Raw genomic sequence first — 235994 nt, forward strand, 5'->3', positions numbered from 1 at the left:
AGTGGCAATCGTTTAATAATGATTTTAGATACGTTTGCGCTACGCATTGACAATTGAGTCTTGCCTATTGTATTTTTTTCACTTCACAAGAAGAAATTTGTCGTTCAATTGCTGCTTTTCCTTTATATGTGTCAAAATTACGAAAAGCTTCATACAGTCCTCATGCCCCCCTATGTAACTTCCAGAATATTTAAGCAATCACAATGAAGCTTATAGGATGTATTGTATGTCCGAACATCTTTCTTTTGGTATACGTCACGTGGGATGGTGACGTCATATTACGTGACAATTACATCATTATGTCAAAACAGCCGCCATCTTGAATCCGCCATCTTGGATTTCAAAATTTTTCCAAAATGCCAAAAAAACACCCAAAATTTCTGAAAAAAGACTCGAAATCAATAAAAATGTGCTTTAAAACCGTAAAAATTAAAAATAATGCCATTAAAGTTAATTTTTATTAACAGACACATGCAAAATTACGAATCTGGGAAAACATGCCTGTCAAAATGCCGTTGCCATGGCGATGTCAAGTTCCTGACACATCATCCAACCCTACCAAATTATTGCCAGATGAATTTTAGAAAAACGCAGAAGGTTTGGCAGCGTTTGGTTGAATGTTAACAAGGTTATATAAGTTCAAAGTCAGCGCGGGCCTCAAAAGACCCCCCCCCCCCCCCCCCGGGTCTGAATAGGGTTACACTCTCTTCAAAAAGTTTGGTCAGTTAAAACCCGTGATACGTGGACAATACCCTCTAAATAGCGCTCCATAATCTCTGTGAACAGACGCGGATTCCTTAAACAACGTATTTTGAAAGTGGCGACTTCTTCAAATAAGAGACCCGTTTTACCACGTATAGACTGACTTACCTCCGGGCTTAACTATCACAGAAAATTTCGTCTTTTCGCAGGTTCTCAGGAGCTTCTACTTTAACTGGCATCCAACTTTATCAAAATCACAACACTCTCAGACATTGCTAGCTTTTTTTTTATTTTGTTTGAATTGATCATAAAACTCACGTTGATTAAAATTCTATCAGATTGTGTTGATATATACAATGTAAGTAACAGAAACAGTTTTTGTTTCATCTCCTCAGTATAAAGTTACAACAGTCCTTTTGACTATGTCCCACTTGTCCCCGCGAGTTATCAACTCGAAATGCCTCTCCTCTTTCGCCGATTTTTTTATTCACGAGAGAAAAAGATTCGCCTGTCTTTACTGTATATGGGCAATCGTGGTAGCCCTTTACATTAGCCTCTATTAGTAATAGGTTCATAGACTGTCCACAGCCCTCTATTTTTTCGTGTTTTTTCGATCGAAGAGCGCGCGGTGAGAACGGCGAAAGAACTGGACGCCTTCGCTCGCTTCCCGTCCCCTTCCTTTCACGCGCTCGTGCTTCGCGCTCGCTTCGTTTGCTTTTTTGCGTTGAAAAATCGAGAGGCTGTGGACAGTCTAATAGGTTCATTTCGCGCATGACTTTGGCAAGACTGACTAAGCGAACAGATGCGTAACGTATCCGCTTAAACCCGGGGCTTACAAAATGTTGTAAGAATTCATAAATGGTTTATTTATTAAAAATAATAATAATCGATAAAATCAATAAAAATCGATACTGTTAAGAGGACCTGAATTGTGAGTATCGATTTTCATCGATTAATGGAACCAATCGATATTAATGGATTGATTTTTATCGATTATATTGATCATATCGATTGGTTTCCGATGACCGATTTTCTTCGATTAGACACATCTGGAGTATATTGTCTGTTTAATGGAACTATGTCACGGATTTTACCAGATTTTTAAACAGCCAAAATTTGATTTAAAATTGCTACATCCTAGGCTGCGGATTGCTCGGATGGAAACGGATTGCGTTAGTGGGGTTGAACTTTATAAAGTAAGGCTTACTTTTTCAAGTTGTTTCCGCGCGTCTTCAAAAAAAAGAAAGATATTTATAGTCGTAGCTTGATTTATATCCGCAAATAATTATTAAAGTAATATCTTCCTTTAGATGTTCAAAGATAATGCTTTTATGGGTTAAGTTGCCTACCACTAATTTCAGAAAAGGTTAGACCAAAAATCGGCGAAATCTCAGTGGCATAGCTCCATCAACTTGAAATCGTCGAGTAACAAACAAGAATAAGGTTGCAAACTCGCCATATTTACGTGACAGGCCCAGTCATCACCTGATGAAGATAAGCGGTATTGCAGTCGAAACGTCGCGATCAACAACTTAAAGCGTTTCCATCGTGAGACAAACGAATGAACGTTCATTTTTCCTATCTTACACCATGCCACGATGAACAATAAACACATCTTTAATGATGTTAATAAGACGTTTGACAGTCATTCAGACGATTCACGGACACATGATTTGATTGGCTAGATTAAAATTCGAATTTGGAAAATAAAATCAACCGTTTCAAAATTTATTTGTTGTACACGGTTGATTTGAATTCTTCTTGTTGAAAATGGCTAGCCAATCAAATCATGTGTCCCCCAAAGGCACTTTTACCGCGAGCCCCAGGCTCTGCCGGCTAAGAAGAACAGGAAGAGAATGGTTCAATTAGCAAAATAAATAATCAACAAGACGCGGCCGAGTGACCTTAGCTCATAAAAAAACAAGGCCGTTTAGTCTTATTGTTTTAGTAGACACCTTCAAAAAGAAAAGCTTCTCCTCTAAAAAACAACGCGCGCGGTCGTGTTCTACTAGCGAATACAAACAATAACAGAGCTAAGAAGATTCGCGCATTTTCAATTAGAGCAAAGTCGAGTTCTAGTAAAGCAGTAATTCATAGAAAGTTGTCATGTTGCCATCCATACCAAGCAATGCCATACACACGAATGACATAACTTATACTGGCAATTTAAAATAAAAATCTCGCCAAGGGTAGCGTGCGCTATGTTTCTCTAAAACACTGTAAAAGGAACACTTTTAACACATACGAAAATTCGTTTGCATTTTAATTTTTATTGACTTTCTCTTTAATCACTTAGATTTTTCGTTTTTCATGAATTATGCAGCAATTCCTAGAACTGCTTGGGTTTGTGTTCAAGAGATAGAACTCGTTTCAACCATGGCACTTTGGACTTGCTTGGTTTATCCCTATTGGTACATCTGCTGTCCTCTGGTCCCGTGGGGTATCCATCAGACCAGTAAAAATAGGAAATCCACACATTCATCTTGGTAAACATGCTTCTCTGAAGAATGAGAGAAAAAGGAAATAAATTAATTGAAAACATTTTAGGTCTTGGGTTCACATCCCAACTATGAAAGGGACACTGTCACCAGCTTCACTTTATAAAACTCAAAAGCCTAACGACACATGGATATCTACGAATAGTGGCCCAGTTTTGTTAAAAATTATTATGCCAGTGTACTGAAGCTATAAACAAGTGATATCTCGACTTGAAAATTTTTGCCCTTGTAGAATAAAAAAAAACTCGTGAAAAATTATAATGTCTCTCTTCTTCCTTCAACAAAAATTTACTTTATATCTTCATCTTAATGTACAAGGTGTATTTCATGAACGAGAAGACCACTTCGGCAATTTTAGTACTTTTACGTAAAAGCAGTGTCCCTTTAACCAATAACGTTTTTTCTGAGTTCCTCTGACTTCTCTCTGCACACGTCGTTCAATTAACAATAACATTGCACGGGTTTTTAACCGAAGAAAACACATTCATGTGATCCCATGAAAGTCAAAAAAATAACTCTTAAATCATTTAAACTTTACATAAATTACACAGAGAAAGTCTTTCTTCTAGTGAGATAAGTGTTAGTCCTTTATCATATCCCAGATCATATGTGGATCATCACTTGTTTATAATTAAGGATTCAATATATAAACAAAAGCCTTCATTTGGCGCGAAAATATTCACTAATTTTGTTTCGCGGACATTATCTGTTTCAAGAAGCGAACAGTTTTCCGAGAGCGTATCAGGATCTTCGAGGATCGACTAGGGGTTAATAGGGGTTTGACTGTAATAACAACGCAAAATACTCAAGAATGATAACGACTGCGAAAGATTAACACTGATTAAAAACGATAATGGCCATTCGTGTCGATGCAATCCTTTGATGTCCTCTTTTGTGTACATTATACGTAAAAAATGCTATGTCATAATTTACACACCTAATTGCAATAAGGTTTTCATAGAAAAAAGGAAAAAGTCAATTATGAATAGATTAAGCGCGTGCATGAAACCTATTCGTACCAACGGCCTTTTAAAAAATGCTTCAAAATACGAATAAATCAATTTATCTTGTTGCAGCATGAAAAGTGGTATCAAAGTGTGCAGATAAAAACTCGTGAGTTTTCTTAAAATGCTATCAGTTATGAAACTACGCTGACGAATTTCTATTAACCTTTTTACATTTTTCTTTTTTATTTGACAACCTTATTGCAATTAGGTGTATGTTATCAGCAATGCCTATATCATTTGCTACCTAAACTGTTAAAGATGATTTCCAGTCTGTACTGCGCAGACTCAGGGTTTGTTTTCATTTTTGTTTTGAATTCGTTGAAACGTTACACTTCGGTGATAGCGTACATGAAGTTTTTTAGTTCGCCATTACGGATCGTTTCGTTCAAGAATTCACGATGAGCTAAAACGTCCGTTTGAAATACCGTCGAGCTTCTTTTACTCCTTATTATTGTTTTGCAAGGATATCTGGCGTTAATAATGAAGAAAAAGGTAAGTTTTGTCCCGGAATTTTTATTTTTGCTAGTAAACATTCTTCTGTTTGTGAGGCTCACAAACATTGCAGGCGAAGATTGCGCAGTACGGACTGGAAATCATCTTTAAACATAAAGGGTCTTACTTGAAATTCTTTGCAATTTTTATCCGTCACTACATCAGCACTGCTTGTGCAATCCAATGTGTCATCAATTGGTATGGAGAGCTCGTACGTTCCAAACAGACTCTTACATGCTTCTGCTCCAAGCTGTAAATCTCCTTTGCACTTTAAATCGCTGAGGTCATGACAGCACATCGCTTTAAAGCGACTGTCGCTTTCCTCCATGCAGTAAATAGGATTTTCTGGAAATACAATGATTCCGTGGGTTAGTATTACTGTAAAAGAGGGTCAGAGTGCTCTTACTTTGAAAGCAAACAAATTATGCAGTAGCGAAGATGCTCTCGTGAGCTTCTAATTCTATTGGTCCCGTGGTATAACAGTTGCTGTTGTTTTTTGGGGGGCTAGCAGCATCAATTTAGTTTTTTTTTTTTCGATTGGCGTCGAGTCATTTGGCATGTCTTGTAGAAGAGATTACTAATCGGTTCAACGAGGTGGAGAATACTACTATAATACTACTTCATATATCCCGCACTCCTCCTAAAACAGTTTCTGCTGGTATGGGTCACAGAGATGCTACTGCAATAAAAATGTTTTCGAAGGGTAATTACAGAAATGTGAAGTTATAATAAGCCCTATTTCCTTTTTTTGGTAAGAATTTGGTATTAATTCAATCCGAAATGTCCAAAAAAAATTGCACCCTTAAATTTTGCCGGATTTTTTGACAAACTTCAAAATCCAAGATAGCGGAAAAAGGATGGCGAACATTTGACATGTACGACGCTTTTTTGGCTTGATTGAACGTATCAATTGGCACGTCACTCTCATAAAAAAAAACTTGCTTGAAGTTTGCGTTTATTCGTGTGTGGTTTTCGAAGTCGTTCGATCTGTCCATCATGGATGTCAAAATGCAGGAAATGGCATCTTAGAGGCCTATTTTTTTTAAACATTTTCAGGGGAAGCATGCCCCCAGGCCCCCCTAGAAGCTCACACCTTCAGTGCTCGTAGTCTCGGCTACCCCGCTTCAAAACCTTTCTTTTTTTTCTTTTTTATAGGCTTAAAATCTCTGCAGTGTCGCGTTAATACGAGCAAAACAAAATACTTTTATGGTGTTAAACAACCCGTATTTTGTCAGTTAGTTACAGTCGAGCCTCTCGTAAGCGAACAACCTTAGGACCAGAAAGAGTATCCGCCTACGAGGGTCGGTTGTCCGCTTATAGGAAATGTGAAACAGTCGCATGCTACCATGCCCTGTCGTGCTGTTGTGCGGTGCTCTGAAGTACCGTGCGTTCTAATGCTTTAGTTAGCTAATCTATGCACAATAACTAATACCCGATTCACAGCATGCAGTAAAACCTCTTTAGTTAAACTATGTTTGACAGGGTGAATACCAGCGCCAGAAAACTGAAAGACTAAATTTTCCAAATGATTCTAGTAAGCTCTAACTTGTGTTTACATTGTGCCAAATGTACATTCGACAGACATCAGCTAGCAACTTTTATATAGAAAACAAATTTTAATCCATTTAACAAAGGAGGTTTCAAACTTGTTTTTATTAGCTTTGGTGTAAAAGGTGTATAAGAAACTTTGAGTTACACAAAATTGACATCAATGGAAAACCTACTACAGCTGAACTGAATTAACTTATTTATGAATATGGTTACAAAATTGCTTGCCCCCCGCTACTAGAAAAGACAATTAATCGAGGCTGGGGGAAAGGGTAAAAAACGAAGAGGTTTACATACTACACTACAGAAAATGAGAAAAAGCGGATAAAAAAAATTATTAATTAACCAATTAATTACTTCTATCAGTTTGGAGACTTCAATATAAGTACTACCACACAACAGAACAAAACTCCTTCAGAACTTACTTTCTCCTTTTTTCTTTCCCTCTTGACATTTAGCGGTGTCTGTTATTGCGAAACGGTCGAATTGAAACGTTCGCTCTGATCCCTTTTCCACTTGCTGTCGGAATTCCTTGGTTTTCCCAGTTCCATCTTTAAAGTACGAAGGACTTAGATGTTGCAATCTCAAATATACCTTGCTTGGAATGTTTTTAAACTGGGATGGATCGTCATCACTGTAGAGTTCCACGTACATCTGTAATAGATAATGATCAATCAGGTTTTTGATCGGCGCATTCCACCGCAACGGCTTTAAAGGAGAAATTCATTCCAAAATGGCCCTCTTTTTCTTCACGCTATCGAAAGGGTAATACAAAGCTTATCAACCTAATATAAACCAAATACAAGGGAGAATTTTCAAACCCTATGAAATACTTGTCTGAAGTACTCCAAAAATTTAGAATCGGCCGCCTCCACCTTGGAGTAACTTAGCAGCCTGGCGATGTATGCGTGACGTTAATTAGCTCAACTTGGAGTTTAGTTTGTGCAAAATGATGCTGCACAAACAGGAATTTTAATTTGAAAAGCAAGCCAATACAAAAATTAGCAAGGAGTGCTAAGTATTTAAATAATATTTAAACTTCCTGCTAAACTTTAGGTTGAGCTCTTTGACGCCACACATACATCACCAGGCTGCTAAGTTACTCCAAGATGGTGGCGGCTGGTTTTTCATTTTCGGACTACTTCAGACAAAGATTTCGTAGGGTTTGAATACTCTTTGGAAAGTGAAATTTTGGTGACTAACATATCTTGAAAGTACCTTTTCGTTAGCGTGAAGAAATAAAAGTGCCATTATGAAATGAACTTCTTCTTATAAAGGTCGCACAGGACACTTGCAGACATTATGCATGTGTTTATTTTAAGAGTCTGCACGAACTGCGACGACTGAAGCCGACAACAAGCGAAATAATCATGAGATTTTTTTGTTAAAGTTCTTTCAAATTACACGTTAATGTTCGCAGCTTTGTGTCCCATGCGCTGGAACAACGAAAATTATCATAATTAGATTCACAGCTTTTAATATATCACACGTTGTTGTAAACATTGACTAGGAAGGTCTTCAGAAGCCTCAAAACCTGCAATTTTTGAGCAAGTTGTCATCGCCGATATAAAATTTTAGGAGTTGATTCGCGAAGAACACTAACTTGGTGTACTCTATTTGTTTTTGACTCGAACTTGAAACGCCCTTCTCAAAATGAAGATAGCACGTTTTAAAGTTCAGGTTTCACATTTTTACTCTTTTAGAAGCATTTTACTTCTAGCATTTTTTTGAAATCGAAAATTTCGTTCTCGTCAGAACATAAAAGAGGTTATGTTTTATCACTACGTTATATAATCATTTAATTGGGTACGCTATTCTAGCTGAAAACTTGGACACGAAATCGCATTATCTGCAGTTGAACTTTTAAGAGCTTGTAACATCACGGTAAACAGTCATCTCTCAGTAAAAGGACAATCATGAAGTAATTCCATCATCCTCTTATATCCGTGATAAGTTTTAGACAAATCGATGTTTAAAATGTAGCAATAAAGCTTTACATAATAGCACTCCGTCAAGAAATTTGGCTAATGAATTATAAAAAAAATTGGTCAATTTTTATGTGACAAAAGTATTTGTTGACAAGCTGAGAAGTTAGCTTTAATGTAACAAATAAAAGTTGTCACATACGAAAATTGGTCTTGTAGACGACTCGTCACCGTGACATATAATGTGGGAAATATTGCGTCAGCATATGTGGTCCCTAACCTCCCAAACTCCCACTGGGCACTGCGCGCGCGTATCTCTGCTCTCCAAGGCAATTGCTGGCGCACTAAACGTTGGACTGCTAACAAATAATTGTTGTGTCGTTTACACGATCAAATATATTTGTCGCATAAAAATTGTTACATAAAAATTGGCCGTATAAACCCAGCTTTACTTGATGCTGCTTATCAATGGTGTTCTTACATCGACAACAATCTCGTCACCTCTGACCTCTCTGGGTTTTTGTTTCGATTGAGCTAAAGCTTTCGATACATTTGAACATGACATTTAAAAAATATATATATATTTAGCTGGTTATAGATGGCATAGCCTTCTGGTGGTCAATGCGATAAAAATGTCCTCATCCTATAATTTTTAACAATCTGAATAGCCGAGGTTTGGCGAGAAGTGTTTATGAGAATGTTTCCTTATATGGCATAGCCTTTTGGTGATCAATGCGATAAAAATGTCCTCATCCTATAATTTTTAACAATCTGAATAGCCGAGGTTTGGCGAGAAGTGTTTATGAGAATGTTTCCTTATATGGCATAGCCTTTTGGTGATCAATGCGATAAAAATGTCCTCATCCTATAATTTTTAACAATCTGAATAGCCGAGGTTTGGCGAGAAGTGTTTATGAGAATGTTTCCTTATATGGCATAGCCTTCTGGTGGTCAATGCGATAAAAATGTCCTCATCCTATAATTTTTAACAATCTGAATAGCCGAGGTTTGGCGAGAAGTGTTTATGAGAATGTTTCCTTATATATGATGGCGAACTGACAAAGAAGTAAATTCCAGATGTTTTGATGGATTTCCGGCCCCCATGATAGTGCCCATCGGCGCAGGCACCAACATGGCGTCTCCATACTATGTTCTCTAAATTTGAGTGGAACATTTTAACGGATAACTGTACAGCCCCCGAAATGATCCCGACCCGAAGACCCCGAAATGATCCCCATCACCGAAATGATCCCCAAATTGACCCTGAAATGATCCCGACCCCGAAATGATCCCCAAGTACGTAATTGCTGGAATAGCGTTTAAACAAGGGAATGGGGATTACTCAATAATAAGGGGAGCTGAAGCCGTAAAGAGCATTTTAAGTTAATCTAAACAATAAGAAAGGTAAGAGTCATTATAAAAGATAAATTGCAATACCGTAACCATAACCAGAACGACTTTAATATCGCATCTTTTGATTTTTTTTTCTCAGTTAATACTTCGTAATCACATCATTCTTTTTTTTTGTCTTCTCAACAAGTGGAAAAAGTAGTCGGGTCACTGATAACACTGATAGTTCTATTATCCCGGGTATTATCGAGCTGCCGTGAACGGCCAGCTTTTTTTCTCGTTGATTTTTTCACTGTAAAACATTCAGTTTGTCTAGTCAAACCGTCGCGTTTTCAACTGAATCAATTAACAATTGGAACGTGAACATGTCAATTTTTGATAGCTCCGCCTGTGTGTTCTTCAACATTGCGTCGGAATGAGTGTCAACTCAAACGTACTTTAGCATGTAAAATAGAAATCGATGGATGAAAGTTGACAACATAACATCATTGTCATAATTGGCCCCAGTTTCCCACGTGGATCAACAGTACACATTCCCCATGTTTAAACACCAATCCCAAAATTACTTTGGGATCATTTCGGGGTCAGCGTGAAGAAATGAGGGGATCATTACGTGTTCGGGATCATTTCAGTGTCAATTTGAGGATCAATTCGGGGTTGGGGATCATTTCGGGGTCGGGATCATTTCGGGGACTGTACATAACTCGAGTACGGGATAACTTACAGACTTGAGACTTGGACAAGTAGACTATCAAGTAATTGTTTTTGAATTATTTTTTCGCGGCGTGACAGCTGCGTGACAGTGAAAACCATCTATTAATTTAATTAATCTCTTAATTAACACACCACACCACAATGTAGAGAAAATAATTTTAAGGTCTTGCTGGTCAGACCGTTCGTATTTAAAGAGGGGGGGGGGGGGGGGCGGAAACTAGCAGTTTATAATAATTGACTGTCACCCGATTTGACAACCGTGATGTTGTTTGATGCGGTCAAACGCAATCGAAGGTCTGCATAAACGTGCAGTTCGGATCATCATCCAAAAGTACTACATATTATTTGCGGTAGCAGCAGAACTGCATCAACCTTTTTACCTTCAATAGACGCATGTTGTACATGGTCGTGCTATCCGACATTTTAATACGGAATCTTGTTTTACCATTGTAAAGCTCATCAAACATCTGAAAAGAAAAAGATATTAGCGGAAGTTTTATTTTTAGGTGGCTCGTTACGGATTAAACATTTTCTTTTTATACATTCTTAAGATGAATAATAAATTTTATTGCGGTTTTCAGTGAAATGCGAACTCTGAAATTTAAAATCCAACTTACGATGGCGTTTTTGCTGCCGTCAATCATAATTATGGCGACAGTCAACGAACCATGAAAAACAGAAACAAACAAAATGGATCGATATCTACCAATCACAACTGACAGACTTGACCTTTTGACCCGCATGAAGTGAACTTCTGTTTCCCGAGAGGTCCACCAAGATGATTGACGGCAGCAAAAAGCGTAAACCGTTGGTTGAGAATAGAATTTCAGAGTTCACATTTCACTGAAAACCGCAATAATACGAATTGATGTACGTATTACATTGAACCTTAGGACCTTTTACGTCAAAGTTCTTTTCCATGGCAACGTCCAAAGACGTCAAAAATACCCATATCCTTTTTAGATAATATTTTGTTAAATCGACAAAAGAAACACTTTTCTTTTCATTCTTTAGCAATTTAAGATAGCTCTGAAGAATGTGACTTCAAAACGTATATTATTGCCATGTTAGCTGCAGAAGACGTCAACGAGACCCCTTTTTGTTTAGATGTGATTTTGTTTATTAGAATCTAGAAACATTATTAAAACAATTCTGTTAATGGGTATCAGGGCTACCTTATTTTTTCATAAATTACGGTAGCATTAAACCCTATAAACGGATATTTTTACAAATTTTGCAAATAAAGGTCTCTTCTGTCATTAAACAAAAATTGTATAAGCTAGTAGTTTCAATATAAAAGAAACTGCTGGACTTAGGGCTGGAAGAAAATATTAACAACACAATATGAAAAGTAAAAACGACAAGCAGAAGCCCTCCAGAAAGGAAAGTGATTGCTGAGAAATAAGGGTGGATAACCCTTCAAAAAAGGAACAAAATTGGCATGGTATGATGCAATCCCTGCCTTTTGACAAATATGGTAGACCTACACGTCAGCGAGAACAGCCAGAGAATTCAAATAAAAACTGAAAACCTGCTCCGGATTTAAAGTTATACATTTCAATGTTTGGTAATCTTTTACAAATCGAGAAGGTAAGAAAACTGTCATGTAAAATGTCCTAATCTCGTTACCATTGCAGTTTACGCTAAAACATTTTATACTTCACCCTTAGCCACATGATCGTAAGTCTTAGAACCCTTTATAGGCAGTAAATTAATTGATAGTTGATTTGAAGCTTCATACCGCCTTGTTCTTCTTACAATCAAAAGTCCATTTATGATAATCAGTGTTGACTCGGTAACTGGTGTAGCAGTTCTGTGCGGCTGATTCCAACTTATCGATTTCGGCGATGGCTTTCTGCAGCTCAGCAACTCCTTGAAGCTTTCCAGTGGTGTCTATGGCGCTGCTTGCAGCTCTCTGGTATTCAGCTATCTTTTCTTCAACATCCCACAGAGATTGAAATTCAAAACTTTTGTAGTAATAGTATAGTTTCTTTGCAAAACGGTTCTCCATCTGCCGATAGGTCTGCAGGAAGTTGTCGAGAAAATTCTGCTGTATGTTTTCAGCAATAGGCGCTTCTATGAGAAGTAAAGAGAAAAGTATGTTGTGGATTAGCATTCAGGTTTGCACTGCTTCACACCTGACCGAATTCAAAGTCGTGTGCACGCCGGCGGGCGGGGGCGGGTAGGGAGTGGTGCTCCAAAACGCCCCGAGGTCCAAATCCTTTATGGGTGTGCACGTGTCTTGTGTCTGCTGCTTGCTGCAATTTTGACGGTGTGAACAAAGATTAGTCGGCTTCCCTAACTTTTACTAACGATTATCCATAATTTGGAAATTGCCTGGTCTAGCACAGAAAACATTTTTCGTATTTTTCCATTATCCGCTAAAATCGACGGCAAAATCAATGAACGCTAGCGGCCAGCTAAAGATTGCTAAAACTTATCTGTTATTTTCACATATGAAGATATCAATTGCGAAACATTTTCTGACAAGTTTGCCCTGTTTCAATGCTGAATGAGCCAAAGTAAATCGATATTAAGTCGAAACATCTTCGGATCTTCATCGGCAATCTTCGGCTATCTTCGGAAATTTTCGGAAAAGTTTTTTCTTTTTCTCTTTTTTTTTTAATTTATTTATTGCAACACAAAGAACACTACTTACAACACAAATACATACACTACTTACAATGCTACTTACAATACTTATTACATTGTTTCTTCACTACTTTTTTCGGAAAAGTTGGGAAAATGTTCGGAAACATTCGTACGACCTTCGGACAACATTTTGCAAATCTTCGGAAATCTTCGGAAAATTGTCGGAAATCTTCGGAAAATCGTCAAAAACGTCGTAATTAGTAGGTTTATATAATAAACAGAATATTACATGGTTGCTTGGAGATATGAAATTTATCTTCTCGTGTTCAAATCGATATCTCACGAGTGAGCGCAGCGAACGAGTGGGATATCGATATCTCCCCCGCAACCATGTGGGATATCATATCTCCCCCGCAACCATGTAATATCCTCTATTTATTCTTTTCTTTGTTCGTGAGCGGGCGGTATTCTACAAATCCTGCGATCTCATTGGTTCCGGGAGCGGGCGGTATTCTCCAATCCGGCCCGCTCACAGCGGGCGGTATCCGTTGCGAGAAGAATCGTCGAGTGAATTTTCCGCGCGAAACCATTTTGCAGTGTTGTACGAACGAACACACGAAAGATTTGCTCTGCAAAATCGAAATAGCTGCTCACCAACCGTTGTAAAAGTTAAAAGACAAAATAGAAGTGGAATTAAAGGCCTTGAAGTTCTTCTAAAGGCGAGTATTCATTTATTTATCGACAAAATCAAGTTCTGGTTTCGTAGTTTGTGGTTGTTTGTTATTTCGCAACCATTTTCACGCCATTACGGTAAGCTGTAACGGTTTTAAAACTTCAATTTTGAGTAAAAACTGCCTTTTTATCGGCCACTTTTTGCCAAAACAAAACTTTAGTTGCTATCATTCAAGAAAATGAGATTCTTAATTACAAAACAGTCAAAATAATTCTTGCAATATTGTGCCGTACGTCCAAACTACGCATTTCATTCAGTTTCACTTTCGCACTGTTCATCACAAAGAAATTCTGCTGGGAATCTACGTAGAGTTTATTAATTCGTTAAAAACAAGTACGTATAACTGTACCGAAACTGTCTTTCAGTCACATAATATTTTATAGTCCGAGAATTACTATCCTACGAACACAATTTCTTTCAAAACATTCATCGGGAAGCCAAAATCGATTTAAAAGTGTTCAGTTTTGTCAATGATATAAATGCTTTGCCTCGATTTTACATGAATGCCATATTTACTACTTCAATTTCTTTTATTGAATCTCTTCAGTATCAATTTATTATGCTAAACCTTTCTGTTAGTGCGGTTCATTTACGCGAGGCTATTTTATTCCGAATTAAATAACAAACAGGCAGCATTTTACACTCTTGCTAATCCGTCGATCGACACAACATTGAAATGACGCACGTATACAAACAAAGATTTTGTGAAAAAATCTTCCTATAAAGTAGGAAAAAAAATAAAAACGTTATTCACCAGCCTTGGTCGGTCCGTATTGGGAAAAACTGTGCCCTTGGTCTTGGAACCGCCCGAGGCCGCAGGCCGAGGGCGGTATCCAAGACCTCGGGCACAGTTTTTCCCAATACGGACCTCCCGGCTGGTGAATAACCTATATTTATCATCTTTAAAGGTCACAACTTCAAACATGGTTATCTGATAGTGACAAATGATAACGTACAGTTCGCAGATAGCTAGTGATCGCAAAGCGAGGTTAAATTTGTATGAGGGCGTGACAAACGGATCATAGAGAAGTGCTGATGTTCGTGAAAATATATGAGGTTTTCTTCGAGAAATAAGCGGGTGTCCGTATTAAACAGAATACGTCTAACGCTCAAAAGCCGGGTAATCGAAGCTGTCTACCAATCTTACGAGAGGCGACGAGACGAGCCCATTGCGGTCCTGGTCGCTCAGTAAGCTACACAATTTTAGTGAATTTCCAACTGTATAGGTGTCTTATTGGCCATGCGAAATACAAGTTCACTTTTTAAGATTCACCAAGTTAGCTAAATAACCCTTACCAGGGGAGTTAGAAACGCTTTCCATTGCATTCGCTGTTTCTTCCAAATTATTGATATCGAAGTTAAATGTACCAATATCATTATCTATATCAATGATCTTGGCAATAAGATCAATCCTTGCAGAGCCAGCAATGAAAAAGTTTGCAATCAGTTCCTCCAAGGGTGCCTTGTGTCTAGGAAGTGCTCTCTCCTGCAGCAAGCAGACGAGGCCCGCTGCAAGCCCTTCCTTTTTCATTTCCAGGTCAGCCTTAATAATGTAGATAAAAAACGAGTTTAGATTAGTATTTTTATAAGGACACAGTAACTACTTCCAATCGTTAACTTAATGTATATAAGGCTTATTAACTTAAATTAAAATCGATGAAATCCAAACAAGTAACCAAGACAATTTCACAATGACTTGTTATGCGTTTGCTTACATTTTTTTCTGGAGAAAACGTTTGCCTTTTTTCTAACAAAATCTTGTTAGGAGAAAAAATCATGCAGTGGCCATAAAGTATTGCCTTTTTATATGGTGACCAGAATTAGCAAAAAAATAATTCATTCTAATCTAAAGTAAGTTCCTTGAAGTTTGAGTCAATCCTGACCATATTTATTGACGTAATGGAGAACTATGTACACCTAAATCCCCAATTTTATTGTTGTTTTTTATTTCCTTTTTGCTTGCATAAGTCGGTTTGTCATTCGTAGGATTTTTTAAAAAAAATGGACAAAAAGGTCTATCTTTGATTTTCTTTGCCCTATGCATTCATTCGTTGGTTTGATTTATGTTAACGAAAACATTTTGGAGGCTAAGCGTACTTGAATTTTTATGTTATACACAACATCCAAGATTTGCTATACTGACACGAGCGTTACCCAATTGGAACAAAGCACCCTGAGCTTAGCCCTTAAACCCACAACTCTTTGCTACCATGTCTTGCACTTATTCACACGACAGTTAAACCTCTCCTTATGAACACCTCTAAAATACGACACATACCTATTACGGATAGTACATTTGGCACGAAAAAGATCAAAATTTATATAAACTTTACCTTAGTAATATAGTTGAACCTTACGGTCACCAAAGAGACAGAAAGGAGTGTCCGTATTATGAAGGTGTCCGTATAACGGTCGAGTTTATATAAATATTGGTCTCTTTCGGAGAAAGGTAACGTCCGTTATAGGAAGGTGTCCGTAATTAAAGACAGGTTTGATTGCGGTACGAAGGCCTCTTCCCTGACCCTTTGATATCGTATTAATCCTTCCACTACCGAATTTTCCCTCAAAAACGTGTTTTTTAACCGTTAAACTGAATGTTTGGTGCTATGATCTTGAATTTACCTTAACGTTGCTAGAAAAGCACTTTTTCACACTGCAGCCACATTTTGATAAAGATTCCATGTAAAAATGTACTTTTTTGTCCCCTTTTACTTTAGTTTTTTTTTTCGGTTTTCTTATTCTCGTTATTTTTAACTCTTCATATCCTTTCTTCTGGCCGAACAATTTTTGACGTTATACCAAGGACGTATATATACGTCCTCTCTATTGTCACGCAACGACCGAGGACGTATATATACGTCCTCAACCAAAGGACATCGCTGAAAGCCTGGTTGTTCACGATGCCTTGAATATTTCATCCCCGGTTGTTGAGAAAGGTCTGGCACTACTTGTGAAACACCGCTGACCCAATAAAATTGCTTTTCCCTCGGACAATTTACAAAATGGCGGCTCGCGTGCGTGAAGGCAGAATGGACACGGATGAAGCTATTGCTGAAAGTTTTGTCGATTGCGACTCTGATATAAGCGATTTAAGTCACAGCGAATTTAAGCCAAGTGATTCTGAAGAGTCTGAACAAAAAGAATAAGAAGGTGGCGAAGAAGAAGTCTCGATCAATCGAAGGAATTGAACCTCCAAATGCACGTGGTCAAGGAATTCGCCAGGGAGCTGTAAGAGTCAACCGTACAATAAGAGAATGAGGAAAAGCCAGAGGAATTCATTTTAAATGTTTTATCTAGGTGTTCTTTAATATTTTAACTGAAAAGATGCCATTACTTAGCCAAATGTAGAATCTCATTAAAAATTCAATATGGCCGCCGGTTGCTTAGTGTGTTTGGCTCTGGTAAGCAAGGGGTTAAAAAAAAACTGAAAAGGGGACCTTGATCAATAACAGGTGTAACGGATCGTGTTTTTCTTTGATTAGCTCTTTTTGAATACAACCGACATTCAAAATGAGCATTTCTGTAGAAAGCTCAATCCAAGCTCTATTAGATACTTATCACAAAAAATCCACTGACGTGCTAATTGATGTCGTCACAAGTGGTTCAATGACCGCGCCTCCAAATAGCGCCAAATGCGCGTTTAGGAGTGAAAGGATTAAAGAGGTTGGTCTGTACCTTCATAAGTTCCGGAATAGATGCTTTGTCCATCGTGTCAAAATTTAGATTATTGGAGTCTTTAAGAGCCTTGTATGCGTCTCCAAATGTCAGCCATCTTGTTAATTTCTCTTTGACGTCTTTCAAACTGCCGATACTGCACTGTGTTGCAAAATGTGCAGCTGTGTTTAAAGCAGTTTCCAGGCCTCCAAATACATCTTTTTGAGCACCAGCTTTAACGAAACCAGTAATAGCTTGGAGTACTGCGATTAGGTCGCCCTTGTTGAACTCTCCTTCCTCGTGAACATCACTCACTTTTGCCGATATTTGCGTGAAAAAGTTTTCCATTCGTCCTTCTAAATTAGTAATACCCTAAAAAGTATAAAGTAAAAAGAACAAAACGTTTATTAAGGGAGTGCCCAACGTAGCCAATCAAAAGAAGCCAACCTTGCTTTTATGAATTAGAGTAAAACGAACAAGTGAGCTTAAAATATAAAAATGTTTAAAACAGATCTAAAAATATAAAAGGATTCTCTGAATTTTCGATCGCCATCTGCGGTCTTCTTCAGAGAATGATGGATTTTTGCAAGGTTCGCAGAATTCTTATAAGTTGCATTGACGTTATTGTTCGTTGCCCCCCTGGGGAGCAACTAGCGATGCGTAAACCCTTGGGAAGGGCGCTCTTTCGTTTATAGTGTTTTTGTCGAGGAAAGAATGTAAAGATTCCAGAAACAGTCTTTTTTTCTTGCTGCTTACACCTGTTTCAAGAATTTTGGCGTAACTTGGATGTATGTCGTGGCCGATTTCTGCATGATGTTTAATCGCGGAGTTGATATTTCCGTTTGTTCCGGGCTTGTGTTCGGCCCCTCGCGACTGGTTTTGCTTTCCCCAACGTATGCAAATGAGCATGTCCTGCAAGTCACTTTGTATACGATTCCTTTCAACTGCTCTTTATTCGGTCGGTCCTTGGGCTTTTTAAAGATATTTCCTAACGTTGTCTTGATGTTTTCGCGGCTCAAAATCCGTCGAACGCGCTCCGACACTCCTTTCACATACGGAATGGACGTGTATGCCTTCGGATTCTCCTGGGTTCTTGGTTGCGTGTTTGTTTTGTTTGATTCGCCAGCTGACTTGACGAAGCTCTCGGGATAACCGAGATCTGTTTTAAACATTTTTTATATTTTAAGCTATGACCACAGATCGCTCCAGCAGTTGTATGAACAAGTGAGCCTTGCAAAACAAACACCCTGTTAACGCGGCCTGACTTTGAATCAGGTCCTCCATTTGAGAAAATCGCTTTCAACTACAGGGACACATCTAGCACATTCTGGAGTCTGGCAGGTTGTGTTTTAGAAAGATTCATAGAATACAATTGTTTCACCTTTTAGCAGTTTGTTGTATTGAATAATTATGTTTTGGCAGCAACCGAAATTTACTGCTAAATTACAAAGTCTACAAATGTAAATTGGGTAGTTTGAGGTTACACTGGAAACCGTCTCGCAAAGAGTAAAAATAAAAGATTTGATCTAAAACTCCCTCCCTCCCTCCACCCTCCCTTCCCTGGGTTTGGAAATTTTTCGCTGGAAATGTTGAAAAGGACATGTGCGCAGCTACTTTACCTTTGTAATTCAAGTCTGATGTCTAAAAAAGGTCAGCACGTCTAAAGGCCTCGGCGGCACCGTTCTACATTCCCCGTCCAGGCCCTGTGTTTATGGCATGAGTTATCATAACCAGAAATGGTTTCTATTGAAGCCATAAATGATTCTTGCCGATCGCAATTTATTGTCAAGGCTTAACCAGGGACGGCGGAGCAGTTTTCCAGGTGGGGGGGCTGACTAGTGACTTTAAGTGGGGGGCTTAAGAGACTCTTCTCTTAATAAGTCTTTATTTTTTTCGGAAAAAGTAAGGGGGGGGGGGGGGGGGCTAAAGCCCCCCCAGCGGCCCCGGCTCCGCCGTCCCTGTTTACCCACTTTCTGCAGCATGAGGCAACTAGGAGTTTTTCTACTCTTCCCTCGATAGGTTGCTAGGCCATCCAAGGGTTACCTTCCAGCATTAGTTCGCCGGCACACATTTATACACCTGGGTGGAGAGAGGCACTATGAAAGTAAAGTGTCTTGCCAAAGAACACAACACGATGACCCCGGTCGGGGATCGAATCCGGACCACTCGATCCGCAGCCCTGCGCGCTAATTATTAAACGAACGCGCCCCCGGTAATAAAAGAAAAAAGGGAACTTACTGTGACATAAAGCCCCTTCTCCTGGATAGAAACGTCTCTAGCTGCTACGAGGTTTTTTTTTGCATACGCATTTCGTCAATGGTTGCTCGTGGCAATTCTTTTAGCACCTTTCTTAAATCATTCTGTTCGATCATATCATCTTTTATACCATTGTAGGCATTTTGGAAGAAAAGGGCGATATCTCTAACGGATTCTACTTTCTCCTTCAAAGCTGAACATTTTTTTTGAGGTGCGAACAGTTTGTTTCTTCCAAATCTGTCAAATCCCTCTTTGTTCAAAAAGCCCACTCTTCGTTGGGCAGCTGAAATAATAATTAAAATAAAAAAAAGTAAGTAAGTTGTTTTACAACGCGAGTAACAATACGTGTTTTGACTGTGTTTAGTCGTTTTTGTTTTCATCTAAGTTTTCAGTAATTTCATGCCAAACAATACGTAGAATAATCCTTTCAAACTACCTTTAGGTGAACCTTAGGCTGAATACATGTGGTTGCGTTTTCTCCAAAAAATCCAAAATGAACATTTAAAGTTTCAAACTGGCAGTTTCATTCCGGAACGAAACTCGTTCCAGAATGAAGTTCGTTCTGCATTCACATGACAGAGTCGACCGGCTCATCCTAAACCCTTTTAACGTGCGTGGCTTTCGCGCGAGATCAAAAACATAGATGGCCCAGGTTTCGCGCAAACATGTTATTGAGCCCTTTAATGGCCACATTTGCAATTTTAAAGAGCAATTTGACCATAGGGTTGCTGCTATTACGTTGTTTCGCTCTGAGTTCAAACCGTGGCCTTTCATATCCGGTTTCATAAGATGCCGTTTCATCTCGGAACTAAATTCGTTTTGTGTTTACATGATACCAGAATGAAATGTCATTCCAGAACAAAAATTTTATTCCGGAATGAAAACCGGAATGAGCTCATTCCGGAATGACTTGACTTTCGTCTCGGTATCATGTAAACAGATACATAGGAATATGTGGGGATGAAATGAACTCTTTCCGTGGCCTCCGTAACCGGTTTCATGAGATGCGGTTTCATCTCCGAACGAAATTCGTTTTGTGTGATACCAGAATGAAATGTCATTCCAGAACAAAAATATCATTCCGGAATGCAAACCGGAATGAACTCATTCCGGAATGACTTGACTTTCGTCTCGGTATCATGTAAACAGATACAGAGAAATAAGTGGGGATGAAATGAACTCTTTCCGAAATGAGAAGTCATTCCGGAATCATGTAACTTAATAATAAGCCTCGGCTAAACGATAAAACACTTTCGTCCAACATCATGTTGGAAGAATATGTTTGACCGTTTAGCCGCCTTTCTTAACATTGCATTTAAATGGTTTCCCATGTTTGATCTAGATCAAACATTTTCATCCAACATTTTGCTTCACGAGAAAACGTTTGATCGTTTAGCGACCTCCGGCAAACAAAGCAAGCCAAAGCGGGAAAAAGCAGCCAATCAGAAACCGAACCTATGTGACGTCGCGCCACAATTTGAGCGGTAACACGTACGAAGCGTTATGTGGGCTCACTTTGGTAGATGTTTGATCAAACATTGTTTGCTCGTTTAGCCACCCCATGTTGTGGTTGACAAACACGATGCTAGATGGAAATGTTTGATCGTTTATCCAAGGCTTTAGTCTAGACCGCCAACACAGTATGACGGCGCTTTTTTATTTCTTTTTATGCAAGCCTTAACGAGACCTTACGGCTAAAAATATTGGCGCTCTGTCCTACATACCCTAGGTAAGATCATAATCCATAATTAACACCACATTAACAACACACGTACATAAAAAAATTTAATATCAAATATCATATAATTAAAACTTAATATTGATTGAATAGAGATAGATACGCCTTATTAAAGAAATGGTTACCCAGTAAAAAGCATAAACTATGAACGTTAAAACCGAACGACATCCTGGGTAGACAGCCTTATCATAGTGTCCTCTACTAACTATGGCCTTATAATATTCCTTTTTTTGATAATCAAAATATTTCTTCTTTTGGGGCCTACGAGCATGATTTCTGCACCCTATTATATCATAATGTTTATTCTGTCACAGATGGGGATTACTTTTTTCGACTTCCCAGTAAACATTTGGGTCGCAATCTTTAATCAGATATACATAAAAACTAACCTTTTCGTATATCAGCTGCATCATCTCTGTCCTTCGTTACGCGGCAAAGAAACTTGAGTATCTTTTCCCCTTGCGTGATCTCATTGGACCATATAAGATCTTCGGCATGTCTCTTCATTAACTTTAATAAGACCAATGGGTATTTTTTTTTTGCGTCACTGGTTAGCTTAAATTTCTGAATGTAGTCATATGTCACTTCACCATCGGTTCCAGGGGTGTCTGGTGCTATAATACCAAAGTAGTACAAAGAAGATTATTTACAGTGTTAAAATTAAAATGTGCAATTAAATATCAAAGATGCTAAAAATCCTTATAATCATCGAAAAGAAGTAAAAGGCTAAAAGATAAATTTAAAATATAAAAACCACAATTACATTATCAATTAAAAAAAGGACGCTTACAAAGAACTGTTTTCAGCTGTCTTTTTTAAAAGTCTAGCGATTCTGCATCCCTAACATGTTGTGGAAAACTGTTCCAAGACAACGGCGTAGCAACAGAGAAAGCACGGCGGCCATCACTATTTAGTTTGAAACCAGGTGAGTAATTTTTTTTCTTTGCAGATCTAAGATTACGCGTCGGAATGAGAGAAAGATGGGATTATGGACGTAAAAATATGCCACTCGAAATAACTTTGTGTGAGGGTTAAAACTTAGCCTGGTTTTGAGCTAAAGCTTGGCTTTCCCATTAATAAGTTCTATTCTTATGTTAATAATATACAGGGAAAAAGTTCTCAAATCTGATTGGCTTACAGAAATGCAGTTTTTAGTAAATTCGATGAAGAAATGAGTTAATATAGTGCAGAAAAAAAGGAAATTCGGCGCAAAAAAGAGAAACAAACAGAGCATTCTGATTGGTTAATAAACAACGGCAACCACAAAGGGCCAATCAAACGCTTCCACGCGATCTAAATGGCGCGAAGTTTGGAACTGCTTCGTTATGCGAGTAAAAAAAATGGCTAGCATTTTGAGTACAGTAGAGGACCAGGAGACAGCTCTAAATACCACAACACTGAAAAGCACTGGATTTTGGTCCTTGTTTTAGAATAACTGGTTTCTTAAAAAGGAAATTGCCGACGGAATCGAAACTACAAGCCAACTAAAGCCTCACGCTTTGTTTGAGCGAATTTATTTACGCCGAATTCGCCGAATTAAAAAACAAACACCAGATAGCCTCAAAGTAATGACTACATCGCTTAAGAGACACTGTACTTAGAGAACAGAACTTACAGGCTTTCTATTGTACGGGACAGATAATTGTTTCGTCCAAGGAAGTGTTAAATAGAAAAGCAAACCAGCTTCACTTGGCTGGCCGTCAAGTCGAAAGCGCCCAAGCAAAGCTTGACAAGTATTAGACGCATGAGAAAATCTCTAGAAGAGGTAAAACCCAAAATCTTTTATTCAGACAATTCGTTGGACTGTTTAGCCAGAATTTTCGGCTAAAAGACTTTTAAAACATTGAGAAACCTGTACGTTGTTTGGGCTTTGACCTTGTTTTAAATGAACGCGTGATTATTTTGCCGAGTTTGAATAAATTGTTTTTGTTCAAGATTTGTGCATGTTATTTTCTCGCTATTCTCATTCATAATTATGACGCGGAATTCACAAGTGCGTGGATTACATAACCCTGGTTGTTTATAGATAGTTGTATTATGTAATGCCTAATCAGCATGTGCACAATCGCGGTATTTAAAGATCTCTTTGCTTAGTTTCGGGACATTTCGAAAGAGATACGCAAGCCGGGAAGTCCGGACGAATTTTCTTATACTCTCGCCGTACGTCGCCGAAGCCCAAGCAAGTAAATGGCTGTACCTACCCTGCCGCTGCTATAAAAACTACAGGACTTACACTGTATTTCAGCTTATATCCAGTCTCTGCCGCTTTTCCAGTTCCACAGCATTCCGGAGAAGCGGGACAACGTATACAACAATTACTCGGTATTTTAAAACATTTATATGCTTTCTTTTTCGCTTGCTATCTCGTTTGTTTATCGCGTAGTGTGCTTTATATCTAGTTCTGTTTATGGCAATTTATTAGCGGACCCCGTTTATTACGGCTTTAGTAGCTTACGTTCGCTCGTGTGTCGAGCAGAGATTGGCAGACGCCGTGTGTTGGCTGTAGTAGCTTACGTTCGCTCGTGTGTCGAGCAGAAATTGGCAGATGCCGTTTGTCGGCTGTAATAGCTAAAACGTCCCGTCGCTCGTGTGTCGAGCAGAGATGGAGACGCCGTGTGTCGGCTGTAATAGCTAAAACGTTCCGTCGCTCGTGTGTCGAGCAGAGATTGGCAGACGCCGTGTGTCGGCTGTTATAGCTAAAACGTTCGCTCGTATGTCGAGCAGAAATTGGAGATGCTGTCTTTGGTTGTAGCTAAAACGTTCGCTCGTGTGTCGAGTAGAAATTGAACATGCCGTGTGTCGGCTATAGCTATGTTTGCTCCTTTGTTGAGCACAATTTGTTTCACGACGTGTTACGGTTTTGTCTCAAGTGTGCTGTGTGTCGAGCTAAGTTGGCAAGAGCCATGCGTCGTCTTTGTTTAAAGTTTGAATTGGGTATCGAGGGTATTTGGCAACAGTCATGTGTCGGTCCTTTTAAGTGTGTGTGTTAGGTGCTTTGTTATGGTTTATCGGTCTGGAATTGATAAGCTTTCATGTCAAGAAAAATACAGTAGTTGTGTGGACTTTTGTTTAAGAGCTTACTGCTGTTTGAGTGTTAATGAGCTTAGGTTAAAGTGTTAACACGTTGGGCTAACGTAAGGTTTGTTACCTAACACATCCCAGTGCGGAACTTTAAATAGACAATTGTATATTTCTGTAGGTTTAGTTTGTAATTATTAAAAGCTCGCCGGTCGGCCGTTTTTATCCACGGAGTTAAGCATTTTATCCACGTTTAGACGCTACAACCTGGGTTATACGGGAGTTATGTTTATCCTTTACTTCTCCCCTAGCTAGAATTTTAACAATTCAAAATATTATGTCATTTTAAAATAATAAAAAAAATAGTCAGTCCACCCCCTCCACTGGCCTTGTCGCGATCAGAAGGGTATTCTAATTTACACCCTATAATCCGTTTACGACGGATTCCTGGTCCGGCTTGGATAGTGGGGTTTTTCCCTTTTTTCTTTTTTCGTTTTTTCTTACGTTTTCCTTTCTCGGCAGATATCACTGTGTTATTCTGTCCGCCTTAGGTCTTGGTGTTTTCTTTACTCTTAACTTCACTCTCATTATAAGCCACGATCTAAATACATGCTATGATATGGTATAGGGAAGTAACCCCACTAGCTGGGTTGGGCCTCTCTCGTGGTTGGATATACCGGTTGGGGTTTGAGGAGTTTTTGAGTTTTGGGGAGAAGTTATTTTGTGGATTATTTCCTGTAAATGCGGAGATTTTTGGCGTTTATACTGAAGCAGCAAGGTGCGTGAGCAGCCGTAGGCCACAATCTTTTCCCATATCTTATCCACGCCGGACAATGAGCGGCATAATTAATGAGTGAGAATGGTAAACTATTCTCATTCATAATTATGACGCGGAATTCACAAGTGCGTGGATTACATAACCCTGGTTGTTTATAGATAGTTGTATTATGTAATGCCTAATCAGCATGTGCACAATCGCGGTATTTAAAGATCTCTTTGCTTAGTTTCGGGACATTTCGAAAGAGATACGCAAGCCGGGAAGTCCGAACAATTTTCGACCCTCCCACCTCCCCTTCGGCGACGTAATACACAGCTATAGTGCTTTCTCACCCAGTCGCTCATTGCCTCGGCCACAATCTTTTCCCATATCTTATCCACGCCGGACAATGAGCGGCATAATTAATGAGTGAGAATGGTAAACAATTTTTTTCACGAATATTATTAATAAGTTATCACATGATTTTCTCGTACAATTTGGAATAAATAAGCACTCGTAAATTTTTCGAAGACTACAAATAGCACTCCCCCTACGGGCTGGTGCAATTTTGTCAGCCTTTGAAAAATTTACTCGTGCTTATTTATCCCAAATTGCACTCGCAATCATGTGATTACCTGTACAAATTCTGACGTGACCACGGAAAACATTTGTTATGTGGCTCAGGTGGGTTTGGAACCCACGACGATTGAGTTACATGTTCACTGCTCTATCTCATTAGCTAAAGAGCCTCAGCGAGTGGGCAAATCCCATCTGATCTTGACTGTGAATGGGAAATTCCAGCAGTAAACATACAAAACAAGTCTTTAAAGGTAACTTGATCTTGCACGTGTAAGATCAAATATACTTCACCCACGCCAGGTTGCTCAAAGGCGATTAATACTAACCCAGGATTTCAAGTTGATCAAAGGTTCAATTTCTATTGTATAAAAGTGTTTGTATTGCTATGTTTTGTGGAGTTTGAGATTAGCTGACGTCAAAACTGGAGGACAGAAAAAATAAACAGAAAATCTCACTGGTTCTCACTGAAATATTAGAAAAACTGAAATAAAAAAATGCTTTCAACAAACCATCTAAGGTGGTCGAGCAGTGCACATGTAAGCCGAATGTCGTGGGCTCGAATCCCACCTGAGCCACTGAATTTTTTCATTGGTTACGATTTACAGTGTAGTATTTTAATATTTGTGAAGCCCACAAACAATACTCAACTTTTCCCGTCAGCCCCACGCGTTCCACAAGTTCCATTGGCTGCTGCGTCTCCCAATTCATCTAGTAAACAGTAATAATAATGCTCCATATTTACAAGGCACATCCTTTCACCGGGGCTGGGACAATTGAAACCTTTTCCACAATTGGCACCCTGTCCGCCGAGGCTTCCAAAGCCTCCTGAAAAGCAAACAAAAGCAAACCTTCCTTCAAAAAATAAAATAGCCTTTTTCAGGTCAATTAGGACCTGTTTTTTTCACCGCTAAAGAGCCTCAGCGAGTGGGCAAATCCCATCTGATCTTGGACAGGACTGTGAATGGGAAATTCCCAGCAGTAGAACATAAAATAACAAGTCTTTTTAAAGGTAACTTGTCATCTTGCACGTGTAAGATCAAATATACTTCACCCACGCCAGGTTGCTCAAAGGCGATTAATACTAACCCAGGATTTCAAGTTGATCAAAGGTGTCAATTGGTTCTATTGTATAAAAGTGTTTGTATTGCTATGTTTTGTGGAGTTTGAGATTAGCTGACGTCAAAACTGGAGGACAGAAAAAATAAACAGAAAATCTCACTGGTTCTCACTGAAATATTAGAAAAACTGAAATAAAAAAATGCTTTCAACAAACCATCTAAGGTGGTCGAGCAGTGCACATGTAAGCCGAATGTCGTGGGCTCGAATCCCACCTGAGCCACTGAATTTTTTAATATTAGTTAATATTGTTTTTCTTAGCTGTACATTTTTTCGTTTACACGTGGCGTTTTTATTCCGGTGGTATATGCAAATTTAAGTCAGTTTTGTTGTAAGATTTTTGTATGTCATGTTTTGCTTTTGAGTCCAGTTTCGTTGAGGTTTTTATGTCAGTGGCAGAGGAGAAACCGTTTGTGAATCGAAGTAGATGTAGAGAACTTGTGGAGCCAGGCTTTTGGATTTGTATGAGCTCGGGTTTTATTTCATGTAGCAGTTCGCTATAAGACGCACTCAACCATCCTCGGTAAGTACAACCATATCGAGTTGAAAATAACCTCAAAATAAGCAAAAGTTAAAGCCGGGTGCTGACACAAGAAGAGGCATGTTGTCGGGTTGTGTCGCACAGAAAAAATCATAACTTGTACGCACACAAGAAGATGCAGAGACACGTCCCTGCTATGTTTTGTTTGTGTATGCACACTGTTCCTCATGTATCAACACCTTAAAAATCCCAAACTTCGGATCAATTTAGGTTTCTGGGAAACTGCTCACCTACCCCTCCCCAAACCTAACATTTTGCCCAAAGCGATAAGTAAGGGTTAATGTTAGGTTTGGGGAGGGGTAGGTGAGCAGTTTCCCTGAAACCTAAATTGATCCCAAACTTCTAAGTGTGTGTGTGAACTGGGATAGAATTATGAGTGTGCACTCAGTGATCACCAAAAATAACTTTTAAGAACAAAAGAAAGTTATATATCAGTTTTATAAGGTGTGGATAGACATAATCAATGATATTAAAGTAATTTTCTTCCAAGTAATACTGTCAAACTTGAGAACGTCGGCCCGACTTTTTTCAAGTTTTAGGCTACTACTTTCCTATCTGATCATAGCCAAACCACCTTTTTACACCTTTTTTTGACTAAATTTTTTGTCCTTTTTTGACTAGTACAGTGCAGTTAAGCCACGAGTTAAGCAAAGCCAGGTCATTGTTAGTGGATTTCCAATTAATACCAACACCTTCATTGCATTTTCAAGTACAGTAGAACTGAATCATGGTAACACTGTCCTTTTAATGCAGCAGTTAACACCTGTGATATGTAGGTGTCTTAGGCCCAGGCCAAACGTCGAACTTCACATGAGTCGAGCCTAATGCAAATGACCAAAAAAATAGCTTTTGGTCATTTGCATTAGGTTTGACTCATGCGTAGTTCGACGTTTGGCCTGGGCCTTACCAACTCCTCCCGCGCCATTTGTAGCTGCCGGGGCACCTATTCCGACACATGTTTTCAGCACCATTTTTGCGCGATTCCGTTTGACGTAAAGAGCTATGTGTCCAGCGTTACCTCCATCCCCTGTTAAAAATAATTGTAAAAACAATATATAATTATAATAAAAACCTTCCCAAAATCCTTTGCAACTGAAAAATCGTCAATGTCAAATAACTTGATCAGTTTGAAGTCAACAGGACTACTACGTCGTATAGAGTTAACTCTTAAAAATAACCACCCCTTGTATAAGACGTAGAGCGATGACGTGATAAGTCACGTGACATTGCCCTGAAGTTCGTTTTTGCTCACTGTGACGAATATATTTTGTTACTGAAAAAGCAGTCATTGCAGTTTGAATCACATTGGTGTGAGGCATTTCAGACTGCCCGGATTTAATTTCTTTCAGACGAAAGGAGTGGGCCTGGTGAGAAGTTAAATAGCTGCCCCTCCCCCTCCCCCTGCTGGGGGTTACCCCAGCGGATTCCCCGTGGTCCGTATTGTGGGCTCATGACAAAGCATTTTCAAAATGGCGACTATGGTGAAAAGAAAAGGGAATCTAATGGAGTGATTTTGAGTTATAGTTTTGTCGATTTTTTTCCTTCTTGACGCGATCAAAACGAGTCCCCAAACGTTGGGTACACCTCCTTTATTTATATTCCCGATAAAAAAAAAGAATATGGAATGAGTAGAAACGTGCGAAAACGTAGGTAACAGAAACTTTACAGGGACCTGAGGTGAGTGTTTCTCATTGAAAAATGATTTTTTTCTAGACTGGTTAAGGCTTATGTCTTCGACGTTTATCATGATTATCAACTTAGCTTACTGGATTTAAAGCCGGGCTAGGCGTAAAAAATAGATATGTGAGAACGAGGCGATAGTATTAAATGGCAGTCATTTCGTCGAGGCATGTAACTGTTATTTATGTTCGTCGTCTGAATTTTAAGCTACTGTTTTTCAAATTAATAAGAATCGCATCCTTTCATTATTTATACGCGAGGAAATGTTCCTCAAAATATTGACCAAGTGGCCATTTTAGGCCACAAAGAAGAATTACGTCAGGAAAAATTGAAGTGATACCTTTGGAATTAGAAGAAACATTTCAGCTCAGTGTGATCTCTTTTTTTTTAAGTTAGACCAGAGACTACTTGCAGTCAACCTGGTAGCTAATCTAGACTTGCCTTCTTTGGGCATGTTTGATAAATGACACTATTTCTTAACTTAAAATTTGTTCTCCCCGTGATGTTTCATTGTATTGGTAAACATAGATTTACGTTTCCTTTGCATTTTGTGGTCTACAGGTAATTTTTGGGACTAATAGAATGCCTAATGTTATGGATTACTGTTCAGTGAGTTAAACTATGGATTGTAACAAGTTCAGGTAGTTGTTGATCTCTTAGTTTTTCACATAGTTATGTGACATTCAATTCTAGCATTTCCCTTCCTTCTCTCTACACACATTCATTACCTGAGGCGTTTAACATCTGCTTTTTGACCAGACAATTGTCTACTTTATAAAAAATCTGTTTGAGAAAAACTTAAGCAAGTCAAAAAACCCTAATCCCAATATAAAGCTAACTGCAAGCAACATGATGTACCCTTTGGCAACCAAAGTGCTCTTAAGGCTAGCCAGATTACTATGTAGGCTAAACGGAATCTTATATAGGCTAACTGGAATGGCTTGCATGGCTCGCATGTTTCACGACACATAAGTGCCATACAAGCTAGAAATACCTAACTTCAATAAATAGCATAACCTGAAGCCACCTCAGCTAACTATACTCAGGCTAACTGGAGTACTGCTAAGCAGTACTCCAGCTTAGGCTAACCAGGGAGCCTTTTAGGCTAACCAATGTGCTATTTATATATAGTGGAATGGCTCTCATGACTTGTTGGCTCGCACTTTGTCAAGACCCAAGTTTTTTTAACTCATATTGAAATTAGCCAAGTAGTAGCTGCAAATTTGATTTAAATAAACTCCAGCTTAGTTTTTGTTGGCAACTTGCTCTACAAGAATACGAAACATAGATTTATGTGACGTAATGCTTTGAAATGAACAGATTGCAAAAATTCAGCTTTAGGGTCCAAAATATATTTAAAGATTATTAAAGTAATATGACATTTTTCTGCAATAAGTAATGAAAGGAAGTGTGCAAAGAAAATTGATTTCTTCCTTGCCTGACCCACGTAGACTGGGCAAGGTGAAATCATCATAAGCTTACCCAAAGTCCCATGTTTTTTTTCGAAACAACTACAACAAAAAATGAAAATCCATAAATGTCATCTGGCTATCTAGCAAGTGGAAAAAAAATATTGGATCCACTAGCCCAACATAAAAGCAGCCAGTTTTTTTTACACACTGAAAAAGGCCATTTAATTTTAATATACAGTCTGCATGCTGGAAAATAGCAATTTCATCAAATACTGTTTGTTTTGTTTCTATTTACAGGTGACTTGAAGACTCTGCAAGCCTGAAGGGCATTCCTGTTAGTCAGAATGAACTCAAAAATACACACTGTGTCAATGTAATAAAATTGTCGCATGATTGATTTCCACATGTTGCCAGTTTAAACCTGAATATACTTAAGTGACATTTATGGCTTTTTATATAATATGAACATCCCAGAACCCAATAAGGCTACATGTAAATACTGACACTTAATTACATGTAAGCTTGAATTGTTATACGAAGAGAAAACTAATGGAATTATCGTACGCGCAAGAGCCCGCTGGCATGAGCATGGTGAAAGAAGCTCAAAGTATTTTTTGAATCAAGAAAAGCAAAACCACGTCAAAAAACACATCAGAAAGTTGTTAATTAGCGGTTCTATAACAACGGACCCATACCGCATTCTCTCCAAACAAAAACAATTTTATCACAACTTATATAAAACAAAAGATGTTGATCCTGAATGTGTAAAGTCTTTTTTGAATAATTTAAATATACCGCACTTATCTGACGAGCAAAGGCAATCATGCGAAGGCAGAATTACTACTGAGGAATGTGAAAAGATTATAGAAACCTTTCAGAATAATAAATCCCAGGAAATGATGGAATCCCAATTGAATTTTATAAAACTTGCTGGAATCTTATTTTCGAACCATTTATCAATTGCGTAAATGAGTCCTTTGTAAGTTAGGTAATGTCCAACTCTCAAAGGCAAGCTGTCATTACACTAATTGAAAAAAAGGAAAAGATCGTACGCTTATAGAAAACTGGAGACCTATCTCCCTTGTTAATGTAGATGCAAAAATTATTTCGAAAGTAATGGCTACTAGAATCATTCACTGCAATCAAACCGGCTACATTAAGTACGCTACATTGGCGAGACAGTCAGATCAATTTTTGATATCATGGAATACACAGAAAATGAAAATATACCTGCCTGCTAATATTTATTGACCTTAAAAAAGCATTCGGCACTTTAGAGTGGAACTTTTTGTTTAGTTGTTTAAACGCCTTCAATTTTGGGCCTGAATTTAAGCGCTGGATAAAGACCTTTTACAAAAACATTCAAAGTTGTGTGATAAATAACGGTTTGACTTCGGATTACTTTAACCTTATACGTGGAGTCAGGCAAAGGGACCCGTTATCTCCGTATCTTTTTCTTCTAACTGTAGAGATATTAGCAATTGCTATACGGGAAAATACAGCAATTAAAGGAATCTCTATTGGACGACAAGAAACTAAACTTCTACAATATGCCGACGATACAACTGCTGTTCTCTCTGATCTAGAATCGGCACATAAACTTTTTCAATTGCTCGACAAATTTAAAAAAGTATCGGGTTTAAAGGTAAATAGTTCGAAAACAGAGGGAATGTGGATAGGGTCGTTAAAAGGCAGTGAGGTGAAGCCCCTTGGAATCAAATGGCCTCAAGAACCAATAAAAGCCCTTGGAGTCTCTTTCTCTTATGATAAAAAATTGCTCTATTCGAAGAACTTCTTAGAAAAAATTGACAAGATAAAAACATTAATCAATATTTGGTCTTCAAGAGGACTATCACTTTACGGAAAGGTTACCATTATTAAAACTCTGCTTCTACCAAACGTTGTACACATATCCTCTCTGATGCCTACCCCTAAGCATATAATAGATGAACTGACCCACTTGGTATATAATTTTTTTATGGAAAGGCAAAGATAAAGTAACTAGAGCTTCTGCAATAAACAATTTTGAAGGCGGCGGTATTAAAATGGTCGATATCGAAAGTATGATTAAATCTCTTCGCCTCTCCTGGATGAAGAGAATTTTTAGTGACAATTCAGGCGCATGGAAAAAATATTTAGAATATATCCTAAAAGACTCAGGTGGTCTGATGCTCTTTAATTGTAACTATAATGTTAAAGATCTTAAAATTAGTTCCCTGTTTTACACAGAATTATTGAAATGGTGGTGTGAATTTCGTGAAGGCAATGCAGCTGATAATAACTGGCATTATTTTATTTGGAATAATCAGGAAATTAGAATCAATACTGAACAAACCAGTATTATGTAAAAGGTATTATAACTATGGTATTCAGACTGTAAGCGACCTTCGTTTTGATCTTAATAACATCGATTCCTATGAGTTAATTGCAAAAAACATAGAAAGGACGAATTTTCTAGAATGGACTGGTTTGCGCCATTCCTTTCCTTTCAATTTGCCAAATCTTGGCCCAGTTCGCATAGCCTGACGTCAGTCCATCCTTCAAAATTGACAATGGGCTTTTCGATGTTACCAAAAAGAAATCAAAAGACTATTATTCGCTTTTAGTCCTTAAAAAAGCACGCCTTCCAAATTACGCGCAAAAACTGAAGTGCCAATTTAACTTATCCGATGAAGAAGTGAAAAAAGCTTTTCTTCTTCCCCATTCTGTTGCTTTTGAACCATACGTTAAGGCTTTTCAATTCAAGGTATAAAATTCGATACTTTACACAAATTCAAAATTGTGTAAAATTGGTTTCATTGCAGACAATCTGTGTTCTTTCTGCAAACACGATTCAGAAACAATGCATCATCTTTTTTATGGCTGTCCACACTCAAGGTCTTTCTGGAAAGAATTCGAATCGCATTACTTGTCCTTGACAAAACAACAAGTTCATCTCAATTTAAAAGATATTCTAATTGGTGTTCTAACACCAAAATGCCCCTTATTTAATTATTTGTTACTTATAGGGAAAATATATTTATGGGGGTGTAGAAGAAACAAAGAACTGCCAAATATTCAAGGTTTCAAATTTACAGTAAATTTAAAGTAAGAAACTGAAAAGTACATATGCACTAAAAATAAGAACTTAGATAAATTGATGAAAAAATGGAGAATGTAATCTAAACTTAACAAGAATTTCCAAACAGGTATATATATATATATATTTGTCGGTTAAATCAGATAATTAGTAGGTGAAGATTTACTTATAACAATTAGGCCCACACGGGTGCGATGTAGAAATGTATTTTTTTTGTATTTTTTTTTTGTAGTTATGTATTTTTCTGTAGTTGTGCAATTTCCTGTAATGTATGTATGTAAAGTTTTTGAATGAATAAAAAAAAAAATTAAAAATTAAAAATAATAAAGTTTTAAAATCATTTTCAGATTCATGACAAAAAAAATTGTTTCAATAAAAACATGTAAAAATAATGAAATAACAGAGAATTTACATAATTATTATCACAGATCATAAATTTTACTCCAGGTTAAGTTAATATGTCAAGTTTTTTGCAGCACAGGCTTGGTTCCACAGGGTTTGGTTCCAAAAAATACCAATACCTCCCCCAAGGATGGTTCTTTGGTTTGGACCCTCCCACCCCCTGGGATTTCCAGGGTGGGTGTGGATATTTTCTGGAACCGCACAATGTAGCCATTTGCTTATGAAAGTAAGCTGCAGATTGATCTGATTGATACACACTAATCTATTTTCACATTTACCTGTTTTCTATGGGATATATAATTATATATTGTTTTTACCGGTTTCACTTGTAATAATTATAAAAGTAATATATAACTATAATAAAAATCTTCCCAAAATCCTTTGCAACTGAAAAATCGTCAATGCCAAATAACTTGGTCAGTTTGAAGACAGTAGGAGTAGTACGTCGTTTAGAAATATCCCTTACCATAAAGTACTTCTTGTATAAGTCGTATGTCAATGACGTCATTAGTCACGTGACTTTGCTCAGAAGTTCGTTTTTGCTCACTGTGACGAAAATAGTTTATTAGTAAAAAAGCAGTCATTGCAGCTTGAAGCACATTGGTGTGAGGCATTTCGAACTGCCCAGGTACCGAACAAATTATCAAAATTAAGGTAGCTATGCACAATTTTCAAAAAATGGGAGTCTGGGTACAAGTGCGTATCTGGCGTTGCATTAAATGCGAGGTAACAAGAAATTACATGTTGGTAGATACTTATATGTGAAGTAGTTTTTAATTAATCCCATTGTTATGACGTCACCGGTCACGTGCCCAGAACGGATCACATTTTTAAATTCGCTTGAAAACTTTACTAGAACCTCTCTCTTAGGATCTTTTTGAGCAAAGTTGTAGTTTTTTAAAAAGTGTTTTGAAAAATGGGCATTATTACTTTTTCGTGAAAAATTACGGCAGTAAAAAAATACAATTGAAAAGTTTGTTGGCTTCCTACTCAACGACCATTTGCATTTGAAATAAAAGAAAATTTTGCCAAAGGCTTGAGTGTATGCTCTTTATTATAGCGTTATCAGTTTCTTTTCATTGTCATTGCTTTGGGCGAGGTTGGATGTAATTTCTTTCAGACAAAGAAGTGGCGCTTGGGGAGAGTTTAAGCTGTGCCCCCCTGCTTTCGGATTCCCCGCGGTCCGTATTGCGGGCGCATTTTCAAAATGGCGTCGATCGATCTAGTGTTTTGATTTTGCAATTTCGAGTTCTATAGGATAGTTTTGTCAATGTTCTTTCTTCTTGACGCGATCACGAGTCCCGAAACAAAGGGTATTCGATATCCTTTATTTTTATTCCCGATACTGGAGAAGAATATGGAATGAGGAGAAACGGTGGAAGCTTTTCGCACAAACATTTCTAACAGAGACTTAATACAGTGTGACCTGAGGTCACTTCAGGTAAGCGTTTCTCATTGTACTATAATTTCATTTTGAAGACTGGCTTAAGCTTATGTCTTCGGCGTTTATGTGAAGATTTATAAAAGTGCTTAAGATAGAATCGTACTAAAACTTAGCTGGTCTTAGCTCACTGGAATTAAAGCCGAGCTCGGCGATAAAAAAAAATAGATCTTGTAGATTTTGAGGCGATAGTGTCATAGTAATGTCACTCAGTTTGTCGAGGCATGTAATTGTTATTTATATTTGTCATCTGAATGTTAAGCTACTTCAATTTAATAAGAATCGCATCCTTTAATTATTTATACGTGAGGAAATGTTTGTCAAAATATTGACCATGTGGTCATTTCCGGCCGCAAAGAAATAAATGAGACCATTTCTGAAGTTTAAATTTCTATCTTTCCATGATGTGTATTGTATTGCCAGACATAGATTGACGTTTCTTTTGCATTTTGTTGTATACAGGTAATTTGTGGGATTATTAGAATGTCTAATTTGTAAACAGGATTTACAGAATTCAGAACTGAGGACTTTCCGAATTACTGGTGAGTTAAACTATGGATTATAACAAGTTCAGGCAGTTATTGATCTCTTCCGCCAATCTCAGCAATTCCCATCCTCCTCTCTTCACACATTCACCACCTGAGACATTTTTAAAAGATCTACTTTTTGACCAGACATTTGCCTACGTTATAAAAAAGCTATTTGATATTTTTTTAAGGCATGTATTTTCAGTTGTTGATTGGCCTTCAGTAGCATTTTAAACTACAGCTAGCAATGTAAAAAATTCAAATGAAGACTGACATTTTTTTCTGCAAAATTATGATTAATGAAAGGAAGGGTGCCAAGAAAATTGATTTCTTCCTGGCCTGACCCAGGTAGACTGTGCAAGGTGAAACCATTAAATGCTTGCCCAAAGTCCCATGTTGCTCTGGAAAGATCAACAACAAAAAATAAAAATCCATAAATGTCATTTGGCTATATAGCAAGTGGAAAAAATTATTGAATCCACTAGCCCAACATGAAAGCAGTCAGGTTTTTTTCACACACGGCGAAAAACTTGTCCGCTGATCTAGCAGGGTTCGCATGTTATTGAAAGGCTCAGTAACCCCCTGGAGGATACTCCCTATAATATCCTATACGGGGAGGCTGCGCCCGAAAGGGCTACCTTTTTCGGGCTTCAGGTATATAAAAGGTTAGGAATTTTACAAGTTTAGGTAAATGAAAGAGTAGGGAAATCTGCCATAATAATATTTAGAAAGGCCTTCACATTAAATATTTCGAGCAGACTCAACTTATGACTTCATCTTCTCAATTTATTTAGCGCTACATAAAAATGACAAGAAAACTTCCCAAGTCAGGTATATGTAATGTCGTGTAGATGTATGGAAGGGGTAATTTTTTTAAATAAAATGTATACGAAGGGGGTACTTTTTCTATCAAAATGGTATATAAAAGGGTAAGGGGTTGGACCTCCGGTCGGAGCCTCCCTGTATAAAAATATTTCTAGTACCCCCTCCCCGCGGGGGGGGGGGGGGGGCAGTATCCATACCTGGTTTCCCAGCATATCCGCCGTTTTGACCAGTCCTCCCTTTTACACCGCCTTTCCCTGGAACATTTGGGCATACTAATTTACCACTTGCACGAGTTCCAGCATTTACACAGTCTTGGTTAGTCTTCGCACGTTCCTGTTTAAAGATAAAATGCAATATCACCGATTTAGAAAGTTAATACCCGTGAATTAAGATTGCAAAATGTACCAAAGCTAACTCAGTCACCCGCACAAATGATAAAAAATTATTTTTGAAAAAGTAAATCGGAGGGGTTTTAAAAGGTGGCTCTAAAACTGTTTTGAGGATTTTTTTATTATGTATATTAACATGCTAATCATTTTTCGATGATAAAAAAGTGAGGGTCACCGAACTTGTTTTGAGTCAAAAGCAGGTTATTTTTTACCAGGGTTTTTTATAATACTGTTTCTTTGAGCATTTGTTTGATACCACTTTTGTAGTAGTAACTGGGAAATATATTTGTAGCACTGATCCATCAAATTATTAGTCCAGTCCCTGAACTGTCTATTCCGCGCGCCTTTTATAAGGGCTGAACCCAGGCGCGCGAAGAGAGAGTCCAGGATAACTTGCATGCGGATGCGCCAGTTTTTCTCCCAAAATTGGGGGAAAACCATATTTGGTAGCTCTCTTGAAAACCCGCGCGCACAGATGACCAATTTTAACTACGCGACCGTGTACTAAAGCTGGATCACCGGAATAGCTTTAAAAAGCCTAGCTTTGCAGTCACTATCTGCTAAAAGCTAACGGCCAAAACAAAAATCGCTATCCGTCAACTATTCCTAGTATTTTGTAGCTGTTTATTGAATTGGGCTTGGATGCAATTGTGCACAGTTTTTTTCTTGCATTTATTCGCGCGCTCGGTCGCGTAGTTGAATTCGTCATTTGAGCGAGCCAGTTTTAACCTAGCGCGCGCGTCCCAAGCAAGTGACGCCACACTCCTCGCTTATGATTGGTTCATTCTGAGCATGCGCATGCAAGTTATCCTGGACTCTCTCTCGCGCCAGGGTTCAACCCCTATAAAGGGCGCGTGGAAGAGAGAGTTTAGGGACTGGACTATCAAACTATAAGAGCGAGATAGCGATGGGAACTAATTGTCGGCATACTTGTCTGGTCCGTGCACCAAAGAAAACCACGCAATACGGAAAAATTGCAATTGGCCGAAACAAAATGTAAAGAAAGGCTAAAATCCAAATGTACAAGCCCAAAATCGCGATACTATCAACCCGAAATAAGAAGCTCGGGTGATTAGAAAATAATTTGAAACCTGCAAGCTCAAATCGAGCCAGCATATTTACGGTACCTCTGATCTCTCGGTCCAAACGAAAATTTTCCCTTCGATCTTGAAATATCTTTCTCTCTGACATCGGAAAAGATTCCCTGATTTCTTTCGGCTATCAGATGGAAATTTCCCTCGCATGCAGAGCTTTGGTGAACGAACGAGAAAAGTATGGCCGACACACTAGGCGCCGTGCAAGAACACACGAAAGTGATTCCAAGTTACTGCTCGCCGATTGGGCAGAATAATACAAATGATTTTTTCTGCCAACCAGGAGCCAGCATTGACAAAGCCGTGGTCTGGAGAGACTCATTGCCCAGGGTCTCTTTCCGCCGTTCTTGAAAACTATCGTTTTTACGATTTCATCCCGATTTATTCCTTTGTTTTGCCTCACTAACTGCCCCTGGGTCTCCGAGGATAACGCTGCCATTGTTTTCATAGACTGTCCACAGCCTGTCGATTTTTCAACGCAAAAAAACAAACGAAGCGAGCGCGAAGCACGACCGCGCGGGGGGAGGGGGCGGGAAGGAGAGCGAAGGAAATCTTGCTTCTTCTGTTTTGCGCTGGCGTCCAGTTTTCTCGCCGTTCTCACCGCGCGCTCATCGATCGAAAAACACGTAAAAATAGAGGGCTGTGGACAGGCTATTGTTTTCAGTAAGTACTTTGCTTGTCTTTCAAAATTAGCAGATTAGTTAATATGTTTACGACTCAAAATTAACAACACTGAGTTGTACGCGCTGTCGTCTAAAATATTACTTTCTGTTTGCTTCACTATTTTTATCAGCCATCATGTCGCCGTCGTAACCGAAAACGTGTCAGTGTTGCTTAGGGTGCCTAAAGTTTTATTTTTGCTCTTGAAAATTAGTTACGAAATAATGACAGTAATAATACTTAAAACGAAATACTCAAAAGTTTGGCTTATTTGTAAAGCTTGGAATAATAAAGCTCCCAAAAAGATTTTTCATACCAAAAACGGAAACTACATAAATGTAAGTTCTAAGTTAAATCACAAAATTTCAGGATTTTACGTTAGTAACCTTCTATTAATAATAACAGAAAATCATCGTTCGATGTCCTCTAAGGCATTTCACTTCCTATCATGTAAATGGTAGGTAAAGTTAAAGTCTGCGTTCGAGCCTAGTGGGCCATCAATTCGGAGCTGATCAGGAGGATGAGGTCTCAGTAGCACGAAGTAACTAGAAGTATTTCTACTCCTCTCTGGATGGGATGCTAGTCCATCACAGAGTTACTCTCACCATTAAAATTTGCCGGTACCCATTAATACACCTGGGTGGAGAGAGGCATTGTGAGAGTAAAGTGGTTTGCCCAAGAACACAACACAAGGCTCCAGCCCAGCCGTGGCTGACCCCAGCCAAGACTCACCCCGACCCCTCGATCCAGAGTCCAGCACCCTGACCAATAGGCCACCGCGCCTCCCACCATGCAAATGGCAGGTAACAGTGAAATTCACCCATTGCCATCATGAACATTGCTTCTCATCAACATGTCCTACCTGGTATCCGCAGTCTTCCCCTTTTCTTCCTTCCCGACCGTTTTGTCCTTTGTTTCCATTTCCACCATTAGTTAGAATATTCAGGTTACCTCGTACGGTATCAGCATAGATCTCCACTTAAATATATAAAAAAGGTACATATATGTATTAGCAAACAAAAATGAGTCTGGGACAGAATAACGAACTACCCTTGACTGTATTAGGTGATAAGGGACGGACCATTATTTTCTTGGAGGGGGGGGGGGGGGGTGGGGGGTGAAAAATTTTCCTCTCCAAACTTTTTTTTTTTAGAATATGCACCTTTGCATGCAAACATTTTTTTTCAAAATTCTAACTATTTTGTGTGATACATATCGTGTTTGCAAACAATTTATTTTGCCTTTCTAGGCCGTGCAAACAATTTTTTCAATATTTTTCATCCCCCCCCCCCTCCAAAACAATAATGGTCCGTCCCTAAACATTTAATAAATTCATAAAAACAAAAAAAGCTTAACCATATTCAGACCGGGCTTTTTTGGAAAAAAAGTGAGTTTTTTGCCTTTATTTGTAGTTGACGGACAGAGCTAGGAATGTTTTTTTTTTAGCTCCAAGATGGCGGCGTTCAGTTGCCGAGTTTTGGGCTACTTTAGAAAATAATTTAGTAGGTTTTATCGCTCGTGGGAAGCTGAAACTCCCGTGAATGACATATCTTTGTATAAACTTTCGATTAGCGTAAAGAAAAAAAAATGGCCACTTTAGAGTGAACTTCTCCTTTAATGTTGTCTTATGTGATACAAATTTTCTAAATTAAGTGTAAAAATACAAAAGTCATAATTAAAAAACAGAGAAAAATGTTGATCAAAACATCCAAAATGGAAACAGCTGTCAAAAATGGTTTCAATGGCAACGTCCGAGATGTTGGTCACGTGGCACTAGTATCAAAGTGTTGCCAGAACAATTTTCGGAAAAGTCGCTAAGTTTGGTGTTTCTAGCTTTAAACGTTTTGAAATTACAAATCTTCAAAGTTGGGGCGGGCCTCAAAAGCCCCTGCCGGTTTGAATAGGGTTAACGTTATATTTAGCAATAACCATCCCAACAAAGAATGAATATAGATCGTGATCTGATGCAGAATAAATAGGGAAATAAGATAAAAAAATAGGAAAATCAGGAAAAAATAGTAAAAAAGGCTCTGGCGTTTTTTTTTTATCAAAGAACCTCGTCAATATGAAGTCACCTGAATAAGAACAATTTTTAACCAGTTTTGGCGATTATTCAGAGACAAGAGCAGAGTTAAAAAAATAATTTGGGCTCGATAAAACCACGTGCATGATAAAGTCACTTAGTTAGCGACTGTGTACTAATACAATAGCAATTTGATTAAACCTAGGCCATTCATTAATGTTAGGTTCCCATTGACAAAATACGTTTTACAGTAAATTGTTTGAACCCAGGAAGATCAGTAGTTCGTATAGTGTGATCGTCCGGGTGAGAGTAGTTCGGAGAAGAACTGTTGTTGGTGACGGACGTTTCGACAACCTGAGCAGAAGTCATCTTCAGAGTCAAGTGAAGATGACTTCAGAGTCAAGTGAAGATGACTCTGAAGATGATTTCCGCTCAGGTTGTCGAAACGTCAGTCACCAACAACAGGTCTTCTCAGAACTACTCTCACCCGGACGATTACACTATACAAACTAAAATACGTTTTATTTTTGAATTTTTTTTAAGTAAAGCTAATGTTAGCTCCCCGTTAATAATTGCTCATTTCTCTTCCGTTTATTGCGCAGGGTTTTTTTGAGACTAAATAATACGACACGCCATGAGTCCTACCTATTGGTCCCGGGACGCCGTGCCTCCCCCCTAGTCCATCATCGCCATAATGCAGCGTCTTGGTAGGTTGTGTCAAGGTTGGAGCTGACAGATCCAGTTCACTCCCTCTCTTGGAGAGAACTCTTCGGCTGAACAATGTCAGTTTTTTAATGCCACGCATTTTGATTTCGTCCTAGTGAATGTCAAAGAATCAATAATGAAAAGATGTACAAAGTACTACCAGGATAGAACAGATACCTTCATTATTGTAGTTCTATTTTCACTATAACCATACCGAACAATAAAAGTGCTTTTAGGAGGAGAAGCTTCCTGTCAGAGGAGTATCCATGTGATTGGAGTTTTTTTTTTCTTTTTTAAGAGGATCTTGAATCTCTGGGCGTCTTACCTAGATGAGTTCTATTCTGCTCAAACCGTCCACGTCTTCCTGCGCGATCGTATATATAAACGAAACTGTTCTTCCACTCTGATTGTGGTAATGTTAGAGAAGGTAAACACAAATATGTTTTTACCTTTAAATATACGGTGTCCGCGAGAATTTCAACCTCGATATTGTTGGGCCACTCCTGTTTATCTTGAAATTTAACACCCTTCTTTGTTTCAAGATGCTCTCGAACAAACTTCATGTGGACAACCCTGCCTACTATTTGGTACCGATCTGTTGACAAAGGATGTAGTAAGGCAAGTTAATAATTACTCGTGCAGCATCTCTTAAGGTGGTTTACAACAAAAGCATCTCATCATCTTCATCATTAAATCATTATCATCAACAAAAATCACAACAGCGACCACACACAACAATTAAAAGAGTTAGCACAGGCTAACCATCCTCTTTTGGAACAAAAACAGCTTACAAGATGACTAGCACGCTTCAAATTACCGTAAAAAGCACACAGAAAAGCAAACATGATGCGTGAATATTTTTTATTCATTTTATTATGCTTTATGTAAAAACAGCCATAATTATCGAATTTCAAAGCTCAAATATTTATTTATTTACAATTAAAATAACTTTAAAAAGTAAAAAAAAAATGGAATATCTTGGTAACCTGTGGCCACACGAAAAGGTGTCAGTAGTGAACTTGTGCAGTGACGAGTCAAGAGGAAGATGCAAGAAAGAATGTATGCGTAACAGGCTTGCATTCTGATGACTCTTGATCAAATCGTTTAGCCCTTCATGATAATTTCTTTCTTTCGATACCACTACTTGAAGCCAACATTCAAAGCATATTTTCTTATCACCTTAGTGTAAGTTATAAACGTCAGAAAGTTCCGAAAAAGTTGTGAATTCTTAACTTGGAATTTTGAAGGTATGAATTAGTTTAAAATATAAAATTTCCACAGTTAAGGTGATTCAAATTCATGATTGCATTTTTCAAATGTTTGAAAAATCGATTTAAAAATGTGATTGTGTGCTTGTTTATCTGCAACCAATAGAAAACATACCTACCATCCATTAAGTGTTTGATTATCTTTTTTTATATAAGAAATGAGAACATATTTTCTAATAAAATTAGCCAGTGAGACAAATTACTTTCTCAACAGGAGTCGAGCCCATACTGGTCGGACGCTCTACAACTAAAAATATTGTCGTTCATTGATTTCCACATATTTCCTTTTTGACTCGGAAAATTTTCGAGTTCTGGCGATGAGGCCAATTTCTCTCCTTCCCTCCTTCCCTCCTTCCCTCCTTCACTCCTTCCCTCGTTTCATGTTAGACATTTTAATTGAATAATCAATTGAATTAATTTATTAACTAATCCTGTGAAGCGGGTAGATCATGTAAATGACTGTGTCCGGCACTGGGCAAAACTACACAAAGAAGATATATTTGTTTCTGAAAACCTACTGCACTCCTTATGGTGCTATATTTCCAAGCTGATGGATGTACAGTTTTGACCTGACAAGAACCCAGTCTGGTCGGGCAAAAATGTTCTTTGCCATTACAAAACAAAAAGGAGAAGTTTTAAAGCCAGTCGCGACTAGCTTCAAAATGCTGTATGATTTTTGGTTAAAAATTCTGTCCCAAGGCCGTGAAATAGCCTTTGTACAGCCGTCCCGCTCCGCTCGTAGCGGGACGGCTGTACACAGGCTACCGTGAAATTATATTTTTGTTTCTCATTCGGCACAGCGGCGTATCAGGGGTATCGATCCTAAATAAAACAGGGTATCGATCATAAATAAAACTGCAGAATTCCTTCCAGTAAATACAACGCGTTCAACTTTAATGTTAATGAAAATACACCTCTGTGTTTTTCTGAAGCGGTGTAATAATTTTCTAAATCCAATTCTCCCGCAAAAACACAACTCAAAACAGCTATTCAATAAACATAAAATATATGTTCCCAGACAAATGCAAGATGGGTCTCAGATAACAAAAAAGTTTCAAATCTGTTCGCTTAAAAAGCTAAAATTCCCGAGCTACAGATTAAAATATGAAAGAAACTTTAATTAAACCTTGTTTAGAATTTCATTTCATTCAAGATGAAGGCAGGAAATGCAAATTTAAATCGCATACAAATTTGCATGCGTAATTTATTAGAAAACAACACGGAAACGGATTTGGTGTCGGGGGAATTCATTGATCGGCTGAGAGCTATTTGAATTTTTTCCCTTTTCTCGATTTTATAAAATTAATGCCATCTGCTTCAATTTTTTCCTAGATTGTCTGGCGGTTTTTTCTCGTACAACCGGGCCTATAATTTTTCCTGCGACGTCTCAGACGACCTAACAAAGTAAACAACAATTCAACGTGACATTTGAGACGTCACACATTAGCTCGCATTGCGCGTGATAAATTAATTCTCGGAACGGAATAAAAACGAAAGTGATAACAAAGCATTTCTGCGTTGTATTGGGGTAGTATAATTAAATAAACTTGTTCCACATCTGGCCACAAACTTGTCCAACCAGGCTTTTACCTTTTTTAAAACTTCAAATGTTTTGGATGTTATGTGTTGAGTGGATTTAACTGCAGTCAAAATGTTTGTTTTGGCAAATCTTTGTAAAAGTTTGCTTTTTGTTTCATAATTTATTTTCCGAGTTCAGTGGCTCATAGCCACTTTGATTTTCTTAATAAATTGAAACAGATTCGTGTCAATTTCTAACCTGAAGGAACGCAACCGTAAAACTCCGCTCTCATGGAGATGTGTTTATTCCAAGTCTCTGGTATTATTCGGACAAACCGAGCTGTGATTGGCTGTAGCAGGGTGTGAGTGACAACGCTGTTTTGGTCCGTGTTTCCATCAAACACCTGTAATTAAATTAATAGCGCCTTTGTTGTAATATATCTTAAAGTTGGGAAGTAATCAGTCCACGTCCAGGGTTAAGTTGGACCTTGTTAACTACCAGATTTGTTGCTCAAGAAGGTTTCTAACTGTCAGATTTTGGAAATCACACCTCCTATGGATAAGCTTTTTGCACAGGGTTATTTCGTTGAAGAGTCCTTTAAAGGTTTTAAATTACGGCCGTATTTGACAAGTCACGTGACCAGAATAGAAAAAAACTCTAAAACGCATAAGATATATAGATCTGAAAATTCTAATCGGTGCCAATAGTTGAAGAATGTCGACATGCTTAATGCTACGTATGATGTTTGTAAAAATCGCATTATCTTCAAAGTTATGACGTAAGAAACTTCCATATTTTCAGGCTTTCTTAAGTAGCGTTTCCATTTTTCGTATAAACGGCAATTGTATTCGAAGGATTATAAAGAATTTTGGTTTCTGATTTGTCAAAAATATCCAAGCCTTTCCCTCTTTCCTCCCAGTTTTAGAGATTTCAAATTCTAACACGCGGTTTGGTATTGGCACTAGTTATGCGCGCACAATGGAACATTTTTCAAAGCAGGTGTTCCCCCAAATGTAATTAACCATTTAAACGCTGCAGTACACTCCAAAATCGCTTGCATCAAAATGCCAACTTGAGCTAACCGTTAGCAACCGCTCTGGATATGTAGTTGAGAATGACGCCCCTTAAGTCTGCGTTCGAGCCAAGTAGCCCATCAGGCAGGAGCTTATCGGGGTTTCCGTCGCATGAAGCGAATTGGAGTATTTTTACTCCCCCCAGGAATTCACCTCAGGTATACCTTATGTTAGTTGGGATGAAAGATGTTTTAGGTGCTTCCTCCGTAGAACACCTAAAAGCTATGCAGAAACAGTCGGTATTTCTGAATTTCGTCATATAAATGCTGCACTTATTTTAAGCTCCCCTAGTAAAAGCAATTATTGCATGATATGGGGTCTAACACTGGGCATATTTGTGCGAAGAGAGGCGGCTGCCTTAGTACAATCGCATTGTAATGTACATGTTTTTTACCTTGTCTGCATCATTCTCTTTATATGTCGTGTAAGTCGTTTCTTTTTCTTTACTAAAGGAAAGTTTGTAGGTTTTCACCCACTGATCTAGGTCCTGTCTTCCCTGAGTTGCAAACTTTGTGATTTTCACATTTCGGCCAAAGTCCACTTTCAGCCATTGTTCCTTTTCATTTTTCACCGCTGACCAGGCACCCATTTTTCTTCCATCAGCAACATGGTTTAGCCTGGCATTTTCCGGACCATGGTTTACATCGTATTGTGAAAACGCCGTCATCTGTTGGTTTGTAATGGCACCACTTTCCAACCCAAAGGCCTCTTCGCTAGTACATTCTGGCAAATAATAACAATGCAGTATTAACTTTAATAACTGCGAAGACAATTAAGCCAGGTAGAACTGTGTAGTTGTTTGTAACCATCACTGCACGCTAAAAACTGTCTATCGATAAGATTTGCGGTGCGTAATCTAGAACGATCGAAGAAACAAATTACAAAAGAAATACAATGATTTGTTCATTTCCAGTGGAACGAAGAAGGCCTAGTCGTCATGGTGCTCCCTCATTTTTTTTGTCTATCTCCTTTTTTTCGAAGGTAGGGGTGGTCTTTATTAACTTTTTTTGAGGTATGAGGTGGGAGAGGGTGTTGTATCATTTTCCTACTTATTAGGTGAGTAAAGCTTTCATCGTCAAGCACACTTTCCGACCAATTTCCGCCTCCCCTCCCCGCTAATTGTTGCACACTACCCTAGACCAAACTGATGGAAAATTACCTGCTCCATACTGAACAACCGAAGGTGTTTCAAACCATTTCATTTCAGGGACAGAGAATTTCTCGTCGGATTTATAACCATCTTTATAGGTCAAACAGTGACGGGTCTAAAAGAAGAGCAAAGACTTGTTACGGTCACATTGGAATGATTTTTATTCCTTCTCTTAGTTTAGCAATATCATTCCTGTCTTACAATTGAAATGGGTTGTTTATTGTCATTCGCTTTTCCACACTATAGATCGACAATTAAAACGTGCCTGTCAGTTGGTCACTTAAGCCACACATGAAACGAATGTGCAAGACTTGAGAAACTTAGACCCACAGCTTCAGAGGAATGGTTGGTTGGGCTCCGGATCGGCGAGTTCCGGGCTCGACCATTGGACATTGTCCCCATTTTGTGTGCGGTGTTTTTTTAAATTGGAAAGGTGTGGAAGGTAGGATTAAGGGTGGGGTGGCCGGTAGTTGCAGAAGAATTACTCCTTACGGCCTTCCCTTCTAGTAGGCTGCATAAAGGGGACAATCCGGCCTGAGGAGTATTCCGCAAAGTGCAAGGCTTTATCTCACACAGGAGATGGAGTTTGTCTCGACACACCAATATCGATACTCGGTGGCTCAGTTGTGAGATGAGCATGCCCAAATCCAAGACCGGGTTGGGCCCGGACGGGGAGGCGCCCACACACAAGGAGTACCGGATTCACGCCGCCAGAACCACGGGAGACCGGGAGCCTGGTCGGGGAACATGTGGCAATGTAAGATGGCGCGACACAGAAGCACGACTAGAGTGGAGAGACCAAAGAAGAGTGTGGGAGGAGGAGACGGAGAAGAAGTGGGAGTAAAGGAGGAGAAGGTGGCGCATGGGGAGGAGAGAGGGTGGAGTGGAGAAGAAGGAGAGAGGAAAGGGCGAGAATGAATAGTGACGCAAGAAGAGAAGGGAGCCAGCGAAAGGACGAACCCCGCCACAGAAAGAGGAGAAAAAGACACGACCGCCAAAACGAGAACACGAAGAGGGGGGAGGGAAAGGGGGGCGGGGGTTAAGAGTGTACCAAAAATACTCGACGGCAGGTTTTCATATTTGGAGCAACTTTTTTTCCGTTCTAGCAACTTTTTGTTTTGTGAGCACTTTCTAGACCGAAGATTTCCGAAGATTCTCCGATTGTTTTTCGAAGGCCATACGAACGTTTCCGATCGTCTTTTGAACTTTTCTGAAGTAAAACGAAGTTTCCCGAAGACTTCCAAGTGAAGTTTCGAAGACGTTTGAACTCACTCACGTGGTGGAATATCCAATTTTACGCTGCGGTCGCGCGATATTTTCAGCACCAAAACATGAGGGGGGTCAGCACCCAAATTTTCGATTGGGGGGCTACAACTGTTGTGTTGTTTAATATAACCTTGTCTTAAACAAGGCTATATTCATAGTATATTTATAGCATGTATTTATGGGTTTAAGTATATGTATTTATTTAACTCTGAATAGCCTCATTAGGGATGAGTTAATAAAATTTGTATGTATGTATGTATAAGGCTTCGCAAGATTTGGTTCAGAAACCTTAAAATTGCTAGTAAAAGATACATATAAATGTGTGGATATGGCCAATGGTCAGTTAATAACATTCGCTTTACAAAAATGGTCCAACAGGTTGGCGTACAGCAGAAATTCCACTTATCCTATTTCTGCTTCTTTTGTAAGCTTACATGGTTAAGACAGAATCCGGCATTTTCTAGAGAGAGTTATCATGAAATAGTTACTACACAATAATGAGATACTTTTCAGCCACCTTTTCCACTGTTTTTTTTTCTATCTAGCTTCGACTGAATAGCACTTGTTATTAGATTTTTTTTTGCAAATCACACTAACACATTTTAACATAAAATATTGTTTATATACCAAGTATATAAAAAAGAAAATTTCTAATTACCAGTATTCAGTCAACGGAGAAACATTTGACAAAAATTTCCAATGAACAAAACCAAACTTACCTTGTCCGGATCCCAAATCGACGATTAGCACGACAAGTAACGTTAAAACAATAAGGCAAGGATTCATCGCCTGCCACTGAACACTACGGCTGCAAATATTTCTTGTAACGAAAAAAATGTATCGGATGGTTCAAAGCAATTATCACAACGCCAGCTCCTCTTTAAATGAAGTTTAAATGAAGGAACGGTGCTTTATTGTGGCTTGTGTTATGGTGGCAGATTTAGGCTATTGCAGAGGAATGTTAATTTGGAGAAAGGATACGCTTGTCATCTAGCACAATTAATTGTTAAATCGTCCTACAGGAACCAGTAACTCCTTGGTTTGGCGGTCTATTGGCTGATTTAATTTGTTTTAGACTAGTTTTGATCACTTTTAAGAAAAGTAGTTTTAAAAAAACTTCAAAACTTTGCTGGAGAAAATGAAACTGAATCCAACTCAATAAAAATCAAAAGAGAAATCTTTTACAGCATTATTCTCAGGGAATCATGAACGTATTCGACAAAGTCAGCAGGGGTTTCCCCACCTGCTGAAATAGATATTGTGGCAGAATTATCCAACTAGAACTACATTTTTAACCGATCGTTTTTTTTTTGTTTTTCGTTTATTGCTGATAGTTTTCTTTCTTTTGTTTTAGATCGTAGGGTTCCGCATTCCTATCGTTTTACTGATAGGAGTTATATTTTATAGTTCCCTTAAGTAAAACTGAGTTTCTCTTAAATTAAAATGTAATGTTTCTTTTTCTCATCATTTCATTTTCTTTTTGTTTTTATGTTCAGTTTTTTTAGGAAGCTTAAAATTAGCTTGTGCACAAACTTTGGTTACAGATAGAGGTTTATTAGCCGTTTTAAAGTTTCCACAATGAAACTTCGAGTGGTAACATACATATCTCTGTAATTAATTTTTCTTTATATGAAGAATAATTCAAATGGAAAGTCCCCCCTCCACCCCCCCCCCCCCCCCCCCAAAAAAAAAACTACCAAAATGTGAACAGATTAACCCATTCTGACCGGGGTTTTTTGGACCTTCTCAGACCAGGGGGTAGGCCTGAAACCCCCCCCCCTATCTAACTTCCAGAATCTTTAAGCAATCACCATGAAACTTATGGGATGTATTGTATGTCCAAAACTCTTTCTTTTGGTATACGTCACGTGGGATGGTGACGTCACATCACGTGACAATTACATCATGATGTCAAAACAGCCACCATCTTGGATCCGCCATCTTGGATTTCAATTTTTTTTCAAAATGCCAGTAAACCACCCAAAATCACTGCAAAGTACTCAAAATAAATAAAAATGTGCTTTTAACCTGTAAAAAAGTAAAAATAGTTCAATTTAAGTTGATTTTTATTAACAGAAACACGCAAAATTACAAATTTGGGAAAACATGCCTGTCAAAATGCCGTTGCCATGGTAATGTCAAGTTCCTGACACATCATCCAACCCTACCAAATTGTTGCCAGATAAATTTTAGGAAAAATCAGAAAGTTTGGCAGGGTTTGGTTAAATCTTGAAAATGTTATAAAACTTCAAAGTCAGCGGGGCGGGCCTCAAAAGCCCCCCTCCCCCTCCCGGTCTGAATAGGGTTAATAATTATTTAACTTCGACACATGTACTGTATCTGACGTTTCCTATTTTTCCTTTTTGCTGAATTGCATTTTTATTTGGTTGCCATTTACGTCCTAAAATTGAGTAATAAATCAACAACTTAAAAAAGGATACAGCCAGATCCGTGAAGGTGGTTTGCATCTCCTAAACACAATAAGCACAGACTTTTTTGATCTTATAATTATTTTCGTTTCCTCTGAGTGTTATTTGTGATTAATAAAATAGAAAAGGTATTCTTTCCTGGTAGGAAAACCCCTACTGTTATCACGGAACCCTCTTTCTTAAACGGTGCGTCAAGCGGGCTCTGAATTTAATGAGATGATAAAATTGAGGGTGTGGTCGAAAACAAAAGCGTGTAACTGGTACCAAACACGAATAAAATGCATGAGCTACGTTAAGATACATTTTTCGTCTTGAATAAACTGCTTAAAACAAGAATAATTCTTTTGGGGATTCGGGTAAGGGTTATCACTGAACTAACACAATTTTATGGCAAACAAAAATATCTTAAAGATCGCTCTATTTATTAGAAAGATTGCCTCTAGAGATAATTCATTGACACCTTAGATATGATGGTTATTATCTATTGGGGGACTTGATCTAGATAAGGCATATTTTGTCACTTTTTGTCCTTGTTGTCTTGTTTTTTTTTTATGTGTCTGTGTGTTGTGTTGTGTTGTGTTTGTTTTGTTTGTTTTTTCTGGCAGAAATGTGGCAATACTTAATCATAAACTTTGACGAGTGGCGATGATACGGCACGCATTGTTTTAAGTTAATAAATTTTAAATTAGGGGTGAACCACGCTTCGCAACACAAAGATTCGCTCGTGGATTTTAAGCAAATGAATAAGTACGTAGAAAAAGTACGCAGAATCGTTCAGCTGATTGTAAATAAAATACGCTTCCAAATTACGCTTTCTTATTGTTAATCCGCTTCTCATGTTACCCACGTCTGATAACTAATGGCGGCTAAATTTGTTCGTAACCGCCGCAGCAATTTTAATTGTAATTTACAGATGGTGTTAATAGCACTGAAATAGAACTTAATTGATATTTTTGACCGCGTGAGTTGTGCAGGGTTTTATCTTATACAATGTATATGCCTTGCAAGCCAAATATAATCATCATGTCATCGTAAGAAGACGAAGCCCTGTGTGCATCCGCCAGCTCTAAATGTGATAACCAGAAAAGTGCTTTGTAGTTTTCGATCAAAAGTTGTATCAAATCATTTTGTTGCTTGATTTAATTCGGTTTTAAGGGATTTCGCAGTTGAATAATGTAAAAAAGCAAGGCTTTCTTTATAAACCCTACATTTTATTTTAAATACAACAGTGCACGCCTTAGAGCTGACCAAGGAGCTGGCAGTATTAGATAAAAAATATTTGAAAATGTATGGAATTGCCTACAACATGTTTACTGTTTGATTACAACATACGTTTTATACTTTCACTCTAAACTTATTTTATTTTATTTTATAAGCCAACTTTCAGGTTGACTTACAAAGTTAACCTAAAATAAAAGAATTGTAATTGTTCTATTTGAGTTTCTTTTGAAAGCATACACGTAATTATGTTTAGACTGGACCTTTTTTCATAGGAATTAGTATTAGTGTTATCTTCCTCAATAACTCCTTTGCAAGTCTACAAAACGAATATCCACTAGACAAAGGACAAACTGGTAAACAACCAATGACTGAAAAAGAACTGAGCCTACCTTGCCCGGATGCCAAAACGAACATTCCTACGAAAAGGAACGTTGTTAAAAGTAGGCAGAGATCCATCGCGCATCACCTAGCACTTCAGTTGTAATAAAGTCTTCTATCGTAACGGAGAAAAGTGTTATGGCATATGAACTGAGGCAATTGTCACAGCGTCACCTCTTCTAATCAAATATGACTTGAAGCAGTTACCGCGGCGCCACCTCTTTTAATAAGAAATTGGCGTTTTGTGGCAGAATTCATGGAGACATGATTTGCTCGTCGGCATCTTTAAGAACCAATTGTTTAAGAGTCGTACACCCATCAGTGACCTGTTGCATTTATTTGGGTTTGCTGGTCTTTCAGTTATTTTAAATGTCGCTTTTAAATATCGTTTTCTTTTAAAAACTTGAAAACTCCAAAAGTTCGATGAAAAAATTAGAACTGTTTGCACAATAAAAAATCATAGACTAAATTCTGGAAATGGTTAATTTTTGACAGGTTCACGTGTTTACGTGTTCACGGTTGGATGATCTACAATATTTAAATTAAATTTGAATGTTTGAAACGAATAATGCGATCCGTTCGCCGTTTGTTTCTACTTTTTAGATTTTTTTGGATTTTTTTTAGATTTTTTTGGATCACTTTGGAAAAAAATAATTTAAAAATAAAAACTTCTAAACTTTGCTGGAGAAAATGAAACTTAATCCAACTCAAAAACAATCAAAAAAAGGAATGTTCTATATTCTCAGGGGTTTCTCCACCTGTTGAAATAGATATTGTGGCAGAATTATCCAACAAGAACCACAATTTTAACCTATTGTTTTTTATTGCTAAAAATAGTTTCTTGGTTTTGTTTTAGATCGTAGGGTTCCGTATTTTTATTATTTCACTGATAGGAATTATGTTTCATGATTCCCCTAAGTGAAACTGAGTTTCACTTAAATTAAAAGTTAATGTTTCTTTTTCTCATCATTTCATTTTCTTTAAAACGTTTTTTTTTTTTTTTTTTTTTTTTTTATGTTCAGTTTTTTTAAGAAGCTTGAAATTAGTTTGTGCACAAACTTTGGTTACCGAGATTTTTTAGCCGTTTTAAAGTGTCAACAATACAACCACAAATGGTAACTTACATATTTTTGTGATTTATTTCCCTTTGTATTATTTTTGAAACATTGAAAAATTGTTCAAGTGGAAAGTGCTCCCTCCCGCTCACAAAAATAAAACCACCAAACTGTAAGCAAATTGTTTTAATATCAACAATGTACTGTATTGACTTTTTTTTATATTTCTTAGTCGTTTGGTTTTTTTTTTTTTTTTTTTTTCGTTTTTTTCATATGGTTGATCTTATAATTATTTTCGTTTCCTCTGAGTGTTATTTTTGATTAATAAAATAGAAAAGGTATTCTATCCTAGTAGGAAAACCCCTACTGTTATCACGGAATCCTCTTTCTTAAACGGTGCGTCAAGCGGGCTCTGAATTTAATGAGATGATAAAATTGAGGGTGTGGTCGAAAACAAAAGCGTGTAACTGGTACCAAACACGAATAAAATGCATGAGCTACGTTAAGATACATTTTTCGTCTTGAATAAACTGCTTAAAACAAGAATAATTCTTTTGGGGATTCGGGTTAGGGTTATCACTGAACTAACACAATTTTGATGGCAAACAAAAATATCTTAAAGATCGCTCTATTTATTAGAAAGATTGCCTCTAGAGATAATTCATTGACACCTTAGATATGATGGTTATTATCTATTGGGGGAATTGATCTAGATAAGGCATATTTTGTCACTTTTTGTCCTTGTTGTCTTGTTTTTTTTGTGTTTGTGTGTGTGTGTGTTGTGTTGTGTTGTGTTTTGTTTGTTTTTTTTTTCTGGCAGAAATGTGACAATACTTAATCATAAACTTTGCCGAGTGGCGATGATATAGCACGCATTGTTTTAAGTTAATAAATTTTGAATAAGGGGGGGAACCACGCTTCGCAACACAAAGATTCGCTCGTGGATTTTAAGCAAATGAAAAAGTACATAGAAAGAGTACGCAAAATCGTTCAGCTGATTGTAAATAAAATACGCTTCTAAATTACGCTTTCTTATTGTTAATCCGCTTCTCATGTTACCCACGTCTGATAACTAATGGCGGCTAAATTTGTTCGTAACCGCCGCAGCAATTTTAATTGTAATTTACAGATGGTGTTAATAGCACTGAAATAAAACTTAATTGACATTTTGACCGCTTGAGTTGTGCAGGGTTTTAACTTATACAATATATGCCTTGCAAGGCAAATATAATCATCATATCATCGTGAGAAGACGAAGCCCTGTGTGCATCCGCCAGCTCTAAATGTGATAACCAGAAAAGTGCTTTGTAGTTTTTGATCAAAAGTTGTATCAAATCATTTTGTTGCTTGATTAATTTCGGTTTTAAGGGATTTCGCAGTTGCATAATTTAAAAAAGCAAGGCTTTCTTTATAAACCCTACATTTTATTTTAAATACAACAGTGCACGCCTTAGAGCTGACCAAGGAGCTGGCAGTATTAGATAAAAAATATTTGAAAATGTATGGAATTGCCTAAAACATGTTTACTGTTTGATTACAACATACGTTTTATACTTTCACTCTAAACTTATTTTGTTTTATTTTATAAGCCAACTTACAGGTTGACTTACAAAGTTAACCTAAAATAAACGAATTGTAATTGTTCTATTTGAGTTTCTTTTGAAAGCATACACGTAATTATGTTTAGACTGGACCTTTTTTCATAGGAATTAGTATTAGTGTTAACTTCATCAATAACTCCTTTGCAAGTCTACAAAACGAATATCCACTAGACAAAGGACAAACTGGTAAACAACCAATGACTGAAAAAGAACTGAGCCTACCTTGCCCGGATGCCAAAACGAACATTCCTACGAAAAGGAACGTTGTTAAAAGTAGGCAGAGATCCATCGCGTATCACCTAGCACTTCAGTTGTAATAAAGTCTTCTATCGTAACGGAGAAAAGTGTAATGGCATATGAACTGAGGCAATTGTCACAGCGTCACCTCTCCTAATCGAGTATGACTTGAAGCAGTTACCGAGGCGCCACCTCTTTTAATAAGAAATTGGCGTTTTGTGGCAGAATTCATGGAGACATGATTTGCTCGTCGGCATCTTTAAGAACCAATTGTTTAAGAGTCGTACACCCATCAGTGACCTGTTGCATTTATTTGGGTTTGCTGGTCTTTCAGTTATTTTAAATGTCGCTTTTAAATATCGTTTTCTTTTAAAAACTTGAAAACTCCAAAAGTTCGATGAAAAAATTAGAACTGTTTGCACAATAAAGAATCATAGACTAAATTCTGGAAATGGTTAATTTTTGACATGTTCACGTGTTTACGTGTTCACGGTTGGATGATCTACAATATTTAAATTAAATTTGAATGTTTGAAACGAATAATGCGATCCGTTCTCCGTTTGTTTTTACGTCTTAGATTTTTTTGGATTTTTTTTAAATTTTTTTGGATCACTTTGGAGGAAATTAATTTAAAAATAAAAACTTCAAAACTTTGCTGGAGAAAATGAAACTTAATCCAACTCAATAACAATAAAAAAAAGGAATGTTCTATATTCTCAGGGGTTTCTCCACCTGTTGAAATAGATATTGTGGCAGAATTATCCAACAAGAACCACAATTTTAACCTATTGTTTTTTATTGCTAAAAATAGTTTCTTGGTTTTGTTTTAGATCGTAGGGTTCCGTGTTTTTATTATTTCACTGATAGGAATTATGTTTCGTGATTCTCCTAAGTGAAACTGAGTTTCACTTAAATTAAAATGTAATGTTTCTTTTCTCATCGTTTCATTTTCTTTAAAACGTTTTTTTTTTTTTTTTTTTTTGTTTTTAATGTTCAGTTTTTTTAAGAAGCGTAAAATTAGGTTGTGCACAAACTTTGGTTACCGAGGTTTTTTAGCCGTTTTAAAGTGTCAACAATGCAACCACAAATGGTAACATACATATCTATGTGATTTATTTCCCTTTGTATTATTTTTGAAACATTGAAGAATTGTTCAAGTGTAAAAGGGGCCCCCTCTCGCTCACAAAAAATAAAACTAAAACTACCAAACTGTAAGCAAATTATTTTAATATTAACACATGTACTGTATCTGACTTTTTTCTATATTTCCTAGATGCCGAATTGGATTTTTGTTCGGTTGCCATTTACTTACTAAAACAGACAGCCAGAACCGTGACGATGGCTTGTATCTCCTAATCATAATTAGCGCAGAATGTTTCGATCTTATAATTATTTTCGTTTCCTCTTAGGTTATGTTCCGGGGTCCTTACCCATATCACGGAACCCCTTTTTCTTAAACGGTGCGCCAAGCGGGTTCTGAATTTTATGAGATGATAAAATCGATGGTATGGTCGAAAACAAAAGCATTTAACTGGTACCAGTCACGAATAAAGATGCATAAGCTACAAAACGATGCATTTTTCGTCGTGAATTAACTGCTTAAAACAAGAATAATTCTTTTGGGGGTTAGGGTTAGGATTATCGTTTAACTAAACACAATCTTCAAGTGATTGCAGACAACAATCACTTGAAGATCGCTGTATGTATTAGAAAGATTGCTACTAGTGATAATTCATGGACACCTTAGATATGATGGAGATAATCCTATAGGGTACCTGGTCTCAGTAAAGCGTATTTTGTCACTTTTTTCCTTTGTTGTCAAGTTTTTGTGTGTATGTGTGTGTGTGTGTTTTTTTGTTTGTTTGTTCGTTTTTTTTTTGTTTGCCGAAAGTTGAAAAAACTCAATCATAAATTTTGCCGAGTGGCGGTAATACGACATGCATTGTTTTAAGTTAATGAATTATAAATTAGTGGAAAACTACTCTTCGCAACAAAAAAAAAGGTTCGCTCGTGGCTTTTAAGGTGGCTTGATCGGATTTTTTAGTGACGATACCTTTTAACTTTAAGCAACTTGTATGCCACCGTAAACAATCCGATTGAAAATTGATCAATACAGCTGTACTAAAGAAAGATGAAAGTTTCAAATGAGATAAGTTTCATCGAAATCGGAGTAACCGTAGCAACATCATGACGCCATCACCTATTTTACACGAGACCGATTTTCTTGTAATAGAGGGATTATTTAAAAAAAAAAAAGGCTTCTAGATCTTGGACTTTACATAGTTTCTCAAGGCCTGCGAAATTTGAAGAATTTCTACGAGAGCGTTTTCGATAAAATTTCGGATGAAATTTTCAGGTGCTAAAATACAACGAAAACAAAGCAGTCTTCAAAAATTATTGAGAAGACGTCCACAAGGCCCGAACAAATAACATTTTGGCTTTAAGTAAATCTTGTACTATCTAATTACCTTGGGCAAAAATCTCACAGCAATCGTTTTATTTGATTTCTTGAAACATCGGCTTGAAAAGAACTGGTACGAAGTTTTATCTCGCTCTTTTATCGAAGAAGGGCCTTCGGATTCGAAAATGATCGCTGCCTCATTATCTGTCTCCATTGTCGCAAGCCGCGTGCATTTGTAAATTCCAGTCGATCATGAATCACGAATTATTTATTACGGGAGATTTTTGTGATAATTCTGCCTTGGCCTTGAAACTGTTAGGAGACTAAAGATAATACAAGTGCTTAACCACTCTATTCCTCCTTGTTATTGCTCCATCCATGTCCAATATACACGACCTGATACGGATCGTAAAACCATTAGACGAATCGTACGGTTGGTACGGTTCGTACGAGTCGTGAAACAATAGCTTACGAGTCGTACAGTTGGTGAAGTGCATATGATTAGTAAGACTTAGTGGGTCCTCACAGTGCTACGAATCGTACGGTTGGTACGGTTCGTACGAGTCGTGAAACAATAGTTTACGAGTCGTACAGTTGGTGAAGTGCATATGATTAGTGGGACATAGTGTGTCCTAACAGTGCTACGAATCGTACGGTTGGTACGGTTCGTACGAGTCGTGAAACAATAGTTTACGAGTCGTACAGTTGGTGAAGTGCATATGATTAGTGGGACATAGTGTGTCCTAACAGTGCTACGAATCGTACGGTTGGTACGGTTCGTACGAGTCGTGAAACAATAGTTTACGAGTCGTACAGTTGTTGAAGTGCATATGAATAGTGAGACATAATGTTCCGAACAGTGCTACGAATCGTACGGTTGGTACGGTTCGTACGAGTCGTGAAACAATAGTTTACGAGTCGTACAGTTGGTGAAGTGCATATGATTAGTGGGACATAGTGTGTCCTGTGGGGGGAACAGTGCTACGAATCGTACGAGTCGTGAAACAATAGTTTACGAGTCGTACAGTTGGTGAAGTGCATATGATTAGCGAGACTTGGTGAGTCCGAACAGTGCTACGAATCGTACGAATCGTACGGTTCGTACGAGTCGATGTTGAGTCAAAAAATTATATTAAAAACAACAACAAACCGTTTCTTCGCGCTTTTATTTTGCTCGAAAAATCATTCCCTTTTGGCGACAAAAGAAAACATGGCGTCCGAGGCTGTGACGTCATCGGGTGGACTCGCGCGAAAAAGCGGGTTTCTTTGAAAGAAAATAGTACGTGTGTTCCTTGTCGATCGATCAAGGAACAATGTCTGATCTGGAAGAATCTCCGTCTCCAAGATCAAAAATTACCTTATTGTTTATTTATGCATCTGCCAAGGATAAAATAAAGGAAATCAGAAAATTACTTTATCATAAGCTTACATTCGGTAGGTTTCATTAGTTTCTATCGTCGAAGCAAGACGAAGCAAAATGGGGTAAATACTTATTACTTTTCTGGAGTACAGGAAAATATTTTTCAACTACAGATCTGCTAGTTTTAGTCACTTATTAGAAGTTTATTATGGGCGGACTTTTGGTGCAAATTAGTTCTTATTGACTTATTCCTTCAAGATATTACGTGACTGGTCAACAAAAACAATCTTTGTCTGTGCCCAAAACGTACAAGTTGTAAAACTGCAGGAGCAGTTAATTTATTAAATCTTTGTTCATTCTCAAACGGGTCATCACAAGAGCACCGAAAAGCCGATTTCTGACGACTATTTTGGTTATTTTTTTTTTCAAACCAGAGAAGTCAATAAATTTCAAAACCAAAATAAAATATACCGCAATTAGATTGCTCTGTTTTCGTTTCAATTATTCAATAATTAGGCAAACTTTATCCTATAATGCTATAATTCGTTTTTATTTATAGCCTCAAGGGTTTGTTTGTCAATTTTCTACTTGGATATCAAATAGACTAAACGAATTAGGCTAGCTAGAAGCCCCGCTTTATACATTTAACGCATTGCATGTAATCTTCTCCCTTAATGAATCCCTTCCAACTTCAAAACAAATCAAAGATGTTCTCAGTTATTGTATTTTGTTTGGTTTTATTGGTAGGAAGTATTGAAAATAACCGATAAATATGAAAATATAATAAGGAAAAAACATCGTGCAGACCCCTGAGTCAACACCCACTTGGAGAATCCTGCTAGTGGATTCACTTATAACAGAAAAACATTCACACTGTACAATATTTTAATTTGCACTTTTATCACACAGGTTCTACAGAGCAGTTGCTTATCGATGGTTAATTCGTTAATTCGTTGGATTTTTGGGTACCTTGGCTGGGATAATTCAAGACCTTTTCCCGCCTGTATCTACGAGAACATTAGACGGAGGTGGCCAACTAGCAGAACAACAGGATACGTCCCTTCTGAGAGTCGGTGAATGGTTCCTTTAGGAGCCCCTCCCTCAAGTGTTCGAGTTTGCTCCCTAGAGTACAAAACGGCTCCTTTAGGAGCCACCAGAATCATGAAAGTTTTGATCAATTCAGATTAAATTCCTAATCTCCTTTTAAACCACTTTATAGTTGGGTATTACAACTGAATCAATACTTTATGGAGGCCCAAATCACAATAGAAATGTCTTCGTGGTTGCTTGATATTTACCTCTTTCTGAATGGAGATAATTTTACAGTGGCCAAACTTGAATTTAAAACAGAACTATTTTTAGGAATGAAATGAACCTGATACAAAGTTTAGGGGAGATACAATTTATGAACAAAGTAGTTTTAAATATTAGACACCAATTGGATAAATACAGTAACAAGCATAGCATCATGACTAATACACTCCAGGTTATTTAAGATCATTTGTGAACGGAATTTTGCTTCGTGTTTGGATCGATTTGTACAGAATTTTAGCTACAACCAAAATATATCCCCCACAATAAACCATTTTTTGTCAAAAGTGCATTTTTGTCAAAAGTGCATTTAATCAAACCTGCCCTTGCACTCATTTAATTTGCAGATGAATGTCAATGTTGTATTTGTTTCACATTAGACTACATGAGTTATGATGGTACAAACCGAAGAAGAAAATGCACACCTTTTCTCTTCGGTTCTTAGCTAGCACATAAGCCCAGGGGAGGGGGGTACTCCCTATAATGGCCTATACAGGGAGGCTCCGCCCGAAAGTGGTACCTTTGTCAGACTTCAGGTATATTAAAAATATAGGAAATAATTGATAACCAATCAATTACTGGCACTACATCCCAACACTACATCAATCCAGGCCTGAAATTTCAACATTTTTGTTGTTTTGCAAAATGAATTAGGAAAAAGGTGTATAGTGCATTACATCTATCCACTGGGGAGGGAGTCATCTTATGTCCCTTGACAAAATCAAAGAAAGCAATAAATAAAAATATAATACGTGTATATAAATGAATGAATTTCAGAGTTAGACTGATTGGTCTTTTTAATGCTACTCAGAGTTTCATGTTTTTGCATGCATTTGCTATAACCAGTGCCAAATGTAAGCACAAGCTAAGGTCATTTTTTAACTCGGAAAAGATTTGGTTTTTTTTTTTTTATCTAAAAAGAGGGCTTACTTACTTAACATCCTGAGTAGTATCTTGATCATTGCTTTCATCATCGCAGCAATCTTCAAAGCCTGCCCAATCGGGATCTTCTAAATTCTCTTCATCATCACTTGCCTCTTCTTGATCTTGATCTTCTGTCGGAAAACAAAGAAAAAATTCTTGTTTCATTCTTTCCTTCATACAAAGTCCCCAAAAATGTTTGCACATGAAATGCTGGAATATGCATTGTTAAGAAAGATGATTCACTGAACTAAGCTTATGTTTTATTGAGAATTTACGAAGAGTATACACTAAGCAACGTAAAATAGTACATAGTTTTTTTAAACACATGCATGGAATAATAACACTATAAATTATAAAATATAACATCGGTTTAAACAATGCATTCAGTCACAACTATTCTTATTTTCAATGCTAAATTACCTGTCATTTCATAGTCCTCTTCTTCCATTTCCATGTCCTCCTCTTCGAGCTCTTCCGCTTCACTAGAACTACAACTGTCATCTGGCACACTTTGAACTTGTTTCTACAAAAGAAAACATATAAACCTCTGATATATGGCACCGGCTCATAAAATGAACTTTGTTTTACCATCTTGTTTTATTTTCATTTCTATACGTTTAATTTGAAACACGGTTTATTTGCCACATAGGCGCATAGTTGTGTAACGATATATGTCAACACAACCTCTTTTTGACTATGCGCCAGTAAAATAATTAGTTTCAATTCCTCGTAGAAACGAAAATGTTGGTTGTATTTCCGATCAATTCCACGGAACAGCATTGTAAGAAATAATAGTAAATTCTTAGCTTAGACTGTAAAAGAGACCGAGGAAAATATGTCCGTGTTTTCTCCGCGAACCTGTCGAGATATGAGCAATCCGCGGGGCACCTTTTACAACAAAAAGGCAATTAAAATATCTATATACCCATACGACTTCGCAACAGTTATCTAAAAAATTAACTCTGAGGAATGCAAAGTTTCTGATTCAGCATTTTTCTCCTGTCGCATTTTCGAAGGAAAATTTTAAACTATGCAAGCTTACATGCAGTCGGCTTTCGCTCAAGTTATAATAAGCAATTATACTGACAACAACACGACATTAGCGGATAAATCTGCCGGGAACAACGAAAATAACAAACCACATCGTTAACTTTATTACTTACTCGTTTGAACTCCTTGATTTTGCGCTTTAATTCTTCCCTTTTCTTTCTTTTCTTACTAAGCCTTTTCTGAAGCCGCCTGACCTTCAGCTTTAATAAATCGCGCTCACGGCGACAGTCGTGGCGGTCACAATTTCCACAAGGCTGTTGCGGCTGGTGTTGTTCGATCGAATCTGCAGTTACAAGTGAAAAAAAGAAAATTATCACCTTCCCCATTTACAAAAAGATCTCATAAAGTGATATAGAAAATTAGAAGCTACCTGAATTTCCACCGAGGCCTGCTTCCAGACTTAGGACCATAGGTTCAGCTTCACCCGATCGTTTCTCTTCGCCTTCGGCTTGGATGGACTTGTTCAGTTGTTCATTCCCGAGAACTTCAGTATGACTAGATAATGCTTCTCGTATAATCTAACAGAAAAAAGCGGGCGGTTAAATGTCAGTAAAACAACGGAGTGACAAACAATTCTATTTCGTCATCAGCCTAGGTCGTTAGGGACTGGTAATGCATCAATCAGTTGTGTCGTGCTTTCGCATCAAGAAGGCGAGAAGTGTGTTCTTTTACCGATTTTCATCGATTTTTTAGCGTTTTTGTGATTTCTTATACCTTCTGTTTCGTTCTTGATTATCGCTGAGTTTACCAGGAATCTCCAAAGGTAAAGTTTTTCCACTTTTGTACAAAATTGAAGCACCTTTGTGCCTTTTGTGTTTTCCCGCGTTTTCTGTTTTCAGAGGGAAATGGCCGCCACTGATGACAGAGACGGTGCCACGACCGGTGCCACGGACAAGCCGAATGAGCAAGAGTCTAGTAATCTCATTTCTGTGCTATATAGTATGAAATTTAGTATTTATTCAGGAAACAGTTTGCTCTTAGAGCTAGTAAATCGAAAACGGTCATCTCCTGACGGTGAAACAGAAATTATCAGCTAAACGAAGGAAAACTGACACGGCTTCACAGAAAGCCAGTACACTGCCCTCAGACGAGGACGAACATGAAGCTTCACAGAAAGCAAATACGCCGCATCAACATGATGCAGATAAATATATGTTATTTACCGGCTGGGAGGTCCGTATAGTGAAAAACTGTGACCGAGGTCTTGAAAATGCTGCCCTCGGCCGCGGCCTCGGGCAGCATTTTCAAGGCCGAGGTCACAGTTTTTCACTATACGGACCGACCCTAAGCCGGTAAATAACTTATTTATTTTTTTTCCTACTTTAATGTGTTTGATTAAAAAACACCTAAAAAACCTACAAAGACTTTCTTGCCAAATGTGTTTGTATTTATATACGCGCGCATCCAATGTTGAGTCGATCGCCATAAGCTACGGCAAGAGTAAATAATGATCTGTTTGCTATAAGAGCTTACTGCCAAACAAAATAAATTCACTAAAATGAACAGTACTCAAGGAAAATTCCATCTGAAAAAAAAAAGAAAAAAAGCATCTGAAATAATAGAAAAGCACAATGTAGAACAGAGCAATCAGCGAGTTGCGAAACACTTTTAACTCCATTTCGGCTTGTGAGTTCTTTAGTTAATTAAACTTACTTTTCGGACTGGAAAGCACTTAGCTATTTACATTTGTATTTAACGAGTCAAAAACCTCTGTGTTGATTCCCACGGTATTCTGTTTTGACAAAAAGTTTGCGAAAGTGAAACTGAATGAAGCTGAAATGTGTAGTTTGGTCGCCTGCACAGTGACGGCACAATATTGCGAGAATTAATTTGACTGTTTTTTAATAAAGCATCTCATTTTCTTGAATGGCGATAAGCAGTATTCGGTTTTGGAGAAAAGTAGCAGAGAAGCAAGGTGTTTGATAGGATAAATCGAGTCTGTAAACCGGCGACTTGCAGTTAACCGCAATGGCTTGAAAATCAGTGCTAGTGCACAAACAACGATCGGCAAACCACGGCCATAAAACTATAACTTCATTTTGTCACTAAAGAGAATAAATACTCGCCTTTTGGAGAACTTCAAGGCCTTTAATTCCACTGCTAATTTTCCCTTTCAAATTTACAACGGTTGGTAAGCAACTACATCGATTTAAATCATTTTGGAGAGCAAAACTGTCATAGGTTCGTTCGTCTCGCCGCGAAATGAAACTCACGAAAGCGTTACCGTGGCCCGTGGGCAGAGATAGGAGAATCTTGCCCGCGCTAATAACCAATCAGATTGCAGGATTCGTTACCGTGCCCTCTTGGAAAAAATAAATTAAGTTTATTTGAAGCTGATAGCGACAATGACGAGGATGTTGACTTGGAGGACTCGGAGAATGAAGAGTCTGACAACGCTAGTTTGTTATCTGAAATCAGCTCATCTCTGAGTTGCTCTGAGGACACAGGTCCGCCAATTGCAGATAGTCTTGCAGAGGTAATAAATGGAAAGTTTAATGCTGATTTTTCCGTGGAGAAGAAAAAGGGAATCCTCCAGAAATATAAGAAGCCAAGTAATTGTGAAAAGATGCTCATTCCAAAAATAAATGAGGAAATATAGAGCAAACTACCCACAAATGCCAAACGCTCAGACATCAAAATTTTGGCATTACAAGACACACTTGTGAAAGTGTCAAGTGCTATTAGCTGCTCTACCGATAAACTTCTGGAGCACAGAGAAAAGAAGACCATCCCCAACTATAAATCATTGATAAATCCTCTGTTGGACTCTGTGGCCCTGCTGGGCCATGTTTGTACATAGCTATCTTACAAAAGAAGGGATGCCTTGAAATCCTTTTTGCATCAGGATTTCCGTCTAGCCTGCGCTAGAATTAGAAAACCAGGGAAGCTCCTTTTTGGAGATGATCTAGCTAAAACACTCCAGGAGTTGAAAACCACTAACAAGATCATGACCAGTAACCGTTCTGATAATAAACACTACAAACGCAGTAACAAGAATTTCAAACAAACAAGGCAACAACAGATATCAGCAGAAGCCTTTTTTAGTGCATCGAGGGAGGAGTTCCAACCCTCCCAAATCATCAGCATCTCAAGGTGCAGCCCCATTTGTGTGGAAGTTCACAGAGCCTTAGAGGTTTTTAAAACCTCAGGTAAATAATTTTCCCACTATGTTAACTTTTATCTGATACCTTACCTAAAGCTAAAAGCTCAATCCTTTACAGCTGGCCAAGTATCTTTATTTTTAGAGAAATGGATGGAATTGACCTTGGACCCCCATATTCTTTGTACAATTGCTGGAGAAACAATTGAATTTTCCTCCCATCCATTTAGGCAATCATTTGCTCCTAACTCCATCTGTAAAGACCATGTTGCCCTTGTTGAGGAAGAGATCTGCTCTCTGAATAAAAGGGGAGTTATTGTCCCATGTGATCATGATCTTGGGGAATTTATATCTCCTATCTTTACAGTTCCAAAGAAAGATGGTAATGTGAGACTCATTCATAATTTGAAGAAGTTAAATACTTTTATTTTAAAATGGACTCTATTCATACAGTTTTGAAACTTGTCACACCAAACTGTTGGATGGCTAGCTTGGACTTAAAAGATGCATATTATAGTGGGAGGATCCATCCTGAATTCCAAAAATATCTAAATTCTTTTACCAAGGCACTCTTTACAAGTACACTGTTTACCCTAATGGTTTGTGAATCTGCCCCAAAAATTTTCCTAAGATGATGAAACCTCCACTAGCACATTTATGGCTTCTTGGTCATATCATATCTGGGTATATTGATGATCTATACCTGCAAGGCCAAACCAAATAGAAATGCATAGTCAATGTAATTGATGCTATTCAATTGTTTGAAAACCTTTTGGACTTGTTGTACAGCGTACATCCTGAAAAATCTGTCAGTTCCACAGCAGCGAATCGTTTTTCTGGATTTTCTCATAGATTCTGTTTTTAATGACAGTTAGCCTTACTCAAGAAAAGATCATTAGGATAAAATCACTTTTGTCTAGCTTGCTTCAGAATCCCTATTCTGTCAAAATTCGTGATGTTGCCAAATTTATTGGTCACCTAAGCTCCATCAACTTTACCAGGTGTCAAGTATGGAGCCTTATACTATAGAAATTTAGATATGGCTATGATTGCAGCTCTGTAAAGAGCCAAAGGAAATTTTGAGGACACAATGTACATTCCCCAAATAGGAATTTCTGAACTGCACTGGTATGCAACCTTGACAGCAGTTTTAATACCATACGTTGTCCTCCAGTAGATGTAACCTTGCATTCTGATGCCTCTCTTAAGGGGTGGGGTGCAGTTATGGATGACGAGTCAACAGGTGAGAGGTGGCTCCCCACAGAAAGTGAACATCACATAAATTACCTGGAGCTGCTTGCAACATTTTTTGCTCTTCAGTGTTTTCATTCCTCCCTTCTGGCAAACATGTTAATATAATGATTGACAATACCTCTGCTGTTGCTCAAATTAACAACATAGACACATGTCATAGTGAAGAATGTAATTCTCTTGTAGTGCAGATCTGGAAATTTTGTATTTCACAGGGCATTTCTTGGTTCACAGCAGCCCATATTCCTGCCTCCTGGCGAGAGGGAACGACCGCTCAATATCAGTCCCATCTCAAGAAGTGGATTGAATTTTGCAAAGAAAAGAAGTGCAGTGTTAGTTCTTGATTTTCTTACCATGCTTCATGAGAATGGACTGTCTTACAGCTCTGTGAACACAGCAAGGAGTATGTTATCCTCTATTCTTCAGCTTGATATCAACTCATCAATCCCAGTTGGGCAGCTACCCATAGTGAAGCGTTTTATGAAAGGGATTTATGAACTCCGTCTTTCCTTGCCCAAATACACAGCTACTTGGGATTTGAGTATTGTGTTGAATTATTTCTGAAAAGGTGCATCTGTATCACAACTTTCCTTGAGGAGTTGACTTTAAAGTTGACCTTTTTGTTAGCCCAGTTGAGTGGACAAAGGTGTCAAACAATCAAATTCCTTTTAATCGAAAATATGGAGCTTTCTGACCTCAAGTGTACCTTTCTAATTACTGAGAAAGTTAAACAAAGTTGTGTGGGTATCCACCTAAAACCTGTACGTTGAGTGTCTGCCCTATCTAGAAGATGAAAAGTAATGTGTTATTAAACATTTACAAGAGTACATTAAGCGAACCAAAGTTATCCGAAAGGATTGTCAGAAACTACTTCTTAGCCATGTAAAACCTCATGGCCCAGCTAGTAAGGACACCATATCCAGGTGGTGCAAGAATGTCTTAAAGTCTGCTGGTATTGATGTGTCAAAGTTTACAACACACAGTACCTCTTTTTTGGCAGAAAGGAATGTCAATATTATAGATATTATGATGTCTGCTGGCTGGTGTAATGAGATTACATTTCAACGTTTTTATCATATGCCAGCTGAGAAAGTTTTCAATTTTGGTGACACGATTCTGCATTTGGCAACCGAGGATAGCTAATCCTTTAATCTCATTGACATGCAGTTTTTGATACTACATAGTAACATGTTTATGGTGCAAGTTATGCGTTGGGTTAAGCAATTATTAAATTCCGGATATTTACTAGTATATCGTGTCATGCTGTCCTTTTCTATTTTACCTGCTTTTTTGTTTAACTACTTAGAAAAATAGTGCCTCAATGATTGCTCTAAAATCTCGTACCAGTCCCTAACGACCTAGGCTGATGACGAAATAGAATTTCAAATTAAACGAGACTTACCTGTTAGTTGAAGTTTGATTATGATTCTATGAGTTATCAGCCGGGAGTGTAGGGAGTGGTACGCCCACCCTATCTCAGTTCATCACCCCACCCAGTGTGGTCTCAGAATCATTGAGGCAACTATTGGGCACTCTAAAGCCTGATTGATGCATTGCGCTACGCTCTCTCGTACCACTCCCTACACTCCCGGCTGATGACTCATAGAATCATAATCAAAATTCAACTTACAGGTAAGTCTCGTTTAATTTGAAATTATTGTTCACCGTGCATGTACAAAACAAAGTAGCAACGAGGCAACTATTGGGCACTCTAAAGCCTGATTGATGCATTGCGCTACGCTCTCTCGTACCACTCCCTACACTCCCTGCTGATGACTCATAGAATCATAATCAAACTTCAACTTACAGGTAAGTCTCGTTTAATTTGAAATTATTGTTCACCGTGCATGTACAAAACAAAGTAGCAACGATGTCGTACAGGCAAACAAACCAGAAATGTCGTACACTTACCCGTTTTCGTTCTCTCTGGTCGGTTTCTTTAAACACAGTGTTATCAATGGTGGGCACTGCCCCAGCTTTCAGTCGTCTTAAATCTTTTGCACCTGGTATAACACCAGACAAACGGGTGAAGAACTCCGGTTTAAAATGTTCTGAGCACAGTACTGATGAAGACGAAGGAGAAAATCCCGGCCGATGCCTTCTAACAAAACGTGTCCAGGCATTTCTTGTAGGTACATCCTTCGGGAATTTGTGGAAAGATACCTTAGAATTTTTATAAGCTCTATTCTTACAACTGAGCCCATTTGCCAACCCCGCCACACAATACTTTCCACCTTTTCTTTTCTGCGACAGGAGTTTTTCTTGGCTGTCCGCCATTTTTGACAGATACGAGTCCACCCGATGACGTCACAAGCCAAACAAATGCGAAATAAAAATGTCGCCCATTTTGGAGCTGAATTAGCCAATTTTGGGACATTTTGAGGGTCAATAACTTAAAAACGACTTATTTTCTGGCCAAAATATTTTTTCTCTATGATGAGAACGTCAAGAACTAACTTTTAAGTAGCTCTATTCAGTTTTTTATTTTTGATGTCATTAGCACTTTAAGCGAATAAAGTTCGTAGACTAGTTTTGCTGATTGTAGATAGATGTATTTGGCAAATCACGCTTCCCAAGTGTAAATCTTCTCATGTTACCCATGTTTCATAAGTAATGGCGGCTAAATTTGTTAGTAATCGCCGTAGCAACTTTGATTTTAATTCGCCGGTAAACGTACTCCAAAAAAAAACGAAAAACTAATTTGATTATAAACCTCAAACATACAAGGACATTTTTGACCGAGTACGATGTGCAGATTTTTTTCTTTTACAATATTTGACGAATTTTGGCCATGGTGTCCTTGCACGAAAAATAAAATCCTCGTGGAAAGACGTAGCCCGTGTACAGCCACCTGCTCACCTAAAAGTGCTTTGTAGTTTTCGATCAAGAGTTTATCGGATTATTTTGTTACTTGGTTAACTTCGATTTTAAACAAGGAGGTTTTTATTCAGGGATTTACAAGTTGAATAATATAAAAAAGCAAGGCCTTGTTTAGAAACCTGACATTTTAAATACTCAATGCACACCTTAAAGCTGACAGTATTAGATGTTTGAAAATGTATGGACAATGCCTAAAACATGTTTAATGTTTGAATATAACTTACTTTTAATACATTCACTCTAAACTTATTTTGTTTTATTTTATTTTATAGGCCAACTGACAGGTTGACTTACAAAGTTAACCTAGAATAAACGAATTGTTATCGGTCTATTTGAGTTTCTTTTTAAAGCCTACATGTAATTATGTTTAGACTGTTTTTTTTTTTCATACATTGTATAGGTGTTAATTTCTCCAATAACTCCTTTGCAAATCTGCAAAACGAATATCCACTAGACCAAGGACAAACTGGTCGACAACCAATGACTGAAAAAGATAGAACTAAGCCTAACTTGCCCGGATCCCAAAACGAACATTCCTACGAAAAGGAACGTTGTTAAAAGTAGGCAGACATCCGTCGCGTATCACCTAGCTCTTCAGTTGTAATAAAGTCTTCTATCATAACGGAGACAAGTGTAATGGCATATGAACTGAGGCAATTGTCACAGCGTCACCTCATCTAATCGAATATGACTTGAAGCAGTTTCCGCGGCGCCACCTCTTTTAATAAGGAATTGGCGTTTTATTGAGATATTTTAAATGGTGGCAGAATTGCTCGTCGGCATCTTTAAGAACCAATTGTTTGAGAGTCTTACATCCAACAGTGACCAGTTGCATTTATTTGGGTTTGCTGGTCTTTCCGTTATTTGAAATGTCGGTTTTTTTTTTAGATTGTTGCGATTCGCCACGTTTGCATCACTTGCAAGAAATATATCATTTAAAAAAAAAATAAAAACTCAAGTTCGATGAAAAAAATTTAACGAAAAAAAGCCACAAGATAAATTCTGGAACGCCCTCCTTGCAGGGGTCGTAGAGGACTTATTTGACAAACTCAGTGTGAGTAATTCTACCTGTTAAACTTTTATTATTTCACTAAAAGACGATTTTTTAATTTTCATACGAAGTCCTTACGTTGGTCCACTCACATAGCGAAGCTGCTTAGTTAAGCTTGGCTTTAAATTGTTTTCCGAGGAAATGCTGCTTGCAAGGTAGTAAACTTCCCATAATGTAACCACATGATCAGCATTTTTTGGTGAAATGTAAACTTGGTGATAAGTCAGTATTGTTTCCACTTATTTTATTAACTGTATTTATTTTTTTCTTTGTTCGTGAGCGGGCGGTATTCTACAAATCCTGCGATCTGATTGGTTCCGGGAGCGGGCGGTATTCTCCAATCCGGCCCTCGACAGCGGGCGGTATCCGTTGCGAGATGAATCGTCGAGTGTACTTTCCGCGCGAAATCATTTTGCAGCGTTGTACGAACGAACACATGAAAGATTTGCTCAGCAAAATCGAAATAGCCGCTCACCAACTGTTGTAAATGCGAAAAGACAGAATAGAAGTGGAATTGAAGGCCTCGAAGTTCTTCTAAAGGCGAGTGTTGATTTTGTTTATCGACAAATTAAGTTCTAGTTGATAGTTTGTTGAGTTTGTGGTTGTTTGTGCATTTTGCAATCATTTGCACGCCATTTTAATACGATAAGCTGCGCCGGTTTTAAACTTCAATTTTGAGTAAAAACTGTCTTTTTATCGGCCACTTCTTTGCCAAAACAAAACACTAGTTGCCATCATTCAAGAAAATGAGATTCGTTAATTAAAAACAGCCAAAATAATTCTGACAATATTGTGCCGTACGTCCAAGCTTCGCATTTCATTTAGTTTCACTTTCGCACTGTTTATCACAAAATAATTATGCTGGGAATTAACGCAGAGCTGATAAATTCGTTAAATACAAGTGTGTATAGCTATACCGAAACTGTCTTACCGTCAGATAGTTTTTTTTTTTCCGGGAAATTCTCAAACTTAGCATCCTGCGAACAGAGTTCTTTATCAAAACATTCATCGGGAAGCCGGAATCGGCGTTTAGTTTTGTCAATGATAATGCTTTGGCTCGATTTTACATTTATGATATATTTACTACTTCAATTTCTTTGATTTAATCTCTTCAGTGTTAATTTAATATGCTGAACCTTTCTGTAAATACGGTTCATTTAATTTATTTCGAACTAAATAACAAACAGCATTTAACACTCTTGCTAAACATTGAAATTAAATGGCGCGCGTATACAAACAAAGATTTTGTGACACAATCTTTCTAGGTTTCTTTTAAAAACAAATAAAGTGGGAAAAAAATAAAAACGTTATTCACCAGCCTAGGTCGGTCCGTATTGGGAAAAACTGTGCCCTCGGTCTTGGAACCGCCCTCGGCCTGCGGCCTCGGGCGGTATCCAAGACCTCGGGCACAGTTTTTCCCAATACGGACCTCCCGGCTGGTGAATAACCTATATATTTGAGATTCTGTAATTTCTTAAAACACGTGTCATTATTTTAAATACCAACAACCTTTATATAAATATATGGCAACAAACTCATAACCATATCGCAGAAACATAATTTTGGCTTAAGCTGTTTGTATATGGCTTTTTCTATATGGCTTGGCTAGCAATAGAGATAAATCGTCGTTTTCTCGTAAACGAGTACCGGGACTTATCTTTTTTTTTTCTCTTTTTCTGAGTCTAGCCAACATATTCTTTCTATAAAATGAATAAAAACAACGGAAACAGAAACTTTGACAGTACTTGTGATAATATAACTGTGACCCCGAGATCACTGCATGCTAGAGACAAGTTGAATCATTGTTGATTTAAACTGCGTGCCTTAATCACGAAAAATTTATTAAATTGTTCCTTGAAGTCGATGTGGTACATCTGTAGTTATATTTTGCGTTTTGCTTCCCGTTATTTTTTCTGCTTTCACGAAACGTGAAATGAACTGTTCAAATAGTTTCCGAAAGCTGATATTGTGAGGAATTATGGGGTATATTCAAGGTCTTCCTGCTCCTAAACGAATACCAGGACCCCTCTTTTTTATTTCAAAAATATAGTTTCGTTAAGATGAATAAGCAACGGGCAAAGTTCGAACGAAAATCCATTGTCAGTTCTATTTCGATGGAATGACCTTAGTTACCGACGTTTTCCACGCGACGGCAACGCCAGTGGCAGAAAGGGTCTGGGGAGAGAGTGCCATTGTTCCCGCCAAAATGTTTAAATTAAGAAAGCAAACTCAAGTGACGCGGGCCGGACGCAGACGGGGAACACAAAGGATTTGAAGCAAATTAACAAATAGCATCATGTCTTCCTTTAAAGAGCTGAGAAACCTTCACCTCAATCTTGGTTTTCACGTAACGTCATCAAAATTCTAAAATCCAGAATCGCAAGACCCCTGAGTTTTTATCCTTCACTGTCTATTAGATGTCCTTAATATTTATGGTTTATAGCTCGATAGCATTCGCCGTATTTTTATAGAGTATTTTGAGTTTCACATCACACGAGATCAAAGTTGGCCGCGGAAAGGCAGTCACGTATGCTTAAAAAGTGCCTCATCCTGTGATTTTTAACAATATTAATTTGAAACAGTTGAGGTTTTGTGGGAAGTCTTTATGTAAATGCAAAATGTTAGGTTTGGGGAGCTTCCCAGAAACCTACATTAATCCCCTTGTTTATGAGGGTGATCTGACCGCTTTTAATAGCAGAAGTGAATGCCAGATGTTTTCATTGATTTGCGACCGCCATGTTGGAGCCCAATCAGTTGGGCTCAAACATGACGTTTCCATACTGTGCTCTCTAAACTTGCGTGGAACATTATGACGGATATCTCGAGTACAGAATACCGATAGACCTGAGACTTGGACAGGTAGTTAATATAGTATTTTTCTACAACCTGTAATATTCTTGATTCTTTCGACTCAATAGTTTGTATTTATTCTTTCGCGGCGTGACAGTGACGTGACAGTGAAAACCACCTATAGCGTATGATAGCTGAATAATAAACGACGAAGAATTATTGGTTCTATTTGAAACCTATCAATCTAAAAATCCAGAGTTTTCTTATAGCGACGAGATCTTGGCGGAGTTTCGAGTTAAAAAAAAACTCCCAGTTCTGGCAGAAGCATTACAGATTCCCTAAACTGTGGCACGCGAGCAGCACTCCATCTGAATTGAAGGTCTATGCATGCTCTTGCGACGCTTGTTGTATCCTTGTAGATACTTAAATCGAATTTCAGCTTTTAGCAAACCAGTCTCAGGGATCTGCATGATCACCAATGCCGTCATGCATTTTTTATTTAATCACCATGCCCACAGACTAACTGAGTGAAATCCTCATATTCTGAATTCACAAGCTCTTCAGATGTATGTCGATGCAGTGCCTGCACGAGGCGTACCGCTTCAAAACTGCTATTGCTGTATAAGGAACTGTCCGATCGATTGCAAGACCCTGGGAGCACCAATTATTGGTCTAAAATGGTCTTTAGAGAGCTCATTCTCTAACATTTTTGTCCCTTGCATTACGTAATGGTCTTATTGGCCGTTTCCACACTAGAAGACGTACAAATTTAGTCCATCAGCTGAGATCCGAAAATTTGGGTTCATCGCTCACTTTCGGGGAACAAACGAAACATGTCTTATCTTAATCCTTGCCTATTGAGCATCACAAAAATGTATGATAGCAAGGTTGGAACGGTAGCTTTCACTTATAAATCGAATTTTAAATTGGCTCCCCTATACGCTTCTTAATTTGGCCGCCATCTTGGATTTTTGGGGTGAAAAAGCTACAAAGCTGCCTGCATTCTTTTAAGGTAAACGAATCGCTTTCAAACGCAGATTTAAAACTTATTGGAACTAACGACATGATTTCGTTCATTCTAGTGTTTCAAAAACAGCAACGTGATGTCATATGTGACGTCGCCACGGCTGATTATTGTTCACAATATGACTGTTTGTACCACAAAATAAAGCAAAAAGTGCAGATTTAAAAATTATTTCACGAAGAAAAGAATACCATTGCCATTCAAGTGTCTTGAATAAATCCCCCTAAAAAACAATCGTCATTTTCCAACCCAGCCCTTTATTTCAAACATATCGTCCCACGGACATGCAAAGTACTTTAAAAAAGAGGGAAGAGGTGCGAAGACCAGAAAAGTGGAGCTTTGCCAACGTACGAAACGTACGTCCGAGCTATGGCGATTAGCGGGGAGGAGTTGCAGTATCCGAGGTGATCATTAAAGATACGAAAGCATAAGTGTATCAGCTGTACGAGAAGACGTGTCAGAGTGTGGATGTGCTGTGCTATGAGATTCACGGCGCCAGGGAAAGTGAAGCCAGAGAAAAGTGAAAGGCGCCCGGGAAAGTAAAGCCAGAGGTTCTCCCACCACGCGAGGCATCTCCACTAACCGAACTCAATGTTACAAGAGGAAATTTTCAAGCCACAATCTAGAGAAGAGCTACTGATTCCCTTCCGGTAATTCCTTCACCGCTCCAGAAGAGTAGGAAGCATAGCAGCAGTGAAGGAGGACTTTATACGAGTGTGGCGATTCTGTCTGTTCTGTACTCAACAATCTCTTAACTGAGCCCTATTCTAACCTTATGCGTGGACGTAGCTACGTAATCTGATTTGGTGTATACTGATTAATGGTGTAGTATACTTGAAAAAACGTAGCATTGCGATGGAACGCCTTTATGGTAATTTTGTTATTTTAGATGATTGAGGAGCAAAAGGAAAACGAGCTGAAAAACAAAATGGCGGACATTGCGACCTCATTTATTGCGTACTTTGCTTTTATTACCGTAAACAATGCTAAAATAATGTCCCGAATATGTAGTACCTCTCAAATATATATCTAAGCAAAAAATCAGTAAGTATTTAATAAACGAATAAAAAAAATTAAGGATTTTTGTTTTAAAATCCAAGATGGCGGCCAAAAGAAGGATATGAGAGCAAATTTCAAATTCGATTTACACAGTGAAAGCTACCGTTTTATCCTTGCTATCACACATTTTTACGATGCTTAATAGTCAAAGAGTAGTATTAGACAAGTTTCGTTTGTTCCCCTTAAGTGAGCCATTCAACCCCACTAGCTGATGGACTAATTGTCTAAACGGACAAGGTCGTCTGACGATAAGTTCGTCTAGTGCGAAAACAGGACGGATAAGTCATCCTGCTTTGGCCGTCTTAAATTCATATCAAGACAGACAAACACTCGAGTTTAGCTCAAAGATGCCTGGCACCAGCACTAGCTTTTTTCCGGATTGGTTACATTGCATGTGAAAAATGGCTGCCATCAGGGAAAAGCTTAAAACGAGCATGCTCTAAACTATTTGCACTACCGTCTAAACTAATTTTCAGAGAAAGCAGAATTATCTAAACCTTCAGCGCTCACACTGGCGTGAATGGTCACGAAAATTCATGAACTCTAATTTGCACTTTTTTTCGGAAATGGTCCTGTAGCTCAATCTCTACGTCATTTGAATACACTAACTTTTTCCGCTCTTGCGAACAGTTTGTTTGTTTCGCCATTTTGATTGCCCACAAACCAATACTCTTTTGCTAGTGCCAGTTGCCTTTGAGGTCAAAATACGACAATCTGTTCGTCTAGTGTGATACCATCATATGTTCCCCTTCTTTATATGTCGAAGATATGAAGTTGTACGTCCATAACCATAGTTACAGAAGCTATTTTATATTATGAAAGTAGGATTCACTTGTCTTCTCGTCAAAGAAACGTCACGAAAAAAGGTTTTCAATGGGAACTGTTAAAAAATAAATTTCGTCTAACAAAACACCTAGAAAGAATTAACAAAAATAAACAGAGGGTAGCATGTGATTAGGAACACTTCAACAAAGAAGAAAGTGAAAATTATGTTGCATTTTATTTTTATTGACTTTTCTTTTAATCACTTAGATTTTATTTTTGCATTTATTATGCAGCGGTTTCTAGAACCGCTTGGGTTTGTGTTCAAGAGATGGAACGCGTTTGGACCATGGTACTTTGGACTTGCTTGGCTTATCTCTGTTGGTGCATCTGCCATCATCTGGTCCCGTGGGATATCCATCAGACCAGTAAAAATAGGAAATCCACACATTCATCTTGGTAAACATGTTTCTCTGAAGAATGAGGAACAAAGGAAATAAATTAATTAAAAACAAGGTCGTGGGTTCTCATCCCATCTATTAAATGGACACTGTCACCAGCTTCACTTAAAAAACGCAGAAGCCTATCCTACGAAGAGTAGTTCAGTCTTGTTAAAAATTACTATGCCAGTGTACTAATAAAAGCTATAAATAAGTAATATTATTGTGATGCAATCAGGAACTTTAGATCAAGCAGATTTTTTTAAGTTCTTCCCTTGTAGACTAGAAAAACACTTAAAAATAATCATGGCTCCCTTCTTCCTTCAACAACAATTAACTTTATATCTCCATCTTTAATGTACAAGGTGCATTTCATAAACGAGATGACCACTTCGGCAATTTTAGAACGTTTACTTAAAATGTCTCTTTAACAAATATTGTTTTCTGAGTTCCTCAGTCCTTTAACGGTCTTTTTTGTGTACATCTTACGTTAAAAGTGTTATGTTATATATGTTATCAGCAATGTCTATATCACTTGCTAACTAGACTGTTGAACATTACGACTCTTACTTGAAAGTCTTTGCAGTTTTTATCCGTCACTACATCACCACTGGTTGTGCAATCCAGCGTGTCGTCAATTGGTATGGACAGCTCGTACGTTCCAAACAGACTCTTACATGCTTCTGCCCCAAGCTGTAAATCTCCTTCGCACTTTAAATCGCTGAGGTCATGGCAGCACATCGGTGTAAAGCGACTGTCGCTTTTCTCCATACAGTAAATAGGATTCTCTGGAAAGACAACAACTCCTTGGATTAGTATTACTGTATTAGTGGGCAAGAGTGCTCTTATTTATAGGAGCTTTAAATATTACTTTAAAGGGAAACATATTTTGCACTGTTAGATACAGTGTAGCTGGAATTTTCCTCCCAGCAGCGCACGCACTTATTGGCTACCTTGAGGTCACATGAAATCTACCAATACAACTGTTTCACGCCAAAAGTTTCTGAGCGGACAAAATTCCAAACCCTATGACTTCTAAGGATAGTATTACTGTTAAAAATTGCCGGAGTGCTCTTTTTAAAAGGAGCTCTAACTTCTCATGTGAATAAAGGAATGGTTCTTGTTCTCATGCGACGTTTTGGTCATTTCTTTGTGATTTGTTTCTTTTCTCAAAAACTTTGCTTCTTTTTGTTTGTTTATATTGAAAATGAAACTTTCCAATGATTGGCTCAGCCCAAAGTGGTCACGCGACTGACCACGCCCTTAAATGTAAAAATTATGAGCATTTAAGTTACGGGAGTTAAATGTACAAGAGATCTCTCGTTTTTTTCTCTCAAAACCTTAACCTCACCTAGCCAAACGTCCTGCTAAACGGGGATTTTAAAAAGATGTTTATTATTTCTTCATTATTTCCTATTTTTGCCGAGTCCCAGTCCCTCTCCAAGGAAAAGACGTTGTAATTGAAACAAAAGAAATAAATTTGTAAATCCCCGATTAGTTCTTCATACTTGGTAGTTATAGCCATTCGACGCAGAAATCAAAATTAGTCAACCATTACACCTGCAAGTTCTCGTAAACTTGGTTTGAAATTTATATCAATAATTTGGGTGTGGTTCGTCACGTGACCAAGCAGGAATGACCTTTAAACCAAAAACTGAAAAATTTCGTACAAACACTTTACCTTATGCAAGTTTCTATGCGAAAGCTTGAATAACTTTTAGTTACCACCCCCCTCCAAAATTTTCACCGACCCATTCCTTAATTCACTCGAGTTTGAAGGCAAACACGTTTTGCAGTAGCGAAGCAGCTCTCGTGAGCTTCTGATTCTATTGACCTCCTAGTTTTAGCCGTTGTTGTTGTTGTTTTGGGGAGCTAACAGCATCAATGAAGTTGTTCTTTTGAAGGTCCCCGGGTCATTCGCTTGAGAAATTTCAAGAGCTGCTACTCGAGCAACATTTTAATGCTATTTAGGATGGTAGAAGAGATTAATTAAAGGCTCAACGATGAGGGCAACCAAAGAACAACTTTACTTCTTAATACCTCACCGCACTCCTGCTAAAACAGTTTTGCTGGTAATTTTACCACTGCAGTCATGTTGTTGAGTCCTGTTTTTTTTGGCGATAATTTCGTTTTTAGTCCGAAATTCTAAAAAAACAACTGCACCCTTAAATTTTTCCTGACTTTCTTTTTTTTAACAATTTTGTTGATTTGCTGCAGGTATTTTTTAAAACCGTCGACATCCAAGATGGTGGACTTTTTACATGAAGGACGCTTCTTTGGTTAGATATAACGTTCAACTTTCATGTAACTTTCGTAGAAGATAAAAAAATATCTTGTTCCTTGACACACCATTTAAATTCGATTACAGTCGCGAACATGTAAATACAAAGAAAAAGAAAGCAGGCTTTATTTAAGCAATAGACCACACTTTCTAGGGCTTTACTGGCGTAATAAAACCACGCGGGATGTTGGGAGAACACGAGAAAAGCTTGTAAATCTCGAGCCGGAGGCGAGGGATTTACAAGTTTTTCGAGTGTTCTTCCAACATCCCAAGTGGTTTTATTACGCCCGTAAAGCCCTAGAAAGTGTGGTCTATTGCTTTTATGAAATAACTATAGAAAACGTTCTTCAAAGAAATAGGAATCTGTTTTATTCTTCGTGATCAAATGTCTTATTCTCAACAAGTTTATCGGATGACGCGGCAAACCAATCACAGCGGCCGAAAGAATAAAACACAGGTTCAGCTCCGCACACAAAATTCACGGATCGACGCGACAAAAACGTTTAAAAGTTCTCTTAAAGCTATGAAAGTCATAAGAAAGGAAAGGAAAAAGACAAAGTGTCACGGTATAAAATGTATTCAACGATTTAAAAGTTCTTTGACGTGGAAATCTAGCAAATTATGGCCGGAGTCATTCATCGAGAAAGTAAAAGCAGGTAAAAGAAACACGAAAACTTTGGAAGTTTACAAACTTCACAGACTGACGAAGGTATTGAGAATAAAGGTTAGTTCCACAAACAGTGCTTAAGAAATTTGTTATGAATTTATTTGTTCCATATTCTTTCGTTTACGCCGAATAACAGACTTGGGAGAAAGCACTGAAAGCACGTAAAACTGAAAATATAATTCAAGCGCGTACAAGAACTCAGCGTGAGGTTCTGCCATCAAAATAATTCATGTTCATCGCGACCAATTTGATCAGTTTTAATTCCTTTCATATAAAGTTTCCGAGTTTATGTTGAGTGGAACCACATCCATGTTTTTAATATTTTTCCAGTCCAGTGAAAGCGTACCTGTTTATTGTGTTCCTTCTCATATGTTTGTCTCTGCGTTTTCCTTTTTTTCTCTAGTTCCTTCGTGGTGGGCGGGAAAATTCAATTTTGTGATCCGCCCTCAGTTAATTTTCATGATCATTTACGAGAATCATATATCCTCCGTTTTAACCATCAGATAGTCCAAAAGAATACATTAAACTAAGTTTAATTCTTCGTCCTTATGCGTAATCGAGCGTAGTGCGGCCATGTCGGGACAGAAGCGGGACTTTACCGGTACAATAGTACATAGGTTTTTGACCGATAAGAGCGCGCGTAGTATCTGAGTTATTTTATCTGGGTTAATAAGACAACTCGTGTTTTGTTAGCTAGTTATTAAGCGATTTACTTGGTGATTTCACCATAGTTAACTCGAGTCGCTCGAAAAGCGAACAACCTTAGGACCAGAAAGATTTCAAACCCTATGACCTCTAAGGTTAATATTACTGTTAAAAATTGTCAGAGTGCTCTTTTTAAAGACGTTCGCGCTTATTGTTTATGCACATCCCTACTGCACACGCAATTCATGTCGCAACGTCATGCCACGCCATACTTTGAGCGCGCGCGCTGAGTAAAATAACCCTATTCCACCCTCCCCTTCGGTGCTGCTATTGATGTTCGTACAATTTCGTTTTTGGGTGACCTTACCTGGGCCAGAAGAGTAACTTGTGTTCTATGTGAAATCGAATTCTAATAATTTTATTAAAGCGACTATAGGCCTTTGGCCGTAGGCATTCATTTCCAACCTAAGTGTGTTCAGCTCCTGTTTACGGGCCCCTCAAACGAGCGTCATTGAATGCAGCACCGTTTAAATGGAAAGGTGGGACGAAGGGGGAAAACATAAAAACACATCAACGGATAACTTACTACTATACCACACAACAGAGCGTAACGCCTTCAAAACTTACTTTCGCCTTTCTTCGTTCCCTCGTCACATTTAGCGGTGTCTGTTATAGCGAAACGGTTGAATTGAAACGTTCGCTTTGATCCCACTTTCTGTCGGAATGCCTTGTTGTTTCCAGTTCCATCTTTAAAGTACGAAGAACTTAGATGTCGCAGTCTCAAATATACTTTGCCTGAAATATTTTCATCCTGGGATGGATCGTCATCACTGTAGAGTTCTACGTACATCTGTAATAGACAAAATTCATGATCACTCTGGTTTTAAGGTCGGGACACACTAGGTGACAACCATGAATTTAAACCAGTTCAAATTCGTGCGACTGATCGCCAAAATGAGCGAAAGCAAGGTTGTCGCAGCGTATGTACACTTCTGCAACAAGTCGCTGCGACAATATATAAATTAACCAATGAGAGAGCATCGTGTATTTTCGCCATATTGAATTGAAAAAATTCTTTATATTCCCACTATTCCAAATTCGATGCTTGTCCACCGAGCAAACGCTTTGTCGCAGTGACTTGTTTTGGAAGCAGTACACTTGTCGCCAAGCGTGTCCCGACCTTTAGATAGGGGCTTTCCATCGCACTAAATTTTTCGGGCAAAAAGTTTGTAATTCGGTTAACAAGTCTAGAGAAAAAAAGAAATAAGCCGAAAGATCCCACCATATTTACGTTCAAAACGAATTACATCAGCAGAAAAAGTATTGAATTTAACTTTGTGGTTAAAAAGTTCAACTGATTTCCCATTCATGTATCTATTCATATATATTTTTTTCCTTTCTCAAATTACTATAATCACGTTCGATTTTTCTCCCAAAGTCTTTGTGACCCCTCTGTTTGATTCAGTTGCGATCATTTTGAGCTAAGAAGTAAATTGGCAGGGGCGGCCGGAAGTAAGGATTCTCCATAGCTCGAGCGTTTGCGTGCGGGGAATCCAGTGAAAGACCTTGAAACAAAGCTGTTACAAATGTGATGCAGTTACTGCTTTGACTCAAGTCTCAAGTCTTAAGGAGGCTCGATGTAGTTTGTTTAGCCGAAGGGTGGTTGTTTTAAAAATTAAAACTAACTAGGAAGCCAATGTTCGATTTTTGCCAAAATACACCATAATGATCAAATATGACCAAATTGTAAATTTTTACCCGTCACTTTGTCACAAAGGTTACCATAGCAACCATTGACGTTTTCTTTTGTTCTCAAACAAGCTTGATTTTCTCGAAATCTAGATTGACTCTTGGTATTCATTTTTTGATATGTTCAAGTATAGTAGATTGACTTCCTGTACACAAAATTTTAGGAAAATCTGTAAGATCATTTTAGAGTAAATCAAGAATAAAGTTTTTGCTATTTTCTTATAATTTCCTACAATCGGCAGTCGATATATTTTAAAAAATTAGAGCAAAAAGTCTTTCGCTTTTAGTAAATGGTCTTTGATGGTGTAAGTATTTATATTTCAGTAAAAGTAACTGTGCTCAAATAATACGAAACGATTTTAAAGCGCCTATTTTATGTTAAAACGGCGTTTTTCTGAAAATTTCATTCTTGATTTACTTGAAAACGCTCTTACAGATTTTTCTAAAATTTTGTCAACAGTTAGTAAATCTACTAAACTTTAACATATCAAAAAATAAACACCAAGTGTCAGCCTAGATTTCGAGAAAATCAAGCTTGTTTGAGAACAAAAGAAAACGTCAATCGTTGCTATGGTAACCTTTGTGACTAAGTGACGGGTAAAATATTAAAATTTGGTCATATTTGATCATTATGGCGTATTTTGGCAAAAATCGAACATTGGCTTCCTAGATAATTTTAATTTTCAAAACAACCACCCTTCGGCTAAAAAAACTACATAGAGCCTCCTTAAAGGCTAGCTCAAAACTTTCAACGACATGTTTTAACCCATTTACCCCTGACACGCTTTTACATAACTTTCAAGTACGGGAAAAACAAATTGAACGTAAATTCGCTCCCCAAAAATACATTAATTTTTGCCTAACATAGGAGTAGAAAAATAAAATATTTCGGAAGAAAAAGGATAAAAGTGCATTGACATATTCGGGCAGCACCACGAAATCAATTAAAGTACTATCGTTTTCTTGAAGCATGCGGGCAAGTTAAGGTTTGTACACAACTACTATTTCAATGCACGTTTCGTTGTCCATTTTAAATGCCTTTTTGTTCCAGGGCCGTAACTAGCAACAGGCAAGACGAGTCACTTGCCTTGTCTTAATTCTACCCAAAATTAAAACCAAAATATATTTTGTTGGGAAAAGAATCCCCAGTTGAACAAGTTTGATTTTTCTCAAGAAATACGTCATGAAAAATGTCTCTGAAAGAGTTTCAGAGAATCTAGATTTCAAAATTTTCTAAAGACATACCCCAGAACCCCCTAGAAAGATCTTGCCTTGTCTGTGTTAGAGGTCTGGTTACGGCTCTGTATTCGGCTATAAATGCAAGTCATTTTTTTTTTCGAGCAATTAGGTCTCCGCCCCCTTCCCCGCCCTTCAGGTCCGAAGGTGCCCGTACGCATATGGACATAAATCAGGGAGCTTAAACCAATCACATTGCTCAATTTCCGATCTAATATGGACCTTATTCATGAAAGTCGCCACGACTGTTAATGAGAATAAGGCCTGCTGTTTGCCAGGGGACAAACAGTGAAATGATGCCATTTCACGCAAGGTGCATTTTTCTAAATAGTGATGTATCTGCACCAAAAACACATTTTAGGGTCCAGTTATGGGATAATGATTACATTATTAAGGTTAATTTGAAATAGTGGATCAATAAGGATGGTTAAGTCTTTTCTTGGGGAGGGGAGGGGGCTTGGGCGTCAGAGGGAAGGGTCGTCAGTGAAAGTGAGCATTAAAAGGGTGTCAGCTAGTCAAGTGGAATTGAAGGTGATGGTCATTCTCGTACACAGAGCCGCTTGTCTCTCTTAGCCAGCTAAGCCTGGGGCACGGAGAACAAGTAAATCTTGGGACACATGACGTGATTAGCTATAACTTTAACAAAGGAAATTTAAAACTGGGAAATTAAATCAACCGTTTTAAAATCCCTTTGTTTATAAGAAATTTACTACAGTTGATTTGATTGGCTAGATAAGCATCCAACCAATCAAAACATGTATCCCCAGAACTACCGGCTCCTAGTGCCCCAGACTCAGCCGGCTAAGCGGCGCTGGGACGAGAATGGGGAAGGCTTCTATGGTGTTGCTTTCCATTTTCGTACAGATTAACTTGTTCTTTTCACCTTCTATAATTTGATTTATTATAGGTACTAGGTCCGGTTCCTTGCTACATGTGTATTATTCCATGACTTTCTCGGAGGATTTGTGCCTTTTTCCGTCCGTATCGAGACGTACTAGACTTAGGTATCGTTTCTTCAGGTTCTTGGTGTTGACTCTCCGCTGCCTGATCTCCTGAGTCGTTTAGTTCTGAAGAGCTACTATTAGTCCTTTAATGTGCTTTACAATATAAGACGTAAATATCCCACACTGATTGTTTGTATTTTTTTGATTCAGCTCGGACACATTCAATATCGAAGTATATTCTTATTCAAACATTTCGCGTTCACAAGCGAAATGTTCTGAGGTTTCACCGAAATATAACATGCAATTTACTAGTGAGGGAATGGTTGCATTTTTCTCAGGCACCTTAAGGTGTGTGTGTTGGTGTGTGAGTGCACGGGGGGGGGGGGGGGGGGGGGGGGGGGGATCAGGAGGGCCAACACGTTTTTGGAAAAAAATACCAGCCCTCCCTCAAGGGAAAACATTCCTTTCCTAACTTGACTTGCTGACATCGAAAGCCGTATTATTATTCTCGGTCGTGTAAAAAATATCTTATTTAACTTATTGTATTGCTAAACCACACAACAAAGCAAAGAAAACAATTTCATGCATCCTGGTCAGACCGTGCAAAACCGTGCTAAAAAGTACAAAAAAGCACTACTGATATTATTTGCGCTAGCAGGAAGACTGCATCAATCTTTTTACCTTCAAAAGACGCATGTTATACATAGTCGTGCTATCCGACATTTTTATTTGGAATCTTGTCCTATCATTGTAAAGCTCATCAAACATCTGAAAAGAAAAACAAATATCTCAGCGGAAATTGTACTTTTAGGTGGCTTGCTATGGATTTGACATTTCCATTTTATGTAGCTACAGTAATAAAGATGCTTTGTTTTAATAAAGGGAACTTATGAAGTTTTACCAATAGACCTGAGGTCCTGTGACGTCAAAGCTCGTTTACCTGCCAACGTCAAAAGGTCCGAAAGCTACTTTATCCTTAAGCAATTTAAGGTTAAGTGACGTCAGAACTTGTTGCCATTACATTTGACCTTTTGACTTAGATAATATAATGTTTATTGGATTTTAGAAACATTAAACTTTAAAACTTAAAGTCTGTCAATGGGTTCAGAGCTACGTTATTTTTTGTTATAAATCAGCGGCTTTTAACGCCCAAAACGGATTTTGTTTTACAATTTTTCCAAGTAAAGGTACTCTTTGTAATAAAAATAAATGTATAAATTATCTGACTTGATTCAATAAAAGGTGTCTAACGAATTTTGACACAACACTATAGTTCTGAAGCCCTATTTTTGTAACCATGGGCAACGTTTTCGTAAAGTAAAAAACCTGATAACCTGCTCCAGGTAAAAATTAAAGTTAAAAAAAAATTCAATGCCTAGTATTTCTTTTTAAAAATTAAAAAAGTTATACGCCAGCTACGCCAAAACGAGAAATGCGTCACCCTTAGCCACATGATCTTAAGTCCTAGGGCCCTTTTATAGATAGTAAATGAATAAGTCATTGAATTGAAGCTTCATACCGCCTTGTTCTTGGTACTATCAAAAGTCCATTTATGAATATCGGTGTTAACTCGATAACTGGTGTAGCAGTTCTGTGCGGCTGATTCCAACTTATCGATCTCGGCGATGGCTTTCTGCAGCTCAGCAACTCCTTGAAGCTTTCCAGTGCTGTCTGTAGCGCCGCTTGCAGTTCTTTGGTATTGAGCTATTTTTTCTTCAACATCCCACAGAGACTGGAATTCGAAACTTTTGTAGTAATAGTATAGTTTATTTGCAAAACGGTTCTCCATCTGCCGATAGGTCTGCAGGAGGTTGTCGAGAAAATTTTGCTGTATGTTTTCAGCAATAGGCGCGTCTATTAGAAAGAAGAAGGGAAAAAAGGAAACAAATTTATGGATGAGCGGTCAATTTTTCACTGCTTTGCACCTGACCGAACTCGGAGTTGCGTGCACGCCGACGTGCGGGGGCACTTGGGTGTGGTGTTCGAATTTGTTGTACACGGAGGCTTCGCCTCGAGATCCAACCTTTTTTGGTTGAGCATGTGTCTTGTATATGCTACTGCAATATTAAACGGTCTGAATGAAGGTCGATCGATTTCCCTATTTTTTACTTAAGATTATCCATAATTGTCAGTAACTGTATAGTTTACACGCTTACCGGGCGAGTTACCAAGGCTTTCCATTGCATTCGCTGTGTCTTCCAAATTATTGATATCGAAGTTAAATGTACCAATATCATTATCTATATCAATGATCTTGGCAATAAGATCAATCCTTGCAGAACCAGCAATGAAAAAGTTTGCAATCAGTTCCTCCAATGGTGCCTTGTCTCGAGGAAGTGCTCTCTCTTCCAGCATGCAAACGAGGCCGGCTGCAAGCTCCTTCCTGTTTCATTTCCAAGTCCGCCTTGAAAATGAAGTTTAAAAAGAGCTACAATTAGTATTTTAATAGAGACACAATGTTTAGCGAAATAAGACAATTTCAAAACGTTATGCGATGCTTAATTTTGGGAGAAGCATTTGTCCTTATTGTGACAAGATCTTGTTAGGCAAAGATTAAATGAATGACTATGACATATTGATTTTTATATAGAAATCAGAGTTGGTAGCAAAGTAGGAACATTCTAAAAGTTAGTTCCTTAAATTATGCATAACTCCTGACCCTTTTTTGACGTAATAGAGAATTTAAAAGCACAGCTAAATCCCCAGTTTTATTGTTTGCTTGTTCCTTTTTTGCTTGCATAAATCGGCTTGTCATTCGTGGAATTTTTGAAAACAAAATAGTTTTTCTTACCTTAAACATTGTGCCCTGGAAACACAAACACACGAACAACGGACAGAGGCGGACACCCCCGACCAGACACCACATACCGCACGTGCGAGTGACGGAACCCCAGAGGAGCCGGAAGAGCCGGCGGCCACCACGCCCAGCAGAATCATCAAATCGGCGGAACAACTGGCAAACAACCTGCGTATTTTCCACAACTGTTACTGATAAAATGTGTTTGATTTTCGCTAGGAAGATTTTGTTAAACCCTAGGAAGCTATTTTTCATATTTTTGTCAATGATATACCTTAGTTTCATGACATTTCAAGGCATGTTCAGGTTGAACGATGCTCGGCACCACAACGTGCCACGAATGCAAAAGTACAAATTTGCATTTCGCGTCCGAGAAGTGTGAAATGTGGGAGATGCCATTCCTTTTATAGCGGAACTTCTTGTTTAAAAGCATCTCTATAATACGGACACCTCCCTCCTACAGACAGTTAACCAAGTCCGAAAAAGACCAAAATTCATATAAACTCTACCTGAGTAATACAATCGAGCCTTTTTAAGTCTTTAACAGGTCTTCAAAGGGACATAAAAGAGTGTCCGTATTATGAAGGTGTCCGTAAAACGGTTGGGTTTTATATGAATATTGGTCTCTTCGGAGAAAGGTACCATCCGTTATAGGGAAGTGTCTGCAAGGAGAGGTTCGATTGTACGAAAGACTATCTAACAAGGATAATCTTCCCTGTTCCTTTGGTGTCCGTATAAAACATATTTATTTGTACCTTCATCAATTCTGGAATAGATGCTATATCCATCGTGTCAAAATCCAGATCATTGGAGTCCTCAAGAGCCTTGTATGCGTCTCCAAATGTCAGCCATTTTGTTAATTTATCTTTAACTTCTTGCAAACTGCCGATACTGCACTGTGTTGCAAAATGTGCAGCTGTGTTTAAAGCAGTTTCCAGGGCTCCAAATATATCTTTTCCAGCACCAGCTTTAACGAAACCAGTAATAGATTGGAGTACTGCGATTAGGTCGCCCTTGTTAAACTTTGCTTTCACGTATACATCTCTCACTTTTGCCATTATTTGCGTCAAAAAATTTTCCATTCGTCCTTCTAAATCAGTAATACCCTATAAAGAAGAGAATAAAAAGAACAAAGCATTTAGTAACGGAGTATCCGACGTGGCTACCGAAAGAAGCAAACCGTGTTCGCCTGTTTTTATTAATTAGAGTAAAACGAAGAAGTAAGCCTTGAGAAAATCGTTTTAAACTATCTCGCAAATTCCGGAGTCTAGCAGTGTGTGTTGTAGACTTCATGCCAAAACTTTGTCATTTATTTCTGTTGTTTGGTCGAGTTTCTTAAAATGCTGGTGGTTGCACTTACGTATACCTGAAATATTCTGCTATGATGAAAAGTTTCAGTGTTTAAGGTTAAATGGCTGCAAAACTATGACTCATTCAAATTTAAGATATTTGTATGGAAAAAGTCACCCTGGCCTGGCTAGCCTCGTTTTCGTGTTTTGGCAATGTAAATGTCTTTGTAACTTCCCATTAGATAAAAGTATAGCCTTGAAACTTTATAAACTGATTAACTTTGAATTCATCTTTAAGTTAGAGTAATTTACTTTTGTTGACAAATGATTCTTCTGGGAGCCGAAAATTAACAGTTGCCATATTTGCATTGGGTCTATAGAAAATGTACAACTGTCAGAGTGAACATTGAAAAATGTAAATGGTTTCACGCAATCGTACGAGTGCTCGTTTCAAATACATGCAGAGCAGAATACTATAATTAAAAAAAAAATAAACAATGCATGGAGAGTTAAGTTTAACGCACAAGTCGAGCATCAGAACTGCCGTTCATGGCAATCGAAAGAAAAATTAAACTACATTTATGTAGGGAGGTTTGAGCGATCCTGCTTCTGATTGGCTGCATAAAACTTGTTTTTGTGCCTGCACTTGGTGATAAATTTAGATCTCTTATTGAGGAGAGTAGACCTGTCAGCGGATAGAATGCAGAGCTTCTCTGCAAGAGTAAGGGATCCTGCTCTCTTTGAGCAGGACCGCTCAAACCGCCCTTCATGAATGTAGTTTATTGTTCGACTTCCATTAATGCCACAGTCTGATGATCGCCTTCTGCGTGAAACTTAAGTAACTTTCCGTGCAGTCTCTATCTTTTAATTATAGTCCCTGTCAAAATGTATAAAGTATTATTGGTCAACCTTTTAGCAGTTTGTTTGATTGAGGAATTATGTTTTGGCAGAGACCGAAATTTACTGCTAAAATACAGAGTCTACAAAATAATGTAAATTGGGTAGTTTTGAGGTTGCACTGGAAACCGTGTCGCAAAAAGGAATAATCAAAATATTTGGTCCAAACATCAGTCTCTCCACCCTTCCCTGGGTCTCGGGGTTTTGCGCTGGAAATGTTTGAAATGACATGTGCACAGCTACTTTACTTTGGTAATGCAAGTTCCGCAATGTTTTAAAAAGTTTCAGCGCCTAAAGGCCTTGATGGCACCATTCTACATTCCCCAGGCCTGTGTTTATGGTATACAGGCAGGAGCTTATTCCGGCTTCTGTAGCATTAAGCAAGTAGGAGCATTTCTATTCCAACCTGGATGGGATGCTGTTCCATCGTAGGGTTGACCCCCAGCATTAGCTCAACACCTATACACCTGGCTGGATAATGAAGTATCCTGCCCATAAATACAATACAATAACCTCAATCAGGGCTCGAACCCGGGCCTCTCGATCCGGAATCCTGAGCGGTAACCATTAAGCCACCGCGCCTCCCTGTAATGAATGAAAAAGGGAACTTACTGTGACATAAAGCCCCTTCTCCTTGATAGAAACGTCTCTAGCTGCTTCAAGGTTTTGTTTTTGCGCACGAACTTGAGCAATGCCTGTTTGTGGTAATGCTTTAAGCACCTTTCTTAGATCATCCTGTCTATTCATTTCATCTTGTATATTATTGTAGGCAGTTTGGAAGTAAAGGGCAATATCTCGAACGGATTCTACTTTCTTCTTCAAAGCTGAACATTTCTTTTGAGGTGCGAACAGTTTGTTTCTTCCAAATCTGTCAAATCCCTCTTTGTTCAAAAAGCCCAGTCTTCGTTGTGCAGCTGGAATAATAAATCAAATAAAAGAATAAGCATGCACCATTTTACAAGTAAATAGCAAACTTTTTCTTCTAACAAAACAATATGTATAATTCTCCTTTCGCACGATCCAACTTCAAGCTTCAACTTTATTTGGCCATAATAAAAGTCAGACGCCGCGGCCGCCCCGCCCGACCTCCCTGGAGACCCCACATAGTAACGCCGACGCGCCCCGCCCACGCCCGGGTCCCGATGCTGAGCGACGGATGGACCCGGGGGCCGCGAGAGCGACCGATCGAAGTCCAGCGGGAGAGGAAGAGGAGAGGACGAGTGACGAACGCGGCGACCCGCGCCGCCGAGTTCGTTTCCGTCTGAGTTCGAGTTCGGGGCTACGTACATTCATTTAATTCAGTAGTTTACAATAGCAGGGGACCTAAGGGAGCTCTATTGAGCTTTTCAACGAGGATCCCAATTACTATTATTACGAGTTTTAGCACTTGAAGCTTCTTATGGACCTTAGTGAAATTTAGGCAAAAACCACGTGGTGGCTTTTTCTCCAAAAAAGATACAAAATGAACATTAAAAGTTTCAAACTGGCAGGATTTGGTGGATCTGGAGCGAAGATCAGGCTCAATCTTCCTGGTAGTATTTTAACTGAAGGGCCAAACAATCTTGATTTTGGGACTAGTACGTCAAAGTGAAGTAAAAAAGTAAAGTCTTCATTTAAGGAGGGTAGCGATACCATAGCAATAAAAACACTAACAAACCAGGGCCCTAAATATTTTTTTTTGTTATTATTATTGTTTTTTTTTCCAGTCCACAAGGAAAAAACTTGAAAAACTCAGCCTGACATTTTCAAGTTGAGATCTAAAGTTCTGATGTTATGATAATAATATCACTTGTTTATCGCTTTGGTACACTTGCATGGTGATTTTTATAAAATTACATATTTATATTGATTGAATAGAGACAGATATATAGGAAACTAATCTTTTCTTATATTAGTTGCATCATCTCTGCCATCCGTTACGCGGCAAAGAAACTTGAGTATCTTTTCCCCTTGCGTGATCTCATTGGACCATATAAGATCCTCGGCATGTCTCTTCATTAACTTCAATAACACCAATGGATATTTGGTTTTAGCGTCGCTGGTTAGCTTAAATTTCTGAATGTAGTCGCTTGTTACTTCACCATCGGTACCAGGAGTGTCCGGTGCTATAATACCAGAAAAGTACAAAAAAGATATTACGAACGTAACATTATGCCACTAGAAATATAATCTTAACTTTTTGCCTAGTGAAAAGTTTAAAATATAGCCTGGTTATAGGCTTGAGTTAAGTTTTCCTATTGGCAAGTTCTTTTTCTATGTAAAATACTTACGTGACTACGGAAATCATTTCTTCATTAATGGCCCATGGTTTTCATGTTATTTTCTGTTATTCACATACTATGTAAAGTCTTGCATGTAAATTGATCTTGTACATGTAAGATGAAATAAAATTATGCTCCAATCGTGGCTCTGCAGCTCATGGCCGGGTTGCTCGAAAGCCGATTAATGCTAACCCAAGATTATAAGTTTTCCAAGGGTTCGATTTCTGTTTTATAGAAGTGTCTTTTGCTATGTTTTGTGCAGTTTGAGATTAGCTGACGTCAAAACTGCAGGACAGAAAATACAAACAGAAAGCCTCACTGATTCTCACTAAAGGGTAAAAAAGCTCATGCAGTGAAGTTGAAATTCACGCTAATCTTGGATTAGCCTAATCGTGCTTTAAACAAACCCAGCTTAGCTAGTCGGGCAGTGCACATGTAACCCAAATGTCGTGGCCTCGAATCCCACCTGAGCCACTGATTTTTTTTAGTGATTATGATTTACGGTGTAGAATTTAAAATTTTTTAAGCCCCCAAACAATACTCAACTTTTTCCGGCCGTTCCAGGCGTTCCCGAATTTCCATTCGCTGCCGCTCCTCCCAATGAACGTAGTCTACAGTAATACCTCGACTCCATATTTATCTGGCACCCCCTTTGACCGAGCTTACATCGGAAGCCTCTTTCACAATTGGCGCCCAGTCCGCCGATAGTTCCAGCTCCTCCTAAAAAGCAAACAAAGCAAACCTTTCTTCAAAAAATAAAATAGCCTTTTTCAGGTCAATTATGACCTGGTTTATTACACGATCAAGGAAAAGGCGGCTTTGACTAAAATTGCCGATCCAATATTCCCTACGTATTCGACCAGTTACTGTCCTGAATGATCTCGCGCCTCTCCAATAAGAAAATAAAACTTATTTGTGCTTTTTATTTGCTTGTACTCTTTTCCGACCGAGGCATCCGGTGGGTCGACTCGTATAATAGGCCTTATCGCGGTTTTGGACGCCATCTTGACGAGCAGGCAAAAAGGGTGGAAATTACAGTGTTTGTATGCCTGGCAAATCGAACGTTCGAAAATCAAACACAATAGAACTCAATCCGTGGATTGAGTTCGATTGAGTTCGGCTATCGAACGAAATCGAACACCAGACTTTAAGTGAGTTCGATTTCCGAACAAATTGAATTCAATCGAACAAATCGAACTGAATCGAACTCAATCCATCTGATTGTGTTTGATTGAATTAAGTAACTCGAGCTTCCAAACTTTGGTTATGGATTTTAAACGGCTGTTTTACACAAATCACGAGCTCGAAAATCAAACGTTCGATTGGGTTCGATTGATGTTTTTTCTTTTCGGTGAGTTCGATTTCGTTCGATTGCCGAACTCGATCGAACTCAATCCATGAATTGAGTTCGATTGAGCTCGATTGAAATTTAGTTCGATTGGGTTCGATTTATCATGCCGGGTTGTATGGGAATCCGACGGCAAATATATTTTACAAAAATCGAATTCTGGACAACTTATGAATTGTAATGTTAAGAAACTAGGCACAAGTTTTTACGCGCCGAGTTTGAAGGTTGCGTTTGGCTAGAACACGTTCAGTTTTTTTTGCATACATTTGTCTACAATTTTTCCCGCGACCCGCGTCAATTATGCGGAAAAAAATATAGACAAATGTATGGAAAATTTTTTCAGAGAAGGAATAACAACTTTTATTTTTTTCCAAGAGGGCACGGTAACGAATCCTGCAATCTGATTGGTTATTAGCGGGGGCAAGATTCTCCTATCTCTGCCCACGGGCCACGGTAACGCTTTCGTGAGTTTCATTTCGCGGCGAGACGAACGAGCCCATGACAGTTTTGCTCTCCAAAATGATTTAAATCGATGTAGTTGCTCAATAACCGTTGTAAATTTGAAAGGGAAAATTAGCAGTGGAATTAAAGGCCTTGAAGTTCTCCAAAAGGCGAGTATTTATTCTCTTTAGTGACAAAATGAAGTTATAGTTTTATGGCCGTGGCAACCGTGGTTTGCCGATCGTTGTTTGTGCATTCGCACTGATTTTCACGCCATTGCGGTTAACTGCAAGTCGCCGGTTTACAAACTCGATTTATCCTTTCAAACACCTTGCTTCTCTGCTACTTTTCTCCAAAACCGAATACTGCTTATCGCCATTCAAGAAAATGAGATGCTTTATTAAAAAAACAGTCAAATTAATTCTCGCAATATTGTGCCGTCACTGTGCAGGCGACCAAACTCGCCAAACTACACATTTCAGCTTCATTCAGTTTCACTTTCGCAAACTTTTTGTCAAAACAGAATACTGTGGGAATCAACACAGAGGTTTTTGACTCGTTAAATACAAATGTAAATAGCTAAGTGCTTTCCAGTCCGAAAAGTAAGTTTAATTAACTAAAGAACTCACAAGCCGAAATGGAGTTAAAAGTGTTTCGCAACTCGCTGATTGCTCTGTTCTACATTGTTCTTTTCTATTATTTCAGATGCTTTTTTTCTTTTTTTTTTTCAGATGAAATTTTCCTTGAGTACTGTTCATTTTAGTGAATTTATTTTGTTTGGCAGTAAGCTCTTATAGCAAACAGATCATTATTTACTCTTGCCGTAGCTAATGGCGATCGACTCAACATTGGATGCGCGCGTATATAAATACAAACACATTTGGCAAGAAAGTATTTGTAGGTTTTTTAGGTGTTTTTTAATCAAACACATTAAAGTAGGAAAAAAAATAAATAAGTTATTTACCGGCTTAGGGTCGGTCCGTATAGTGAAAAACTGTGACCTCGGCCTTAAAAATGCTGCCCTCGGCCTGCGGCCTCGGGCAGCATTTTCAAGACCTCGGTCACAGTTTTTCACTATACGGACCTCCCAGCCGGCAAATAAAATATATGTACACACACAAGAACATGCAGAGTCACGTCCCTGCTATAAAAAAAATTATTTTGTTTGTGTCAGTGCACACTGTTCCGCGTGTAGCAACACCTTAAAGGGGCACTATAACGAGAAGTCTTCTAAGTTTTTGTGTGATCTGGGATATAATTATGATGGTGCACTCAGTGATCACAGAGAAAAAAACCTTATATATATTTTTTTCATAACGTGTGAATAAACGTAATCAATGACATTAAAGTGATTTCATATAAGTTACACTGTCAAACTTGAACATGTCGGCCCGTCTTTTTCAAGTTTTAGGCCACTGCTTTCCCTTCCGTCCATAGCCATTTAAACCCATTTTGACTTTTTTTGACTAGTACAGTCCAGTTAAGCCAAGAGTTAAGCAAAACTAGTTCACTTTTTAATTTAGTGAATTTCCAATTAATACTAACACCTCCATTGCATTTTCAAGTAGCACTAAATCATGGTGGCACTGTCCCTTTAATGCAGCAATTAACACGAGTGATAGTTAAAATCAATTTTTGTAAGTGTCTTACCCACTCCTCCCGCGCCATTTGTAGCTGCTGGGGCACCTTTTCCGGGACATGTTTTCATCACCATGTTTCCGCGAACCCGTTTGACGTAAAGAGTTAGATGTCCAGCGTCACCCCCATCCCCTGTTAAGAAAACAAAAAAATATTTTAAGCTGATTGCTATGGAAGAAAAAAACTTAGTCGAGCCTCGCTGAATAGGGCCTAACAAAATAAGCTGTCAATAAGGAGAGGGATTCTTGAGGTGAGATTGAAAATGCCCAAGTACGTTTTAAAAAGAAGGGGAGTGAAAAGGAAATTGAGACACAGCAGTATAATCAGGGGGGGGGGGGAGCAACTTCCCATACATTCTCTTTTATGAAATCTGAGCGATGCTCTCACAACTTACAAAGCAATTATCGGGGCGGTAGTCAGCGGATGTCTCTAAGGCGCATAAGCAGCTCCTTTCTCTGCGAACTTGCCAAAACAATAACAACATGGGACCAGTGGGAGAGTTCGATTTTTTTATTATGTAGTAATAAAAAAGACTTTCTAAGTTTTGTATTTAAAGCAGCGAAAATTTCTCCGGAAAGGTTCTTGGTGTCAATATGTGGTGTTTGTTATGAAATTAAACCATCACGGGAATGGTACTAAAAACGTAGCGATCGAATATTCCCGCGCTGGTCGGAGCTATTGTTCTTGCTCTATTGTTTCGAGGTTGTTTGTTGACTTGGTCTTTCTTTGTTTTACTTCATTTACAATCCCCATGTGTGCCAGTTGAAAATCGTGGTTCAAACATTTGCATTTCAGCACTGAAAAGTAGCACGGCATCACAAAATTCTGCGTTCTTAAAACTATACGACGATGACGAAATTTTCGGATAAACACGCTGCTTTTATATTTTTAGTTAAGAGAATTGAACCCCTTTATAATAAGTGATTCCATGGCATAGCAGCTTCATTTCGCGGGAAAAAGATTGCCTGTTGCATCATCGTCCAAAAACCGCTGACTACATCGTGAATTGCATGATCGCTTTGCAAGTTGTGAGAGCATCGCTACTCGGTCCCAGACCTCGTTTCTCCCCCCCCCCCCCCCCCCCCTCTGAGTATAATGTTGGATAACGAATTGAATAAAGTGATATGCATTCATAAAAATTGTATGCACGAAGTGCGACGTCTGATACCGAAAATGCGCGAAATATTATGATTTATAAAAACAGGCGGTGCAATGTTGCTGCGTTGATAATTAAACGTGCAAAGCACTATATGGTAAAATTCACTATTTTGCAATGCAAAGCCCGTGGAATGAAGTTAGCAAAATTACAATACTTATATTATTTTGCATTGATGTTTGCTCGGGAAGCCTTCGGAAGTGTAGAAAGAGGCAATTTTGTGACCAAGAATTCAGTGCGGATATACAAGTATGTATGTGTTGCTTTGGCAAAGCTCTGTTTGCTGGGATAATAAAAGACAAGACTACCATTTGGCAGATTTCGGCCACGGGTGTGGCCGTTTATTTTTATATCCAAGGATAGAAAGCTTAAAATATGAAAACCTCAAAGTATTATCCCAGCAAAGGTGAGGGAGAACCCGCCAACCCAAACCAACAACAACAGAACGCAGGGAGCGGAGGGAGGGGAAATTTTTCTTCACTCGTGGACGCCAAAAATTATTACATTTTGCGTTATTACATTAAGCGTTGGTATTACATTTTGCGGCGATTATTACATTGTGCGGTGTAACAAACAGGCATGTTATTGAAAGACTCGATAACCACACCTGATTTTCCAGCATATCCGCCGTTTTGACCAGACCTTCCTGTTTTACCGGGTGTCCCTGGAACATTTGGGCATACTAATGTACCACTTGCACGAGTTCCAACATTTATACAGTCTTGGTTAACCTTTGGACGTTCCTGTTTTAAGATAAAATGCGATATTGCAGATTTAGAAAGTAAATACCCGTGAATTAATTAAGATTGCAAAATGTAACATAGCAACCAAAAATGTTAGTTTGGAATAAAAGTATAACACAGGCTCGAACCCGGTCCTATCGATCCGAAGTCCAGCACACTCACCATTAGGCCACTATGCCTTCCACAATGCTAATGGTAGTTTATAGTGAAAACCACCTATTGCCATCATGAAAATTGCTTCTCATCAACATGTCCTACCTGGTATCCCCAGTCTGCCCCTTTTCTTCCTTCCCGACCGTTTTGTCCTGGGTTTCCATTTCCACCATTAGTTAGAATATTCAGGTTACCTCGTAAGGTATCAGCATAGATCTCCACTTAAAAACAAAAAGAGGTGCAAGTACATACATGCAATTCAAAGATCTATTTGAGTTCTACAAAGGATCTGCATTATTTTATCAAAGGTTACCGTCAAGATGGAGATATAACGTGAACTATCGGCGAGGAAGAGCAAATTGTAACTAATTGTAGCAATTACTCAGAGGCAAGCGCAGAGATTAAAAAAAAATTCTGCTGACTTTTTCAATTTAAAATCGATGAAACCGCTTGCATGAAGATCTCTTTGTTTGCTACAGCATGCTAATAGTTATTTACATGTAATCAAACTTAGGTTATCAATAAGTGCTAGGATTATATTTACGAAATACGTATTTTGACTTTTCGAAGTCAAGCTAATGCTTGCGCCCCGTTAATAATTGCTCATTTATCTCCCATTCCTTGTACAGGATTCCCTTTTAAAAGGGACATTGTCACGGGGATTTATCTGCTTTTTGTTAAGAAGTGCTAAAATTGGCGAAGTGGTCTTCACGTTCATGAAATGCACCTAGTACATCAAGATGAAGATATCAAGCCAACTACTGTTGAATAAAGAAGAAACCCATACTATTTATTAGCTATTTTTACAGTCCACAAGGACAGTCCTTGAAAACATCAGCCATTTTTTTTCAAGTTGTGATCCAAAGTTCCTGATAGCACCACAATAATATCACTTGTTTACAGCTTCCGTTAACTGGCATATTCATTTATAACAAAACTGGGCCACTATTCGTAGGTTTCCACGACACGCCATTAATCTTACCTGTTGGTCCCGGGACACCTTGCTTTCCCCCCAGTCCATCATCGCCAAACTGCTGCGTCTTGGAAGGTTGTGTCAACGTTGGAGCCGACAGGTCCAATTCACTCGCTTCCTTGGAGAGAACTCTTCGGCTTAACACTGTCAGCTTTTTAATGCCACGCATTTTAATTTCGCCCTAGTGAATATCAAGCCAAAGAATCAATAATGAAAAGATGAACAAAATACTACAAGGATAGAATAGATGTCTTCATTATCGCAGTTCTATTTTTTTCTCTATAACTGCACCCAACAAAAAGAGTGTTTTTTAAGAGGAGAGGCTTCCTGTTTTTCTTAAGGGGATCTAGAATCTCGGAGCGTCTTGCCTAGACGAGTTCTATTCTATTTTAGCGGTCCACGTCTTGCTGTGCGATCTTAATAATAATAATAATAATAATAATAATAATAATAATAATAATAATAATAATAATAATAATAATAATAATAATAATAATAAACATTTTTATAGCGCCTATCCAGGTCCGCTCTAGGCGCTTTACAAATCTATAAAAATTCGTTAAAATTAGCTGAATAAATCTTAAAAATTAAAAATGTACATTAAAAGTAATAAAAAGTAAAAATCGCTAAGAGTAATAAGTATTTTTAAAAAGATAAGTTTTGAGTTTTGATTTAAAAGAACTTAAATTGTCACATGAGCGGATAAAAAGAGGTAGACTGTTCCAGAGTTCAGGTGACGAAACAGCAAAAGCTCGAGACCCATACGACTTAAGGTGGAATTTGACAGGGTTAAGGCGTGAAGAGTGTGATGATTGGAGGGTTCTTGAAGGTTGGTAGTGCGTTATAATTATTTCAGCGAAACGGCCCTTGCACTCTAATTGGCTATCGATGAAAGGTATCTACGGCGCACACGACACATTAGCGACCTTTAGATTTGACTACCGTGAGTACGGGATCGATTACGAGAACGACTTTAATTTGGAATTTCGACACAATTATATCCCCCAAACTACCTGGCCTTATTATAGGAATTTAGTATAATTTCAGAGGTGATTATAAGAATTGAAGCATTCTGATTGGTCGAAAAGCTCAGCTTATGAGGCTATATTCACCCCGCGCGAGGTGATTATAGCTTTGAAGGCTTGGTTACTTAGCCACGCCACCTTTGACATCCAGGAAAGTAAACATGGCCGCTTTTGCTGAATGAAAATTTCTTTGATTTGAAAGAAACCAGTCTAAGTCCTTTTTTTATCAAATTAACTACCAAGGCTTTTGGACCAAAAATATTTTTAAGAGATGGTTCTCAAGGCATTAGAAATGATCTTAAACACGGCGGTTTTGGCGATCGATGAGAAACCGTCAGTCAGATCGATTGAGCAAACATTATTTAGTTCTCTTCTCACCGGAGCTACTCAGTTTCGAGAGGATTCCCACATTCAGCTTAGAAGTCTTCAACAATCATACAAAGGTACTGGACATCAATCTTTCTCATAATGTTTGTTTTGTTCCGTTTTTTGCTTTAACTAAATAAATTCTGATTGTAATCGATGAATTGCATACTGGTTTACATCGTATGCAAGCGAACACTTGTGTTTGCTGTTTTCTTGTTTGCTAACGTTATTTTTTAGTTCTTGATGATCACCTCTAAAAATTATACTAAAACAATTATTTGCCTCAGGCTCAGTGATTATTGTTGAATAATCTCCTCGACTTCGTCTCGGGGATTATTCGACAATAATCACTTCGCCTTCGGCGAATAATTGTTAATAACGAGGCATTTTAACAACGCGAACAAAATTGACGCGTAATAAAATTAATGCGAATTTAAGAAAAGTTCTGGTTAAATGCTTATAGAAAACGTGTTTATTTTAATTAACATCAATAAAATCAACGCGAATTTTTGAAATTCGCGTTAATAACATGTATTGTTAATTTCCTATAATAAGGTATAACTATTCCCTGTTGCTGATTAATACAAAAAATGAACGTTAGGGATAAGATTGGTGTAATAAGTGATTATAAGAGGCACACGAATTTAGTTTGAAAACTTGTGCTCGTACTCAATCTTGTACTCGTAGTCCCTTAAAACATATTTTTTTTTTATCTTTTAAAGCCAGCGGTAATGTTAGAGAAGGTTAATCTCGTTCCCACATCTCGCAAGTAGACAAGCCGGAAGATCTGGGAACGAGGATAAGAGAAGGTGAACGAAAACATGCTTTTACCTCTAAATATACTGTGTCCGCGAGAAGTTCAACCTCGATATTGTTGGGCCGCTCCTGTTGATCTTGAAATATAACTTCCTTCTTTGTTCTAAGATGCTCTTCTACGAAGTCCATGTGAACAACCCTGCCTACTATTTGGTACCGATCTAAAATGGATGTAGTAAGGCAAGTTAGTAATCACTTATACAGCATCTCGCATCTTTATCATTAAATCATTATCATCAACAATATTCCCAACAGCGACCAATCACAACAATGGAAAAGAGTTAGCACAGGCTGGCCATCCTCTTTTTGAACAAAAATCAACAAGACGACTTGCACACTTCAAGTCACCGGAAAGGCAAACATAATGCGTAAATATGTTATTTTGTTTTCATTTAATTATGCTTTATGTACACAAATACATAAATATAGAATTTCCAAGCTCAAATATTTACAAACAAAATAGCTTCAAAAAATAAAAATAAAAAGAATATCTTGGTAACCTGTGGCCACACAAAGGGGGTAGTGAACTTGTGCAGTAACGAGTCAACAGGAAGATGAAAAAAAAAAAAACGTATGCGTTACAGGCTTGGATTCTGATGACCGAATCGTTTAGCCCTTCATTTTTTTTGTATTTAATTAGTTTAGCCCTTCATGATAATTCCTTTCTTTCGATATCACAGTTTAAAACGCATGTTTTACCTGTTACCCGAAGACAACATTCGAAGCACAGTTTCTTACCACCTTAGTGTAAGTTATAAACGTCAGAAAGTGCCAAAAAGGCATGAATTCTTAACTTGGAATTCTGAAGGTATGAATTAGTGTAAAATTAAACATTTCCACAATTAAGGAGATTCAACACTCACGAGTGCATTTTTGAAATGTTTGAAAAATAGATTGAGAAATTTGCTTCTGTGCTTGTTTATTTGCAACCCATAGAAAACATACCTCCCATCCATTAAGTGTTTGATTATCCTTTTTTATGATAAATGAGATCATAATTATTTTCTAATAAAATTAGCCAGTGACACAAACTACTCTGGAACAATCTCCAAGGTCTCCCGGACGCTCTACAACTAAAAATATTGTCTGCCATTTCATTCTACATAATTTCTTTTGTTTTCATAATAAATTGGACAAAATTGGAGTCTATTTCTTACCTGAGGGAACGCAACCGTAAAACTCTGCTCTCATGGAAATATGAACATTCCAAGTTTGTGGCATTATTCGGACAAATCGAGCTGTGATTGGCTGTAACAGAGTGTGAGTGACAACGCTGTTTTGGTCCGTGTTTCCATTAAACACCTGTAAATAAATTAAGAGCGCCTCTGTTGTAATATTTCTTTAAGTTGAGAAGAAATCAGTCCAGTTCCAGGGTTACTTGCTAAGCGTGTAAACGGCAATTGCATTCGAAGGATTATATTAAAAGAATGTTGTCTCTCATTTTCAAACATATCGAAGCCTTACCATCTTTTTTTCCAGTTTTAGAAATTTCTACTTCTAAATCAGTACGCGGTTTAGGATTGGCACTAGTTATGCGCGCGTAATGGAACATTTTTAGGCGGTGACGCCTTTATGCTGTGGCCCGTGGACGGGCAATGTTACGATTACTCCAACCGAGTAGCACTGGGAACTAGGCACTTTGTTGTTTACTCAGTTTCGGTACGCCATCTTTGATTGTCATGAGTACTGAATCAACTTTAAGAGCATCCATCGGCAAAACGCGTTTGATTTCTAACGTACAGTTAAACAGAGTGTTGGGTTCAGGGGAGAATGATGTACTGGATAATTGTGAGCTCGCTTAAAGAACTTTTCTACCGTTGTACGTGTATTCGAAGTCGGCATACGTGATGGCAGACTAACTTGACTGATGTTGAATTTGACGAGTGAAGGCCGGTTAGTGTCATAACTTTTGAAACCTTTCCAAAAGGGAGATCAATGGCAGCAGTATCTTGATTAGATTGCAAAGGTTAGCTATCTGAAATCTTTGTTTGCTTTGACGTGCATTGTTGTCGATAATATTTAAGTTTAAATTAATTTTCTTTCCTTTTCCTTCGCGACTCGCCATCTTCATTTGACTGCTTTTGATAATATTTATTCGGGTATTTATCTCAAGCCATTAAAAACAAAACAGTGATGGTATCCGTATTCCTATTTGTACGAGAAGCCAGAATTAAGAAAGAACTTCTACCCTATTGCTGATTTAGCTGATCTAAAATGTTTCGTTTGATAAGTTGCATAAATGCATGGCAGTGATTCTAGTAAGCGGTGTTGACTTCATTACATTTCAGACCATTTCAATACGGAAATGTCACACAATCTTCAGTATCGAATAGGTGTGGAAATCAATCCTGGGCCTTTCTGTTGCTAAATGACGAAGTTCATAATGATTTAATGTATTTATCTTATCATACTGTAGGTTTGTAATGTATTGGAGGTTCGTTTTGTAGTCAAGGCAAATAAAAATTAAAATGAATAAGAAAAATGCAATTTCTGGGATCATTGTAAAGCGTCATCGCCTGTGCGTGCATGTATGCGTGCCGGTTATTTAAAGCAGGTGTTCATCCAAATGTAGTTCACCATATAAACGTTCAGAATATTTTTAATCGCTTGTAACAAAATGCCATCTTGAGCAATCCCTTAGAAACTGTTCTGGACCTGTAGTTAGAAGGACCCCCCCCCCCCCCACTTAATTCTGCATTCGAGTAAAATGGCCCATCGGGCCGGAGCTTATGTTTTTCCGCAAATTCGATATATCGAGGTTTTTGATATAACGAACCTTCGATATAACAAACACATTTCTCCAGTCCCTTGGCACTTTGTTATAAAATTGAGGTTGCCCTGTAATGTACACGTTTTTTACCTTGTCTGCATCATTCTCTTGATATGTCTGATACGTCTGCCCATTTTCTTCACTAAAGGAAAGTTTGTAGGTTTTCACCCACTGATTTGCATCCTGTCGTCCCTGAGTTGCAAACTTTGTGATTTTCACATTTCGTCCGAAGTCCACTTTCAGCCATTGATCCTGATTGTTGTTAGCCGCTGACCAGGCACCCATTTTTCTTCCATCAGCAACATGGTTTAGCCTGGCATTTTCCGGACCATGGTTTACACTGTGTTGTGAAAACGCCGTCATCTGTTGGTTTGTAATAGCACCACTTTCCAACCCAAATGCCTCTTCGCTAGTGCATTCTGGCAAATAATAACAATGAAGTATTAAATTGAAAAACTGCGAGGACAGTTAAGCCGGTTAGAACTATGTAGGTATTAAACATCACTGCACACGGAAAAGTAGTCCATAAATAAAACTTGTGTTACGTAATCTAAAATAACCGCAGAACTAAAGCACAAAGAAATAAAATGATTTGATCATTTCCATTGAACTAAAGAAGGCTTAGTTTTCCCTTTGTTTAATGATTACGGAAAAGATGGCCAAATAAATGATGCTCCTTCAGTCTTTCTCACTTGTTCTTAAAAGACAGGTGGTTTTTATTACCGTTTTTAGGTATAAGGTGGGGAGTGAGAGTTGTATTATTTTCTTTTTTCATTTCTTACGTTGGTTAAGCTTTATCGTCAAACATCTTTTCCCGGCCAATTTTACGCCCTTTCTGCTAATTGTTGCGCACTCCCCTAGAACGAACTGCCGGAAAATTACCTGCTCCATACTGTATAACCGAAGGCGTTTCAAACCATTTCATTTGAGGGACAGAGAATTCCTGATTGGATTGATCACCATCAGTCAGAGTCACACAGTCGTCTGAAAGAAAAACAAAGACTTTTGGCATATACATTGAAATGATTTTGATTCCTTCTCTTAGTTTAGCAGTACCTTACCAGATTCATAATTAACGTGAGTTGGTTATAGCCATCTCGCTGTTACACACTAGATCGACAAATTTAAACGTGCCTGTCAGTACTAGTAGGATCACCTAGGCCACAATGTGAAAGACCCGAGAGACTTAGACTCTATAAAGGAGTGGCCTAGTAGTTGGTCGGACTCCGAATCAGCAAATTCGATCAATAAACGTTGCCCCATTTTGTGCGTGGTGTTTTTTGTAGGGAGTAAGGGTGGAGGCAGAATAATTAAACCTTACGGGCTTCCTCTGTAGCGGGATGCACAGTTATGGGGAAAATTCGGCCTAAGAAGTATCCAGCAATGTACATGGCTTTATCTAATCAAGATAAGCCAATGGCTTCTTTACCGATATCGATACGTCGTTGTCTTCTGATCATGTTTTGGCAACTTTTCTTTATCTGTCCTAATGTAAATTGTAAGCTTTGCCTTAATTGGACCAGCCATAACGCATGCAGGGTGAAGTAATGCACCAATTATTGCTGTTGGTTTATTTAAGAGAAAAAAGACGCACATGTAGCATTTGCCCTATTAATCCTCTTCAGACCAGGCTTTTTGGGGCTTTCTAGGACCGGGGTTGAGGGAGATTTCTGTAACGTTTAACCCACCAAAACTTAAACAGGATGAAGTCAACTCAAAAACCGCATGACTGCTTCTTACGCTATCGTAAACACAATTGCGAAGGAAACTTACCAAGACTTGTGCGTAATTGTTGTTGTGGTGGTTGTTAACATACAATATTTAATTATCGCGTTGGCAACTTTACCTTAAATATTATTTCAATGTTTCAAAGCTTCAGTTCAGAAAAGTGATAAAACTTAATCACAAACTCTGTGAAAAAGGTATTCATCACTTTAATAACTTCATGAAATATAAATTAGTTGGAGAACACATTTCACAACACCAACAGGTTGGTTCACGGAATTTTGGCGAATAAAGTACACTCGTTTTGTTGAATTGATTCTAGACAGATATGTTTGTCGACCGCAAATTACAAATAGTTGCCTTGTTTTCAGCCGAAACCAAAATGGTGCTTGTAACTCAGTCAGCTATCAACATGATTTACCGCCGGTTGGACTTCAAGACTCGAACGAACTTCGGTAGACTTGTACCCCGGCGTTGTGCGAAAATGGTTTCTTCTTTCGAAGTCAAGAAAAGAGTGTTTTATAGGGTTCGTAAAAAAGATTCTCTTTCATAATAACTGCTGAGGTGTTTGGTAAAATCTCTTCTTAAACACGGTTGTTTCGCTCAAGGAGTTTCACAAAGCTCATCAAGATTTAGTTTAGAAACCTAACCTAACTCCTCGAACAATTATCGTTACGAAATATATTTAAATGTGTGTATATGACCATTGGTTAGGTTTAATATACTGCTCATGACATTCGCTTTAAAAATCGACTAACAGGTTGTCGTACAACAGAAAAAAAAAAAGAAAGGAATTTTACTGTCCCTATTTCAACGTCTTTTGTAAGCTTACATCGTTAAGACAGAATGATTTTCTAGAGTAATTTTACTTAACCCGTGAGATAGGTACTACACAATAAGGTTCTATAGCCACTAATTATATTTTCTTTTCTCTAGCTTTGACTATGAAGCATTTGTAATTAGATATTGCTTTCTTTGTAAATCACTCTGACACATTTAAACATAAAATATTATTTTTATACCAAGTTTTAAAGAATCTCATGTTACCAAATATGTAATTTAAATATCCAGTCAGCAGAGAAAAATTTAATAAAACAACCAACGAACAAAACCAAACTTACCTTGCCCAGATCTCAAATCGAAGATTAGCACGACAAGTAACGTTAAAACAATTAGGCAGAGATTCATCGCCTATCACCGAACACTACTGCTGTAAAAAAGGTCTTCTTTTCACAAGCAATGAACAAAACCAAACTTACCTTGTCCGGATCCCAAATCTAAGATTAGCACGACAAGTAACGGTAAACAAATTAGGCAACGATTCATCGCTTATCACCGAACACTACAGCTGTAAAAAAGGTCTCCTATTTCAAAGGTCTTCTATTTCAATTGTCACAACGCCACCGGAACAGCGCTTTATTGTGGCTTGTGTTATGGTGGCAGAATTATGCTATTGAAGAGGAAAGTTAATTTGGAAAAAAAGGATACGCTTGTCATCTAGCACAATTAATTGTTAAATCGTCCTACAGGAACCAGTAACTCGTTGGTTTGGCGGTCCATTAGTTAATTTAATTTGTTTAAGATTTTTTTGGATCACTTTTAAGAAAAATAATTTGAAAAGAAAAACTTCAAAACTTTGCTGAAGAAAATGGAACTCAATCCCACTCACTTAACATCAAAAGAGAAATGCTCGACAACATTATTCTACAAAGTCAACAGGGTTTTCCACCTGTTGAAATTGTGGCAGAAATATCCAAGTAGAACTACGATTTTAAACTATCGTTTTTTATTGCGGATAGTTTTCTTTCTTTTGTTTTAGATCGTAGGGTTCTTTTTTCCCTATCATTTCACTGATAGGAATTATATTTCATATTTACTCAATTGAAACTGAGTTTTACTTAAGTTAGAATTCAAAGTTTTTTATCATCATTTCATTTACTTGAAAACTTTTTTTTTTCTTATGTTCAGCTTTTTTAAGAAGCTTAAAATTAGTTTGTGCACAAGCGTTGGTTAAGATTTTTTACCCTTTTTAAAGTTCAACAATGCGACCACAAGTGATTACACACATGACTCTGTGATCTTTTTTCCTTTGTATTATTTTGAAACATTGAAGAATTGTTCTATTGGAACAAAAAAAAACTCCAAAGTGTCAACAAATTAATTTAACTTCAACACACTCTTGTATCTGACGTTTCCTATATATATTTCCTTGTAACTGAATTGCATTTGTATTCGGTTGCCATCTACTCCCTAAAACTGAATAATAATTAATGTTAAAAAACCTCACTCCTCAGCATTGTAGGCAAAGTCTTTGCACGTGTCGCACTGGGTCGCCTGCAGAGTCTTGCTTCGTGGGTTTATCCAGAATCCCAGTGTGGCTTCAGAGCCGGCAGATCCACAGTAGATATGATCGTGAGCAGCAGCAGCCATTGTTACTCGCTTTTGTGGACCTGTCAAAAGCCTTTGACCTGGTCAGTCGTAGTGGGCTCTTCCAAATCCTTCAGAAGATCAGCTGTCCACCTAAACTCCTCGCCATCATCGCCGCCTTCCACAAGGACATGCAGAGCACCGTCTGCTTCAATGGAGCCACCTCGGATGCCTTCCCAGTCAGCAGTGGGGTAAGGCAGGGCTGCGTTTTGGCGCCAACCCTGTTCGGTATTTTCTTCTCGATGTTACTTCACTACGCCTTTGCCGACTGCTCGGAGGGTGTATACATTCGGACGAGGTCAGATGGCAAGCTTTTAAACATTACCAGGCTCCGCGCAAAACCAAGACCTTTATAGTGCTCATACGCGAGCTGTTGTTCGCGGATGATGCTGCCCTGTCATCTCACAGCGAGGCAGGCCTTTTACGTTTGGTTGATAAGCTGTCTCACGCCTGCAAGGAGTTCGGCCTTACCATCAGTCTAAAGAAGACAAACATCCTAGTCCAAGATGCAGAGATACCTCCCGTCATTACCATCAACAGCACTGAACTGGAGGTCGTGGACTCTTTCACCTTCCTAGGGTCAACAGTGCCTAGCAAGGCGTCGCTAGATGTCGAGATCAGTTCAAGGATCGCTAAGGCAGCCGGCGTCATGGCCAAACTCAACAAGAGAGTGTGGAATAACGACCTGTTGAGCGTGAGGACCGAGTTGCAAGTCTACCGATTTTGTGTCCCTTCCACCCTCCTTTACGGAAGTGAGTCGTGGCCCACATACACCAGACAAGAGAAGCGGCTCAACGGGTTCCACCTTTGCTGCCTTCGGCGTCTCCTTCAGATCAAATGGAGTTTCCAACACCATTGTTCTTCAACGAGCCGACTTGCCGAGCATCCCTACACTACTCATCCAAAGACGCCTACGTTGGCTCGGTCATGTTCACCGTATGGAACCCGATCGCTTGTCAAGGCAAGTCCTCTACGGGGAACTGTGGGAGGGCGCCCGACGCGTGAGCCAACCACTCCTTCGCTTTAAGGATGTTTGCAAGCGTGACCTGCGTCTCGCTGATCTCAATCCCAATTCCTGGGAGGTCCTCGCGCAAGACCGGGACGTCTGGCGTCACGGTGTGAAGGAGGGGGCACTTAGGGCCGAGACGAAGGCCAGGGCCGAGGCGACAATCAAGCGGCGGGAAAGGAACGACAAGTATCAGTTCGAGAGGCCACCAACTACATCTGTACCAGCTGCAACAAAGACTGCCTCTCAAGAATCGGGCTTTTGAGTCACTCAAGAGCCTGTCGACACTGATGCGCTGACTATCGCCTCTCCGAGACGAGGATGCCGATGATTAATAAACTTAAAAAAGGGAACAGTCAGAAACGTGACGGTGGTCTGCCTCACCTAATCATAATCAGCGCAGAATTTTCGTTTTCTCGTGTTAATTTTGATATATAAAATAGAAAATAAATGAATTTCACAGTTAGATTATTTGATCTTTTTAATGCTACTCAGAGTTTCATGCTTCTTGCGAAGCAATCATCAGGCAACTGCCAAAATTAACGGATACATAAAGAGATATACAAAATTTGAAAATACAGAACAATGACTACTAGCGTGACATGGAGAGATACAATTGGTTGAGATAAAGAAAACTTGATGCGATGTTTACAAAGGTCGTGTGACATTTCCGGTGGAGACTAAATTTAAACTAGAACGGTTTTCAGAAGGAACTTTCTTGAGTGTCTACAACATGATACCAGTTCATTTCTATTGTTTAGAGTGCACATTTCCGGTTTACAAATTATAAAATATTTTTCCCACAAACACAGGTTACATTTTTTGGTTACATTTGAATAGGATCTCGCTTGCTTTATTTTCCGCCATTTGATGTTGTATGCAACCTTCTTGCCTTTCAGGCTCCAGATGTGCTTACTAAGTTCCGTTGCGTGTTTGTACCGTTCGTTTTTAAATGAACACATGTGATTTCGGTATCTTTGTTTGAAAGTCGTGTCGCAAAGTCCGATGTATGTCTCTTTGTCGGTCGATGTGGAAATATATATATATAAAATAGAAAATATATATTCCCTCCTGCTAGGAAAACCCCTTCTCCTACCCCTGCGTCAAGGGGGCTCTGAATTTTATGAGATGATAAAATCGATGGTATGGTCGAAAACAAAGCATGTAACTGGTACCAAACACGAATAGAGATGCGTGAAACGAAACGACACATTTTTGTGGGTCCTGGATTTACAACAAGAATAATTCTTTTGGGGGTTAGGGTTATCGTTGAGCTAAACACAAACTTATGGCAGACAGCCATTTCAGAAAGGCGACAAAACTCATTCATAAACTTTGACGAGTGTCGATAATACGGCACGTATCGTTTTAAGTTAATGGATAATAAGTAAGTGGCGAACCACGCTTCGCAACACAACGGACTCGCTCGTGGATTTTAAGCGTGTACGTAACAAAACGTTAGCACCAAATAACGCTTTTTAATTGTAGACCTTCTCATGTTTCCGACATCTGATAAGTAATTGTGCTTAATTTGTTAGTAACCGCCGCAGCAGTTTTGATTCTAATTTACCAATCAAAACACTATACCCGAACAACTTGTGTGATTATACTCCGCAAACATGCATGCTGTTGATAGTACTGAAGTAAAACTTTATTGACAATTTTTGGCCGCGTGAGTCGTGCAGGGCTTTATCTTATACAATATATGCCTTGCAAGGAAAATATAATCATCATCGTGTGAGGACGAAGCTCTGTGTACAGCCGCCAGCTCTAAATGTGATAACCAGAAAAGTGTTTTCTATATTTATCGATCAAAAGATGTATCGGATCATTTTGTTGATCTGTTAACTTAGGTTTTAAACAGGGACGTTTTCATTAAGGGATTTCGCAGTTGAATAATGTAAAAAAGCAAGGCTTTCTTTATAAACCTTACATTTTGTTAGAAAAGAACAGTGTACACTGTACAGCTGACCAAGGAGCTGACAGTATTAGATGTTTGAAAAATTATTGAAATTGCCAAAAACATGTTTATTGTTTGATTACAACTTACCTTTAATACATTTAATTTAAACTTATTTTGTTTTATTTTATTTTATAAGCCAACTCAGTGACAGGTTGCCAAATGACTAGTGACTAATAAATTTTTCCTAAAATAAACGAATTATTATTGGTATTTTTGAGTTTCTATTGAAAGCATACATGTAATTATGTTTAGACTGGACTTTTTTTCATGGGTAATATTAGTGTTAACTCCTTCAATAACTCCTTTGCAAATCTGAAACACGAACATCAACTAGACAAAGGACAAACTGGTAAACAACCAATAACTGAAAAAGATAGAACTGAACCTACCTTGCCCGGACCCCAAAACGAACATTCCTACGAAAAGGAACGTTGTTAAAATCAGGCAGAGATTCATCGCCTATCACTTAGCACTTCACTTGTAAAATAGTATTCTGTTGTTACGGAGAAGTGTAGTGGCTTATGATCTAAGGCAAGTGTCAAAGCGTCACCTCTTTCAATCAAAGATGACTTGAAGCAGTTTCTGCGACGCCACCTCTTTTAATAAGCAGTTGGCGTTTTACTGAGATATGTTTGATGGTGGTAGAATTCATGGAGACAAAACCTGCCTGGTGGCATTTTAGAACCAATTGATTGAGAGACGTGCATCCATCAACGACCTGCTGTATTTTATTTGGGTTTGCTTGTTTTTCAGTTATTTTAAACGCCTTTTTTAGATTGTTGCGTTTGACCATGTTAGCATCACTTGCAAAAAAGGTATTATTGAAAAAAAAAATCCATTTCGATTAACACATTAAATTTGTTCGAACGAGAAACAAGCCATAAGATAAATTCTCGAAAATACTCCTTGTAGGGGGTCGCGGAGGACTTGTTTGACAAAATCAGCGGGAGTGATTCCACCTGTTAAACTTTTTATTTTTCACTAAAATATGATCTTTTAATTTTGATACGAAGTCTTCTGAGAAAACGCTACTTCCGAGGTAGTAAACTTCCCATAATTTAACCACATGATCAGCATTTTTTGGTCAAGTGTATTATTGGCGATAAGGATTTTTTTTGTCAATATTGTTTACGCTTATCTTATTAAATGTATCTTCGAGATTCTGTCATTTCTTAAAACATGTGTCTCTATTTCAAATACCAACAACCTTTATATAATTATATGAAAAAAGTCATAATTATTAGCATGAGGGAGCTTTATCAATAACGAAGGCGACGCCGAGGGCATCGCCTGGTGCAAGATGAATTTATATATATTTTACTTAAGAATCTCGCTATTATCCAAATGTATTCAGTGTATATATTGGCTTAGGAACAAGCTAGAGCTAAATATGTCAGAAAGCGTTTATCATCAAATAGAAATTCGAAAATTTAGCTGACGTCGTTTACGCTCTTTGAAATACTCAGAACTTGATCATTTTACGTTGTTGTTTTGCAAAGAACGGCCAAGAAATGTGCCAAGATATCATAGTAAAACGCACGTGCAGGGCTTTTATTCTGCTCATTATACATTTTGTTTGTAGACGTTCTCGTTCACGTTGCCGTCGTGTTTTGCTTAAGCTCCCTATAATAATTCTGCAGAAAGATGATTTTGCCTTAAGCGAATCCCGGTGGATAATTTAAAACAGTTAAATAGGGATTGATTATAAAGTGGGCGAAGCTCATTGCAACAAGTCAAGATTGTTTTTTGTTAGAAGTAAATAAATAACGTAAAGCAAAACAAATGACAAAATTGCTTTAGACAGTCAAGTGAAAACTTCACTTTCCTAAAGAAATTAGATTATCAAGTCATTGATAATTCATCAGGTTAAAACAATTTGCAATAATATGTGAACTCTCAAGTTCAAATCCCAATTCAACAAACGAGATGCGACTTTTTCTCACTTTCTTATTTGGTAAACTACTGTTGTTGTTTCAATTTAAACATAAATTATAGCAAGAAAAAGACGGTGAAGTCTTAAGCCTGGTTTTCACTAGCAACGCAAGAACAAGCGCAAGAATAACAGCTTTTATTTCACCGTAAAAACAGCCTCGACTCAAGGAAAAGCACAAGCGCATTGCAGTTTTATGCTTGTGCTTGCGGCAAGCGCAAGAACAAGGATAAAAAATTGTCCTTCTTGCGTGTTTGTGCTTATGCATGCGCTTGTGCTTTCGTCGCTAGTGAAAACCAGGCTTTAAGAGACAGATATAATCTGTGTTGCGTCAATCTACGTGCAGGTTACTTTTTCGTTCATGGAATCGGGCCTGATACGGGAAAATCTGTGTAGCGGTTCGAATCGGCCGATTTGTCGGTTGGAGTCGCGCAGTGGCAGAGAGAGCCTGGGAAGAGAGTACCGTTGTCCCGCCAAAATGTTTACATTAAAGAGGGGGCAGGGGAAGGCAACTTCGCATACATTCTCTTATATGAAATCTGAGCGATGTTTTCACAACTTGCAAAGCAATCATCGGGGCGGTAGTCAGCGGATGTAAGGCGCATGAGCAGCTCCTTTCTTTGTAAACTTGACAAAACAATAACAACATGAGACAAGTGCTTTCTCGATTATGCTAGTAAAACTGGATTTAATGCTACTAGAAATTCTCGATAAAGCAAAAAATTAAATTTTTTTTTTTAAAATCTTTATTTTTTTAAAAAAAAAAAAATTTTTTTATAAAAAAAAAAGAAAAAAAATAATATTTTTTAAAAAAAAAAAAAAAAAAAAAAAAAAAAAAAAAAAAAAAAAAAAAAAAAAAAAAAAAAAAAAAAAAAAAAAAAAAAAAAAAAAAAAAAAAAAAAAAAAAAAAAAAAAAAAAAAAAAAAAAAAAAAAAAAAAAAAAAAAAAAAAAAAAAAAAAAAAAAAAAAAAAAAAAAAAAAAAAAAAATGAGACCAGTGGGAGAGTTCGGTTTTGTAATTTTTGTCTTTAAAGCAGCGAAGGTTCAGCGAAGGGAAAGGTTCTTGGTGTCAAAATGTGGTGTTTGTAATGAAATAAAACCATCACGGAAATGGTAATGAAAACGTATTTGTTGACTTGGTCGTTCTTTGTTTTACCTCATTAACAATCCCCATTTGGGGCAGTTGAAAATCGTGTACAATCATTTGCATTTCAGCACTAAAAAGTAGCACGGCATTACAAAATTTTGCGTTCTCACAACTTCACGACGATGAAAATTTTTTCGGAGAAACACGCTGCTTTTAGACTTTTAGTTGAGAATTGGAACTATTTATAATAAGTGATTCCACTCCATGGTAGTCGTGATTGCTATAGCTTCCATTTCGCGGGAAAAGATTGCTTGTTGCATCATCGTCCAAAAACCGCTGACTACATCGTGAATTAAGCGCGTTGCAAGTTGTAAGAGCATCGCTACTCGGTCTCAGACCTCGTTTCTGCCCCCACCCCTAGTTAAAACTAAGTAAGCAAATGCGGGACGAAGAAGAGGACACAGACGTCTTGTAGCAAAATGCATTTTGAAACATATTCTTTTTAAAAATACCGAAAACTGAACTGCAATGGTCATAAAAGAGTATAACCTAATGGTCTCATTGCACAAATGTACGGACATATAGGTGAGAAAAATATTCTCGTAATAATGGTCTTTTTTACATGTTTATGACTTCATACATTAATTTTGTCTTCATAAATGTCGTAATAAATACTTTTTCGTCTTTTTTTGTCAGAAAGTAAGCGACATGATGCCTGCATGTTGGTTGAATCCGTTCGTCTTCGTGATTTAGAAAAAAGTTCCGTCTAGATCCATCCCACCGGGAACCCCATGTGTATTTACGGGACACTGCATATCCAATCGAGTGTATTTGCAGTGCCCATTGCGACAAAGAATTTTAACACCAGACATGAAAGCTCTTAAGCCTGGTTTTCACTAGCGACGCAAGCACAAGCGCAAGCACAGGCGCAATCACGCAAAAGGACAAATTTTGACCCTTGTGATTTTGCTTGCGTCGAAGTTGTTTTCACGGTGAAATAAGAGTTGTTATCCTTGCGATTGTGCTTGCGTTGTGCTTGCGTCGCTGGTGAAAACCAGGCTTTAATGAAGCTATGAACTCGGATTGACTTTGTAGAAATAATGTGAACTATTTCAAATTTATAGAATTTATGGGTGAAGAACCAATATCTTTTTCTAATAGTAATTTTAATTTTGTAAGGTTTATTAGCCCAGACACTATAGATATATATGTATCTTTTAAGGAAAATATTTTTAAAACAATGACTCCTTAAATTATGTAAACAATAATTTGTTAATAAATTCACCATCGACTTTGCTACTCTTCACTTTTATAATTCTTTATTAATAGTAACAATAAAAATGTTGCGACATGACACGAATGCTTATTTTGTTTGTTCATACAAAATATTTCACGAAAAAGATGTATTTTCAGGTTTTTAAGTATCGAGGTTATGAAGTTGTACGTCCAGGAAACCATTTGACATGATAAAAGGAACATTTACTTGCCTATTCGCCAAAAAACGTTTTTCTCATCGGAAAAAAATCGTCTAACTGAATATCCAGAAAACAAAAATAGAAATAAAAAAGGTGCAGGGGGTAGCGTGTGATTAGGAACAGTTCAAACAAAGAAGAAAGTGAAAGTTATATTGCATTTTATTTTTATTGACTTGTCTTTAAATCACTTGACGTTTTTCTTTTTTCATGAATTTTGCACACTTCCTAGAACCGCTTGGGTTTGTGTTCAAGAGATGGAACTCGTTTGGACCATGGTACTTTAGACTTGCTTGGTTTATCCTTATTGGTGCATCTCCCATCGTCTGGTCCCGTGGGGTATCCATCAGACCAGTAAAAATAGGAAATCCACACATTCATCTTGGTAAACATGTTCCTCTGAAGAATGAGAAAAAAAGAGAAAATAAATTAATTGAAAACAAGGTCGTGGGTTCACACAGAAACCCATAAGGGTTGAAACTTGTAACTCCCTATGATTCGCATTGTACAAAGCGTTTACACATTCGTTTACACAAGTACCATATTTGGAAAATCACGAGACACATTTAACCATCAAAATTACTATATTTGGATTAATTCACAGCGCGCGCAGCTCGCGCTCGATGGCGTAATCTTGTGTTTGAACAAGCTTGGTTGAATAAAATTAAATTTAGTTAATTCTCTTATCATCTTCGAAGTTGTCGGAGAACGCCGATCACGAATTACTTTAGTTTCTAAAACATTTACAGTGTTTGGGTTCAAGCAACTACCGCAAAACCAAAAATTTTTTGCGTGTGTCATTACGTGTATAAAGCATTCGCGTACAAATTATTCGTGTTTTCAAATATGGTACTTAGCAAAATGAATATTCAAATGCTGTGCGCGCGCGTTACACGTTTCAACCCTTATGGGTTTCTGGTTCACATCACAACTATTAAAGGGACACTGTACCAGCTTCACTTAAAAAAGCTCAAAGCCTTTCCTACGAATAGTGGTTCAGTCTTGTTAAAAAATTACTAGCCAGTATACTGAAGCTATGAACAAGTGATATTATTGTGATGCCATCAGGATTTTAAGATCAAAATTTGAAAACGTCAGGCGGAATTTCTTTTTAAAGTTCTGCCCTTGTTGACTAGAAAAACACCTACAAATAATTATGGCTCCGTTCTTTATTCAACAACAATTTACTTTATATCTTCATCTTAATGAACAAGGTGCATTTCACGAACGAGAATACCACTTCGCCAATTTTATACTTTTACCTAAAAGCAGTAAAATTCCTGTGACAGTGTCCCTTTAGCCAGTATTTTTTGTGAGTTCCTGGGAGTTTTTCTCTCCACATGTCGTTCAGTTATCATTTAATAGCAATGCACGAGCTTTTAACCGAAGAAAACGCATTCATGCGATTCCCTGGAAGTCAAAAATATTGCTGTTAACCTTATAAACTTTACATAAAATAAACGGCGAAAGTCTAAGAGATAAGTGTCAGTTCTTTATCATAGGTAAGTCATCACTTGTATACTTAAGGATGCAGTATATAAACATTAAAAACGATAAAAAAAATTGTCCGTCTGTGTCGATGTAGTCCTTTAATGTTCTCTTTTGTGTACATCTTACGTTGAAACTGCTATGTTATATGTTTCCAGCAATGCCTATATCTAAAAATATTGAAGATCCGATACCAGGATTCATTGTAAGAAGATTAAAAGCGTTCTCTGGTAAAAATGTTTTAAAAATTATTAGCTTTCGACAGCCAGACGTGTCTTCGACGGAAAAAATGAAGTGATAAAATGGATAAAAATTAAATATGACTAGCGAATCGCATAAATTAAAAAGTAAAAAGTATGTGTAAAAGAATGTTAAGCGGAATACTAAAAGTGTATATTACTGTTTAAGAATGTTTATTGTCCTGGCAGAGGGCACGAATTGTTGTCGGCCCGAGTTTTGCCGTGTGCCCGATTCAAGTGTCTTTTAATGCGATTGTTTCCCTTGTCATTATCTCCGCGTTTTCAAAGTCGATGGCGTGATCAATGCCTATATCATTTGCTAACTAAACTGCTGAACATAACGATTCTTACTTGAAAGTCTTTGCAATTTTTATCCGTCACTACATCAGCACTGCTTGTGCAATCCAGCGTGTCGTCAATTGGCATGGAGAGCTCGTACGTTCCAAACAGACTCTTACATGCTTCTGCTCCAAGCTGTAAATCTCCTTCGCACTTTAAATCGCTGAGGTCATGGCAGCACATCGGTGTAAAGCGACTGTCGCTTTTTGCCATACAGTAAATAGGATTCTCTGGAAAGACAACGACTCCTTGGGTTAGTATTACTGATTTAGTGGACAAGATTACTCCTATTTATATGAGTTTTGCTAGATAGCTGGAATTTTCCTTACAGTATCACACGCTGTTATTGGCTACCTTGAGGTCACATGATATCTAGCAATAAAACTGTTTCCCGCCAAAAGTTTCTGAGCGGGAACAATTTCAAACCCTATGACTTCTAAGGTTATTATTACTGTTAAAAAAATGATAGAGTGCTCTTTTTAAAAGGAGCTCTAACTTTTTAAAAGGCAAACACGTTTTGCAGTAGCGAAGAAACTCTCGTGAGCCTCTTATTCTATTGCCCCCCCCCCCCTAGTTTTAGCCGTTGTTGTTGTTTTGGGGGGCTAGCAGCACCAATGTAGTTGTTCTTTCAAAGGTCCACGAGTCATTCGAGCTGCTACTCGACCCACGTCACATTTTGATGCTATTTAGGATTGTAGAAGAGAGTAATTAAAGGCTCAGCGAACTAGGGCAGTAATACATCACCGCACTCCCCCTAAAACAATTTCGCTGTAATTTTACCAAAGCATTCATCTTTTCAATGGGTGTTTATAGAAAGTTGAGGTTTTTTGAGTCTTTTTTTTTCTTTTTTTTTTTTTTGGCGAGAATTTGTTTTTATTCCCAAATTCCAAAAAAAAATTGCACCCTTAAATTTTTCCTGACTTTTTTTTTAACATTTTTTGTTTGCTGCAGGTATTTTTTTAAAACCTTCGACATCCAAGATGGCGGACTTTTTACATGTAGGACACCTCTTTGTTAGATATAACGTCAAACTTTCATGTAACTCATATAAGATTAAAAAAATATATCTTGTTCCTTCACACCTTTTCAATTCGATTATAATTACTGTCGCGAAATGTAAATACGAAGAAAAAGACAAAGGCTTTATAGGGTTAACATGATTAGACAACTCATTTTTGTTAGCAGGTTATTAAGCGATTACTTGGTGTTTTCACAATAGTTAATTCGAGTCGCTCTAAAAGCGAACAACTTTAGGATCAGAAAGAGTATCCTCTTAGAAATGGTTTCCGCTTATGGGAAAGTGTAACAGTCGCACGCTGCCATGTCGTGCTGTGCTGTGACCTTTTGCGTGACAACATCCGGGTATGTGCCGAGGGGTCATGGTATGAAAACAAAGGTTGCCCCTTTCGGATCTTATGCTATAATTGAGCATTCAATCGCTTTTGTGACAACCATTTTTTTGTCTCGTTGGGGTAGAAGTTTCTTACCCCATTCAACCCATTCACAACTGGCTAAGAGCAAACAAACTTACTCTAAATATGACTAAAACCGAGTTTATACTTATTGGATCTAGGCAGAGGCTTAGTAATCTTACAGGTTCCCCGAAAGTTGCAATAAATGATTTTCAAGTTAGCCAGGTCAAGTCTGCAAAATCACTTGGAGTGATTATCGGCGACAGACTTGAATGGAGTAGTCATATCGAGAAATTAACAAAGAAAATTGCTTCTGGGATTGGGGTATTAAAACGAGTAAGGCACCTGGTCCTTCAAGCAACCTTACGCCTAATATACAGATCCTTAATACAACCGCATTTCGACTACTGCAGTACTGTTTGAGGAAACTGTGGGATTACTTTGCAAAACAAGCTACAAAAGCTACAGAATAGAGCAGCCCGTGTTTTGACCTTCTCAAACTATGACGCGCACGCTGGTGATTTATTTGAAATTCTAGGATGGAAAAATCTAGCTCGCCAGCAGCAAATTCAAAGAGCCACGATGGTTTACAGGTCTCTACACGGGTTGGCTCCAGACTACCTATCATCTAAATTTGAAAAACGAGAAACCGCGTACAACCTAAGGGACTCTGAAAACAAACTCAATGTTCCATTACCGCGCACTAACTATTAAAAAACAGCTTTACGTACAGTGGCGCCATCTTGTGGAACAGTCTTCCTATTAACGTAAGACAAGCAGAGTCCCTTGGGAAATTAAAAAAAAAACTAATTGAACAAATACTCTAGGGCACGGCATTCGTGGAAAGCAGCTTTTTATATTTGTACATATATTTTTATATTTCCCTCTTTCTTGTATATATATTATAATTAGATTGTTGCATTGTAAGCTGATGAATTTGACCGTGTTTTAAATAAAGATTATCCATCCATCCATCCATCCATCCATCCATCCATCCATCCATCCATCCATCCATCCATCCACCCTCCCCTTCGGTGCTGCTTTTGATGTTCGTACAATTTTGTTTTTGTTTTTTACATTTGCTGGGCCAGAAGAATAACTTGTGTTCTCTGTAAAATCGATTCTTAATTTTTTAAAGCGACTATAGGCCTTTGGCCATAGGCATTCAATTCCAACCTTGTTGTGTTCAGCTCCTGTTCACAGGCCCCTCAAACGAGCATCATGGAATGCTGCACCGTTGAAATGGAAAGATGGGACGAAGGAGGAAAAATAAAAAAATAGGTCCGCACTGCGTACATGTGTCTAGTGCTGAGCTTATTAGGCTTTGCTCGGTCACGGTTGCGCATTAATTAGGATTTTGTTGGCATAGAGTAGAGATGTGGAAAAAGGGTTAAAATATCAAGACTCAACAGTGTAGCAGAGAAATACATAAAAAAAAAATAAAAATAAAAAATAAATAAACAGGTGCAAGGTAATCTAGGAAGGCTTTCTGGTGTAGATTAAGTATATTTTTTTGTAGCCCAACCTAAGAAAAGCACGCGCTCTGATTAGCTGATTTAGCATCTACTATTTGCCCATGGGTAGACGCTAACAAAAAACCCTCAATGGAGCGCGCGCGAGTAAACAGACAGCACGATAGCACATTGTTTTGACGTTTGTCGAGGTAGTTAATAATGTATTAGTTATCTCAAATTAGACTTGTTCCGTTTTTTTTTACGTTGTCATCGGTTGTTTACTTCGAGTTACGAAGCAAAAACGAGTGATTATTGATTACTACTACCAAAAGAAAAATATCGCAAAATACTTCGTGTACGCTGACACATAAGAGAAACCTCAGTGTAACTTGGTTAGTGTGACGTCAGAATTTGCCGCATATGAAGCACTTACCCAAACTTTTAGCGCTACAGCACATGATTGTGTATGCGCTCCGCACTAGACACAAAAACACATCAACGGATAATCTACTACGATACCACACAACAGAACATAACACCTTCAGGACTTACTTTCGCCTTTCTTCTTTCCCTCCTTACATTTAGCGGTGTCAGTTATTTCGAAACGGTCGAATTGAAACGTTCGCTCTGATCCCACTTTCTGTCGGAATGCCTTGTTGTTCCCAGTTCCATCTTTAAAGTACGAAGAACTTAGATGTCGCAGTCTCAAATATACTTTGCCTGGAATATTATCATCCTGGGATGGATCGTCATTACTGTAGAGTTCGACATACATCTGCGATAGACAAAATTCAAGATCACTCTGGTTTTAAGGTCGGGACACAGTTAGTTAGTCGATAAGGATAGTTACGTCTTTTCGTGGGGGGGGGGGGGGGAGAGTTCAGCCTCAGAGGGAAGGGTCGTCAGTGAAAGTGAGCATAAAAAGGGGTGGGACACCTCTTTGTCAGCTAGTCAAGGGGAATTCAGGGTGATGGTGATTCTCGTCACGTTGTCTCTCTAAGCCGGCTAAGCCTGGGGCACGGAGAACAAGTAAATCTTGGGACACACGACGTGATTGGCTAGAACTTTAACAAAGTAAATTTATATTTGGCAAATTAGATCAAACCTTAAAAAATCCCTTTGTTGTAATGATTTTACTACAGTTGATTTGATTGGCTAGATAAACATCCAGCCAATCAAAACGTATGCCCCAAGAGCCTCTTGCTCCTAGTTCTCCAGGCTCAGCCGGCTAAGAGGGACAAGCGGCGCTGGGGAAGAGAATAGGGAAGGTTTGCACAACTGTATGGTGTTGCTTTCTATTTTCGTACTGATTAAGTTGTTCTTTTCACCTTCCATGTATATTATGCCATGACATTCTCGTAGGACTCGTGTTCTTTCCCGTCCGTATCGACTTGCTGTTGACTATCCGCAGCCTGCTTTCCTTAGTCGTTTAGTTCTGAAGAGTTACAAGTAGTCCTTCAATGTGCTTTACAAAATAAGACGTAAATATCCCACACTGATGTTTGCAATTTCTTGATTCAGCGAAATATATTCTTATTCTAACATTTCGCGTTCACAAGCGAAATGTTCTGAGGTTTCTACGGAATATAACATGTAATTTACTAGTGAGAGAATGGTTTCACTTTTCTCAGGCACCTTAAGATGCGTGTGCGGGGGGGATCAGGATTTTTTTAAATTGAAACAGAAACGGAGGGCCAACACGTTTTTGAAAAAAAAAAAAAAAATACCAAAATTTCCCAGCCCTCCCTCAAGCAAAAACATTCCTTTCTTACCTTGACTTGCTGCCATCGAAAGCCGCATTATTATTCTCGGTCGTGTAAAAAAAAATCTTGTTTAACTTATTTAATTGCATGACCACACAACAAAGCGAAGAAAACAATTCCATGCTTGCTTGTAAGACAGTGCAAAACAGTGCACTTTGGATCATTACTAATGCGTGCTACTGATATTATTTGCGGTAAAAGCAGGACTGCATGAACCTTTTTACCTTTAAAAGACGCATGTTATACATAGTCGTGCTATCCGACATTTTAATTTGGAATCTTGTCCTACCATTGTAAAGCTCATCAAACATCTGAAAAGAAAAGCAAATAACCCAGCTGAAATTGTATTTTTAGGTGGCTTGCTATCGATAAGACATTTCCATTTTATGAATTCCATTGCAGCTATAGTAATAAAAAGATAATATGATTTTAATTTAATGGAATTTATGAAGGTTTTACAAATTAACCTCAGGACTTGTAACGGCAAAGCTCGTTTCCATGGAAACGCCAAAAGGGCCAAGGGCTATTTTTTTAAGCAATTTAGGGTTAAGTGACGTCAAAACTTATTGCCATTACATTTGACCTTTTGCCTTAGATGTTATAATGTTTATTGGATTTTAGAAACATTGAAAATTAAAAGTTTAAAGTCTGTCAATGGGTTCAGAGCTACCTTATTTTTTTTATAAATCGGCGGCTTTTAACGTCCAAAACGGATTTTCTTTACAAAGTTGGCAAATAAAACAGTAATAAAGGTATCCTTTGTCATAAAAAATAAATGTATATCTGACTTGACTTAATGAAAGGTGTCCAACGAATTTTGACACAACACTATACCTCTAAAGCCCTATTATTGTAATAACGGGCAAAGTTTTCGTAAAGTAAAAACCTGACAACCTGTTCCAGGTAAAAATTAAAGTAAAACAATTCAATGGCTTGTAATTTTCTTACAAATTGAAAAAGATCTACGCCAGCTACACCAAAACGAGAAATGCTTTATCCTTAGCCACATAATCTTAAGTCCTAGAGCCTTTTTATAGATAGTAAATGAATAAGTCATTGAATTAGCCATGGGACTAGGCCTTTCTCGATTATGCTAGTAAAACTGGCATTTAATGCTACTAGAAATTCTCGCATAAAGCCAAAAAAAGCTAAAATAATGCCTGATTTCTTTAAACAATGCCACTTGAATTCCAAAGAATGCTCTGTTTTATTTCAAACAAAACGTACAAACTCTTACATTATATGCTCATATCAACAACAGGTGATACTTAATGATTGTTTGTTTGTAAAACTTGGGTCAGAATTAAAGCTTAGGGTTAGGGTTTAATAGGGTTACGATCGATATGGTGCCACGCCCATGTTTGCCAATTAACGTCAAACTTGGCAGGATGATAGATAATAGAGTTCGACGTGGGCTATTAGATGCCGTTTCAAGTTTGGAAATCGATCGATCAATCTATCGATCGATCTCTTACTTTAGATGAGGGAGCTGGTCTATCTTGCAAGTTCGTGGCCGACGCCATTTTTGCTGAGCAAGAGAAAGAGTTACCCGCTGACCACCCACACCTTTCATTCCGTTGGTGTACACACACAAGTAACGCAACACAGGTACACAAGGTACACATGTACAACACACAAACAGTCGAAACAGACAGAAAACAATCAAATTAAGTAAACAAAATTGTGAAACTTTAGGATTATTAATCCTTCTGAGTTCTGAGTGCTGAAATCTGGATCACAGTCATGAAAAGTGACAGAAAATGCTAGCAATTATTTTTCAAGAAAAAAACGGGAAAAAAAGCTCGTTTTCCCCAAAAATGCCGAAAAAAATGCTAGCATAATCGAGAAAGGCCTACAGGGGACTGGTTACGAAGATTAAATTGAAAAATGAAACCTGGCATCTGAAAAAGGCATGCAAAAATAGTTTATTTACAAAATTTGATTGATATTGGTTTATACACATAGGAATGGTTCACTTTTGGAAATCATTAAAATAAGAGAGCTCAGTATGGATTGAAGGGACAGCTGTCCATCCAATCCATACTAAGCTTTCTTATTTTATCGATTTTTAAAAGAGTACCATGCTTTTGCGTTTAAACTAATTCCTCTCAAATTTGGTTTAGTTACTAATTTTTGGATGCTCGTTCCGTAGACAAGCCCAATTTTTCAATTCAATCGATATTGAATATTTTTTCTCAGTCTCCCGCTCGTTTCGAACATTTAATTGAAGCTTCATACCGCCTTGTTCTTGGTGCTATCAAAAGTCCATTTATGATAATCAGTGTTAACTCGATAACTGGTGTAGCAATTCTGTGCGGCTGATTCCAACTTATCAATTTCGGCAATGGCTTTCTGCAGCTCAGAAACGCCTTGAAGCTTTCCAGTGCTGTCTGTTGCGCCGCTTGCAGTTCTCTGGTATTCAGCTATTTTTCCTTCAACATCCCACAGAGATTGGAATTCGAAACTTTTGTAGTAATAGTATAGTTTCTTTGCAAAACGGTTCTCCATCTGGCGATAGGTCTGCAAGAGGTTGTCGAGTAAATTCTGCTGTATGTTTTCAGCAATAGGCGCTTCTATGAGAAGTAAATAGAAAATATAGTTATGGATGAGCGGTCAGTTTTCCACCGCTTGGCACCAGACCAAACGCGAAGTCGAGTGCACGCCAGCGGGCGGGGCGGCAAGAAAGGGCGTGAGGTGCTCCAAATTTTCCATACGGGAACGCTCCGCCCAGAGGTTCAAATGTTTTGGGATGTGTGAACATGTCTTGTATTTGCCGCTAAATTATTAAACGGTGTACAGTCAACTCTCTCTAAGACGGACACCGTCGGGACCGGCCCCAACTGTCCGTCTTAGAGAGGTGTCCGCCTTATAGAGAGTAGAGGTAACGTGACACCAGAACTTTTGAGACGATAAAGCTAAACCGCTATGCACAACGAATACACGTCTGATTTTAGTCGCTTACGCTAGCAAAATTTATAAAGTGAAACAAAAATAATATCAGAAATTCGACTTGTTTGTAATTACAAACGGTAATACTGTAAGTAGAAAACTAAACCTTTGGTGCCCATATATAAGTTTAAGCAGAGAAGTAATGCGTTTTAGCGGATTGTTTTTGGTACGTTTGGTATTCTGAAGGCGCTGACCTACTATGCTATATGTCGATAATTAGTTTTGACGTATTATTCACTAAAAAAATAACTTTTTGTGCGTGTCCGTTGGCGGTTTCAAAGTGTCCGTTGTCCGTCTTAGAGAGGTGTCCGTCTTACAGAGAGTTTTCTTACAGTAAAATGACTGAAAAACGGCAGGGACCATAACCAGGTGTCCGTCTTATGGAGGTGTCCGTTAAGAGAGAGTTGACTGTAAAGCAATTCGCTCTCCCTAACGTTTACTCAAGATTATTCACAATTCCGAAATTGCTAGGTCCCGCAAGGGAGGTAAATTTTGTATGAGGGCGTGACACACGGATCATGCGCTATCTACATCGTGAACAAACTTGAGCTTTTCTTCACGGCAAAGAAAACTGTCCACAAGCTGGTGTCCGGATTTAAAAGCAGAATGCAATTAACGCCTAGAAACTATCTCAAAAGGGATTCGAAACTGTCTACCGATCTTACGCTATACGACCAGCCCCGCTGCAATGCGGTCTTCGTCGCTTTAAACTACACCATTATAAGCAATTCGGTCTCCCAAACTTTTACTTAAGATGATCCACAATTCGAAAATTGCCAGGTCCAGCAAGGAAGGTAAATTTTGTATGAGGACGTAACACTCGGATCATGCGCTATCCGCATTAACTGCTAATGTACGTGAACAAACGTGAGCTTTTCTTCGCGGCAAGGAAAACTGTCCAAAAATAAGCGAGTGTTCGTATTTTACTGAGCTAACCGCCGACCGGTTAGCTCAGTGGTTGAGCGCCAGACTGTTGTGCGGGAGGTCTCGGGTTCGACTCCCAGACCGGACCAACACTCAGGGTCTTAAAATAACTGAGGAGAATGTGCTGCCTTTGTAATTACATCTGCAAATGGTTAGACATTCTAGTCTTCTCGGATAAGGACGATAAACCGTAGGCCCTGTCTCCTGCATCTTCAGTGTTATAATCAGCAGGGGACGTTAAAGAACCCACACACTCATCGCAAAGAGTAGGGCATGAAGTTCCCGGTGTTGTGGTCTGTTCTATTCAATGGGTTGGTGGTGGGGTGAGATCATACACATGGACGGTTAGCGGCAGCCATAGGCGCCTTATATATGCTGATGTCCGATCTCATCCCTTAATTCTGTAAATTGTAAATAGTTACTGAAATGCCCTGTGGGGAGCTGACTATTAAAAGTTTTATTTAAAAGCAGAATGCGTTTGACGCCTAGAAACGTTCTCAAAAGGGAATCGAAGCTGTCTACCGATCTTACGCTCTAACGTCGCTTTAAACTGCACCATTTTAAGTAATGGTGTAGTTGTCTTAGCGGCCTTGCAAAAAACGTTTACTTTTCAAGATTCACCAAGTTATTCAAATAACTCTTACCTGGGGAGTTACCAATGCTTTCTATTGCATTCGCTGTTTCTTCCAAATTATTAATATCGAAGTTAAATGTACCAATATCATTATCTATATCAATGATCTTGGCAATAAGATCAATCCTTGCAGAACCAGCAATGAAAAAGTTTGCAATCAGTTCCTCCAATGGTGCCTTGTCTCGAGGAAGTGCTCTCTCTTCCAGCAAGCAAACGAGGCCAGCTGCAAGCCCTTCCTGTTTCATTTCCAGGTCCGCCTTAAAAATGTAGATTAAAAAGATTAGTATTCTAATAGGGACACAGTAACTAGTGGGGCCCTTCTATGGAAAAATTTGCCTCAGCAAATGAGGGATGCTGGCCTCATTGGGCACTTTAAACGAGAAATCATAAATCAAATCTCTGACATATCGGATTCCCACACGGCAATCATGTAAAACAGTGTTATGTTTTTTTAACATTTTTTATAGCTTAACTTATGATTTTTTATACCGTGTGAATAAATAAAGATTGACTTGACTTGGCTTCCAATGGTCAACGAAATAAGACATAATTTCACAACTTTATGTATTTTTTTCTGGGAGAAACATTTGTCCTTGTTGTGACAAGACCTTTTTAGGTAAAAAATAATGCAATGACCATAACATATTGATTTTTTATATAGTTATCAGAATTTGCAGTAAAATAGATTCATTCTAAAAGTTAGTTCCTCAAATTATGCGTCATTCCTGACCATCTCTTGACGTAATAGAGAATTTAAAAGTTCACCTAAATCCCCAATTTTATTGTTGGCTTGTTCCTTTTTTACTTCTGTAAATCGGTTTGTCATTCGTGGGATTTCATTTTGAAAACAAAATAGACATAGGAGAATCTTTGTTTTCTCCGTGAATCGTTCTACCTTTGTTTTTCTTGCCTTACACATTCGTGCGCTTGTTTATGTTAGCGAAAAAGAAAAATTGGAGGCTCGTTATTTTTGTTATTACACAAAACATCCAAGATTTACTATACTGACACTCAATTGGAACAAATCCCCCTGACCTTAGACTTTACACCCACAATTGCTCTTGGCTTCGTGTCTTGCAATAAGTCATACGACGGTGGAACCTCTACTTAAGGACACCTCAATAATACGGACACCTCCCTTTTATGGACAATATACTTGGTCGGAAAAAATACCAAAATTCATATAAACTGCGAGCCCTTTTAAGTCTTTGAAAGGGGCTAAGTCACGGTATTTTAAGTAATTTTATTTATTTTCGTTATTTAAGAGCTCCAAACTTCAAAATGGCAAAGCAAAAGTCTTTTATTGGCAAAACCACGGCCACATAACAAACAAAAATGATTTTCGAGCATTGTAAATGACACTTTTATACAAATTGAAATAAACTTGAAAAAAGTCGGGCGGCCGTTTTTCAACTTTAACCGAACGCAATCAGTTTTAATGGCCTTTCTGTGTTTCTTTTGTGTTCTTCTAAAGTTTTAAGCCGTTATTGTGATATTTCAGTTAATTCTATGACCAGTTGGTCAGTGCTGAAATTGCCTAAAATTGTGTGACATAGCCCCTTTAATAGGTCTCCAAAGGAAAAGAAAAGAGTGTCCGTATTATGAAGGTGTCCGTATAACGGTAGAGTTTATATGAATATTGGTCTCTTTCGGAGAAAGGTACCGTCCATTATCGGGAAGTATCCGCAAGGAGAGGTTCGATTGTACAGAAGCCTATATAACAAGGATACTCTTCCCTGATCATTTGGTGTCCTTCAAAAACTCATTAATAACTCATGAAGAAAGTACAAAAGAAAGTAATGTTTGTTATTAGGGCGATCAGTGTTTGACATAATAAAAGTTTGGTTTCTATCTGATCTTAAAATTTGTTTAAAAATTAAAGGTGGTAAAAAACGTATAAAACTGAATTTTCGGTAACTCTCTGTTACCTTCATTAGAGTTAAAATTGGTTCAGTTTTTTGCATAATAAGTTTTTATACACCGCCGGTCTCTAGGGATGTTCCCAATGTTAAATAAACTTGTGGGAAATGTACATGCTCATTCACACAGTTAATGTCCTGGATAGAATGTAGCGCTTCTAGGAATAGGCGTTGTTGCCTATTGTTGACATTTCTTTCTAAAATTTCTACATAATCCGGATGAATGTCATGGTCCGTTGTTTCCGCGTGAAATCGTATTGCGCTTTCGTTATTAGATCTTGTGCCAGGCTTGTGCTCTGCGCCGCGCGAATTCCACGATCTTTTGCTCTCTCCCACATAGGCAAAATCACATGTTCTGCATTTGACTTTGTACACAATTCCCTTGATCTGATTTGTGGCGGGGCGGTCTTTTTGTTTCTTAAAGATACTGCCCAATGTTTTAACAGGCTTGAAAGTGGTTCTTATGTTTTCTGCAAGGAAATCAAAAACATCTACGGCGTTGAAACGCAACTTCTAGCAAGAAAATTCGAAAATTGGAACAGAATTCACCTGCACAAGTCCGCCACGGACAACACCTGCAATACCTACATAAGAGCAAATAAAGGGATTTCCTGCCACTTTTTCTGTTATCAAGGCCACCGATAAACAATCCAAAAGCTTGAAACATAGCCCGCAAGACCGGCAGGGAATACCTACGTCTGTTCATTAGCCAGTGTCATCACAAACTTAAAGTTCTGGACAAAGCTCAGGAATCACTTCGGCAGAAGAACGAAAATCGTATCGAGAAAACGCTCTACGACACTCTAACTCAAGTCGTCGCGCAACGTTGCAAACACGTTAAAGCGGACGTTGAGAGGAGACATCAGTAGAAACTAGCAAACCCATCAAACCGAAAGGAAGAGGCAATTTAGAGCAAGTGGGTTGTAAACATTTCCAACAGAGAGTCTGGGAGCAATGGTATTCCCGTGGGAATTTCGTGAAGATTTTTGCCGACTAGTTTAGAAGTGTTAAGGGGGACCTAAGGAACACGATAAATGTTGTCGGCAATCTTGTAACCCGTGCAAAGGCCTTCAGAGGGGCATTGAAAAACATCGCCTATTTGGCTTAGCATGAAAACGAGGCTCAATGATGAACTTCACAAAAATGTGGCATTTATTGGTATTTTAGAATAACTATTGGCAGTTTCGATTGTCTGAGATGTCCAAAAGAATATCTTAACTGATACGGATAGTCTCGATCACGTGACCAAGAAATCGAGGCTGCATTTTCTTGTGGTTCATTGAACCTGGAACGGCCCTGTAACCATAGTGCCTCCCGTCCCCTCGCCAAACAGTTTCCTAGTTATGTCAGTAGGAATCAATGAATATCCCGGCGTTGGGAAATTTAACGAAATTAAAAGGCTTTGCATGGTCTAGCGAAGCTAGTAAAAACCGTCTTTTAAATATATGTAACATGTCTACAGACCCTCCTATTCCCCCTCTCAGATTGTAGCACGTTTTGTGGGGGAACTTTCTACGCGTCGCCACAGTCGTCCATTCCTCTTCCCTCTTTTTTCATCCGTAACCATCTGGCTGTGGCAAGCTAGGACTGCATACTCTGTCGTTATTAGAAGCGATGATCTGGTATTGGGCACAGAGAATTGCTTCCTAAAGTGCACTCTGCGTAGGTGGTAGCCTGTTTGATTGAGCCTGATTCTTTTTGAAAATCTACCACCTGAGGTCTTTATCATTATGATTCGAGATGCTTGTTCTGAGCTATAAAGTCTGGTAAGCATACTGCTCTATTAGAGCCACTGTCTTCTATTCTGCATACAGCGTCTTTCCAAGACATCGCAAAGCATTAATTACGTCCTTGTCTGTGTCTCTGGAAGCTTTTCAGCGAGCAGGACTATCAGGAAAAAACTTCCAGTTATATTAGCCTGCGTAGTAGCGGGAGCGGGTGAGACGGGCGGCTGTATTCGCAGGCCACACATAGTGCTGCAATTTTAGCACTGCCAAGAGCGCTAGCAATCGACCCAAGTTCAATTACACGGTGGTTCTGGCCAGTGCCAGTGACTATGAACAGTCTTTGATACCGTCTGACCTATCAAGGTACTGCAGTTCTGTCATAGCGTCAACAGCAGGGACTCGTAGTTGCAGTTAAGGCCCCTTGTCCACATTCATTATGTCATCTTCGACATCTTCGTTATTCTGAGTAGCCGTGTTCGTTGTTCGTTCTCTGCTGCGATTTACCTCAATGAAAAAGAATTCCCATTAACGAGCTCCTTGTAGAACAATGGAGCATCATACCGTCGGGTGCAAACATAGATTGCCCTATCGCTGCCTTGACATCAACCTCAGGCCTGGCTCTTGCATACTATCATAAGTCAGTGATTAGTCTTGAAACATGACCATTTTAGCATTACAAGATACTTTGAGTACCATTCCGCTGTCTTTCCAAGGACGAGATTTGCGTTTATTTGTTCTGGGACCAGCGGTTCACTATGTTCGAGAGAATTCTGTCTTAAGCAAAGATCTTACAAAGTGCCCTACCTCTGTCACTTTTATGGCAAAGATCAATTTTCATTGCTTCAGGCATGATCATGACCACTTTGGTTACTACCAAACCACTTACTACTTTGGTTACTACCAGACCACTTTGGTTACTACTTTGTTGTTGTTGTTGTTGTTGTTGTACAATTGTAAAGTTCATTACTTGTTTCTTTTAACGGGTTAGCAAAGATTCCGCATTGTGGTCAACAACCGATCAATCAAACTCTGTCTTCGCGTTGTGAAATAAAAGCTGTATCAGTGAAAACATCCCAGTCATTTGCTTTGCCTTAGGAAAAACTGCTCAAGCACTTAGGTTTAAAGTGATCCCAATAAGTCCTCCTGCAACCTTCATGCAACGGTTGATATGATCGAGAGTGGTATCCCATCCTATCGCGGGTTCTTGTTCACTTCCATGTTACCATTGAAAATTCTCTATAGACCTCAAGGCTTCTTGTAATCACCGTGTAATCAGTTGTTTCAAAGCTTAACCAGTCAGGGGAGGTTTTTTTAAAAAAAAAAGAACTATGGATCTATATCTTAACCCTATTATTATATTCAGACCGGGCTTTTTTTGGACCTTCTCGGAACGAGGGCGGGGGCTTTTAAGCCCACCCACCCCCCAATGTAACTTCTAGAATAACTTTCAGCAATCATAATGAATCTAATAGGATGTATAGAATGTCGGAACGTCTATCTTTTGGTATACGTCACGTGGTATGACTACGTCACATCACATGACTATTACATCACGATGTCAAACAGCCGCTATCTTGGATCCGCTATCTTAGATTCTAATTTTTTTCCAAAACGCCAGAAAACAACCCAGTATTACTGCAAAATACTCAAAATCAATAAAACTGTGCTAAACAACCGTAAAAAGGTGAAAATAATTCCATTAAAGTTAATTTTCATTAATAGAAACAAAAAAATTCCAAATTTGGGAAAACGTGTCTGTCAAAATGCCGTTGCCATGGTGATGTCAAGTTCCTGACACAACAATCTATCCTACCAAATTATTTCCGGATAAATTTTAGATAAACTCCCAAAGTTTGGCAGTGTTTGGTTGAATCCTGAAAACGTTATAAGCGTTCAAAGTCAGCGTGGCCGTTAAAAGCCCTCTTTCCCCGGGTCTCAATATGGCTAAGTCCTGTGACCAGTATAATGAGTGCAACCTTTGGATTTTATCTCATAATTTTAAGGACTAGGAAAATTTCGTCCTAAAATACTAAAAACGGCAATATTTCAACCAATTTAGAACTTGCACGAAGCAATTTAGAGCTTGAGCCTCGTTTTCATGTTGAGCCACACAGGGCACTTTTCAACGCCCCATAGAAACCGTCTGCACGGGTTACAAAAGTGCCGACAACATTTATCGGGTCCCTTAGGCCCTCCACAACACTTTTACACTGGTCGGCAAAAATCTTCACGAAATTCCCACGGAACTTTTTTCAGCGACATTTGCTCCTGGACTATGGACAAGAATGAATGAAGAGAATGAATGATTATGACAAGAATGATTATGGACAAGAATGAAATATCACTCCTTCGAAAAGGGCTTAATTTCGCCATTACGCCGAGTAGTGTACCAACAAAAGAAATTCTCGCTTCGGTCGAATCAGCTATCGATAGTCTGCCAAAACAACGTCAGAATATCATCCGAAGTGAAATCTGCAGCACTCTAAAACAAGCACACCCCCGAAACAACACAATTTAACAAGGAAAGAACGGAATGCTTGCAAGGCTCTTAAAGAGGATGAGAGCGTTTTGGTTATAAACGCCGACAAAGGAAACTGTACTGTTACCACCTTTTTAAACCGATTTTAAGATCAGATACAAACCAAATTTTTATTAAATTAATGTTTAATGAGTGTCTTTATATCTGATAAAGACACGGCTCAACTTTGCGCCCAATTTGCTAGGCCAAAATAACCCCAAATCTAAATATTAGTGCAAGAATGAGTTGATCTACATCAGGAGATTTTGAAGCCGTTTAATAAATTCGCAGTTTGTGGTTTATCAAGTTTAAAACACGAGGCGCAGCCGAGTGTTTTAAACTTGATAAAGCACTGCTGCTCATTTATTAAACATTACGTATTAAAGAGATTCATCTGCACCTTCATTAATTCCGGAATAGATGCTATATCCATCGTTTCAAAATCCAGATCATTGGAGTCCTCAAGAGCCTTGTATGCTTCTCCAAATGTCAGCCATTTTGTTAATTTATCTTTAACTTCTTGCAAACTGCCGATACTGCACTGTGTTGCAAAATGTGCAGCTGTGTTTAAAGCAGTTTCCAGGGCTCCAAATAAATCTTTTCCAGCAGCAGCCTTAACAAACCCAGTAATAGATTGGAGTACTGCGATTAGGTCGCCCTTGCTAAACTTTGCTTTCTCGTATACATCTCTAACTTTTGCCATTATTTGCGTCAAAAAGTTTTCCATTCGTCCTTCTAAATCAGTAATACCCTAAAAAGTATAAAGTAAAAAAAAAAAAAACGCTAAGTAACGGAGTACCTAACGTAGCCAACCAAAAGAAGACAACTTAGAGAGTAAAATTAAACCAAAAAGTGAGTCTTGTAAAACAAATACCGTGTTAACGCGGCGTGAGAAATGAAAATAGACTTGACTTTTGATAGGGTCCAACAATTGAGAAAATCGCTTTTAACTACAGGGATGTCTCGTCTCGCACATTCCGGCGTCTGGCAGGATGTGTTTTAGAAAATTTATAACTGTCAAAACTTATAGAATGATCGAGAAATTATGTTTTAGCAGGATGCAACCGAAATTTACTACTAAATTACAAAGTCTGAAAATGTAAATTGGGTAGTTTTGAGGTTACAATGGAAACCGTCTCGCAAAATGTAAAAATGAGAGATTTAATTCAAACGTCCCTCCTACCCTTCCTTCCCTAGGTCTGAGAATTTTTCGCTAGAAAGTTTGAAAATAATATGTGCCCAGCTACTTTACCATTGCAATTGAAGTTCCGCAATGTCTGAAAAAAGGTCAGCGTCTAAAGGCCTCGGCGGCACCTTTCTACATCCCCCTTCCAGGACCTGTGTTTATGGTATCATGAAGAACCGAGAATCGCAATTCATTGTAAAGTTGGGTAAAGTCTACGGGTGGGATGCTAGTCCATCGCAGGGTTACCCCCAGCATAAGTTCGCTGATACCCATTTATACACCTGAGTGTCTTGCTAAAAAAAAACACATCACGACGACTCTGGTCAGGGCCCGAAGCCGTACCGCTTGATCCGAGTACAAACCATTAAGTCACCGCGCCTTCCGGTAATACAAGTAAGAGGGAACTTACTGTGACATAAAGCCCCTTCTCCTTGATAGAAACGTCTCTAGCTGCTTCGAGGTTTTGTTTTTGCGCACGAACTTGAGCAGTGGTTGCTTGTGGCAATGCTTTAAGCACTTTTTTTAAATCATCCTGTTTATCCATTTCTTCTTGTATTTCATTGTAAGCTCTTTGAAAGTAAAGTGCGATATCTCGAACGGATTCTACTTTTTTCTTCAAAGCTGAACATTTTTTTTGAGGTGCGAACAGTTTGTTTCTTCCAAATCTGTCAAATCCCTCTTTGTTCAAAAAACCCAGTCTTCGTTGTGCAGCTGAAATAATAATTTAAATAAAAGAGTAAGCCCATTTAACAAGTGAGTAGTAAAGTTTTCCCCTAGGTTCCAGTACTTCATACCAAACAATATGTAGAATACTCTCATGATTTTTAACACTTGAAGCTTCTTATGGACCTAAGTGACCTTTAAGCTGAGTCCACGTGGTAACGTTTTCTCCAAAAAGATCCAAAATGAACATTCAAAGTTTCAAACTGCCAGGATTTGGTGGATCTGGAGTGAAGATCAGGCTCAATCTACATGGGGGTTTTTCTTCACATGGGCCAGACAATCTTGATTTTGACTATCAAAGTGGCACCATCTTAATATTTTAGTTTCGATTTTTATGGACCTGGAGCGACTTTAGGCTAAATTCAACTTGTGGCGTTTTTTTTAAAGGTGTTAAATGAATATTTAAAGTTTTAAATTGGCAGTTTTCGGTGAATCTGGAGTGAAAATCATGCTCAATTAACGTGGTGGTAGTTCATCACAAGGACCAAACAAATCTTGATTTTGACTTAATCTCTTACCCAGATCTTCTCAACCCTCGGAGAGAACATCTGGTAAAGTCGGATTTTGCGCACGTCAAATGTGTCAGAAATGTGACACACGACGTGACTACGCATGCTCGGCAATTTAGTGGATGAAAAGCTCACTTGGCCGCAATAAAAAGCTCATATATTTCTCTCTTGAACAATGAAAGACAAGTAACACAATCTTGGGATAGAGTTAAATGTTTTGCTGCTAAATTAAAACATTCAACCCAGCCTTCATTGGCGTGAAAAAGCGCGCGCTGTATTTGACGCGTACAAGCTAGCTGTACGCGTCAGATTTGCAAAGTTTTTCTCCCATCATTTTACCCACGAATACCGTCTTTTAAAAACATTTTGTACTGGCAAGCTTGAACCACAAACTGTATCTGAAGTTTATTCGCATTAGTAACGTTCAAAACACGAATTCGTTTTTAGCAGAAGCCTTTAAATCCAAACATTTTCTTACTAGCTAACGTGCGGTGAGCGCGTGCAAAACAAATTTTGCATCATCCGCGAGCAAATGCTGAAGCTTTTCATCAACCAATCAGATTGGCGAACTCAACGCACTTGACCAGATGGTACTACCGTGGTAAGTAGACGTCTGGGTACGAGATTAGATTTTTGACTAACAAAGTGGCACTATCTTATTCGACTTTTATGGACCTGGAGTGAATTTCAGGCTGAATCCACGTGGTTGCATTTTCTAAAAACGGTCCATAATGAACATTTAAAGTCTCCATTTTTGGTGGATTTAGAGTAAAAAACCAGGCTTATTTTTCACATGGCTCGTTTTCCTTAACCCCGCTTATTACCAACTGTCTGAAAAGCTGGGGGCGGCTTTGATTGTAACAGGGGAGAGCCGTAATATATTACGGTAATATTCCCCTCGTAGCAGAGCCACAAGCCTCGCATTACAAACAAAACCACAACTTTATTTTAATAACGTTACATTTATTTTACCTTGACTGTTGTTACATTTAAATACTACTGAGCGATCGCTTAATTGAAAACATGAGAAATGCGTTCCGGAATTCTTGCCTCGACGTTTGCTTTTCAGAATTCCGCAGCAGTTTTATTTATTCCGTTCGGTTGCTAACACATTCCACACATTCAAACACCAGAAGGTTACCTTTTTTAGTGTTCTTCGGGATCCTTTCACTGATCCTGGCCAGCAGCTCTTTAATTTGTCAACTTCGATGATGATATCTCTAGCCCCTTCGACGATTTCTTTCCATTTTTTTTCCGCCGGGTTAAAGCTAAACAACCCTTCTGTTGCCTCCTCAATGCTAAACTGAGCGTTTTCGTAGTCCTCTTACAGATTCTTAGAGGATAGCAAGTTCTTCAAATTATTGTCTGGATTTGTCGAAAAATTAGAACTTTTCATCGCAGACTCACTCACTTCTGCCAACTTTGCAGCAAAGTGGTGAAAAAGGTGGTTACAAAGTTGTCGGAACTAGTAGGCAATTACAAAATCCCAATGCGTACTTTCGGAATTATTTGTTATCTATTGTATAGCTTGTTTGACACGCATATTGATTGCTTTTGTCGGCGTATCAAAAACGAAAAAATAACCTGTGTATTATAGAATTTAACAATGTGAAAACTCCAGTGCGTCTTTTCGGAACCTTTTTCCTGTTGTTAAGTGTGTGTCGGGAAAAACATTTGTTTTTAATTTCTTTAGCGTACCTACATCAAAACAACGAAGAAAAGCATGTTTCTTATCGTTTTAAGCCACTGTTTATACCTCGCCCATGTGAAAAATAAGCCGATAATTTTTTAGGCACCTCGGGGATATGTCATTTACTCACCTCGGGCTGCGCCCTATTTAAATAAATCACATATCCCCTCGTTGCCTAAAAATAACCCTACGTCACACAGGCCAAAAAACCTTGATTTTGACTAACAAAGTAGCACTATCTTATTCGTTCGTTATAGACCTGGAGTGAACTTTAGGCTGAATCCACGTAGTGGCATTTTCCTAAAAAGGTCCAAAATGGACATTTGCAGCTTGAAACGGGCAGTTGCGTGTGGACCTAGAATGAAATTCAGGTCTAATCTACGTGGTGGTATTTTATCACAAGGGCCAACAAAACAAAAAGTTGCACTATCTTATTCGACTTAGCCTGCGAGCAGGCTCACTTTGGGGCAAACACGAGAGCTGCACGATGGCGGCGAAGCCGCGACACGTCAGCGGCGTAGCTGCGACAGCGAGCGTCGCGCGTGCCCCAATGTGAGCCTGCTCGCAGGCTAATTCGACTCGATTATGCGTTTGGGATTCTCTTGTATAAATTTGGATTAACGCCTGAAATAGACCAATCTGGCGTGGTTTCAGCTTGTTCTGACCCTTAATATATACCACTTTTCATGCCTTCTTGGTCTAGTTTTAGTCTAGACCACCAACGCAGTATGGCGGCGCTTTATATTTCATCACATGCAACCCCTAACGAGGCCTTTCGGCTTAAAATATTGGCGTTCTGTACTGAACACCCTAAGTAAGACCATAATCTGTAATTTACACGACATTAAAGGGACACTGTCACGGGGATTTTAATCTTTTTTGGCAAAAAAAGTCCTTGAATTGGTGAACAGGTCTTCTGCTACATGAAATACACCTAGTACATCAAAAGTAAATTTTTGTTAAAGGAAGAAGTGAGCCATAATAATTTTAGATGTTTTTTTTCCAGTCCACAAGGAAAAACTTGAAAAAATCAGCCTAACTTTTTCAAGTTGAGATCTAAAGTTCTGATGTTATGATAATAATATAACTTGTTTATCGCTTCGGTACAATTGCATGGTGATTTTTAACAAAATTGGACAACTATTCGTAGTTTTCATATGATTTTAGGGGAATGAGTTTTTAAAGTGAAACTGGTGACAGTGTCCCTTTAAAAATATAATATAATTAAACCTTTATATTGATTGAATAGAGACAGATATATAGGAAACTGACCTTTTCTTATATCAGCTGCATCATCTCTGTCCTCCGTTATGCGGGCAAGAAACTTGAATACCTTTTCCCCTTGCGTGATCTCATTGGACCATATAAGATCCTCGGCATGTCTCTTCATTAACTTCAATAAGACCAATGGATATTTGTTTTTTGCGTCGCTGGTTAGCTTAAATTTCTGAATGAAATCGCTTGTCACTTCACCATCGGTACCAGGGGTGTCCGGTGCTATAATACCAGAAAAGTACAAAAAAAAGATATTATGAACGTAAAATTATGCCACTGGAAATATAATCGTAACTTCTTGCCTAGTGTAGTGTTTAAAATATAGCCTGGCTATAAGCTTGAGTTAAGTTTTCCCATTGGCAAGTTCAATGTCTATGTAGAATTCTGACGTGACTACTGAAAACATTTCTTCATTAATTGCCCATGGTTTTCATGTTATTTTCTGTTATCTACATACTAAGTCTTGCATGTAAATTGATCTTGTACATGTAAGGTGAAATAAAATTATGCTTCAACACGCGCTGTTCCAATCGTGGCTCTGCAGCTCATGGCCGGGTTGCTCAAAAGCCGATTAACACTAACCCAAGATTATAAGTTGTACAAGGGTTCGATTTCTGTTTTATAGAAGTGTTTTTTGCTATGTTTTGTGCAGTTTGAGATTAGCTACCGTCAAAACTGGAGGACAGAAAATACAAACAGAAAACCTCACTGATTCTCACTAAAGGGTAAAAAAGCTCAGTGAAGTTGAAATTCACGCTAATCTTGGATTAGCCTAACCGTGCTTTGAACAAACCCAGCTTAGCTAGTCCAACAGTGCACATGTAACCCAAATGTCGTGGCCTCGAATCCCACCTGAGCCACTGATGATTTACGGTGTAGAATGTAAAATTTGTGAAGCCCCCAAACAATACTCAACTTTTTCCGGCCGTTCCAGGCGTTCCCGAATTTCCATTCGCTGCCGCTCCTCCCAATGATTTTAGTCTACAGTAATACCTCGACTCCATATTTATATGGCACCCTCTTTCACCGGGGCTACATCGGAAGCCTCTTTCACAATTGGCGCCCTGTCCGCCGATAGTTCCAGCTCCTCCTAAAAAGCAATCAAAATCAAACCTTTCTTCAACAAATAAAATAACCTTTTTTCAGGTCAATTAGGACCTGGTTTATTACACGACCAAGGAAGAGGTGGCTTTGACTAAAATTGCCGATCCAATATTCCCTACGTATTCGACCAGTTACTGTCCTGAATGATCTCGCGCCTCTCCAATAAGAAAATAAAACTTGTCTGTGCTTTTTTCGACGTTTTTGTACAAGCTAAAAACGTAAAATAGGGGTTAGTGAACAAAATTTGGAACCACATATTTGTAAACTCTCAAGGGACTTTTTTAATTTATCAAGGGACTGTTTTAATTTCTCAAGGGATTACTTTCCGCTGTGGGTGATCACTTGCGATCTCGTGAAAAAAAACGTGACTTGTCACATTTACAAACGTTATATAACAATTTTAAAAGTGACATGTCAGCTTTCTTATCTCAACGCACGTGTGTCTGAAAGGCGATCTATAAAAAGCGTCGCACAAACAATGGATTGCGTAACTAAAACACGAATAAATAATCACTAGCACTTACATCGTTTAAAAATTACAAACGTCAAAAATAAACCATACCAAAAAACTCGCTCTTTTCAAAGATATTATTGAAGTTAAAACAAATGCAAGAGATGGGGGCTTCTTTTAGCTTAGGAGCGGTTAAAAATTAGGACAAATTTGGTCGCTACATGTAAGCGCAACTCTATTTCGTCATCAGCCTAGGTCGTTAGGGACGTGACCTCGCGTTGACAGGGAATGACAGCAATGTTGCATGAATCGGCTTTACAACATGCGATCGTATCTACGCAGTTCGAGTGGAATTTCAGTCAAAGACAGCAAAATTCTTTCGTATTTCATCTTCAAATATATTTCGAAAGCATTCACTGTATATATGGCTTTTGTTTAATCCTGGGTCTTGATATCCGACCCTCGCAGAGCCTAGACAAAACGCAGCTTGAGTGTAACGATTTGTTTACGCCCCAATTATATGCGCAATGATTTCTCCGACAGTAGTCGGAAATATCCGTATTTTTTTTCGTGCTTTTTCGTGGAGCCATCGTAACGATACGGCCTTGAACACATTGAACAGCGGTCTACCCGGCTATAACAATTCAAATATGGCGTCGCAAAAACAAAGCGTCGAACGCATAATTATTTTGCTGTTTCATTTGCTAATTTCGCTGCCGTAATCGACTGCCTCGAAAGGTCCTTGCAATTTTAAAGTATAGAATTGTCAGATCTCGGTGAAATTTGCACTGTTTATTTGTGTAATGTTAAGGAATATGTGTATAAATACCCGGCGCGGACGAGCCATTTTTGACAAAATTATATGGCTGCATTTCCTCCGCGAAGATAGGAAATTGTTAAACTAAACTACAAAGAAACTGTAATGATAAGTTCGAAGAACAATGCACAGGATAAACCTTCGACTCATACTTTATGCAAAAACGTCGACATCTCGAAGAGACTTTGATTATTTGCTTGTACTCTTTTCCGACCGAGGCACTCGATGGGTCGACTCATATAATAGGCCTTATCGCGGTTTTCGACGCCATCTTGACGAGCAGGCAAAAAGGGTGGAAATTACAGTGTTTGTATGCCCGGCAAATCGAACACAATCGAACTCAATCCGTGGATTGAGTTCGATTGGGTTTGGCTATCGAACGAAATCGAACACCAGACTTTTAGTGAGTTCGATTTCCGAACAAATTGAATTCAATCGAACAATTCGAACTGAATCGAACTCAATCCATCTGATGAATACAATTAAATTGATTGGTTCGATTGGCTCTGGTAAACCAATACAAAGCAAGCCCATCAAAGCAGGTTTTCCTCGTGCTTTTTTACAATTTATTCAATAACAGATACCCCATTTATAAACTGTCCACGGCGGTTAAGAGGACAGAACAGTACAGAACAAATCTATCATTATTCCCGCGGGCGTTTTCCGAAATTGTTGTATTCTTTCCTTTTTGGCTAACTTACAATTGCGGCAAGACAACTCGAAGGGTTACATTTATGCAAACATACAAGCAAATTAATAACCGCGACACAGGCAACGGCATACAGTAGATGGATGATTATGAAAAATATCTTACTAATGATATATATGATTCTCTCAAATTCATCTTGGACAATAAACAGTGACCAAGAGAGTAAGAGGTGAACGGGCATCAGTATACTGGATGTATGGGAGCATCTTATAAACTGTCCCTTTAATGCAGCAATTAACACCTGTGATAGTTCAAATCAATTTTTGTAGGTGTCTTACCCGTTCCTCCCGCGCCATTTATAGCAGCCGGGGCACCTTTTCCCGGACATGTTTTTAGCACCATGTTTCCGCGAATCCGTTTGACGTAAAGAGTTAGGTGTCCAGCGTTACCTCCATCCCCTGTTAAGAAAACATAAAATAATATTTAAGCTGATTGCTATGGAAGAAAAAGAACTTATTAAACGAACTTTGCTGAATAGGGCCTAACAAAATAAGCTGTCAATGCAACAAGGAGTGAGATTCTTGAAGTGAGATAGAAAATGCTTATTAAGAACGTTTCAAGAAGGAGGGGCGTGAAAAGTGGAATGAGACACAGTAAGGATAATGCTGGTATAACGAATGGAATTAAATAATATGCATTTATGAAAAGTGGCGCACGAAGTGCGACCTCTGATACCGAAAATGCGCACAATATTTATAAACAGGCTGCGCAATGTTACTGCTTGATAATTGAACGTGCAAAACACTTTATGGTAAGATTCACTATTTGCAATGCATTGTTATTTCGAATTCTTCAAAAGCCCATGGACTGAAATTAGCAAAATTACCATACCTATTTGCATTTATGTTTGCTCAGGAAGCCTTCGGAAGCGTAAACAAGTTTTTTTTCTTTTACAAGAATTCAGTGCGGATAGATAAGGTTGTGTCTTGTAACAAAAGAGAAGTAAACTTTTAAAGTGTTTTTTAGATTGTCATATCTGACGCCAAATGTTAAAATAAGCTCTATTAGGAGAGATCGCGACTTCAAAACATCAAAAATCCGAGTCCGATATGTCTTAAAAGAGATTTTGACTGATCACTAAGTGGTTAAATCGAGTTTCTTGTCCATTCTTTTTGAGCAGAAAACTTGGCCGACCACAAAACTACCTTTGAAATAAAAGGATAGTGATTTATTCGGTGAATAGCGACCCCTTGAACAACTGGGGACTGGTGCCGTTAAGTAATGCAATATTTTTTTTTCCATTAACAAAACATAAAAATAAAACACTGAAGCAAAAAAAAATAATAATAATACGTGAAAACAACAACAACAACAAAATAGAACACTGCACATGTGGACAAATAGACTAATAGAGGTATCAGGAACCTTGAAAACAGACACAAACAGAGTGGATCGAAGTCTACCAATGATTTTGCCAACAGACGTGACCTTTAGATCTGATGAAAGTAAACTTCTGCTTCCTAGTGAGAGGACCGTTGAGAAATCTTGGATGATAAACGGCAGCGAAAAACTTAACCGTTGATTGAACAGGCGTGTTATTGAATGACTCGGTAACCATACCTGATTTTCCAGCATACCCGCCGTTTTGACCAGGCCTTCCTGTTTTACCGGGTGTCCCTGGAACATTTGGGCACACTAATGTACCACTTGCACGAGTTCCAACATTTACACAGTGTTGGTTAGTCTTCGCACGTTCCTGTTTAAATATAAAATGCGATATCGCAGATTTAGAAAGTAAATGGCCGTGAATTACGATTGCAAAATGTAACATAGCTACCAAACAATGCTAGTTTGGAATAAAAGTATAACACAGGCTTGAACCCGGTCCTCTCGATTCTCGATGCGATGTCCAGCACACTAACCATTAGGCCACTGCACCTTACACAATACCAGGGGGGGACTTCCTTTGTTGCACTATGTAAATATCACTTGCACATTCATTTGCACGTAGCAATGTATTAATAATTATATGCACTAGCACCTTTATTGCACGTATCCTAGTAGTATGTATTTATTCATTTTTCACTCATAATAAATTCAGTTTCGTTCATGTTACTGAACAAACAACATGGTGGCAGCGGTGAAAGTTCTCTAATCTAACGGATCTAGCGGATCTAGTGTTATTAAGATACAGCGATATGGCTTTCAATACACCGTTTCCTGCATTCAAGACAACAGGCGATGACAAACGCGATTTAGAAACGTATATTGAGGACCTAATAGATTACTGCATAATGCATTCGTGGTTCGATCCGTCGAAAGAATCTGACGCAGAGAAGTGGTTGAAGCCCGACAAAGCAATGGCTTGCCTCCGCGCATCATTATCCCCGGCAGCAAGAACAGTGTATAAATATAGCTTGGGCCTTAGCGAAGCCGATCTAAAGAAACCTCATTGTGTTATTGCCGCCCTTAAAGTATATTATGGTGCTAGCATTGGAGTGTCAGGCGAACGACAAAAGTTTCTTCGCTTGCTGCAAAACGAAAACGAATCAATCGCCTCCTGGGAGACGCGAATACGTAACCAAGCAGCACAGTGTGAATACGAAGACTTCGCTGATGAGCTAATGAGGGACCAATTTATCGCCGGTTTGACGTCTGATGCTCTTCGAGTGAAACTTATCGGGAAAGGACACAAACACAAAGACACCGCACAAACAAAGGTTAAGTTAAGAGAAGTTGTCGAAGTTGCCAAAACGTTCGAAGCGACTATGGTTGCGAATCAGCTCATGAAAACTGCCCGGGACACACAGCAGGAACAAGTAAACACACAACAGGAACAAGTAAATTTTACGAGCAAATTTTACGGCAAGAACAGCAATTTTCACAGTGTTTCTGGTGTGGAGGAAACCATCAACAGCCCCGTCAAAGGCACTGCCCAGCCTTTGGCAAAAGATGTGCTAAGTGTGGGATCACTGGCCATTTCGCACGTGCCTGTAAAGGTGGATCAAGACGTCGACAAGGGCGACAGCAGCAATCAAATTTTGTCGATGACGACAACGGAGAAGAAGCGTTTGTGGCGGATTGCGAGACACCCCCACAGCTTGCAAGGAAATATTTTGCTCATCTTCACCTCATACAAGGTGGGAAAACAAAAGTTGTGAAAGCACAGATCGACTCGGCATCCACGTGCAACACTATACCTAGCAGTCTACTAAGCCAGTTGTTTCCTGACGTAAAGATTTCGCGAACCAAAAGCAAGATTAACACATATGGACCTGAAACCATTCGTCCTGAAGGCCAAGTAACGCTGTGTTGTGACAGAAGGGGCAAGATTCACACCATTGATTTTCTTGTGGTAAACGTGCCTAATCAGAAACCCCCACTTCTCAGCGGAAGAGACGCGCAAGCCCTGGATTACTTGAAGGTGTACGCTGATGAAATAAACGCAGTTGAAGAAGAGATTCCGCGCAATACGCAGTCACTTCCACCACTGGGAAAACTGACAAAGGAAGACGTGTTACACAACTACTCAAACGTATTTAGGCCGGGTCGCGGAAATCCACTTGGAACCCCTTTGCACATCGATCTTGATCCTAATGTTACTCCAGTGCACGCCTCAACGCGTCGAGTTCCCGTGGCCAAGTTGGACAGAGTAAATGACGAGTTAAAGAGACTTTGTGATGAAGGCATCATAAAGCCGGTCACACAGCCCACAGACTGGCTCTCAAACATCCTGGTGAAAGAGAAACCGAACGGCAAACTTCGCATATGCATTGATCCTAGTCAAACGATAAACAAGGCCATCAGAAGACCCAAGTTCACAATTCCGACTATTGAAGAAAAGCTTCCACAATTGACTAAGGCCAAAGTGTTTACCATTGTCGATGTATCCGAAGCTTTTCACACCATTGTAATGGATGAAGAGTCTTCTCTACTCACTACGTTTCAGGGACCAAACGGTCGCTACTGCTACACTCGCATGCCATTTGGGATCGCCTCAGGACCGGAGGAATACCAACGGCGCCAACATGAATTCTTAGACGGTTTAGACGGGGTAATAAACATTGCCGATGACATCTGTGTGTTTGGATGCGGAGATTCAAAAGAGGAAGCTGACATCGATCACGACAAAAATCTCATGACCCTGTTAGGAAAGTGCAGCAGCCATGACCTGCGACTCTCGGCGAAAAAAATTGCAGTTTAAATCTCCCTCTGTTACCTTCATGGGGCACAAGCTTACCGACAAAGGCGTAGAGCCCGATCCAGCCAAAGTAGCAGCAATCACAGAGATGCCAACGCCCACTGACAAATCTGGGGTGCAGCGTTTTCTCGGTATGTGCCAATACTTAAGCAAGTTCTGCCATAATTTGTCAGAAACAGTTCTTCCATTGAGGGACTTGACCAAGCAGGATGTTTCATTCCTATGGTCAAACAATCATGAAAATGCATTTAACTCGGCAAAGAACCTCATTGCTTCAGCAACTGTATTACGCTACTACGACGCAAACCTTCCCGTCACGCTACAAGTGGATGCATCTGAAGATGCGATCGGGGGCGTATTGCTGCAAAATGATCAACCTGTTTGCTTTACATCACATACCCTCAACAGTACGGAGAAGAACTATGCTCAAATTGAAAAAGAGTGCCTTGCAATCGTCTCTTGCATGGATAAGTGGCACCAGTACTTATACGGGAAACGCGACATAACGGTACATACAGATCACCAGCCGCTCGAGACGATGTTCAAGAAGCCTCTTAGCAAAGCTCCTCGCAGACTGCAAAGAATGATGCTGAAGTTACAGAGATATCAGTTCACTGTCCGATACAAGAAAGGAAAGGAACTTTACATTGCGGACACTTTGTCTCGCGCACCTGTCACTGATCAGCCCACCTCCACTGACAAGCAAGAATGTGAAGTAGCGCACCAGGGAGCCGACAGCAGCATAAGACGAGTACGCGAGTCTCTGTTCTGGCCAGGAATGCAAGCCGCAATCAGGGAGAAATGCTTATCATGTGGACTTTGTGCCCAGTACCTAAGCGAGCGACCGCGAGAACCAATGCAATCCCATGAGATACCCACCAGACCGTGGTCCAAAATAAGTGCCGACCTATTTCAGCTGGACGGAAACAACTACCTCGTTATGGTCGACCATTACAGCGACTTTTTTGAACTAGACCCCCTCGGCAGGAACACATCAGCCAACACAGTTGTCCGAGCCATGAAAAGGCAATTTGCTCGACATGGAATTCCAGACGAGTGCATAACCGATAACGGCCCGCAGTTTGAAAGCCATGAATACTCACGTTTTGCTCGAGAATACGGATTCATTACACGCAAATCATCACCATACCACAGCCGAGGGAAGGGAAAGGCGGAGTCCGCAGTCAAGATTGCAAAGAACATTCTGAAAAAGTCTCGCCACGAGGACCCCTACCTGGCCCTTTTGGCATACCGAAACACACCACAGCAAGGATACAATTATTCACCAGCACAACGCCTCATGTCTAGAAGACTACACGACATAATCCCCACAGCTCCGCATCAACTTATTCCACAGACAGTGTCCCCAAGCGTAGTACAAGGAAACATTAGGGAAAGAAGACGGAGGTCAAAGGCCCAGTACGACAAGAGGGCATCGGCGCCGCTTACCGAATTCTCAAAAGGAGAAAAAGTGTACGTGAAACCTAGGCCTACAAACAAACATCGACCCTGGATCTATGGGGAGGTAATTGGAAAACCTGCCCCAAGTTCCTGCATCGTGAGCACAGCTGTGGGACCAGTAAGGCGAAACCACGCACAAATCAGGGAGGCAAAGGCAGAACCAGTCGACAACTATGATAGAGGATTGGACCGATTTGAAACTGCATCCCTACCGTCTGAAAGTGAACCAACAGAAGAACCTGATCACCCAATGGAACACGAACTTGCACCTCCACTTCCAATGGAACACGAAGTTGCACCTCCACTTCGCCGTTCAACAAGAGAACGTAGACTCCCCGCAAGATTTAATAACTTTATAATGGAATGAACGCTCAAGCGAATTGAACTTTGACTATACATTTGGACATTGCTTTCGATATTTAAAGACTCTCCTTGACTAACAACAGCTAAGACAAATAGTGTTTCAATTTTAATTGATGGAGCGTGTATGGACATTTCATAATTATTTTTCATCTTCCAAAAGGAGAAAGGTGTTGCACTATGTAATTATCACTTGCACATTCATTTGCACCTAACAATGTATTAATAATTATATGCACTAGCACCTTAATTGCACGTATCCTAGTAGTATGTATTTATTCATTTTTCACTCATAATAAATTCAGTTTCGTTCATGTTACTGAACAAACAACATCTTTGTTACGCGACTCAAAAAGTAATCATAGCGGTATCGGGCAACCGAGACTGCGCAATAGCTATCGAACGGTTGCTAAGGGCGTAGTGAATAGCCTGGCAAAGTTCATTGTATAGTTCACATCTTTTGGTTTTGACCGTGCACAAAACACAATAGCTATTTGCATTTAAATTCTCTTTTGGATATCAAAACAACAAACAGTGATAACGGTGTGACCAGTCTGGCAAAAGCAAGGCTTGCGAATTATACCAATTAAAAATAACTCCAATGATACTGAAATTATTTCCCATATTTTCAATTTTTGTTAAATTTCAACCGTGATAGATTTTTCGTCTGTTATTCCACGCCGCCTAAACATTCTCATTGACGTGAAATATCAGGGGAGAAATCTGGCTAAAAATGCCAAAAACAACTCAGCGGCGTAAATCATCAAACGCAAACACCGCCACTATTCGCATTTCACACGCACGCAGTCATTGATATTTGAATCTTTCTAAGAAAAAAAACTTTGGTTAACGTCTTTCTTAGCAACGGCTTGATTTAAATAGACTCGCACCGTTTCCAGGCACAGCTATGTTTTCAAAGAAAAGTGCCCACTTTGTACTTTCTACCCCCCACAATGCTTATGGTAGTTTATAGTGAAATCCACCGTTGCCATCATAAAAATTGCCTCTCATCAACTTGTCCTACCTGGTATCCCCAGTCAACCCCTTTTCTTCCTTCCCGACCATTTTGTCCTGGGTTTCCATTTCCGCCATTAGTGATATCGTAACCTCGTAATGTACCAGCATAGATCTCCACTTAAAATAGAAACAAAGGTACATGTACATATTAGCAAAAAATAAGACGCGAACAGAATAACGAACTCCCCCCGATTTTATTAGGTGATGAACAATTGACAATTTATATTTATATTTAGCAACGACAATCCCAACAAAGAATGAAAAATAGGTAAAAAAAGAATGGAGGACCGTGATCTGGTGCATAAAAAAAAATGGAAATTAAAAAAAAAATGAAAAGTCAGAAAAAAAAGAAAATCAAAGGACCCCCTCAAGACGGAGCTTAAAATTCACCTGTCGGAGAATAAGAGCGAATTGTAACTAGTTTTGGCGATTATTCTCAGACAAGGTCAGAGTCTAAAAAACGTATGCTGACTTTTTCAGTCGGAGATCGACAAAACCACAAACATGATGATCTCTTTGCTAGCTACAGCATGATAATACAATAGTAATTTAATCAAACTTAGGTTATCAGTTAGTTTTAGGATTCCATTGACGAAATACGTATTTTGACTTTTCGAAGTCAAGCTAATGCTTACGCCCCGTTAATTATTGCTCATTTATATTCCATCCCTTGTACAGGGTTCCCTTTTAAAATTAAAAGGACACTGTCGCCGGGATTTCTCTTAATTTTTGGTAAGAAGTACTCAAATTGGCGAGGTGGTCTTCACGTTCATGAAATGCACCCAGTACATAAAGATAAAGATATCAAGTCAACTGTTGTTGAAGAAAGAAGGGAGCCATAATATTTGTTAGGTATTTTTCCAGTCCACAAGGACAGACCTTGAAAAATCAGCCTTTTTTTTTCAAATTGGGATCTAACGTTCCTGATAGCATCACAATCACACACTTGTTTACAGCTTCAGTTAACTGGCATATTAATTTATAACAAAGCTGGACCACCATACGTTGGTTTCCACGACACACCAGGAGGCTTACCTGTTGGTCCCGGCACACCTTGCTTCCCTCCTAGTCCATCGTCGCCAAACTGCTGCGTCTTGGAAGGTTGTGTCAAGGTTGAAGCCGACAGGTCCAATTTACTCGCTGCCTTGGAGAGAACTCTGCGGCTGAACACTGTCAGCTTTTTAATGCCACGCATTTTGATGTCGCCCTAGATAAATGTCAAACCAAATTATTAATAATGAGAAGATGAAGGCAATGCTATGCAATGCTACCGGGATAAAACGATACATTCATTATTGCTTTATTTCTGGATTTTGTTCCCAACAGCGCGCGCTCTTATTGGTTATTTCGAGGTGACATGACATCTTACAATAACATTTTAGACCATAACCAAGAGAATCCTCGCGCGCTGATTGGTCCGATGTTATGGTCGATAACAGTGTAGACCAATAAAGTGACGTCAGATCACGCCACGCACACGCGCGGGCTAGAAATTTGTAAGTTTGGTCTCCATGAATGAAAGTGAATTTCATCTCGTTTTGTTTAAATCAAGTACGCATTCGTTTTCGGAATTCAGGATTAGAATGCTACTCAGGTGATCTGTCGAAAGAAAATTTACCAGACTTTTGAATTTTTAATGGTGTTAACGAACCGGCAGCGAACTATCGACGTTCAGTAAACGAGCGCTATCAAGATCTTAGAAAAAAAAATCATCTTAGATAGATTACATACTCAACTAGAGAATAAAAGGTAATCAAAATTGTTATTCTTTGAATCCTTGTTCGTGTTATTTTGAAACATTGTCCTTTTTTACGTGTCGGGAATCTTTATGTCCCAACGGCAAAGTTCCTTCACGGTCAGGCATCGCTTGTTCGAGTTTGTTATGGTATAAAACAAATCGACCGCATTTTTCCATAGTCCACTGAAATAAAAATGACGCCATAAAACTTCCAAAACTTCGCAGTGAAACCATTCGCCTAACGACTCGTGGTTCCACTTGAGTTTTAAACATTTTCTGACGTCATTTCTATGGTCTATAAGAGTGTAGACCATGGACAAATGTGGTCGATTTGTTAAGTGTCCCGCCAAAAGTCTTTGAGTGCAATGTTGCTCGCGAATGTTGACGGACGACAGCCGTTTTTTCTAAGTATTCGTTGTACTATATAACAAATCACTTAATGACTGATCCCTCGATAACCAGTTAATATTGTTTTATTTTCAGTTTTTTGTAGCTTTATTTTCACTATTACCACACCCAACAATAACTGTTTTTGAAAGGAGAAGCTTCCTGTCAGAGGAGTGTCCATGAGGTAATTTTTTTTTCTTTCTTGAGGACATCTTTAATCTCGGGGCGCCTTGCCTAGAGTAGTGCTATTCTTCTTTTCAGAATTATTACCCTTGTACTCTGATTGCACCCCTAAAACATTTTTTTGTTTGTATCCTTTAAATTCAGCAGTTGTGTTGGAGAAAGTAAACACAAATATGTTTTTACCTCTAAATACACTGTGTCCGCGAGAAGTTCAACCTCGATATTGTTGGGCCGCTTCTGTTCATCTTGAAATATAACTTCCTTCTTTGTTCTAAGATGCTCCTCTACGAAGTCCATGTGAATAACCCGGCCTACTATTTGGTACCGATCTATTGACAAACGATGTAGTAAAGCAAGTTAGTAATTACTCATGCAGCATCTCGCATCTTTATCATTAAGGTCGCGCAGGACCCTTGCAATCATTATGTATGTATTTGGTATGGTGGCCCATCAACGCCATAGAAAAAATGCAACATAGTAGTGTAATTTTTGAAAATATACATTTTTATTTTTATTCATTTCATAGTATTATTTGTTAATTTTTTTATGTTTATTTAAAAATATATCATGAGACAAAATATTAAAAAATATATATATTTTTTTTAAATAAAAAAAAATTACCTGCGTGGCCCAGAAACTCCATAGACCACAATGCAGTTCGGGAATTACGTAATGTTGTGGTATTTCCCCACGCGCACGTGCTTGAGTTTGTCAGTTCGCTTATTCGCGACCATTCACTTCACATTATTCTAAATAGAAACTTAAATCAAAGATGTCAAAGCGAAAACGTGAATGGGAGGATTACAAGGAGAAAATGTCGAAGAAAAGGACCGGAAAGAAAAAGGACGAGGCTGGTCCGTGTGGGCTGTGCGGGAGCATTACCGTACAAAGACTGTCTCCAAACGTAGAAGGCAAGTGTCAAAAGTATTCTCGAATCGGTGCTTTAACTCTTGTTCCCTTGGAAGAAGAAGCCACTTTGCCAAACATCAAGGCTGCACGCAAGGCACATTTTGGTACAAATCTTGAATGCGATGTTCTGGCTGGAGAACGAGGTCCTTCTTTTACCGATGCTAGCCAAATACAAAACTGGAAAGTGATTCACATCAGATTTATCGAGAAGTCGCCAAGTCTGCCACTTCAACGACAGAGTGAGCCGGCCAAGGATGCATGTGGCTCAATGGTCAAAGAGAGTAGGCCAAAAATTGCCAAGTCTTCAATTGCAGCATCTGTTCCGCTTAGCCAGATGCTAAAACTAGGCAAGTTAATCGTACCGGAAGTTGACATTGTAACACTTTCGCTGGAAGAATTTTCTTTAGCGGAAATGAGGTGGCTGGAGCCTTTCCAAGCAACCTTCTCACTGGAACGGAAAAGCTTTGCCAGTGGAGGATTTCGCAGTGCATACCTGTCAAAGTCCATCAGTGGGATAGCTAAGGGGAAATATGTCCTCAACAGATATAAAGAAGATAAAGTCAATGAAATTAAAGAGCTATTTGGAACAACGGAAGCGCATACAAGGAAAGTGATTCAGATGAATGCGTTGGCTCGTAACTTTGCGCAGAATTTAGATCTGGAAAGGCCAATCTTGGAGTATGGAGCGACATTTACGTATTCAAAGGTGTACAACTCATCTTTCAACGGGGAATTTGTGACTTTAGAGGACTTTATTGAAGGAACATTCGAGAAGTACATGAACAACACAGGTGCAATTTGTGGCGATGGTACCAGTGAAATAAGCTTAAAAGCTGAAGCTTTTGTGCATTTTACTTATGTCAACTCCAACCAGCAGCTCATAGTGTCTGACATTCAGGGTGTTAACTACTGGTTGTGCGATCCTGAAATCGCAAGTGCAAAGCTGATGGATGAAAATGACAGTTCGATTTTATTCTGTTGTGGAAACCTGTCAAAGACTGCAATTGACACTTTCTTTGGGGAACACAACTGTAACAAATTTTGTCAACTGTTAAAGTTACCACCTCCTTAATGAAGAAAAATGGAACAACAAATAATACAATACAGCATTGAACATTAATTGCAACAAATTAAATAAGCTAACTAAACTAAGTACACATGTAAATGTTTTTTTTTTTGTCAATATTGATGTACCTGACAATGTTACAACCAAGGGGGGAGAGGGTGGACTTAAAGGGTGGGACTTGAGCCAATCAGAGAGTTGCTCCAGGGTGGGTGACTTCGTCTAAACTTGAAAGTTGTTGTTGTCTCCCACTCTCAGGGGTGGGGCTTTTGACTTGTTTTGGTAAAAATGTCAAATCCCAACCAACTAACAGGTGAATAGCACAGTTTAGTTGCAGTGTACATAACAGTTGAGTTGATGATTGTTTTGGTTGTCCTCAGATTGTTCAGTTATTGTTTTGTTATACCATAAGCATGGGGATTGTTCATCAGGGTCAATATAAACAGTTAAATCTCCAGAACAATCCACAATTTTATGAGGATGTTTATAATCTTCCCTTCCACATGCAACAATGCTGAGTATTTCTGAATGGTAAAAGCTAGTAAAAATCAGACACATGTGGTTCCAAAAGTATCATATAAAGGCCAATCTTTGTATAAGTTGAGTGATGAGTTGTTGATTTTTATTGCCTGCAATAATTTATATGATTTATCAACTGTTTATTCAAAATTGTTATCCAAACAATGATCATAATTTGTAATTATTTTTCTAATACTTTTTCTGTTGCAGAATAACATTTTATAGAAATGTTTCTGTTGTAAAATCTTCAAATAAATGATACTTGTTACTGCAATCAATGCATTTATCTTCATTTATATTTTTGAGAAACATGGTATGTGGGATTTCCAACATTAAAACTTTGGAAGTTGTGTCCCTTTTCTGATGTTCTTTTATCACAACTTCTTCTGTGAGCTGCAAATTATGTACAACCTGTCTACAAGCTAAAATTAGCTTTAAGATATAAAAATGCATTAGCTGCTTGGTCTGGCTCAATATCCTCAATGTTAGGCAATAGTCTTTGGCATTTTTGTCTAAAATCCTCAGGTAGATAGTCATTGGTACCATCGAGAACATTTGCGAATTCAGCAACCTCTCTCAGCTGCTCCTCTGTTACTGCAAAACCACACTTTTCCCCACCATGCCTCTCTGGGCATGTATAAATGTGATCTGGAACACCTACAGGAAGTTCCTTCTTCTTTTGTTTACGTATTCTGTGGGCATTCCAAACAGAACACCGGAACACATCAAGCTCCTTTTGGATCACTGGGATATAGACATAGGCGAGCATCTTCCTAAAAGAGAACACCGGTTAGCAAATATCAAGAGATCAGAAATTATTTGTCAGCTTCATCAGTCAAGTTTAGCCCCTGAATAAAACATACAAAAATAATGAAGGTGTCATAGGAGGCCACAAGTTAGGGCTTTTTAACAGAGAAAAGTTTTCCAAGCTAGGAGTATAACCCAACCTTTGAAGTGAGTGACCCTAGTTACAAGAGGGAGACTCTCATAACCAGGCAGCATATGTTTCTCATGTAAATGGTTATCAAGCTAGAGAAAAAAGACAAATTTTCTTACAGGACCTAAGATGAGTGGAACAGTTATGGTACCATACCAGTACATTATGTATACCTATCATTATCATCACTTGCATCATAATCACCATCCTCTACCAAAGTGCTTAACTGACTCTTAAAAAACCTCTCCATTCTCTCCAATAAGTCTTTCCACCACCTTTCAATCTTATTTTGTGTTGAAGGTCCATACAACACACAATCAGTGCCGTCTTCCATATCACCACATTGTGCTCGAAGATAACTGTGGATGGTAGCCATGATTCCAGTTTCAGTTCCTCTGTCCACGCGTATCCTGTCAGGTAACACTAGGAAATAAAGCATTCTATAATCACCATTCTGTGAGATATCCACTATTTAGCTTGGAATAAAAAAGAATTTTGTCTTCCAGTGCCCTGAAATCATTGTCAAGATAATATCCATGTGTTAATGATGTCAAATTACCTCTGCTCTCAATAAGGTAGTCAAAATAAAATCTTCCTATGATATGGGGGTTGCTGTTGGATGTCCATATTCTCAGGAATTGAATTCTACTGCTAAAAGTGTCTTGGGCACCATAGATGCAAAGCGGAAACATGGAATTCTGGAAACCACAGAGCTTGTCATGCCCATCGAGAGACATGGTGCTATCAGATCCCTGAAATAAAAATAGTAAGCACGTGAAGTGATGATGTGCCCCCATTCCTTTCTAGATGGGATTGTACATGTAGGCAGGCTTTGATGTACCTGTCTCTTTTGACCCTTTAACAGTAAAAATTTGTTTCAGGTTTTATTAAAAGAAGTTCGCCTTCACTGCTCAGTGATAGAAGACCATAGAAATCAAGAGGGTGAGGCCATGGATTTCCTACCTACATGTACAAGGCTATCCCGAAATAACAGTGCGACCCACCGATTGTAAGCAGAATTCAACGTAGTCGTATGTCCACACAAAAAAAACAATCAAGATTGGGAAGCAGTGAAGAAAAAAGATATGTGCAACACATATATATTTTTTGCTCACATCTGAGGTAAAAGCTCCAGTTCTCTTAGGACGTTTTGGCATCCCCACACCACCTCTTTCCTCAAGACCTTCCGGATTTACGTCCGCCATAACGTCGTACACCAGGTTTCTTGGGACGTTGAGTCCATGAATTTCTCGAACCTTCTTGTGCAGTGAGCGGTAACCTAATAACCTTCCTGGTCCTTTCATTTCTTTCTCGATGGCCTCTTTCACCTCGTCTACATCGACAGAGTAGTCAGTGTATTGTATCCCAAAATGATGCAGACGGCGAGATAGAGTCCTCAAGTTCCAAGAATACATCGGATATTTCACTTTCATAACGTCTACTATTTCTGACTGTCGCAGGTTACGACTAACATGCTCCTTAAGGTCGTTCATTACCTCAATATCGTCTTCCCACTCCGAGTTTCTTATTCTAGCGGCCATTTTGAAATAGGAAGTGTGGGATTGTGGGTTATCAAACATTTGCTCGCGATGCATTGTGGTCTATGGCGTTGCTGGGCCACGCAGGTAATTTTTTTTTTTATTTAAAAAAAATATATATATTTTTTAATATTTTGTCTCATGTACAGGCATAATCTAAAATCATTATAAAAGAAACCCAAAGAAATACCTTTGCAATTGTCTTGTGCAAATCGCTTTTTCCGCACGCTTTTAAAAAACTTTTCCCTGGCCAAATCACATTGAACCATGTGTAGTAAGAAGTCAAAACTGTTTGTTTTCGATCGTTCTTTCAGTTTGGTAGCGAAGTTCGCTATTCGACGCCATCGCCGCGAAAATTCGCATTGCTTGTTAGTTACGCTTGATTCATTTGAATAGAACTTACTACTACATGTGTATTCACAAAGGCATAAAAGATATTTTGTAAAGAAGACAAGTCATTAACATGGGATTTATAGTTATAGCCAGAGCGGTCTCCCATGGGTTATCTTTATTCAAATAATGTTAAAATAAAACCTATTGCGCTCAGTTATTTCATATTTTTCACTCTGTTATACGCATAATACGCTGACGATGGTTCTGCAATGATAGACCGAAATATAGCGTCTCTTCGAAACATCTTGTCTACTCTTCATTTTCTGAATATCAGTTATGAAGATGTATTTTTTAGTTGTAGCCTTTATTGCCAACGAGACAGCCGAGCCAAGAGGCGAGGCTGTCGAGGCGGCAGAATCATAGAGCCGTGTGCGTATGAGTGTATAGGCAGAGAAAATCTTAAGTTCTGGGTAAGGGACTTTTTTTACCATATTTGGGTGTAAGTAAACCCCATATTTGGGTTGTATTGTTCTTCCCAACTGGTTCCCAGTGTCTCACTCCTTGATAGAGAGCAAATGACTAAAATGGCGTCCACGCGGCTCGCTGTGGTCATTCATCCCTTTACCGATAAATACACCTTTAGGGAATTATAAATCGAAAGAGAATACCCTACAGAATATTCAACCGCCGAAAAAATGAACATCAAGGTCTTCAAAGCGATGAAATAATCTTTCGACTTTGGAGTCCTTTGATTTACGATCGAAGAGAGACATGAAAATCAAAAGCGGACTGTTGACTTCAAATAGAGTTTTCTTGACTTATGAGAATGCTGAAGTCGGGTAAATGCTTCCTTTTAATTAGTGTTGATTGTGTTTTTGTTTTCTGTTCAAATTTTTCAAGTTTTACGTAACTGAACATGACACTTCGCATGCGAGACTGAAATCTGACCCGTGCATTACTGTCTCTGATTACTGAAAATTATTTTTAAAAAAGCATCTTAGCAGTTATGATTATGGGATTTGATTTATAAGAAGTTCTTGAAATGCAACTATCTCTTTTTTGGACGGAAACATATTAACCATCGCGTGTTGTATTTAAAAAACAGTGATTAAACCTCATTTATTGCCTACATTTTGTGACATTTTAACGTTGAAAAGAAATTAAAGATTTGTCAAGAGTTATCAATCTGTCAAACCCATAGCCTGCGTAGCAGACATCTGTGTACGTTTTTTAGTCTGTTTAAAAGAGTGCGCGATCGCGAGATTACGCGCGCTGGAAACTACGGCGCCTGCTACGCAGGCTATCAAGCCTGTGTCATTTATGAACACCAGAGAAATAGCACTTTTTTCGCATATTTAATACCTAAAATACAATTTACCATATTTTGGTCATTTCAAATATAGTTCTATCAAAAACCATTCAATATCTGTCTTATGAACAAACATGAGTATTTCGCTCGTTGGCACTTACCGATAGGTACAACTAGTTGATATAGCTCTAAGCTGAATCGGTCGACTAATGTGAGAGCATTGCGCTTGTGCGTGTCTTTTTGTGCATGTGCTGATAGCAATTATGAGCATTCTTTGGCTTGTGCTAGTCCTATTTCAGTGTTTCAGTTTTTTTATTCACTTGACGACTCAGTCAGATATTTTTCGAAGATATTTGTTCCACTAAGGTTTTTCATCTCATTAAACATTCGCCAAGGGAATAGTATTTTCCTGCGTTTGACTGTGGAATTAGCAGGAAAATATGCTCTCGTCGGTATGTAATGTTTGATTAGGCATGTGCGCTGGTATGTCGGTAATTAGCCGGAGTATTTATATTCGGGTGTGATGAATAGGTCTTTCATCTCGGTCTCGCTTTCTCAGCGTTCGGGTATTTCAAAATGAACAAGGTCGAACTCGTCGAGTTGCTAGCGAAATCTCAATAAGCAATTTTGGAGCGCGTTGATTCATCCATTTCTGAAGACTAGGAAGATTGTGTGCGATCCGTGGTAAAAAAAGTTCAAAGAAGATCATTCCATCAAGTGGAAGAAAGTTGGTAACGAGAAGCAGTTCAAATTTAACGGATCTGTGGAAGCCAGGATTGATTCAGCTATCGCCGCTGTTGATAAGAAGAAGTTGGACAAGGTGAAGAAAGAGCTGGAAGAAGGTAAGAAGCTTTTGTCTGTTCGTCAAAAATTGATTTAGCTTGCCGATCGCTCGGAGTGCGGTTGGGCCACGGTTTTGGCCTTTGTCACGGTTGACTTAGCGAATGATCGGCGAATTTCTAAGCTGAAAAGTCAGCGAAAAAGGCCCTTGAATCGAAAAGAGAGAAATCGCGTGCTAAAACAGGTACTACAATTTACAAGTCTAATCTTTCTTCTCTTTCTTTTGTTTATGATTCACGCCGCCGAACCGACGACGCCTTCAAGTCCTTTCGTCAGCCCTTTCAGTTTCGACAAGCCGCTTTTCTGCCCAGATCTCAGTTCAGGAGAGAAACTTACTTCGCTTGTGGATCAGAAGGTCATTGAAGGAACAACTGCCCAATATTTCTCCGTCAACAAGATCAGATAAGTCAACCAAGTGATGCTTTTGATTTTGAAAAATCTTTGTATTTTGGTCGAATTCCATTCGCGCCGGCTTCCGCGACTTTTATCATTTACACGATTGTTGAAGGGTACAGAATTCCTTTCATTGATTTGCCTGAGATTTTTGTTATTCCTAATTGAACTTCGGCTTTCAAGTTTAGAGATTTTGTTGATGAAGCCATTTCAGAGTTAATTGAACGTGATTGTGTTTCTGAAGTTGATTATCCGCCCACTTTTATCAACCCGTTGCACGTGGTTCAGCGGTCCAGTGGGAAATGCAGGCTTATTTTAGATTTTCCGTATTTTAACGGATTTGTTTGGAAGCAGTCCGTTCGGTACGAGATATTTGCACTGTGTTTGATTTGTTCCAGTAGGGTTATTTTTTTTTTCTTTACCTTTGATCTGAAATCTGGTTTTCATCCGTTGAAATATTTCCTGATCATCACCAGTATCTAGGTTTTTCTTGGTGTTTTGATTCGTTATTTTATACTTTGTTTTCATGCTTTGGCTTTTGGTTTGTCTTCGGCGCCGTACATTTTCACTAAATTAGTGCGTTCGCTCGTTAATTATTGCCGTGGTCTTGGGCGTCGCGTTGTAACATTCCTGGATGACGGTATTCCTGGAGAAAAAGTTGAAAACCAGGAGCTTGGTCGTTTATGCTACTCTGATTTGGACTCCGCCGGTATTTTTTTTTTTTTTGTGTATCTTCTAAAATCCGTTTGAAAGCCCTCGCAAGTCGGTGCCTGGCTTGGATTCCCATCTAGCTCAATTCTATGTTTTTGGCCATTGGGTAACAGTGTGCGTTTAATGTCCCGCTCAATGTACGCTCAGATTTCAGCACAGAGTTCCTGGTTTTCAACTTTTTCTCTGGAGCACTCGGTCGTGATGGAACTAGGTTTTTGGCAGTCTTAATGGCCGTCGTATCTGGTTTAAATCCAGTGCAGTCAGAGTCGCATATTCGGATGCGAGTGACACCGGATATGGTGGTTATATTGTTGATCCTGGGCCCCAGGTGGCCCCTCAGGTGTGTGGTCGGCCGATTTAGCAAAAGAAAGTTCTACGATGCGCGAGATTGTGGCCGTTAGGGAGGTTTGCATTATTTTGCGCCTAAGCTTGCACGGTTATGTGTCAAGTGGCATACGGGCAACCAGAATGTTGCGCGCGTATTATTGACGTCGGTAGCAGGAAAACTAGTTTGCAAGTGGAAACTAAGCGAATTTTTGAGATTTACGTTCTTATTGGATCTCTATCGAACCTGATTGGGTGCCTAGATCCAGTAATGAGCAGGCGGATTTTTTTAGTCGTATAGTTGGCATTGATGATTGGTTTTAGACTTGAAATGGGGACCTCATTCTATTGATCGTTTTGCTGACGAGCATAACCATTTGTTGCCTAGTTTTGATTCTAGGTTTTGGAACCCTCTCTGCGAGGCTATGGACACTTTTACCAGGTCGTGGAGCTTCGATAACAACTGGCTTTATACGCCATCTCACCTTGTTCCGAGGGCCCTGAAACACATGGGATCTTGCTGCGCACGAGGTTCCTTGGTCGTACGGCTATGGCGTTCTGTTCCGTTCTGGCCACTCCTCACTTCGGACGGCCTTCATCGTGCTCATCTTGTCGAGGATTGGGTGGACCCTCCCCCCTTTGAAGACTACTTTTTGCATTGGTCGCCACAGCTCTGGTGTGTTTGGCAGAAAGGATCTTAACTTGAGGGTTTTGGCTATTCGTTTTAATTTCAGATCGGCGCTTTTTTTTTTTTTTTTAATGCCGGCTTTTGCACTAGCGATCAAGGTTGGTATTCTCGATGTTCGTCTGCATCGGCTTGGTAAGTTGCTCCCATTTTATTTTATGTTTTATTTTTCGGGGGGGGGGGGGTCCTGTTGTCTTTTAGTAGACGCGTTTTAGTTTCTTAATGCCAGTGGGTGGCTTACGCAACTTTTTTGCAATTGTTACATATTTTATAGCCAGTGGGTGGCCTGTGCGTAGCCAGTGGGTGGCTTTCGCAGAATTTATTTTTTTTTTTTTTTCTGTTCTGCCAATGGGTGGCTTGCGCGTAGCCAGTGGGTGGCTTTCGCAGATTTTATTTGTTTTATCTATTCTGCCAGTGGGTGGCTTGCGCGTAGCCAGTGGGTGGCTTTCGCAGATTTTATTTGTTTTATCTATTCTGCCAGTGGGTGGCTTTCGCAAATTGTTTTACTTTTATCTATTCTGCCAGTGGGTGGCTTCCACATAGCCAGTGGGTGGCTTCGTTTAGTTTTAGCCAGTGTGTGCTTTTGTTTTACCTATTGTTTCCCCGTTCTCGTTCTCTCGGAATGGTCAGCGCTTGGCTTGAAGCGAGCCACACCCAAGGGTTGTGTGTGTTTTGTGTTTGGTCAAACTGAGATTTAGAGGAGAGTAGTATTTTCCTGCGTTTGACTGTGGAATTAGCAGGAAAATATGCTCTCGTCGGTATCTAATGTTTGATTAGGCATGTGCGCTGGTATGTGGGTAATTAGCCGGAGTATTTATATTCGGGTGTGATGAATAGGTCTTTCATCTCGGTCTCGCTTTCTCAGCGTTCGGGTATTTTTTGTTTTGTTTTGTTGTGTTTTTGGTTTAGTTTGGTCATTCTTTTGTATGTGTTTTTCTTTTTCTTCTCTTATTTTGCAGATGTTTTCAACTTTTCTATGTGGACGGACCTTCAGGCACCTGTTCCCGAGGATGATGATGTTTTATCTTCTCTTGCGAATTCTCTTCCAGACGTAGCTTTGGCTGACAGAGCTCCTAGTACTTCATCCACCTACATAAGATGGAAGTCTTGGGTGCGAGATCATGGCTTGTCTGCTTTTCCTGCATCTCCTTTTCACTTTACTCTACATTTGCGTCATTTGATGACTGAGGCGAAGACAGCGTCCCCCCTGGAGTCAGCGGTTCACAGCATTGCTTGGATTCATCAGTTGAGTGGCGAGCCGTCTCCTACGGAGCATCCGTTGGTGAAGAGTATTCTTGCTGGTGCGCAGCGTTTGTTGGCCCACCACACAAGCAAGAAGAAGCCAATAACTATCTCTCAGCTAGAACAATTAGTTAGCTGCAAGGCCGATGCGATGGCCTCTTTGTATAACATTCGTTCTATTGTAATTTGTTTGCTAGCCTTTGCTGCATTTCTTCGTTTTGATGAGCTTGCTAAGTTAGCTCGTTCTGATGTTGAGATCAAGAGAGACATGTTACAATTATTTGTTGAATCTAGTAAGACGGATCAGTACAGGGATGGAGCTTGGGTTGTTGTAGCTTCATCTGGTAAAATAACTTGTCCTGTAGCTTTGATGAGACGTTATTTAGTCAGGGCGAAGCTTTCCGATGACAGCCCTCTTTTTTGTCAGTTATCAAAAACCAAGTTTGGTTATAAACCTAGGTCGAAAGGTTTAAGTTATACTAGATTAAAGTAATTAATGTAAGTACCGTTTAAAGTCTTTGTGCCGGACATTTCCGCCATTGGTACTCATAGCCTCAGGAGTGTCGGGGCTACTGCTGCCGCTAGCGTCTAGTAATTCGGCTAAGGATGGTTATGTTAAAGACTCTTTGTCTTCTCGCTTGTCATTAACTAAGGCCTTAGGTGTTTAGTTTTTTCTATTTCATTGTATCATGTATTTTTCTATCTCGTTAGTTGGTCTTGCCCGGGGGACCGTTGAATATGGGGTACAGCTGGCCTGGGGTTTTCCTCCTAGGAGCAAGTGGACGTACGGGGAGGTTTTTCACCCAGCTGTTGTTCCACAACCCTATTTCAGTTTTATCGCGTTTGAGTGTTTTGTTACTGTCTATAACTTGGTTTATTTTGTAAGTTTACGTCTTTCTTTTGCACTATTATATTCTGTATTCTTTAGAAATAAACCGAACGCTTGGCTTGAAGCGTTAAAATAACTTGTCCTGTAGCGCTTGGCTTGAAGCGAGCCACACCCAAGGGTTGTGTGTGTTTTGTGTTTGGTCAAACTGAGATTTAGAGGAGAGACAAAAGATATCATAACTTGATGGTAATTGGATGATGTGTTGTTAAGCGGAGCATAGAATATATATATTGTTTTTGTTTTCTCCTTTGTTTCACTAGTTTTGATCGAAACGATTTCTTATACTCCTGAGGAGTGTTTCCGAAGACCTCGAACTGCGTCAAAAATACTCCGCTGCGTGTCGTATTTTCAACTCTTTTCTCGGTGTTTTCTCATTAACAATTTACAAATTACCTTTTCCTTGTTTTCTTCTGAGCCTCACGTTTGGTCTACCGTGACCAAATTACATTGAATCATGTACAGTAAGAAGTGAAAGCTGCTTGATTCCGATCGTTATCCCTTGGAAGCGGTGTCCGTCATCGCCGCGAGAATTTGCACTACATGTGGTTCTTGACTTCAGGGCGTTTTTAGGAGCGGCACTAAAACTGCCTATTAAAATTGTGGCGAGAGGATAGTTAATTACGACCTAATCCCTTCTGAATAGACCTTATTCACGATGGCCGCCATTTTTGTTTTCTCTTTATAATTCAGATTAGGCACCTGATTCATTACGGGGCAAACAAGCTTAAATCGGCACATTTTAGCCAGTTTCTTAGGGCCTCTTTATATGGGGGAGAGTCGTAGGAGGGTTTCCCTTCATTACCGAGCCACCCCAAGCGAGAGAGCTTTTTATACGTTTCTTTATAAATAGCTGCGAACTGTTTATATGAGAAATTGCAAAGTTGGCTCGGGGGGGGGGGGGGGGGGCAGGGTCAACCTGGGTGGAGGGTCACTCGCTTTGAAGGTAGGGTGACCCTGGGGAGCGAGCCAACTTTTTTCCATATAAACAGTTTGGTTATTTTTGCCTCGCCTGCCAGGAACAAGTTGAAACCTCGGCAATCGGCCAAAACAACATCGCAGTCGACGGTAAATTTGTCCAAAATGGTCTTCGTCGATGTTTCAGCGTTCCTGATTTTAGAAAGGAACGCCATAATAGATATTTCAAAATAACTATCGCCAGTCTTTTGAACCGACAGGGCCAAGTTTTGGCTCGGTCAACAGGTACAAGTTTCTCATATAAACGCTCGGCGCGGGAGAGAGGGCAACTCTCCTACCAGGGACAACTCTACTCTCAGGCCCTTACTGTCGGATATTTTTTTCTCATATCATAGTTTGCTTTCATTATTATGGTAAAAATACTTTACGTGTTACGCAGTTTTGGCGCTCTCGATAAAATGAAAAGGACTTGCGTAGTTAACAAGTCAAATAATCGAGCAGTTTGTTCAAACTAATCTTGATAACGAAATCATTATTCCATATACATTTAGGTATAGGTATTTAATTTAAAGTTGTTGACGTTGGGAGTGGTTACCCAATCTCCCGAGCCAGGGGCTCATGTTAAAAATGCACCTCTATTTCCACCATCCGATTTTCCGAGAAACAGCATCATTTTCATGTTTGCCCCCTGGCAGAAAACGTGGCTTATTGACATTTTAATATGAAAACCAACATGGCAGTTATCGTAAATATGGCCGGTCTAAAGGAGTAGCTATGTCGCAATATTTTAAGTGGCAATGTCGCTAAAAGCGGTCGATCGCATTTCGGGTCGGAACTTTAATTTGCCTAGTGAACTTCCTTAGGTTGTAAGTAAATGGAAATACGACAAAATATATATTTTTAGAGCTCTCGCCAGCGAACGCTGCAAAAGGCCGAATTTTGAGCGTGGTCAAAACGACGAGCTCAGCGTGTCTCATTGAAGGAACTGTGCATGGTAGATTCATCATCAGCGTGCTAGCTAGTGCCAAGAACAGTGTGCCATGCGATTTTCGGTAGTGTGATTTGAATCTTTAAAAGAGAAGGTAAGATGCCAAAAATGATGATAGATTATGAAGAGAAAGCAAAAATGTGCCATTGGTATCATAATTGTGTATGGTACAAAGACAAAGAATTGGTCTATGTCAAATATGAAAATTATTTATTTATTTTTGATCCAACGTGAATTTGCATTGTAACTTATACAAGCAGAGTGGCCATGCAAGATAGAAATAATGCGTTACGAGTACATGAAGTACGGTATGAACTACGAGAGACATTGTTTCATCACATTTCCACTGCCTCGTCCCCAGGCGCCGATTGGCCGGATGTTGAGGCGGTAAGGCGGGAAAACAGGGAGCCCGGGGGTTGATGGTTAGGGAGCGAGCCGCGGAGCGCGTCCGCCTTCCCGTCCGCATCAAGGTGGATTTCCACTGACGCGTAAATATTTACGTACGTAAAACGTGCGTAAAAAAAGATACGTAGGCAAATTTCCACTGTCGCGTAAAAAATAAAAAGCATTTCCTTTTTACGCGCGTTGAACGTGCGTAAATGCCCGCCATACTGAATTATCAAGTTGGTGAATAGAGTGCGTGATTGTCGGCCATATTGGAGAAGTGAAACAATAAGTTGTTTTTCCTTTGGGAAAAAATCATTAACATTTTTATGCAAATATCTTGTTGTTTATAATTTTACTCTTCCAACATGGCTGCCATGAAAACACTTTGTACCACACGCTAGAAAAAGAAATACGTGAATATGACCAAGAGGCATTTAATAAATACTTCCGAAAGACACCATCAAGTAAAAGAGGATTTGAGGCGACCTTCCCGGATTCCCGGTTCAAAACCTACGTGACCTGACTCCAGGCGTTTTCTTTCACTACTGTGTTCGTGTAATTTTGTTCTGTAGTCAGTTCTATAGATTATTTCTTGAAATGTTAAGACTTTCTCGATGAGAAGTGCTTCTGCATCTGAATGTTTTCCCAAGTAAATCGATGGGCGATTTAAAACAAAATGGTTTTCCACATGGTAAGTGGTGTCATGTGACGAAATCCAAAAGTATGATTGGGTAAATCGTAGCGTAACCGCAGACAGCCGCGAAAAAAGTTGAACTCGGTTCAAATTTTTTCTAAACCCCCAAAATCGCTACGCGCGTAAACGCGCGCGTCACGTGCGTAAATACCTGGAAAAAAACGTGGCATTGGAAATTGGACAACGTAAATTCGACGCACGTAATCGCGCGCGTAAAATTTCATTTTACGTCCGTTTATAATTTTTACGCGCGTTAACGTGCGTAAACAAAAACGCGACAGTGGAAATCCACCTTCAGGCCCAGAACGCCAAGCGAACCGTGCACGTCAGTCCCACAACGCCAAGCGAACCGTGCACGACCAAGGACGAGGACGCCTGGGGACGAGGCAGACATTTCCATACACGGAGAAGAGAGGTGAAAGTAAAACGCGCTATGGAGTACTTTTCACGAAATTCAGTCGAGGTGTTTTGAAATGTGATGAAACACTGTTTTGAATGTCTCATGTAAACGAAATCTTTTAAGATTCTTCCTTTTAAAAAAAAAAAATTAAGACTGTGCTAATTTAAATCAGACCACAACACCACACCCACTATTTTGATTTCCTATGTTTTTACTTGATATATACTGATATATAAAGTACAGTAAAACCCGCGACTAAGAACCTAAATTTTAAAAACCTATTAGGCTAAAATTTCCCAGTTAGACACCCTCAATATACTAGGAACCTCTTTAGCTTACTGATTTGGATATAGGTTCTAATAATCTAAAATAAATGTTAAAAATTTACTTTTATTTAAGATAAGTCGACATTCTGGATTCTCTTTTAAGACACATAGGAGCCTTATCACTCTAGCTGAAATGTAAATGCCTAAAATACTATTATTGATACAATCATATATCTATATCTATATGGGGAGAGGGGTCATGCAAAAGGCGATACCGATCACTTGTAGTGATGGGAGAATCCCATCACTGCGCTAATATAAATAAAATGGTATGCAAATTTTCTATAAGGAAAACGCTGAATACCACTAAAAATTCTATTACTAACAATGTAAATATTTCTTTAGAAAATAAGAACCTCTTAAGAACTTAAATAGCGTTAATAATTTAATAAAGATTGAGTTCTTCTACAGTTTTAAGCCGTTATTGTGATATTTCAGTTAATTCTATGACCAGTTGGTCAGTGCGGAAATTGCCTTAAATTGCGTGACATAGCCCCTTTAACCTAGATACCAAAATATGCATTGTCCTACACAAGAACCATCATTGTAATTGACCCGGCAGGGCTTGTCCGCTCATTGACGGGCAAAATGGACGACCGCTGGCCGGTTTTAGATTCTCCCAGTAGGCTCGGTTAGCTCTGAAAATAGGTAAGAGATTAAAAAACAATGTGACACGGTTTTTTCAATGTTTATCGGTTTGGAAACAGTCAAACAAACAAATTACTGAGATGGCAAAACGTCCTTTATAACAATTTCTTAACAGAGCATATTTATAAACTGTTGAGGTAATAACGCTATTCAAACCAATTTGAATTAGAAGTGAATGCCCTGGGGATGAATTAATGATATGCAAATAGTTGTATAAAAGAGGAACACGTGTAATTCTTTGTGCGCTCCATTCTAGTCCAAGATATCGAGATGTTGGCTCCCCTGGCCACCCACCCGCCCGCCGTGAGAGGAAGCCGGTTTGAAGTCTCCGCCATCTACTTGGTATCTACTGAGCCTGGTTTGGGCTTGTCCCAGGCCAGAGTGATTCCCACACCTTATCTACATGTCATGAATACCAATACTCAAGGCAAAATATTACACTAGGGAGATCACGTAGGTTTGGTTGATTATCGTCATCTTTTTTTCAATAACAATAATAATCACAAACCTTAGACCTTTGCTGCATAACGAGTACCCTTTCCAACAACCTCTGCCCCTGTATTGTAGCTCTATCTCTTCCAAACTCACCTCGCTCGAACTTCAGCTACCGAGTGGTGTTTTAGCGCCTCTCCCCATGGACTGTGTTTCTCGCTGGCTGCGGGTAACCTGCCTCGCTCAGGAGCCAGCTAAAAAGGGAACAAAAAAGACGTTCGACGCTACATTGAAAAAGACTGCTATTCCTTGCCGAGGGTCATCATAGAAATGACTGAAACATTGTCAAGCCTCCTCTGCCAAACTGTTTAATTAACTTAACTGGATACCATTTTTTGAACAGGCTTAGCTAGCTAAGTGCTGTATTTTTCACAAGCGTTTACAAGGGCATGCACCGACCTATCTTAAAAGTCTACTTGATATTGGCAAGAGATCCCGACAAGTTTTCTCATACATTCAGTAAGGGTCTCTTAATGGATTATCAGACCTACCTCCTCAGCGATAGCCCGGATGTGGTATGGCTGAAACCCACAGCAGCCGCCGATATACCTGACTCCCATTTCATAGGCCCGCCGAGCGTACTTATGAACATCCCAACGAGTTACAGTTCTTGGTTCAAAAGCTGAAAAGAAAATAAAGCAAAGTACAAAAATCATTTTTATTTTGTCCAAAGTCACATTCACATTACAAACTACAGTGTTGATCAAAGAACGTATCGTTTTCCAGAGTTCCAGATTGTGGGGAAGAGGCATGAAGTCAACTGCCGTAAACAAGAAAAAAAAAAGAAATTTTCCGTTCAATTAGGACAACTTCAGTGTTACTCGATCGTTTTTCCGTAATCTGCAAACCTGGAGCAGGTTACAAAGAACAACGCGATTACAATAGAGCCTGTAGTTAGCAGTCAGATAGATTTGCACCTCGAATTTGGCTTTTAACGAGATGATATTGTTAACGCTAGCAGAAAATATACTTGTCAGAAGTTTCAAACAAAAGGAGAAAGGAGGGGCGCTTGTAGAGTCGACGCATAAAAAAACAAATATATATATACTTAATGTTCCAAGATCATTAGCCGTAATTCGGACATTTTTCCATCAAAAGCGATGTTTTGTAGCTCAAAGTGTTTGTTTTACTGCTTGCTCATTAGTTTTTCTATCCAACATTCCTACAATACGTAGTTTTGTAAATGTTGTGAAGGCCGCGAACTTTGCCAGGTCAGCTAGTGGCACTTCCTTCTTTAGCAAGAGACGAATACTGGCAATCAAAAGATACTATTTTTTAAAATACTGTAAAAGATTAAATTCTTTGTGACGTTCAAATGTTAATTAGGCGCAACCCTCAAATAAGCGCCGCACTTGAGGCGCTTATTCGAGTAACTACGGAAGTCAGCTACCATTTTGCGAAGGAAAATTACCCAACGGGCTTTCTGGTAAGCCAGGAGCTCCCAAACGGCCAGCATCAGGAGTAAGATAACCAACTGGTTGAGTCATCAGATGAGCCTTTAGTCCTTCTTTATCTAAAGCCTCTTTCATTAAACCAATGGTCTGTAAACTTATGTTTGGATCAAAGCGACAGTTGACACCAATGATATCAGCTCCTGATAAAATAAAAAATTGTGTGAGAAACGTGGTCATTGCCCACTCTTCTGTCACAAATCATCGAGCTTGGAGTAAGTTCTGAAGGCTTAAAGGGGCTAGGTCACGGTATTTTAGGTAATTCTATTTATTTTGATTAATTAAGAGCTCGAAATTTTAAATTGGCAAAGCAAAAGTCTTTTATTGGCAAAATCACGGCCACATAACAAACAAGAATGAATTTCGAGCATTTTAAATGACACTTTCATACAAATTGAGTTAAACTTGAAAAATGTCGCGCCGACGTTTTCAAAGTTTACCTTAACGCAGTCAGTTTTAATCTTATTGAGTTAGCCCATCCATGCCCCGTTTTAGCCATTTTGTGATTCTTTTGAGTTCTTCTACAGTTTAAAGCCGTTATTGTGATATTTCAGTTAATTCTATGAACAGTTGGTCAGTGCCGAAATTGCATAAAATTGCGTGACATAGCCCCTTTAAGACAATCAAAACTCGGTAGTATATGCAAGGTGCTCTGATTGCGCCTTGCTAAAATCCCAGGTAAAACGATTAAAAACAACTGGTTATTGTCTTCACCTTCCCCAGGTTCTCACCCTAACAAATCTTGATCATTAAATCCAACATATTCACCGTGACGTTATTTCAACGCCGTTTTTTTTAGAGGGGGAGGGGAAGGGAGTAACACTTCAAACACTTCAAAAGACTTTTTCACTGGGTGGTATTTTGTCGAGGGTCCCAAGAACCTGTGGCGAGAATTGTATATGTTGTAGTTTAAATCTATCTTTGGTTTAAAATTCTTCAAACCAGTTTGATTCTTCAAACCACAATCCCGGCCAAAACTCTTAAGACAATAACTGAAACACGACAGTAAATTACACCCTACACCAATTCAGAGTGTATTTAATTCCCCCCTCTCCCCTATTCAATGTTGTTTTTTTACGAAAACGTTTCTCGGCAGACATACTTTAGCAAATGTTAGCAAAAGCGAATGTCAACATTGAATGGGGGGGGGAGGGGTGAGGACTGTTTTCATTTCTCATATTACAATGGCTGTAATCACTGCGATAAAACATTGAAAAGAGAAGTTGTCTCAACAGGTTTCGTCCGGGATTGCAGTTTGATTTTTATTTCCCTTCGTTTCAGATTATAATGAACACGAGACAATGGAAAATAAAAATTAAACTGGCTTAAAAAAATTAAACCAAAGATAAATTCCAACCACAACATATACACTACGGACTTAAAGATAACTGGACGGCTGACCTCGAGGACGGCTGAGCGGAAGGATTTTTAGTGTGTGTGTGTGTGTGTAGCCTATATTGAGCGGAGCATAGAGCCTTTGCATAAATGGCGCCCAAATTTGAATAACAATACTTTGTACATCCTTAGCCTCATGTGAATGTTAACAGACAAAGGATTTTTTACGCGAATGTGAGGCTTAGGGTGTATAAGTATTTTTTTTCAAATGTGGACGCCATTTATGCAAAGGGTCTATGAGCATGCCCGCTCAACGCACATTGCCGTCCAGCTCCACCCAGCTCGGTGTCGAGGCGATTTGCAGTCCACCAGTGAACGTGAGTGCTTTTCGTTTGATTTCATTTAAAAATCTCATTATTTTTTAATTTTGCCACTTTGTTAGGTGGTCCTTGGTGGTATTCTTGGTTTAGTACTGATAAAAAGTGAAAAGTTAAGTTTTATTTGCGGTTGCGAATATATTTGTTGTTTTGCAGAACGCTAATGGCAAAGCCGCGTGGGTGAAATTATGAACTTTCTTGCTTGTGTTTTTACAAAAAAAATCACTTGGAATTTGTACCCTGTGAAAGAAAATAGTGCTTTCTTGGGCTATAAGGGCCAAACCATTTCGCAAGCCTTTCAAAAAGAAGCCAATAACGAAGCCGTCCTCCGTTCACACACACCGACTCATAACGTTTAGAGTTCCTGCCAAGAACGTCGACATCGGCCCAGTCCTAGGCCTCCTCGCGAAATTCTACCGTCCTTGTCCCGTCCTCGAGGTCAGCCGTCCAGGTATCTTAAAGTCCCTATTGGCACAGCATCACCACATATATGAGTTTTACTAATAAAATGAAAATTATTGATTGTATGCGTGCAAGTGTGCTTCAATCCATTTTTCGCTTCAATGTCGAAATATGCGGTATGACCTCTTTTTGCAGACTATTTTCATCAAAATTTAGAATAGTTCTCTTGATTTTATGAGTTTTACAAATTGAAACCCATCGTTTAATCGTTATAAAATTGCCTGGAGGAAATATTGAAGTCAGCAACGGTTTGTTACCTTGCTTATTCAAGTGTGGTTCCATTTTGCCTTTCAAGTTTGCAAGCACAAGGCCTTTGTCTGTATAATAATGAGACTTAAAAGCCCAGGGGCCCGTTTGTCAAAAGCCCCAGTACATAGGCGGCGTAGCAGGGGGCAGGGGCTGTAGTCCCTCCCCCCCCCCCCCCCTCACGTTTACGTTTTGGTGCCAAAAGACGAAAGATATTCCGTCTCGCGAGTGAGTTCAAACATCTTCGTAACTTCTTTTGAAGTCTTTGAGAAACTTTGTTTGAGAAACTTTGTTTATCTTCGGAAAAGTTCGAAATATAATCGGAAACGTTCGTATGGCCTTTGAAAAACAACGAAGAATCTTCAGAAATCTTCGGTCTAGAAACCGCTCAGCAAACAAGAAGTTGCTAGAACGTAAAAAGAAATGCCCCAAATATGAAAACCTGCCGAGAAATTTTGGGACAGTCTTTTTTTTCCGGTGGCGAAAAGTTTTCGCCGGGAACCTTCGAGAATCTGGCCCCTGCAGCACACGAATTACAGTACCTGCCTTTGCCAGTCTTACAGCACATTCTCCTGGAGGTACATTATTACTATCACCAAGTGGTCCTATACACATAGTTATGGCTGCTGTGTTGTTTGTGGACTTTATCACCTCTACAGCCCATTCTGCTTCCTCTACCTTTGAAAAGAACTGAAGGGAGTGGGGGCAGTTAGAACTACCGTTCAGCATAACAAATAGTCGACAAGGGAACAGGAAGGGGCCTTAAATTATTTTTTAATGTAAGTGTAAAGTGTTTTGTGTTGTTTTAGAACGAAAAATGGGATTGGATTCCTCACCCCAATGGTGACTACCGATAAGAAACTTTATCCGGTGAAGTAAAGCAATAGCAAAGAAAGGTAGGGTTAACTGAGTCTTAGGGTTCATCTTAATGACCCATCAGCCCAAGACATATCTCTGGTTTAAAATGATAAGAAGTAGCTCTACTTTCCCATGGATGGGATGCTAGTCCATAACAGGGTCCCCCCCCCCCCCCAACCCACAGCTTGCAGTTAATTTAGTTGTACAGCCTGTGCCTCCCACAATGGAAAAGAAAGTCTTAGAACTGAAAAAAAAAACGTGTCTCTTCACCATAAAGTTGATGTTCTATCAAAAACCATTCAACCGGTCCATGAGAGGAAAGTTAAACATGCGCTAACACTTTTTTTTTTAAAGAATCAAAAGATATGTAGTTTGAATAAACAATCACATATATTTGGGTACTTCTAGGGTACACCCCTACATACCTTAAGGGTGTGGTCAATGTTATGTGTGATATATGTCAGAGGTTTTGCTAGTAAGAGGAAACATTCAGCAATACATCCCAAAAATTACAAGAGGAGCCTGAAGGGGTAAAATGTGAAAATGAAATTTGGGTCACTGGGACTGGAAATCACACAACAAAATAGACTGGGACTGGGATTTGGGAAAATTTGGGAAAACTATAGGCTGGAAAATGGGATTTAGTCAAAATTTGAGCTGGTAAAATTGGATTTTAGATCCCCCCCCCCCCCTTAAGGACCCTCTTTAAAAGTGTAAAGTTGTAAGGATAAAAGCAAAGTTCAAACTGCAGTTATCTTTGATCCGCTGTCATGTTGTCCTGCATTATTAAACTAGACCTAAACACACAAATCCCAAAAAAATGTCCTTTGCCTTTGTCTCTCTCCTCCCAGAGGCCTTTTGTTTTTTTGGGGGCGCGGGGGGTTTTTTTTTTTCCCCCCCCCCCCCCTTTTTTTTCCCCCCTGGCGGGTCAGACTGAGACTTGAATGAAGTTATCTTATCTATCCAGACCATTTTTAGTCAAGAATCAAAATAATAATTATAATGCAAAAAATACTTACCTCTGCAATAATTAAATCAACATTGTTTTTGATGAAAATCTCAATTTGTTCTCTAAACTTCTTCATCACAACTTTTTTTCCAGCACCACGTGAATACAGTGAAGATGTCTGACAGATAGATCCAGCAAAATAAGCTCCTCCTTTCTGAGCCACGCCTTTGGCAAGATCACACGCTGCCTGGTTTATTTTGTCGGTCTGAAAGAGAACCCAAGCATTGATATCATTATAACGATGTTTATTGCACATTGCACAATTAAATTCAAATTAAGAACATCAACAAAAATAAAATATAGGAAACCATATTTTCATTACCGAGGTTTAGCCATCCAGAGAGAGGGACACCTAGAGCCATGTGGCCCAAACTGCCGAACTTATTCCGGTTTCTGAAGCATTAAGCGACTAGGAGTATTTCTAATCCCCCCCCCCCCCCTCAATGAGATGCTAGTTAATCGTGGGGATTCCTCCCAGTATATGTCACCGGTGGAGAGAGGCACTATGAGAGTAAAGTGTCTTGCCCAAGAACACGACACAGTGACCCCGGTAAGGGACTGAACCCGGACCCCTTAATTCAGGGATCCAGTGCACTAACCATTACGTCACCGCACTTACCATTTTAGCCATCCAAAGACATCAAATTTCAAATTTCAAATTTCTGGGTGGGTCAAAGACCATGCAAGGTGAGGACCTGTGGCTAGTCAAGCCATGATGCCCTTCTTTGTTGTGTTGTTGCTTTGTTATAGGCAAAATTTGAATGAATATATGTGAATAACAAAGTTTCAGTCAGTACAATCTGTTTGTTTGGTTCTCAATGATGTTCTTGTTTTGTTGCCATGCCTCCACTAGCCCCAGGTCTCCACTTGTTGTGGTTTTGATCCAACCAGAACTCAAATGTGAGCATTTTGAATGGCTGAAATGTGGTAGAGAGAAAATCCGTTCAATGTTTTTTTTTTTTTTTTTTTTTTTTTATAAGGAATCTACCGTAAATTTGGGATTAAATAATTTTAGTTTCTTAAGGGTTTGATCAAGCAAAAAAAAAAAATTTCACATGCACTCAAAATCTTTGGCTTTTGAAAAGCCCTTCTTGGGAGTGCATTTTTCAAGTGAAAACTCACATTCAACTTTGGATTTGATATTTAAAGTTGGTGTCAGCATTTATTTAGAAAAATTAATAATATAACTATTATATACTTAAATATTTTTGTTCATTCAGTCTATCAATTTTGAATTCCATTTCCAATGATTTATTTGTTAATATTCCTGTAAGGTACTATTTAAGGTATGTACACACCCCATATCTAGCATGATCACCCTCCATATCATCATCCATTGAAAAAGTAAATGCTTGAATGACATCAGCTCCTGCTCGCAGAAACTCTCGATGAAGCTGACGAACTATATTTATCGTCAGATAATGGTAAAAGTAAAACACTTGCATTAGAGGATAATCTATTTGGCTTAACTTAAGGGACCCCTTTATAGATAATGATCAATATTGCACTGAATGGTGGTATGACAACATTTATATTGCTCACTGAACAGATCTATATCTATATCCACTATAAGGCACCTTATTCATCTAAGGTAACCAGGTATTTTTTTAGTATGAATTTACCTATTCTGGGCAGATCACGAGTATTACAGTCCATATTGATACAGGAATGGATACTTTATTTTTTTTGTAATTGCGTGACAGTTTCACTTGCTTGCCAAGTGTAACAACAAAATAATAAGACTGTCACATCAAAGAGATACTATTATTTACATTAGCTTTGACCGAACTTAAAAACACATTACGGAACGGTGCCCATTGAAACGTGTCGCCCGGGAAAAGTGGGGTACCCATGATGTTTTGCGGGCACCAAGCCTTGGAAACGAGACTGCAAAAGCTGCCGACAGTTTCGGTTTCTTTAAATCCTGAAGTGACGAATTCCCAAAAGGGAGTTGAACGCTATGCCCCTGAGTCCTTTAGAGGACAATGCTGATGGAAGTGAAGGAATTAAGCATTGTTTGGAAGTGTCAGCAAGCTCTTTTTATCGAAGAGTTTATGCAAAACCTCGTAAGTAATATTTCACGACCAGAATTCGAAGAGCGAAAATTGGCCGAACAAAGGTATAAACAACAAATTTCTAATCGCTAAATTGTCTACAAGTGGCGAGTGACAATTACATTTGCCTGCCGGGACTAACCACAAATTACTGTCTATTATTTCCGCCGTCTTAGCAAAAACAATGGTTGAGAAATCGACCTACACCGGGGATTACTTGATTTACAGTACGTTACGCATGCTCTGTGTTTAATTTTAAGCTTATTTGCATTTTCCCGTGCGACGCTTATCAATGGGCGCATTTCCGTAATGATATGAACTGACTCTGTCTGTGCAGAACTATTTGTCTAAACGGGACTTTTTATGATTGTTGTTGTTATCCAAATATCTAGACTAATATTTAAACACATGCATATTTAATTGTTACTCGATCTTGACAATGCCAACTTGAAGATGCTGAAATGTTGGCTTTTTCCATAAAATATTTAATTAAGTAAATAATTAATTTGTTTGTTCGTTTGCTTATTTTTTTTTATTTTTTTATTTTTTTATTTGTTAGTCTGTGTTGTGCTAAGGCCTCATTTTTCCTTCTGCATTGGAAGAGCTACAGCTCTTCTAGGAAGTAAATTTTGAAATGTCGACTGATGTACATACTGCAATAAAATACAATGTTTATCTGCTTTAATCACTTTCTGCGTATGGTTTACTCCTGTGTTTACTGCTCAATTTTACTGTCGGTAAAACTATCGGAAACTGTCGGTAGCCTGTCGATAGCCTGTCGGTAGTCGTCGGTGGCCTGTCGGTAACCTGTTGACTGACAGGCCACTGACAGTTGGTAACAGGGAGCTGTTCTATCTTCACAATTACTGACTGCTGGGATTTAGAGAGTAGCCTGCATTCAATATAACCAACCTCTCATTGTTACCTTAATATTGTGCTTATTTATAACCTGGAAGCAGGACTGCAATGAATCAGAATTAAAATAGACCTGACCTCCATCTGGATGTTCCACAGTACACTCAGGAGTCCAAGGTCCAGCTTTTACATATCCACGCTTTTCCAATGCATGTGTCATTCCTCCATCTCCAACAAGAACTTCACCTGCATTGAGCCGCTCCAAAATACGGCACACTGTAGTCAATAATAGAAATAAATATTTCGGTATGAATAACTTGAGGACAAAAGGGAAATACAGCATGGACGATTTTTATTCAACATACAATAATTTAGGAATGGTCGAAGCTTTCTGGGTTTCTGTGTATTTGTAAAGGCCCGCCAGTGAGATAAATTTAACATGCAGTCCAGATCTAGCATTGCCATTGGATATTGAAAAAAATGAGCTATAAAATTCCCTCACCTAATACGATTCCCTTACAGTATACTTTCTAATTTTGCTTAGCCAAACATTTGGCAGTTTTATTTTGCATGGTAAGCTTACTTATAATTCCCAGGGAAGAGCCAGGCAAATGTATATCATCTGGGGATCACGTGTCACGCAATCATCAGTGTAATAAGAGATGCATGCTGCATGTGATTCAGCCAGTAAAGAGTCTCAACTTGTTTCATGAACAGTTTTTCCGATACGAATTCAATGTAGTTTCATTAGCTAGTCCTCACTAACCTTTTCAGCCTTTGACATTGTTTAGAAGGCCTAATATTCCAAAAGATAGCTCGAACCTTCTTCAACTCCTGACGCCTTCTCCGACGATCTCGAATCGAGCTGGCCGGGGGTGACACTGGGGCGTGAATAACAATCAGGATTGCTGTTGGACTGGATTGGACTTCAAAAAGTGGAAGGTGAACCACGATTAGTCACGGCGGTTGATCTGTCTGTACATATTCAGAAGGCATTATAGAGAAAGGTAAACACGTTTTAATTAAAGAAAAGAGTCAGTGCTAGGGATCAGAGTCCCAAAGGGGTAAGAACTCCACCACGGGACGTCGACCCGAGTGTCTCGAAAACAAAGACCTATAAAACGAAGACCCGAAGACCCAAAGACCCTAAGACCGTAAGACCCCAAAAACTCGAAAACGAAGACCCCCCAATTTTTCAATGTATTTTTACCTTTATTTTTACCTTTACCGTCATTGAATAAACATATAACAACCTGAAAACTTTGTTGTTGTTCACTACCTTTGAGTTCCTCTGCAAAGCTGTTTTCAGTGAAGCGTGCCAGTCACTTTGAATCATGGCTTTCCGCCGCGTGCGAGAAGGCACCAAGATAAACGCAAATACTCACAAGGCAAATGGCTGACCGCTTCGGTTTTTTATTGACCTTCACAGCAAATACATCTGCTGGATTAACAAACTCTTATTCTGCATGAAGTTTTTATCCTGTTGCGGGTAGCAGTTTCCAAGAATCTTGAAATAGAAACTTTTTTTTTCGAAGAAGCCGCCATGTTTGTTTTTAATGCCCAGACTCCTCTCTACAATTCAGAGCTTGGCTACTAAGCATTCATCATTCGCGAACGATTTGAACGAATTACAAGTGTTTCAGGAGTGTTTAGAAGTGATAATATCGAAAAAATGATATCAAGAGAGCATCCAAGTTTAAGATATTGTGAACTCAAACTAAAAAGGAGGTATGACAAGTGAAATTTAGCTTTCGTAAGACTTAATTTATATTAAACATTGCAACAACCACGGTGTCAGTGTTTCGAAACCGTGCTTGTTTGCTCTTGATTGTTTACCAATAGAACTTCACTCAGCTTCACTTGAACTTCAAACTTTATGGTCTGTATATTTCTTTCCAAAATTTGAGCTTCCAAATCGGGGGTGCGGCTTATACATGGAACTTAACGGTATTTAGCCCTCCTTTATCCCAGTCAAATTTTCCTTTCTAAAGGTAAAAATACATTGAAAAATTGGGGGGTCTTCGTTTTCGAGTTTTTGGGGTCTTAGGGTCTTCGGGTCTTCGTTTTATAGGTCTTTGTTTTCGAGACACCCCGTCGACCTAGACGAAAGATAAATTCAAAGTACACATTTATAGGTTTAATATGTGTATTTCTTGCCCAATTTAACGCATCGTGCCCATTTAGCTATAGGCATGTTTTGTACGACTTGTTCCTACTTTATTCTTTATTCATATCATTTTGCTGATCATAAAAAAATATCTTCAGACGTGAAAAGTAATACGTCATAAGTGGTACAAGGACCTTATTCGGTCAGTACTAAACATCTTCCAACAGGAAATGTTTAAAAAAATGGGTTGTCTGGGCACAGGCAGTCCACCCTATGTGTTCGCAGAGATCGATGAACTAAAGAAACTCAAAGAAATCTACGACGGTTAGGAATAAAGCACTGAACAAAACATATTTCGGCTTTTCTCGATCTGTATATCTCAGTTAATTAAGTGAAATAAAATGTCAGTCAACTAATGTGTGGCGTTTCATCTGCCTTGCTGTGCCGTATAAAGCTTTATTTCAGTGATTTGCTTTCGGTCGAAAGCGCATCACTGAAATGACGCTTCTAAAAGGCCCAGAAAGTTGGATAAAACGCCAGTCACGAGTTGGACAGATTTCTTAAAATTTCTTTAGTTCGTCGATCTCGCATGTCAACAGTAACCTTTCACTTTGCATCATGAAGACTGTCGTCTTTATGACTTTCTATAAATTTGATAGCAATTTCTCCGACCTCACAGAGGACTTATATATTCGCACGTCCCTGCAACTAATTGCCTTATGTCATGTGGTAGTGTTACTGATCGAAATGACAGATATAATTACCTTTAAACTAGAATTATATTGCATTTCTAGCTTTCTGATTGGTTCGCTGAATCCCGGTTATGAGCTCGTATACCTATGTTTGACCTTATATGGGAAATGAGTGCAGCAAGTGCCGCTCATGCTCAGCGTAAAATTTTTTCTGCGGGAAGCGAGAGTTCCATCCAAAAAATGGTTTTAAACAGCAAATTTGTCGAGTTTTATGAACAAGAAATAATTAGCGGTGCCTACAAAAACCACAGAAATGCCATAGTAAATTTAACTATGCAAAACAAAAGGATAGATGCGAAAAGTTTAATTAATAATACTTTTAAACGCACAACAAGAGCGAGTGAATAAAGTAGAAAATCAGCAAATAATTTACGAAAAAACGGCAAACTGACACAGTTTCATTCAGTGTACGTCATAAAAACTAGGCTCAGCACTTCAGTAAAGTTTGTTACCTTTCAATCTTGGTTTTGTCCCTTTATACTGCAATAAACCTGTTCCACTTTAATTGAGCTCCATTTCGCTTCAAATAATATAGCAGTCTTGATGACAGCCGTGGAGCCGTAAAGAAGTACAATGTTAACACTTGCTTCGTTCGACTGCCACAAGACTTGTAGTTTCCAGAAAAGCTTTTGCTTTTGCTTTTACCCAATAAAACAGAAACGAGTATTTTTAATTAGCTGGTGCTTACCGGTCGTAAAATGAGAAAAACGTTCCCGCCAAAACTAAACTTGAGCGCGCTCGCTAATTGCGCGATGTTTGCCGACGAGTACTGAAACATTCACACTGAAACAATGGAGTCGGAGTTTCCAAATTTTTCGCTAAATTTGGATTTTGGAAATTTAGGGAATGAATCTCCAAACAAACGAGTAAAAAAATGTGAGAAGAGGACTTGATAATGGTGTTGAAGACCAAAAAAGTATCAATACAAGCAGGTCAACACATTTTTGCACTACGTGTCTGGCAAGCATGGCTTCAACAGAGCGAATAATATCACCGGATTTTTGGCTGAATTTGGGTACGGTAAATACCTAACAGTACTTTTTTGGTACGCTTCGGCGGCACATCAGGCTCGTTTGGTCCAGTTACAGGCAAAATAATAATAACTTCAACCAAACGGTCTTTTAATGCTTACATTAAAGGCTCCCAAAACAAAGCCGTAATAGTCCTAATTGTTTTAACATTTTATTAACACAGTCAAAATATACACAAACGAAAACTACCAGCTACCGACTTGACTACCAGCTTGACGGGCAGTAAAATGCTAGATTAATAATTGAAAATAAGTCAAGAAATCGGTATTTAAAACAGATAAGATATAGTGAAATTTTAGGGACACTTAAGTCACAAACACAAAAATTTGTGTTTGTTAAAAAAAACCCTAACCATGAAATATATCAGAACTATTTCATCGCTCGATTGGCGCCTGAATCAACCGCACAATTATTGCTGATTAAAGTTTAATAAAAGCGATAAAAGTTTATCGCTTATTAAATAGTTAATTTAAATCTTGTCACAAAATCAAGAAATGCTAAAATTCCCTAACAACCAAGAGCAAACTATAGTTAGGCAACTAAGAATAATGTTTCCTCTCAAATGATCTACTTCAACTACATCCTTACATGATCATCCATAATCAAACTTATACGCATTTGTTTGTCCAGGCATTTGATTTTCTAGAGTAACCATAAACATGATCATATTTTTTTTTAAAAATCGAGTTGTTGGAGCTGGTTAGGGCACTAGCAGTACATGCTAATATACCGAAATAACATAATAGAAAGCCAAAAGCATCGCTATATATTATACAAAATAACTACGTAATGTGATATATTAAAATTAAACTAGCTTAAATGTACATTTTTTTTACTTTTGTCTCGTGCAACTATACAGCTTGATTTCGAGATTTTAATCTTAACGATGATCCCGAGCTAACCATTTTCCTATGAAAGTCTTGCAATCACATGTAATCAAGCCAAGTGCAATGAGCTTGATGTAGTCATACCACAAAACAAAAAGAATAACATGATCAAACTAAACTTCAGACGGTCAAGCGGGCGGTAGATCATATAAGTCTGCATTGTTATTTCAGTCTAATGATTAATAAAGTTTCTCAGCATATTAGGCTCGAAAGTAAGTGTGTAGATCCTTCAGAGCTAGACAGTTCACAGTCAAAGGCATCCTCCTTATGCAGCCGTAGATCACTACATGTTTACCTGCTCAATGTTCTCTTTATCCACATCAAGTAATAACACTTCGTCGTCATCTGCACTACGGTGGTCTTGCTCCTGGTTAGATAGGGAAGTTTCAGTTGTTCCACTGATGTACTTTTGCACAATTTTGGGAATCTTCTCGTCAGTAGCCATAGCTTCAATTCGTTTCTGCCTGCCTCCATCAATGTAAATGGCCACGATCTTGGGAAAAGATCCAGTGAGAAACGTCAATAGAGCTTTCATGATGGGGGTAGCGCCAACATTAAGCATCATAGTGATTGAAAAAACAAGAAACACAAAAGAAACAATTAAAGTGACCTTTAGAAGTAGTATGCAGACACCTTCCCTGATAGGCATCAGTTCTTCACATGCCATGTGAAAGAGTTCCTTAGGAATTTTCATGACATTGTCTTTGCTGTCATCATCAGCGTTTGATGCGTTTTCTGGAACCTGATTATTGTTTACAGCTACTGTCACGCACACTTCGGATCGTGATTTTTTAAAATGTTTGAAGAGAGAAAGAGCGAGATCCTGATATTTATTAGTAAAAGAGCTGTAACTACTCCACATATAGTATAAGACAAGAACAAAGCAAACCACAAAGGGAAGGATTTCCTCAGAGAGCAAGAGTACAAAGGCCAACACAATGGCCATCAGAACACCAATGCCTGCCAACTCCAGCACAAATAATGCTCCTAAGAGTGTTGGTATGGCTACCGCGATAACCAAAAACAATAAAAACAATTTTAAAGAAGGATTACTAAAGTAAGCATTCACAGGGCTCAATTTGAAACACAAGATCATTAAGGGTGATGTAAATATAATAGAAAAACCAACTGCCAATAGCATTGCTGTAAGCAATGTTACAGTTGCAGCAGGGATAACCAACAAGAAAATGACGAACGCAGACACGCGGAGAAAACATGTAGTAGAAACTTTACAACTGGCGGGAAGCACAAGAACAAACAACTTAAACAACTTTAAAAGACACCGAATAAATGCCCTCCAGCATTTCACTAAAATTAATGGTTGGAGGCGTAGATGATTTAGAACTTTTTTAGGGGGAACTTCTCCACACATAAGGGTCTTTGATTTAACACGCTTACAAAAAAAGCAAGGACGATTTGCCTTAGAGGACCTCGTAGTAAAAAACGAAATGTAAAAATTTAGAACAAAATAACACCCACTACACACTAACATACGTAGCTGGAACAAATGGGAAAGGCCAAAAATATGAAATGTTGGAAACATTTTGTTGCGCTGTAAGTAATCAGCAAATATTGCAGGACCGAGAAAAAGAAGTGGAAGAACGACAACTCGTAGAAAAAACATTCTCGCTCTATGCCAAATGGTTTCATCTATGGAAAAGAAATAGTTACCCATCAGGCTTCGAAAACTAACTGGGCTTGCTCCTTCCAGAACGATCTGACGAACTCCATCTTCTGTGACCTCTGTCGGCGAGAAAAAACAAAGGAAGGCAGGGGAGTAATATATGAAAACTGCCAAGAATACTAAACACAGGCAAACGAAAGCAACGGCTGGCCATCCACCCCGCTTGAATTCTGGGCTTTTTGTAGGAGTGATACTGTTACCAGGTGATTTACTTATGTTCAAACAAGGTTTTAAATCATCCTTCTCCTCGGTGCTGCACTCAGTGCTATCAAATTTGATTCCAAGATCAGCGAGATGACCTTGATAAAAAGTAGGAGAAGAAGCACTATTCTTTGGCTTTGTAGCTGTTGTGGTTAAGGGCTTAAAGGTACACTTGGCCCTGATTTCTTTGTGTTCTTCATTTGAATTCGCAGAAAGCATCATATTCTTCCACTTTTCCATAACCCTCTCGAAAGTTGAACGTTGTGTATTTGCCAGCCATATTTGCCATTGTTCAGTGACGTTTCCGCTCGAGTTGCGAGATGTTTGGTTCACACATTTGTCGTCTACCTTGTTCTCGTACTTGACAACGAGTTGAATCAATTTTCCATTGGCGATTGTGACCTTTATTTCTTCCGTCAGATCAGATTCATGGACTGTACAATTCCAGCTACACTGGGTTTCATTGCCGAAGCCATGGCTTTCAATCGTGTTGCTGTGATGCGATCGAGCCAGAGCCTGTGCGTGACCGAAAACTGCTAGCAAGACGGTGAAACATACTTGGGAATAAGCTGACACCATTCTCGTAGATTTCAACGAACACAGATAAGGACGAACTGTCGCTAGGCTGAAGTGATACCAAAACTTTTAGCTTCGATCACTCTGATTTAGCAAATGCCGACTAAGCACAAAATATGCTTGCGTTGTTTCTATTGTGTGATTTGTGCAGCTGTCAGCTGAATATGGAAACTGAAACTGAAAGTCAAATACGATACCCGGAAGCGATAGGGGTGGGGGTGGGGGACGAAGATAGAGAAGTAACACCGTCACTTCCTTTCTTGCCAAAATATACCGGTTTTTATACCCTATTTGAGCTTTCTGACCTGAATGCGTCAGAAGCTCCAGTCTAAATACGCAACGAACACAGAACACAGCAACGAACACACGCATGCCAAACTAAAATAAGGTTGGACTGTGGGCTTTCATACCAGAATGCATTTGTAAGAAGCGGTCTAAACGCGCTCCAGACAAAATGTAGCGTTACAATTTTGATAACTTAGAGTAATTATTGGCATACTCTAAGAATAGGTTGCATTGTCATTGCATTATCTATAAGGTGAGCCTCGCGTGCTTTTGTAAGGCAGTCAGGTTTGTAAATAAACGATTTACAAGACAATAAGGAGGTCACGCCGTTGATGCAGTGGTCAGGGTTGACTTAAGATGGAGAGCTAGATAGATTATGAGCTCGAGATTTCCAATCATTTCCAATCAACTATCACACATAGAAATCGAGAGCGAATAATCTAATTGTTTTAGTATAAATCTACTAAACGTTCAAAACTTAAAAACAAGACAGGCTCTCGTTTTTATTGAAAAATGATGTAAATAGGTCACGCCACACGCGGATAATTGACAACTTCACCAAATTGCATTGGCTTCTGTGTGAGCGTTTGCATTTCATTAACGATTTATTGAAACCGTCAGCTCGAAACTGAAGTAAAAGCCAAGTTTTTTATTGTAAAATGACGATTGAAACTTGTACTGACGTACAAGGGCCCTTGGAAGTAATTCTTTTTTATTCGAAAACGTGAACGATTAGAAAGTTCTGAAAAGTTGAACGAGTTGTTCGCAAGGATCAGAAAACACATTGCATTATGTAGCTTCTGTGTGTGCGTTTACATTTCATTGAACATTTATTTATTATTTGCTCGAAATTGAACGAAAAGCCAGGATTTTTCATTGTTCTAAACAATGAAAAAGATATACTGACTAACAAAAACCCTTTTGGAAGTCAAGTAGTTTTTAAATGTAGAAAACGTGAACGATTAGAATAAATTTTATGAAAAGTTGAACAAGTCACATGCATGGAAAAAAACCTTGAATTCGCTTTTTAAATTTCGCCCGTAAAGTAAAACGCTGAAAAATGTCATAAAAAATGTTGTGGTTATTCATCGTGGTAGAGTACAATAATAAAGTATTATTTCGTTTGTCTCACGACGTAGTCACGTGTGATGGAGATCGCAACGTTTCAACTGCATACTGCTAGTCTTCATCAGGCGATAAGGTCGACTGGTTGTGCGTTAGCTTATAAAGCACACGGCTGTGCTGTGATTGGTTGGTTTTCAACAGCTCTGATTGGTGCATTTCGATCCTCAATGTTCTGCATGCTGGTTTACTGTTGCTCCCTCGGCGGTCCGCAGTCGTACAGTTCTCCTGTTGTTGTGTTTTTTGATCGTGGGCATCCATGCTTCAGGAATTTCAATTCCACTGTCCCTGTTGATATTATTAGGGTGAAGTCTTATGTGAATCGCCTCTTTGACCCGGCGTGTGTACCAGTGCGAGTCACGATCAATAAGCTTTACCTCATTCCAAAGCGGGTAGTGTCCGGTGTTGTTGGTATGCTCTGCAACGGCGGAAGTCTGGGTGCGTGCGAGTCGGATGTCCCGGTCGTGTTCTTTGATACTATCTTGCATAGGTCTTCCAGTCTCGCCGATGTTAACTTTGCCACATTCACAGGGAATCCTGTAAACAACGCCATCTTGCTTAGTCGAATCAACAGCGTCTTTCGGCCGTACTAGTTGTGATCGTAGTGTAGTTTCCGACTTGAAAACAGCGCGTACGCCTTGTTGTTGTAGGCAGCGGCGAAGTTGCTCGGAAAGACCTTTGACATAAGGTAGAACGGCAGTAGATTTAAACTCAGCCACGGGTTCAGCACTGGTGTTCGGTTTTCTAGTCTTGGTGATCTTCTGCAAGAAAGAAAAGAATAACCATTAGATACAAGAACAGATGGCAGATGTTTTTTTCTTCTTGGAGATTACAGATGGTTTTGTTACGAGGCGTTTAGCGCGTTCGTAAAGACACTTTACAATACCGCGTTTTACTGATTGAGGGTGATGTGAATCGTACGCTAAGTATTGATCAGTGTGTGTAGGCTTCCTGTATACTTGCGCTTGTACAGCGCCGTCGATAGGAACGTTGGTAAACAGCGAATCTACGTCGAAAGACACCATGACCTCGTTGTTCAGGATCGTCTCACTGCTGATGGTGGACACGAAGTGGGCTGAAATAGTCACCGTGAAATCCGAGTTACCTGTTAAAGGAGACAAGATGTTAGCTAAGTAGGCGGATAAATCATATGCAAAGGTGTTAACACATGATACAATAGGTCTTAAAGGTATATCGGCCTTGTGGATTTTTGGTAAACCGTAGATTCTCGGCGGCTGTTTATGTCGCGGTCTGATCTTATTGTAAACAGCCCCTGATAGATCTCCGTTTCGTTTCAAGGTCAGCAGTTCTTTAGACAACTTTCGGGTCAGACGGTCTGTCGGGTCTTTGTTCAGGAGCTGGTACGGTCCGTTCTCGATCAGGGTAGACATCTTAGTGCGGTAGGTATCAGCATCCATGACTACGCTAGCACGTCCTTTGTCGGCTGGGAGAACCATGATGGACTCGTCCTCCTTTAGGCTTTTAAGCCCGTCACGCATTTCCTCCGTGATGTTAGGATCTGGTGGTTCAGCCTGTTGAAGGATACTGTTGACAGTTCTTCTGACCGTGTCTGCTTGTTCGGCGTTTAGTTGTCTTATAGCTGATTCGACACTGGCGATAATCTCCTTGGCAGGGACGTTCGCAGGAGTTACGGCGAAGTTCAATCCTTTCTGCAGCAGGGCTATCTCGGCGTCGTTGAGGGTCCTAGAAGATAAATTAATAACCCAGTTAGTTTTGTCAAGGTACGATGTATCAGCTGAGGATACAGCCGCTTGTTTTTCGTGCAAAAGTTTTTCAAACTTCTGCTTTTGTCTGTCTTTGCTGGTATTAAAGACTCGCTGGGTGTTGATCTTGATCAGTTCCAGTACTCTGTCAGCGTCCTCTGTCGAGAGAGCAGATGTTACGCTCTGTGATGTGGAACCTACTTCCTTCTTCGCATCTGCCTTGGCCTTCTGCGTTAGTCTGATCCTTTCCCTCAGGAATCTCATTGATGCAAGTTCAGCGACTCTGCGTGCGCCCTTTGTTGGAACTGGCGGTCGAACCTGTAGATCTTTGGGGACAATGCAGTTCTTAATGCACCTTGTTAGGAAGGTAAGATGGTTTGTAAGCGTGCGAGTTTACTCGAGCAACGCTCATGTCGACGTATCAACCTTAGGGTTGTGCGCCCATATTTCAGGTTAATGTCATACAAATGTTGTGGTTATTCATCGTGGTAAATTACAATAATAAAGTATTATTTCGTTTGTCTCACGACGTAGTCACGTGTGATGGAGATCGCGACGTTTCAACTGCTACTGCTAGTCTTCATCAGGCGATAAGGTCGACTGGTTGTGCGTTAGCTTATAAAGCACACGGCTGTGCTGTGATTGGTTGGTTTTCAACAGCTCTGATTGGTGCATTTCGATCCTCAATGTTCTGCATGCTGGTTTACTGTTGCTCCCTCGGCGGTCCGCAGTCGTACAGTTCGCAGTCGTACAGTTCTCCTGTTGTTGTGTTTTTTGATCGTGGGCATCCATGCTTCAGGAATTTCAATTCCACTGTCCCTGTTGATATTATTAGGGTGAAGTCTTATGTGAATCGCCTCTTTGACCCGGCGTGTGTACCAGTGCGAGTCACGATCAATAAGCTTTACCTCATTCCAAAGCGGGTAGTGTCCGGTGTTGTTGGTATGCTCTGCAACGGCGGAAGTCTGGGTGCGTGCGAGTCGGATGTCCCGGTCGTGTTCTTTGATCCTATCTTGCATAGGTCTTCCAGTCTCGCCGATGTTAACTTTGCCACATTCACAGGGAATCCTGTAAACAACGCCATCTTGCTTAGTCGAATCAACAGCGTCTTTCGGCCGTACTAGTTGTGATCGTAGTGTAGTTTCCGACTTGAAAACAGCGCGTACGCCTTGTTGTTGTAGGCAGCGGCGAAGTTGCTCGGAAAGACCTTTGACATAAGGTAGAACGGCAGTAGATTTAAACTCAGCAACGGGTTCAGCACTGGTGTTCGGTTTTCTAGTCTTGGTGATCCTCTGCAAGAAAGAAAAAGGATAACCATTAGATACAAGAACAGATGACAGATGTTTTTTTTTCCTTGGAGATTACAGATGGTTTTGTTACGAGGCGTTTAGCGCGTTCGTAAAGACACTTTACAATACCGCGTTTTACTGATTGAGGGTGATGTGAATCGTACGCTAAGTATTGATCAGTGTGTGTAGGCTTCCTGTATACGCTGGTGGTGAGGAGGCCGTCTGGCTCTCTCGAAACTGCGGTGTCAAGAAAGGCAAGTTTGCTGTCACTCTCTGTTTCCATGGTGAAGCGAATGGAAGGCTGCTGGTTGTTAAGATGTTGTAAGAAGCTATCGACGTTCTCGCGATCCAAGATGGTAAAGTTATCGTCTACGTAGCGTTTCCATATCTTCCATATCTTTCCATATCTTTCTTAAAACTATTTTTCCTCGAATAAGTTCACCTAAAGCAATGTTTTGGCGAAATAAAAAAAATTCGATTTTGGGCGAGTTTCTTTCAATTCTCCAAATTCTCCGAATATAGCTCTTAAAACGCGGGATACGGGCTGCGGATAAGGTATAAAATACGTACTGCGTTTTGAGCGACGCATTACGAAAGGTAGCTCGTCTAGAGGGGTAACGTGTCTTTTGCCTATCCTAGAGACATGTGTAACCATACAAACTAAAAATGTGCCCATGCTCGTTCAGACGGGTAACGCGTCTATAGTATGAAAACAGCCAATATTGTTCTTTGCTCAGACAAGGGACTTCGCGGTTATATTCGGAAGCTTTCTTAAAAAGTTCGGCTATGTTCGCGTAATTCTTGAAAGTTTTCGGACGACTTCAGAATTTTTCAATGATATCATCGAAGTCTTCAGATTTAGTCCGAACTATTTTGTCACAAAGTATTTTTTTTTTACTTTTTTGTTACCCACACCCACGACTTTACCCACACCCACGACCCACGACTTCCACCCACGATCCACGACCCATGACCCACGACCCACGACAGTTAGCTATACTCCAATTATTATTACTTTTTCCATTAAAATTTAAGTGAAGAATTAATTTATTCTTTTTGGATTTATCTGCCTTGACTTCAGCTTGATCTTTCACCGGCAAAGGGGAAAAAAGAAAAATCGAAATCAAATATCTTAATCTCTTTAAGATTACCTTAGAAAACGTTTGTTCTCCTGTGGGCCCATTCGCATGGACATGATGGAAAATGCTTTGAAATTCGATTTTCAACCGAAAGCAACTCTGCACTTCATATGCAATATTCGGTTCTAGAAATAAATGCGCCCATAAACAATTAATCAGAAGATGAATTTCTAAAAATAACTTCGATGTTTCATACGTAAACTAAGCTTGTATAAAGACGCAGAACTTGAGACAGGTACTGTATAAATGTAAACTTTAATAAAGCTAAATTCAAGCCAACTTGACCAGGAAACTACAGTTTCGGGCCTTAGCTGGGGCAGTCGTGAAACACTTCGACGCTGTTACTGATTTTCTATATAAGTGAAGGAGAATCGCGATTGAAATATTTTTTCCTTTTGCTGGCGTAAAGATGACATAACACCGACTGGGAAAATCTCAGCCCATGCGGTATTTCAGAGATTTGTCCCGAAACATGTCACTGACTCCTTGCTCATTTAAATTTTTAACTGCTCTACTAACCTAAAACAAAGCTGATCCTTCATTCCATTAGTCTTGATTGTCTCAGAACTGCCACAAAAAATTCTAACGGCAAATAAACGGCAATAACCAAAAGCCAATTCATTTTCTACAGTCAACTCGACACGCGACGCCATGTTGTTTCCTTTTTGCCAAAGAATTGTGTAGTCTGGAGCGCGCTTAGACAAGCTCAAAAAGGGTATTAAAAACCCGATATATTTTTGTCTAGAAAGAAAGTAACAGTGTTACTCTTTCTTTGTCCCCATCACTTCCAGGCTGTCGTATTTGACTTTCAGTTTCAGTTTCCTTATTCAACAGACAGCTGCACAAATCACACAATAGAACACTAGAGACGAGCATATTTTGTGCTTAATCAGAATTTGCTCGAAACTAAAAGTTGTGGTATCATTTCAACCTAGCCACAGTTTAACCTTATATGTCCGTTAAAATCAACGAAAATGTTGTCGACATTAACATATTCCCAAGTTTATTTTGCCGTCTTGCTTGCAATTTTCTGTCACGCACAGGCTCTCGCTCGACCGAATCACAACACGCTTGTAAACCAAAAAGTGAAAAAAGTGAAAAGTGCGAAAACATGTGTCTTAACAAAAATCGAGTACAAGAAAACACATCAATTGCTGTTAACAACAAACACAATGTGATGAAAATTCCCAAAGAACTTTCTTCACATGGCTTGCGAAGAACTGATGCCGATCAGAGAAAGTGTCTGCATAATGATTTTGAAAGTCACTACAATTGTGTCTTTTGTGTTGTTTGTTTTCTCCTTGACCATGATGCTAGATGTTGGCGCTACCCCTGTCATGATGGGTTTGCTCCCTTTTATCACCGGATCTTTTCCCAAACTCGTGGCCATTTACATTGATGGGGGCAGGCAGGAAAAGATTGAAGCTATGATTACTGATGAGAGGATTCCCAACATTGTGCAAGAGTACATCAACGGAACTGCCTTGCTCAATCAAGAGCAGAAGAAAAGTGGTGAAGATGCTGACGTTGTGATACTACTTAATGAGAATGAAAAGAACATTGAGCTGGTAAACATTTAAGGCTCAACGACCATAATGATATTCACTGTGAAATCTAGATCTCTAGCATCTAGTTGTGAAGTCCTTGCTCCCATGCTGATTATGATTGATCTTGACATGATAACTGATCATCCGACAGTGAAATTCGACGGTTATCTTGAAATGAAGCTCCAAGTTTATAGCTATAGGACCAGGCTTTTAGCCATGATATAAAAAGTGGGAGTCCATAATTTTTATAAGGCCTGACTTTGTCCCCATAGGAGGGCCTGAGGAGCATGCAAAGTGTTTTTCTGCATTTATGAGTGCGCAGGTGTCTAGAAAGTTCCAAACTTGCTGAAAAAACCCTCTGTATACAGTTATTCATACTAAATTTCTGTGATAAGTGGCCGTCCATATAGAACTCCTGGACTCCCATCTGGCTAAAAGCCTGTGTAGGACTGATGCTTGAAGTCTGAAACACGAGACAAAAAGGTGTAGGTCAATCTGATCACGTATATAGTTACCCTGGTGAAAGCACAGAAAAAGCGTATTACACTGTGACATTAAATTAGTTTAGTTATCAAATTAAATGATGACGCGTGGCAAAATTTTCAGAACCAATTGTAACAATATATAATTTTGCCCTGATTTTACATTATTGTGGCTACATTGTATGTGTACTATTGATCCAAGTAAGAGTTAAAAGTTAATGTAATTTGCTGTCAAGATTAAAATTAAACACTACTTTGATAACAAGTGCTATTAATGATTTATGGCAAAAAAAAAATACATGTAGCTACTTATGACTAAAAGATTCATGTAGCTAACCGATTATCTTATAGTTATTTTACCTGGTTGGAGTATGGGCTATGATGATTTTGGAATTTTCTCCTGAATTATTTTTGGCACTTCCTTTCGGATTTTCTTAGAAAGTGTCTTTTCCTCCACCTCTAAACCCCCATCCCCAAGTGTGATATATCCTGCCGTCTTCTCATGCCTACTGACTTCGTTGAAAAAGCTATACCCATACGAGTTCAAGTACATTTTGTGGCTCATTATATCTGTCATTTCGATCAATAAAACTCACTAGAACGCCGGTAACTCGAACTCGGATAACTCGAACACCCCGCTAACTCAAACTAACTTCCAATTCCAATGAATTGAACTAACTTTTCAGTACTTTTTACTTGGTTAACTCGAACTCGGATAACTCTCTGTGAGATCGGAGAAATTGCTATCAAATTTATAGAAAAAAACAATTTTGCTAACAATTTTGCAGCTGGATGTCTAAATAATTATCAGAAACAAGGTTTGCATATATAACATGCCACTTTATCTGTGCAGTTGTACGTTAACGTACAAAGAATCGGAAGTTGGAAACTACAACCATTTTCACTGATTGCGACTAAAACGACACCTTAAATCAGCTGGTAAAGGCGCTTTAATGAGTAAACTAGACTTATCCAACGCATTTCGTCACATTTTAGTCCACTCCGACGACTGGGAGTTGTTAGGCTCTACTTGGCCTGTTGACATTAACGGGACTGTGTATCAAGCGTACTTTATTGATACTTTCTTACCCTTCGGTCTCAGAAGTTCCCCGCACTTATTTTTACGATACGCTGATACACTGGCTCATGTCATGGATAAACGCGGAGTTTCTCCTACGTGGCATTATTCAGATGATTTTTGGACTTGTGGTCCCCCAGCTCCGAGCACTGTACAGGCCCGCAAATGATCCCGACCCGCAAATGATCCCGGGACTGCAAATGATCCCCAAATTGGACCGCAAATGATCCCGGGACCGCAAATGATCCCAAAATTGAACCGCAAATGATCCTCGGAGCGGAAACAGTCGCCTAACCGTAAAAGTTGGATATGCGTGGACTAAAGAATTTGGACAGGGGATTTAAATTTATTTAATCCATTTCTTTATTAATAATACAACAATTAGAAAAACAATTAACGCGAGCGAATGTACCGTATTTGAACGATTTACTAAAGTAAATTCAAAACCACAACTGTATCAATATAGCTGATAAATATGCTCCGATTAGTAACCTAAAACGTGACATAAAGTTTAACAATCCAACCAACAGAAATATGAACTCTCTCTAATCAAGGGATGAATTATTTGCGGCGAAATGCTTTAAGCTGATAGCCATTCACACGCCATCCTCGGAGACCCAGGGGCAGTTAGTGGGGGCGACGGGCAGCTTGTCGGGACAACGGGATTTTCGGGCGAAAGTTTACAACATAGAGCGTAACAGCCCCTGGGCACTTTGTCTTACCGAACCAGTTCCAGAAGCGTTTGAACTCCTTCCTCTTGATTGGCCACAAAAATATTTTTGTGGCCAAGCAGCGAGGTTGACCAGAAAAGCGACTCTGACGTCTTCTTACACGAAGTTGTTTTCCTCATAGACTCGTCGTTGTTGTTAAGCCCGTCCATCGGATGATACTACGTGGGTCTCAGATAAAAAAGCAAAACAAAAACAAAACAACGAGGCCTGGGAATATGTTAAATGTAGCATAGCGCAAGGAAACCAAAAGTTTTTAAAGCTATACGCGAGCACCTCTTGTTTATAAGTTTTGTTTTTGTTATTTAAATATCCAACAAATTAAACAAAAACCCTTTGTTTAACTGTCAAGCTGGCAACAAAATAACAATAGGTGACGACAGCGATATCTTCGCTAACGCGTGGCCCGTGCAGTAAAGTACCCAGACCGTGGCAAGTTCCAGAAGTCGGGCAACGACCGAGAAAAATAATAAGAGTTGTTGTTTACTCGAATAACTATTAAAAAGCGCGCAACTAACAGTGTAGAACTGGCAGTCGTCTAAGGCTTATTTTTTTCTTAGACTCTCCATGTAATAGCATCCGATTGATGGGCAGAGCACCCACGACAAGTCTATGAGGAAAACAACTTCGTGTAAGAAGACATCAGAGTCGCTCTTCTGGTCAACCTCGCTGATTGGCCACAAAAATATTTTTGTGGCCAATCAAGAGGAAGGAGTTCAAACGCTTCTGGAACTGGTTCGGTAAGACAAAGTGCCCAGGGGCTGTTACGCTCTACGTTGTAAACTTTCGCCCGAAAATCCCGTTGTCCCGATAAGCTGCCCGTCGCCCCCACTAACTGCCCCTGGGTCTCCGAGGATGTTCACACGCTAGCCTCCCACGCAGTCGTTTTTATGGGGAGGAGTGAAACACGATCGCCCCTAAGGGAGGCTATTCACACGCAGTCACGCAGCGTTCATAGCGGCATTATAAATGTCTAGACGTAAAGTCTGGAAGAAAGTTGAGTTTTGTTGCTGATTTCTATCATATCGATCTCCGACTCTTGTTATCGAGCTACTCTCTTTCGAAATCTGTGGTTATTTTTTTCTTTGAATGTCTTCATCAAGTCACTGAAATAAATTCTGACACAGGCAACTAAAAATTCTCTCAAAAACTGACTTCATTTTCGCGTAGCTTTCAGTACAGATTAATTGACAGTAAGAAATGTGCACGTGCAAAAGTTGACAGCTCTATGCGTGCGGTATGCAAATAAATTTACCCAGAGACGCTGTAACCGTTTACTGTATTTCATTTTATATTTGCAAGAACGAGTTGTGAAGGAAAATGTGTTTTCAAATAACGGTTTCAAAATCTGTCATAAACTCCAAAATTCGCACGTAAAAATTTTGTGCGCTTCAAAGGAAAAGGAGGCTCGTGTCTACCAAGGCAGCATTGTACAGGAAGTGGCTAATTAGACAGCAGAGGCGTCTTCGAAGATTCATGTCAGGAGTGTTTATTTTTTAGGTGCGTTTTCTAAATGAAAAACTTAGATAGTCACATGTTAATTTTGTTATTTCGCGCGTTATTTTCACCGCTTTTAATCGTTGCGTTTTATTATGCCTGAGGCACTTGGTCTTTTATAAAAATACATCCATAGACGATTCATAAAGTCCACGCCATTCCAAGTATTCTGTTGTATCATTTACACAAATCATTTCCGGTACTGGGATCATTTGCGGTCCAATTTGGGATCACTTGCGGTCCCGGGATCATTTGCGGGCCGGGATCATTTGCGGGCCTGTACAGCACCCTTTGCCACAGTAATTTGGCCTGCATGTTGACTATCTGCGATGAATTGGGTTTTGCAACTAATCCTCGAAAAACTGTTCTACCTTGCACACAGCTCGAACTTCTGGGTGTAGAACTGGGCAGCGTCGCTCAGGAAGCACGGATTGCTGAGACACGCCTCAGTGAAACTATTGACATGCTTCATGAATGGCACTCGCGATCCTCGTGTACTAAACGTCAACTTCAATCTTTAATCGGCAAACTTAACTTTATTTGCTCAGTCTGTCACCCCGGCAGAACGTTTCTGCGGCGAATGATAGATTTACTCCAGACCGTGCAACACCCTAGTCACCACATTCGGCTCGGAAATCGTTTTTTGAAAGACTTAAACTGGTGGCTTCTGTTTCTACGGGACTGCAATGGCAAGAGCATGTTCTATGACGAACAATGGCTTACAAGTTATTGCTTACATCTGTACACGGATGCCTGTACAAGGTCGTTCGGCGCCATGTTTGGGGATTCGTGGCTTTGCGACACATTTGACAATGTTGGCATTCCCAAAAGCCGCTCCATCACCTTCAAAAAACTGTTTGCTATTACCATGGCGATCACGGTGTGGGCTACGGCTTTAACGTCACAAAAGATCATATTTCACTGTGATGACAAGGCTGTAGTAAACGTACTCACTTCCGACACTAGCAAATGTAGACATATCGTGTCATTAATACGTTATCTTTTCTATATCTGTTGCAAGTTTAACATTGTTCTCAAAGCAGTTCGCATTCCAGGCATTGAAAATGCCCCATCTGACGCTTTATCTCGCTTGCAGGTCGCGCGGTTCCGGGACCTGGTACCACACGCAAAGGATACACCGACCCCGGTACGGTGCCTGCCCTTAGACGACTTCAAATGAAAGCCGACCACTATTTCTACAAAGGATTAGCTGAGAGTACTCATCGGACGTACAACTCCGCTCAACGTCAATACATTGACTTCTGTGATACCCACCATCTGCAAGCCGTCCCTGGAAGTGAGAACACTCTTGCCCTATTCATTTCCTACTTAGCTGATCGGATTAAGCCGCAATCAATTAAAGTCTACTTAGCTGGAATTCGCGCTCTTCATATCAGTCAGGGATTTCCCAATCCTTTCACTGACACTATCAAATTGCAGCAAACATTGCGCGGAATCGAAAGGGAACAAAATGTGTCAAAACGTCAAAATGTGGTAAGAACATCAGTGACCCACTCGCTTAGCGGCTCGTGGGCAACTTTCTTGTTCATACCACATTTTGACGTCATCTGTGATCTATAACTGAACAGACGCACGCCAAAATAAAATCTATTGGTTAACTAGACGGCAAGCTCGAGGTTTCTACCGGCTGATATTCGGCAAGGCACGAAGCCCCGAGCCAACTATCGAAAGCCGGTCGAAACCGAGAGCGAGCCGTCTAATTGTTTTAGCATAACACAGTGGCTGATCTATTATACGCACAATATCGCTAGAGTTGATTTATTGAAGGATTTGTTGAAAAAAACTCAGCGAAAAACTAAACGCGCGCTCCGAGAGCCGTCTAACGATCGTAGAAAGAAACCTGTGTAGCCAATCAGATCTCTCGTTTTGCCAATAGACGGCCGGCCGCGGGTTATGCTAAAAGAGGGTAGACCATAAAAAATGTGTTCGATTTGTTGAAGTGCAAATTAAATACGTACATGTATTGTAATATCGACCCGTTGTCTTACTAAAGATAAAAACACTGTCTGCACAATATTTTTTGTTATACTTTCCCTTTCAATTTGGCGTTTGGTACATGTCTTACAAATCGCAAATCAAGATTTAGAGAAAAACTAGTTTTTTACATTAATTAGTTTAAAACTATTGGATTTACATTCTTTGACGGGTAAAATAAAATCATTTTTAGGAGACGTTGGCCAAAGAATTAAAAGCTTGTACTCATACATTCTTCAGCCAAAGAACATTTTTTTAAATCTTCATCAAAGTTCGTCGTGGCCAAGGCCCCTTCATGTACGTCCCTCAAATCGCTGTTGTTACTTATTAAACTGCTAACATATCAGTTTGTTGAATAAAAATTGACCTACGAAAAATCATAAAAACTGAGATAAGCGGCAACAGAGATAATGCAAAATGCAAGTGGATCGAGGCAACATTCTCCTTTCTGTTCGTCTTTCTCTGGAAAAACAAGGAGACGTTTATCGCCTTCATTATAAGGGATGCTAATGCTGACGTACTCTCGTGCACAATTTTTCGAGTTTTCTCATTGATGGGAAACGGTTTCAATTTCCTTTTCCTCTTTCTTTCAACGAGAATGGTGACGATCTTGGGAAACGAGCCAGTTACAAACGTCATTAAAATTTTCGTTACAGGAGAAACATTTAGAAGCATCGTTAACGAGTAAGCTGTCCAAACGAAGATTATGCTTAATGTGGCTTTCAGTGCCATTCTGAAGATACTTTTTCCGATAGGCATTAGTTCTTCACAAGCCATGTCGAAAAGTTCTTTTGGAATTCTCTTGACATGCTCGTCAATGGTATGACCATAGTCAGATGTTGTAAAGCCTTCCATGTTCAAATCTGTGTTGCATGCGCTCTCCATGAGCTGATTGTACTCTTCAAAGAGTTTTAAAGCGAGATCCTGATATTTCTGAGTGAAGGATCTGTAGTTATACCACAAGTAATAAGAGACCAGAACACAACAGGACAAGAATGGAAGGTTTTTCCCAGAAAGCACATATGGCAGGGATACGTGAAGGAATATCACGATACCAACAGCAGAATATTTCAACACAGACACTACACCGATAGCTGCCAAGCATGACATGCAAATATCGAGAACAACTGCAACCAAGCGAACAGCAAACAGTAAATAACGATGACATGAGTGGAAATCTACAAGTTGCCATAAGCTGAAGTTTGCATAAATGCATAAGGTTGCTATGGGAGATGAAAGCAACTGGAAAAGAAATATTAAAGGGAAAAGAATAAAAATGAAATAAATCAATCCGGCCGTAACACTGAGAAATAAAGCTAAGATGATAAACCCAAGAAACCGAGGAACAGATGACAGTAATTTTTTTATGCCTTGATATGACGGAATTAGCTTCAAAGGAAGACTCCAAATTTTCAATGAGACACTCCAAACAACAAGAAGCAACGTTAACATTCGTTTTGGAAGTTCTTGATGTGAACAGATCTTGAAAAACATGGGGTGTTTACTCTCACAGTCAAGTTCACACACACAGGAGCTCGTGCAGTTGGTTTTTCCTATAATGAAATAAAAGTAAAAAGCTTGGATACAATAACAGCCATAACATACCAGCCAAAATGGCTTAAATAAGTACGTTTCTTCTCTCACATTTGTTTTCGATGACAACGCCGTCTGGCAGAGGAGGTATTTGAAAAAAATTGCTGGAACCAAAAATGGTATGGGCAGGATGAAGACGCGCATAATGAACTTTCTTGCCATGTGCCACATAGTGTGATCCGTGGAAAAGAAATAGTTTCCTATCAGACTCCGAAAGCCTACTGGACTTGGTCCTTCAACGGTTATTTTACGAATTCCTTCATGCGTGTCCTCTGTGGCTGAATAAAGACAAACAACTGTAGGCGCAAAATAAGTGAAAAATATCATGAATAGAAGATCTAGAATACAGAAAACCCATCCGGAAAACGAAGGAACCGATTCAGTAATCTTGATACAAGTTTGTTGTTCATTCCGCTCTACTTCCGTATTGCACAGTTCACCCATCGTCGCAACAGTCAAGCGAAGAATGTTCTCAAAATAATCACGAGGAGAAAGTTCATCGTAATCTTCCTGGATGTGGGTTGATTTAAGATCCAACGTGCAGTTATTAGTTGTCAGGTACTTGTAAGTCTTATTAAAAGCCAAAAACGAAAGTAAACGTCGTACAGCGGCGCTATTAGCAGAAGTCGGGAGTTTGTTGTTTACCAACCAGATTTTCCAGTATACGGAATTCCGTCGTTCACTCTCTTCTCTACTTGAGTTGTTCAGCAATTGATTGACGCATTTTTTGTCCACTTTCTTCAGGTAGTCGAAGCGTAGGTAGATCACTATTTTACCTGTGCTAAAAGCCGTTTTTATGCTGGTACTAAGGTCCGAGACATTGACCTCACATCTCCAACCACACTTAATTTCTTGCTCGCTGAAGCCATTAAGCGTGGTTCTGTTACTAGAAGACCAAACCGTTTCATTGACGTTTGTCGCCTGTGGTATTTGACAGAATGCTGCAATAAAAAGAGTTAAATACAGTTGAAAAGACCGCGGCATTATAATAAGGGCAGGACGGTTTGATTTCAAAATTCAAGTCAGAGCACAAAGTCTTCCTTGTTTATGCTGAAAGTTGCTGAGTAATGTGCGCTTCATTTAAATATTCAATGCATGCAAATTTCCGTCTTCCGTGTTCAAGGTGTTCAGTGTAGCCTATGAAAACAGGAATACAGGAATGTTGAGGTATACGTATGACATAAACGGGAAACACTCACCAAGAATAAAGTTGATTAAATGCTTTAATAATAATATTACTAAAGAAATCAATAAAAAATATAAATAAATAGAGCCTCAAAAGCAGACGTGCGAGTTTACATGAATTGACATAGAAGAGCTTTACCTTGGTGGTTTGCTGAAACGATCAATATCACTCTTTTATTACACGCTAAGGCGGTCCGGGGGCATTTATTATTTTTTTTTTTTTTCCCGGGGGTTTTTTTTTTGCGGTTTTCCCTCCCCTTTGTTTTTTTTTTTTTTTTTTTTTTTTTTTTTTTTTTTTTTAAAATTTTTTTTTTTTTTTGATATTTGTCTATTAATATTGGCCTTGCGAAGCCGCAAAACAGTCAGCCGCCGACTGCATTTTCCCGCCTCCCAAAAAACTGTCTTTACCGTTAGTTTATTGTTACGTCGAACTCTGTTTTCAATGTAATAATTGTGACCCCATTGACGAGGTATCTCAAGAGAACGTTTGTCTGTCATGTTATCTCATCAAACGAATTCAGCATTACAAACCCGAAACATTTTAAAGGTGGTTTGGATGTCGTTGAAATGACCACATTTATTCCAAAGGCACAATGTTTATTTATGATTGAAATGTGGTAAAAATAAACACGGTGGGTGGCAAAAACTTAAGACGTACATGTAGTCATTTTATATACGAGAAAGGAATAAACTTTGAAGAAGTTAACGGTATTATGCATGATATTTCTCGGCCTGGCTTCAGTTACAGTAAATTATATTGGAACAGAACCGTGGTAGAAAGAACCCTTGTTTCAGTCCTTTGGCACTTTAAATATGGAGGGTTCATTGTAAAAATAACATTGATAATTAAATCAGTGATAAGCCTAAAGAAAATATGGAATTTCTTATAATCCTAGCCTGCGTAGTTGGCGGTTTTGTTGGGGTTTAAAGCGAAAAAGATGTGCGCCCAAGGATTAACCCACAAGCAAGCGGCGAAGCCACGACAACGAGGCCAAATTCGCTAAATGTGCCTGCTTGTGCTCGCGTTAAACCCCAACAAAACCGCCACCTACGCAGGCTATTATAACCCGTGTCAGGACAAACGTTTCTCCACTACACTTGCAAGTGTGCGGGTTTGTGTTCATACGATAGTAGTTGGCCTTTCGCTCCTTCTCAGGAGCATAGGCCATCAACAGTCTCTCCATAGCCTCCTGTCCTGTGCATCGCTCTCAAGCGGGTACCAACTCTTGCACATGGACTTAATTTCTGCTTCCAGCGAACGTCTCCATGTTCATGTGATTAAACTACCTCTTTGTCCCCTTAAGACCAAATCAAGACAATCAAAGGAGAAGAGTTACAATTAATGAGTAAGGATAGTTCGCTCAAGAATTATCTTCAACGTTTCTGCTAGGTTTACACTTCCAGCGACATGATAGCAAGGCTACGAAATCTTCAACATCACCTTGCATGGATGTTCTAACCTCGACAAAAGCGAAAGCTGGGACAAGTACCTGCTATATTAGTTCAAACATTGGGCTCGTGAGAATTTGTTTGTAAAATTATTGATTTATGAGTGCATTGTAGACTATTATTACTAGCTATTTTTGTTGAGGGACAGATTATCCTTCTTTGATCATTGACTTCTTAAATGGAAGTCAAATATTTCAACAAAACATAAACAGGCCTAAAGTGATCATTTTGATTAACTTTATTAAAATCATTATAAAAAGCCATAAACATCAAGCTTAAGAAACATAATGTTTTTTTTTTTTTTTGGGTATTTTAAAACGGGGTGAAGTTTCTAAAATTTGCTTACTGTAAAATACATAGACGAAGACTTAGAGCGATGAATTGATTCGCACCATCACTGCGAGCATCATAATCTTTTGTTATAATTTTCGACTCAATTTGGCCTTTGATACATCTCGTCGTTTAACTCGTCCAAGTAATAAAAAGAACAGTTTCTATAATTAAAGGTATCTTAAAAAAAACTTAAATAAGCAGCTATAGAGATAATACAAAACGCAAGAAAGTCATGGCCATTTCCTTTGACTCTGTTAGGAAAAACAAAGAGGCCTTTTACCCCTTGATTACAAAGAACATTTTTTATGTTGATGTACTCGTGCACAATTTCTCGAGCTTTCTCATTAATGGGTACAGGTTTGAAATTTCGTTTCCTTCTTCTCTCGACGTAATGGTTGACAATCTTGGGAAAAGACCCAGCCACAAACATCAGTAAAGTTTTCGTTACAAGAGAAACGTCTAACAGCATCGCAAACGAGTAAACAGTCCAAACAAAGATCACGCTTAAAGTGGCTTTCAACACCATTCTGAAGATACCTTTTCCAATAGGCATTAGTTTTTCACAAGCCATTTCGAAAAGTTCTTTCGGAATTCTCTTTACATTGTCAATGGTACGGCCATAGTCAGATGTGAAACCTTGCATGTTCAAATCTGTGTTGCATGGGGGAATGGCGCTGTCCGTGAGCTGATCGTATTCTTCAAAGAGTTTTACAGCGAGATCCTGATATTTCTGAGCGAAAGATCTATAACTACTCCACAAGTAACAACAAATAAGAATACAACAGGTTAAGATTGAAAGGTTTTTCTCAGAAAGTACATAGGTCAGGGCTGATTGTAGGAATATCACCATACCAACAGCAGCATACTTCAACACAGACACAACACCGATATCTGCCAAGCAAGACATGCAAATATCAAGAAGAACAACAATGGAGCGAACAGCAAACAGTAAATAAAGATGAAGAAATTTGAAATTTACAAGCTGGCCATAGGCTGAAGTTTTCAGGAGTACATAAGATTGCTATGGGAGATGAAAGCGACGGAATCATAAGCAAATAAACTCCAAGATAGAGAAAAGGGGAGTGGAAAAAAAACAATCCGACAGAAATGATAAACCATATTACCGCAAGAAACTGAAGAAAACATGAAACTGAAATTTCACAAGAGGTGAAGCAATAGCTAACAATTTTATTTTTAGTATTTTTAATGTCTTGATATGACGGAATTATCACCAAAGGAAAACTCCAATACATCACAGAAAATTCCCAAACCACGCGAAGTAGAGTTGACATTCGTTGTGGAAATTCTTGATGTGAACAGGTCTTGATAAACCTGAGGTGTTTACTTTCAGGGTTCCATTCACTCACACAGGAGCTCGTGCAGTTGGTCTTTCCTATGATGAAATAAAAGTAAAAAGCTTGGATACAATAACAGCCATAACATACCAGCCTAAATGGCTTAAATAAGTACGTTCCTTCTCTCATATTTGTTTCCGACGACAATGCAGTCTGGCAGAGGAGGTATTCGACAAAAAGAGCAGGAACCAAAAATGGTATGGGCAAGATGAAGACTCGCATAATGAACGTTCTTGCCATGTGCCATATGGTGTGATCCGTGGAAAAGAAATAGTTTCCTATCGGACTTCGAAAGCCTACTGGACTGGGTCCTTCAACAGTTATCTTACGAATTCCTTCATGGGTGTCCTCTGTGGCAGAAAAAAGACCAACAACTGTAGCCGCAAAATAAGTGAAAAATATCATGAATAGAAGATCACAGAAAAAAAACATTCGGAATACGAAGGAACCCACTTACTAATCTTGATACAAGTTTGTTGTTCATTCCGCTCTACCTCAGTATTGCACATTTCACCTAGCGTCGCAACAGTCGAGCGAAGAATGTTCTCAAATAATCACGAGGAGAAAATTCATCGTAATCTCTCTGGCTGTAAGTTGATTTTACAAGGTTCAACGTGCAATTATGAACTTTGAATGGATGACTGATGAACCACCGAGAAGTCGTAAACTTCGAAAGTAAACTTCGTATAGCGACGTTATTTACTGAACTCGGGAATTTGTTGTTTATCAACCAGATTGCCAGTTAACGGAATGCCGTTCCTCAGACTCTTCTCTACTTAAGGTCGCGGGGGATACTACAACATGAATAAATTCATGAAGCGAAATTTTGCTTGACCTGCATCTTTTAAAACGCTTATTTCTCGGTGGTTATGGGTGCGATTAAGCTCAAATTTTACAGAGACATAAAGAAATGATGAAATATTATGTATGTCATCTTTTATTTGGTAGATTGCACTTAAAGGCTATGTTATAGCCTCGTTAGTGCCAAATTGGGGAGAACATGATTTTGTGGCAGAGTTTACGGATCGACTTTGGCACAGCGCACTGTGATCTTGTCAAAAACTGATCAGTCAATACCTCAAGAGTGTCATAAAAGAAGCGGATTTTTTAATTTAAAATTTACCAGCAAATTATGGCGGCTTAAATGAGCAAATTTTTATTTAATGCCTTCTACCTCTTTCTAAAAGCGCTCTTTTAAAATTCCGCTTCTGTTATGACACACTACAGTATTCATAGTTTACCTATCTGGAGTGGCAAGTCATGAAGTTCTGTATCCGCGCTGTATTCTCTGCCACAAAATTGTCGGAAAAGTCCAAACTTTGAGATTTCCGAAGGTGTCCCGACCAAAACACGATCAGTTTCCAAAGGAGAGATGTAATTATGGTAATTATATTCCACGCTTTTATAGTGAGAACAATGCGTTTTTAAAGAGGACACGATTGTTTACGCCGAATATTATTGTAATTACTCTGAGTTGCAGAAATTTTAAAATTTGAATGGACTTCCTACAATCTATTTAAACGTATAAAGCAAAGTGTTGTTTTAAATTGGTAAAAAATATCAAAGAAACAGGGATTTGTTTTTCAAATCACGCGCACGCACCCATATTTTTATCCAGTCATGAATATCTCGTAAAGTCGTCCATGTCAGTCGTGCATACGCTTTAAATAAATGCATAATGATGAGCCTCAGGTGTCCCCCGCGACCTTAAGTTGTTCAGTATTTGATTGACGCATTTTTTGTCCACTCTCTTCAGGTAGTCGAAGCGTAGGTAGATTTTGCCTGGGCTAAAAGCCCTTTGTATGCTGGCACTAAAGTCCGAAACATTGACTACACATCTCCAACCACTCTTAAAGTGTATATGACACGAACTTTTTTTGCCTCTTTTTCTTCCCTTATATATGTAATAACAAAATACCAATTTAAAAGTTAGGGAAAGTTATTTCTTCCTTGATTTTTAGCGGCCGAAAAACTCTCAATTTCCCCACAAATTTGTCTTGGAGACTGGGGCGTGAAATGATGTTTTTGACGTCAGTTGATTTGATCGAACAGTCGCTATAGTTGATTTTCAGTCAATCTGGTTGGACCTGCAGCTTTGAGTTTGTGTGATTTGTCCTCGTTTTAAACTTGTTTTGCTTTATTTAATGAATGTCTAGCGATTCAGAACCGCCGATTCTTTGTCTGTTGCCAAAAACTTAGATCAAAGTGAAGATTTCGAGGAAGGATTGGTGGGTTATAGAAAGCAAAAATTGGCAGCGATGAGCGGCTAGCAGACTATTCACCGAGGGAGGCCGTAGTGATAGCTAAGAATAAAAAGACCTCGATGGTTTAAACTCCAGCCGTTTTAAAGGGAAGATACGAAGGAATATTAAATGTACTACCTAACACGATTACTATGGCGCAATAACGAACCGAGCAGTTATCGCTAGAGTGGCCCCATTGCCGAGGGCAAAGTAAGGAGGGAACTCAGGGGAACTTTTGCGCAGCAGCTAAGTGACTGAAAACGAGTAAGAAATAATTTAAATTCGACAGAACCCTCTAGACCTATCATTAAAAAGTTATGATGGTTGCCTAAACCTTCATTCGTTTTTTTTTTCTCCACTACATGTTTCCTCTGTGGTCCGCACACTGAAAGGTTCAGGGACTATACCAGGTTGGACTACTGAACTTACAAAACTTACCATTTCCTTTTAAGCGAGAAACTTCCTTAGTAATTGTTACAAAGTTACTGTCAATGCGCCTCAATTTTTCAGAAACCTTTTCCTTAGACAGTAGTTTATGGGGTGGGTGAGCCGGAGCAGTTAGGTAGGCAGTATTCTATTGGTTTTCCAATATTATAAATTTCAAAATGACCTGAGGATTACAACAGTGAGCAAGGCGCCTTCTCCACAGTCCAAAAGTCCCTCTTAATTTAGTTGTTTACATCTGAGTTGTTTGGTTGGAGGGAGTAAAGGCTCGCCATGCGAGCGAAATTCTCGTTCGTATATCTTTTACTTATTTGTGCTGGGCAAAAGTCCCATTTAATATCTTAGTGTGTGCGTCCAGCAAAAATTGAGCAGAATTCGATTCCTTTGGTGACGAGGAGGACGCCCTTGCGATCCTCAGTGATAGAGGAGCTACGTTGTTTGATATATAAGTGGTGTAGTGTAGGGCCGTACCTAGGATTTGTACGTTTTGTCTGGGGGGGGGGGGGGGGGGGGGGGGGGGCAACTGGGTTTTTTTAATTTAGTTTTTCTTTTTTTCCTTAGTTTTCTTAGTTTTTTAGTTTTCCTGGCGGGGGCAACTGCCCCCCTCTGAAACACCCCCCTCCCCCCACCCTCTAGGTACAGCCCTGTAGGGCCACTATCGTGCATGTTTAGACAGTTTAAGACTATTGTACCTTTCAAACTATGACGTTTACACGGGCACACGTCTCATTGACATGGTCAAAAAGGATATCCTGCTCCGTATTGTCTCCATAGACGGGTTTTGAACCGAGTTTTGCATTTGGGTAGCCTATTGTCTGCAATTCATGTGACACTCATTTATGTTTGACACTCCCTGAAGTAAGTACTGCTCTCCTCTCCCTCTTTCATGGATGTGGCGTTAATGGTATTTTCTTACTACATGTAGACGTATGATCTCGGAGAATCGATAACGGTGAAATAATGTTTAGAAATGTTATTACCGACCACGAAATTCAAAAAAATGATTGCGACTATTTTGTTTGTGCGTTTACTCCTAGACAAATAAGTAAATGAACTAATAAATAAATAAATAAATTAATTAATTAATTAATTGATAGAATTAATAGATTCAGTCTCGAATAAAAATGTTCAGGAGCACTCGTGCAAGATTACATGAATATAGAAAAAAATTTTAGATACTTCGAAAATAATAGACTTAAATATTGGCTTTGCCAAGCTGCGTGGCAAGCACTCCGACGACCAAGAAGCTATCTTTAATGTCAGTTTATCACAACGTCGAAGTTTTTATTCAATGTATTAAATATAGCAATTGGAAATGAAGGGACTTGAAATCTAGAAGGTTTAATTTTCTCGGTGTGTATGACAGTGATCGCTATACTAAATTTAACCTTACGGCTATATATAAATTTCCTTTAACCAATAAATAACTCAAAAATCACGGCGCTGTGACACCATTTGTGGCTTACTGACTAAGTTCATGAGTCTCCTGGGAACGAGTGTTGGCTGTCACACTTTAAAACCGTCTATCATTATAATTTAAACCGCAACATGGTCGTCAAAGCCTGTTCAGCGTTTTGCGTTAGTAACTGAGGTTAAGGTGTCGTCAGAATGACGTAGAAATTATTTTTTTTTTTTCCTGTATACGATTTTTCTTGGCTAACCATCTTGAAATTTCCATGGGGCTAAAGAGAGGGTCTCATTGGGATTGTGGCTTTTACCGTTAACAGTTAACATTTCAATGTTTTTTTGGCTAACGGTTTTTTCTTTCCGTAACAGTTAACAGAAGGGTTAAAAATAAATTTCAAATGTTTTGAAAAATTAAAAATTTATTTGCAATGTTCTAAAATTCTGGGATGAAAAAGGTATTTTTTATAAGAATTGTAGACTGACAGAGCAATAATCAGAGCTGTCAACAGTTCCGATACCTCCGGTTTACCGAATTAAAAATATTGGCCTTTTTTCGCGGTACTAGGACACATAAAAGGGAAAACATATGAAGGACTTGACAAAAGATCTTGTAACTTTTTTACAGTCAACTTTTTTTTTTCGGCTAACGGCTTTTTATACCAACATAACCTTCTGCAAGATTTTGCTGAGGGTTTTTGCATGTTTATCAGGTGGGGCTTGTTTGAATTTTTTCCCGTGCTTACTTGCGCAAGATTTTTTTTGTCTTAATTTTCTTGTGCAAGGTTTTTTTATGTGATTTCTCCCCCCCCCCCCCCCCCCCTTATTGGGGTGGTTTTGAGAATCTTCATTGATCTATACTGTAACGAAAAGTATTCACTCGCCCGCAAATGTAACACAGCTATAAAATCGCAAATTTGTGTCTGAGTAGATGATCATGAAGCTCGCAATCGGTGAAGTCGGTGATGTGACTTCCTCGAAACAGAACGGGCTATATCTTTAACGTTATTTAAAGCCCCAGACTTTTTTTTTAATATCCTCAAAATGACGTCATTTCTGCTTATCAAAACCGTAATCTCAAATGATTCTGAGTTATAGTGCATAGTTTCTGCATGTTTCTTGAAAAACTGCTCCAGAATAAGATTTGCAAACAGTGAAATGTTGGTGATTTGCAAACACTCGCCGGGATTTTAAAGTTAAGTTAATTATCCTGTTATTTGACTCAAATCTTTTGCTGTCTCCTAAGCAAATATACAAATTTGAGAATGACCTGCTCCCTTTGCGCTTTTAAGGTGCAAAGTTGCTGTGCCCTTATTTGTCGCCCGCGTTCTTGATGTTTAAAAATGTACGACAACTTGACATCTAGATCAATCACTTTATGTATGAAACAGTGATTATTTGTTTTAATTAAAGCATCATTTCATATAGCAAAAAAACACAATGACATAAGAGAATGTTTTTTGAAATAAATAAATGATAACTTGACATAAATATAAAAAGGATGACGTATACAACTATATCTTAAAATAAAACATTATCCAACTTGGTATTTTGTCACGTTCGTACTAGCATATACATGGACGATTTCAGTCGCTTCCACACTGTTGTTTTGGTTCATGGCTGCAATATTTGATATATTGCAGAGAGAAAACAATAGGTTTTTTTTGTGGGTCAGTAATTATAAAAAACATTTTTATGTCAAATATACTTGTTGCATCTTCACTTGTACTGTTTGGTTTTGCAGTTTGAACAGCTAAATAAGCAAACAAGAACAAGGAACAAACAAAGAAATAAGTAAATAAGAAGAATCATAGAAATGAAGTACTACTTATGGGTACTGAATGCATAGCACAGAAACCATTAAGCTGGTGGATTGCTGAAGCGAGAAATATCACTAAGATATTTGAAAGCTGAATAAAACGTCCTCTGGTAAAAACAATTTTTCGGCAGGCAGTTAAGTTTTGAGATAATTGACAAAGGAAACAATCGCACCAGAAAAATGCTCGAATCTTGGCACACGGCGAAAACGGTTGAGGCTGACAACAATTCGTGCCCTCTTCCGAGACAATACACTACTATTTTAAGCAAACATTAATTTTAGCACTTTTTGCATTCTTATCAGCATTCTTTTAACGTATATTTTTAATTTTCTAATTTATGCAAATTATCTGTTATATTCTTTTTTTAAGTTTTATCTCGTCACATATTTTTATCCGTTGAAGGCAACCGACGGGCTGCCAAAAGCTTGTAGTTTTTAAATATTTTTACCAGAGAACGTTGTATTCAACTTCATTGTGAATCCTGGTATCGGATCCTCGATATTTTTACTAATATTTTTGTGAAATGTATTTTACTGGTTTTATTATTGCAACGTCGAAATTTCCTTGTATGCTTGAGTAACTATTTTAGAAATTGAGGATCTTGAAAAACTCGCCTGCTTTGTTTTCTTTATCCGACAGTGACCGTTTATTGCACTCAAAAATTCGAAACAATGACTCAAAAATCATGGTGCCGTACCGCCACTTGTGATTGCAGTATTTAGTCAATAAATTCGACTAAAGATTAGACATGAGGTCAAACATCATGGCCGCTTCAACACAATTTTATTCTGCAGAGCATTCTGGGCACTAACACAATATTCTTATAGGGTACCTAATATATAACAGTGATATCTTGAAGTCTCCGAAAATTGTCTTTTTTAATCTCTCTTACAACTTTGGCCGTTTAAATGAAAACCGCAGTGTACTAAGACGACTTTAGAGAAAAAAAAACGACTGTTTTGCAGTCTATGACAGACCAAGACGGGCCAGTGTCGGGTGTTGTCAGCTCGACGTAGGAAGTGATACCGTAATTATTTACCTGTTTTTCGTTCATCTTGGCTTACTATCTTCTTGAGAAGTAGGTACACATAGGGCTTAAAGAAAGGACTTTTTAGAAGAGAGCGTTAAAAGAGACGCGAAGTCCTACTACTGTAACTGAGAACTTCATTTTCCCGCTAGTAGAACGAAATACGCTTGTGTCAGTGATATACACATGAACGAGAATGGACACAAAATAGGTACAGAGCACATATATGTACCTTTAGTTCGTTTGTTCGCCAGCAAATCGTTTTAAAGAAACTCAACCTACGTTCGCGATTTCCTCGAACCTTTTTTTGGTGAGCAGTACTATAAACAATAAAAACACGCGACCTTCTTTTACAATTCGTAATTATGTGAGAGCTTTCAAAGAAGCACTCGTAACTATATTTCACTCCAGAACTTTTGAACCGTCACTCATAACGCAGATCGAGCTCACTTACAGGTCCAAGGGGCTACAAGTACAAATTACACGATGGATGGTTGGATGGATGGATGGATGCATTGATTATTTGTAAATTATACTCTAGCGAGCTTCTGCGATTTCATTTACAAATGATTGATTTAACATTGTTTGACGAATTGTTAATAGCCGATTTCGTTGAAGGAAAGTTTATCCCAGTTTGACAGTTGACGGCTTAATTGTAAGTCGAATATTTGAATGATACTTGAACAAAACATAAACAAGCATAAATAAGCATTGTAGTATTTTTTACTAACTTTATTAAAGTCAAATATTAACAGCTACAAACATCGAGTTAAAAAAAAGAAAATGTTTGTAATAATCATTACCAAAAGTATCGAAATCATGGACGGCGGAGCCGGGGGGCTGGGGGGGGCTTTAGTCCCCCCCCCCCAGAATTTCCGAAAAAATAAAGAGTTAATAAGAAAGGAGTATTTAAAGCCCCCCCCCCCCCCCACTTCAAGTCTCTGGTCAGCCCCCCCAGTTGGAAAAATGCTCGGCCGTCATCTTTGAAATCTGTGAATTCAGAGAAAGAGGGTAAACTCTGTGATTAAATGAGTACATGTAGATCGGTTGGCAGATCAACTCGTATTCCCCCCAAATTAAAATATAAATTCCTAACATTCGCTTATTAGTTTGAATTAGATAAAACAACAGCTTAAGAGAAAAAACATATATAATATATTGTTATAATTTCCGCCTCAATTTTCCCTTAATACAAATCGTCCTTGTAACGCGTCCAAGTTATGAAGTATCAGTTTCTTGAATTAATGTTAACCTTTAAAAAAATTCCAAAAACTTAAATAAGCACTTATGGAGATTATCAAAAACGCAGGAAAATGACGACCATCTCCTCTGACTTCGTCTATCTTTGTAAAAACAAAGAAGCTTTTTTTCACTTGATTACAAGGATTACTCATGTACTCGTGCACAATTGCTCGAGCTTTCTCATCAATGGGTAGGGGTTTGAAATTTCGTTTCCTTCTTCTCTCGGTGTAAATAGTGACGATCTTGGGAAAAGCGCCAGCCAGAAGCGTCAGCAAAGTTTTCGTTACAGGAGAAACGTCTAACAGCATCGTGAATGAGTAAGCAGTCCAAACGAAAATTACACTTAGGGTGGCTTTCAACACCATTGTGCAGATACCTTTTCCAATAGGCATTAGTTCCTCACAAGCCACGTCGAAAAGGTCTTTCGGAATTCTCTTTACATTGTCGATGGTACGGCCATAGTCAAATGTAAAGCCTTGCGTGTTCAAATCTGTGTTACATGTGGGGATGGCGCTGTCCGTGAGTTGGTCGTGCTGTTCAAAGAGTTTTAATGCAAGATCTTGATATTTCTGAGTGAACGATCTATAACTATTCCACAAGTAACAACAAATAAGAACGCAACAGGTCAGGAATGGAAGGTTTTCCTTAGAGAGAACAAATGACACGGCTAATTGGAGGAATATCACAATACCAACAGCAGCATATTTCAACACAGACAATACACCGATAGCTGCCAAGCAAGACATGCAAATATCGAAAAGAACTACAACGAAGCGAACAGCAAACAATAAATTGCGATGAAGGAAGTTGAAATTTACAATTTGCCAAAGGCCGAAGTTTGCAGAAGTACATAAGGTTGCTATGGGAGATGAAAGCGGCGGAAACATAAGCAAATAAATTCCAAGAACGGCCAAAGGGACGTGGAAAATAAACATTCCGACCAAAATGATAATCCATATTACCCCAAGAAACCGAAGAAAACATGAAACTGAAATTTCACAAGAGGCCATACAATAGCTAACAATTTTATTTTTAGTATTTTTCATGTCTTGATATGACGGAAATCGCTTTAGTTCCAAAAGAGAACTCCAAAAAAACACTGAAAATTCCCAAACCACGCGAAGTAGAGTTGACATTCGTTGTGGAAGTTCTTGATGCCAACAGGTCCAGATAAACTTAAGGTGTTTACTTTCACTGTTCCATTCAGACACACAAGAGCTCGTGCAGTTGGCCTTTCCTATAATGAAATGGAAGTAAAATGCTTGGATGCAATAACAGCCATAACATACCAGTCTAAATGGCTGAAATAAGTGAGTTATTTCGTTCACATTGGTTTTCGGTGACATAGCAGTCTGGTAGAGAAGGTATTCGACAAAAATTGCCGGAACCAAAAATGGTATGGGCAAGATGAAGACTCGCATAATGAACTTTCTTGCCATGTGCCACATAGTGTGATCCGTGGAAAAGAAATAGTTTCCTATCAGACTTCGAAAGCCAACTGGACTGGGTCCTTCAACATTAATTTGACGAATTCCTTCATGCGTGTCCTCTGTGGCTGAAAAAAGACAAACAACTGCAAGGCCAATATAAGGGAAAATTGTCATGAATAAAAATCCAATGAACATTGTTGTTAATGTGTTTATCCAGGTAGATTCACCAATCTCGATACAAGTTTGTTGATCACTTAGCTCTACATCAGTATTGCAAAGTTTGCCTAGTGACCCAGCGGTCGCACGAAGAACTTTCTTGAGATGATCACGTGGGAAAGTACGTTCACCGTTAATTTTCGGACTTGTAGTTGACTTAGCTGGTAAAGTAAAGGAACAGTTAGCTTTCATTGGGATATTCCAAAAATTAGCGCTAGCTCCAACCCAAGATCCAAACGTTCCTATAGCGTTATATGCAGACAAAGGAAGTTTGTTGTTGACTAACCAGATTTGCCAATCTGAAAGCGACCATGACTTGAAAGTTCCTTCTTCACTCGAGTTGCGCAATATTTCATGCGCGCATTTTTTGTCCACTTTCTTCAGGCAGTCGAAACGTAGATTGATGAGTATTTTTCCTTCGTTGAAAGCCGTCTTTATCCTGTTGTAAAGATCCGATTTATCAACCTCACATCTCCAAACACACTTAAATCCTTGATCTCTGAAGCCATTTAGCGTGGTTCCGTTGCTTGATGACGAAACCATTTCTGTGACTTTTGTCGCCTTTGCCGTTTTACAGAACGCTGCTATGAGGAGAGCAAAATACAGTTGGAAGGACCACGGCATTGTAATAATGACTGACGAAGGATTACTGTAGTAAGCAAGGCGCTTTCCTCGAAGTATAATAGCAATAAGGCTTCTTTGTTTATGCTGAGAAATGCTGAGTAATGTCCGTATAAATATCAACGAATGCAAATTTCCGTGTTTTAAAAATCGGGAATACGGGAATATTGGAATTGCAGAAAACCGGAATACTTATAAAATAAAATAAAAACACCCAGTAATGAAAACTTGAAAATGTCGAAACTCGGAAAAATTTCTTCGTCAAAAGCTTAAAGGAGGTTTGTCATTATGTATTAAGTCCTTTTTCAGTAAACATAAAATTACCCGTGAACAATTAATCGACGTAGCCGTGAGTGGCAGGTAGGAGGTCTCTCTGTAACGTGTTCAATGATCAACTGGGATTGAACATAAGGTTTTCATGCTATACAATGATTTGTAATTTCCTTAACGTAAGCAATTAACCCTACTTCTTTGTAAAGGTTTTGAATAAGACGTAACGTCGACTGAATGCCAGTCTTTTAAAATTCTGGAAAAATAATTTGATTGTCGATTGCTTTCTGAAAGCGAAGGAAACACCTGTTACATTAACAATATCTATACAGATAGAAACCTGAATACCCATTCAATATAATCTTCCTAATTTCTCCTGATTTTTGACAGCCTGGTAGCTGTTCAGGCTTGTCCACAAGGACAAATTGGCAGTATTAATGCTCCGGGGTCCAGCTGTTCTCGAGGTCCGGCGTTCCAGCATAAAATTTTCTTTAATATAATATCTTAGCACTGTTTACTATGCTCTTTCGATGGTTTTTGAACTAGGGATGGTGTAATGTTACAAAATGTTTTCTTTTAATTAATAAATAAATAAATACAAATAGATTCAGTTGTAAAGTCTTGAAGAAAAACTTCTCAGCAACAGACGCGCGAGGTTACATCAAAGAAGAACTTAACGTACTTAGAAAATAATTAGTTGGTGGTTTGCTGAAACGTCAATATCATTTAGATACATGTATTTGCCTGAAATATTGGCTTTGCCAAGCCGCGAGGACTGTCAGGCGATGTATACAAATATTACAGTTTTTAAAAACCATCTTTACTGTCGGTTTATCATAACTTCGATTTTTTATGCAGTATAATAAAACGAGTCGCTATGTTTGAAATAAGAGTCTTTGAAACTAGTCGGTTGAATTTTCACGACGCAACAGTGACCGCAAAACTTTATATTTAGCCCTACGGCTTTATGTTAATTTGCTTTAATTCTGTAATGGCTCATAAATCATGGTACTTATTCATGAGCTCTATTGAAAAAGAACCTCTTGAAAACGTTACTCTGTTGTCTCATGCAACGAAGTCAGAAGGTATCAGAAAGAAGATAGAAGAAACATATTAAGTGTGCCGGGTTCGAGAGTCGTTGTCATGACCGCATTTATTCCAAATATATTCTAGATTTTTAACGATTTAAATGAGGTAAAAAAGTAAAATAAACAGGGAGGGTGGTAAAACAACAAAATGAGTTATCGCAAATGTCGTTAACTCAAAAATTCTTTTCTGTCTATAATTTGTCTTGGCTTGCCCTCTTTGGAACTGGTGGTGGGGAGAGAGGATTTGGGCCTAATTGAGGGACTTCTAGAAATGGGGACTAACAAGAAAGGTTTTCTAAGGAAACGAAAGGGAAGGTTGGAAAGTGAGGGGGAGATGGTTTTTATACAGCTTTACTACAACTGAGTGTTTCGGTAACCAGCAGAGGGAACAACAATTTATCTGCTCTGTTAGGAAAGTAAGTAACTTTATTATATTATGAGTCCTTTGAGTTTAACATATTTTAAGTTTTAATGATTTAACAGTTATTTAAAGTTAACTGCAGCAAATATTGACAAGAACGTTATTATCTATGAATAAAAGACAACATTTCATACTGATCAAATAAACTGTTCCTTCAATTTTTTGGAACACTTTTTTTGTCTGAGACGTCTAAGAAACTGTTATACTATACTGAATTAGTTACACGGAATTTTTATAACATGTCAGGGGACCTATTTCATTAACGTCTTTCCTATAAAGTGTACGAGGCTAGATAGATTGATAGGGCCATTAAAACAATCAATAAATTATTTATATATATTTGAGTTCTTGATGATTAAATGGCACAAGAATAAAATACGGTTTTGGACCAAAAACGTTTTTAGACATTCGATTTTAGCTTGCTTTCGCCTCTCAGAAATCACGTGCCTAATTTGCATTTTTAACAGGAAAAAAAGCATGGCGGCTATTGTGAATAAGGCCTGTTGCACATATTCCTGTTTAGCTGCTGTTAATTTCATTTCAAGACTTGAGCGATGACAAATTTTCTTGAATCGCCACTCCTACACACCCTCCTTTCACACATCATATCATATATACACAAGTAAATCGCAATCATATCCCTTTCAACTAGTGTAACCCCTGGGCTTACCAACAAACCAGTTCATTTGTTGTTATAGGATACCCATAAATAATTTGAGAAATTTCAGAGATATTAAAGGAGTAGTTCCAGTTGATGATAGACAATATAGACAATTTTAAAAAGCAGAGAACTGCCCAAGGCCTAAATATACTAAAGCACAGATAAACAAATAGTGAAATGAAACATGGTACTACTAATGCTTTAAACAATTTTAAATATGAGTCACGCAGACAAATGATCTCGCCATTTTTCTGTCGTCCTCGATTACAAGGATTACAAGGAAACCTGCTTTTCATGAAGTCTTGTGCAATTTTACCAGCTTTTTCATCGATGCTATTTAGTCCTCTGTCTCTTTTTCTATCGAGGTATATGGTGACTACCATTGGAAAAGAACCAGCGAGAAATGTCACAAAACTCTTTCCTCCAGGAGAAATATTCAGTAGCATTATCAATGAGAAAACAAAGAACATGTAGGCCACACGTAAAATAGCTTTCACCATCATTTTGCGGATACTTCTTCTGAAAGGCATTAGCTCTTGACATGCCATGTCGAAAAGTTCTTTCGGAAGTGTTTTAACATTGTCACTACCGTGGCAGTGGTCTGGTGTGATGCAGTAATAGCTGAGCCAACGTCTGTTATATGTACTGTCCGCAAGCAAATCGTAATGTTTATGAAGCGTTTCAGCAAGGTCTTGATATTTCCGGGTAAATGATTTATAGCTGTTCCACAAGTAATAAGAGACCAGCAAACAGCAGGTCAGAAATGGAAAGTTTTCAAAGGAAAGCATGTAACTCACGGCTAATTGAAGCAATATCGTGACACCAACAGCTGCAGACCTCAATACAAACATTACTCCAAGAGCCGACAAGCACGATACAAAGATATCGAGAAAAACTACAACGAAACGAGCAGCAAAGAGTAAGTAACGATGAAGAAAGTTGCTGTTTATAAGCTTCCATAAACGTATTATGTCTGTAGATACACACAAGGCTATAACGGGAAAGGAAAGGGCGATGATAGTTTCAAAAGTAAAAACCCACAGCGCAAATAGACACTCATATGATAATAACATTACAACTTCATAAATCCACGCGTACCCAAAATAGATTAAAGAAAAGGCGTAGACCAAAAAGGCAAAAGGGCCAGTGATAAATGCTAACAACGCGAAATGATCTGGCAAACGGAATTTAACCGACGCAACCGTGGTCAAGAAAGGCCAAAAAACAAATAACATAGAAGGTAAAAGCACAATTGACCAAACCCAGGTAAATAATGACCAAGATAAGATCACTAAAAAGCACCCAACCGCGCGGAGATGTCCTAACATTCTCTTCGGAAGTTCCCGATGTGAACAAATCCACATAAAAATCGTTTCATAAAAAAAATGAAATCCGTTAAAACGAGTAAAAAACACACATGATCGCTCAGCATCTGGCGCAGGTTTTCCCATGAGGAAATGTACGTAAAAAGCTTGAATACAGTAACAGAAATAACACAAAATACGAAATGGCTGAAAAAGATGCGAAATTCTTAACACGTTTTGCTGAGGCAATAAATTCTGATTCAAAAGGTGATCAACTAACATCGCAGGCGCTAAAAATGGTATGGGCAAGAGAACGGTCCGCATAATGAACTTTCTTGTCATGTGCCACATGCTGTAATCCGTGGAGAAGAAATAGTTTCCTATCAGACTTCGAAAGCCTACTGGACTGGGTCCTTCAACATTAATTTGACGAATTCCTTCCTGCGTGACTTCTGTAGAGGAGAAAAGGCAAACAACTGTAGGACCAAAATAAGTGAAAATTGTGACAAACACAATTAGCAAAATATGAAGAACGAACTCCGTCTTCTGGGCACTATAATTTAATTCACGTATCTCGATGCAAGTTGGCGTGTCTTTCTCCACTTGTGTATCACACATTTCTGCTATCGAACTAACAGTCGAGCGAATAATTTTCTCCAAATGGTCACCCGAAGAAAGTTCGTCGTCACTTTCCTCGCTTTTAACCGAATTGTTGGTTCCGAAATGACATAGAGCTTTGATTTGATGCTCAAACGATTCTTGTATAAAACTTGAAAAGCTTCTTATAACATTTCCAGAGAAACTAGGAAGCGTGTTATTTACCAACCGGATTTGCCAATGTTCAGTGATGTTTTCGCTGTGATTACGAGATGTTTGGCTCATGCATTTCTCGTCCACTAACCTTTCGTACTGGACAACAAGTCTTAACTGTCGCTTGTCAGCGATAATGGCTGTTTGGATTCTGTTTCCAAGATCAGAATCCATAATTTGACAATTCCAGCTACATTTAAAATGCCCGTCACCGGAGCCATTCTGCATCCTCTCGCGACCAAACGAAAACATCGTCTTGTTTGTTTCGATCACCTTTGGTGGTCGGCCAAACGCTGCTTGGAAGAGAAGAAAACACAGTTGAAAATTCCACAGCATTCTCTTGGTTTGCTGAAACGGCAACTGAAGGTTTTTTGGAGTGAATTTTTTGAACAGTGGAATGTTAGGGCTCGACTTGATTATAGTGAATAAAACAATGAACGCGTAAGAAGTTACACGTAGCGTTCAATTTTTCCGTGTTCAAGTTGTTATATATGCAATTGCTAATTACAAACGTTTTAGAAGGATGGAAATTATGGAACACTGAAACGTGGAACAAAAGGAAAGCACAACAAACCAGAAAACAAGCGCCTGTACGCTTTGTACTGTTGGATATAGTAAAGAGCTTAAAGATTATAAAGTAGCTATGTTATAGAAAACATATGTTTATATTGACTAAATTTAAGTAATAAGTATAAAATTTATTGGAAGAATCCACGTGGTTGTTAGGTTGGAGAGGGGGTGAGAGGAGAGTAGGGTTTTGAATTGAGTTTGAAACAGAGATTTTATGATCCAAGTCATAAAGAAATACTAACTACGTACTTGTATTTGAACTAAGTACCCTTCCTTGTTTGGCAGTTTTTTTTTTATTAATTTAACACGACTGAATGTATTGCTTTCAAAATGCAGAAGAGTGTGACAGATTAATTCCCAAAGTTTTGATTCTCTTTTCTAAAACCGAAGAAGCCACGCTGTATCTATGACATGGCATCTATGTATACGCCGATAGACTTCTGAACACCCACATAAGCTGGCATTTTAGTTTCGCCTGATTTAAAAAAGGCTGTTGTTTAGGCTTTCTGCTTAACAGTTATCTGAATTGTAATCTAAACGTTCTGTGTTTTAGCTGTTCAGCAGCTCAAACGTTCCAGCGTTCTGATTTTCCAAGTTACACAATGACTTAGCATTATTCGCTCTATTCTTTTGTTGTTTTTAAGAACTACTAGGAATGATTTAATGTTATAAACTGCTTTCGTTGTACACATAAATAAATGAATAACTAACTAAGAACAAATAAGTTCATAAACGTCTTGAATAAAAGGTTCTCGACAACAGACGTGCAATTTTACATGAATATGGAAGAGCGTTGCATACTATGAAAATAATAAGTTGGTGGTTTGTTGAGGAGATCAATATCACTTAGAAATTTGTCGAACGTATTGGCTTTGCCAATGCACGGAACATGTCAGCCACTGCACTGATTGCCTGTCAAAAAAAAAACTGTGTTTACTTTCGGTTTATCATAACGTCGAAATTTATTTTCAGTATAATAAAACGAGTCACTATGTTTGGAATGAAGAGTCTTTGAAACTAGATGGTTGAATGGCCTCGACGCACAGGACCGCAAAACTTTATTCAACCCTACGGCGATATGCTAATTTGCTTTAACCATGTAACGATTTATTAATCATGGTATCTCGTGAGCTATGCTGATAAGGTATCTCTTGAGAGCATTATATTATTCTCTTGACTTTTCTAACGAATTCAGTTACTGTAAATATATTTAAATTTGCAAATCTGATTGATTCTTAGCACGTCCTATAAAGTGTCAAATAGGAAAGTGTCCAATTACAGGGTGTCCAATAACAAAGTTCGCGTGCTGCGCATGCGCGCTTTTTTCATTTGGTTCCTTATTGTAACTGAATACGCTTTGGTATTCCTAAAACCTTCAGTTTTAAAAATGGATAAATCTATCCAAATCCAACAGGCAGCTATTTCAAAAAGAAATAGTGTTTCGCTTCCAGATTGCGGAAGAGTGAAAATAGCGTAATGTTTAAGGAGAGGTGGGTTTGGGGTTTATTTTAATTTGGAGGTTCTAGTGTATGTTGAATTTGCTGAATTTATACGCGAGTGAAGAATGAAAAGAACTTCATATTCAGTAGTTACTTCCTATTTAACACCCACTGTCCATTTTATGTGAAGGAGGCATAAACTCGGACCTGCTACAGTTTGGCAGAGTTCAAGTAACACATTAATATTTCTCCTTAAAGAAATAGTATGTGTCTTTCTCTCCAAATAAAGTTAAATAAAGGGAGCTTGCCTTCACCTTTTTTTACTCATCCAATGAAAATTAAAATATTTTTTTCTGCAGAACACTTTTTTATTAATGAAAAAATAACTACAGAAAATAATATGTTCCCATCAATATAATCGTAGATGAAATTATTGCCTTTTGACAAAAGTATTGAGGTATATACTTCTCTAAATTGATCTCTAAATTGATCACATGCTCAAGCCTGCTCAAATCAAATAAATGCCAAATTCTAGACAAACCAAAACCCTAGTCGAAAAGAACAGAGATAAGCACAAATACACTGTTTCGAAGCCAATTCTTCCAAAAAATGCGTGTGGTCACTTAACTTCGACACGTAAACAACAAGGGCAAATTAATGTACACAAGAAGCTTGAGAAGCTTGAGAAGCTTAAAATCGGGCGCTTAATAATTAGCTATCTGTTTTGACTTGAAAGGCAGGGTATAGTACAGTAAAAATCACTGGAAAAACAGTCACTTAAACCTATTCAGGCCGGGGGGGGGGGGGCTTTTGAGGCCCGCGCTGACTTTGGACGCTTATAACTTTTTCAAAATTCAACCAAACGCTGCCAAACTTTGCACGTTTATCTAGAATTTATCTCGCAATAATTTGATAGGATTAGTTATTGAAATCACCATGGCAACGTCATTTTGACAGGCTTGTTTTCCCAAATTTGAATTTTTCGTGTTTCTATTTAACAATGAAAATCTGGAATGTTTTCAAGAATGCATTATTACTTAATGACATAATCGTCTCAATTTATAAAAATATATTTCGCACAATACAAATAAACGATTGAACTAGACGTCTAGAAAATATAAATTTGTAACACTTAGCAAAGTGCAGCCTTTTCGCAATACTTAATAAAGGCGGGGTTTTTACCCGAAGACCAATTTTTCCAACGCTTTAGGCGGCTGGCGCATTTCAGTATTTTCCAGCCCTTACACTTTAATGGAACAGTATACAACTCCTAATCAGGTAACTACTATTGTCAAGAAAATGATCACAACTTATTGACCAATGATTACGTATTTGTTTTATACCATTACTGTAATAGCAACTGGTGACGAATAGTAGTACTGACCCAAAGTATAAGGGCTGGAAAACACTGAAAACCATTTCAGCCGCGTTTCAAGGAATCCAAAATATATATTTGTTTTGCAGTATTTTGTTAATTTTTGGACGATTTTGGGGGATGTCTGGGAGGCGATAGTTTTTCTCAAAGGATTAGTAAAATTTAGACAAATAAGAAATATTGGAGATTTAATGTGATTTTAAAATTTGAATTTGAAGTTAAAAATTGGCGGACGGACAATCTCATGACAACCCGGAGTGCTCTTGCGAGGGGGTCAACTGTTTGGAGGTGTTTCCATTCTTTTCTTCAATCCCTTCTTTAAATCTCTTAAAGTTCCATTCAAATTCAGGTAGAACCCCACCTTAAGTTTTTCTCTTGTGAGAAAACAACAGAAGTCAAAGGTTGCGTGATATAACCAAGCATGGATTTTAATTCTCCCTCCCTTTCCATCTCCTTAGCCTTTCACCCCCACCTGTCCCTCCCTTTCTACTCTCATTCAATTTAATGTTTGTTTACATTTCCTAACCAATTCAGTATCGTACTAATCTGTGCTAAGCAATCAGATAATAACAGAAATGTGCCTTAATTTTGATCTCCCATACCAATACCTTAGAGTATAAACCGCTAATAAAACAAAACACACTTGATAATAATTCTCTGAGGTTATACACCTTGCAGTATTAACGTACTAACGAACTTGATAAAAAACCCCATGTCGTACTAAGGATTTTTACTGATCAACATAGAAAATAAGTTCACAATGGTTTGTTCCCAAAACGTTTTTTACTGTACAGAGGGTCTGTATATTGACCTGTAACTTGTATACCGTATTGAAAAATTCAGAACGAACCGACTTCTGCCCGCTACCATGATATCATGTTGAAAAATTAGCTCGTTCGAAACCGTAGCAAAATCGTTAGAGACAGACAAGATACAGCCGTTTACTGGCAGTCTTTGAAAATCCTGAATTTCGCCCAAATGAGCCAAAATAAAGTTTTAAAATTTCCTTTATCAATATGGTTCTTATCTTTTTATTCAATTCTATGAACTGCTTTTATGCAGTACTGTCCACAAAGATTTCAATTTCCTCAAAGTTTCGGGACAAATGGATACAAAATATTTCGTGCAGAATGTAATTTGATTAAGCGAATGTTTTCACGTCTATAAATACTTCAAGCAGTGAATGAAAAACCGTTTTGTTTTCATCGATGAGAACCACTTTCAAATAGTTAATGCATAAAAAATAACAATCAGATCAGAATACAATAATTATTAATGTAAGGTCTCGCTATTATGTCTCGGCAGAGATACTTCTTTTATGCAAGTTCAACTGTATGCACATTTCGTGTGAAATGTAATTCGATTCCATTGTCTTGTTTACAAACTCTTTCTTAAGAAAGTTGTATTTTCGTGAATAAAACCCATTGGCCTGTTTTGTTTTCCTGATCATGTTTGTCTGTGATTTTTACAAAACATGTGATCTTTTTTTTCGGAACTTTAAGTTGTACAAAAATTCCTACGGTATTTTCAACACAGATGTCACTTCCGGAATTTCTCATCTAAAATTCAATTGGTATTTAATTATAATTATTCGAAGTTTTCATTTTCAAGTCATCTTTTCATTCGATAGCTTTACTGATCTCGTAAAAAATTCCATTCAAAATCACACCAATACTGTACATTGCCAATGTTTTGCTGACGTCTTGAGAAGTGTCTTACTAACGTCACTAGTCAAATCTAAAATATATCCAAACTATTTTGTGCAAACATTCTACTCTTTGTGACAGACGACTTTGACGCCCAACTGTGCGAAAATGAAAATCGACATACTTCTTGCTAAATATATAAAAAATAGTTTTAAAGTGGAGTCCGCCTCAAAAAAATGTACCGCCAGATCACACTGCTATTTGTAGAAACCAGCAAAGCGTCTAGTTTCAAAGCTTCCCACAAAAACATTGCGTGACATGAATGACGTTACCCCTTTTATCAACTTGTCAAAGCAACTACAGTTTCACAATGGTGATTATTAGTACTTTACCCCTTAAGCTTTTTTCTCTGTCCTCCCGCCGAAGCAAAGAAGAGAATCAGATTGCAGATTAGCCCAAAAGTCGACCCAGTGTTCCTACAACGATTTACTGTCAAAACTGAAATGAAACCGATTGGCCCAGGCTATCCCCGTCATTTTTAGCCGACAGGAGACTATCGTCTAGGACGACCAAAGGGTAAACTATAAATCGGCCACGCCCGATTAAAAAGCTACCATACACATATCTTTAACCGGGATTTAAATACATCCAGAAGTATTTAGTCAAAACTGGATTTTATTTTGCTCGTTAGTCTCGATCCGCGCTGGAAGCTCTTCTGGCAATTTTTGAAATTATTTCCACAGAATGAGACACAGCCAAGTTGCTTCTGTTGTCAGTGTAACAGCCTTGATAATTACGATTTGCATTTTTGGCATTGCCGTGGAGTTTCGATCAGACCGCGATTGCTTTGAGTAATGCAAAGAATGTTTATATTGTTATTTCATCTCAGAAAACTTATCCAGCAGTCGCGGTAGTTAATCTTGAGCTTTACATCAAAGAGATAAATGTTGTTCGACATGGCAGTTGCACAGCTTGCTATACGAAACTGTCCATACGAAATTTGACGTTTTAACAGAACTTAACTGTCTTCTTTTTCGTTCTGAACTTTTCGTGCCGACTCGAATGTTTTCACGATTCATGTGACACTGATCACGCAACTCCGGATACGTCCACGCGAGAACCCACGCAATTTTGCGTGTATTCGCGCGGCTTGTGACGTCAAAGATGCCGTGAATTTTCCTATACACATTTATACATTAATCTGTTACATGAAGTGAAAAAACTTTGTAACTCTCCTGCATAAATGCCCTTCACTTCAATCAACTTGCTCGTTTTCGCGGCACGCTAGCCCTTCCTTGCGAGCAAACACGGCGGATATGCCATGTCATCACGCTTTTGTTTGCGTTGCAAACATTCTGATTGGTGGAAATTTTCTTCCGTTTCAGAATATAGCTAGAATGTTTACTTTACAATTAAACGCTAAAAGAGCTTACTCTAATTTTTTTTCCAATACATCGCTTTAATCAAACCTAAAACCATTGCAGTCGTCGGATATTTGTATTTATAAAATAATTAAGATACTACGCGCGCTCTCATTGGTCGATAGGTGTGTTTAGTGACGTCACACTTTCTGTGTTTTCCGGCACAATTTAAAAACATTATAAAAGTGCCAAAAAGACTTGCAAAGTAATCTCAAGTACGATATTAAAGAAATGGAAAACAATACCAAATTTTGATATGTGTTCCGGCTTTCTCTTCCCATATGAGCCCGAGAAAAAAAGCAAAAGAAAGAAGAACCACAGCGCATTGCCTGGAGGAAGCTCAAGCGAACGACAAAATATGCATCAAAATACGCAGTAAACATTTTTCAAGTAAATTTTTGCGTTTAAGTACTACACTAAAATTCCCTTCAAGTCATTCTTTATTAGAAAAAATATAGGTCAACGCAAACGAAACTATAAGCTACAAACTTAAACTTTGCACGGCCGATCGGTTGCTGTGTTTTTACCGGCAAATCTGCTTAAAATGCCGCCGCGATTAAAATGACGCATAAAATATATTTTCTCTGAGACTTTCCCAGCGTAAAAATTCTACTTTTACATTGCCAATGATAGTCGTGAACTTTTTTCATTCAAAATGGGCTTGGGGAAGACGAAAGAATGGAAATATTTGTCAGAAAACCAAAGCAGAATTTGTTGTCAATTTGAAGTTTATTCTACGCTTGAAGCACATTACAAAGACGGAGGAAACGACAGTAGAAGAAACTAGACCCGTTTAGATCGCTATCTGAACAATTAACCGTACAATAAATGCATACCATTGCTACCGACCTCGCTAGATCCGCTGCTTGTGCTATGATTCCTAATTATCCAGCAAAAAACTATCTTTCCGATATTTGAAGAACATGCCTTTACGAAATCAATTGCCTTCGGTCAAACTTATTTACTTTGTGGTTGCGAGCGTTCTCCTGATTGGATAGTAGCCTCCGCGGTGTAAATAGTTCACCTCGATTCCAAAATAATATACCGTATCGTTTCTGAGGAAACGAAACAAAAAGGATGAATAAATCCATGTTAAGCCTCAACAGGATTCCCTTGTCTAATTTTTTTCTCGAATTTTGTTATACTTATGATTAATTGGTCGCCCAATTCTGTCTGTAATCATACTCGTGATTAAACAAATCAGACTCCCACTAAGCGGTCGTCCGATTTTGTTCATTATCACTCGTATGATTACAGACCGAATTGGACTCCACTCAGTCCTATTACCATTATTCGTACATTGAATTAGAAGCATTGTCAGTAGTTTTATCTTATGTTTATAAGCATTCATTTAGTTCGACTTAAGGAAATGTAATGTTCATAATAGCGAAAACCAAAAAATAGATATACATTTAAATCTGTGACTACAGATATCTGAAAAATTTAGTTGTTAACGCCGGAGATATGTTGTAAAATACAATTCAGTAATATATACATTTCGCCGATAAAAGTTAAAAAATAAAACTTAAGGTAAAAGCTATTAAAATTGATCAATTTTAACAGCTTTTACCTTAAGTTTTACAATTCAGTTAAATTCTGGTACTCCCCAAAACAAATGTTTACTAAATTTGTTTAGCTTAAAATGCATTAAAGAACAGTTTCAAGCGAAAACACAGAAAATTCAGAGGAATAAAAATGCTCTTTCCTATAAATCATCTGATGAATTATATTACTCTAAATATGAAACGGTTGGAATGTTAAATAACCTTTTTGTATATGTACACCGTACAAAACTTCCTCTGAATCATAATATATAAAAAAAACTTAAGCAACTAACTTATTGCGGTCTATTGTCGTTTCCGATAACATGCGAACTCTGAACTTCAAAAGCCAACTAATGATTGCGTTTTTCGCTGTCATCAATCATAATTATAGCGACAGCCAACGAACCCTGAAAGCAGAAACAAACAAAACGGATCGAAATCTACCAATCACTACTGACAGACGTGACCTTTTGACCCGGTTGAAGTGAACTTCTGTTTTCTCGAGAAGTCCAGCAGCAAAAAGCGTAAACCATTGGTTGAGATTTGAATTTCAGAGTTCGCATGTTATTGAAAACCGCAATAACCTAACGCTCAAATATCCTTTTCAATTTCCTATTCAATTTTTCATCAAAGCGGTAAAACTGAACATATTTTCTAGATGTTCATCTGAGTTAGAACTACACATTACGTAACAAAAATATAAAGAAGAAGTAAACTAAGATAAGGAATCAAGGAGATCAGGATAGCAGTATATACCCATACAAAATTATTTGACCAGACTTGCGAATCAAAATCACGGTAGGTTCTTCCCTGATTACAAGAACATCTTTTGTTAATGTACTCTTGCACAATCTCTTGAGCTTTCTTCTCAATACATGCCTTAAAGTGTTTCTGCCTCCATCTGTTTATGTAAATGATTACAATCTTGGGAAATGATCCAGCTACCAACGTCATTAAAGTTGTCAACACAGGAGAAGATTTCATATGCATTGTCAATGAGAAAGCAAAATAGACAAAGATTACACTTAAAGCGGCTTTTAACAAAGTTATGCAGATACCTTTTCTAATAGGCATCAGTTCTCCACAAGCCTTCTCGAAAAGTTCTTTTGGAATTCTCTTTACACTGTCAGGGGTGTTGCAAGGCTCCGCTATGTTACGTAAACAGTCCGGAAGCTGTTGAAAAAGCTTATCAACGAAACTGTTCCAGGTATCCTGATTTTCCTGAGTAAAAACTTCATTGCCAGGTGTGACAGTCAGGTCAGGAGGTGTTTTTTGCTGTCCGTATTTGATCTGTTCGTGCAGTTCAAAGAGCTTTAAAGCAAGATCCTCGTATTTCTCAGTGAAGGATCTATAGCTACTCCACAAGTAGTAAGATAGCAAAACACAACAGGCAACGCATGGAAGATTTTCCTGAGATAGCACAAAGGTCACGGCTAACTGATGATCAAGTATCATGATACCAACAGCAGCATACATCAAGATATTTGTTACACCAAGAACTGCTAAACAACACACACAGATGTCAAAAAGCACTACAACCGAAGAAACAACTAAAGAAACAGCACGCGGTAAATAACGATGAAGAAATTGAAGAGACTGCCATAAATCAGAAGAAGTGCACTGGATTATGGTTGTTATGGGAAATATAAAACAAAAAAACGCTAGGAACATAAATAAAAGGAGGAGAAGTATGGTATACCACAGATAGGACATCAGGTACAATCCCCCAAGACACGCAGTTGACACAAATAGCAACCTAACGCTGAAAGTAAGTTTCTCGCGAAAGGATGAAACTGAAATTTTGCAAGAGAGACATGTGATAAGACAAGTTTGAATTGTTTTGTACAAAAAAGTACACAAACGCCAAACCGCATGCCCCCAAACAGCTATTAGAAGCACAATTAAGTGAACATGCATGAGCATTTGTTGTGGAAGCTCTCGATGTGAACAGCTCCTTATGGGCTTCTTCGGTACACGATACCTCCTAAAGTTTCGATTTCTTAACCTATAAAATTGTTCCACGGTACACGGAAGGCCTCCGCGTTCGGGACAAATTTTGCAGTTGACCTTTCTTTTTATAAATTCGAAGTAGAAAGCTTGGATAATGTAACAGCCATAACATAACATAGAAAATGGCCGAAATAAATAAGTACTAGTTTGGTACATAGTATCAGTTAAAATTGCAGAGACCAGAAATGGTATGGGCAAGATAAAGACGCGCATAATGAACTTTCTTGTCATGTGCCACATGGTGTAATCCGTGGAGAAGAAATAGTTTCCTATCAGACTCCGAAAGCCAACTGGACTTGGTCCTTGAATAGTTATAAGGCGAACTCCTTCATGTATGACTTCTGTCGCGGCATAAAGACAAACAACTGTAGGACCAAAATAAGTGAAAAATACCGTGAAAAGAAAACCAAGAACTGGAAAAGGCGGCCGTTTTCTAATCTGGATACAAGCTTGTATATCATTCCGCTGTACCTTAGTATTACACAGCTGACCCTGCGTCGTAACAGTCGAGCGAAGAATTTTCTCAAAATGATCGTCAGGCGAAATTTCGCCATCAAGGTTGTGACTGTTAGTTGACTTGAGTAAGGTGCAGTTAGCTTTGATGAAGTGCCGTCGGTTTGAATATGCGAAAACCAGTAGCGAAAATCTCTGAATAGCGTTATTAACAGAACTAGGGAGTTTGTTGTTCACCAACCAGATCTGCCAGCGTGACTCATGCCGTTGTTTAGTGTCCTCTCTACTCGAATTGTGTGATGTTTGGTTGACGCATTTTTCGTCTTCTTCCTTCAGGTACCAGAACCGAAGAGCGATAGGTAGTTTCTTGTCTGCCAAGTCCATGTTTATTCTGTTTCTGAGATCCGATTCATTAAATTTACAACTCCAGCTACATTGCTGCGTGGTTTTGTCGCGATAATGCGAAACAGTCGTCTCTCTGCTTTCTGTTCCATCTGTTGTTTGGCAGAACAGTATTAGGAAGAGAGCGAAATACACTTGGCAAGACCACCGTCGCAGCATGGTCATATAGCGACTGAACGAAGGATGCCGAAGTAAGCAAGACTCCTTCGATGGACTGTCTTAGAAAACTATCGAGCAAGGGGTTTCTTGCGCGCCTTTGCTGAGTTATGTCACTGTGATCAATATCCAACGTTTCGTATGCAAATGTGTCCGCGTTCAAGGCATTTGTTAAAACCGCTTCAACTGCTGGACAGTTGGAACTGCTGAAAACCGCAATAGGTCTAAACGGAACAAGGAAACCTCAACAAAAAAGAAATTCTGAAATGTTGAAACACGAACAACTTCTTGTCAACGCAAACAGACGTGTGAGTTGACATGAATCGAACCGATGAACATAGAAGAACTTAAAAACACTTAGAAGATAATTAGTTGACAGCTTGCTGAAGCGATCAATATCACTTAGATATGTGTCCGAAATATTGGCTTTTGTGTCAAGCCACGAAACATGTCAGCCGCCCTTTATTACCGGCCATAAAATAACTGTGTTTACTGCCGGTTTATCATTAATTCGAAATTTATATCCATTGTGATAAAACGAGTAACTATGTTAGAAATGAAGAGTCTTTCAAACTGGTTGGTGAATTTTCTTGACGCAACAGTTACCCGGGCAGCTACCACCCCTACGGGTATATGTTAATTTTCTCTCACCTCCGGTAACGACTCATAAATCATGGTTCTTCGTGACGTTTATTGATCTGTTGTCTTATCAAACGAATTCAGCCGTAAAAAAAAACAACATTTATTAATTGTGGATTGAAAATTGTTGGCTCGATTCTAGACACAGTGACTCTAAGTAAATCTATTTATGAAAGACATTTCAACGTTTCCAATGAATGTTTCGCTCTTTTTTTCGAAAATAACGCAAAGGTTTTGAAAAACCGTTTGTGCTTGTTTGATATTGATCCAAAAACCATGATTATTTACGACCATTTTGTTTTCATTCCTTTCAGGTTAACATATTTGGAGTTATAACGATAAAACCTTGAGTCGAATCGAAGCAGACATTGAGCGTCGTCTATACGAGCATTTTTTTATGTGACAATTTGTATGTGACCAATAATATATTTTTTTGTGTGGATAGCACAACAATTATTTGTCAAACAGTTAAAAGTTTAAAGGTCGGGACACACTAGGCGACAAGTCACGGCGACAGGTCTCTGCGATCAGTCGCTTCGTGTGCACTGCTTCAGATCTAGTCGCTGCGACAAGGCGTTTGTTCGGTGCTCACGCAGCGAATTTTGAAGAGTGGGAATGTGAACTAGTTTTACAATTCAATATGGCACAAAAGCATGACGCTCTCTCATCGGTTAATTTATATTTTTTTCGCAGCGACTTGTGGCAGACGTGTACACACGCTGCAACAACACTGCTTAGCTCATTTTGTCGCTACGATCTGTCACACGAATTTAAACTGGTTTGAATTCGTGCGACACATCGCAGCGACAAAATTCTGTTGCATTGACACAGATTGTCTCACAAGTAATGACTTGGAAAGCAGAGATACGCAGAAAAACAAGGCGTGCCCAGTGCACAGTGGGAGATTAGTAGATTGGGGACAACAAATTCCGTCGCATTATTTGCCACATGTTTACTGACGAGTCGTCTACACGAACAATTTCGTTTTTGACAACTTATTTGTCACAAAAAAAACTAACACACAAGCTTCTCAGCAAATATATTTGTTACATAAAAATTTCAAGGTTTCCTCGTCTACACTAGTAAATAAAAAAATTTCACATAAAAATTGTCACTTAAAAATTGCTCGTGTAGACGAAGCTTTATTATCTATGAAAAGAAAAGCAATTTTAATCTGATCAAATAAACTTGTCCTTTAGTTTCATGGAACATTTCTTTGTCTGAGACGTCCAAAAAAATTGTTGTATGATCAGTAACACTGTATTTTTATATTTATAAACAGATATACATTTCCTAACGACTTTTCTATTAAATCCGGGTTTACGCGGGTAATTTTTATATAACAATTTTTATGTGATAAATATATTTGATCGTATAGATGGCACAACAATTATTTGTCAGCAGTCAAAAGTTTAGCGCGCCAGTAATGACCTTGGTCAGAAGAGATACGCGTGCACAGTGCCCATTTGGAGGTTGGGGGTCTGAGGGCAACATATGCTGACGCAATATTTTCCACATTTTATGGGAAGCGTCGTCTACACGAGCAGTTTTCATGTTTGTCAAGTTTTATGTGTCACATAAAAGCTAACACGCCAGCTTGTCAACAAATATATTTGTTACATGAAAACTGACCAATTTTCTCTCATCTACACGAACAAATAAAAGTTGTCACATAAAAATTGCTCGTGTAAACTCGGCTTTAGTGTACATGGCTACTCATTGAAGCCTTACTGACAATAGAAAACAATAAAGTGGTGCGAAAATCATCATAAACTCGCGTCAATTTCACATGGTGAAAATTAATTTTATTTACCAAGTACTTTTACTTCAGTGAATTGTATGCCTTCGAAATAAAATTATTTTGTCTACAAAGAACAATGCAATATTTCCCAAAATCATTTCAGTAGTTGTTTAGAGATTGCTTACTATGGTTTGAGTGTTTAAAAGACGGTAGAGTGATTTGTTTTTGCACGCGAGGCTCTCAAACTCGTGCAAAAATCATGAATAATTTAGCGCCTCAAATGACGATTTTAACGGATTTTCGTTATCTGCATTTTTCTTTAAAATAAAAGGATATTTTACCGATAAAACTATACAGTGATTTAAGTTATATTCTAGCCAAAGATATCCCACTGTTTCCGCGAAATCGAGAAATTGTCTGATTCTTAGAGACCGGCATTCTTAATTGTGACACCCTGGCAAAATTTTGTCTCGTGAATTTATTCATGGCCAGGTATCCCCCGCGACCTTAAACACCATGATAATGTTTCTGATGTTTTGGCCCACTTAATGTAAAGATTCCGAAAAGTAGTCCCGGGAGGGGGGGGGGGGACTCCTATATGAAACAGACGGGGATGCTCGTCGGAAATTTTGAAAAGAACCCCTAAAAGAGACCAATCTGGGTGTGGCTCAAGCTTTTCTTGAGCCTTAAAAGATACCAGTAAAACTAAGAAGAGAATTTATATTTGTAAATTTCTTCGTTTTTAACCCTAAACGAGACCATAACGGCTAAAAATTTTGGCGTTTTGCCCGGAACACCCTAAGGGAGACCAAAAATCCGAAATTTACAACCCGTAGCGAGTCCCCCCCGGGGGAAGGTAGTAGGGCACCTCTTGCTCAGCCATAGAGATAAATTCCCGCAAAAGCCCCGGTTGCACACACCAGTGGATTAAAACATAGATCGACCAAGATGGCAAAGAACCTCGAAACAATATTGAGCAGGAAAACAATAGCTTCAAACAAATAATCTCCCAAGTTTATACACAGTTTAAAAGATTCTGAAAGTTAGCAGGGCACCTCTTGCTCAGCCATGGAGATAAAAAGCCCCTGTTATACCAGTGGCATAAATCAAAGAACTACGAGTGAAGCTCGCAACAATCGAAACAATATTAAGCAGAGAAACAATAGCTTCAAAACAAATAATCTACCAAGTTTATACACAGTTTATTTGCAGATAACATCTTCCCGATCCTAAATTACGTAATATGTTTTACCACTACTGAACAACACGAACAATAGAAATAGACCGGGCTGGCCCAGATACCACAGGGAACCCAAACGCTGTATTAGTTATTCATAATCTTAAAATAAAAATGTTCTTATTAAGTGCGTTCCTGTGTTTTTTTTTACCGGCTTGGGGGCGATTTGAATCAGAGCGAAAGCGGTTTACGTTGCGAGTTTGGTAATCGATCTGTCGCAATGTCAATACGACGCACCTCAAGTTACTAACACCATTAACTATTAACTCTCGTCGCGGGGAGTTTCGTGTTTCAATTTAATGGTCACGAGAAGAGAAGAGAGACAAGGGGTGAAACTTACTATGGGCGGTCGTACAATCTGTGACTACAGTTGAGGTGACCAGTCTCGCGCGTGGATATGCGCGAGGAAACACGAGCCGACAGCCGGCAGCCTACGCGAAAATCATGGTTCAAATCCATTTAATTTCAACGTTGTTTACTGGTAAGTATTGGAATTTCCATTGTTTCCCTCGGCTGTTTTCGAGATAAAAAGCACATTTAAATGTGTAAAAGTAGAACATATTTTAGCTTTTGTAAGCTTACCTTTTGCTCCCGGGCGCGACTATAGAAAGTAAATCAGTGAATACGCCGTGAATAAACATTTCTCCTTCAATGTTACAAATTATTCAATTTAAAATTTTGAATTTTGGGTTAACGGTTTTAAGATACTAGAAACGGATGTCGCTTCTATTATCCTGGCTTAAATCAAATATACTCACATACATATACTACAGCAGTGTCAGTGGAAAAACTACATCCGTTAGCGTTAGCGATCTTATTGAGCATTACCAAACAGCAACCCCAGACAAAGGAAATTGCCTGGCACATTTCGAAATTTGCCGAATTTCTATGCGACGATGTTACATTTTCTCCTTCTTCCGACATTCGCCGGTCCATCCGCGCAGATAACAAAGAAAAGAAAGATTTCGAAGACCTACGAAAATATACCCTTATTTAGCATTCCACACTGACTCCGCACTGACAAACAAACGTGAAATTTATCTCGCGCAAAGACCAGGTAATCCGCGTGGAGAGATCTGTTTTATATTTCTGACACACGCAACTGTCAACGAAAAACAAAAGAGTATGTCATGAGAACAAAAGAACCGCTTTGATGATGAACATACACTCTGCAATAAAATCACTTCCGGTCAAGTCAAGTGTAGTCACAGATCGGACGAAAAGCCGCTTCATAAAACAACCCAAAACTAATCGGGAAATAGGGAGTCGAAACAAACAAAACAGACTTCACATGATAACTTAACTTTTATTTATACGATCTGTAAAGTTTTGGCAGATTTTGTTGAGAAACAAGAGAATTACGCCCCGAATTTAAGCTACCCTGATTTTTAGTTTCATCCCTTTGTCTCCTTCTCTCTTCTCTCCCGCAAGGGGAGTTAATAGTTAACAATACAGAACTTGAGACATAATTGAGGCGCGTCGTATTGACATTGCGACAGACCGATTACCGTTTAAAACTCGCAACGTAAACCGCCTTCGTTTAAATTTAAATCGCCCCCAAACCGGTGAAAAATACACAGGAACGCAGGTAAATAAGAACATTTTTATTTTAAGATCATGATTATGAATAAACTAATACAGCGTTTGGGTCACTGTGCAGATACCGAGATCTAGGCTCACTCCTATTTTCATTGTAAATTTTTTTATGTGTTCATATGAGAAGGGGGGCCACCGAGATATCGGCAACCGGGAAGAAAATTTTCCCATATGAACACTCCAGCCCGGTCGCCGGGGCGCAACATCTTCAGTTGAGAAAATAGCTTCCCTTTTGTAACTGGGCGGTCAAAATGGCATATTTTTGCCGTGTATATATTTCCAATTTAGAAATGTGCGAATTAGCTTTATTAGTAAAGTTACAAGGCTCGATAAAGCTACGATAATCGCGAAAGATGCAACTTTATGTGTCGCCATTTTGGTTTCGTTTCAGTTAAATTTTATCCCCGTCAACCGGGCTAAAACTTTCCATATGAACAGGCGTCAAAATCCGTCCTGGTAACCAAGACAGCCCGTAAACTGGGCTCATGTGAAGAGGCCCTAAGTGTATAATGTAACCTTTAGTTATACAAATCAAAGCCGACTTTCATCCAAGTGTTTTGACCTTGTATAACGAGTCTAGAACGCATGGGTTTCAATTTTCGAGTTCCGGTAACGTAATTTCAATTAATATGTTACTTATCGACACTAATTTGCACAAAGTCATGCGTAACACACCGTTACCCCACAGGTAGCCCAAGCTCCTAAAGGAGCCGTCAACATATAGACCACATACGACATTGCGTAATAACGTTATTATAAGGGTTTGTCTGGGAATATAACGATCGTAAAAAATAATTCAAAATAGAGGAAAAATATCCAATAAAATTCACTTAACTATCCTCTTCTGTCTATATCTTGTGTTTCTATGCCGTTTGGAGGCGATTTGAAGCCATTTCAGTGGGTTTTAGGTTCGCTGGTTTCCTATCATTTAAGGGTTTGTATGGGAATATAACGATCGTAAAAAATAATTCAAAATAAAGGGGAAAATATCCGATAAAATCGACTTACCTATCCTCTTCTATGCAAATCTTTTGTTTCTATGCCGTTTGGGGGCGTTTTGAAGTGATTCCAGTGGGTTTTAGGTTCGCTGGTTTCCTCTCTATATATATATATATATATAGAGAGAGGAAACCAGCGAACCTAAAACCCACTGGAATCGCTTCAAAACGCCCCCAAACGTCATAGAAACACAAGATTTACATAGAAGAGGATAGGTAAGTCGATTTTGTCGGATATTTTCCCTTTATTTTGAATTATTTTTTTACGATCGTTGTTCCCATACAAACCCTTAAATGATAGGAAACCAGCGAACCTAAAACCCACTGAAATGGCTTCAAATCGCCTCCAAACGGCATAGAAACACAAGATATAGACAGAAGAGGATAGTTAAGTGAATTTTATTGGATATTTTTCCTCTATTTTGAATTATTTTTTACGATCGTTATATTCCCATACAAACCCTTTATAATAACGTTATTACGCAATGTCGTATGTGGTCTATATGTTGACGGCTCCTTTAGGAGCTTGGGCTACCTGTGGTTACCCCAATTTCAAAAGATATTGGGTTAAGATTCCTGGGACAAATACAAACTGTTTTATTTGACATTCTTGTGTCGACGAATTCGCTTGAGGCTGAAGTTTGGATTTACCTAATTCAGTAAAACATATGTACCAGGGACGGCGCTGCGGGCTAGAAAAACGTTTGTGCGTTTTTTTTTTGCGTTTTACGTCATAATTACAAGCAGGTCTGGCCAAAAATCGTCATTTTTAAATTTTTTCTTGATTTGTTTCCAGTTTCTTGAAACACAATTGTGCCTGATTTGTATAATTTTACATTTTACAAGCATTTTGGCTTGATTTTGCATAAATTTCCGTTACTTTCGGACTTGCTAAGAAAGTGGTTATTATTAAATGCCGTGTACTTATGATTATATTATTCCCAGCCAAAAAAACGTAGCTGGATTTAAACTAGTAAGAATTTGTATTTGCCGCAGTTTGACAGGTACACGTTTTCACAGCACCGCACCACTATACTATAGCCGGCTGAACCTGTTTTTAGATAGTTGGTGCGGGGCAGTGGACCAGCTAGTTTGCCCTCGCACAAGCAGCCTAATCTCTCTATCAGGTTACCGGAAAGGCCGTGACTCTTGCTTGTGAGCGGTACTGTGTTACTAAGGTTCGATTTACAAGGGTTTGTGTGGGAACGCAATGTTTTACGGCTGTATGCACCAACTGGAGCTGCAACCACGGATGATAAAGATGTAAAGATTCCGAAAAGTAGTCCCGGGAGGGGGGGGGGGGACTCCTATATGAAACAGACGGGGATGCTCGTCGGAAATTTTGAAAAGAACCCCTAAAAGAGACCAATCTGGGTGTGGCTCAAGCTTTTCTTGAGCCTTAAAAGATACCAGTAAAACTAAGAAGAGAATTTATATTTGTAAATTTCTTCGTTTTTAACCCTAAACGAGACCATAACGGCTAAAAATTTTGGCGTTTTGCCCGGAACACCCTAAGGGAGACCAAAAATCCGAAATTTACAACCCGTAGCGAGTCCCCCCCGGGGGAAGGTAGTAGGGCACCTCTTGCTCAGCCATAGAGATAAATTCCCGCAAAAGCCCCGGTTGCACACACCAGTGGATTAAAACATAGATCGACCAAGATGGCAAAGAACCTCGAAACAATATTGAGCAGGAAAACAATAGCTTCAAACAAATAATCTCCCAAGTTTATACACAGTTTAAAAGATTCTGAAAGTTAGCAGGGCACCTCTTGCTCAGCCATGGAGATAAAAAGCCCCTGTTATACCAGTGGCATAAATCAAAGAACTACGAGTGAAGCTCGCAACAATCGAAACAATATTAAGCAGAGAAACAATAGCTTCAAAACAAATAATCTACCAAGTTTATACACAGTTTATTTGCAGATAACATCTTCCCGATCCTAAATTACGTAATATGTTTTACCACTACTGAACAACACGAACAATAGAAATAGACCGGGCTGGCCCAGATACCGAGATCTAGGCTCACTCCTATTTTCATTGTAAATTTTTTTATGTGTTCATATGAGAAGGGGGGCCACCGAGATATCGGCAACCGGGAAGAAAATTTTCCCATATGAACACTCCAGCCCGGTCGCCGGGGAGCAACATCTTCAGTTGAGAAAATAGCTTCCCTTTTGTAACTGGGCGGTCAAAATGGCATATTTTTGCCGTGTATATATTTCCAATTTAGAAATGTGCGAATTAGCTTTATTAGTAAAGTTACAAGGCTCGATAAAGCTACGATAATCGCGAAAGATGCAACTTTATGTGTCGCCATTTTGGTTTCGTTTCAGTTAAATTTTATCCCCGTCAACCGGGCTAAAACTTTCCATATGAACAGGCGTCAAAATCCGTCCTGGTAACCAAGACAGCCCGTAAACTGGGCTCATGTGAAGAGGCCCTAAGTGTATAATGTAACCTTTAGTTATACAAATCAAAGCCGACTTTCATCCAAGTGCTTTGACCTTGTATAACGAGTCTAGAACGCATGGGTTTCAATTTTCGAGTTCCGGTAACGTAATTTCAATTAATATGTTACTTATCGACACTAATTTGCACAAAGTCATGCGTAACACACCGTTACCCCAATTTCAAAAGATATTGGGTTAAGATTCCTGGGACAAATACAAACTGTTTTATTTGACATTCTTGTGTCGACGAATTCGCTTGAGGCTGAAGTTTGGATTTACCTAATTCAGTAAAACATATGTACCAGGGACGGCGCTGCGGGCTAGAAAAACGTTTGTGCGTTTTTTTTTTGCGTTTTACGTCATAATTACAAGCAGGTCTGGCCAAAAATCGTCATTTTTAAATTTTTTCTTGATTTGTTTCCAGTTTCTTGAAACACAATTGTGCCTGATTTGTATAATTTTACATTTTACAAGCATTTTGGCTTGATTTTGCATAAATTTCCGTTACTTTCGGACTTGCTAAGAAAGTGGTTATTATTAAATGCCGTGTACTTATGATTATATTATTCCCAGCCAAAAAAACGTAGCTGGATTTAAACTAGTAAGAATTTGTATTTGCCGCAGTTTGACAGGTACACGTTTTCACAGCACCGCACCACTATACTATAGCCGGCTGAACCTGTTTTTAGATAGTTGGTGCGGGGCAGTGGACCAGCTAGTTTGCCCTCGCACAAGCAGCCTAATCTCTCTATCAGGTTACCGGGAAGGCCGTGACTCTTGCTTGTGAGCGGTACTGTGTTACTAAGGTTCGATTTACAAGGGTTTGTGTGGGAACGCAATGTTTTACGGCTGTATGCACCAACTGGAGCTGCAACCACGGATGATAATGATGACGATAATGATGCAATGCTTTTGCTAATGAACGGTAAAAAAATCAGATGTTTCTGAAAAAAAATTGACTTACCCTGTGGCTGTGTCGTATTGCCAGCTCCTCGGGCCAATTTAACGCGATTTCGGCGAGTTATCGTTATTTGGCTGTTCCAGTGTCGCAGAAATCGCGTTCAATCGGCCGAAACCACGCTCTGGGTCGAACATAAGAATAACC

General features: G+C 38.7%; 6 protein-coding genes, 3 long non-coding RNA genes and 1 pseudogene across 12 annotated transcripts; 3 read left to right on the forward strand and 7 right to left on the reverse strand.

The window, feature by feature from the left end:
• Positions 1–2962: 2962 nt before the first annotated feature.
• LOC144664346 (uncharacterized) lies at positions 2963–109920 on the reverse strand. Of its 2 annotated transcripts, XM_078525447.1 has the most exons (13): positions 109763–109920; positions 103135–103236; positions 102343–102671; positions 100640–100784; positions 99498–99643; positions 97285–97456; positions 96408–96523; positions 36784–36919; positions 28128–28247; positions 26212–26388; positions 21599–21823; positions 19454–19754; positions 17451–17587 (listed from the first exon to the last, which is right to left on the reverse strand). In XM_078525447.1, exons 1-12 carry the CDS (start codon positions 109827–109829, stop codon positions 19498–19500), a joined length of 1992 nt encoding a protein of 663 aa, XP_078381573.1. In that variant the 5' UTR covers positions 109830–109920; the 3' UTR covers positions 17451–17587; positions 19454–19497. The 2 variants fall into 2 exon arrangements, with proteins under 2 accessions (XP_078381574.1, XP_078381573.1); XM_078525448.1 differs by lacking the exons at positions 21599–21823; positions 26212–26388; positions 28128–28247; ... (6 more) ...; positions 103135–103236; positions 109763–109920 and adding exons at positions 2963–3202; positions 4827–5044; positions 6673–6901; ... (1 more) ...; positions 11978–12312; positions 14858–15104 and having other exon boundaries at positions 17237–17587; positions 19454–19564.
• LOC144664390 (uncharacterized) lies at positions 27040–30886 on the forward strand. Of its 2 annotated transcripts, none has more exons than XR_013572801.1 (3): positions 27040–27202; positions 29462–29541; positions 30610–30886. It is a non-coding gene; the product is annotated as an uncharacterized LOC144664390 (long non-coding RNA). The 2 variants fall into 2 exon arrangements; XR_013572800.1 differs by lacking the exon at positions 27040–27202 and adding an exon at positions 28470–28897.
• On the forward strand, positions 34652–41539 carry LOC144664389 (uncharacterized). Its single transcript, XR_013572799.1, has 3 exons — positions 34652–35234; positions 35697–35776; positions 41355–41539. It is a non-coding gene; the product is annotated as an uncharacterized LOC144664389 (long non-coding RNA).
• LOC144663829 (uncharacterized) lies at positions 50092–54699 on the reverse strand. Its single transcript, XR_013572677.1, has 3 exons — positions 54640–54699; positions 51773–51799; positions 50092–50204 (listed from the first exon to the last, which is right to left on the reverse strand). It is a non-coding gene; the product is annotated as an uncharacterized LOC144663829 (long non-coding RNA).
• On the reverse strand, positions 75832–87265 carry LOC144664356 (uncharacterized). The gene is made up of 7 exons (XM_078525470.1): positions 87132–87265; positions 85736–85983; positions 85099–85433; positions 84261–84347; positions 80278–80500; positions 76628–76845; positions 75832–76090 (listed from the first exon to the last, which is right to left on the reverse strand). Exons 2-7 carry the CDS (start codon positions 85932–85934, stop codon positions 75920–75922), a joined length of 1233 nt encoding a protein of 410 aa, XP_078381596.1. The 5' UTR covers positions 85935–85983; positions 87132–87265; the 3' UTR covers positions 75832–75919.
• A 4091-nt stretch (positions 109921–114011) lies between the features above and the next one.
• Positions 114012–149282, reverse strand: LOC144662685 (uncharacterized). Of its 2 annotated transcripts, none has more exons than XM_078523544.1 (13): positions 149162–149282; positions 141252–141387; positions 139970–140089; positions 137527–137700; positions 136608–136832; positions 132823–133124; positions 131628–131978; positions 125074–125320; positions 122795–123129; positions 120781–120867; positions 119346–119568; positions 115940–116157; positions 114012–114260 (listed from the first exon to the last, which is right to left on the reverse strand). In XM_078523544.1, exons 1-13 carry the CDS (start codon positions 149273–149275, stop codon positions 114090–114092), a joined length of 2703 nt encoding a protein of 900 aa, XP_078379670.1. In that variant the 5' UTR covers positions 149276–149282; the 3' UTR covers positions 114012–114089. The 2 variants fall into 2 exon arrangements, with proteins under 2 accessions (XP_078379670.1, XP_078379671.1); XM_078523545.1 differs by lacking the exon at positions 149162–149282 and adding an exon at positions 146678–146743.
• LOC144663116 (uncharacterized) lies at positions 142065–143835 on the forward strand (annotated as a pseudogene).
• Positions 149283–150838: 1556 nt separating the features above from the next.
• On the reverse strand, positions 150839–153969 carry LOC144662327 (uncharacterized). Its single transcript, XM_078523113.1, has 4 exons — positions 153522–153969; positions 152966–153158; positions 152580–152829; positions 150839–152242 (listed from the first exon to the last, which is right to left on the reverse strand). Exons 1-4 carry the CDS (start codon positions 153945–153947, stop codon positions 151885–151887), a joined length of 1227 nt encoding a protein of 408 aa, XP_078379239.1. The 5' UTR covers positions 153948–153969; the 3' UTR covers positions 150839–151884.
• A 10278-nt stretch (positions 153970–164247) lies between these two features.
• On the reverse strand, positions 164248–174480 carry LOC144663881 (S-methylmethionine--homocysteine S-methyltransferase BHMT2-like). The gene is made up of 8 exons (XM_078524966.1): positions 174306–174480; positions 172557–172660; positions 171269–171463; positions 169934–170081; positions 166932–167114; positions 166012–166142; positions 165617–165714; positions 164248–165018 (listed from the first exon to the last, which is right to left on the reverse strand). The coding sequence occupies exons 1-8, from the start codon at positions 174385–174387 to the stop codon at positions 164922–164924; spliced, it is 1038 nt and encodes a 345-aa protein (XP_078381092.1). The 5' UTR covers positions 174388–174480; the 3' UTR covers positions 164248–164921.
• A 4499-nt stretch (positions 174481–178979) lies between these two features.
• LOC144663863 (uncharacterized) lies at positions 178980–181540 on the reverse strand. The gene has a single exon (XM_078524939.1). The coding sequence runs from the start codon at positions 181406–181408 to the stop codon at positions 179228–179230; it is 2181 nt and encodes a 726-aa protein (XP_078381065.1). The 5' UTR covers positions 181409–181540; the 3' UTR covers positions 178980–179227.
• Positions 181541–235994: the final 54454 nt, after the last annotated feature.

Source organism: Oculina patagonica, chromosome 8, assembly GCF_052425735.1.
Source record: "Oculina patagonica isolate OP01 chromosome 8, crgOcupat, whole genome shotgun sequence".
NCBI lineage: Eukaryota > Metazoa > Cnidaria > Anthozoa > Scleractinia > Oculinidae > Oculina > Oculina patagonica.

Bases quoted from the DNA above. Each gene is read 5' to 3' on its own strand.
- LOC144663863 (XM_078524939.1), bottom strand. From the start codon at position 181,408: ATGGTGTCAGCTTATTCCCAAGTATGTTTCACCGTCTTGCTAGCAGTT.
- LOC144662685 (XM_078523544.1), bottom strand. From the start codon at position 149,275: ATGGACTTCGTAGAGGAGCATCTTAGAACAAAGAAGGAAGTTATATTT. The intron at 141,388-149,161 runs GTAAAAACATAT...ATATTTAAACAG, and splicing joins CGGACACAGTGTATTTAGAG to GAACGTGCGAAGACTAACCA. The intron at 116,158-119,345 runs GTAAGTCCTGAA...TTGTCTTTCCAG, and splicing joins GGGAAAGAAGAAAGGCGAAA to AGAATCCTATTTACTGTATG.
- LOC144662327 (XM_078523113.1), bottom strand. From the start codon at position 153,947: ATGGCCGCTAGAATAAGAAACTCGGAGTGGGAAGACGATATTGAGGTA. The intron at 153,159-153,521 runs GTGAGCAAAAAA...TTTTTATTTCAG, and splicing joins CTGGAGCTTTTACCTCAGAT to GGATCTGATAGCACCATGTC. The intron at 152,830-152,965 runs GTAATTTGACAT...TTTATTTCCTAG, and splicing joins CTACCTTATTGAGAGCAGAG to TGTTACCTGACAGGATACGC.
- LOC144663881 (XM_078524966.1), bottom strand. From the start codon at position 174,387: ATGACACATGCATTGGAAAAGCGTGGATATGTAAAAGCTGGACCTTGG. The intron at 170,082-171,268 runs GTAAGTATTTTT...CACTCCCTTCAG, and splicing joins TTGATTTAATTATTGCAGAG to TTCTTTTCAAAGGTAGAGGA. The intron at 165,715-166,011 runs GTAGGTCTGATA...TTCCCTTTTTAG, and splicing joins TCCGGGCTATCGCTGAGGAG to CTGGCTCCTGAGCGAGGCAG.
- LOC144664356 (XM_078525470.1), bottom strand. From the start codon at position 85,934: ATGCTGGAAGAGAGAGCACTTCCTCGAGACAAGGCACCATTGGAGGAA. The intron at 80,501-84,260 runs GTAAAAAGATTG...TGTCTATTACAG, and splicing joins ATAACATGCGTCTTTTGAAG to ATGTACGTAGAACTCTACAG. The intron at 76,091-76,627 runs GTAAGAGTCGTA...CTCATTCTTCAG, and splicing joins AAAACTGCAAAGACTTTCAA to AGAAACATGTTTACCAAGAT.
- LOC144664346 (XM_078525447.1), bottom strand. From the start codon at position 109,829: ATGAATCTCTGCCTGATTTTAACAACGTTCCTTTTCGTAGGAATGTTC. The intron at 103,237-109,762 runs GTAGGTTCAGTT...TTTTTCTTTCAG, and splicing joins CGTTTTGGGGTCCGGGCAAG to ACGACTGTGTGACTCTGACT. The intron at 96,524-97,284 runs GTAAGATTAATG...TTTGTTTTTAAG, and splicing joins AGGTGTCCCGGGACCAACAG to TGGAGATCTATGCTGATACC.